General features: G+C 42.9%; 3 protein-coding genes across 4 annotated transcripts; 1 reads left to right on the forward strand and 2 right to left on the reverse strand.

The window, feature by feature from the left end:
- Positions 1 to 21,745: 21,745 nt before the first annotated feature.
- Positions 21,746 to 169,868, reverse strand: MBOAT7 (membrane bound O-acyltransferase domain containing 7). 2 transcript variants are annotated; one of them, XM_063435955.1, is made up of 8 exons: positions 169,833 to 169,868; positions 43,205 to 43,287; positions 41,972 to 42,101; positions 39,134 to 39,260; positions 26,974 to 27,130; positions 25,632 to 25,992; positions 25,308 to 25,490; positions 21,746 to 22,785 (listed from the first exon to the last, which is right to left on the reverse strand). In XM_063435955.1, the coding sequence occupies exons 2-8, from the start codon at positions 43,278 to 43,280 to the stop codon at positions 22,404 to 22,406; spliced, it is 1,416 nt and encodes a 471-aa protein (XP_063292025.1). In that variant the 5' UTR covers positions 43,281 to 43,287; positions 169,833 to 169,868; the 3' UTR covers positions 21,746 to 22,403. The 2 variants fall into 2 exon arrangements, with proteins under 2 accessions (XP_063292025.1, XP_063292024.1); XM_063435954.1 differs by lacking the exon at positions 169,833 to 169,868 and adding an exon at positions 46,993 to 47,116.
- RPS9 (ribosomal protein S9) lies at positions 82,377 to 84,816 on the forward strand. The gene is made up of 4 exons (XM_063436717.1): positions 82,377 to 82,515; positions 82,599 to 82,721; positions 83,274 to 83,460; positions 84,534 to 84,816. Exons 1-4 carry the CDS (start codon positions 82,419 to 82,421, stop codon positions 84,709 to 84,711), a joined length of 585 nt encoding a protein of 194 aa, XP_063292787.1. The 5' UTR covers positions 82,377 to 82,418; the 3' UTR covers positions 84,712 to 84,816.
- Positions 169,869 to 190,745: 20,877 nt separating the features above from the next.
- LOC134577098 (suppressor of cytokine signaling 3-like) lies at positions 190,746 to 226,524 on the reverse strand. Its single transcript, XM_063435753.1, has 2 exons — positions 226,169 to 226,524; positions 190,746 to 192,456 (listed from the first exon to the last, which is right to left on the reverse strand). Exon 2 carries the CDS (start codon positions 191,796 to 191,798, stop codon positions 191,163 to 191,165), a length of 636 nt encoding a protein of 211 aa, XP_063291823.1. The 5' UTR covers positions 191,799 to 192,456; positions 226,169 to 226,524; the 3' UTR covers positions 190,746 to 191,162.
- Positions 226,525 to 288,358: the final 61,834 nt, after the last annotated feature.

Here is a 288,358-nt window from a genome sequence, read left to right on the forward strand (position 1 = left end):
CTCCTATGATGGCTACCCCTACTGTAATAGTTGAATAACGTTGTGGTCCAGGCACTCAATAATCCGTTTAAACAGCGGATTCAGTAGGAAAAAAGCAACGTTTCCATCTCTAGCAGATCTTTCATGCATTTTTGCAAATAAATCTGCTGTTTAAATTGATCCTTGAGTGCCTGGACCACAGCTTTATATAGGCATGTAAGTAACAAGGCTAAGGTAGACATTTATGTAACATGATAGATTTAAATAAAATATAAAATAAAAGACATGTTGAAATGCAAATCCTCAAGCTGCTGTTAACAGTAATAGTAGAACCTGTGTGACCAGCTATACTATAGCACTTAACCACGTCAAACACAGAAAGTATAACAAAAACAATAAGCTGGAACGAATTGCATGACTTTTAAAACAAAATTATATCTGTGAAGGTGGAGCATTAAATCAATTCAGGCGATAGTCCTGAAAGTTAAATCAGCCAACTCCCATCAGCCAACTTTCCAAGTGTCAGAGCTACTACTCCTCCAGAGAAATATCGCACCAGAGCGAGGTGCCTCTCCAGCCCCATTTCTGTACGAGGGCCGTCATCAATGTACCACCGGCTCGCATACTTCTAGAGCCCAAGTCTGTCCTCTTCTGGGGAAGGTTGGAAGATTTAGATGACTGTTGCCGCTTTTTGCAACACACGGCTCTAAGATGCGGGAGCTCAAGCACCACACATTTGCACAGCCTGAGGGTCAAGATCTGCACCCCCACAAAATACAGTTTTAATTAGGAATGAACATCATGCTCTAAAGCAGAGGCGTAACAAGACAGTGACAGAGTGATGGAGAATGATTGTGACAGTGCTAGAGAAGCTGAGTGTGATAGGGTTAATATGGCAGAGTGATGGGAGGTGAGTATGGTATGGGTGAGTGACAGGATTGGGGGAGTTATTGTAAGTGTGGCAGGGCATTGAGATACAAACAGTGACACACATACAGATATATAGGCAGACACTGACATACAGATATGCAGACACAGATACACATGCAGACACACACATAGACACACACGCATACATACACACACATACACAGGCACACATACATACAGACACACATACAGACTCACACACAGACATATATAGACGCATATATACAGTCACACACATATAGACACACATACAGACACACATACAGAGACACATACATACATACAGAGACATACACACAGACACAAACACTTCCATACACACATAAACAAACACATACATATTGACAGACAGACACACATACAGACACACATACACAAACACACACAAACACATACAGACACACATACACAAACACATATATACAGACACACACACATACATACAAACACACACATACATACAGACATACATACAGACACACACACACACACACACACACACAAACATACACACATATGCAAAGTGTTTTACTCACCCTCCAGTGGTGGCTCAGGCTGATGGGAGTCAGAGAGTGAACTCTGACTCCCTCCTCTCCTTCCTCCTCCTGCGCAGCTCTCTTTGATAGCTCGGAGGAGTGACCAGAGCAGTCACTTCCTACCAGCCTCTGAGCTAATTGCATCGGGTGGCCCTCACAGCATTGGCCATTCGACTGGCACCTTCAATGCGGCCACGGCGGTTCTACAGTGTGACCGTGGCCGCATTACATGGCCCTGGTTGCAGGGTTCCACAGGGTTACGCAGGGCGGACGGGCCCCTTGGAGTGATGGGCCTGGTCGCTGCTTCTCCATTTTGAGCCCAAATCCCTCTGTCCCTGTTTTCTATTCTAATGTCCCCCTTTTCTAGAAGATCTATGTTGTTGGTGTGTCTTAGTGTAGAACAGAGCTCAACAGCAATAAAACTCACAGTGTATTTAAACTACAGTAAATGTGATTAGAAATCAGTCTGTATAAATAAGATACATTGTTCTTGTTTTAACTAACATTTCAGTTGCAAAAAATGTTTACATAAATCCCCTACAATTCCACAGAATTGGGGTGGGGGCGCCTGAGTTTTGTCATGCTTAGGGCAGCACAAAACCAGGATACACCACTGCATGCAAGCATGCATACATCGGCAGCCACAATCACAGCTGTTTACTCAAACATATACATAGGCAAAGGGAGACAAAATGCAAGACTCTGATTAAGATAAGGATGAATAGTAGTCAGCCTTTACTAAGATAGCAGGATCCTCACCAGTGTCTGTATGTTAGATGACCACAGTGCTTCGGAGCTGGCTCTGCCAGTCGCTGCAAAGCAAGAATGGTGGCTCACATCGGGCTCCGTCCCAGCACTCCGAAAAGAAAAAGAGAGAACTTGGCCAGTGCCACGTACCTATGCCCATAAAACCCAGTTCGTACCTTGCCAGGTGAACCACTCACCGCCACACAATGCAGACAGGAAGAGGAGTTGAGCTAACCCTATTGCTAACCCTATGCTGCTGGGCGGCCACACGAGCACATGACCTCGATGGCCTTATGGCAAATCCAGGTCTTGATATATGCGTGTATATAATGACTATAAATATTAGATTTAGAGGGGTCCAAAGTAAATATGCCTGACATATGATAATCAGCAATTTGGAGAAATATTAGGTAAATCAAAGCAAATATCCATCAAAGTTTTCAAACAAACTATATTTGTATTAAATGGGAACTATCACTTCTCTAGGTCTGTAATATTAAAAGGTTAACATAAGTTATAGGTTATTTTCATTGGTGTAAATTCCTGAAAAGTGTCAGCTAAAACTGTTATGTGGATAGAAAAAAGTAACATGTCTGCCATCTAGGGTTGAGAAATGAATATGCAGTGCTACAAAGATCCACAGTTAAAACATTTTTTTTTTTATTATAGTGGAATAATGTGTTTAATTTACACAATTTTGAAAACAAAATATAAAATATCCTAAAAAACTACTGGGCTATATGTGTGTAAAACATGAATTTAAAGAACAGTATTATGCTTTTCTAAAGCAAAATAATTACATAGTCATGTTAAAAGTGAATTCCAAATGATTTATCTCAAATACCACTATGGCATTTTCCTATATCACAATTTGGAAATGCATTTGTCAGGGTTAATATTTATAAGTTTCTCAGAGTCAGCTATTAAGAAGATATCAGCTCTGCCAACCAATTTCCAAGCAATCCATTTTTACTTTTAACAAAATGTACTTAACCTTTTGTTTAAATGCACTCTATTTCCCATAGATTGTAAGCTTGTTTGACGATGGCCCTCACTTACTACCTCTTGATTCTATAATTCAAACTTATGAATTTAAATGGACTCTATAGGTACCCAGACTAGTTCAGCGAGTGGTCTGTTCAGTTGAAGTGGTCTAGGTGCAGTAGCCTTATTGCACTTTGTGCTGCAATATTAAACATTGATGTTCCAGAGAAACTGCAATGCTAAACATTACAGTTCCAGAGAAACCGCAATGCTTACATGGCAGCACTAAGTCTACCTCATGTGGCTCTCTCTCAGACAGCCACTGGAGGCGCTTCCTGGATCCTAACGGACCTTTGGTCCGGTAACTGACATCCAGCGTCAGCTCTTTCCCCATAGGAAAGCATTGATTCAATGCTTTCCTATGGGGAGGTCTAATGCACATGCGGCATTTGCCACACATGTGCATTAGCGACTGCTCATCGCGGAGCCGTGACCCAGCGTCGAAGGACATTGGCACTGGGACATAGTAAGTAAATAAATAACCTTTATTAATGTCGGTGGGGGGCGCTCCGGAGGGGAGCTATAGTGGAAGCTATAGTGCTAGAAATACAGCTTTGTATTCTTTGCAGTTATAGTATCCCTTTAATTTACTTTTATGTCTTTTGGTGTCTTATTGCAAAACTAATAATAAGAATAAAGTGGACAACACTGAATTTTTTTTTCATTTATTTACATAGTGTTATATAGTGTAATTTTACCAAGTAACCAGGTAATCCTTCATGAAGACCAACTGAAAATATGTGAAATAGGGGGGAACTGTCAGTTTTCAGACTTTTTTATGTTATTAGGGTTATTCACTAAAGTCTGATCCGAATGAGGGCAAAACCCTCCGGCCTCATGCAGGGTCATTGGAATTCATCAATGTCTGTATTTTGTAAATTAGGCCTGAATGGGCCTTAGTTTGGTCCGGATTTCAGCTAGATCCAATGCCGTTGAATAGCAGAATCTCCACACTCCCTTTGTATTCCTAGTCCGACCCTGACCCCCACCCAATGTCAATGGTGGTGGCATGGCAGGCAGGGGCATATGAGTAGTATGGTCTTTCTGATCCCAATAGGATTTGTATTTATTTTCTATTTATTTAACTATTTCCATGTGGTGCCTGGCTAGCAAGCGATGGCGAGCTGCCACATAAGTAACCTATGCGCTTTAGAGGATTTTTCACTATTTACTTGCTGGCTGCTATTGCTGCCAACAGAAAAACAGCTCAGATGTTTTTAATCCAGGCCCAAGTTTCTAGGAATGTGTACTGAAACATCACCACCGAATATGGGCTGTACCTGCCTACGTCCAGATGGGAGATACCACTAAGCGTAGTTGAGAATGACAGGGCTAAGATCCTGGGGAACTTTCAGATCCAGACAGACAAGCACGTACTGGCCAACCAACCTGACATCATCGTGGTAGACAAGGAATGGAAGACTGCAGTGGTGGTGGATGTAGCAATACTCAGAGACTATAACATCAGTAAGAAGGTGGACAAATACCAAGGACTGAAAGAGGAGCTCGAAAGGATGTGGAAAGTGAAGGTATTAGTAGTCTCAGTTGTGATGGGCGCACTCTGAGTTGTGACACCCAAGTCGGGGGGAGAAACTTCAGCAGATTCCAGGTGTAACATCTGACATTGCAGTCCAGAAGAATGCAGTTCTAGAAACAGCTAAGATACCGTGCAGAATCTTCAGACTTTGAGGCCTCTGGTAGAGTTACCAGAGAATGAAAAACTCACAATGGTATATCTCAACCTTGAGAAGTGGTCATTATTGTACCAGAGGAAGGGAAAAGGTAAAAAGAGACGCTTTGTAAATTTAAAGGCTTTCCTTCAATTAGAGGGAGCTATTGTGAGAAATTTTAAAAGCAGCTAGAACACAAATATTCTGTTTCTAACAGGTGGATGGAAATCCATTCTAGTTTACAGAATTCTTGAGCATTCTTCCTTATAAGGGTAGTATTCCTAGTACATTAAATTATGTCTATAGATTTGAAGGATTCTTATTCCCACATATCCATTGCAACACATCACCAGATATTTCTCAGATTGCAGTGGAAGGACACTTTTATTTTTACATCTTCATGGTGAAAGATGAATGTCTGCTGAAGTCACCTTACTTCTCCCAGTTCAGAGTATAGCTGGGAAAACGGTCTGATAAGATGGCACAAGAGAGGAGGTTAACTTTCCTTTAGAAATCCCTTGGACATTGATAACTATGAATATCATCCACTGGAGTTGAGGAACTTTTCTCCAAAATCAAATACGTTCAGGAAAGGGGCACCCTTAACATCCAACACTTCTCTTATGCATAGGTTGCAAGAGCCAATATCAATCATCCTGACAGTTCCTGTCAGGGTATTTATATCGGCAGACAGTTTGTGCTATGATAGAAATTAAAATGTATATTGTCAGAGTCACTCTGAACAGAGCAGACTCCATTTTGTTATTTTCAAGCTAACAAAAGACACAAGATTTCTATCCCTTCTGTAAAACTAACCACTTTGCCAGAGCTTAGGAATGTTTGTATATACAAATCAAGTGATAAGAAATGAGAACGGGGGATGGACAGACTGTCTAAATGCTAATGAATAGAATAAATTCTAAACCCAGACATTTGTGACAGAGAAGATTAAATAATTTAATTTTACTTTCGATATTGTATAAGGTCCCATTGTAATTTAGAGGTCATATTTAGTTATAACTGTCATATTAGAAATTATAGCAGAATTTGCCAGACACATAGTCTGAATAAAGCCCAAATAAACTATTTGAACTGACAGAAAACCTAAGTTATAGATAACCATAAAGATAAGCTAAATAACATCAGAATAGCCACCAGGAAAAGTTAACTCTTTCCTGGATAGGTATGTTTAGTAGGACGAGACTGCCCTCTATAGACCAAATACTTAAATTGCTATCTGGAAGGTAATCACACCTCCAGTTTTCTATTGGTCTATCACCTAGTGACGAACAGATAATTTTTCCCTTTAAAAGTTAATACAAAGGGAAGAGAGAGAAGCGAAGAAAGCAAAGGGGTGAGCAGTCGGGGGAAAAAGACAAGGAGTCAGAAAGAAGCAGAGTCAGAGCGAGAAAGAAACATTCCTTGAGACTTCCTGAGAGCTACCTGAGAACATCTGATGAGAATGTCTACTCAACTGATAATTATACTGGTTTCATTTAATTAATCTAAATTAATTAAAATGTTTCTAATAGCATGATATGACTGGATAAATCACGATCAGATTTCGATATTTAGAAATCTTAATTAACTAAGAAGTATATAGTTATAACCATTCCATTCTGCAGATGGAAAAGAGTAATTATATATTAGTGTGATTACATCACATGTTAGCATATCGTGATATTTATCCAGGTGTATTGATTTGCTCTAAAATAAGATAAAATATCTGTTTAGGCAAGTTAAAATTCTGCTTATAGAACATGGTAGATTACTCTTATTGGATGGTTCCAGGAAATGACTAATGAGCTGGTTTAGATGTTATTTTATTTAAAATTACATGAGAATAGATCTTAATTACCTAGGAGGTCTAGCCAGCATTGAAAGGGTTATTCTAACTGTTAGCTAAGTTTTATGGCCTTACGCTGCAAGCTCTGTGAAACACCGTCATAAATCTTGTTTGACAATTGCTATGTTAACCATTGGAATGTGTATTGCCATTGTATTGCATACTCATGTTATACTGAAAATTCATTGATTATTATCACGCATGTTACATATTATTATTATTTAAATTGTCACAATAAATTGTATCTATTTGTATAACAAATTGTGATTTTATTTATATGGAATACATTTCACTTACACGATAACGATCTTTGGGATCTGAGAATTGAAATAGTGGGCAATTCTCAACTGTTTACTATTATTATCCCATAAATATCCCCACAAATTGGAGGCACGGTGCTGAGATTATATTCCATATACAATAATATTGGTGTAATTCATGCAATATTAATCTTGATATAGAAAAGAGTTTTGTATTGAGATTAAATCAGTGTATATAAAAATATGGCCAGTGGCAGCAATGCATCTGTAACAGATAATACTGAAATAATTGACCTAAAAAAAATGCTTTAGTCCATATTCATAAACATATGAAAAATGAATAAAGCTATGAGGTTTGGTTAAAAGGCATAAAATGGGAAGCTAAACACACCATTCTAAGTGATGAACACATAATAACATATCTTAAAGAAATTGCTGGACAAAAGAACATAGAAAGGAAAATGGCGTTCATAATACACTCTTGGCCTTTCTTTATGACAGCACTTCTTAAGGCGTTAAATGGAAACAAGACACTGAATGCCAAATTGGACACGTACAGTGACCATCTGGGCATTCAAGATGGGAAATACCAAGATTTACTTGCTGAGCATAAAACTCGTCAGGCTGATCATGAAAAAGAAATTAAAGCTTTGATGGATAAATATGCACAGGAAATAAGTCAGCTTAAAAAGCAATTGGATGAGTATGAAGAGGAGAGTCAGAAATCAGACAGTGAAGTTAGCAGCCATCATTCTGTGCCAAAAAGTTGCACAAAAAGGCAAGAAAAGACTATCTGTAAATCCCCTCTTTGTTATGATTTTCCTACACCAGACCAGGTTTTCATAAAACAGTCTCAAAGTAAAGACGTAATTCAGAAATATCGCCTGTGAAACAGAATTCTCCATCTCCTGGCATTGCCAAACAATCTTGGCAATCTTGGGCAGAACAGTTTGAAAAGACTGTCCTGGCCAAACTTGAGAGGGAGATTCCAGTTCAAGGTGATAGGAATGAAAACAGACAACTTTCTGTACACTGGCAGAATTCGGATGCTGATCAGAATTGTGACAGTGAACGAGAAGCTCAGAGTGATGGGAGTGAAAGTGATTGCACTGTCCACTCTGAAGGCCATGTGACTGATATGCCATCTGCACTGTTGTACGGGTCTAATTCCTCTTCAGCAGACAGATCGCATAGACGTTTACCCAGACACAGGGAAAACAGAAACAGAGATTGTAAATTAACGATGCCGGTTTATGAAACGCCAAAGGTTATTAAATTCCTTAGAGAGACTGTCCCACAATTTTCTAGAGGTTCAGGAAACATATCTGAACATCTGGAAAATTATGATAGAGCCATGAATTCATTGGGCATGTATGATGACATCCATAAGAAATGGTTCATCACGTGGACCTTTGATTCAATGTGCATTCTACGAAGAAGTAAGTAGAAGTATAGATCAGGGTGTTTCAGTGGATGTGATCTACTTGAATTTTGCCAAGGCATTTGATACGGTTCCTCACAATAGGTTAGTCTTCAAACTAAAAGAAATTGGTCTAGATCAGTGATGGCGAACCTTTTTGAGCCCGAGTGCCCAAACCGCAATACATGGCAACTTTTTTTCCTTAAAGTGCCAACACGGCAATTGTTGTGTGGGGGGGCGTGTGTGTGTGTGGGGGGGTGCGTGTGTGGGGGGGTGCGTGTGTGTGGGGGTGCGTGTGTGTGGGTGTTGTGTGTGTGTATGAGGGGTGCTGTGTGTGTGTGTATGAGGGGTGCTGTGTGTGTGGGGGGGTGCTGTGTGTGTGTGTGGGGGGGTGGTGGTGTGTGTGTGTGTGGGGGGGGGTGGGGGGTGTGTGGGGGGGGGGTGCTGTGTGTGTGGGGGGGTGCTGTGTGTGTGTTTGGGGGGTGCTGTGTGTGTGTGAGGGGGGTGCTGTGTGTGTGTGAGGGGGGTGCTGTGTGTGTGTGTTTGGGGGGTGCTGTGTGTGTGTGAGGGGGTGCTGTGTGTGTGTGAGGGGGGTGCTGTGTGTGTGTGTGAGACGGGTGCTGTGGGGGGGTAGGGGGACTGCTGGGGAGTTAGGGGTACTGTGTGGGGGGTAGGGATACTGCTGGCGGGGTATGGGTACTGCTGTGGGGGGTAGAGATACTGTGTGTGGGGGGTAGGGGTGCTGTGGGGGGGTAGGGGTACTGTGTGTGGGGGGAAGGGGTGCTGTGTGTGGGGGGGTAGGGGTACTGCTGGGGGTGGTAGGGGTACTGCTGATGGTGGTAGGGGTACTGCTGGGGGTGGTAGGGGTACTGCTGATGGTGGTAGGGGTACTGCTGGGGGTGGTAGGGGTACTGCTGGGGGGTAGGGGTACTGCTGGGGGTGGTAGGGGTACTGCTGGGGGTAGGGGTACTGCTGGGGTGGTAGGGGTACTGCGGGGGTAGGGGTACTGCTGGGGGTGGTAGGGGTACTGCGGGGGTAGGGGTACTTCTGGGGGGTAGGGGTACTGCTGGGGGGGTAGGGGTACTGCTGGGGGTGGTAGGGGTACTGTTGTGGGGGAGTAGGAGTACTGCTGGGGTGGTAGGGGTACTTCTGGGGGGGTAGAGTGCTGCTGGGGGGGTAGGGTGCTGCTGGGGGGGTAGGGTGCTGCTGGGGGGGTGGTGCTGTGGGGGGTAGGGTGCTGCTGGGGGGTAGGGTGCTGCTGGGGGGTAGGGTGCTGCTGGGGGGGGTGGGGTGGTAGGGTGCTGCTGGGGGTGGTGGGGTGGTGCTGGGGGGGTAGGGGTGGTGCTGGGGAGATAGGGGTGGTGCTGGGGGGGTAAGGGTACTTCTGGGGGGGGTAGGGTGCTGCTGGGGGGGTGGGGTGGTGCTGTGGTGGTAGGGGAGGTGCTGGGGGTTTAGGGGTGGTGCTGGGGAGATAGGGGTGGTGCTGGGGGGGTAAGGGTACTTCTAGGGGGGTAGGGGTGCTGTGGGGGGTAGGGTGCTGCTGGGGGGGTGGGGTGGTGCTGTGGGGGTAGGGGTGGTGCTGGGGGGGTAGGGGTGGTGCTGGGGAGATAGGGGTGGTGCTGGGGGGGTAAGGGTACTTCTGGGGGGGGTAGGGGTGCTGTGGGGGGTAGGGTGCTGCTGGGGGGGTGGGGTGGTGCTGTGGGGGTAGGGGTGGTGCTGGGGAGATAGGGGTGGTGCTGGGGGGGTAAGGGTACTTCTGTGGGGGGTAGGGGTGCTGTGTGTCAGTATCCACCCCCCCTCCTTCTTACCTTTAATGAAGTGGGGGGGGGGGGACGGGACACAGCCATCCCTGGTGGTGGTACCGTCATCCCTGGTGGTCCGGTGGTGGCAGGCAGTGCTTCCGTGTCGGGAGGCAGGGGGAGGGATCTGTGATGCTGATCCCCTGTCCTCCCGCGCGATGCTGTGTGGAGCGTTGCCATGGTAACGCTCGGCAACGCTCCACACAGCATCGCGCGGGAGGACAGGGGATCAGCATCACAGATCCCTCCCCTGCCTCCCGACACGGAAGCAGAGTAGGCGCCTGCCGTTTCGGGCAGGCAGGTGCCTACTCTGCAGTGATGGCGGACCTGTGGCCGCGTGCCCACAGAGAGGGCACGGCGTGCCACCTGTGGCACGCGTGCCATAGGTTCGCCATCGCTGGTCTAGATGAATATTCTTGTTCTTGGGTAGAACATTGGCTTAAGGATAGAGTACAACGAGTTGTAATTAATGGTAATTTTTTAGGCTGGACAAAAGTGGTAAGTGGTGTCCCTCAGGGCTCTGTTTTGAGACCACTTCTATTTAACATATTTATAAATGATCTTGAAATAGGCATTGAAAGCCATGTATCAGTGTTTGCAGATGACACCAAACTTTGTAAAGTAATAAAATGTGAGCAGGATATTGCTTTGCTGCAGAGGGATTTGTATAAATTGGGGGACTGGGCACTAAAATGGCAGATGAAATTTAACGTAGAGAAATGCAAAGTCATGCACTTCGGGGTTAAGAATGCACAAGCAACTTAAACACTAAATGGTAGTGAATTAGGGATAACCACACACGAGAAGGATTTGGGAATTGTTATAGACAACAAATTAGGCAGCAATATGCAATGTCAGTCTGCAGTTGCTAAAGCCAGTAAGGTTTTGTCATGTATAAATAGGGGCATAAATTCTCGGGATGAAAATATAATTTTGCCTCTTTATAAATCGCTGGTGAGACCACACCTTAAATATGCTGTGCAATTTTGTGCGCCTGTTCTAAAGATAGATATCATGGCACTAGAAAAAGTCCAGAGACGAGCTACGAAATTGATAAAAGGAATGGAGCATTTTAGTTATGAAGAAAGCTTAAAAAAAATTAAATCTGTTTAGTTTGGAAAAACGGCGCCTGAGAGGGGATATGATAACTTTATACAAATATATTCGGGGCCAGTACAAACCTTTATCTGGAAATCTATTTATAAACAGGGCTATACATAGGACACTAGGTCACACATTTAGGCTGGAAGAAAGGAGATTTCATCTAAGGCAAAGAAAAGGTTTTTATACAGTAAGAGCAATAAGGATATGGAATTCTCTGCCTGAAGAGGTGGTTTTGTCAGAGTCACTACAGATGTTTAAACTGCAATTGGATAAATACTAACAAAAACATAACATACAGGGATATAATTTCTAATTAGTGGGGTAACAGATGCTTGATCCAAGTAGACATTTGACTGCTATTTTGGGGTCAAGAAGGAATTTTTTCCTAGTTTGTGGCAAAATTGGAAGCGCTTCAGACTAGGTTTTTTGCCTTCTTTTGGATCAACAGCAACAACATATGTGAGGAAGGCTGAACTTGATGGACGCAAGTCTCTTTTCAGCTATGTAACTATGTAACTATGTAACATGCTAGAGGGAGTGGGGTAAAGTGACACAAAAGGTAAGGATAGTATTAGAGAAGTAATGACAGTTGAAGGAGAGGAATCAGTTGGCAGCTATTAATAGAGATGTCGCGAACATAAAATTTTCCGTTCGCGAATGGCGAACGCAAATTTCCGCAAATGTTCGCGAACCGGGCGAACCGCCATAGACTTCAATAGGCAGGCGAATGTTAAAACCCACAGGGACTCTTTCTGGCCACAATAGTGATGGAAAAGTTGTTTCAAGGGGACCAACACCTGGACTGTGGCATGCCGGAGGGGGATCCATGGCAAAACTCCCATGGAAAATTACATAGTTGATGCAGAGTCTGGTTTTAATCCATAAAGGGCATAAATCACCTAACATTCCTAAATTGTTTGGAATAACGTGCTTTAAAACATCAGGTGTGATGTTGTATCGATCAGGTAGTGTAAGGGTTACGCCCACTTCACAGTGACAGACCAAACTCCCCGTTTAACGCACGGCAAACAACTGCAAACAGTTCATTTGCACAACCGCAAACTCCCCATTTGCACAAGGTTGGATACCAAGCTGGCCATGTCCCGTTCCTTGTCCTCACTGATGTCATTGAAGGTCTCTTCCTCCACCCAGCCACTGTCAGGATCGGGACAGGGATCCAACACGCAGAGTACGAACAGGAGAGATGTACGTATACCGGACCTTAGAATGGCCGGACTAACGTAAGGAGAGAGCAGAGAATAGTCAGAGACAAGCCGGGGTCGAGGGAACGAGAGAACAGGTAAGCGAGAGACAAGCCGAGGTCAAAGGACACGAGAGGTAAACAGGAACGATAGTACAAGCCGAGTCAAAACCAAATAGAACAATAAACATAAGAGCACTGAGGAACCAGACAAGCTAGAACCACAACAGGGCAATGAACCATTACACACATCCCTCTTTTATACCCCGGTTCTTTAATTGATGACTCCGCCCTTGCCGAGCCCTGATTGGTTGTTCCGAACTAGATTGACAGGTCGGGATGTGATTGCCGTCATGACGTCGACTCCTGAGCGTCGTGTCATAAAAGGAAGCGGGACTCTCGCAGCCGGCGTGGGAATGACTACGAGAGCTGTGAGGATTGGATGAATCAGCCCCGTTGAGAGAACGGCCGTCGGGAAGTCTAACCTCCTCCGAGGTAGAGACTTCAGGTACCCTGACAGCCACGTACAACACCAAGGGTCCCTGAAAGGTGACAACAAGCCCCCTGGGACGCCTCCTGTGTTTGGTCTTCCACCTCCTCAAAGCCACCTTCCTCCTCTGACTCCTCTTCTTCAGACTCCTCTCTCTGCGTTGCCTCTCTCTGCGTTGCCTCTCTCTGCGTTATTATAAGGTGTGTTAAGTAGTACTATTCCTATCAGTTTAATCCCTGTTACGTCCCCTATCAGGGGACGTGTATATGGCATTGATTTTAGGAACCGGGAGATGGAAAAAGATACTTGGTCGGTCTTCCTACTTCAAATTTGGGGCACTGCGCATGCAATCTAATGTGCCACCAGATAGGAGTGGTGTGTTAAGTAGTACTATTCTTATCAGTTTAATCCCTGTTACGTCCCCTATCAGGGGACGTGTATATGTCATCAATTTTAGGAACCGGGAGATGGAAAAAGATGCTTGGTCGGTCCTCCTACTTCAAATTTGGGGCACTGCGCGTGCAATCTAATGTGCCACCAGATAGAAGTGGTGTGCTAAGTAGTACTATTCTTATCAGTTTAATCCCTGTTACGTCCCCTATCAGGGGACGTGTATATGGCATCGATTTTAGGAACCGGGAGATGGAAAAAGATGCTTGGTCGGTCCTCCTACTTCAAATTTGGGGCACTGTGCGTGCAATCTAATGTGCCACCAGATAGGAGTGGTGTGTTAAGTAGTACTATTCTTATCAGTTTAATCCCTGTTACGTCCCCTATCAGGAGACGTGTATATGGCATCGATTTTAGGAACCGGGAGATGGAAAAAGATGCTTGGTCGGTCCTCCTACTTCAAATTTGGGGCATTGCGCGTGCAATCTAATGTGCCACCAGATAGGAGTGGTGTGTTAAGTAGTACTATTCTTATCAGTTTAATCCCTGTTACGTCCCCTATCAGTGGACGTGTATATAAGGCATCGATTTTAGGAACCAGGAGATGGAAAAAGATGCTTGGTCGGTCCTCCTACTTCAAATTTGGGGCACTGCGCGTGCAATCTATATTTAACATTTTCATTGAAGTGTACATATTTTATTATTGGTATGATTCATTTGTAATTCTAAATATTGGTCCTTTCAGGGTAAAAATGTAATTATACAGTAAGCATACTCACATGCAAGTACTGACAATCTCTTTGATACAAGCACACACTGTCACGGCGTGTTCCACTCATTCACTGGGCACCACGTGTTCCTCGGCGTCCCAGGAGTGAGAGACACGCTGCACTTGCCTACCGACCGCCTGTAGTCCCTGCCACTCCGCAATATCATGCCGCAAGTGCCAGACGCACCACATCAGCTTCAGTTTCCCTAAACGCCCCCTCCCGCGGACGAATCTGGTGACATGTGTACCATGACCCCCACGCTATTCCAGGATTCTATTAAAGGACCACTCTAGGCACCCAGACGACTTCAGCTTAATGAAGTGATCTGGGTGCCAGGTACCTCTAGGATTAACCCTTTTTTTTTATAAACATAGCAGTTTCAGAGAAACTGCTATGTTTATAATGAGGGTTAATCCAGCCTCCAAATCCTCTAGTGGCTGTCTCATTGACAGCCGCTAGAGGCGCTTGCGTGCTTCTCACTGTGAAAATCACAGTGAGAGCACGCAAGCGTCCATAGGAAAGCATTGTAAATGCTTTCCTATGCGACCGGCTGAATGCGAGCGCGGCTCCTGCCGCGCATGCGCATTCAGCCGATGACGTCGCGATCAAGATGGAGAGGAGGAGGAAAGCTCCCCGCCCGGCGCTGGAAAAAGAGGTAAGTTTAACCCCTTCCTCTCTCCAGAGCCCGGCGGGAGGGGTTCCCTGAGGGTGGGGGCACCCTCAGGGTACTCTAGTGCCAGGAAAACAAGTATGTTTTCCTGGCACTAGAGTGGTCCTTTAAAATTCTTAGAATCCCATGCACCCTAGTATGAGTTACACTACAGACAAGCTCACTGGCACACACACACACACACACTCACTATAGACAAGCACACACACACACTAACTACAGACAAGCTCACTGACACACAGACGCTTACTACAGACAAGCTCACTGACACAAACAAGCTCACCAACATACACAAAATCTCACCACAGACAAGTTCACTGACGCTCACAAGCATACTACAGACAAGCTCACTTACACACATGCTCACTACAGATAAGCTCACTGACACACACAAGCTCACTACAGATAAGCTCAGTGACACACACACATGCTCACTACAGACAAGCTTACTACAGACTACAGACAAGCTCACTGACTCTAATGCTTACTACAGATATGCTCATTGACACACAAACCTCTCTCCATAGACAAGCTCACTGACAAACACACGCTCACTACAGACAAGCTCACTGACACACACATACAAGCTCACCCTATGTGCCACAGTCACCTGAGAGATTCCTGGTATCCTGATGGGAAAGTCCAGCCCTGACGGGGGCTCTAATTATTTGAATAAGATGGATGGAAATGCCATTGCACAGTTGGTTAGGCGTCCTCAATCCCCTATTTACAATAAGACTGTAGTCTGTATCTCTGTGGGGGATAGACAGAGTGATCCTCTTGCAAACTTCAGCCATCCAAAGCATTTTTGTGGGTTACCATGGCAAAGCTCTGATATTCAGTGCCAGAGCTAATGGGAGGAAGTCAAACAGTGTGACTCTACCCAACAAAAACAGAGAAAATGAGAGCTCTGAGAATGGGCAAAAGCTTAGAGAGCCTCAGTAACTGCCCTTAAGAGGGTAGGCGAAGAGTCACACAAGGGATTAAGAGGAACACCTACCACGCTAGAGGTAAGAGGGTTAGGAGACAATACAGTAGGAGGGGTTATGAAACACACACAAGGTTGTACAGAGGCACACAAGGTGTAAATGGGTTGGGAAAAAAACACAATAAGGTAAGTGGGTTAGGAGATACACCATAGGCGTGCGCACGGGGTGTGCCGGGTGTGCCTGGGCACACCCTAATCCCCGCGGCACGCCTATGGATTGAGTCCTGCAGGAACGGAGTTCCTGCACTTTTTTTGTGCAGGAACACCGTTCCTGCAGGCACTCAGCCCTTCCTCCCCCATGCCCCCCTGTCATGGATGGGAGGGGGGGCAAGAGGTTATGGAACAACCCCCCCCCCCCCCGGTCGGCTCTCTCCATATCAGCCGCGGCGAGGGAGCTGTGTGCTCTCTGCTCCCTCTCGCCGCGCGCTGCTTGCTGATGCTGGGAGCCGGAATATGACGTCATATTCCGGCTCCCAGCTACAGCAGACAGCCCGCGCGGCGAGAGGAAGCAGAGAGCACACAGCTCCCTTGCCGCGGCTGATATGGAGAGAGCCGCCCGACCCACTGGACCCCAGGGACAAGTCCACGCCAGCACTCGAGGTAGGGAGGCTGGGTGGACATTTTTTTAATAAAAAAAATAATAATTTGGGTGTGTGAATGTGTGTGTGTGTCTGTGACTGTGTGTGTGTGTCTGTGACTGTGTTTGTGTGTGTGTCTGTTTGTGTGTGTGTGTGTGTGTGTCTGTTTGTGTGTGTGTCTGTTTGTGTGTGTGTGTGTGAATATGTGTGTGTGTGTGTGTCTGTGAATGTGTGTGTGTGAGTGTATGTGTGTATGTGTATCTGTGAATATGTGTGTCTGTGAATGTGTGTGTCTATGAATGTATGAGTGTGTGTGTGTCTGTGAGTGTATGTGTGTGTGTTTGAGTATGCGTGTCAGTGTGTGTATATATATATATATATATATATATATATACACACACACACACACACACACACACACACACACACACATATATACATACACACACTGGAGTGTATATTATTTTTGGGGGGGGTGGGAATCTTGGTTCCCACACTTTATTCCCCAGGACTTTATTCTCCCCTGTCGGCTCACGCAGAACCGGCGCTGAGTGTCGGCTCTGCTCTAAGCCTCCATGGGCCGGCGGGGAGATCAATGATCTACCTCACCGGCCCACAGCAGCATGAAGGGAGGCAGGAGAGGACCCGGGGAGCTCTAGACAGCAGCTCCGCCAGGTTCCTCTGGCGAGATCTGAGCGTTGCCGCGGCAACGCTCAGATCTCACGAGAGTTAACTCTAGCCCCGCAGGCTAGAGTTCACTCTCCACTGGACCACCAGGGATGGCACATGGCAGCAAGGATCCCCCCTCCCTACATAAGGTAAGAAGGGAGGGGGGATATTTACTAATCTGCCCCCACCTCCACAATCTGTCCAAACATACAGCACACACACACACATATGGCACCCACACACAAAAAGCACCTACAGACATACAGCACTCTCACACAAACAGCACACACAGCACCCTCACACACACAGCACCCAAACAGCACCCACACACATACAGTACACATACAGCACCCTCACACACACAGTACACTAACCGCACCCTCACAAACACACACAGCACCTTTACAAACACACAACACCCTCACACACAGCACACTAACAACACCCTCACAAACACACACACACAAACAGCACCCTCAGAAATACAAGACACCCACACACATCACACAAACAGCACCCTCACACACACAGCACCATCACACACACATCACACAAACAGCACCCTCACACACACAGCACCCTCACACAGCACACTAACAGGACCCTAACACACACACACAAACACCCTCACACACAAACAGCACCCTCACACACACACAAACACCCTCACCCACATAGCACACTACCAGCACCCTCACACATACACACACACAGCAGCACCCTTACACACACCACCCTCACACAGCACACTAACAGCACACACACACACACACAGCAGTGTATGTATATATGTGTGTGTGTGTATATATATATATATATATATATACATATACATGCGGCGTGTTTGAGCTTTAGGGTGCACACCCTAATGCAATAGGCTGCGCACGCCTATGAGATACACACAGACACATAACATGTTTATAAAGGGCAGTAGCTAATTAAAATACTCCCAGAGGGGTACTAAAACACATCTTGCACCCAGGAGTCCCAAACCTTTGGCAAACCCTTAATGTGCAGAACTAACATTCGGCATCTTCACACTCTGCATGGACATACTGAATGTTCTCCATAGACATGCACCGAGTCAATGCACCCCTAAGAGGATGTGGAATGGCACAGCATGGCAGCTAGCCCCCAATGCTTCCCCGTGGAGGAGTGAATGCCCTGACAAGACTGTCATGTGGGGGGTTTACAGGTAAGGTACCATAATCTGTTTTTTTATTACATTAATCTAAATAACCGTTACATAACTCTAACATTAGGAATGCATGTTAGTATTCATAACGTTAGAGAGTTCCTTTGATTACCGTAACCAAAACCCGACTTCATCCACACTTTCCCCACCTGGTGAAGTTTTAAAAATCATCAATCTTTGTCTAAATTTACATAGTTACATAGCTGAAAAGAGACTTGCGTCCATCAAGTTCAGCCTTCCTCACATATGTTTTTGCTGTTGATCCAAAAGAAGGCAAAAAACCCAGTCTGTAGCACTTCCAATTTTGCAACAAACTAGGAAAAAAATTCCTTCTTGACCCCAAAATAGCAGTCAGATGTCTCCTAGGATCAAGCAGCTATTAACCCACTTATTAGAAATTATATCACTGTATGTTATGTTTAAATATTTCAGTTTAGTTTTCAATTCACAACAATTCGGTGTTTAGTGAATAACCCATGACTGGACAGCCTGATACCATTACACATACTCATCTTCAGGCAGAATGCAGCAGGAAGAATCCAGAAGGGGACGGTTGGAAATTTATGGCAGAATATACTATTTTATTGAGTTAGAATGTAAAATCGCTTAATATTTTGCTTTGTTAAATAGAGCAGAGGACATAATACGTATGCAGCGTATTACGAGAATGAACGTAGCTCTTCAATGTGCTAGACCATTGGTATCACAGAGTGACTCTAGGGTCCTGTAGTCGTCTCGCCGGGGTCACACAGGTAATTACTAATGAGATTCAGCAACCTAGTAGTAACGGTTATGTTGCCTGTCAGCGGTCCCTTTAATAGTTATGTTGCCTGTCAGCAGCATAGGTTAACAAGGGTGTCAGATATCATGGGCAACTTACAGGCTTCCTAACATGGCTGCTATTAGATTTTATACTTGAAATGAACACTTAGTTCTTCCAGACAGTCAGTGCTGGAGTCCCAGCTCGGCAAAGGTTTATACCCTCCCTTTGTATCAGATATGCTGTAGCTAGGCGTGTCTGGGATCCCACATGGCCCAACAGCGAGTGCTGCTAGAATATGCCATTTAAAAGTCCTGTAGTGGAGTTCTTATCCAAACACACATGAAAAGGGACAGGGCTACTTAACACAAATGCCCACAGGTCTTTGCCTGGCTAGCCCCCCCCCCCCCCCTTTTACAAAATGGTGGACACACAGACAGTTTTAGGACTGACTGATTCATAAATATGACTGACAAGTTATCTCTTCTATAAATCCAGTAGTGTCACAGTTCTAATCTTTATATAGTTGGATGGCCTATGATCTATGTGGCATTTCACGCTTGCAGTGCTGAGTTATAAAGGACTAGTGGTTCAGATTCCATAGACTAGTATTAGAGACTCATGATTGGCAGATGATTTCCTGATGAGGACAGAGCTCAAGATCAATGAAATGACATCAAGGTATTTTTTAATGCCAATGCAGCAACTTCAAAAGTTTTTGCACATTTTGTATGGCTGGCTCCACTTTAGATGCCATTGAGTGCGAGGTGTTTATGCATGACACAGGTCTACTCCCCCTTCGTTTTATGCCTGTATACCTAGATATATTTGCTTGCAACATAAACATGCAGAAAGCCATACCATACATCCCAAATCGGGAGTTATGAACATTGATATGGGCTTGGTAGGAGTACAGGGCTTGCCAGTAAGGCCACTTGTCTCACTAGTTATGTCCAAAATGGGCTAAACCAGGCCAACTGACAGCTTCTCTAGGTGGTCCCTCTTAGAGCAGCCCATGAAGACAGTGATGCTAAAGTGCTCTGCACAGAAACTATGCCCTCAGAGCTGCGTAAGCACATCTATGCACTTGCATTGTACTTGATGGGGACATTTCTTCCCCCAGCACCGGGACCCCAAGGAATCTACTTGTGACAGCAGGATGGCCCAGCCGAATCTGGAACTGTTGCTATCATTCCTCTGTATAAGACGACACAAGCTAATGTCACAGAGTTCCGTAATATGCTTATTTAATAACACTTCGAGTTTGCTCTTTATTAGACACTTTGTTTTTATGCATTACTATATCACATTTGTCTCGTAACGTTACTATTTATTCATTAAATAAGAATCGTCAAAAAAAATTTTTTACATTCCAGCCTGGAGTGCTCCTTTAAGACATGTTGGAAACTGTAACCAATATATATTACATGTAAATATCATGGTTGCTGGCAGTGAAAGATAATATTTCTTACTGGCATTTTAAATTTGTTTTTCTATATTCAATTCCTGTTGCATGTTAGTATATTCACACTCTTTATATACAGTTATGTTTTAAAAGTCTAATTTAAGACACTGAACGTAATTCTTCCTGTCATCTTCTGTCTTTTATAGAAAACTCCCAATTGGATTAAATGAAGGACGGCAGTGAGTCCTACTTATGCATTGCTTTAATATTTATTATATTTTAAAAGAATGCTATAATTAAAAAATATATATTTTTTATTATTATTATATATATTTTTTATTAATTAGATGTGTTCCTGTTTTAGTTAGTTTACAAAGCCCCACATCCGCCCACGGTAATGACGGCATCGACGTGCGTGTGACGTCACGTAATAGACGCACACGCACGTATAGGGGGTCAAAGGCAGGTTAAGGACAATCGGATCTGCAAAAGGGTTATTTAAACTAATTTCTCCTTTCACTCATTGCCCTGTCGTGGTTTCCCTTAGTTGGTGATCCGAGAGTGTGTTCCTGAGCGTTTATTGATTTTGGCTTCATTTTGACTTCCCTGTATTCTGGTTTCCTTGACTTTTGGCTTTCCCTCATCGTTGTGTCTCCTTCTGTGTCCCTGACCTCGGCAAGTATTCTGACTATTCTCTGGTACGTTAAGTCCAGCCATTCTAAGGCCCGGTAAGACGTTACCTTTAGTCCTAGGTGTGATATAATTCTACGTGCTAGATCAACTAGTAATCCTGACACTGGGCTCTCTTTAAAAAAAATGTATATATATATAGCAGTCAACCCAGTCTTCTAACACTGGAGTTATCAACCCTGAAGACTTATGACAAATCAAGGACTTATCAAAGAGAACTAATAATGACACACGGCCCATGCATTGCTGTCAACGCATTCCACCAATCCATTGTTTTCCCATAGAGAATCATTGAATGCAGTGAATTTGCATGCTAACACTGGATGTCAAACAAGATTCCATTATTGAATCAATTTGTGTCCGAAGCATTTAGTGCATTAGGAGGCTCCTCTCTCAGCACGGAAACTGCTAAATATTTTTTTAGAAACAGCACGGTTGTCATTTGCAAGGTTGCAGGAGCAGCATCTACACACCAAAATTGTTACGTCAAGATGAAGTTATTATGACGTTCAGAATTTCCCTTTAACTCAGCATGACATATTATTCATAAAACCAAAATAATACTAGCTATCAATTTACTTGCAATTTTGTTGTTGCTATGAACAAATTCCTTTCTACCATTTAATAAAAAACAATGACAATAATAATAAAAAAATAAAAAAAAACACATTTGGAGGTCAAACATTCCAGAAGCATTGAACAAGGTAATGCACTGCAGGCCTCTACTGCTAATGTGAAAGGTTTGTCGTAATGTCTGTCCTGTGCTTTAATAAACCACCCCATGTTATCGATAGATAGCACTTTGCTCGGCACAGCAACAGATTAGATCATAAACAAATGATGCATTAGAAAGAGGCAGAGATAGCGATCAGCCAACTATCGCAGATGTATACAATGCAAGTCTTTGTCACTTGAAAAATGATATGGTTTTTGTTGAGGAATATGGTAAGTAAAACTGATCTGCAATGCCTTATACACTGAGGACCAATTTACACACACATTGTAGCATTCTCCAGGAAGCACACATGTATTGAGACTAAACTATAAAGGTCTCGGAATACTGCTGAAACAGACCTCTTCATTCTCTGTATCCAAAATATAGGATGTGGCTTTCACAGTCTAGCACAGTGTAAGCAGAACACATTGTGAGAGTATAATCTCAATGATTCTATCCAGTTTAACAAAACCACAAGGACTTCATGGCTACAAACCGATCCAGAACAATGTCATATTGGATCTAGCATGTCACTAAATGTTTTTGCCTAGTTCTCACTCTTCTTTTTAGCTTCTTCCTTCTCCTTTACATTCTTTGGGCCACGAGGTGCTTTCATTACCAGAACACGGCCTAGAATAAGGAGGAGGACCGCCAGCACATGCACCGAGAAGTAGATGGATTGCCAATAGCGAACAGTGTCCGAGAAGGTCAGGAGCACAAAACCCATGCACATGTAGTCGTAAGCCCTCATCTTGAGGAACCAATGAACCCAATCGAATAGCATCTTTCCGGAGTCAGAAAGATGACGCCTCAGGCCAGCCTCCATTGCCCCCTCTGAAGCTAGACACAGAGGAATGGTCAAAAAGCTCAGGTAGTAACCAGGGTGAATTCCATGCCAGTAGGCACTAATTAGCATAGTCCAGGCGCTCCTAAAAAAAAAAAAACACAACAAAAAAAAAACAATTAGAAATTTTTGTAGTTAAATAATTTAGATAAACAAGTCCACCATAACCGTATTGGTGTAAATCAAGCATGTCAAACTCAAAGGCTAACACGGGCCAAATAAACAATGTTTAAGTTCACGTGGGCCGCAAAAAAACAAAAACTTCAGTTTTCATAGAAACGTAGGTTTATATGGAAAAGTACAGTATAAAAAAAGTTGCCTAACACACGAGATGTCCTCACGCTCGCAGGGCTTCAAAGTAAACAAAAGAGTGAATTTATTTTTAGGAGACGCACATTTGCATATAACCAATGTTTCAGTCCAACTACCTTGACATATTAAGAAAAGTTTGGTAATGGGATTGTAAAGAACAAATAATGTTATCTTGTTGATACCCCTACCTTAAAATGAGTCGGCCATCCTCCAACTCCAGCCCTGCTCTTCTCTGCTTAAGCAGGCCAGATGCTCCTCTGGCACTGCGAGCAGAAGGGAAGGGGGAGTGGCTGGCCTGTTTTGCAGACAGCCTGCTACTCTGCTCTCTTGCGACACAAAAAATACAGGAAAAGGGCTGCGCCAAGAGGTAAAAGGTAAATAATACTAACCATACAATACTTTGTATAAACAAGTAGGACAATACAGTGTGTGTGGTCTCACTGAGACAGTGGGACTAAAGTTCTGGTAAAATCACCGAAAATAAAATCCAAAAATATTTTAATATCAGGAAGCCATGTAAAAAATTCCAAATATAAAAATGTGTATTAAAAAGATACACATTTTTATATTTGGATTTTTTTTTTTTACCTGGCTTCCTTTTACCTTCATGTGACTCCAAGTATATCTGAGGTGGGGATCATACCACCAACGCTGACCCCACAGTGCTGTTGGCCTGCACTTCGCTTGTGAGTAAATTTTTATTTATGTTCACTGCATATTTTATTCTACTGAGAGCACTATTAGTTGTCTTTTATAGATCCCTCTCCTGAGTATTGGACACCATCCGTCTGGAGGACTCCCATCACATATCCATTAAAGCGGGGATTATACCGCTGTACGCTCTCCACACCAGAGTTGGCTATAGCTCTTTTAAATGTGAGTGGACTGCACATATCTGTTTATTTTACCTATACTGGCTTGTACATACTGCACCATTGGTTTTCCTTGCTTTTGTTTTACATACAAGCAGGACGGTTGGACCACTAAAGACATTGAGGACACTACACCCAAAACAAGCACCTCATAAAGACATTTACCTCCGTGTGAGATTTAAATATTTTTGGATTTTTTCTTCGGTGATTTGACAAGAACTTTAGTCCCACTGTCTCAGTGAGACCACACACACTGTATTGTCCTACTTGTTTATACTAAGTATTGTATTGTTAGTATTATTTTTACTATTTACCTCTTGGCACAGGCCTTTTCCTGTATTTTTTGATTCGCATGACCCTTTTCTATTTTTTTTCATTACTATTCTGCTCTCTTGTGGCCGCGGGAGCACGAGATCGGCCGTTGGAGTGAAGACAAGAATCAGACAGGAAATATCTTTCCGGTCTTGCGGCTGGTCGCAGCCACAGCTCAAAGAGGCCCCAGTGCAGGTGGCATAGGCCGCAAGTTTGACATGCTTGATGTAAATAGCGGCTACAGGCACATGCATAAATGACCTGTGCTAACATACATGTTCTTTTGCTCATTTAGACAAAATTAAATGAAAACAAGCATTAGAAAGCTCTAATGAATGCTTTTCTATGTTGATTTTACTGACGCTGGATGTCTTCATGCAGAGCGTGAGGACGTACAGCATCAGGCGACCAAAAGTCCAGGAAGGGCCTCTAGTGGCTGTCTAATTGACAGTCACTACAGGCAGTCTTAGTCCTACAATGTAATTATTGCAGTTTCTATAAATGTTACGGGAACAGGGACACTGTTTTATGAGTTGAAGTGGTCTGGGTGACTAAAGTGTCCCTTTCATGCTAAAAAGTGAGGCAGAAAATCTGTGCTAATAAGGAACACTCCAACTACTAATCACTACAGTCTTCTGCAGACAGAGTGGCCCACCCAGTGTAAATATCCAAACTGGCTGCAAATGGTTTGATTACGTACTAGGGTCGGTTGGGCGCTGGCCACCTCCACCTCTGCAGCTTGGAAGCAGCAATACTGAGCTAGGCGGTGCAAGGCTTAGCTCATTGGCTGGGAAGGAGCATTCAAGTGACACTCTCAGTCACTGAACCGTCCTTGCACTGTAGGGCTCAGCTCATGGGAGGAAATGGAAGCTCCTTATAGGAGCTTCCGGGCTCAAGAAGAAGAGGTGACAGGTGCCTGGCAGTCTCCACATAAGATGTCATACTGTTAGAAAACAGTTTCACTACTTACACTGGGAGGATGCCAGTGCACTGCGGGCATTATAATCACAACAGCAGGCAGCAGTGGTTATGGTACTTAGTTCTACATGTAAGATCTGTTTATACAATTTTTTTATTTTTTTTTTAATTATTCATGCTTTATTTAACTTACCCAAATACAAGGTTCCTGATGGGTGAATTTTTATAGATGTACTGTGCCAGCCACCACTGCACACTCATATTCCAGTAGCGCATACCATCCTTTACTTTCACACAGAAGTCTGTTCCATAGCAGTCAATGTTCTTCACTGTCTCATAGTCATATGAAAGGTCCACTTTCATTCCTTCAGCGTTTCTATTAGGTAAGGACAAGAAAACGTAAAATCCGATAATAATAAAGGCAATGAAAAATAGACAAAAAAGAAGGAAAAGGGTAAGGTATATCTAGTAAACCTTGATGGTATTTTTTTATTCCAACAAAACATTTTAAATTTACCTTTCTAATGGAGCATATTCCACAGTTGGACCTCCTCCAGGACGAGACTTTGCTGCCACAGGATAGGCACCAAATGCAGCAGCAATACATCCGCATTCAGCAAAAATCCAGGCTACATAAAATCGCATGCGGAACACGAAGAATATGGGTACCATGTAGAAGAGTCGAAACAGGAAACCACGGTCATAGAACTCATCATTTTTAACATAATCCAGTGGGAAATAGCTGGAAACAATAAGGAAGAGGACACCAAAGACTGGAGTTGTCTTTAATCGTGCCACTAGTGGCCTCCAGCTTGGGATGGACGTGGAGTCTACTTGATGTAACCAATCATAGTAGGTTTTATATCGAAAGAAAGGACCTAAACATTGGAAAAGAGTCATTCATTAAACAAAAACATGTGAATAAATGTCTAAATTTTACAGAATTATTATGGATAATCTAATAATTTAAACAGAATCCCAGACAAACCCAGAACAGAAAGCTGCCAGGAATAAGATATATATTGAAAACAATTGGCTGTGGATTGGTTTCTCTAATAGTTTCCTTTACCAAATGTCTGCAAATATAGGAATACCCACCGACACTACAAGCAAATGACCCAAGAGGATAACTAACTACTGATAAAGTATTCGCCTCCCCTCCCCCCCAACAGTTTCTTGCATATCTAGTATGCCCATAGAGTTACTCACTAAACTCAGAATTTTCACAAATTAAGTCAACATGAATAAACTGAGGTACGTATAGCTGATCTGAAAAATATTCTACAACTCAGCCAAGGTTACAACTTGGCTATTTTTGCGTCGGTTTTTGCCTAATCCCAATTTAATTTACGAAAATCTGATGTTTACTGTATAACCTCGACAGACTTTTAAGAAAGTTTTGAGGCTAGAGAGTCCACATTAAGCCAGTCATCTGGATTACATACATGTTCCTCACAAACCCACCTAACTAAGCAAGTTCTTCAAATACAGTGATTTCATTGCCAAGATGAGCAGGACTGGAACACGCAGACAGGACTTGGTTTGTGCATATATAATGTACAGATTGGAGAATTCCCTTTCAATCAGTGATGCCACAAGATACGGTATCCTAATTGCAGGGGAGCAACCATTGCCATTTTTTTCTGCAAATATACACTTTGCTCAAGTTATAGGAGATTTCTTATCACCCAACACTTTATAATAAAGAAGCATAATACCATTATACACAACTGCCATGCTATGCTATCCTCCCTAGATCACTTACAAAATGGCTGAAGCTTAAAGACTCTCCAGAGCGCCACCTGCTGATACATTGTATAACATATAATTAGTTTGCTGCAGCGTCCAGAAGTGTTTACCTGTCATTAGACCAATATAGCAATAGCTATAGAAAAAAATCTCAACTAGGCTTGGTATGTTGGGGATCACATTGATCACAGAGGGCTTGGAAAATAAGGTCACATCCTGTTTCTTGAGTCTGCAAAATTCTTGTACCTCGTTTGCAAGACTCACAAGCTGAAACATAAAAGAAAGGGTACTAAACTGTTACAAAGAACTACAAGCTGCACATAATAACATTTATAAAGCACCCACGTAAAGCTGTATGACAGAAGTGCAAATATTTGTAGCCCTACTGGTGATTGACAATGTGTTCATGACGAGTTAGACAAACTTGCCATGAATTTCAAACAATAAAAAGAAATGACATGGTTCTTTGAGGAGGAACATCCCGTAAATGCATAATAGCTAGAACAGGGATAGGCAACCTTCGGCTCTCCAGATGTTGTGGACTACATCCCCCATAACGCTCTTACACACATAATGCTGGCAAAGCATCATGGGAGGTGTAGTCCAAAACATCTGCAGAGACGAAGGTTGCCTATCCCTGAGCTAGAAAGATCTGAAAATAGGCATTGAATGTGCTCTCCACAACAGTGTCTGCCAGCAAAAAGAGAGGTCAATTAACAGATGCCTGGTTTTAACCAGGTAGCTGTATTTATTGTAAGTTGGCATCATGCCCATACAAAGTCATCCTTATATAGGCAGGATAAGTCCTTAATGTTTCCAATACATAAGACTACAAGGATACGGTTTGTTTGTCTATGCTATTTGCTCAGAAAATATATGAACTATTGCATGATAGTAAAATCACATAATCTCTAATGCCCTTATATACTCCCTAATATTTCTTTAAAATGAATGAATACGTTAAACAAAATTGCAATTATGTGCATGCATTTCATTTGATTAGGTATCCCTAAACATCAATCTCTACGTATGTGAAACTGGCAAACTCTCCCAACTGTATGTGTTAGCAAAAGCATTCCATGATTCAAATAATGCTACATATAATGTTTCTAATGGAAAGAATTTGGAAGTGAAGGTGTTAATGAAATCAGTTGATAAACTGGAGCCATAATCACAGTTTGCCAAAGGAACCTTCGGGCCAGTTTTCTATTTTGATAGCCCACATTAAAGCTAATAACAATGAAAAAAATGGTATTATATCAATAGATTTTACAGCTGGCCTAATTATTAGTGGAAATCTATAAATATATAGATTCTTAGTAAATAAAAGAGCATGTTTTAACCATCACAAATGAACAGGTTAATGTCCTTTTTTTGTAGAACTTCAAGGAGCAGTAAGGTCTAGATCAGTGGTTCCCAAACAAATCCGCACACCCCCCCCCCCTACCAGTCCATGATTTAGGGATTACCCAGTTGTGTCTAGGGTGTTGGTCATAGGAAAGTTATAACTACAAACTCATGTTATGCACAAGTTGACTTTCTCTTAAACATTCTCATTCATTATGCTATGCAAATACAGAGTTGTCTGAAATTCAAATTGCCAAATTGGAAAAAATCTGACAGTCAGCTATGTTTTCATTTTCTCTGATTTAGTCTAAAATTTTAAACAAATTTTGGCTTCTTGACAAGTCACACTTTAATACGTAACCCTATTCGGGTGCAACCACACAAATACGAGATCAAATTCTAGGTTTTCAATTATTTTTTTTTTGTGGTTTACATAAAGTCCCTTATTACGCTAATGCATGATTAACAGAGGAGAATAGACATTAAAATACAAATTAGCCCTTGAGCTGTGCATTTAATAGCAATCCGACTGGCATCATATATAGCTTAAAGCACATTACCACTTCTGTTGATGCCGAAGGCCACCGATTGTCTCTTAATGTTTTAAAACAACCTTTTGCTCCTTAAAGTCTCCAGACGGGAAATGCAAATAAATTATGATTTCCCAAATTTGCTAAAAAAAATAAATAAAACTACACTACTGGGGTTTATTTTTCCAATAACCACAACAAGCTGATTCCAGAGTAAATACCACTTCCAGTCATTTAAGCTGTGCAAATTCTTGGAAACATTCAGTTGTGTTCCTTTCCTGAAGTTAGAAAATGCTCTTTTAAGATAGGTCATTGCGGGTCAGTACAAAGGCGCTACTGCTGATTTTAAGGTCCTAAAGTCATTGTTGCTGGTAGCCTTTCTACAAAGATATTAGTAGTGACTGATCGCTCAAATATCAAGTTACCTCCTCTGATAAAGGAGACTTTGGTCTCACCTGGCTCCAATCCCGATAGAGTCTGGTTACTTGCTAATGCTTATCCCATTTCATTAGCAGGTTAAAGGTGAAAAAGCTGCGTGTAGCTTAAACGCAAAGAAATAAATACTCGAAATAATGCATTAAAGATAACTTTGGAAAACCATGGTACATAAGGTAGCAGCTAGTGGTTTAATAAGATACAATGACACAATGATGATTTGCTATATCATGTATAAACAGTAATATTTGCGATAGCAAATTTCTATTGTGATTAAGCAATATTTATTGAATTCTGAGTATATATCTTCACGGCAAATCACTTGGTAGTCAACGATTAGGGCCTCACATTGAAAATGTGTCATGCATGTGAAGTTCGTCACTGAATAACACAACCTAATTATATAACAATATCCACACATTTACTCAGAAAGGGTAACATTGTAATGGACATCCTAGGACCTTCATGGTTTTATCACCCAACTCATTGGTGCTCATTTTATGGACCTTGTAAAGATGAAAGTCTAAAATTACTTACTCGAACCCGAGACGCTGAGCTGTAACCATTGAGCTATCCTATCGACGGTGATCAGATATCGCTGTGCACCTGTGTGAGATGCTCTGATTTATTGTGCAGAGGGAAAGGGAATAATATATCTGTCTGTCTACCTGTCTGTCAGAAGCACATAAAAACTTGCTCTAGAGTGTCTTTATAATATTTCTCAATAACACATTAAATGTGGTTATCCGTTCGCTGTGAACAAAACTACTCACCTTCAGTAGTGTGTATGAGTCTGCTCTTCAACACAGACAGCACACTGACCAGGGTTGGCCCAAAACATTTTATTGCCTCGATTGAAAAGTAAAATGGTGCCCAACTTATGCCACCCAGCAAACCCTTTTATTAAAACAACACCCACAAATTTAATCGACCACACAAACATATAACTAGTTGTTCACTTACATCTAACTAGCCACTCAAACACGCAAATAAGTAACAACACATACATACTAGCTACTTACACCAAATTAGCCACTCTAAAATATTTAGTCTGAAGCACATACATAACATCTCTAACATGTAAGCTCATTGAGCAGGGCCCTCAACCCCTCTGTTCCGGTGCATCCATTTGTTTGGTTACAATTACGTGTCTGTTAGTCCACCCATTGTACAGCGCTACGGAATTTGCTGGCGCTATATAAAAAATAACAAGCCCCCTCAGAGGCTCCGTTGTGCTCTCCAGACGTTGGGGAGCAAATGAGCTGTGCACCCGAAGACATACCCTTCACTTCATCTCCCCTTTACTGCAACGCATTTAGGAGATTGTAGGAACTGGGATATGACCTCAAATCACAGCAATGGTAATACGCCAGCACCGACACAAACAATACAAAGACAACAGCTGCTCCGGAGAACTCTAATGTCCTCTGTGAACCAGAATCCAGGCAAGCCAATGTTGACTTTCAATTTGGAAGGCTCTTGTCAGGCCTCTTACACTTGTTGGCCAACCTAAAAGCACAAACATTAAAACAAACCTTTTTCTGCAAATTAACGGGCTTTCTATAGAGTTACTAGCAAATTCAGAAATACAAAAAAGGTGACACTGTCCCTTTAAGACTAAAAGTACATTCACATTAGATGCACTGTAATTAAATCCCAAGTGTAGCAATATTTAGGATATAGAAGACTGTAAATCCCATTGAGACATAACAGCTTGAATCATAATGTTCAGAATGTGATGGGAAATGGTTCTCTAGAGGTCTGATGAATAGAACACTTGTAGCTATTATGTATTTTGCTAATGAAACTATCTAAGGAGCTTTAATAGGAAGAAGAGCTGATGTTCTTCCAATGATGGCAAAATCCCCAAGGATCCAAAAATCGGAATGAGGTTTATTTACTAAACTGTAAATTGTTGTAAACCGAAAACAAAACTGCTATTTTGAAACAAATATTTCAGTTCAATGGTCACCACAGTTTCCCAAGTAGTTAGTAGATCTGCACTATATCTGACGATAATGGAAATAATCACACAATGGGATCTCCCGATATCCAAACAATAATTGGTTTCAACCAAAATGAATACTGTGGTGGCTCTAAGGATGTATATTAATATTTTTCCATTTGACACTTATTGACAGGTTTAACCCCTTAAGGACACATGACGTGTCTGACACGTCATGATTCCCTTTTATTCCAGAAGTTTGGTCCTTAAGGGGTTAAAAAGACACTCTAAGCACTACAAATACTTTAGTTAAAAGGGACATTATAGTCACCAAAACAACTGAACAAGGCAGTTTTTGTGTACAGATCATGGCCCTGCAGTCTCACTGCTCAATTCTCTGCCATTTAGGAGTTAAATCACTTGTTTATGCAGCCCTAGCCACACATCCCTGCATGTGACTGACAGAGTCTTCCTAAACACTTCCTGTAAAGAGTCATCTAATGTTTATACTTCCTTTATTGCAAATTCTGATTAATTTAGAATGTATTATCTCCTGCTCTCTTAATAGCTTGCTAGAGCTTGCAAGAGCCTCCTGTATGTAATTAAAGTTTAATTTACAGAGCAGGAGATATACATTTTATTTTATATCTGATTGAAAATGAAACCATTTCGTTTTTTATGCAAAGAAACTGAGTTGGAAAATATATTCTCTTGACCACTTTGGCCTATAATTTACAATTCTCAGGGCAATTCTTTACAATTACATTTTAAGTGAATAGTCTCCAATAGGGAGACTAGAACACGGAGCGTTTCTTGGAAAACTTCTAAAAATAGAGCAATCAGCAGGAGCATTCCATCCGTGTCATGGTCATAATAGTTTTACCAGCATTGCTCTTTATCAGCACAATCTGGCTCTATAAAGTACATTAAATACACCCGCAAAATGGGAGTTTATTGCTCAGTGTTATGGAACGCTTGTATTTTGAGAACTCTAAGGTAGACTGCTGTTTTGTTTTATGACTTCTGGTTGTTTGAACAATGGACGGTGTGTTCTCTTTAGATAAATGAACCTGCACACTGCCATAAACTGCCTGGTACAGAGAGCAAACAAATACTATCAAACACTAGGAACACATCTGTCTATAGTACAGGAATTATCTTCTGTTCATGCTTGTGTGTGGCTCTTCCGTATTTTGTGCAATGTTCTCTCGAAGGTGAGGGCCCAGAATGTTTACATTTTTTTACAAGGAAGCGCCTTGTAAAAAAATACTTGTGCACAATCTATTAATCATACAGGAACATTAGGATATGCTTTTTTTTTTTTTTATATGACTCGCATGTGGGAATACTGTCCTACTTCTTAATATAGTGACATACATGTCATTTCCAAGCTTTACATGTGTACCTTTATTCCATTTCATGTATCATGTATGATGCAGAAGAACCAATAGAATATACAGAGGTCTTTGCTCAGTTGGGGGATGTAGAAAATAGAACCCAAAACTCAGAGCTACACCATTCGGAGAAAACAGATAACATATTGTAATGGTTACCATGTTATGTCAACATTTTGTGTAATTTCCCCTAATGCCATGTCACATTCTAGCCATCTTATGGGCAGTCCCACTGATGCCATGTCACATGTTCCATTATTCCACATGGTTCCATCTATGTCATGCCGTACTCTCATGCAGTTCCACGATATGTCATGCCATATTCCACCCAGTTCCACCATCATTCTAAATTCTCTGTACACTCCATCTAGTACCACGTATCATGTCCCATCCTGCTCATATTCCATATACTTCCCCCCCCCCCCCCCGTCAGTCCACGTTTCACACCTTTTCATCTGTGGTATGCAAAATTCTGTACACATTCTAAGAAGTACCCCCTATGTTTTGTAAAGACCTTCCGATATTTTAATCGGATCCATCTACATAAAATGTTGTCTATTAGTAATGTATTAATAAAATTTAAAAAAAAAGTTCCATTAATATTATTTTTAAACCGCCAACAAATTCCACAGAGCTGTACAATTGGAATATCATGCTAAGAATAATAATTATGGTGACTACATTTTGCACTGTGACTTAATTATTGCACAATAGCCTGTTGTAGCATTTGTGGTGTAACCTGACGGCGTCCCACTGTTAAGAATGAAATCTGTGGTCTGGTCCTTCTTCACAAATGTCAGGATCCCGCGGGCGGCTGTGAGGGGAGGCTGCAATCCGCTCGCGGCACTCACCCTCCAGCCGTCCACGGTCCCCTTCCTGCCAGGTGTTCGGCGGGCGGCATCCTCCCAGCCACGGGTGCCGCCCGCGTCTTCTTCCGGGTCCCCCAGTGGCAGCATGCATGACGCTGCACGCTGGGAGACCGGCCAATTTGTTACACGCCGGGGTCAGTCACCTGACCCGGCGTTAAAGGCACAGTGCCTCAATCACAGTGGGAGGTTTAGATATCTCCCACGTGTGATTGTTAATTCTGATTGGAAATTAGCCAATCAGAATTAACCTTCTGGTTTATATACTTACCTTTCCTGTTCCTCCCTGCCCTGTTGTGGTCTTTGCTTTATAGTATTGATACTGAACGTGTGCTTTCTGGTTACGTACTCTCTGGCTTGTTATACTGACTTTGTGACTTTCTCCTACCCTTTGACCTCGGCTTGTTTCTCGTTATTCTGTTTTCTGGTTCCCCTTACTTGGCTTGTCTCCTGACTATTCTGTGTGTGCTTAGCCCGGCCACTCTAAGGACCGGTACGGCACACTTTCTGTGTGTGTGTCTGTGTGTGTGTTGGCGTGTTGGGTTCCCCGAATCGTGACATTACAACAGGGCCATAATGGAACCTGCTGACATACCACAGCTCCTAGTTAATCAGGAGGCTAGAATGGATGGCTTGGACCACCGTATGGATCAGTTTGCTCAAGCTTTGCAAACCATACTGGCTCGCACTGCACACTTGCAGCCTGCCGTTCAGGAGGTTGCTGCTGCTGTGCCCGAGCCCATTCCCACTCCGGCACCCGTTCCTGCCCATGTAGTGCATATGACGCCGCCACAGCGCTACAGCGGTGACCCGGCATTGTGTCGTGGTTTCCTCAACCAAATTGACATCCATTTGGTGATGAATCCACGTTCCTATCCCACTGACAGATCTAAAATAGCCTTTTTGATAAACCACTTGTCAGGGAGAGCTTTAGCATGGGCTAATCCCATGTGGGAGAATGCTTCCCCAATGTCCTTTGCAGACTTTTTGACCGCTTTCAAACGCACATTTGATCAACCCGGTAGGGTTGCTTCTGCTGGCAAAGCTCTGCTTAGGGTACGACAGGGTAATAGATCTGTAGCGGATTACACTATCGAATTCCGCACTCTAGCAGCTGAAGTGGTTTGGAACAATGACGCCCTCGTAACAGCCTTTCAGGAGGGTTTGGCCGCTTACATACTGGATGAAATAGCATCCAGGGAATTGCCTGTTCTTTTGGATGATGTTATAGACTATGTGATCCTTATTGATAACCGCATTAGAGAGAGGCGTAGTCAAAGACGCCTGGATACACGGGTGTTACCTGCCCTACCCAGCACTGCATTACTAGCACTACCCGCTCCTAGGCCACCATCCCCTGAACCCATGCAATTAGGCGCTACGGGGTTAACTGAGGCTGAAAGAGCGTACCGTAGAAGGGAGGGGTTATGCCTTTATTGTGGTAAGAGGGGGCACCGCTGTAATGCATGCCCTAAGGTACAGGGAAACTACAGCACCTAAGGCCTAGAGAGGGGTCGGCCTCGGGTGTTATGACCTTGTCCCCTCATGTGTCCATCTCCAGACCATTTATTACGGTTTCTCTTTTGGTCAATAAAACCACCATAACAACTAAAGCCTTGATCGATTCAGGTGCGGCAGACAACCTTATGGATGAGAACTTTGCCAAAACCGCAGCCTTGACTTTGATCCAAAAGGCCACACCCTTCGCCGTTGAGGCCATAGATGGTAGACCGCTTGAGAAACCTCTGGTAACCCATGAAACCCAAGAAATCTTTATGTCTGTGGGTGCTTTGCACAAGGAAAGGTTAACCTTTCAAATAATTGACTCCCCTACTGCTTCAATCGTTCTGGGTTTTCCCTGGTTAGTTAAGCACAACCCGGTACTTGACTGGGGTTGTTTAGATATACTCTCCTGGGGGGAATCTTGTCAACAAGACTGTATGGCTCATGTACGTCCTGTTTGTTCACTCAATGTGCCCACGGCTAAACCACTTTCTGTTTCTGTCCCTTCTGTGTATGCAGACCTTGCATTGGTTTTTGAAAAAAGGGAAGCAGATAAACTACCCCCACATCGGGAGTATGACTGTGCCATAAACCTGTTACCGGGTACTATGCCTCCTAGGGGTAAGGTCTACCCTCTTTCTGAGAAAGAAAACCAGATCATGGAGGAGTACATACGGGAATCCTTAAGTAAAGGTTTTATTAGAAGGTCCTCTTCTCCTGCTGGTGCTGGTTTCTTTTTTGTGGCAAAGAAGGAGGGCGACTTGAGGCCATGTATAGACTACAGGGGTCTGAACAACATAACGATTAAAAACGCCTACCCTATCCCCCTCATCACTGAGTTGTTTGATCGTGTGAAAGGTTCTAAGTACTTCACCAAATTAGACCTCAGGGGGGCTTATAACCTCGTCCGTATAAAGGAGAATGACGAGTGGAAAACAGCGTTTAATACGCGCAGCGGGCATTACGAATATCTGGTCATGCCTTTTGGACTGTGTAATGCTCCTGCTGTGTTTCAGGACCTCATAAACGATGTCCTTAGGGATCTTTTGCATGTCTGTGCCGTGGTGTACCTGGACGACATACTTGTGTATTCCCCTGATTTGAAGTCACACCATAATCATGTTAGGATGGTGCTCAAGAAATTATTACAGAACGGACTCTACTGTAAGTTAGAAAAATGTTTGTTCGATCAAACCTCGGTGCAATTCCTTGGTTATATAATTACTGAACAGGGTTTCAGTATGGACCCTGCTAAATTGGAAGCCATACTGTCCTGGCCACTTCCCCAAGGACTTAAGGCTATCCAGCGTTTTATAGGATTTGCCAACTATTATAGGAAATTTATAAATAACTTTTCACCCCTTATCTCTCCTATAACGAAGCTGACTAAAAAAGGTCTACACCCTAGGGTTTGGACTCCCGAAGCCCTTAAGGCCTTCGAAACTCTCAAGAAGGCATTTGCCTCTGCTCCAGTACTGCACCACCCTAATCCTTCTCTTCCCTTTGTTATGGAAGTAGACGCTTCTGAGTCAGGTGTGGGAGCAGTACTGTCACAGAGGTTATCGCATGACGAACCCCTCCATCCCTGTTGTTTCTTTTCAAAAAGGTTGTCCGATTCAGAAAAGAATTACGATGTTGGGAACAGGGAACTATTAGCTATTGTGTTAGCTTTTAAGGAATGGAGGTACTTATTAGAGGGTTCTAGACACAAAATCATGGTTATTACTGATCATAAAAACCTCTCCTATATAGCTGACGCTAGAAGGTTATCTGCCCGGCAGGCTAGATGGTCCCTATTTCTTTCACGTTTTCAATACGTTATTACCTATAGACCTGGTTGCCGTAATGCCAAAGCTGACGCTATCTCCCGACAGCATGAACCTTTAGAATTTGTTAACCTGACTCCTGTACCTATTGTTCCTGCATCTCAGATAATAGCTGCTACCCGTTTGGTTGTTTCATCTCCTTTTCTTGATAGTATTAAGACATACCAAACCCAAGCACCCCCTGAGACGCCGGCTGGTAAACTATATGTTAAAACAAAGGACAGAAAAAAGCTGTTAACTTTATTTCACACCGCCAAAACTGCTGGTCATCCGGGAGTAACCAAAACCTATAAGGGCCTCCTTCAACAGTTCTGGTGGCCTTCGCTTAAGCAGGACGTAGTAGATTTTGTACAGGCTTGTCGGGTCTGTACTCAGTGTAAGTCCCCTAATGTGAGACCCCAGGGTCTACTCTTGCCTCTGTCTATACCAAAGAAACCATGGACCCACTTATCCATGGATTTCATTGTAGACCTTCCTCTTTCTGATGGTCAGACGGTGATTTTGACTGTGACGGATAGGTTCTCTAAAATGGCGCACTTCATTCCGCTTAAAAAGCTTCCTTCTGCTAGTCAGTTGGCTCAGGTGTTTGCCAAAGAAGTGTTCCGCTTGCATGGGGTTCCTCAGGATATCGTGTCTGACAGGGGTCCTCAATTTGTCTCTCGGTTTTGGAGGGGCTTTTGTGCTGAGATGGGGGTCTCCTTGTCGTTCACTTCCTCCTATCACCCGCAATCTAATGGTGCAGCCGAACGTGCTAACCAGTCTGTGGAATTGTATTTGCGCTGCTTCACTAATGCGCACCAGGACGACTGGTCTCACCTCCTTCCGTGGGCTGAGTTTGCCAGGAATACGGTGTCTCACTCGTCTACTGGCTTAAGTCCTTTTGAGGTTGCTTATGGGTTTCGGCCTTCTGTCCTTCCCGGTGCGTTCTCCGACAAGGGAATGCCCGCCTTGGACCAGCACCTCGCCTCTTTGCGGAAGATGTGGGATCAGGTCCATGTTGCGCTATCTCGTTCAGCTGCTGCTCAGAAGAGGTTTGCTGATCGCCGTAGGGTTGCGGCCCCTTCTTATATTCCGGGTGATAGGGTATGGTTGTCCTCCAGGAACCTCCGTCTCAAGGTTCCCTCGATGAAATTTGCTCCCAGATTTCTGGGTCCCTACAAGGTGTTGCGTAGGGTTAACCCCGTTTCCTACTCCCTTGACCTGCCTCCTTCCATGCGTATTCCGAACACGTTTCACGTCTCGCTTTTGAAGCCCTTGCTGTGTAACCGGTTCTCTCGTCCCCTCGGGCGGCCCGTTTCCCCTCGCGCGGTCTCCAGTGGCGTGTACGAGGTGGCTGCCCTTCTCGACTCTCGTGTTTCTAGGGGTCGGTTACAGTATCTGGTGGATTGGAAGGGGTACGGCCCTGAGGAGCGGTCTTGGGTTTTGAGCTCTGATTTGCACGCTCCCTCTCTGGTCCGCTCCTTTCATGCCCGGTTTCCTTTGAAGCCTTCTGCTTCCCGCCCTCCGGGCGGTCTTCGAGGGGGGGGTAATGTCAGGATCCCGCGGGCGGCTGCGAGGGGAGGCTGCAATCCGCTCGCGGCACTCACCCTCCAGCCGTCCACGGTCCCCTTCCTGCCAGGTGTTCGGCGGGCGGCATCCTCCCAGCCACGGGTGCCGCCCGCGTCTTCTTCCGGGTCCCCCAGTGGCAGCATGCATGACGCTGCACGCTGGGAGACCGGCCAATTTGTTACACGCCGGGGTCAGTCACCTGACCCGGCGTTAAAGGCACAGTGCCTCAATCACAGTGGGAGGTTTAGATATCTCCCACGTGTGATTGTTAATTCTGATTGGAAATTAGCCAATCAGAATTAACCTTCTGGTTTATATACTTACCTTTCCTGTTCCTCCCTGCCCTGTTGTGGTCTTTGCTTTATAGTATTGATACTGAACGTGTGCTTTCTGGTTACGTACTCTCTGGCTTGTTATACTGACTTTGTGACTTTCTCCTACCCTTTGACCTCGACTTGTTTCTCGTTATTCTGTTTTCTGGTTCCCCTTACTTGGCTTGTCTCCTGACTATTCTGTGTGTGCTTAGCCCGGCCACTCTAAGGACCGGTACGGCACACTTTCTGTGTGTGTGTCTGTGTGTGTGTTGGCGTGTTGGGTTCCCCGAATCGTGACAACAAATATTTGGAAGTTCCCCTTTTGCTTTAGCAATACCAATTGTGTCCAACACTGGACAGAATTAATTGGCTGAGAAGTGTCAACTGATGCTTTCAGCCAATGAGTAACATCCACAGATTGCTTAAGAGTCTGATCTGGAGCTCATGGGCTGATAACGCAATCACCTGGGACCTTTCAGAAACACTTTTGGGACTTCAGTTTGGGTCAGCCACTCCCTAACGATGCCTAAGTCACTAAGTGAATAACAAACAAATGACTCACCTTCAAAGTTAAAAGTAATTGCACAGCATTTGTAAATGGAGTTGGTGTAGGAAGTTCAAAGTAAGTCACTGTCCGGAAGAAAAACAGGTATGTGAATGTCCATCCGAGCGCCAGAAAGTGACAGGACCTGAGTGGAGGGGAGAGAGAGATAGAGAGAGAGAAAAATATATGGCGGAATAAATCTATGTCTTTGGAATAAATTCCTCATGGCAAAAACAAACAATGATGCCTTGCTAAATAAACCATGAACTGGATCAGAATACATGGTAATAAAATCTCCTTTCCTTTATTTCAAAACCAAATAAAAAAAGTCGTACCATGGTCACATGACTGTCATCTCACTGCATGGGACTTTATCGAAAACTCCATTACTACTTTAGCTTAATTAAGTAGTTTTGGTGTATAGATCATGGCCCTGCAGTCTAACTGCCATTGTGGAGTTAAATCGCTTTGTTTATGGAAATTCAATTCAACGCTTCATGAAACAGTATTTCTATCAACTTCTTATTAATTATATGAGTATATTGGCAATTTAATGTTCAGATATATGTGACCTGCTCTATTTTCACTATTTTTTTAAAAATTATTTTATATGGTCAATATCCCCTATTAATGGTTTATCGGATTAACTTCATGAATTTTATTTCCATTTTTTAAAATTTATTTTATCTTGTTATAGCTTTTTTGTATTTTATTTTTCATTCCTTTTTAATTCATTATCTAATCTAGATACCAGTTTTACTTTGTTATTGCTAGTTTCATGGTGACTCTTTTAGGCCAGTGATTTAAGAGCGGTATTTAGTAGCGAACTCCCTTTTTCTCTTATTTTACTAGAGAGACTTGTTTTCCCTTTTAGTTCTGTTGACTATGTTATCATTAATTAACCATATTAGGTAAAGTTTGATGCTGTTTTAGTGTTACAGATAATAGGGTTGGGGTAAGGGTAGGCATATGGTTAGGGTTAGTGTAAGAGGTATTGATTCTGTAGTGTTGGGGGTCATACAGGTTCATCAAAAATGTATTTATATCCTAGACATGAACTATATGGACCAAAGTATTGGGACACCTGATGGAATTGAATGACATCGCATTCTAAATACATAGACATTAATATATGGTTGGTCCCCGATTTGAAGCTATAACAGCTTCCACTATTATGGGAAGGCTTTCCACAAGATTTGACCAATTCATCAAGTATATCATTTGTGAGGTCAGGCACTGATGTCGGACTAGAAGGCCTGGCTCGCAATCTCCGTTCCAGTTCATCTCAAAGTGTTCGATGGGATTGAGATCAGGGCTCTGTGCAGGCCAGTTAAGTTCTTCCACACCAAACTCATCCAACCATGTCTTTATGGACCTTGCTTTGTGCACTGCGTATGTCTTGGTATGCTGAAGCATTAAGATTTTCCTTCACTGGAACAAAGGGGCCTAGCCCAACCCCTGATAAACAGCCCCATACCATCTTTCCTCCTCCATCAAATTTTACCGTTGGCATAATGCAGTCAGGCAGCTAATATACTCCTGGCATCTGCCAAACAAATACTTGCCCATCAGACTGCCAAACAGAGAAGCGTGGTCTGTCACAGGACATCTTTACATAACCCCAGAGTCCAATGGCAGTGTGCTTTACACCACTCGATCCGATGCTTGGCTTTGTACTTGGTGATGTTAGAGGTTTGCATGCAGCTGCAAAAACATTAACGTGAGCACAAAAACTGTGCAGTGGGATCTTCATGGAAACCCATGTGCTCATATTAATGCCAGTGGAAGTTTGGAACTCTTCAGCTATGGAATTAGTAGAGCGTTGGCGAGTGTTCAAACCATGTACGGTACTCTGTGACCCCTCTCTGCAACTTTATGCGGTCTTTAAGAAAAGCAAAAACTCAGCCATGAAGCTAAATACTTCCACTTTCCAATGATAGCACTAGCAGGGATAAAAATTCATGAAATGACTTATTGCAAAGGTGGCATCCTATCACAGTACCACACTTCAATTCACTGAGCTCTTCAAAACCACCCATGTGTTCACAAATGTTTGTAAATGCAGACTGCATGGCTAGGTGCTTGATTTTATACACTTGTGGCATTGGTCCGATTGAAACACCTGAATTCAATAATTAAGAGGTGTGCCTTAATTATTTTGTCCATACAGAGCTTTAGGCATTTAACAAGGTCTTAGATGTGCGTCTTTTTTTGAGTTCTTTTTATTTAAATTGCACTAAATGTGTAAAAAATAGTAAAAGCGAAAATGTGAAAATCAAATGAAAATATAATATATTTTTTTAACGACAAAGGCCCCTTGTAAAATTCCCATCCAAGCAAGAGAAACCCCTACCCTGCAACCCTTAGTCCATGACATCCACTCCCCACCCCCTTTTTCTCAGTTAATGTTGTGCTAGGTATAAATGTAGGATTTTAAAAGAAATCCCTTTTTGTCCTTTCAAAATAAATGTATAATATGTATGGGGGGGGGACTTAAATTACACTGGAAAAACATATAGCGTAAATTCTACATTTTGCTTTGGACACTATAAGCACCAAAAAAACTATAGCTTAATGAAGCCATTTTCGTGTAGAGATCATGCCTCTGCAGCCTCACTGCTCAATTCTCTAACATTTAGTAGTTAAGTCACTTTATAGTAAGCTATAGTTTTAAGCGGTTTACACGAGTTTCCAAAACGTATTCATTTATATGCAAATTTCCCTGATTGGTTGGGTTCATTCAATGGACTATTGAAATGAAAAGAGTTCTGGGAGTTAAGTTCTCCAGCACAGCTTCTAACAGAAACAATGCAGGGAATATAAAACTGATTGGGAACGAAAGAAAAACCTTTATACCTGGGAGAAACCTTCAAGATGAGCCATGTTCCAAGTATGGTGATGACAGAATGAATAATGTGGATGTGACATGTGGCCAGAGTGAGCAGAACCCCTACTGCTGTCCCCCCATACTGCTTCGCTTGTGGACCTGAGAAAAAAAAAAAAAAAAAGAAAACATATATAGATTTATGCTTTCCGCAAATAAAGACCATTGTGTCGCTCACCCTGTATAAGAGTGACTGAATGCTTTGATTAAAACAAAAAGCTCAACCTGACCTTTTACATTTTTCTACCGGACTGCAGAATTTCTAGCTGAAGAATGTGTACTGTATCAGCACAGTTTGCATAGATAATGGACAAAGCATTTTGGCTGGTGCAGTCTCCCTGCACATCTCTAATTTCTGTTGAGGTGGCAAGGAAGCCGATTTGGGCCTGGTGACAATCAGAGCATGTAAACGTAGAATAGGAAAGTTGGGACCTTTCTACAAGACTTTGTTCATGGCCTTCTTAATCCCACCGACGTTTCAAAATAAACCACCACCCCTTTTTTAGTTAGAATCTCTTCCTAGTTATCCTAGAATGGGGTGGGAACAAGACTCAAACTAGGAAGTTTGATGATTTAGCAAAGAAAGGTCATAGGTCGGTGTTTTTTTTTTTTTAGAAGTTGGAAGTCTGGGAGGGTTCCTAGAAAATATTTGACATTGTAGGTTTAATTTTCAAAGTGTATCTATTACATTAAATCATATCTTTTGAAATAACGGACTCTTTAAGAAGTTACACGCAACTTGTGTAAGTTCTTGATGGAAAAAAAATTACATTTATTTTTTACATGCTGACACAAAATGAAAAATATAAGATTTTGAGCTTATCATGCTCTTTCTAGAACAGCAATGACTGACTTTGGTACTAAGCGGTTTTAGACTAGATTTTACATGCTGCTCGATGTTTTACAGCAGGAAAGGCAACCTTCAGGACTCCAGATGTTGTGGACTACATCTCCCATAACTCTTACAGCCCTAATGCTGGCAAAGCATTGTGGGAGATATAGTCCACAACATCTGGAATTCCCAAGGTTACCTGCCACCGCTCTAGAGGTTATTCTTCCTTGATCACTACGTTTTAAGCACCAAGTTGCTGAGATTTAGCTATTAAATTAGAGAGCTAAAAGACGCAGTCTAATTAATATGTTTCGGACAGTGGTTTCTGAAACATTTTAGAGCTTCATCCAACATCATGCAAGACTTTACTCACTTGCATTCTTGAAAAGGAATCCAATAGGTATGGAAAAAATCAAGATTCCGAGGTAGGTCAGCTCATCAGGGGACATGCTCACTCTAGAAATAAATAAAGAACAGTATCAGTAGTAGAACTTGGGCAGCCATCAAATATCGCAAGGCCCCTTAACCCCTTAAGGACCAAACTTCTGGAATAAAAGGGAATCATGACATGTTACACATGTCATGTGTCCTTAAGGGGTTAAAGCCATTTTGTGAAACACTTTGGTACACATTCCCAGACGTTCACACAGATACAAGCTCTCAGACACAAACACATTCTTGGACATAAACACACACAGATCCGCTCTCCCTGGCACATACAGACACATGTACAAATACACATTCCTTTTTTCTTTATTTTTGTTGTGCACAAGATAACAAACAAGCCCGCAGTGCCGCGACAGGAAGAGCAAGTATTGTGATATCAAACATGAGGAAACGTACAAATGGCAATAGTAAGCTGCACAATTTTGTAAGAAAGTAAATGTGTGAAGGTAAAACACGGGTGTAGCAAACATGTCTAGGCTACTAGTGAAGGCTGTACAGACTTTCAAATAACAGGTAATAGACATGAGGATTAAAGATAAATAGGCATTGACATAGTTGGGCAATAGAATCCTTATTTTGCTAACTCCCAGCGCATGTTAACAGCCACTGCCAACCTGACAAGAGTATTGTCCTTAATGCCGTGATGTCAGCCTTCATTAGAACCAATTCATAGAACACTTCGCTAGAAGTTAAGTTCACTGAAAGGAAGACTCCTCGGGCAATTCACTAACTGTTAACTGTTAGGAATTTAGAAAGGAATTGGAAATTTTAGGCCTACATAGCTGAACGCAAAAATTCTCCAAGTCCGCTGTTAACAAATCGGCTATTTTGGCCTAGATTTTTTAAATGGGATTTGTCCATTCACTGAATGAACCCATTAGTAATGAGGTAGAATAACTCAGTAAGATCTCTCACGTCACTGCTAGTAACTGCTGTGTACATTCCCTGTACTGAGTGGGAGGCAGCAAATCTGTATAGAGGTCTCTTCTCTGATTCCTTTCCAAATCGTCTCTAACATAGACTGAGCATTCCTGTATCAGTGCAGTTTACTTACTGAAAACGTCTGCACTACATGTTTACCTATATATGCTCTGGTTTAAAACGCAGCATTCCTACCATATCTCTGTACTGGATTACACACATCTAAAGTTGTGAGTTAGATGTTTGAGTTCTTAATGGATATCTCAGTACCGTATAGTCAGAAAAGTACCTGTTAACTACCTATGCACTAACTTCTAAATGACCAAATCCATTTAGAACACAATTAAAATATTTTCTATAGTATAATTGGAGATATTAGAGTTGATGATTATTTTAATGAGGGGCACTCAGAAAACAATTCATACCTCAAAACAGCATTAATTAAAATAGCAAAGAATGTTTTTTTTTTTTTTTTTAAAGTGTCCTTCATTAAAATTTTAATCTGGGAACTCTAAATTATATTGCATTCCCAATCGGAAAAACTGATGATGCATTTAAAAAAAAAAAAAAAAAAAAAAAAAAAGTGGGAATATGATCACATGTGTTGTGGTTTGACTGTTACCTATACTTTCAGAGATGCTTTCCTAAAAAATGCATACTTTCTTGCAGAGCCAGATTACCCATAAAATGGAATAGGTAGCCTCTGTGTGGGCCTGGAGTCCAGCTCTTGTTGTGAGAGGACCCTGCTTGAATCGGCACGGACTTCAAAAATATCTTCCTGCTTGCTAAGCACTTTGCCCCTTCCCCTGCTCAAGGGAGTGTTGTGGTCTGCCACTCTATTGGGTAAAGATCACGTTAAAGGGATACTATAGGTACTCAGATCATTTAATCTAATTTTAAGTGAAATTGCAATGTTTATATTGCAGGGTTAAGATTAGGTCTTGTAGCTGTCTCTCATACAGTCACTAGAGGTGCTTCCTGAATTTACACAGAGTTTTACTCCATGAAAAGACGCTGGAGGTCCTCACGCTTTGCATGAAGACGTCCAGTATCTTCAAAATACCCATAGGAAAGCACTGATTCAATGCTTTCCTATGATAAGTCCTAATACACGTGCATGCGCATTAGCTTCTCCCCCATTGTTGGCATTAAAGGAGTCCCTCAGCACTGGAAAGAGGTAAGTGTAAAAGTGTTTTTTACCCTTTCCACAACTGGGAGTAGAGGTGGGCTGGACAAAAGGCTTTTGGCTGAGGGACACTATAGTATTAGGAGTATACTTTTATATTCCTGACGCTATAGTGTTCCTTTCAGAGTCCTCTTTACCTTTTGTGTTGTTTTTTTTATAATATACTGTCTGTTTATCCCCAAAAGTATAGCGCTGCAAAATATGTTGACCCATTATAATAAGAGTTCCCTCATGGTCTACCCAAAGCTTCTTAATGACTTACAACACTGTAGCCAGTGCTCCAAGTCATTAACTGAGTGTCCATACTGGGAGGGAGCTCTCAAAAGTGGTCTGCACCTGATATTGGTGCAGAAAAAAAAATTGCTCCCCCACCGGACCACCAAGGATTCTGCCCTGAGTTTTCCCCTCCACTGGACTATCAGGGAAAGGTAAGAAACGTACGCAAAGATAGCTACTACACACACAAAGCTCCTCCACGCACAAAATTCAGCCACCACATACAGCTGTCCGCTTCCTCTACACACATGCATACTCACACAAGCACTTAGTCTCCCCCACACACATGTACTGAGTCCGCAGGCACAGAAGAGAGCCATGGCTCTAGAAAGGGGCCCCAATATGGCATCCTGCCAAGGGCCCTCTAAATCTTAATCTGGCTCTGCTTTGTTGGTTTAATTGGTGAAATGTAGATAATGATTGTCATTACTACCCGACTGCAGAAGAATTTACTGTTTGCAAAAGATTCCAAGTTACACAAGACAACAATGTTGAAACAAGATTTTGTTTCTTGTAAATTTTAGAAATACCGTTTTCTCCTTACTTTTGTTCTAACCCACACACACATGAAGTACACATTTTTTAAATAGCAGCATGACCAGACAGGTAATGTAATCGGCATAGTCCCAAGTACATTCACATATCATTGTCAGTTTTATAGCTGAGGAGCACTTTGATCCAATGATACTCATCACCAGATCGGAAAATGAGAATGTAGAGAATCCAAACGTACAATTGGCCTCAATACAGTACTTCTATGTTTAGGGAACCTTATAGTATATGCATGTTATAAGGACAAATAAAAATACACATATCCATCAACTCATCCTCCCTCCCCCATAATTAAATACAAAATAGTTAATAGTCACTGCAGGTAAACATAATAGTGACAGTGACTACTATTTCTTTAGTAAATACTGCTGATTGTTGAGCTGGAGTTTCTACTGCTATATATACAGCATTGACACATTAGCAGTGTTTGCTTCTTGCCAATACCCTTAATAAACTCAGCTTTTGGGAAACTACAACTCCCGTGATGCTTTGCCAGGCTAGCAAGCATGATGAGCACTGTAGTTCAACAACTGCATGGGGGATCTTACACCTTTTTGGCCCCTAGTGGAAACCATAAGGGTGTGGAGTTCACGTTTTAACCCTGTGTTTACTAGGAGTACTCATGGATCACCCCTTTCTGGCACTCATAGGGTTAATAGGTTGCAAGAAAAATCACTGATGATTTGCTGATTCACATAAATGGGGGGGAAACTGTGAAATGCAACCTCTCTGGGAGCCAGCTACATCTCTGAATAAATGCTCCCCACCCTGCTGCTTACCTTTAGACTGCTACTTAGAGAACAGAACAGCTGCAGGCTCTGATTGTTTAATGAGAATCATTCATTAGAGATACAATGTAACAAGGAAATGAGAAATGGAACCCGCCCCCTCAGTGTGGCTGGGAGGGGATCCATTGCATCCTAGTGATCTCATCAGCCCAACCCCACATACTAAGCGCTGATTGGCTGATAGATTCCAGTCGTTCATACCCAATTGGCTGGGAGCCTGTCACTCATATTAGAGGCAGGGGAAAGTATTTCTGCGTAATGCATGCTTGTTAACTCTTCCACTGCAGAGACAGGATGTTAAACACGTTCTGTTTATCCAATCAGATCAATCCTAAAACCATGTGTGTGTGGAATGCAGTTTTGGGAAGGTGTGCCTCAAAACTTGAATAATAAACAGTAAAGTTCATTTGGTTTGCATTGATTTTTTTTATGCATAGTATATATCAATATGTGTAATGGCTAAAATTTGTGCGCATGCACCATTTTATTTTATTTTTTTGCACAGAAAAATCCATCTTTCCTCAACTTTTTACTCCTCTTTTGGATTTTTGCCGCCCTTTTTTCCTATGAATTTACCATTGATTGAATTCAGGAACCGAAACAAACAAGTGATATACCCGGTATATGCAGGGGAATAAAAAAAGTAAATTTGCAGTTTGAGTGAGTGTTTTATACTTTTTTATATGAAGAATGTGAAAGCTGTTTACGTAGCATAGATATGGCCGGATTAAGAGCCCATTGTGCCTGGTGCTGACAATTACAATGAGCCAAATTACAGAGTGCTTTCTAGAGAAAACACTAACATAGAAACATAGAATGTGACAGCAGATAAGAACCATCTGTCCCATCTAGTCTGCCCAATTTTCTAAATACTTTCATTAGTCCCTAGCCTTATCTTATAGTTAGGATAGCCTTATGCCTATCCCACGCATGCTTAAACTCCTACTGTGTTAACCTCTACTGATGTAGAATTATTAAAAATCTTTATTGAACTTGTACTGAATTATTGTACTAACTCCATTTTAACCTCACACTGTGACAAACCCTCCATTTTGTCCTCATTACCTGACAGATTCTCCATCTTAAACTACATTACATGACAGAATTTCCCAGTACATTTAATACAATGAACAGAGACTGTATTTTCTATAAAGACATAGCTGACTCCGGAATTATTGAATCTCCTGTAACATGCAACAAAATATAACCAAGGCCAGAGCCAAGGCCATGAGAACACTGTACTAATGAAATGTTCTATTCATAAAAGAACCTTGCACCTGACCACAAGACCTGACATCACTGACTGTGTAAAATGACGCTCAAGCCCCCCTTTCCACCGAGTAAAACTCATGCTGGGAAAAATGGCGCCTGAGCCTTCTGTCCACACCCTTGTCCAGAACAATACCACCTCCCGGTGGGAGGACACCCAGCTAGTCACTCAAACCCCTGAGCCAATTAATAATATTGATGGGTGGACACTGATATAGTCACATAACATTTAATCCAATTAATGATGTTTATTTGTTATTATCTGATATTCAATGATGATGTCATTTTGCCTTTAAAAAGGTCTGCATAACTGTTTTCCAACCAGATGGCATTAAATTTTCTGAAGTGCTTTTAACCTGAACTCCATGTGTCAGTGTGAACTTACTTCTGCGTATACGCAATTTAATCATCTCAGATTTGGACAGGAACAGATAGACATTTAAACATATTTGTTTATTTCTAAATTAATCTACATCACTACCACTTCAGCTGGAAGGCTATTCCATGCATCCAATTCCCTCTCAGTAAAGTAATACTTCTTGATATTATTTTTAAACCTTTGTCCCTCTAATTTAAGCCTATGTCCTCTTGTTGTGGTAGTTTTTTTTCTTTTAAATATAGTCTCCCCCTTTACTGTGTTTATTCCCTTTATGTATTTAAATGTTTCTATCATATCCCCCCTGTCTTGTCTTTCCTCCAAGCTATCCATGTTAAGATCCTTTAACCTTTCCTGGTAAGTTTTATCCTGCAATCCATGAACCAGTTTAGTAGCCCTTCTCTGAACTCTCTCTAAGGTATCAATATCCTTCTGAAGATACGGTCTCCAGTACTGCGTACAATACTCCAAGTGAGGTCTCACCAGTGTTCTGTACAATGGCATGAGCACTTCCCTCTTTCTACTGCTAATACCTCTCCCTATACAACCAAGCATTCTGCTAGCATTTCCTGCTGCTCTATTACATTGTCTGCCTACCTAAATCCCTTTCCTCAGATGTTGAGGTTAGGACTCTATCGAATATTCTGTACTCTGCCCTTGGGTTTTTACGTCCAAGATGCACTTATCCACATTAAATGTCAGTTGCCACAACTCTGACCATTTTTCTAGTTTACCTAAATCATTAGCCATTTGGCTTATCCCTCCTGGAACATCAACCCTGTTACATATCTTAGTATCATCAGCAAAAAGACATACCTTACCATCAAGACCTTCTGCAATATCACTAATAAAAATATTAAAGAGAATGGGTCCAAGTACAGATCCCTGAAGTACCCCACTCGTGACAAGCCCAAGCTTCGAATATACTCCATTGACTACAACCCTCTGTTGCCTGTCACTCAGCCACTGCCTCACCCATTCAACAATATTGGAATCCAAACTTAAAGATTGCAGTTTATTGATAAGCCTTCTATGTGCAACAGTGTCAAAAGCCTTACTGAAATCTAGGTAAGCAATGTCTACTGCACCACCCTGATCTATAATTTTAGTTACCCAATCAAAAAAATCAATAAGATTAGTTTGGCATGATCTCCCTGAAGTAAACCCATGTTGTCTCTGATCTTGAAATCCATGTGTTTTTAGATGTTCAACGATCCTATCCTTTAACATGGTTTCCATCATTTTCCCCACTACTGAAGTAAGGCTTACTGGCCTATAGTAGCCCGACTCCTCCCTATTACCTTTCTTGTGAATGGGCACAACATTCGCCAACTTCCAATCTTCTGGGACTACTCCCAGGGCCGGACTGGCCCACCGGGATACGCGAGGGCGGGGGAGCAGAGACAGAACAGCCTGCTTCCCCTTCCCCAGCCAGCGGCCAGCAGACCTCCCCCAGCCAGCCGCCAGCAGACCTCCCCCAGCCAGCGGCCGCCGGCCAGGAGACCTCCCCCAGCCAGCGGCCGCCAGAAGACCTCCCCCTGCGGCCACTAGCCCACCCAGCCGGTCACCCACAGGTAAAATGTGTAATTCTGTCAGTGTCCGTGTAAGTGTATGTGTGTGTGTGTGTCTGTGTCATGGTGTGTGTCTGTGTCATGGTGTGTGTGTGTCATGGTGTGTGTGTGTGTCTGTGTCATGGTGTGTGTGTCTGTGTCATTGTGTGTGTGTGTCTGTGTCATTGTGTGTCTGTGTCATTGTGTGTCTGTGTCATGGTGTGTGAGCCAATCAAGCATGATGATCTGAGCCAATCCAATGCTCTGCCATAGGATTGGCTGCAAAGGCCCTGATAGTAGGTGCTGCACACTGTGCAATCACGATGTGCAGCACTGACACAGGAAGCACCTCTAGTGATTGTCTGAGTGACTGTCACTAGAGGTGTCACTAGGAAGCAATGTAAACACTGCATGTGAGAGCTTAATGTATAATTAAAAGGACCAATATTATATATTAGAAAAAGCAATATATATATATATATATATATATATATATATATATATATATATATATATATTACTCAACATTGCCTTACATAATACATACGGTAATATATGGCGCAATTACTTATGGGGCTGGCATAGATTTTTTTTTCCAGGGCTGCTTTGTATCCCCAGTCCGGCCCTGACTACTCCTGTTATCAATGATTGGTTAAATAAATCTGTTAATGGTTTTGCTAGTACACCACTAAGCTCTTTTAATAGCTTTGGGTGTATTCCATCAGGTCCCATTGACTTATTTGTCTTTACTTTTGACAGTTGAAATAGAACCTCTTCCTCTGTAAACTCACGTGTAATAAATAACTAATTTATCCTTTTTCTTAACTGAGGTCCCTCTCCTTCATTTTCATCTGTAAATACCGAACAAAAATATTCATTGAGGCAGTCAGCTAGACCTTTATCCTCTCCTACATACCTTCCTTCTTTTGTTTTTAATCTAACTAATCCTTGTTTTACTTTTCTTTTCTCATTTATGTATCTAAAAAAAGTTTTGTCCCCCTTTTTTACTGACTGTGCTATTTTCTCTTCTGTGTGTGATTTGGAAGCTCTTATAACTTGCTTAGCCTCTTTCTGCCTAATCTTATAGATTTAGTAATTATAAAAAAAACAGAGTGAGGAAGACAGAATGTCTTCCTCACTCTGTTTTTTTTTATAATTACTAAATGCTAACTTTTTGTTTTTTACTATTTTGGCCACATCTGCGGAGTACCACAGTGGTTTCTTGAATTTTTTGCTTTTACTGAAAAGCCTAATGCAATTTTCTGTTGCCTTCAGTAGTGCAACTTTTAAATAATCCCATTTCTCTTGGACGCCATTTAAATTGCTCCAGTCTGATAATGACTCCTTTACACATATTCTAATTTTAGAAAAGTCTGTTTTTCTAAAGTCTAAAACTTTTGTTTTTGTGTGGTGTGACTCAGTCACTGTTCTTATATTAAACCACACTGATTGATGATCAACAGTGGTGTTCAGTAAATACATTTGAGAAGAGTAGCACACAAATAATAATATTAACAAAGTATTTAACCAGAAAAGGCACATTCAGATTACTCTGGATGTTGGGTTAAGGTAGCATCTATTACCCAATCTAACAGTACTCATATTATCTATAGATTACTCTGGATGTTGGGTTAAGGTAGCATCTATTACCCAATCTAACAGTACTCATATTATCTATTATCTACCTCAGAAGGATTAAGTGCTGTGTGAACCCTGCCAGGATTTGAACCTGCAACCCAAGATTCTACTGATGATGCATTAGCACACTGAGCTATCTCTTGGCCAGGGCCGGAGCTACCTGTTAGGCAGGGAAGTGGCGCCGCCAGGAGCGCAGGCCCCCCTAATGCTGCAGCCGCCCGAGCGCTCTGTAAAGAGCCTCAGGCGGCTGCAGCTTTGCCCGGGCTGGTGCGTCCATGAGGGCGCACCGCCCGGGCGCAGCATGAGGAGAGGGGCTGACAGGAGGGAAGCGCTCAGCGCTCCCTCCTGTCACTCCCTCACTGTAGCGTGGCCGAGCGCTGTATGGTCCGCGGGTACAGGGAGCATCTGTCTCCTGTACCCAGCCGGACTAACAGGAAGTGAACACTGAGTGTTCACTTCCTTTTAGTCTGGCCGGGTACAGGAAACAAAAGCTCCCTGTACCCGCGGACCATACAGCGCTCGGCCACGCTACATCATAGGTAGGGGAGGGGGGGAAAGAAAGAAACAGGGAGGGAGGGGGGGGAAGAAAGAAACAGGGAGGGAGGGGGGGAGAAAGAAACGGGGGGGAGAAAGAAACAGGGAGGGAGGGGGGGGAGAAAAAAACAGGGAGGGGGGAGAAAGAAACAGGGAGGGGGGGAAGAAACAGGGAGGGAGGGAGGGGGGAGAAAGAGAGGGAGGGAGGGGGGGAGAAAGAGAGGGAGGGAGGGGGGAGATAGAAACAGGGAGGGAGGGGGAAAGAAAGAAACTGACAGGGAGGGGGGAAGAAATAAACTGACAGGGGGAGGGGGGAAGAAAGAAACTGACAAGGGGGGTAGAAAGAAACTGACAGGGAGGGGGGGAGAAAGAACTGACAGGGAGGGGGGGAGAAAGAAACTGACAGGGAGGGGGGAAGACATTGACAGGAGGGGAATTGACGGGGAGAGAGAAATTGACAGGGAGGGGGGAGTGACAGGGGAGGGAGGGGGGAGTGACAGGGGAGGGAGGGGGAATGAGAGTAACAAGGGAGGGGGGAGAAGAGAGTGACAAGGGAGGGGGGAAAGATTGACATTCATCACACACACACACACACACACAATCACAACCAATGCACCCCTTACACACAAAGACAATGCACCCCTTGCACACAGAAAAACACACAATGTATCACACACACAATGCATTACACACACACACACACACACACACACACACACAATGCAACCCTTACACACAATGCATCCCTTACACACACAGAAACACACAATGCATTCCTTACACACACTCAATGCACCCCTTACACACACTCAAAGCACCCCTTACAGACTCACACACTTCATCCCTTACATACACAGAAACACACCTTGCAGCCCTTACACATACAAACACAAATTCACACAATGCATTCCTTACATACAAATCAGGACATCCCCTACACACTCCACCCCCTGTGAACAAACTCATTGGTGGACCCTGGGACCCAGACCTTGAGCTGTGTAAAGGGCCCTCCAAAAAATGGAGCTGCTTCCCGTTCTCCCAGAACATTGATTTTTGTGACCATAGTTACAAACAGCCTCCATAGATCCTGTTCTACACCAGACCAGTGGAGCCAGACTGCAGCTAGAGCCCATCATCATCCTCATCTGGTTGTAAGTAGGCAATCTAGTATATTATTTGTGGCACTAATCTCTAATTTACCTCACATTAAAGAAACACTATAGTCCCCAGAACTACTGCAGCTTAATGTAGTGGTTCTGGTGTCTATAGCCTGTCCCTGCAGGCCTTTTAATGTAAACACGGCAGCACTGCAGCACTAGCGTTAGTTAACATGGCAGGTCATATGGGTGGGCATTGTGATGTCATGGGGGGGGGGGCAAACTTTACTTTTGCCTAGGGCGGCAAAAATCCTTGCACCGGCCCTGCTCTTGGCTAACAGTTATACTAACAGTGGAGATGGTGCTGGAGGGGAACACACAGGATGCAGCTATAAGAAAACCCATGATCTCTCGCTTTCATCTCTCAAGCGAATCCATACCCCCTAACAGCAGATAATGGAGAAGTATGTTGGTGGGTGGGGTGAAAGGTTGTGCCACTGACATGAATTCGGTAACTGACACCACCCAGAGCAGCAGACATGCCAAGAGAGGGGGTCTGCCCAAAGAATTGGTAGGTCAGCTTGGTGTGATTGCATGTCAGGCTACCCAGGGCCGGCCTTAGGCATGTGGGCGCCCTGTGAGAAAAATCTTCACAGCGCCCCCCCTTCCCGTCCCCCCTCCCCCACTCCTTCCCACACACCCTGTCACACACACACACACAGGCAGACAGCCATACACACACACACACAAACACACTCAGGCAGTCATACACAGACAGCCACACACAAACACACACAGACATAGAATGTGATGGCAGAAAAGAACCATTCAGCCCATCTAGTCTGCCCAGACAGTCACACATAGGCAGTCACACACACAAACACACAGGCAGACAGCCACACACACACACACAAACACACACAGGCAGACAGCCACACACACAGGCTGGAAATCACACACAGACAGCCACACACAGGCAGACAGCCAAACACACAGAGGCAAACAGCCACACACACACACACACAGTCACACACACACATACACACACACACACACTCATACACAGACAGTCACACACACAGACAAACAGTCAAACACACACTGGCAGACAGCCAAACACACACAGGCAGAGAGCCACACAACCACAGACAGACAGACACACACACACTGGCAGACAGTCACACACACACACACACACACACACACTGGCAGACAGTCACACACACACACGCAGACAGTCACACACACACACACACACACATAGGCAAACAGTCACACACACACAGGCAGACAGCCACACACACACTCACTAACAGACACACACACTCACAGGCAAACACACTAAAAGAAACACACTAACAGAAACACACTAACAGACACATACTAACAGACACACACTAACAGACACAGACACACACTAACAGACACAGACACACACTAACAGACACACACACTAACAGACACAGACACACACTAACAGACACACACACTAACAGACACAGACTAACAGACACACACACACTCACCCATATTAACACATTTTTTAAAAATTATTTAAACAATCCCCCAGCCTCCTTACCTTTGGGAATGCTGGGGGGGGCTGTCTCTTCCTCCCTTGCTGCTGGGCAAGCGGCACTGGCTGGCGGGCGGGCGGCTGGCGAGGGAGCACTTCCTCTGAGCTGTCTGCTCAGCTCCCTCGCGCGCCTCAGAGTGAGGCTGGGAGCCGGAATATGACGTCATATTCCGGCTCCCAGCCTCAATCTGCGGCACGTGAGGGAGCTGAGCAGACAGGTCAGAGGAAGTGCTCCCTCGCCAGCCGCCCACCAGCGCCGCCCGACCGCCCAGCAGCCCAGCATGTCTGTTAGCCGCAAGGCTAACAAGACATTTGCCTTGGGCATTTGGGGGCGGCTTTTTTTGCCGCCCCGTGGAAAATGCTGCCCAAGGCAAATGCCTTGTTTGCCTCGCGGCTAATACGCCCCTGCCGTGTGAGCTATGCGGCCGCAGGGCGCCCCATGCTCCATGGCGCCCTGTGCGGCCGCACAGCTCGCACACCCCTAAGGCCGGCCCTGAGGCTACCCACCAATCATGCAGACTGGCCAACTAAAGGCTTATTATGCAGACAGCCAGTGGCGTCGCTAGTGGTGGGCCAGAGGGGGCCATGGCCCCCCCTACATCATGCTGTGCCTCCCCTTTCCCCCCCCAAATGCCAGCAACCTGCTGGCCATGTGTCGAAATGATATTCCCTCGGGCTGTAACAGTCTGTGACAGCCCAAGGGAATGCAGGGCAGAGCAGCTCAGCTGGAGGCTGGGGGCTGTCTGTGGCCGGAGAGAGCACTGACAGGCTCCCTGGCACAGGCCCCGCCCCCAAACGAAGCCCGCCTCCCGCACATAAGCCCCGCCCACGCCGTTAAGCAGCAACCCTCGCTGCTGCTGCAAAGGCCAGAAGATGGCTGACCTCCAGCAACAGGTAGGCTTGATGTGTGTGTGTGTGTGTGTATGGACTCAGCAGTCTGTTTGTGTGTGTGTGTGTGTCTGGACTCAGCAGTCTGTATGTGTGTGTGTGTATGGACTCAGAAGTCTATGTGTGTGTGTGTGTGTGTGTCTGGACTCAGCAGTCTGTGTGTGTCTGGACTCAGCAGTCTGTGTGCGTGTGTGTGTGTGTGTGTCTGGACTCAGCAGTCTGTGTGTGTGTGTGTGTGTGTGTCTGGACTCAGCAGTCTGTGTGTGTGTGTGTGTGTGTATGGACTTAGCAGTCTGTGTGTGTATGGACTCAGCAGTCTGTGTGTGTATGGACTCAGCAGTCTGTGTGTGTGTGTGTGTGTGTGTGTATGGACTCAGCAGTCTGTGTGTGTGTGTGTGTGTATGGACTCAGCAGTCTGTGTGTGTGTGTATGTATGTATGTATGTATGGACTCAGCAGTCTGTGTGTGTATGGACTCAGCAGTCTGTGTGTGTGTGTGTATGGACTCAGCAGTCTGTGTGTATGTGTGTGTGTGTATGTATGGACTCAGCAGTCTGTGTGCGTGTGTGTGTGTATGGACTCAGCAGTCTGTGTGTGTGTGTGTGTGTCTGGATTCAGCTGTGTGTGTCTGGATGTCTGGACTCAACAGTCTGTATGTGTGTGTGTATGGACTCAGCAGTCTGTGTGTGTGTGTGTATGGACTCAGCAGTCTGTGTGTGTGTGTGTATGGACTCAGCAGTCTGTGTGTGTGTGTGTGTGTCTGGACTCAGCTGTGTGTGTCTGGACGTCTGGACTTAGCAGTCTGTATGTGTGTGTGTATGGACTCAGCAGTCTGTGTGTGTGTGTGTATGGACTCAGCAGTCTGTGTGTGTGTGTGTATGGACTCAGCAGTCTGTGTGTGTGTGTGTGTGTGTGTATGTGTGTTTCTGGACTCAGCAGTCTGTATGTGTGTGTGTGTGTATGGACTCAGCAGCAGGGCCGCCATCAGGGCATGACAACCATAACGGTTGTCATGGGCCCGGCGGTCCTGGGAGGCCCCGAGCCCCACATTCATTATGTGCACATATATATATATAGCGATTTCCGCTATATATGTGCACAGAGGGCCCCCTGCTACCTGTACAATGAAGAGGGGGCCCAGCAGCACACTCTGTCCTCCTTTCCAGCTGCTCTCTGTCTAACTTTCCTGCACCCTGCGGCCGCCAGAGCGTTGCCACGGTTACTATGGCAACGCTCCGCACAGCACGCAGGCCTGTCTCGTGAGAGTTTGTCAGAGAGGAGCTGGAAAGGAAGACAATGTATGCTGCTGGGCCCCCTCTTCAATGTACCACGGCTGTCTCCCTCCACCATGCCACTGGATCAACAGGAAATGCGATCTCCCCCCTCCCTGGCACGGTAAGAACCAGGGAGGGGGAATAAAATAGAAATATACACATATACAAAAAAAAAAAAATCCCCTCCCCCCTATTTTACACACACACTGAATCCTTACAAGCACACTCTGCACTACACACACACACTACATTCACTAAACACACTCTGCACTACACACACACTACATTCACTAAACACACTCTGCACTACACACACACACACTACATTCACTAAACACACTCTGCACTACATTCACTAAACACACTCTGCACTACACATACACTAAACACACTCTGCACTCACTACAAACACTACATTTACTAAACACACTCTGCACCACACACACACACACACACTACATTCACTAAACACACTTTGCTCTACACACACACACTACATTCACTATACACATTTTGTTCTACACACACACACACACACACACACACTACATTAACTATACACATATTGCACTACACACACTACTTTCACTAAACACACTCTGCACTACACATACACTACATTCACTATATACTCTCTGCACTCACTACAAACACTACATTCACTAAACACACTCTGCACTACACACACACTACATTCCCTAAACACACTTTGCACTACACACACACTACATTCACTAAACACACTTTGCACTACACACACAATACATTCACTATACACACGTTTCACTCACTACACACTACATTTACTAAACACGCACGGCACTACACACACACACACACTACATTCACTAAACACACTTTGCACTCACTACAAACACACTACATTCACTACAAACACACTACATTCACTATACACACTACATCCACTACAAAAACACACACTCTGCATTCACTATACACACACCTACATTTACTACACACACAATCTGCATCTAATTACATACATTACACAAAACGTACAATCTGCATCCACTATACACACTGCATCCATGACACACATACTGCATCCACTATACACACTGCATCCATGACACACATACCGCATCCACTATACACATTCTACATCCACTATACACACTGCATAAATGACACACATACCGCATCCACTATACACACACACACACACACACTTCATCCTTGTGGGCGGACTCGGGGCTGGCCCCGGGGCCCCAGATCTTGAGCTGTGTCAGGGGCCCTAAAATTTCTGATGGCAGCCCTGCTCAGCAGTCTGTGTGTGTGTAAGGACTCAGCAGTTTGTGTGTGTGTCTGTGTGTGTGTATGGACTCAGCAGTCTGTGCGTGTGTATGGACTCAGCAGTCTGTGGGTGTATGGACTCAGCAGTCTGTGTGTGTGTGTATGGACTCAGCAGTCTCTGTGTGTGTGTGTGTGTGTGTGTATGGACTCAGCAGTGTGTATGTGTGTGTATGGACTCAGCAGTCTGTGTGTGTATGGAATCAGCAGTATGTGTGTGTGTGTGTGTATGGACTCAGCAGTCTGTGTGTGTGTGTGTGTGTGTATGGATTCAGCAGTCTGCGTGTGTGTATGGATTCAGCAGTCTGTGTGTGTGTATGGACTCAGCAGCCTGTGTCTGTGTATGGACTCAGCAGTCTGTGTGTGTATATGGACTCAGCGGTCTGTGTGTGTGTGTGTATGGACTCAGCAGTCTGTATGTCTGTGTGTGTGTGTGTGTATGGATTCAGCAGTCTGCGTGTGTGTATGGATTCAGCAGTCTGCGTGTGTGTATGGATTCAGCAGTCTGTGTGTGTGTATGGACTCAGCAGTCTGTGTGTGTGTGTGTGTATGGATTCAGCAGTCTGCGTGTGTGTATGGATTCAGCAGTCTGTGTGTGTGTATGGACTCAGCCGTCTGTGTGTGTGTATGGACTCAGCAGCCTGTGTCTGTGTATGGACTCAGCAGTCTGTGTGTGTATATGGACTCAGCGGTCTGTGTGTGTGTGTGTATGGACTCAGCAGTCTGTATGTCTGTGTGTGTGTGTGTGTGCATATGGATTCAGCAGTCTGCGTGTGTGTATGGACTCAGCAGTCTGTGTGTGTGTGTGTGTGTGTGTGTATGGACTCAGCAGTCTGTGTGTGTCTGTGTGTGTGTATATGGACTCAGCAGTCTGTGTGTGTCTGTGTGTGTGTATGGACTCAGCAGTCTGTATGTCTGTGTGTGTGTGTGTGTGTATGGACTCAGCAGTCTGTGTGTACGTGTATAAATCAGCCAGTGTGCATTCAGCAACAACTGTGTGCATTCAGTAGTCTGTGTGCATTCAGAAATCTGTGTGTGCGTGTGTGTGTGTATGTATTCAGTGTACTGTGTGTATGTACTCAGCAGTCTATCAATAATTAACAATTTTATTCCTGTGAGTTGTTGTGTAGGAAAGGCCCCAGTGCACTGCTTTGCCCGGGGGCCCTTAACGCTGTTAAGATGGTACTGCTTGTGTGTGTCAGTGAGCTTCTATTTAGTAAGCATGTGTGTGTCAGTGAGTTTGTCTGTAGTAAGCTTGTGTGTGAGTTAGAGAGTTTTGTCTGTCAGTAAGCCTATTTGCGCATGTCAGTGAGCTTGTGTGCTTACTGTACAATATATACATATTGACTTGTAGAAATGGCATACATTTTTTTCCAGGGCTGCTTTGGATTCTCAGTTTGGCTCTGCCAGCGAGTGCGCTTTACAGCTGAATCATCTGTGAGTGCTGCTCTCTGTCTTGGGATATTATACACAAACAGACCTGTATTATACAGAGAGCCGCACTATACAGGGAGCACTGACTGTCCTGGGATATTATACACACAGCCATGTATTATACAGAGAGCAGCACTATACAGGGAGCACTGACTGTCCCAATTTATTATACACACAATCCTGTATTATACAGAGAGCAGCACTATACAGGGAGCACTGACTGTCCCAATTTATTATACACACAACCCTGTATTATACAGAGAGCACTGACTGTCCATGGATGTTATACACAGACAGTAATTGATAGCTGTGCTGCAAAATGTCCTTGGAAATTTTTTTAAAATGTTGGCAACTATGGTACTTTATCAAAGGAAATAATGAATCCTTCACCAGGGATTATAAAAAAAACTAAAACATTTTGTCGGGGGCAGGGCTTAACATGCAGCAGGGGCGGGGTCAAACTGTGGCGAGGGCGGGGTTAAATGTGCCCCCCTACTTTTGTCCCTGGCCCACCCTGTGCCCCCCCTTAAAATGAATCCTAGAGATGCCACTGCAGACAGCTCCATGGGCTTGGCTCAAATACATCTATTGGTGCACTCGCTCTGCGTTTTCTGGGAACTGATCCCTAGCACTCACTTGTCTACTCCTCTCTTTACCTTATTATTAGCAGGATTCTAGATGCTCTTGGTTTGCAGTCTGTGTGGCAGCAGCAGCCATCTTTAAAACTGTATTTTCTTTAATATGTATGTACCACTTTAAGAACCAAGGGTATGCGTGTGTAATGTATTGCAAGTCTATGGCATTCGTATGCTGGCGGCATAAAAACCCGTCGGCATTCAGGTAATCGTTCCACGAACAGTGATTTCCATCTCTGTTCGTGAAACGAACAAACTGACGAATGGAGACCACCCTCAGGAGGTCGTGTGGCTCTCGTTAACGATTGCAACATTGTTGCAATCGGGTAATTAAGAGGATTCAGGGTGGCCGTCGTTCGGCTACCGACCACGCGGCGGACGGCCATCTTGGATCCTTTGTTAGCCCAGCGGTACTTGGTCGTCGAGCGCCTGGAACTAAAATCGGCTACTCGACGGCACGAATACTGCTGGACTTCCAAGCCGTTTGGGAGCCCCGGTCCTTCGGTAATAGGTTTCTATGGAGTCCTTCGGTAGTTTGAGGGGAACTTAGAATATATGTGTATTTCATGTGGCGTTCGGTTAGTTAAGCTGGGATCGGAGCAGCACTTTCACGAAATGTGCGCCCCGACCCCAGCTATCTACCAAACGTCCGTTCGTCTAAATCTGACGAACAATATCCAACTTATGTATTTTTATGTAAAATATTGTTTCTGCTGCACGAGGGGATAATCCACTTAACTGTATATGCTGGTAGGAGTGTCCCTCTCGTGCAGCAGTGTATTATGGGAGAAATGTCCAGCTTGTTCAGTTTCCCATGTAGTCCCCTCTTGCATAACCCCTGAATTGTCTGTAGGGAAACCCCTTGCATTGGAAATCCCATAAATACTGGAAGTGTGTGAATAAAACCTCAGTTGACCTCCAAGCTATGTGTCGTCTAGTTCTTGGAGGGAAGGGATTGTAACTACGCTACCTGTCTTGTACCTGTTTTGGATTGCCTTTCCTGTCTACCAGCGGAGATACCTTGGATAATACCTCTACTCTGCTACAATTGGTGGCAAGCGACGGGATCTTAACTACACAGCAAGAAGCGTTCGGCAGGAATTTAAACGAACTGAAAGGAAGAAACATTAATCCGGGAGTTAAACCATTCGGATGAAACCGGAGTTCGGGAATACAGAGAAACACACGGAACACATTAAAGGAATTATTGGAAGCGAGAGGGAGAATAGCAAGCAACAAAGCAAAGGCTGTTCTAATCGCAGAGCTCATGGAAGGAGACAGAGCCGCAGCTGCTGCAGCACCTCCAAGGGAGGAGGAGCAAACCGAATTTGCTAAGGAATATAGGAGCAGGATGGCTTCATTCCCACCAGCCCTAGCTGAACAGATGGCTGACAGGGTTTATACAGATGTGCAGGACTACATCATGCTTCGAAGGTCGCAGATGAACCAGCAAGCGGGGGAAGGAGCCACAACGCCTGTCCCTACCCTGCCAGGGAAAGCAAAGATTCCCTACCAAGCGTTTAAAGCCTTTACGGATACAGAGGGAGACATTGATGGCTATTTGCAGGACTTTGAACGGTTATGCAAACTGCATGCGATCAGCCCTCAAGATCAAGTACCCCTGCTAGCTGGTAACCTATCAGGCCGCGCAGCAGAAGCGTACAGAGCCGTATCTGAGGAGGACAGCAGGGACTACCAGAAGGTAAAACTAGCCCTCCTAGCACGATATGCCATTACACCTGAGGCATACCGACTGCAGTTCCGGGAACTGAGAAAGCAGGATAAGGACTCACACGCTGAGTTCGCACACCGTCTACAGCGAGCAGCCACCGGGTGGGTTGAGGCAGCAAAAGCCACCACCCAGCAGGATATCATGCAGTTATTGCTATTGGAACAGTTCCACAAGAGATTATTACCAGAACTGCAGAACTGGGTAAGGGATCGTAAACCCTGTACCTTACAAGAAGCCGCTAAACTAGCTGATGAGCACCAGGACACCAGGCGGGAACAGCGCCCATCACATAAAGTATCTTCTCAGCCAAACCTTCCCCGACCTACCATGGTTGATCCTCCCCGACCAGGAGGGACCTACCATCAGCAGCCTCCCAGATACAACAACCGGGCACATATCCGATGCCATACCTGCAACCAACTGGGACATGTACAAAGGGATTGTCCCCGAAACAGGGCCCGACCATCATGGCCCAATCAAGGATAACCACCTGTCCCTCAAGCAGCAGTACACTGCTATCAGACAGGGGCATTTGTCCAGCCTTCCACCCCCACCCAGATGGAAGAACCACTAGGCGAAGTGAACCCGGTGCAAGCGGCCTCTGACAACCGCCAAGGTCATCGACAAGTGGTCCATATAGAAGGAAAGCGGATGGAAGGGTTGAGAGATTCCGGGGCCACCATCACTTTGGTCCGGAACCACCTAGTTGCAAAGGAACATCTCACGGGAGACTGTATAGCAGTACGGGTGGCAGGGGGAGCCATTTACAAGGTCCCCACTGCCAAACTACATTTGAATTGGGGAGCAGGGGCAGGGCAAGTGGAAGTGGGGATGATGCAGGACTTGCCTGCGGATGTTATTTTGGGAAATGACTTGGGGGAGCTAACCTCTGCTTTTGTTACACGACCAACCCCACAGGAGGCTTACCCAGTCATCACCCGTCAACAGGCTCGCACCACGGCACCACCCACCGACTGAGGCTCAGGTAAGCCCGGCCCCTCTTAATCACACTGTCCTACCCTGGGATGCCCCATTAGAATTTGGTAGCGAGGTCGCCCTAGACCCGTCCCTGCAGGTTTACAAAGACCGGATAGAAAAGAACCAGGCAGGCCTAGAAGGGGAGAGATATGCTTGGGATAAGGGGTTATTGTACCGGTACGCTGAGAAAATAGTAGCTGGATCTATTCCCATTCCCATAAAACAGTTAATTGTGCCTCAGAAGTATAGGCAGGAGCTAATGCGAATAGCCCACGACATACCACTGTCAGGTCACCTAGGAATCAGCCGAACCAAACATTGGCTGACGCAAAATTTCTTCTGGCCAGGGATATCCCAAGATATTAGGCACTATTGTAATACCTGTGATACCTGTCAGAGAGTCGGGAAAAGGGGGGACCGATACAAGGCCAAACTCCACTCCCTACCCATAATAGAGGAGCCCTTTAGTAGAATAGCGGTAGACATAATAGGACCGCTGAAAAAAACCTAGTCCCTCCGGCAAGAAGTATATCTTGACCGTAGTGGACTACGCCACCAGGTACCCCGAAGCGGTAGCCCTAACCAATGTACATGCCGAGACCGTAGTGGATGCCCTTATGCGTATATTCTCCTGCATGGGATTACCCCGGGAGATTATTTCGGATAGAGGCACCCAATTCACGGCCGAGGTCACTCACCAGCTTTGAAAAGTATGCGGGGTGAAATCTATCCTTAACTCCCCGTACCACCCTCAGTCTAATGGTCTCTGCGAACGTTTCAACGGAACGCTGAAACAAATGATCCGAACGTTCGTAGACACACAAAAAGACTGGGAGCGTTTTTTACCCCACTTACTGTTTGCCTACAGAGAAGTCCCCCAAGAATCCACGGGGTTCTCCCCTTTCGAATTGTTGTTCGGAAGGAGAGTGAGGGGCCCCCTAGGTTTAATCAGAGAACACTGGGAGGGGGGAATGACCACTAATGGTACTCCTATCGTACCCTATGTGCTAGAATTCCTGGACCGCTTGGAGGCTTTAACCCAGGCTGTACGTACCAACCTCCAAGCGGCCCAGCAACGACAGCGCCGATGGTATGATAGGGGAGCCAGGGACCGCAGCTTTCAGGTCGTCCAGAAGGTATTAATACTACAACCCGTCCCTACTGACAAGCTGCAGGCTTCCTGGCAGGGCCCATTCAAGGTGGTAGAGCAAGTCTGCGATACCACCTATATAATTGGCCTATGCGCTGGGGCAGGGGGCAGATGCATGCTCCATGTGAACATGCTGAAGCCCTACCACGAGCGCACGGAGGAAGTATCCGCCATCTGTGCCTCGGCCGCGGAGGACACAGATATCCTACCCCTACCCGACCTTCTCGCCAGGGAAACCCAACAGGAGGACCTAGCCACCGTACAGTTAGGAGAACGCTTGAATCCCCAGGAGAAAGCTCAGGCCCAAAGGTTAATTAGGGAAAAAGGAGCTACCTTTTCTACCTCCCCGGATATACCCCATTAGCCACCCACCGGGTGGAAACCCCAGACCAAACCCCTCTCCGTCAGCCGCCCTACCGCATTCCCGAAGCAGTTAGGGGAAATATGTACAAAGAGCTTAAGGAAATGTTGCAGTTAGGAGTAATTGAGCCTTCGGATAGCCCATGGGCATCCCCAGTGGTACTAGTGCCGAAGCGGGATGGAACGACCCGCTTCTGCGTAGATTATAGGAGGCTCAATGATAAAACATGCCCGGATAGACGAGTTATTAGACAAAATGGCCAGAGGTAAATATCTAACCACCATTGACCTTTGCAAGGGGTATTGGCAAATCCCGTTAGCCGAGGACGCCATCCCCAAGTCGGCCTTTGTCACCCCATTTGGCCTGTACCAGTTTAGGGTCATGCCATTTGGGAGGAAAAATGCCCCGGCCACCTTCCAGAGGATGGTGGACCGACTACTAGATGGGTTTCAGGAATACGCGTGCGCCTATTTGGACGACATAGCGATTTTTAGCTATTCCTGGACTGATCACCTGAGCCATATAGGGGCCATCTTGGACCGTATCCGAGAGGCCGGGTTAACCCTTAAACCCAGTAAATGCCATATAGGGATGGCAGAAGTCCAGTACCTAGGACACCGAGTAGGAAGTGGCCAACAGAAGCCAGAACCGGCCAAAATAGAGGCCATAGCCCAATGGCCAACCCCCCGCACTAAAACCCAGGTACTAGCATTTTTGGGTACCGCAGGGTTTGGACCTAATTACAGTACCCTGGCCAAACCCCTCACCGATCTAACCCGCAAGAACCTCCCTAAGTTAGTAGTATGGGCCCCAGAGTGTGAAAAGGCATTCCAACTCTTGAAAACTGCTCTTGTTAACGCACCTGTTCTTGCTGCTCCTGATCCAACTAAACTCTTTCTCGTTCATACAGACGCTTCTATGTTTGGATTGGGAGCAGTACTGAGCCAGGTCGGAGCGGATGGCGGCGAACATCCGGTAGCTTACCTAAGCAGAAAACTTTTACCCCGAGAAGTAAGCTACGCCGCAATCGAAAAGGAATGCCTTGCTGTGGTGTGGGCCCTCAAGAAACTGCAGCCCTATTTGTATGGACAAACCTTTTCGCTACTCACAGATCACAACCCGTTGGTCTGGCTGAACCGGGTGTCAGGGGACAATGCCAGGCTGCTGCGCTGGAGTTTAGCGCTGCAGCCATTTGATTTTACCATCCAATATCGCCCGGGAAAGCTAAATGGAAATGCCGACGGGTTATCCCGACAAACTGAACTGGACAAGTGATCTGTGGGTACTCCTCCGGACATCCCCAAGCCGATCCGTTGGGATCAGACTGTGTATGCCGGCTTGGTTCTGGGGGAGCATTGTGGCAGCAGCAGCCATCTTTAAAACTGTATTTTCTTTAATATGTATGTACCACTTTAAGAACCAAGCGTATGCGTGTGTAATGTATTGCAGGTCTATGGCGTTCGTATGCTGGCGGCATAAAAACCCGTCGGCATTCAGGTAATCTGCCATGGCACTGTCCCATGTAACACTGAATGAGGGTCTATTGCTGCCCACAACCTGTCCCTCACTGGAACTATGGCTAAGGCACAGAGTAGACACTCAGGTATCCCAAACATCCTGATTTTAGCAGGACAGTCATGATTTTCAGGTCCTGCCATTCCAACTCTGTTCCTTGGTGTCCCACTTTTGGTAACAAAAGACACTCTCACGCTCTGTTTAAGGCTCCCTAAAGGTGGTTCTCCCAGGCTGGCCTGGATGCAGCGGCAATCTCGGGAGGGGCACTGGTAGATTATCTAAAGGAACAATCCAGGCACAATAACCACTACAGTGCTACGTAGTGGTTATGGTGTCATGAGTGCCATGGTGCCTTCCCAGAATAAGTAGAAAAGTTTTTTTTTTTTTTTAAAGTTTGACAACTTACCTGGAGTCTGCCGGGATAGGGGCTGTAGTAGGGTATAGGGGCAGTAGTGTGCGAGGGATGCAATGTGTGTGTGTGTGTGTGAGGGGTGCAATTTGTGTGTGTGTGTGTGTGTGTGTGAGGAGTGCAACATGTGTGTGTGTGGGGGGGGGGGTGCATTGAGCAGTGTGTGTGTGAGAGTGGTGCAGAGTGTGTGGTGTGTGAGGGATACAGTGTGTGTAAGGGTTGTAGTGTGAAAGTGTAGAGGGGTACAGTTTGTGTGTGAGGAAGGGGGCACTATGTGTTAATGGTACAATGTGTGTGTGTAAGGGGTGCAGTTTGTGTGTGTGAGGGGTGCAGTTTGTGTGTGTGTGAGGGGTGCAGTTTGTGTGTGTGTGAGGGGTGCAGTGTGTGGGGCAGTGTTTTTGTGGGGCGGGCAATGTGTTGTTTTTGTTGGGCAGGAAGTGTGTGAATGTGAAAGTTATTGTGTGGGGTGGGGGGTAGATTAATAAATATATACATATATTTTTTTAAAATTAAAATAAATTCTCTTCAGATACCCCTCCCTTTTTACCTTTGCTCAGAGAGGGGGATTTTTCTCAATCTCTGGTGGTCGGATGGAGAATTCTAGGGGTGAGAGTGAACTCTGGTCAGCAGCTCCTGTGTGTGCAGTGTGCGTGTGTGGAAGGGGTGCAGTGTGTGTGAGGAGTGTAGTGTGTGTGTGAAATGCGCAGTGTGTGTGTGAGGGTTACATTGTGTGGGAGCTGGGGGGGGGGGCAGATTAATAAATATATATATTTTTTTATTATTAAAATAAATAATCTTTAGATCCCCTCCCTTCTTACCTTTGCTCAGGGAGAGGGATCTTTCTCAATCCCTTGTGGTCTGATGGAGACTTCCTGGCGGTTTTAGTGGTGAGAGTAAACTCTAGCCTGCAGCTGCTGGGATAGAGTTCTCTCTCGCGAGATCCAGGGCGTTGCCACGATAAACCCGGCAACGCTCTGTGCTCGTGAGAAGAGGATGCAGAGGAGCTGCAGGCTGAGCTCCCGTGTCCTCTCTCCTGCGGACCGGTGAAGTAGATCTCTGATCTACCCTTCTGGTCCATGAAGGCACATAGCAGGGATAGCAGCTTGGATAGCATCAGCCCTGCCGGGGAGACCATCGGCTCTTGGGGCGGGGATCCGCCTAATTTCTGAGCAGGTCTAACCCTTTGGACAGTGCCAGTGTTGCGATCGCGTCAATGATTCGCCCCCTCTGCCCTCCTCCCACAGGCGTTAATTCACAGGACACTGAAGTTGACAAGTATACAAGCTTCCTAAGCAATACCAGTTCATACCAGTAATGGGCAGGTGTGATAGGCTGAAAATAGTTAACTAACACTCTCAGCCAATATTGTGGCCCCTCCCTGCTCAGGTTAATACTTTGTCATTAGCTTGAGCAGTACACATCGGCTGCTGGAGATCTCTCACGAAAGCACCTTTAGCTTAAAGGAACATTATAGGGTGAGCAACACAAGCATGTACTACTGACCATAAAGTGTTAAAACCCCATTTAGGTGGCTTGCCCATCCGTAACCCCTTTAGCATGAGTTAAAACATAACTTATTTTCAATCCACCGGCAATATCCCAGTCCCCGATCCGCCTCATTGTTGACATCATCATAATTTACGATTTTTATCCAATCCATAATCATAAGGAAAACATTGGATTGGCTGAAATTGGCAAGGAGGCAGGATGGCGACGTACATACAATACATACATTATAAAGGTAAATTGCCAGCGTGATTATATATGGGTGGGGTACTGCCAGGGGCGGGCTGGACCGGGGGGCAGGGAGGCAATTGCCCCCCAGGCCACCCTAAATAATTTTAAAACTGGCCGCGGCGGGCCGGTCCTAATGCTGCAGTCGCCTGAGCGCTCTGTCAAGAGCCTCTGGCGGCTGCAGCACAGCTTCTCCCCTGTAGCGTGGCCGAACTCCTCCCTGGTCCGCGGTGCCCGGCCGGGGTGATAGGAAGCTGCACACTGAGTGTGCACCTTCCTTTCACTGCGGCCGGGCACCGTGGACCAGGGAGGAGCTCAGCCACGCTACAGGGGAGGGCAGGGGAAGGGAGGTGAGGGGGGGGATTAAGAAGATCAGGGGTTAGTGGCGGGATTGAGAAGAAGATGGGGGATGAAGAAGGGGGGGATTGAGAAGAAGAGGGGGGATTGAGAAGAAGAGGGGGGATTGAGAAGAACGGGGGGTGGGGGATTAAGAAGAATAGGGGGTGTGGGGATTAAGAAGAACAGGGGTGGAGGGGATTAAGAAGAACGGGGGGTGGGGGGATTAAGAAGAACTGGGGAGGGGATCAAGAAGAACGGGGAGAGGGGATTAAGAAGAACAGGGGGGTGAGGGGTTAAGAAGAACAGGGGGGAGGGGATTAGGAAGAACAGGGAGGGGGAATAAGAAGAACAGGGAGGGTAAGGAGAAAACAGGGAGGGGAGAGTAAGAAGAACACAGGGAGGAGGGGGGAGATGAGGAGAACGTGGGGGGGAGTGAGAAGAACACAGGGAGGGTGGGGGAGTAAGAAGAACACAGGGAGGGTGGGGGAGTGAGGAGAGAACACTGGGGGGAGTGAGGAGAGCACACGGGGGAGTGAGGAGAACACAGGGGGGGAGTGAGGAGAACACGGGGGGGGGGTGAAAAGAACCCCGCAGGTTTGGGGGGGGGGGGTGAGAAGAACACGGGGGGGGGTGAAAAGAACACCAGAGGTTTGGGTGGGGGATTGAGAAGAACACAGGGTGGGGGTGAAAAGAACACCGTAGGTTTGGGGGGGGGGGTGAGAAGAGCACAGGGAGTGTGGGTGGGTGTGAGAAGAGACCGCGAGGGGGGGAGAGGAGAGACCACTAAGGGGCAGGGGAGAGGTCTAAGGGACAGAAGGGAGAGCTCTATAGGACAAGGGGCAGGACAGGGAGCTCTTTCACACTACGTGCGCACACACACAATGCATCCCTATACATACACAGAAACACACAATGCATCCCTACACACAGAAACACAACATGCTTCCCTTACATACAGAGAAACACACAATGCATCCATTACACACAAAGACAATGCATCCTTTGCACACATACACAGAAACACACAATGTAAACCCTTACACACACATGCAAACACACACACACTGTTTCTCTTACATATACACAGAAACACGATGCATTTCTTACACACACTCAATGCACACACTTACAGACACACACCTTGCATCCCTTGTGACTACAAACACAGATTCACACAATGCATCCTTTACACACAACCAGAAACACACAATACATCCCTTATACACAAACACACACTGCTTCCACTACAAACAAATACACTGCATCACCTACACAAACTGGTATCCCTATACACTACATACCATAAGCACACACATTAGATCCTCTACAATAATGCATAACACATCCCCTACACACTCCACTCCCTGTGAGCGAACTCATGGGTGGAACATGTAGGTGGACTTATAGGTGGGCCTTATGGGCATACTCACCATCAGGCCCTGGGGCCCAGACCTTGAGCTGTTTAAGGGGCCCCAAAAAATGGAGCTGCTTCCCATTCTACTAGAACTTTGAATTTTGTGACCACAGTTACAAACAGCCTCCAGAGATCCTGTTCTACACCAGACCAGTGGAGCCAAACTGCAGCCCATCATCATCCTCATCTGGTTGTAAGTAGGCAATCTAGTATATTATTAGTGACACTAATCTATAATTTACCTCACATTAAAGGGACACTATAGTCCCCAGAACCCCTTCAGCTTAATGAAGTGGTCTGGTGTCTATAGCCGGTCCCTGCAGGATTTTTAATATAAACACACACTGTGTGCAGCACTGGCATTAGTTCATATGGCAGATCATGTGGGACATTGTGATGTCACATGGGGGGGGCGGCAAATTTTTATTTTGCCTAGGGCAGCAAAAATACTTGCACTGGCTCTGATCCTGGGCAGGTGCACCAGTCTACTGGTGACCCACAGGAGGGGAGTGCACTGATTGCACAGCACTCTCCTCCTGCCCAAATCCATCTTTACCGCAGTGCAAGTGCCCTCTGCCCCTAACTTACAGTGGCTCACACTCACAGCAAGCAGTGCCTGGAGTCCTTTGCAGAGACGGGAACAAAGAGGTTCTGCGGCAGCTGGCCGTCCTGCAAGGATTACATTAAACAGCTGTTCCCCATGCAGCCACAGGTGGCGCTGTACTGGGAGAATGTGATTACTCTTCACTTCCTCCCAGCCTACAGAGCAGCGCATGGGAGAGAGGAGGAGGCATGATTTAATCTTAACAACAAATCCAGTAAGCAAATCTTTATACATTTGGGGGGATCAGCTCTGTTTCCACAGTTTATTGGTGTTTACTCTGATGTCTGTATTAATATTGAGGGATGTCTAAGTAGTAACGTCAGTGTGTGTCAGCAGGGCCAACCGTTGGGGTGTGCAAGCTGTGTGGTCACGCAGGGTGCCATGACAACAGAGGCGCCCGGCGGCCAACACAGCTCACAAGTTGGGTACACCAGCATATTCAATTTAAACGATTCGCTGGTGGTCTACTGGTGCGCAGCAGCAGTAGGTGCAGTCAGATTATATCCTCTCCCTCGTGGTTCCGGCGCTCAGTTAGTGAGTCAGAGCACAGGCTCAGAGATTCTCAGCCTGTGCTCTGACAACATTGAAAGTCAGAGCCGTGAAGGAGCGGGTATGGCAAAGAGCTACTGATTAGCATAACATCAATATCCGTTATAAAACCAGGAAAAGGTGGGCATGGATGGTGAACTGATTTGGTGGCGCAATGGGCCACTTGACTGATTTTGCCCCCCAGGCCTAAGGCTGCCAGCCCTCCCCTGGGTACTGCACATCTCAGCTGATGTAGGGAAGCAGATAGTCTAAATACATCCCGGAAGGTGATATACAGCATCACTCCATGGGGCAACATGGAAATGCAGCCAAACAGCGAGTCAGAGGTCACATGACAGCCATCTGGCAAAACTACCCCAGACACGTGCCACTGGATGTGACAATGTATCAAACATTATCACTAAAACGGACAAATATTTGTGGGGCTTTAAATATACATTCTGTCGGGAAGGATGTTAAAGTGCTACATTTTGTCGGGAAGAGTGTTCAAGTGCTACTTGAGCATGTATGGGATTCACGTACTCCTAGTTTGAAGTCAGTTAAACTAATCATAGTATTTCCTTCGGAATCCTGGCCTTGCTTCAGTAATTTAATTCACTCCGGGAGCCCATGAATACTACAGGCAACAATTTCATGTCCTGCATAACAAAATTCTAAATAATTTAGCGTTTAGCGTTTTAGCAACACTTTTAGAAACTTCCTCAGTTTTATATATGTTGGGTTCTAACACATTTTACAAAGCTCTTTGCGCAAATATATGATTATTACACAAGGAACCTTTGTGAATTGTTTCCATTTACATCAAACCCTAAATTTATTTCTCTGCTTCTGCAAATTCTTGTTTCAGTTTTGGGGCCTCTGTTTCGTGCCAGGTTTTCCGTTACAGGACTTTGCTTAAATAGCACCTATGATGTGAGGACTGAGACATCTGCCAAGCCAAGTTAGGGGTCTTTTCGTTACCATTCCTACCTTGCCAGAGAGTTACTGGCAGAGGTAATATTTTTAGATGTTGGAACCCTGCCAATAAACTTGAGTGAGGTCACCGTAAAAGCTCAGTTTACGTGTTTTAATCAACAAGACTGAGACTCAGCCTGAGATTTTTTTTCCAATTGTTCTTTGATTCCAGGAATATAATAAAATGTTTACATCTTCCAAGGTCTTCTCATTGTAAAATCCTATATGAAATATAGTGCTGCTGTTAAACCAGAACAGCCAAACTGGTATACAGTTACACATTGCGAGCAGACATTGCTAACCAAAAGAAAATGAATTAAAAAGGGTACAAAATTTCCTCATAAATACTGTTAAATGTTAGAACATAGCAAACGTCATATAAGTTGAATATAGATCATAAATAAATTCACAACTGGTAAAATATAAAATATATGGTCACCAACTATCATGGGTGTGATTTTTTTGTCTTCCTGTCGCTGTCTCTAAGAGTTTGGGACTGCTTGTAATCTTTTTGAAGAATAAAAAAAAATAACTATTTCTTAGTTATACAAGTTCTAATTTTGTAAATTTAGTATTTTTTTAAAATCTAATGTCTGTATGGTCATTGTCAAAAGGTGCTCACCTTAAAGTAAAATGCTGTACACACCTGTGCTTGCATTTATTGGTAATTTAATGCTCATTTTGATTTAGAACACAGTATTTCATCACATTGTCTTGATCATTGAGTGAGAGATTATATCACATTATAAACATTCACAGTGCAGGTGGAAAAAGTATGTGAACCCTTGGATTTAATAACTGGTTGAACGTCCTTTGGCAGCAATAACTTCAACAGAACGTTTCCTGTAGTTGCAGATCAGACGTGCACAACGGTCAGGAGTAATTCTTGACCATTCCTCTTTACAGAACTGTTTCAGTTCAGCAATATTCTTGGGATGTCTGGTGTGAATCGCTTTCTTGAGGTCATGCCACAGCATCTCAATCGGGTTGAGGTCAGGACTCTGACTGGGCCACTCCAGAAGGCGTATTTTCTTCTGTTTAAGCCATTCTGTTGTTGATTTACTTCTATGCTTTGGGTCATTGTCCTGTTGCAACACCCATCTTCTGTTCTCCTGCAAAATGTCTTGATAAACTTGGGAATTTATTTTTCCTTCGATGATAGCAATTAGGCATGTGCATGGGAAAAACTTTCGTTTCGGTTCGGCATTCCGAAATTCGGGACTTCGACACTTCGGAACTTCGGCACTTCGGAAATTCGGTAATTTCGGAACTTCGGGACCTCGGCAATTTTGCACTTCGGTAATTCAGCACTTCGGCATTTCGGAACTTCGGCATTTCGGAACTTCGGCACTTCGGGACTTCGGAACGTCTCTTGCAGCCGCTTGGTAGATAACTCCCTAATTCCCATGGTATTAGGGTGTTATCTACCAAAAGGCTGAAAGACCTAAATTGGTCTTTCAGACAAATTTACTATTACTAAGTAAAAATTACTTAGTATTAGTAAATTGTGCCCCTACTCGCTATACCGTGAGTAGAGGCATGTCTATTAAACAGTGAGCAGCCAGTGGCTGCTCACTGTTAAAAAAAAAATGACAATTAAAAACTGAGTCCCCTTCCCAAGCCCCCACCTTTTAAACTAAAGGGGGGCTATTGCCCCCCCCGGCCCCCACCCCTGAGCGGCGGGTGGGGGCCCTAAAGGAAAATAATAGTGGGGGCCAGGGGGGAGGACATTAGGTCCCCCCCTAATTAGTATTTTAGGGGCCCTCACCCACAGCTCAGGGGTGGGGGCCAGGGGGAGGACATTAGGTCCTCCCCCTAATTTGTATTTTAGGGCCCCCACCCACCACTCACGGGTGGGGGCCAGGGGGGAGGACATTAGGTCCCACCCCTCATTCTAATTTAGGGCCCCCACCCACCACACAGGGGTGGGGGCCAGGGGGGAGGACATTAGGTCCCCCCCTAATTAGTATTTTAGGGGCCCCACCCACCACTCAGGGGTGGGGGCCAGGGAGGAGGACATTAGGTCCTCCCCCTCATTCTAATTTAAGGCCCCCACCCACCGCTCATGGGTGGGGGCCAGGGGGGAGTACATTAGGTCCCCCCATTACTTTACTTTAGGGCCCCCACCCACCTTTTAGGGGTGGGGGCTGGGGGGGGCAATAGGTCCCCCCCTTCAGGTTAGGAGGGGGAGGGGGGACGTTTTTGTTTTTTTGTTTTTACAGTGAGCAGCCACAGGCAGCTCACTCTTTAATAGACATGCCCCTACTCGCGGTATAGCGAGTAGGGGCATAATTTACTAATACTAAGTCATCTTTACTTAGTATTAGTAAATTTGACTGAAAGACCGATTTAGGTCTTTCAGCCTTTTAGTAGATAGCTCCCTAATACCGTGGGAATTAGTGAGTTATCTACTTATTCATTCCTGTCATTACACTGACTGACCAAGTAACTTACAATTTATATAAATGTATGTTACTTGATTGTTGTAAGTGTTGCAAATGCTTACAGCTGAATCCTGGCTATGTTTGTATACTTTTTATTTAAAATTGTATACAATATAACATTCTTCTTCTTTCACTGGGTAAGTATATTAGTACTTGGGCAATACTGTGCTTCTGAACTTCGGCACTGCGGCATTGCGGCACTTCGGCACTTCAGCACTTCGAAACTTCGGCACTTCGACACTTCGGAAATTCCGTAATTTCGGAACTTCGGGACCTCGGTAATCCGGCACTTCGGCAATTCGGACATTCGGAAGTACCCGAATGTCCAAATTCCCCGAAATTTGTCCGAATTCATATTCATCCCGAAACAAATTGCACATGTCTAATAGCAATCCGTCCAGGCCCTGACGCAGCAAAGCAGCCCCAAACCATGATGCCCCCACCACCATACTTCACAGTTGGGATAAGGTTTTGATGTTGGTGTGCTCTGCCTCTTTTTCGCCACACACAGAGGCTTCCTCTTTTTCGCCACACACAGAGGCTTCCTCTTTTTCGCCACACACAGAGGCTTCCTCTGTGGTATCCTCCCATGAAATCCATTCTTGTTTAGTGTTTTACGTATTGTAGATTCGCTAACAGGGATGTTAGCATTTGCCAGTGACTTTTGTAATTCTTTAGCTGACACTCTAGGATTCTTCTTCATCTCATTGAGCAGTCTGCACTGTGCTCTTGCAGTCATCTTTACAGGACGACCACGCCTAGGGAGAGTAACAGCAGTGCTGAACTTTCTCCATTTATAGACAATTTGTCTTACCATGGACTGATGAACAGCAAGGCTTTTGGAGATACTTTTATAACCCTTTCCAGCTTTATGCAAGTCAACAATTCTTAAGCATAGGTCTTCTGAGAGCTCTTTTGTGTGAGGCACCATTCACATCAGGCAATGCTCCTTGTGAAAAAAAGTGTGTTTTTTATAGGGCAGGGCAGCTGTAACCAACATCTCCAATCTCATCTCATTGATTGGACTCCAGTTGGCTGACATCTCACTCCAATTAGCTCTTGGAGATGTCATTAGTCTAGGGGTTCACATACTTTTTCCACCTGCACTGTGAATGTTTACATGGCGTGTTCAATAAAAACATGGCAACATTTCATTCTTTGTGTGTTATTAGTTTAAGCAGACTGTGATTGTCTATTGTTGTGACTTAGATGATGATCAGATCACATTTTATGACCAATTTGTGCAGAAATCCATCATTCCAAAGGGTTCACATACTTTTTCTTGCAACTGTACATGTGGTTCAAAAAGAACTGGACATCATACTAATGTAAGCTTACAGCTTATGGGAAAGGGTAGGCTCCATATTAACAGTTTGTAAGTGCCACGGTGTAATAACACACAGAGTTTAGGATGGCAAGGGACACGACAAGAATATAAGGTATACTGGGCCTTAGAATGGCCGGACCAAATGTCAGACAGAGATAAAGCATAATCAGAGAAGAGCCGAGGTCAGGTTAACGGAGAGATCGTGAAAACGAGAACCATACCATAAAATATCTGCAATATAAAATACAAACAAAGCCACAATGGTTTAGTATGTATGAACAACAAATAGGGTGTAACCATAAAATGCACTCACAAACGTAGATGATAAGTAGGCAGAATATAGTGTATATAGTGTATATGTGGAATTCCTCTATCTTCTCTTTATCCAGGTAAACATACAGTGCAGTACTATCAATAAAGCGCAGCTCTCGTGCGTTTCAAATTGCGTTCCACCAAAGTTCTCCCTCATAAATATACCAACGTAAGATATATACAAACCAAACTGTCCACAGTATAAGTCCTCAAATCGAGGGGATTAAACAGGAAATCAAGGAACGAATAAGAGCAAGGATAAGGATTAGTCATATAAACTCTATAACATTTAAGAACACATAGATATACATTTTTTGGCCTATTATTTGATTCTGCCTTGGGTGAATCTACAGATATCCCTTTGGACTGAATAGGAGTTGGATTTTGATGGGATTATTTTTTATCTTGTGAGTTTAATCAAATAAAGTGTTGTTACATTTATTGACAGTACTGCACTATGTCCTTTCTTCTCTCCTTATTTCCCTGTATGTATACCGCAACCTGGATAAAGAGAAGATAGAGAGATTCCACATATACATTACGTTCTGCCTACTTATCATCTGTGTTTGTGAGTGGACCTATCTGGTGTTCATATATACTACACCATTGTGGTTTTGTTTGTATTTTATATACATATTTTATAACCTGCATATTATTGGGTAATTTGTACCTATTACCACTGGTGAATTAATTCTGTCTGGGTTTTGTTAGAAAACGAGAACTTGCCAGAGTCAGGTGCACAGTAATCAGTAAGATAGGCAAACAAGACAGGAAAGGGTTGGAGATAAACTCTGAGCCAGGAACAAAGCCAATGTCAATAACAGTTCAAGGAACGCACTAAAGGATACTGAGACAAAAACCACAATAGGGTAAAGTGGTTAGGACTAGGGGAGTTTAAATAGCCTTACTTAACATTTGATTGGCCCACGTCATGCCTTCGCCCCCTAAAACGTGCGTCTTTTGAATGTCTAACCCCTCTTAGTGTATCTACCCCCCTTAGTTTACTTTATACATGCAGAGACTGATGAATACATACACTCACTGCTGAATACACACCCAGAGACTCCTGAATACACACACACAGACTGCTGAATACAGAGAAAGACTGCTGAATACACAGAATACACACACACAGACTGCTGAATATACATACACAGATTGCTGAATACAAACTCTCAAAGCTGAATACACACACACAAAGACTGCTGCATGCATACACAGATTGCTGAATACACACACAGACTGCTGAATACATACACACACTCCTGAATATACAAACACATACAGCAAGCAGCCCTCCCTCCTTCCTCGGCAACAGCAAGGATCCAGTCCCTGCAAAAGATTCAATATGACATTTTTTCAAAGGCCAGGATATGGATCCAATGAGAGAGAAGGACCTGCTTGAAAGACTAGAGGCTTGTTGTGACTCACAGCTGCAGTCAAGGCGCAAGACAACAGGTTTCTGACATTTCCCAAAAAAGGATCCCCAGATGTCAAAATTTTTTGATTCGTTACTCTGGGTTATGCCCATTCTGTTGCCCATTTAGTCCTATTTTGACTTTAGGGCTGGACTTTGTCTAACCCTCTAGCCATTTTCTTCTACATTTCCTAATGTACTTTGTATGCTTTGTGTTGCCCAAACATGGCAGTAATGCACACACATACTGACATACACACACACATAGGCACAGACAAACACACTGATATACACTGGCACACACACAGATACTGACATACACACACACACACTCACACAAACCTTGACACACACTGACACACCCAGACACACATACTCTTTGACAGACACACATACACTGACAAACACTCATACTCTTTTACAGACACACATACAAACACATATACACTCTCACTCACAAGCGCACATACATTCTCACTGACACACATACACACTCACTGACAAGCACACATACACTCTAACTGACAAGCACACATATACTCTTTGACAGACACACAAACACATACAAACTCCCTAGCAGACACACATACAATGTATTATTTTTTTTTTAATTTTACTCCACCCATCCTCCCATACTTTTGGGAATGCTGGCATGGAGTCTCTATGTCCCTGTAGTCCAGTGGGGCTGCTGGTGTGCGGTCCTTGGGGTCCAGTGGGGCTGCTGATAGGCTGGCGTGCAGTCCCTGGGGTCCAGTGGGGCTGCTGAGCGGCTGACGTGTGGGCGGCGAGGTAGGAGTGATCTCCCTGATCGGCTCCCTCGCGCGCCTCTTAGTGATGCCGGAGCAACGTCATATTCCAGCTCCGATATCACTGCTGTGCGCGCGAGGGAGCTGAGCAGGGAGCTCACTGCCCACTGCTCCCTCGCCCCCGCGGCCATTTTGTTTTTATAAATTTGGGCGGAACCCCAATTGTGTTTGGGAAACACTGCTCTAATGTATCATAGTCAACATTTGTGGTAATAGTGAATCTGACTACATGGAACTTTTTTTTTTTTTTACTTTTAGGGAGTATATCCTCCTACTCTGACTTCATACATAAAGTCCTGAATTATTTTCTATAATCTTGAAGGTGATGACTATCAGCTAGTTAAGTCCATGTGTTATTGGATTGAGATTTTTTTATTTTTTTTTTAGCAGAGCCTTTCCTTCCACTGGTAATCCCTATTCACCCTGTGGTTTTGCCCTGTAGTTGAAGAGACAGAGGCCAGCTGTGTTCAGCTTCTCCTGTGGTGTCTACTGTCCTAACATATAGGCCTATGTGGACTCCAAAACAATGATTAGCCTTGACTCTGTTTATCTTTCTGGTCTACATGTTTACATGGCATTGAAATAAGCAAAAGCATGGGAAATGCAACTGGCAAATATCAAAGTAAATGCTTAAAAACAATGGCTATCCTTTTTACTTCATGTTCACTTCGATCTCTTCTTTCAATAAGCTTTTTTTTTTTTGGCCTAGCATTACTTATATAGAAGCTACCAGCGCATGCCTCTTTATATTTTCATTCCTCTGATGGTACAAAAGTGAACTCTAGCTTCACAACTAACTGACTTAAAATCCAAAGAAACTTGTCCAGCACACAGCAGTTGGTAAAACACACACCACATTTACTGAGTACAAATTTTTCGGAGTGCATTTTACCTACTACTGTGTGTCGGGACAATTTTCTTAACATTTTTTGTCCTGCTATTGGTCCCACTGTACGCAGTGGTGTATTTTGGTTTTGTGTTGCTCTAGGAATGATTAAACCTACGCATCCCCCCATCCCCCCTGTTTAAGATCCACCCATTCTGCTGTAAACGTCACCACTTCCTCTTTTGGTCTCATCTCTTTTTATTTAGGTTCCACCATTTCCTCTTTGAGCTCCACCTCTTCATCTCTGACCTCAAACTGCTTGGAAAAGCAATCTTTGCCATCAAACAGGTTACCAGTACCATCATTGCCCCAAAACAACCTTACAGTGCAAGCTTTGTCCCCAACCAGCTTATCAGTGACATTTCCGTCCCCAAACAGTGTATCAGAGACATATTTACACCCAATCAACTTGCTAAATCCATCTATGTTCACAAACAGTTTGCCAGTGCCATCTGGTATATCATGCCACTAAACTTTACATGAATAAACTTGGTATAACATTACAATCCGCTATAAATGCATATCCCTGGTATATCTTGCCAATGACCTGTAGAGCGCCTCACTCTGGAGCCGCTGCCTCTTAGCGAGAGCCGGGATGTAACATCAATGTTATTCAAGCTGGAAAAGTAGAGGTGTAATGTCTAGCTCACAGAATGCATCAGTTTCCAGAAGCAATGTTACTGACCAGGGCTGCCATCAGAAATTTTGTGGGGCCCGGGGCCCGTCATGGTTGTCACCCCCTGATGGCGGCCCTGTTACTGACACAAAGTGACAGAAGTCTTAAAAGGAGACTATAGTCACCAAGACCACTTCAGCTCAATGAAGTGGTCTGGGTGCCAGGTCCTCCAGGGTTTAACCCTACAGATCTAAACATAGCAGTTTTCAGAGAAACTGCTTTGTTAACATTGCAGGGTTAATCCAGCCTCTATTGGCTGTCTTCCTGACAGCTACTAGAGGCACTTCTGCGACACTGGATGCGAAAATCTCATCCAGCGTGCAGAACGTCCATAGGAAACAGTTCCTATGGACTGTTTGAATGTGCGCGCGGCTCTTGCGCATTCCGCTCCACTCGGGAGGAGAGGTCACCAGCGCAGAGGGAGCCCGGTGCTGGATTAAAGTAGCTGGAGGGGCTTTAACCCCTTTAGCGCCAAGGGAGGGGGGCCCTGAGGGTGGATGGACCTAAGGGTTATATAGTGTCAAGAAAACGAGTTTGTTTTCCTGACACTATAGTGATCCTTTAAGCATCCCTCTTTATCCACCTTTTATGGCCGCTAAAGCTCACATTCTAATGTAATTCAGATAACCAATAAAGCGTGCACTCTAATGTAATTACATTAGACAATAAAAGCCATATAGAGTAGGCAGCACTTATTGTGTTCTGCCCATCAGCATGTCATGTGTCCAGGAATACATCACTGCAGCCCCAGAGAGCCATAAACAAGTTTTCACAAAATACAACTTATTGCTGCTCTGCACAACTGGCAACACTTGACAGCTTCTTTTCCTTCGGGCTGGCGACACTTTCAATCCGTGCGTGCTCTAGTGCTTATAACACAGAGGGACGGCCCATGCTAGCACGTGAAGTAGGCGTGGTCTGTCCAGTCTATATAAGGAAGGGAAGCGCGTCCTCGGATTCTCTTTCCGCGCGGCGGCCCGGTAGGTATAAGCGGGGTGTGCGTGAGGCGGAATGTGAATGAGGGCCTATGCCACAGGCCAGTAACTAGATCATGGATACTCCTTGTTCTGCTGCTGGCACTGGCTACATATTCCGTGTGCCTGGATTAATACCGTGCATTGGGTTCATGGCCCAGAATGCACTCTCAGGCCGGTTCGGTCACTCTCTGGCCGGTTCGGTTCCGAGGCTGACAATCCGGAGTGCCCCGGACCGGCTGTAATCCATGAAAACGATAAGCCCCGCCGAGCGCGGCCTGGCAGTGCCCTAGGTTTAGGCCGGTGTTGTAGCTATGTATTAAAGCGCGTGGTGCACAGCAGCGCCCCCTGGGGTCCTCGTGTCTGGAATTATAGCGTATGTATCAAGCTATCCCGGGCAGAAATAGAATGACTGCAGGGCACTTGGAGTTACAGAGCTTTCTCAATGATCCATTAGAATTTAAATGATTAAAGATATGCCTTGGATTGATGGGAGTTATGGTTGTAACCTAGGGTGCTGAGGGCAGGCAGTTCTTGACCTAAACTAATGTGAATTATATAAAAAATTACTAACCTCCATAGTCTTGTCACTTTATTTTGTAATTTGTGATGGGGCAGTGTTTTGGCTTATGGTGAATATGTGTACCTTAATGTCTGATGTTAATTTGTTAAATGGCTCATTATTGTTGTAAGCTTTACTACATTAACATGTAGTTCGTTATGCCGGCTGCATAATGCAGAATGTGCATGGTCCCACACTACTGTATGACAGAGCTACTATATAGAATGTAGCATCTCTGAAACTACATTTTTGCTGGCTGTTAAAGGAGCTCTATAGTGCCTGGAATACAAATATATGATCTCATCCATTACAATGCTGTCCCATTGGAAAGCTTTTGTAAGTTAGAGTGCATGGACCGCTAGAAACTGCACCGTGCCTCTATTGGCTGTCTGATAACCAGCAGAGGCATTTAATCTCTGCAATAAAAACTATAGAATAACAGTTTTTGTTTTTTTAACTGCAGACTTGAAGTGGGGTGCATAGCACCCAGACCACTTGATTGCAATGAAGTGATTTGGGTGCCTTTAGTGTCTTGTACATTTTGTCTATCAAAGTTAATGACAGCAGAGACTAAATATTGGAAGTGCAATCTCTAATTGTATAATGTGGTTTAGCTGTAAAGTATTAATACTTGTGGTTTTAACGCTACTCCTTTTAAACAACTTTTCTTCTTTTTGTGTAAAGGCATAAACCAAGATGCCCGTTGCCAGAACATGGGTTTGTCGAAAGACATACGTCACTCCTCGACGTCCATTTGAGAAATCCCGCTTGGACCAGGAGTTAAAGCTCATTGGTAAGCTGTGAACAGAAAAAAAAAATCTTAGCCAATCTGTGTCTTGTAAAAGTTGCAATGTTAACAGACTTTGTTTTGATCAGGTGAATATGGTCTGCGTAACAAGCGTGAGGTGTGGAGGGTGAAATTCACTCTTGCCAAGATCCGTAAAGCTGCCAGAGAGCTGCTTACGTTGGACGAAAAGGATCCCAAGCGTTTGTTTGAAGGTACATCAGTTTGACAATTGGAATTTGGGGTAAATTGTGGAATTCTTCTGTTAATGTTAATTGGCATGAGAGAATAATTGGGTTAAGTGTTTATACAATGGTGACTGGGTGTCCAAAGTGCACTAAAAATATTTACTTCATTAATTTCATTCAGATTTATGGCTCCTTGCTTAAAATGTACAAAAGCCTTTAAAATTATTGTGCAGTGCTTGGTCAGTCTAATCACAGCAGATTATCGGGATTGATATATTGCGCAGACATGCATGGCAATTGCTGTAGACTGCCAATCTGATGCTTTTACAGCGGTATCACATTTTTGTGTAATGTAAGATATAGGTCTAACTAGGTTTAATCCGTGCATTGTGAAATCATAATTCTCTGAAAATACCAGTTTGTGAATTCTAAGTATTCAGTTTCTACTGGCAAGTTGTTATTTAACTTGTCAAGATTGCTTCCTTCTCTATAAAGTTGTCCCGTTCCTAAAATGTCATTCTGAGGTGGTTGACCGGGTGTAGTTTTTAAAATGGTACCAATTAAATATTTATTTTTTAGGTAATGCCCTGCTTAGGCGACTGGTGCGTATTGGTGTGCTTGATGAAGGCAAGATGAAGCTCGATTACATCTTGGGCTTGAAAATTGAAGATTTCTTGGAGCGTCGTCTGCAGACCCAAGTTTTTAAACTGGGATTGGCCAAATCTATTCATCATGCTCGTGTGCTGATCAGACAGAGGCACATCCGGTAAGTAGTAATTGCATGTACACTGCAGCTTTTGGCAAACTAAAACTATCCCAGGTTTGTGATGACTGCAGTTATCTTACGTGCCAGAATCTTGAACACTAGTTTTAATGGTGAATTTGTAACCCCTACATCTGTGCCCTAATCTGCTTGTTTCCGATCCAATGATGCGATAAGTCTTGTGGACCTACTATAGACTGCTTTTCTCTTGTGTTTCTGAACCCACATTTTAACATCTGAAAGGCAATATTGTCTTTTACTGTCCTGAATTAAATGTTCCCCTGTTTAATGTTCCTAAAGTTGTCTCTTGGTGTCTTAATTAGCACATGGAACCTCGTATACTGTGCAGGGCATATGGAGACCGAAAACAGCATGGTGACCTAAGCCTGCTCCATACTCATGTGATCCATTGAGTCCATTTTGTGGACATATTCAGCAAGGTCACTTTGGCTTTGTCCATACACCTTGTGAAGGGGTATACATCAATCTTGAATGCTGGCCATCTTGCCTGGCAAATACAAGTTTATAGTTTTTCTGTAGCAAAGGTAACGATACTAAACTGCTTCTTGGTGGTATACATCAAAACAAGCAGTTTTTGTTTTAACATGTCTTCAGATTGCCTTTGACTTAAAATTAGAAATTAGATTGCACTGTAGCTTTTTTTTTTTTTGTTCAAGTAATAGCCTAAAGAATCTTATTAGGCTTTTCCGGTCTAATTTACATTCAGTAATGGTTTGAGGCAAGTCTAAAAGAGGCAAACCAGTCTTCATGTATCCCACTCATTTTTGCTGTCCTTGTTGTAATTTTAGGCATTCTTGAACAGAGTAATTTCAGTATATATTTAAATATTCTTTGACTTGAGAAAGTATGCTTCTTCATAGAAAGCTACATTTATGGCTTGCTATTATGGTTTAGGTCTAGTCTAGTTCTTTAAGGCTTTGTTTACAGCTCTAAGTTTTGGTTGACAGGTGTATCTTTAATATTGGGGGCTAAACTGGCTAAAGATTTCTGCATAGCAAATGGGATTTTTTTTGTTTAAAGATGTGGTGTTCTGACTCTTATTTTCTAACTTTTAGTGTCCGCAAGCAAGTGGTTAACATTCCATCCTTTATTGTGCGCCTGGACTCTCAGAAACACATTGACTTCTCCCTGCGCTCACCATACGGAGGTGGACGTCCTGGCCGTGTCAAGAGAAAGAATGCCAAGAAGGGCCAGGCTGGTGCTGGAGGTGCAGATGATGAGGAAGAAGATTAAACATGTCATGCATAGAATTCAGGCTGAAAAGCTAGAATTGGAGAGGCTTATTTTGACCATCATGGAAGTAGTAAATGAAAAAAATTAAACCTTTTTTGGATTTAAGGATTTTTGTGGCTTTAATCTTCTCTGGTGATACAATCTGAATTAAAGCATGATCTTTTATCCATATGACTTGTCTGGGTGTAAGAATAACCTGCTAGTGGAATAGCTCATAAAAGTTGCAAAATTAAACATCTCAGTAGGCATAAGATTCTCAAAGTGCAGGACAAACAAAATGTGACAAAAGCTTAGTCACTTGTCAAGTGATCTGCATAGATTTATGTGTAACTATGTGCAATAATGGGCTTGGTAGAATGACAAACACTGGCACTGAAAGAAGACATTCTGAAAGTAATGGTTGTATCCTTTAATCTAAATTAAATCTTAATCTAATTTCTTCTTTAAAGTTAGTTTCATGTGAGTTGAAGAGTATTTCTGCAAACACCAAAAACACTGCAACATATGCAGTGTATGTAGACCCTAATTTACTTACCTGGGGTTTGCACAGCATGGTTACCCACCTCCACTACTTAAAGGGACACTATAGTCACCCAGACCACTTCAGCTCAATGAAGTGGTCTGGGTGCCAGGTCCCTCAGGCTTCAGATATAAACAGTTTCAGAGAAACTGCTATGTTAACATTTGGGGTTAAGTCAGCCTCTACTGGCTGTCTTCTGGACAGCCAGTAGAGGCGCATCTGCAATGCTGGAGGCATATGCCTCTCGTTAGGAGTGTCCATAGGAAAGCATTGCAAAATGCTTTCCAATGGACACTTTGAATGTGCACGGCATTGCTGCGCATTCGGCTCTGCTGACTACAGGCGAGGAGAAATCACCAGCGCTGGAATAAGGTAAGCGCCACAGGAGGGGGACCCTGAGGGTGGGGGCTTAGCGGTTTTCCTGACACTATAGTGATCCTTTAATATGGAGTCAAACTCCCAAGCGGCTGTTGAAGTCTGCTTCCTCGAGCTGGGCCTTACATTGCCAGGCTTGGCTCTCTCCATAGGAAGTAGCAGAAGCATGGCATGGACACCCTTTAAGTAGGGAGGATAATTTAAATATATCCTGACTTGGTTTCACTAATCGTGAAGGATGCCATGGTACTCCTAGCTCCATAATAGCGGTTTGGGGGTGCTGAAAGTCTACATGGTTTACAATCCCAAAGGACAACTTGCATGCTGCCAGGCAAAACATGCAATCTGCAGCACATGATTGCAGAGACAGGTCACTGGAACATTGGCTGACATTGTCTCTGCTCCCTCTTGCCTTTTATAAGAGGCAGAGATCACAGCTAAACTGACAAAGCTAAAATGATATATTTTTTTTTTATTTTTTTTTAACCCTGCATGCCTAATCGTTTTAGAGCAAGCATGTCAAACTCAAAGGCTAACACAGGCCAAATTAACCAGGATTAAGTTTGTGGAACACAAAAAAATCAAACTTCAATTTTCAAAAATGTAGGTTAATGTCAAAGTACAGTATAAAAATTTGGCTGACGCTCATAGTTTCAAAGTAAACCAGTGAATTTTAAGGAGATGTGCATTTGCATAAAACCAATGTTTCAGTAAACTACCTTGACATATATTAAAGGACCACTATAGTGCCAGGAAAACACTCTTTATTTCCTGGCACTATAGTGCCCTGAGGGGTAGGAAGGGGTTACACGTAACTTTCTCCAGCGCCGGTTTGGGAACTTTCCTCCATAGCAGCGTCATCAGCTGAATGCACGACAGGAACGGCGCACATTCAGCCAGTCCATAGGAAAGCATTCTCAATGCTTTCCTATGGACGCTGGCGTCTTCTCACTGTGAAAATCAGAAGGGAAACGCCTCTAGCAGCTGTCAATGAGACAGCTACTAGAGGCTAGATTAACCCATAGATAAACATAGCAGTTTCTCTGAAACTGCTATGTTTATAGAAGAAAGGGTTAATCCTAGCTGGACCTGGCACCCAGACCACTTCATTTAGCTGAAGTGGTCTGGGTGCCTATAGTGGTCCTTTTAAGGAAAGTTTGGTAATAGGACTGAAATGCCCCTTATCACCAGTCTAATACGGTCTCCCTCCCCAAATTAATACACTGCCCCTCTCCAATTTAACACACTACATTGTAATGTCCATCAAGCCCAGATCTACCTTAAGATGAGCTGCCTGTCCTCCAGTTCTGCTCTGGTCAGATGCTCCTCTGGCACTGGGAGCAGGAGCGGAGTGACTGGCCTGCTCTGGGGAAGACCAGAATCAAACTGGAAAGATCTTTCCGGTCTTGCGGCTGGTCGCAGTGACAGCACAAAGTGGCCCCAGGGCAGGAGGGCCGCAAATATATTCACTTTGGGCCGCATTGGGATACTTATAATAATGGTATGCCATCATGGGGGTCACTTTCTGTCCTGGGCTGCCATACTGTCTCAAAGGTGACAGACCCAGTAAATCACTTTGTCAAACTTCCAACTTGGAAATGGGCATCTAATATTTTTGGTGCTGTGAAAACAGTACATGGGGGAGGAGGGGGGAACTGGTGGAGAGACAATGCTAAGTAAAATATTTAAGCCTTTTTTACACTAACGCAAATCAGGATTATGGAATGTGAAAAGAAACAAAACAAAAGTATAACCACTAAATGGAGCCTGGGTAAATCTCAAAATATGCCATTTTGAATACTCTGGGTTGCCTACTTTTTAAAATGGTATTCCATAATGGTGGAAATTTTATTACCCAGGTTGCTATACTCTTTCCAAGGTGACACCCCCAGAAAATCACTGACGAATTTTCAACTTTGAAATAGGCATATAACATTGTCCTTGTGACTTCCCTCAAAAGTCATGGAAAACTGGTACATGGGTATACTGTCATATTACTGAGACAATGTTAAATCAAAATACTGAGGCTTTATTGTACTAACTCATATCAGGAATATGAAATGTCCTGTGAAAATTGAGTTCATGTCTGAAAAAGCACAAATAAAAGTATAAATTATCTCAAAATATGCCATTTGGAATACTCTGGGTTGCCTACTTTTGAAAATGGTATTCCTTAATTGTGGAAATAGTATGGCAGCCTGGTAACATCTCAAAGGCCCAGAAAATCACTTTCTCATATCTCCAGGTATGAAGATTGGAATGGGCAAGCCCTATATTTGACCCTGTAAATTTCCAAAACAGCATAAAGACTGCGCATGGGGAGACCTCACTGAACACAACTACGAGTGTTTTTGAGCAGTAAAATATGATATCCTCAATGAAAGTGCAGTTTTTGAGTGAGAAATGCAAAACCTAATATAAACTCTAACTTAGGCCAGGATATATATATATATATATATGTAGATATATACACTGCTCAAAAAAATAAAGGGAACACTTAAACACAATGTAACTCCAAGTCACTCACACTTCTGTGAACTCAAACTGTCCACTTAGGAAGCAACACTGAGTGACAATCAATTTCACACGCTGTTGTGCAAATGGGATAGACAACAGGTGGAAATTATAGGCAATTAGCAAGACACCCCCAATAAAGGAGTGGTTCTGCACGTGGTGACCACTTCTCAGTTCTTATGCTTCCTGGCTGATGTTTTAGTCACTTTTGAATGCTGGCAGTGCTTTCACTCTAGTGGTAGCATGAGACGGAGTCTACAACCCACACAAGTGGCTCAGGTAGTGCAGCTCATCCAGGATGGCACATCAATGCAAGCTGTGGCAAGAAGGTTTGCTGTGTCTGTCAGAGTAGTGTCCAGAGCATGGAGGCGCTACCAGGAGACAGGCCAGTACATCAGGAGACGTGGAGGAGGCCGTAGGACAACAACAACCCAGCAGCAGGAACGCTACCTCTGCCTTTGTGCAAGGAAGAACAGGAAGAGCACTGTCGGAGCCCTGCAAAATGACCTCCAGCAGGCCAAAAATGTGCATGTGTCTGCTCCAAAACAGACTCCATGAGGGTGGTATGAGGGCCGGACGTCCACAGGTGGGGGTTGTGCTTACAGCCCAACACCGTGGAGGACAATTTGGCATTTGCCAGAGAACACCAAGATTGGAAAATTTGTCACTGGCCCCCTGTGCTCTTCACAGATAAAAGCAGGTTCATACTGAGCACATGTGACAGAGTCTGGAGACGCCATTGAGAAAGTTCTGCTGCCTGCAACATCCTCCAGCATGACAGGTTTGGCAGTGGGTCAGTAATGGTATGGGGTGGCATTTCTTTGGGGGGCCGCACAGCCCTCCATGTGCTCGCCAGAGGTAGCCTGACTGCAATTAGGTACTGAGATGAGATCCTCAGACCCCTTGTGAGACCATATGCTAGTGCGGTTGGCCCTGGGTTCCTTTTAATGCAAGACAATGCTTGACCCTCATGTGGCTGGAGTGTGTCAGCAGTTCCTGCAAGACGAAGGCATTGATGCTATGAACTGGCCAGCCCGTTTCCCAGACCTGAATCCAATTGAGCACATCTGGGACATCATGTCTCACTCCATCCACAAACGTCACATTGCACCACAGACTGTCCAGGAGTTGGCAGATGCTTTAGTCCAGGTCTGGGAGGTGATCCCTCAGGAGCATGCAGAGGCGTTGTAGGGAGGTCATATAGGCATGTGGAGGCCACACACACTACTGAGCCTTATTTTGACTTGTTTTAAGGACATTACATCAAAGTTGGATCAGCCTGTAGTGTGTTTTTCCACTTTAATTTTGAGTGTGACTCAAAATCCAGACCTCCATGGGTTTAAAAATTTGATTTCCATTTTTTAATTTTTGTGTGATTTTGTTGTCAGCACATTCAACTATGTAAAGAACAAAGTATTTCAGAAGAATATTTAATTCATTCAGATCTAGGATGTGTTATTTTTGTGTTCCTTTTTTTTTTTTTAACTAATTCTACACTAAAAAACCACTGGTCATACCTCATTTTGAATACCCTGGGTTGTCTACGTTTGCATGCCATGATGGGGTTAATTCTCATTCCTGTGCTACCATACCGTCTCAAAGACTGAATAGGTCCAGCAAACCAATCAGGAAAATTTCAATGTGTAAAAACCGACAAGCTCTCTATTTAACCATGTAACTTTTCAAAACTCCATAAATCCAGTACATGGGGCGCATCGTTCTCGTGGGACATCACAGCATACAAATATGTGTATTTTATTGCAGTAAAAGCTAACAGTATTATGACATTAACCAGGTAGTGAAGTACTGCACACTAGTATCTTGATACACTGGAGCTCTGTGGGGGAGATCCGCTAGCTCCCGATATAGATCCAAAGAGTATAGAGCCACAGACTACATAGTGCATGGTGAAGAATAACATACATTTTTACTTACCGTAAATTTATTTTTCCTGAAGATTAGAGGCAGTGCTTTTACCAATGGGATTTCTAATCTGGAGTGAAAAAACAGGCAGGCAATTCTCCAAATTTTTAACACCCTCCCCCTAATTAAATCCTTTCCGTTAAATAGCATCTCACCTTGAACATACCCAGAAAATACACAAGCCAAATACCTGCAAAACACTGAGTTTATTAGAAAAAAGGGGAGGAAATATAGCACTGCCTCTAATCTTCAGGAAAAATAAATTTACGGTAAGTAAAAATTTATGTTTTTCCCTTCAGATTAGAGGCAGTGCTTTTACCAATGGGATATGACAAAGCAATTCCTGAGGGCGGGTTTTAATTCACCACTGCTTGAAGCACCTTACGCCCAAAAGCTGCATCCTCCGAGGCCAGTATGTCTAACCTCTAGTGTCTTTAGAACGTATGCCGTGAGGACCAAGTAGCCGCTGAACAAATCTGAGAAGGTGAAGCTGCTGCTCACAGAGCCCATGACGTAGAAACAGCTCTAGTAGAATAGGCCTGCAATTTCCGCGCCACTTGTGGAATATGCCAAAAGAATACAATCCTTCAGCCATCTAGCCAGCGAACTCTTTGAAGCCTTCATACCCTCCCTTGTGCCATTGAACAAGACAAAAAGACTGTTATCCTTCCTAAAGGATTCCGTAGCTTTAAGATATTGCATAAGACATCTCTTCACGTCTTGGCAGTGAAATTTACTTTCCAAGGCGTTAGAAGGATTCTGACAAAAAGTAGGTAACACAACTTCTTGGTTGATGTTAGAAGCAGTCAAAACCTTAGGGATGAACGATGGGTCGAGCTTTAAAACCACCTTGTCTTGATGAAAAAACAAAAAAGGAAAATTCGCCCGAAGAGCTTGGATCTCACCCACTCTCTTGGCTGATGTGATTGCCACCAAAAAAAACGTTTTTTAATGAAACAATCTTCAGGGACGCACTCTCTATTGGTTCAAAGGCTGGCTCACAAAGAGCGGAAAGGACTAAGTTTTAGATCCCAGGGAGGACAGGTTTCCCTAACATTGGGAACCAAACGGGTCAGAGCTCTGAAGAACCTTGATACCAGAATGTTTGAGGCTAAACATCTGAAAGAAAAGAAACTGATCGCAGAAACTTCAACGAAGCAGGTTTTAAACCCTTTGCAAATCCCATCTGAAGGAAACCGAGAATCTTCTGGATGGATGCGGAAACAGGGTTGACTTTAAACCTACAACACCACTGACAAAACTTGAGTAAATTTTAGACGTAGATTCCTTGTTAGACGCTAATGAAATTTTTATAACTTCAGGATCTAGACCTTTACTCTCTAAAATCTGGAGTTCAGATACCAGGCCGTCAACTGGTATCTCCGAAGGGTTGTAAGAGGCACCATGGCGTGTTCTAAAACTTCTTCTGATAGAGGAAGCTTCCAAAAAGTGGCCCCTGGAACATTTAGAAGAACCGAGAACCAACTTCGTCTTGGCCACCAGGGAAGGATTAAGATAATCCTTACTTTTTCCAACTTGATCTTTTGAAGTATTCTGGGAATAAGAACTACTGGTGGGAAGATATATGCAAGGTTGAACTTCCATGGTAATGACAGAGCATCTATGATCTCCGGATTGTCTGCTGGATTCAGAGATGCAAAACGTCTTGTCTTTCTGTTTGTCCTGGAGGCCATCAGGTCTATATCCGGACAACCGAAGCGGTCTGTAATGAGTTTGGTCCCTGTCAGGCAGAATTTTCAATCTGTTTGCTTTAAATGATGACGGCTCAGGGCGTCTGCTAACACGTTGAATTTTCCTAAGATGTGAACCGCTGAGATCGATAGAAGGTGAACTTCTGACCACAGCATGATCTTTGAACATAGACTTTCCAACTTTGCCGATCTTGTACCTCCTTGTTTGTTCAAAAACACCACTGTTGTTCGATTGTCTGAACGAATCTGAATATGCTGATCTTTGATGAGGAACTGAAATGCCAAGAGCGCCATCCATATGGCCTTCAATTCCTTGAAATTTGAGGAATTTCTCGTATCCTTCTCTTGCCAACACCCCTGCTTCTTTAGGTCCCCCAAAAAAACACCTTTTACCCTGAGCTTCTGAATTGATTGTGTTATCTTTAGCTTCTTCTCTTCTGGCAGGAAAATCTTCATAGCGATTGAGTCCAAAATTAGACCCAAGAACTGAATCCTTTGAACCGGCACTAATTCCGATTTGTTGAAATTTATTAGCCAGCCATGCGTTTGAAGAGTTTGTATAGCTGTACAAAGGTCTACTTTTAGCTGATTTTGGGACTCTGCAATCAACAGCCAGTCGTCCAAATAAGGGATGACATAAATCCCCAAACCTCTTAGAAATGCTGAGACGACTACTAGAAGCTTTGTGTATACCCTGGGTGCAGATGACAGGCCGAATGGCAGGGCCCTGAATTGGTAATGTCTGGTTACCGATTGGATGCACACCGCAAATCTTGTTTTCTTATGCCAAACCATCTACTGAACAGTTGGATCACCCAAAGGAGTTGTGTGTCTCCAGTTGACTTTATTCACACTTAGAAACCGCAAGGTTCTAGGCGGTCGGCTGGGTGGCAGTCCACGAACATAGACAGCGGTGTTTGGTTGTCGAGTGCATGGAATTATAATCGGACACTCAACAGCGCAAACACCACTGAACTACCACCCCTTCGTGTGTTCGGTTCAGTTCACCTGGAAAGAGTGGCATTTGTATGAAACAAACTACCGAACAAGGGACACACAACCCCATGTTACATGAATCGTTTAATTCGTTATTTTCTATGTTTTAGACTCCGGAAAGAAGACCGGTCAAAGCCTGAAACCCTCTGGAACTATTTTTGGGCTTCACCTCGTGGTCGACCGGTCTGAACTTCACTCGAATGGCGTTCCTAATCTATCGAACGGATCTGAGTGATATTTCGACAAAGTGGGCCCTCAGATCCCTGCTATTCGGTAACTTATGTGGAGTTCTGAACAATTCAAATGTGTTTTATGGGGTTTTGCAATATTGTATATTTTCTGTACCTGGGAGATAATGTAATTAAAGAGTTGTTCTTACTCAATTATCCCCCAGGAATAGAGGAGGAGTCTATGAAATGTTGATTAGTCCCTTGTCTCCAACAAGGTCCACCAGGGGAAAATCCCTGGAATGTAATTAAGAAACCCTTTGCATGGGGAGTTGCATAAAAGCCAACTGTGGCTGAATAAAAATCAGATGACTCCCAGAACTGTGTATCGTCCGGTTTCTGGGGAATTGGGATTATATTGCTACACTGCGCTTCCCTTTGATGTTCTACAGTCTACAGTGGAGATATTGATTTTAATTTCGCAGCTCCGCTAAACCATCCAACTCCGTCGAACTCCTCCTCCTCTCTGTTCGGGTGGGCCGAATTCACTGCTTGCCCGCTCGACCTAACTTTGCATACAAATTTGGATACTGCATGCTCGAATGGCACATCCTTATATATAAATAATTTGCAAAACATCTTATCCGTTCATAAAGTGTCCTCATCACCTTGACAACCCAATTCTCATACTTTTTGGAGTTGCAGAGGTGACATGGACCAATCAGAAGTTAAGTAAGCCTATATAATACTCGTTTAGGCCCTTATTCAATGCCCTATTGTGGTTTCTATCTTCATACGCATATAGTGCATTAAGTAAGCTTCTCTTGTATATTGACCATGACTGTTTCTGACTATGTCGCTGTCCTATATAACGTTAAGTCAAAAGGTATGTTAGCATTCTAATGCTAACACCACACACAAATGCATGCCTGCAGTCAAATGCCAACATTATACACAAGTACACCACTGCTTTCAAATGAAAGCAGTTCTCTTCTTAACAACAGACAACTGCATTCAAGGCTAATTAAACATACAAATGCACCCCTACATTCACACACATACTCCATACAAATCATGCTTACATTCAAAAATCACTGCACAGTGCTAAATACAACCTTGCAAGTATGGGCAAATGGTAGATCCCCAGCTGGGAAACCATTGTGGAAATTGTATGAGACATGGGGTTCAATCTTTTGGTTGGCAGGCAAACACAAAAAAAAAGAGAATAAGCATTTCCATCAACTACCTACTCATTAGCAAATTATGGAAAGTTTGAGTTTTTTAATCTGGTATATAAACTAAACCTGGACGAAGAGTTTATCTTTTTTTTGCCATTGAGAAATGCATAGCAAATTCTGTAGTCATCCATTTGTAAATATTAAAACCAAACTAGGTGGTTAAGTTGTCCTCCAGATCCTGGGTGTAGCATACAAATAGGGCGGTAGGTTTAGTTGCAATAGTCCTTTTCATTGGATGTATTAAACACTAGGCATGTGCATGGGCAAAAAATTTGGTTCGGCACTTCCAAAATTCAGTACTTACGAAATTCGGTACTTACGAAATTCAGTTTGGACTTCCGAAATGCGGCACTTCAGTTCAGGACTTTCGGAAATTCGAGACTTCGGCAAATCTCTAACTCTAACCCTACCCCTAACCCTACCCCCAACCCTACCCTAACGCTACTAGGGGTAGGGTTAGAGGAAGGTTGATTTAAAGGTTAGGGCTAGAGTTAAGAGTAGGGTTAGGGTTAGATTCCTGTCATCATTACCTTAATTTCCATCCCTCTCCTGTTTTGCCACTTTTCAGAAATCCAAAGAACTTCGGCACTTTCAAACTTCGGCAATTCGGTTCGGCACTTCAGAAATTCGGCAATTCGGACATTCGGAAGCTTTTAAATGTCTGAATTTCTGAAATTCGTCCGAATTTAAATTCGGACCGAAACAAATTGCACATGTCTATTAAACACTTTATGCACAACGTGGATGAAATATCCTCTGTAAAAATATACAAGATTAAATTACCTGCACACTATCACTAGGGGGCACAATATACAGAAGTGATGCTAACCTTTCCTTGACATCCTTGGTAGCAATGAGATACTCCTCCTATATTGGCAGGAAACATAAATTAAACCCCTTTAGCATTTTATCCTGCCTACACAGGTAAGAGCTGATGACATATTCTTACAAGGGACCCTTTCCCCCCTCTATTTATTGTTTTGACATTCATTTTATTGTTTTAAGAGGTCATGAACTTTTAAAGAAACATTACATTGCTTTTTTTTTGCTTTTTTTTTAAATATCTAGTAAAAAAGAATGTATTTTTCCTTCCGGCATTTTTTCATTGGGGAATGCGAAAAAACAACTTGCAAAAGTCTATGTTTGCGTCCTGGAGCAGTGAGCGTGCATGTGGTCGTGGCTTCCCAGGGAGCTGTAATGCAACTTGTTGCAAAGGATGAAAGGCAGGTACGCTCTAACTTAGTGAGTGACAAAGTAAATAGAAATGGGGATGTTTCTATCCCCAGTAATAAATGTGCTGATTTCTAATTAAATTAAATTGGTTTTATAATCTGTCAGATAAATTAGACTCCAGACACACTAAGCACTGTGACAATTTTGGCTCTGAAGTAGTTCTGGAGCCTGGATTCCAGTGGCCCTGTCCCTGCATTGTGTCAAACCATTTTCCAGCAATTTGACACAGTTTAATTACCTCCACTCATTGCTGCTCATCCTTATGCTTTCTCATTAAGCAAGCAGCGCAGAGGGGATGGGTTGTTGGGGACTTGTTTAGCATTAAAACATTAAAAAAGGTTTAAAACGTTCTCTCATCCTTGCCTCTACATTCAGTGACTTAGATAGATGGCAATGTTTTCCATTTTCCATTTCAAGCTCAGCGAATATATAAACTTATCTATTTTCCAAAACTACTCTATCCATTACAGGCTCTTCTCACAGAGACAAAATATTACTTATTAAATGATTACGCAATTTCTCTGAAGGGGTGCAACGAACCGGGTGACCCTTACTGAATTATATCAATACAAACCGTAAGGAGACCTTAATCTGCTTAATGAATATAATATGGCCCAGGGATAGGCAACCTTCTGCACTCCAGGTGCTGTGAACTAGATCTCCCCTGATGCATTGCCAACATTAGGGCTGTAGGAGCATTATGGGAGATGTAGTCCACAATTCTGGAGTGGCAAATGTTTCCTACCCCTGATCTAGCCTCTCCAGCACGACCCCCTATTTATTGACTTACTGGGCAAAGCCACCTATATAATCCTAACCTAGATTCCCATTTAGCCTCCCCTGTCTCTCTGTCTACTTTGCTCTTTTACTCTCAACAATTCTTGCCCTCGCATGTTGTATAAAATCCCCTTTTGATGACCACTGTTAAGGCATGAAAACATTCCAGGAAGCAGTTTAACAACCCATCCTTTCAATCTCTCGTGGGCAACCCTAACATTCTGAATGGTTCTGCTACCTTTCCCTTTAATGAATGAAGATCAATGAACAAAAACTACCTACAGAATGTTGTCAACTTTTCTACGGTATCTTTGCTTACCCTTTGCCTCTGTTGACAAATCTGAAGTAATGTCCCTTTTTCATCCCAGGGGACTCTCATAATTTCCCTATCTCAGCCTTTCCCCACTCCATGAGATACTGTCACGGTTGCTATTGTTGTTATGTTTTTTTTTTCTTTTTATTGTTTAGTTTCTTACTTTGTAACTGAATACCAACGGTACCCTGATGGGGAATGAATTTCCTAACTTTTTGTCCTGGGTGGTCTCCTGGGTAAGCTTGGAGATAATTTCCATGACTGCATGTGTCTTCTGTGGTCCTGGGATATTGGAGTCTCTCCACTGGCGGGCCACAGACTTACTCTTACAGGGGGAAGTCTCATAATATCACTCTCCTTATACACTAGGAGTGCAAGTGCTGCTTGGTGCATGGTACATGATGATATCAAGCCTCTTCAAAGTACAGAAAACGTCCCCATGCTGTTTGGCTGCCACCGTTTTCATTACTGTCTTTTAAAAGTGTTCTATTCTGGGGCTAGCTTGCTGACTTAAAAATATTAAAATAGTTTGATTGACTGCACCCTTCTTATCAGAATGTATGAAAAGGAGGATCCTGGAAACATATAGTCTACAGAGGAGACTATAAATCATTTTTGAGGCGTCCCCTGCAAGTTCTAAGCCAAGCACGGCTGCCATTTCAGTAACCAGGATCGCCTGGATATGGATGTGGCAGGCTGAAGAAGATATTCAAAATTTACAGACTTTCAGCTCTTTGCAATGAACAAATCAAACAAAAGCAATTGAAATAGCTCAACACAATGAATGCTTCAAATGGTTTCCCCAAATTCTACTGAAATTGCAACTTATAATGACTTCTCCAGTCTCAAAATTATTCAACCCCTTCATGGCAAGCATCTTTAGTACCCTATTGCTGTTATGACTTGCTGAAAATGAGATGCATAGACAGACACCAGCTTCTGGCAGTATTCCTGAGGAATCTTAGCCCACTGATCATAAGAATTTGGGGAAACCACTCGAATCATTCATTATGCTAGGCTATTTCAATTGCTTTTGTTTGATTTGTTCCTTGCAAACAGCTGAAAGTCTGTACATTTTGACAATATTCCTGCTTTTCAGTGGGGGTTGAATAATTTTGATGACAGCTGTATGTAATATATAAATTCCCACCACCCATATAATGGAATACTTAACTTACCCAAAGTAAGTATCCTTATATGCAAATGTAGTCTACAAAATGTTGCGGTAGACCCTGAATTGTGTGCGAATCAACGCGTGCTCTCTACTGATCTCCAGCAATTTGACACAGTTGATAGGGAAGCCATCCATTCAGGATGAAGTGGGAAGGAACACACACACCACCTCAGAAGGACCAATGAGATCAAAGAGTAGGCTGTTTGTATTATACTTGTTTTTAATACTGGTCTCTGAGTAAGTACCGCATCAGGACTATTTTCTACTTTCTATTTCGCTGGAGTTCCTGGTTTTTACTCTATATAGTTGCTGCAAGTACAAAGGAGTACTAGGAGGAGATATTGGCTCCCAGATTCTTGTTCACCTAGATCGGGGCTATCAGGGGATGTAACTGGGGTTTTTAAGGTACTTTTTGGGGTTTCATAAAATTTTATGCTCTCTGGGAGTAGGAGAGGTCTGCCCACTGGAAGCTGGATCCCGGTCTTGGGTCCAGGGTGGGTGTAAACGCAGCTGCATCGCTGGAAGTGGGGTCTGCAGTGCTCATGGTGTCTGGTGGAGTGCTCGAATTCCTCAGTGAACACTAGGAGCATCGATTGGCAGAGGCACTCGGTCGGGGTGCCAGGCAGTCCGTCACACTCCTCCTGGGCTCCTCACCTCCCTTCCTTTCAGGTAGTTGTTATTCATTGTTTCAGGTATCTCCGTGTCAGGTGGCCAGGGCCGGATTAACATAGGGGCTGATGGAGCTGCAGCTCCAGGCCCAGGCCCATGGAATAGGCCCATTGATTTAAAAAAAAAAAATGTAAAAAAAAAAAAAATTTTTTTTTTTTTTTTTTTTTAAATTTTTTTTTTCACACATTACTCTTAGGGATTCCACCTGGCTTTTATTTTATTGGCACAGCCAGTATTTGAGGCTGCCTGGCTGGTGCCAATATTGCAGTGATACTGGCAATATAAATGCTGGTATTTTTCTCAGTATAAACAAGAGATTACTATGCAATACCAGCACTGGCCAGTAGGGGTCACTGTATGTGGAGACAGGCAGAGATAGGAAGTTCCAGCAAATCCCTCCCTGCCTATCTATACTCACTGATCTGCAGGGGTGCAGCTACAGAGAGTCCAGACAGCAACTCCCACCCTGCAGAGACAGCCTATAGCTCAGAGAAGTAAGGGATGGGGGAAAGGCTGCAAGGAGACATACACTGAGACACTAAGGGACATTGGAAGACATTATGACACAGACTGTGGTGTCTCAGTGCCCCCTAGTCTCCCGGTGCCCCCAGTCTGCCAGTGTCTCACTGTCCCCATGTCTCCTAGTGCCTCAAGTGTCTCAATGTCCACATGTCTCCAAGCTAGTGTATGTGGCCCTGGTGTCTCAGTGTCCCCATGTCTCCCAGTGCCCCCATGTCTCAATGTCCCCATGTCCCCCAGCCAGTGTCTCTAGTGTCTGTGTCCCTGGTGGCTGTGTCCCCATGTCTTCAAGTGTCCCCTATTTTCCCAGTGTCCCCATGTGTCCCAGCCAGAGTCCCCTAGTCTCCCAGTGTCACTGGTGTCTCAGTGTCCCTAGGTCTCCCCGTGTCCCCAGGTCTCCCCGTCTTCTTAGTGTCCTAGTGACATGGGGACCCTGGGATATATGGGGACACAGGGAGACATGGGGCATTGAGACACTGTGACACATAGGATCACTGGGAGACCTGGGGACACGACACTAGGGGACACTGGGAGACATGGGGCACTGAGACACTGATACATAGGAACACTGAGACCTGGAGTAATCGACACATGAGGGCACTGAGTCATGAGGGTACTGGGAGACATGGGGGCACTGGGAGGAATCCATCTATACAGCAGAATCAAACTAAGTAGTTTTTTGGTGATTTTACAGCATTTTCTCTTATGTCACTCCTTGTGATTTACATCATGTGATGTCACCCATACATATTTAATTATGCAAATTAGTAAGGCCGGTATGTTTTTCCAAGAAAGGTGGCAACCCTAACTACTTTTCACATACTCTTACTTAAGTATGGAAACGTAAGAGGGATGTATGGGAACAAAACTTGTGTGGACTGGCTGACAATGAATATAGTTAAAGGGACACTATAGTCACAAGAACAACTACAGCTTATTGAATTTGTTCTGGTGAGTAGAATCATTACCTTCAGGCTTTTTGCTGTAAACACTGTCTTTTCAGAGAAAATGCAGTGTTTACATTACAGCCTAGGGATAACTTCACTGGCCACTCCTCAGATAGCTGTTAGAGATCCTTCCTGGGTTATGGCTGCCTACAATGCATCCAAACATTCAGTGTCTCCTCCCTCTGCATGCAGACACTGAACTTTCCTCATAGAGATTCATTGATTCAATTCATCTCTGTGAGGAGATGCTGATTGGCCAGGGCTGTGTTTGAATCATGTTGGCTCTGCCCCTGATCTGCCTCTTTGTCAGTCTCAGCCAATCCTATGGGGAAGCACTGTGATTGGATCAGGCCACCTCTTCTAATGATGTCAGCAGACTGCTTGTGTTTCTGAGTCTAACAGCATGCAGAGTTACAGCTTCAGGCTTGAATACAGTAAGATTTTTCTATACTTATGGAGGCATGAGGGGCCCAGGGGTGCTAGATTGTGGTGTTAACACTATAGGGTCAGGAATACATGTTTGTGTTCCTGACCCTATAGTGATCCTTCAAGGTAATGCTGACTTTGGTCTCTCTAACACTGTGGCATGTTCCCTTTCTTCTACACTCACTACACACAGCTTTTCTCTGTCCCAGACTATATACCAGGAGCGTCTGCTTGCTAGTAAGAAGGTAAGGAGACAAGTGGACCAGTGAGTGCTAAGGGACAGTCCTTAGAAAGCGTTGCATCATGCATTTATGCCAAGCTCAGGGTGCTGTCTGCATAGTATGCCCTTAGTTGGCCAGCTGCATGATTGGCAGTCAGCCTGACATGCATTCATGCCAGGCTTGCCTTCTAATTCTTTGGGCAGACATGTCCTCTTTTTGGGCATGTTCGCCCCTTTTGGCAGGTTACATGATTTGTGTCAGTGGTACACCCTTTTACCGTGCCCATTGACTTCCTGCTTGACTGGACGTTGCTGTTAGGGGTTATGGATTTACTTGAAAGATGAAAACATAAATTAGTGAGAGATTAGCCTAGGGTATGTGTTTTCTTATAGCTGCTGTTTTCTTTCTCTCCAGCACCATCTCCATCAGATACATGACGCTTGGGAGTGTTTTACTGTTTTTGGTCGATATGATTCTGTAATTAGGCCCGTCATAATTGTCAGCACCAGGCCCACTGGGCTCTTAATCTGGCCCTGCAGGTGGCATGATGTCATCGTGAATCCCCCAGCAACCCGAACGCAAAGTTCTTGCTTTCCACTTTGTGTCCCACCAAAGAAGCCAGCAAATACCTAGTGGTCATTCTATTTAACAATTTGCAGAGATTATGATTCATGCTATTCCAGTAGTCCAGTGTACATGGGCAAATAGTCAATGTATAAAAGTTATATTATTGCACATGATGTATAACAGAGGGAAATAATTCATAGGAATAAATGAAAGAATAATAAGTACCATATTGAGTCTTCATTAATGCACATTCCCACTATAAATATACTAACTAATCATATGTGAAATAATAAAGAATTTAATAATAAAGAGTAAAAAATAAATGATACATATACATCTATATTAAAATATATATATATATATATATATATATATATATACATACACACAAATGATGAGCAAGGCACTCAAAGACTCTAAAAGCGACACTCCAGGCACCAAAATAACATAATTGAAATTAAGTTGGTATGGTGCCAGAAGCCACCTGGACGCATTCTTACCTCAAGGGCTTAAACTGTTATCAAACGGTTTAATGTTAAAGTTGGTTCCAGCGGCGATATCCACTCCTCCCTTGGCAGCGTTTAGTGAATGGGGAGACAGCTGAGCACTCTCAGCCAATCAGCAGTGCCCCTGCCTGACGGCACTCCGCACTTCCTGAATCTGAAAATTCAGAAGCCAGGTGACACCAGGGAAGGAGTGGACATTGTCATTGGAGACAACTTTGGTGTTAAACCATTTGAGAACGGTTTAACCCTTTGAGGTAAGAGTGCCTCCAGGGGCCTTCTGGCACCATAACAATGTCATTTAGATGTTTTGGTGCCTGGAATGTCTCTTTATGTATACTTCCTTGCCTAATTGCTAACTCCAGCCAAATGAATAAAAAAATCAAATACAGAGCGAGCACTCTCAAGACTTTCTTCATCAAAATACAACAGCGTTTATTGAAACAGATTCAGGCATATTCAAAATCAAGCATATTAACGTTTCAGTCCTACACTGGACTTTTATCAAAATAATAGAACCAACAAATGTTTGTGATGTCCTTATATAGGACATTAATTACAAACATATATATAAAAGAAATATAATTGAAAAATATCTGAAAAAATTATAAAGAATAATAAATAATTGAACATATTGAGAAAAAATAAAAATAAGTAAATAATTAATACATAAGTAACAATAAACATTGTAACAAAAATACACATAAAAATACCAAAGCTATTGTATAAGTTTTATAGCTTCGGTAAAATGCAATTGAGGGGATTCATTTTATTAAGTCCTTTGTGGACCAAGGCAACCAAGATGTAGATCCAGAAAGCTTCACCGCACAATAATTCACAGTCACAATCCCACCCTCTTGTGTTAATAGGGAGTTTAAGCATGCGTGGGATAGGCATAAGGCTATCCTAACTATAAGATAAGGCCAGGGACTAATTAAAAGTATTTTGAGATACTGGGCAGACTAGATGGGCCAAATAGTTCTTATCTGCCGTCACATTCTATGTTTCTATGTGGTCAATAGCCATGAAGTGCAATACAGGTAAAGGGTGTCCTGCTAGTAAAGATGTCTGGCCACAGGTTTATCCGACTGTCCTTCTGATAAAGAAGAGCAATGTCCTCGTATGCATTCTCTTAATGTAGTTGAGGTTATGCCAATGTAGATGAGGCCACAAGGAAAGATGATCTTATAAACTACATATCTAGTAGTGTACTTGATCTTATGTCAGATATCAAAGTGTTTTCCCGGAGTAAGGATGATTGAAAAAGTCGCTCGGTGTCATGTGGCCACAGGTGACAGCTTAAGCATTTATAGTAGCCAGCATTTGAGAACGCTTTTTGGTGCTTCGAAGACTGATCCGTATGTACTAGCATATCACGTAGCCTGGCATTTCTCTTATAGCTCATTAGTGGTGGATTATGGAGCAGTCCTGGAAGATTAGTGTCTCTAGTAAACATTTGCCAGTGTTTATGAATAACCTGTTTCAAGCAAGGGGATTCAGTGTGATAGGTTTGCACATAAGCCAAACGTTCTGGTTTAGGAATTGGTTGAGGGTCTGCAGCCGTAGCCAACTTGTTTCTACCTCTAGTTAGAACCAAATCCAGAGTTTTGACTTGTATCCTACTTGAAGAAGGAATTGTCACATTTCTTGTAGTTGAATTTCGCAGGTATCTGTCGCTGAGTTATTATTGATGACGCACTTGAAGTGGGATACTGAAAGCTAATTTTTCAGTGCTTTAGGGTGGATGCTATCTGCATGTAATAAAATATTTCTATCTGTTTCCTTATGAAACAGTGAATATCTCATGTAGTGGTTGTTAACGAAAATCAATAGGTCCAAAAATTCAATGCTCATGTAATTTAAGGGAACAATTCACTGGGCTAGATGACAGATTTAGACCGTTCACAATGTTTTGCAATTCAGATTCTGTACCAGAGCAAACTATGAACACATCATCAATATAGCGGATGTATTTCAATAGGAATTGTTCATAGCAGGGAAATGTTGTAATCTCATCAATGTACGTGAATGCATTTGCATATTTGGGGACCATTGCTGCCCCTAAAGAGGTCACCATCCTTTGGACATAAAATTTGTCCTCAAACCTGGAATGATTTAACATAAATGTCAGATGTAATAGTACAAGGACAAACCCAATAAGTGGACCCACATAGTGATTAGAGCTTGAAAGGATCTTCCGCATTGCTTCATCCCATCCTGTGTGATAACTTTATAACCAGTAATGCTGGTGACCCAGGAATGTCCTTGCTATGTCAAATAACATCAGCCGTGACCAGTATTACTGGTTAAAATGGACTTCAAAAGTTTATACAGGGTTATCCTACATCAGGATGGGATACATGGAAAAAAAAGAGTTACTCCAAGCACCATGACCACTTCAGTGTTTTTACTTGCAGGAGGTGTAACTCTACCTCCGGCACCATCATCAGCCAGCCCGCTAATGTCAATTCTGTGCATAAACTGTGCACAGCGGGTTATTTTTTTCCCCTGAGAGCTCTCAACTGACACTCTCAACCAATGAACGATCATCAGATTCTGCATCTGGCTTCTGAAGCTCTGTAGAAGCCTGATGTACATTAATTGTCTTTAGATGAGGCTCAGTATCTGGTAGCACCCAGGTAGGAGGCTAAGCATTGCAGTACAGTTTGCCCCATTACATGGGTATGGCACCATACTCTCAGCATCATAATCACTGGGCTGTATTGGTTATGATGCTTGGAGCAACCCTTTAAGTAAGGAAACAGAGAAAACTAATATTGAATAAATCAAATAACAAGGGAAAAATTATAAAACCACTTCATCTCATATTTTTGAGATAGCACCAGTATTAAAAAATTGTGAAGTATAGTTGGTTCCCCATTGGCTCTACTCCAATGTTCCTAGACAAAACAAAGAGCAATGATAAACTTCTTGCAGATTAAGAACATACGAGTCTCCTATTATTAACAACATTTTGTGACTTATTTTAATGAATGTCTTAGAAGTAAAATATGGAAAATAGGTAGAATATGGAAAATGCAGTGTCTGTGTTTGAAGATAAGTGTGTTTTTTATGGAGTATGCATGTAAATGAATACAGGGGTGTGCTTGTGTGTAGCAGGGGTGTATTCACTTATAAACACTACTAGAGACAAAGACACACACATTGAACACACACCAGACACACACAAATGCAAACAGTCACAAAAGCCATATAATAATTTACATATTTTAGCTGCTATTTTCATACAGTGGCGACTCCAGGAACAAAACGTATAGGAGCACATTAGATACCACAGTCAGAACTGAGAAGAACTATTAATTTCCACTGGAGGGTAACATCTGTCTGGACACACTTACATAATCACAGACATAAACAAAGATAATCACAGACACGTACACACTATCAAAGGCACACAGAGACATACAAAATATTCACAGACATACACACACAATCACAGACAAACCTAGACATACACACAATCACAAACATAATCACAGACACACCCACATAACTACAGACATAGACACAAATATAAACATAACCACAGATATACAAACAATCATGAACATAACAGACATACACACAATCATATGCTCCATTGATAAAGGCACATACGTCAAAACATTGGGGGCTATTTTTTTTTTATATTTTTACCCTCCTCTCACTTATTCTGACATTTCTATTTTCTTTAGATATGTATTATTTTGGATTGTTTTATACAGGTATCCATTCTGTTTTGTATCTGGGTTGATACTATTCATTCTGTAGATCTACGATTGATTATATTTATCTCCTGTTTTGGATACAGGTTTCATATTGATTATATATGTATTGTCCTATCTGTACTGAGATTTGCTATTAGATATTGTGTAATACCTGTGATTATTTTGTACCTGTGTAATAAAGTGCATTTTATTTTAGTTGGTTGAGCTTCTCTTTCATTATTTTAGTTTACTGATTTATTAGCCTTTGGAAATAAGGCTTTAGAGTCAGCACCCTTATTCTTGTATTTTTTGGTTTTGCATGGACTTTTAGTATACGGCTGATTGTCGGGTGTACCTACCATTTTGTTTGTTAAAATACACACAATCATAGACACATTCATAAACACATATTTTATTATTTATTTTAGGTACCACCCAAACTCCCTCCCTTTCTCTGGCAGAGCTGGAGTGGATACTCCATCTTGTTGCCAGTCGTTGCTGCTAGGATGGGATCACTGTACTTTTCCTGCACAAGTTCCATGTGCACTCGGTAGTGATGCCAATGCCAAAATGATGTTATATATTGACTGCCGGCACACTGCAAGGCGCGTGAAGAAACTGTTCAGGATGAGCACAGAAAGTACATATCTCCCTCACCACCTGTACTGCCGCCCCTGACCAGACACCAATATATTTGAGCAACACTAGATTAGGATAAGAAGAATGCCTATCTACATGTACCCATGGCGGTCAGGTCAAAATGGTATGTGTATTTCTCAATCAAGTCAAGGAAGATGATTTTGCATTGGCTTGGCTCCAGCACTAAGAATCTTTTACGAAATGTCTCATCCTTTCCTGCAAGAAGATTTTTCTGATGGGTTTAGTGTCTCTACTCTGAAAGTTCAGATTTTGTCACTCAACCATTTCCTGGTTATGGATTTGACTTCCCATATTCTCATCAGGAGATTTTTTAAAGCGCTTCTGCTCCGACGACCCCCTCACAAGTCTTATTTTCAAACTTGTCTTTGGAGCTCAGGGCTTTCTGCGAATCTCCCTTTGAACCAATGGATAAAGTTTTGTATCAATTGATGTCATTTAAAACTGCCTTTTTTTTAGCTGCAATTAAGTCTGCCAGATGGATAGGAGAGATTCAAGTGCTACTTTTTGTACCGTGAACTTTACTATCGTCCATCAAGATAAGGATGTTCTTCATCCAAAACCATCATTCCTGCCTAAAGTCCTGTCCATGATCAATTTTTACCAGCCCATCATTCTTCCTACTTTTTGCCAGGCTCCTTCCACGCATAAGGAAGCAATGTTACACTTTCTAGACATCAAAAGAGCACTAGAAATGTATCTGAAACGATCATCTACCTTCAGGTCCTCTGATCACCTATTTGTCAACTATCAAGAATCGTATCAAGGTTTCTAAGCCCACAATTGACAGATTTCTGACTGGCACAACTAAGTCGGTATGCAAGGTTAGTGGTCTAATGCTACCTCTTCCGGTAAAGTAAATTCATTATCCAGCTCCTTCAGTCACCCAGTTTGACAAACATCTACGCAGGGTTGTATTCTGTGCCATATTCTTTACATTTTAATATGGGATTTAATTGTGCTCTGTGCACTGCTTCTTCAAAATGTTAATTTGTATACTTCGCAATTAACAATGTATTCATGGAGGTTTTAACTCAAGATCAAAAAGAGCAAGCAGGTAAACTAATAAGTATCAGTATTGACATGAACATGGAGAGACGATGGAATAAAATGCCCAGAAGGACAGGAGGGACAAGTAGTATGGACCAGATTTCGATAGACGAGTAAGTGAGAACGGAAGTGTAGCCAAGGGGAAACTCAAGGGGAAATGTCACGGGGTTAATTACCAGGAGCTTAGGAATGAGAGGTCACGAGATAAGGTATCGTGCATTTAAGTAGTAGCTGAGAAATGTAGAAAACAATGAAAAACAGAGCACAGAGTAAAAAAAAGAAGAGCACAAAAAGTATTAAGAAAAATAAAAAACTAGACATATTTATCGAAGTTGTGTATGTTCATAACATAATTGACCAATGAGAAGGTTAAGCTCAAAGTCATTATTACTGGAACCAACACACTCAAAGACTGAAATGTCTACGTCTCAGATACTGAAGATGTTGTTTTCATGTAAAGTTTTTGACAGAGATTATGTAATACAATTGAAACTGACATGTTCCAAAGGTCTCCAGCAAAGAAAGGATTACTTCCTTTCTATCCTAAAAATAAAATAATTACTTCCGTTACTAAAACAAAAGAAGTCTATTGTGTAATATTTATTTCTTCGTTGTTATTTTAGCGCTAGAGTGTTCAAATGCAATAGCTAGCATTGAAAATGGACAGCCATTATGAGAAATGACTGAATGTTATTTTGATATATTTCTAGCCAATGTACCAATAAATGCTCCAAACTTCTGCTGCTGATTCGTACTGTGTATTAAAAATTCTGACTTTTGTTAAAGGGTTACTACAGGTTAAAGGAAACAGGCAAATGATAGCTTGTTTATGTGAAATAAATATACTTGCTATGCTGGAAAAAAAGGCTTACTGCATTTCTTTATTACATAAAAGGGAAATACGACACAAATATTTGTGTTATCAGGGCTTTGCAAACATGATTACTCATTATTTAACCAGCAGAGGATGCAACATATAAAGAAATGAATAATCATAATAACACGTCTGTATTGTAATATACTTTTTTAGGGAGCCTGTTATCGTATACTGTGCACAAGTAAATGTGCCTAAAGGGATGGCTTAAAGGGACACTCCAGACCACTTAAGCAGTTGAAGTGCTTTATGTGAGAAGAGTTTGCCTTCTTTTATTTAAATCGATAAGTGCAGATTTCAATTGATTTTGGCACTTTTATAAATTACCCTAGACCTCCATGGCTGTCAATTAAACAACTAGTTCTATAACTTCCTGGTTGGGTTAGCTCAGTGGAACTAAACTCAAGTGGCAGGCAACTGCCCAGAACACATGCCTTGCGCAGATCTCTCAGTGAGCTGTATTGGAAAATTGGAAAAGTCTGGTCGGGGTTAGAAGGTGAAGACTTGCAAAGGCTACAGAGAAGAGATCTGCAAGTTGAGTGTCCCCTTGACTATTTGCTGATAGTTACATAGTTACATAGCTAAAAAGAGACTTGCGTCCATCAAGTTCAGCTTTGTGTCGTGACCGCATTACCACCTCGGGTGTGCATTATTTTTCTAATAATTCAACGGCCTGGAGTCAATTATTCCTTACACATTGTGGCATAGTTTGTTATCTATAACAATTCCCAAGTCCTTTTCATGCGTTGTTCTCCCTAATTCGCTTCCATTAAGGGTTGCTTGTGCATTCTTTATGTCAAAGTGCATAACTTTGCATTTTTCCACATTACATTTCATCTGCCATTTGAGTGCCCAGTCCCCCAGTCTATCTAAATCCCTCTGCAGTAAATTAATATCTTGCTCACATTGTACTACTTTACATAGTTTTGTGTCATCTGCAAACACTGAAACATGACTTTCAATCCTTTTTTTCAAGACCATTTATAAATATGTTAAATAGAAGAGGTCCCAGAAGAGAACCCTGAGGGACACCACTTGCCACCTCTGTCCAGCTTGAAAATTTACCATTAATGACAACTCTTTGTGCTCTATTTTAAGCCAATGTTCTATCCAAAAACAAGAATTTTCATCTAGACTGATTTCTTTGAGTTTGAACACTAATCTATTGTGTGGAACTGTATCAAATGCCTTGGCAAAATCCAAATAGATCACATCCACTGCAAAACCCTCATCTATACTTCTACTTACTGCTTCGTAGAGGGCAATCAAGTTAGTTTGATACTTCTACTTACTTACTTCTTCGTAGAGTGCAATCAAGTAGGTTGTGCTTCATAAAACCATGCTAATTTTTGCTGATAACCACATTCTTCTCAAGGAATTCTTGAATATTATCCCTTAATAACCTTTAAAATACTTTTCCAGCCACAGAAGTCAAGCTCATAGGTCTATAATTTCCAGGCAAGGATTTTGAACCCTTTTTGAATATAAGAACCACATCTACCTTCCTCCAATCCTCCTGAACACTTCCTGAAAGAAAAGAATCTTGAAAGATTAAAAACAGAGGTTCATTATTTCTACACTTAGTTCCTTAAGTACTCGTGGATGAATACCGTCAGGCCCTGGAGCTATGTTTTTATTACTTTATTTAGTTGCTGCAGCACCTTGTCTTGAGTTAGCCAATTACAATTTTTCTGCAAGTTTTTAGCAGCAATCATTTGCACATCTATTGCTATAGGTTCTTCCTTAATATATAAGGAAGAGAAATAACCCCTCATCCCAGTTTTTAGTGTACCTACACTTTCAATTTTTTGTATTTATTTATAATTTATGTACTTAAAATGCTTTGGGGTTGGTTTTGCTCTCTTTGGCTATCATTTTTTTATTTTGAAGTTTAGCGAATCTAATTGCCTTTTTGCACACATTATTGGCTTCCTTATATCTTTTATAGGATGCCTCTGATTTGTCAGATTTAAAGGCTTTGAATGCCCTTTTCTTGTTTTTAATTTCTCGATTCACTTCCCAACTAAGCCACATTGGTTTAAAATTGTTTCTTTTATATTTATTACCCTATGGTACATACTGAGAAATGTACCTTTCGAATATTTGTTGGAAGATGTTCCATTTATCCGCAGTGTTCTTTTCACTAAAGAGTTTATAGTCAATATATTGTAAAGCTGCCCTTAACTTATAGACATTGGCCTTTTTAAAATTACATGTTTTAGTATACCCCATAATTGATGGCACCTATTGTAACCAATCCCATCTTTCACCAGCACTGTAAAAGTGGCCCAGAACATTTCTCACTCCTTTACAGCCACTGTTGACATTTGGCACAATATTCCTGTGAGCCTGGCACATGTCTTCCTGAACGACACATTTGGAATGCCAACTAGTGAATCTGAAAACATGGTGACAATTATGGAATATTGGCGTAATCTTGACAATACTTTTCAGGATTCCTCCTTGACCCTTTTTGAAAGGGACTATAAATATATAATTTTGGGAGCAATCTCCAGAAACTACATCACTCTTCAGCAGTCATCAATCAAAAATACATTATTGTTCCAGGCACTTTGGGAGATGGATTCTGGGTATGGATCTGGATAATGACTCTTGGAGAAATATCTTTGAGAATTGTCAGAGTGTATCACTCTGCACAACCATCAAAGAAACGAGCTATAAAGTTGTTTCAAGATTATATTTGGACCACTCTGTGTAACGGGTTGTGGATCTAAGAGTACATACTTCACGTGTGGTGGAAATGTGTGGAAGTTGCTTCTTTGTGAGATAATATTTTTGTTCTCCTCCTTTGTATATAATATTGAAGAACTATCTGCAAACCGTTTAGGAAGACTCCCAGGTAATACCAGAATTCGGTTGCCTAGAAGTATAATTTTGTTACGTTTTTGTTCCCTTATATGACTCACAGAGACACCCTGTCCTGATCTTGAGTCATGGATTCCGTCCAAATTTACATTTTAATTAATTTATCTTTATTGTCTTTTTGTTTCTTTTTTTGTTTGTTTCTTCTCTCTTCTCTCCACACCTCCTTCCTGTTCCACTCTTCCACTGTTTCTAACGGCTCTCCTGTACTTGTTTGTTCAGAATTTTAAAAGCTGTCTCCACTTTAACTGTAATCTTTTTGCTGTTGATTCGTCTCTGTTTTTTTTTGTCTTGTGTTTTCTTCTTCTTTATACTTGTCTTTATTACTGTGATTTTGCTTGCTTAAGTAATCTTTTTTTTCTTCTAATCTTTACTTTAGGTTGGTTCTTTTTTGATCCACACTGATGTTTCTGGAGTAGGTTCTTAATTTCATATGTTACAGAAAGTGGCGAAAAGGTGGAGAAGCCTGCATTCACAATGTATTCTTAAAAGTTATTACATATGGATGGCATTATTTAAATGTTTTTCATTGACTTCTTTAAGCAATCTAACTGTATTCTCACAGTTTTAATCAATGACTCTTTTTAAATAAAACATTTACTGAAAAAAACACATTCCAATTAAGAAAGCATATATTTTTAATTGGATGTATCTTATTTGGTTTAGAGCCCCAGTGGGTTAAAATCCATTCAATTTACCTATCTTCCAGGTGTGGGGGAAGTTTTCTCCCTACAATTCTAAACCACCTACTGTGAAATAATCATTACTGATGATAATTTATTTCTGTGAATAGTAGGGCCACCTAAACAGGTTTCCGGTCCTGATCTTTCATTTCCTTTTGGTAGTGGGAGACCAGTTGATATATACACTGCTCACAAAAATAAAGGGAACACAAAAATAATTAAAAAATGGAAATCAAATTTTTCAACCCATGGAGGTCTGGATTTGGAGTCACACTCAAAATTAAAGTGGAAAAACACACTACAGGCTGATCCAACTTTGATGTAATGTCCTTGAAACAAGTAAAAATGAGGCTTAGTAGTGTGTGTGGCTCCCACGTGCCTGTATGACCTCCCTACAATGCCTGTGCATGCTCCTGATGAGGTGGTGAATGGTATCCTGAGGGATCTCCTCCCAGAACTGGACTAAAGCATCTGCCAACTCCTGCACAGTCTGTGGTGCAACGTGACGTTGGTGGATGGAGTGAGACATGATGCCCCAGATGTGCTCAATTGGATTTAGGTCTGGGGAACGGGAGGGCCAGTCCATAGCATCAATGCCTTCATCTTGCAGGAACTGCTGACACACTGCAGCCACATGAGGTCAAGCATTGTCTTGCATTAGGAGGAACCCAGGGCCAACCGCACCAGCATATGGTCTCACAAGGCGTCTGAGGATCTCATCTCGGTACTAATGGCAGTCAGGCTACCTCTGGCGAGCACATGGAGGGCTGTGTGGCCCCGCAAAGAAATGCCACCCCACACCATTACTGACCTACTGCCGCCAAACCGGTCATGCTAGAGGATGTTGCAGGCAGCAGAACGTTCTCCACGGTGTCTCCAGACTCTGTCACCTCTGTCACATGTGCTCACTGTGAACCTGCTTTCATCTGTGAAGAGCACAAGGCGCCAGTGGCGAATTTGCCAATCTTGGTGTTCTCTGGAAAATGCCAAATGTCCTGCACGGTGTTGGGCTGTAAGCACAACCCCCACCTGTGGACGTCGGCCCTCATACTACCCTCATGTAGTCTGTTTATGACCGTTTGAGCAGACACATGCACATTTGTGGCCTGCCGGAGGTCATTTTGCAGGACTCTGGCAGTGCTCCTCCTGTTCCTCCTTGCACAAAGGCAGAGGTAGCGGTCCTGCTGCTGGGTTGTTGCCCTCCTACGGCCTCCTCCACGTCTCCTGATGTACTGGCCTGTCTCCTGGTAGCGCCTCCATGCTCTGGACACTACTCTGACAGACACAGCAAACCTTCTTGCCACAGCTCGCATTGATGTGCCATCCTGGATGAGCTGCACTACCTGAGCCACTTATGTGGGTTATAGACTCCGTCTCATGCTACCACTAGAGTGAAAGCACCGCCAGCATTCAAAAGTGACCAAAACATCAGCCAGGAAGCATAGGAACTGAGAAGTTGTCTGTGGTCACCATCTGCAGAACCACTCCTTTATTGGGGGTGTCTTGCTAATTGCCTATAATTTCCACCTGTTGTCTATCCCATTTGCACAACAGCATGTGACATTGATTGTCACCCAGTGTTGCTGAATTCACAGACGTGTGATTGACTTGGAGTTACATTGTGTTGTTTAAGTGTTCCCTTTATTTTTTTGAGCAGTGTATATTACACTCCAAGTAGATAGAAGCTTTGCTATGACTTTTATTCATTTTTATAGTGATTTCATTCACATTTTTTCATGAATGAATCTATTGCTGAGTGCTGAACTGCATATTTAATAAAATCTCACCGCACACTAGTTTATGGGATGTGCTCAACCACCCATTGAGGACAATTAGGGGGACAGGGACAAGGATTGAGTGGGTAAGTATAAAATAAGTTCTGGCCTGGTAAAAGTTCACTACAGAAACTTCTTATCGTGGGGATTTGCAACAAACACAATAAACTAACAAAAACATATGGTTTCTTATGGTTTTTTTTTGTTATCTGTATCATGCATTAAAACACCAAGGTCAACACCAGCTTCACATGTCCCTCAGTTGAAATATAACTGACTGCTTAGATTAGGGTTGCAAAACTGTAGTGCCTTTGATATTATTTGGCTGCTCTTGCATTTTGTCACTCTTAAATATCTCACAGAACAGTCTATACCATTTTATATATATATAAACCTTTGCCTAATTTTTCTAAAAAAATGTTTTCAAGAAATTTTTTGTTGTTGTTTTTTTAATCTCTGCACCAAATGTTTTTTTTTCACTGTCTGGTTGGGTATTTTGTACATTTCTATTGTTTTACTAATATGTTAGCCAACGTCACCTTCCGAGAATGTAGCTGAGTCATTGTCTGTAAGAATTATGCTTATTCTGTATTGGGTAATTAAGAGATTTCCCATAAGTAAGTTTATTTTGTATATGTACCTTATAATATTTCTTTAGCCTAGCATTCAGCTCCCTTGTAGCAAAGAACACACAAGAGTGCAATACAGTCACAACAGTGCAATACAGTCCTCACTGGACTGTCACACATGGCACAATCAGTCTCTATTGCCTTGCATAGGGGACATATCATCCAAACCGAGAACCCAAGATGGCAGCTGTCATATTGCCCAAGTGGAACATGCCTCCATCTCCCAAGCCTCACTATGACACTTTGGAATCTATCCTGCGGAGGCTGGGTGTGATATTTAAGGACTTCTGGTTGAAGCTACAGACCCGTGCACAAGCTACCCAACCTGGGCAATTGGAGGTAACTGAGGGGGGAGAGCTTCCTGGATAGAGGGGGACCACTCCAGGAGTTTACACCACACAAGCACCTCAACACTCTGCAGTCTGCCTACCTAGGCCAAGAGTTCATCGAGGCGTAACCTCCAGGCATCTAGCACACAAGTGGAGGATCACCTGCCTTAAAAGGTGCTTACCAATTGGACCCTCAGCTCACCAAGCCAAGGGGTAGGACTTTATCCCAAAGGCCACCCAAGTCGGTGGACTAGCGATGCTGGCCCTCCCACAGGCCTGGGGCTGGAGGAAAGTCCTGATCTGCCACGAGCCGGGGGAACACCCTTCCTTGACACCACTTAAACCCTGCACTACTGCTGGTTTCAGTTGACTCCCAGCATTGGGCATCGAATGATGGTGACTTTTGCCTCCAACTAATACCACGGTTGATACCCTATCTGTTCTATAGTTAATTTTACAGTGCTGCAGAGACATTCAGAAATGCTTAGTTCCAGTGGTGTAAAACTCTGACACGTATGCTAGCAAGTTTATTCAGTTAAAACGGTTTTATCATTACTCTGAGCCTGTGTCTTACTTTTTTCTGAAAGTAACTCATTAAGTCACGTATTGTTGCTTTTCTTTAAAAATAATGAAGCATGCTCCTATTATTTTATTTTACAATTTCTGACAAAAAACAAAAGTGCAGTGTACCATGACTTCTTATTTTTCGCATGTACAATATCTGTCATGTCATACATCAGTATTGTTTTATGTACTTAACCCTGCACTTCAAAAAATAAAGATTTGAAAGGAAAAAAAAGATACAAATTCTCCTCTCCCTCACAAGCACACTGACTCTAATAGGTGTTATGAAATTATCTAAGAACGGTACACGCGCCATAGATCTGAGTTGATGAGGGATCAAAGCTGTGGGAACAAGAAAATTCTCGTTCAGCGGTTTTTAACCTTTTTGGGAAGTGACCCAGATCAAACTTACGCTATTAGCCTAGGACTCACGTCATACTAATAGAGTAAAGCAAATATTGTTTCAAAATACTACTCGTGTTTACTTTGCTTAAGTAAAGGGAACAATTTTTACAAATCCTTGTCCTGTCTATCAAAACTGAGTTGCCGAATGAATAGAGTGCGGATAACATGGTTAGACTGGCTCACATAGAGTAAGAAACACCACATAAAAAGTTTAATCACCAATTTGTCTGAATTATTTTATATATTCCATTAATCCCTTTGCCAATTTCTTATACATGTACCATCAGTTCCATATAGACCTCTCCATATTCTATGTATCTTCATTATTCTAAATGCACTATTTCATTATTGCCAATTGCTATCTGTAGCAGATGCAGGATGTCTGTCCAAGGCTTGGGACCCAGACCTATCCCACCCCGCATTCAAGAACCATCCTTGACTAACAAGGAAGGGGGGACAAGACTGCTGCCAGAGATAAGGGGTTGAGACAGGATGGATAGAATTGTTACAAAGTGCGGAACATAAATATATTAAGGGCTCACTGGGTGGGGACTTACCAGTCAGCTAAGAGAAATGCAGGGATTCTGACTTAACTGGTTAGCTGGCAGTGTTCCCTACAAAAAAACAAAACAAATACAGGACATTTTTACGGTATTTTAACTCAGGAAGCGACCTTCAGGTCATCGATGCTGCGGGAGATGGCTGTTTCTCGGGATGCTATGGTGGCCTTGCTGCATGCGTATCTCGAATAGCATGAAGCGGGTTCCCTGGAAGATGTACTGTTCGGAGCTGAGCAAGGGCCTGGTCTGGCGATGGCTACGAGTCCCAGGGAGATGGCGGAGGCATCGGATGGCGGTCGGCGGGCCATCGAATGATGGGGACTTTTGCCTCCAATTAATACCACTGTTGATACCCTATCTGTTCTATAGTTAATTTTACAGTGGTGCAGAGACAGTGGTACAGGCATTCCAGGCCATTGACGCACTTATCTCTAAGCCCGGTTCTGAGAAGTGGTGATGGGCGGAGAAATCGGAGGAGGCTGGAGATGTAGAGCTGGTGACATCCCACCAGGCTACGAGGAGGCAGACAAGGGCGATCAGTGGAGCTGGTGCTCAGGCCCAAGATGGCGGACTTACGAGGAATCCTCCTTCTATTCCGGTTAGGCTGGAACTGTTGCAAGCACGTTGGGCGCGAAGCAGGGTGTTTCCGGAAGTGACGTCTGGAGTCGGGGACGTGGCGGACCTGGAAGTACGTCAGGTACCCATAAGTCATTGGACGTCCATGACGCGGGGTGTGTACGTGACAGCGGTTCGGCACACCATGACCATGTCACAGGCCCTGGCAGCAGGACCTGGAAGTTGAAGAGATTATGGCGGTCGGGAGAGTGGACATGGATCCAGTGCTACGAGCGGTGAAGTCGGAAGGAATCAGATGGTGTCGGATGAGGACTCGGAGGCAGGAGCAGAGCTGGAAGAGCCAGGGATCGTTGAACCTGACGCTTTTTGGTGAGTTGACCAGCGCTAGCGCTTGCAGGAACTGCTGGGGGGGTCCGGGCAGGATAGTGGGAAAGCATTGCACCTGCATAGGGTATTGGCAGGCAGGTTCCCTGGTGGTATGGGTCCTGGAGTTGGGGTTCAGGAACCGTCCTTCTCCACCCAGGGCACAGAGAGTGGTAGAGGTGCTAGTTCAGGGGTTTATCTCACACCCATCCCTGGTTGTGAATAGTCCCCCTTAGGGTTACTGAAAGTGTTGTTCGATGGGTTCACGTTGGAGGAGGCTCTGTTTGCGTGAGGAAAATATCATACAGGAAAAATTGGACGCTGAGGTTCGGCGGGGTCACATCGCTGGGCCTTTTGATTTTCCCCCTTTTCACAAATTTGAGGGTTTCTCCCCTGGGTTTGGGAAGGCCCTTTCGCTTGATTCAGCACCTGTCATATACGTTGGGTGCGTTGGTCAACGACAAGGCTGTTTGTAGGGTGCGCTATGCGTCGTTTGACAGGGCCTTGGATTTGGTTTGGCGGGCAGGGGCTGGAGCCTGGTTGTCCAAGTCTGATATTGAGTCTGCTTTTCGGTTGTTGCCGGTACACCCGCGTGTTTTCACTTATTGGGCTGTTTTTTAATGGGTTCTTTCTACTATGATATGTGCCTACCTATGCGCCTCAGGGCGGATCTGGGGTCCCCTACTCACTATTTGGACAATTTTCTTTTCATCGGGTCTCGGAATACGGGTCTCGGAATCCTTGTTGAAAGCTTTTCGGTAGGTGGCCGCCAATTTTGGGGTTCCGATTGCGGAGAACAAGACGGTCAGCCCAGCGTCAGTGTTGTCCTTCCTGGGAATAGATATTGACACCGTTAGGATGATCTTTTGACTCCCGGAGGACAAGCTGGTGGTCTTGTTGCGCCTCGTGGATCTGGTCAAGGGGTCGAAGAAGGTCCAGTTGTGTCAGATGCAGGTCTTGATGGGTCACCTAGCATTCGCGTGTCGGGTCCCTCCCATGGGTAGGGCTTTTTGTCGCCAGTTGTCGTTGTTGACGGTGTGCGTATGGTAACGCGTGCTTACGGGCTGATTTTCAGTTATTTCCTCGGTCACTCTTGTTGGACAAGGGAGGCTACTCCCAACTCAGATTTTGAGCTATTAACGGATGCGTCTCGGTCTGTGGGGTTCGGGGGGGGCGTATTTTCGGGGTCAGTGGTGTGCGGAGGTGTGGCGCGATGGCTGGCGGCCCTTCGAACTTATATGGAACTTGACCTTACTGAAATTGTTTCCCATTGTGGTCTCCTTGGAGTTGTGGGGTGAGGAACTTAGGAATCACACTGTGGTCTTTCACATGGAAGACATGAGTGTTGTCCATGTGATCACCCGGTCATTGTCCTCCTCTCTTCTCTCCGGTATTGGCACTGTTGCGTAGGTTGGTCCTGCTTAGCTTGCAATTCAATGTGTGGGTGAAGGCCTGTCATGTTCCGGATGTGCAAAATGTGGTAGCGGACTCTCTGTCTCGGTTTCAGTGGGACCATTTTTGGGGGTTGGCGCCAGAAGCTCTGCCAACCGCTGGAGTTGTCCAGCATCCTTATGGAACCTTGATTTGGCCTGATGGGCTTGGTGTCAAATTCCCTTGCGAAGTCTTCCTCGAGGGCATATTGGACTGTGTGGTGTCATCAATGGCTGTCTCTGGGGGAACGCAAGAGGGGAGTGTCGTTGCTTCAAGAAGGTATGCTGCAGCAGAGTAGGTCTTGTGCGACTGTGAAAGAGGCCTTAGCGGCATTGTCCTTTCTGTTCCGGTTTATGGGGTGGCAGGATCTGTCGAAAGATTTTTGGATTCAGAGAATTGTATGGGGTTGGAGACTTCATAGGGGTCCGCATCACTGGCGGACTATTTCGGCAGATCTGTTGGGGAGAATGGCATCGGTTTTGTCCACGGTCTGCTCATTGGAGTTCAAGGCACTCTTGTTTCATCTGGCGTTTTCTTTTGTTTTTTTGGGGGCCTTTTGGGTAGGGGAATTGGTTGCGCCCACCCGTCGTACGGTTTCGCCTTTGTTGCTGTCTGATTTGCGGTGGTCCGCGACATGGGTCGACATCTTTGTGCGTCGGTCGAAGACAGATCGTGGTGACCAGAGTACATGGGTACGTATTGGTGCTACAGGTGGGGACTATTGTCCGGTCGGGTAATTCGAGCGGTATTTGTGTGTTCGACCGGGTGGAGGTGGACCCGTTTTGGTGTATGTAGATGGGTCCTTGCTCACTCGCTACCAATTCACAAACATGTTACGGAAGGCATTGGTGGCCTGCGGAGAGGACGCGCGGGGGAACTCTTTCTATTTCTTTCTGATTGGGGCCACCACGCAGGCGAGTTTGCTGGACTTTCTGAGCTCTGTTATTCAGCGCATTGGCAGATGGGAATCAGGGCAGTTTAGCGCATATGTTATGCCTCACTTGTTGTAATGTTCTTCTCGTTATAGTTTCAGGTCCGGGGTATGTTGGGGCATTCCTTCATATATTAGGCTGCTCTGCGAGCAGAAGAGCGCACATATGGACTGAATTTGGGGTTTTGCTACAAGGTAGCTAGGGTTAGGTGGTGGAGTATTAGGGGCTCCTCTGGCAGCAGGTGTATCTGAAGTGCATGGCATGGGGGACGGGGGGCAGCATACAGATCAGGTAAGTGAGGGATGGGGGGCAGCATACAGAAAGGGTCAGCAAGGAACAGGAAGGGAAAACAAGAAACAGGAAGGGTCAGCAAGAAGCAGGAAGGGTATTCAAGGAGCAGGAAGGGGCAGAAAGAGCACAACGGTAAAGGAGGAGAAGGTGCAGAACGGGGCAGCAAGGAGCAGGAAGGGGCAGAAGGAGCACAACGGTAAAGGAGGAGAAGGTGCAGAACGGGTCAGCAAGGAGCAGGAAGGGGCAGAAGGAGCACAAAGGTAAAGCAGCAGAAAGAATCAGAAGGAGCACTAAGGTAAAGTGGGAGAAGGAGTAGAAAGGAACAGAAAGGGTCTACAAGAAGCAGGAGGGGCTGCAAGAACCAGGAAGGGGCAACAAGAAGCAGGAAGGGGCAACAAGGAGCAGAAAGGGTCAGCAAAGAGCTGGAAGGGTCTGCAAGGAGAAGGAAGGGTCTGCAAGGAGCAGGAAAGGACATAAGGAGCACAAAGGGAAAGGAGTAGAAAGACTCGGAAGGAGCACAAAGATAAAATAGGAAAAGGAGCAGAAAGGAACAGAAATTGTCTACAAGGAGCAGAAAGGGGCAGCAAGGAGCAGAAAGGGGCAGAAGGAGCACAAAGGTAAAGGAGGAGAAGGTGCAGAACAGGGCAGCAAGGAGCAGGAAGGGGCAGAAGGAGCACAAAGGTATTGGTGCAGAAATAATCAAAAGGAGCACAAAGGTAAAGTAGGAGAAGGAGTAGAAAGGGTCTGCAATGAGCAGCAAGGAGCAGAAAGGGTCAGTAAGGAATTGGAAGGGGCAGAAGGAGCACAAAGGTAAAGTAGGAGAAGGAGCAGAAAGGGTCTGCAAGGTGCAGAAATGGATCAGAAAGAGAAAGGAGCAGAAGGGTGCAAAAGAAGCAGAAAGTAGCAGAAAGGTGAAGGAGCCAAAGAGGAGAGAAGACAGTGTCTGAAGAAAAAGAAGACTGTGTCAAATGAAGGAGAAGAAAGGGAGATTGGAGCAGGAAGGACAAGTGAAGTGATCCCTCCACTTCATTCTGTACACCATATCACAAGGCTCTGGTACATGGGCCTGGCAGGGAAACTTTGGACCTTCTCATCTCCCAAGTTAAAAAAAAATATCAGTGGTAATGTGTTTACATTTATTTACTGAGTGTCAGGAAGCACAGAGTGCCGCTAGATATAGGAGTTGCTTATTGGCTAGAGTGGTCAACTGGCAAGTAAAACATTTTTATAAACTGTGAACTAGCGATTGGCTTCAGCTGACCACTCTAGTCAATCAGTGGCACCCATGCCTGATGTCAACCTGCACTTCCTGACACTCCGTTTCAGAAGCTGAATACCACTGAGCGACCTGGAGATCTGGAGCTGGAGGAAGCCTTTTGGGTTAAACCATTTGAGAACGGTTTAACCCCCTTAAAGGAAAGAGAGCACCCAGGGACCTCCTGGCATCATAGCATTTTCATTTAGATGAAGTTGTTATGATGACCAGAATGTTCCTTTAATCTGATTAAAGGAAGACTAAAGTGCATTTCTTAGTCTGTAACATGAACACACATCAGCCAATAGCAATGTGGACTTGGGATAGCAACCAATCACACTACAATGTTTCATTAAATTACAACTAGTGTTAAAGGAACACTATAGTCACCTAAATTACGTTAGCTAAATAAAGCAGTTTTAGTGTATAGATCATTCCCCTGCAATTTCACTGCTCAATTCACTGTCAGTTAGGAGTTAAATCACTTTGTTTCTGTTTATGCAGCTCTAGCCCCTAGGGCTGGCTATGATTGACAGAGCCTGCATGAAAAAGAAATACTGGTTTCACTTTCAAACAGATGTAATTTACCTTAAATAATTGTATCTCAATCTCTAAATTGAACTTTAATCACATACAGGAGGCTCTTGCAGGGTCTAGCAAGCTATTAACATAGCAGGGGATAAGAAAATCCTAATTAAACAGAACTTGCAATAAAGAAAGACTAAATAGGGCTCTCTTTACAGGAAGTGTTTATGGAAGGCTGTGCAAGTCACATGCAGGGAGGTGTGACTAGGGTTCATAAACAAAGGGATTTAACTCATAAATGGCAGAGGATTGAGCAGTGAGGCTGCAGGGGCATGTTCTATACACCAAAACTGCTTCATTAAGCTAAAGTTGTTCAGGTGACTATAGTGTCCCTTTAATGGAACTCTGTGGTAACAAGGAATGGTGGGACAGACAACAAGGACTGTGGACCACATGGGGGACTTAAGGTAGACAGGACAGTCAGTTTGAACTGTGTGGAAGTGTCACCGGAACAATGGTGCAACGCCCTGATGGAAAAACAAAACAGGAAAGGTGGGGGAGGGGAAAATGCCATACAACTTGGACAATCAATACATTCAATTTAAGTCCAACTACACAATATAGAAAATCCCCACCATATTAAACCAGATGACAAGCAATTGAAAGGGGTGGGGGGTGGGTGGAGCGTCTGTTACACCATCTATTTACTATTTAATTCTATTTGCCACATTTCTGTTTCCCAATATTTGCCATCTAAACCAATATGACTGTATGCCTATATATATATATATATATATTTAGATAGATAGATGGATAGAAATATATATAAAAAAAACGAAGTTAAGGGAGCACTCCAGGTCTTCAATCCGTGGAAAAATGTGTTTATTGTATTCAAACAAATTAGCTGTGCATAGTCAAAGATAAAGACCCGAATGGGTCGAACCGTTGATTTGACTATGCACAGCTAATTTGTTTGAATACAATAAACACTTTTTTTCAGTGAAGACCTGGAGTGCTCCCTTAAAGGACCACTCTAGGCACCCAGACCTCTTCAGCTTAATGAAGTGGTCTGGGTGCCAGGTCCAGCTAGCTTTTACCCTTTTTTTTATAAACATAGCAGTTTCAGAGAAACTGCTATGTTTATACTGAGGGTTAAGCCAGCCTCCAGAGCCTCTAGTGGCTGTCTCATTGACAGCCGCTAGAGGCGCTTGCGTGCTTCTCACTGTGAAAATCACAGTGAGAGCACGCAAGCGTCCATAGGAAAGCATTATGAATGCTTTCCTATGCGACCGGCTGAATGCGAGCGCGGCTCCTGCCGCGCATGCGCATTCAGCCGATGACGTCGCGAGGAAGAAGAGGAGGAGGAGGAAAGCTCCCCGCCCGGCGCTGGAGAAAGAGGTAAGTTTAACCCCTTCCTCCCCCCAGAGCCCGGCGGGAGTGGGTCCCTGAGGGTGGGGGCACCCTCAGGGCACTCTAGTGCCAGGAAAACGAGTATGTTTTCCTGGCACTAGAGTGGTCCTTTAACTTCGTTTTTTTCTATATATTTACGCGGGATTGCCACCTGGGCATACTATCCATTATTTATACTAAAGGGAGAAGTGGCAAGCATCATATATTTTGTGTATGTATATGTATACATATATATTCCCAGCCAGACATATCCATTCAAGATCCTTACTGGTTCCCTGTTGGTCCATTGATATTGCACCTGCGTAGGGTGTCATGGAACATCAGGACTCTCGAGTGTAAGAGGAGTTCCATACCACTCAGACAGGAGTTTAAATGAAGTTTCCTGTATTTTTACCAATATGGAGCATGTGTGCGTAATTTCCAAAATTCGCCCCCACTCTTCCTCTGTAAAATTGCTATTCAGGGTTTCCTTTCTTTTATTAGTAAAGGAAGGACATAACTTGTCTCTTTTGTGTATAAGCATGGGCTATACAGAGGGAATTACTGGATTTGGTGACACATCTTCTGCATCTAGATTTTTTAATCATGTCAGCATCCTGGCTCATCAGTTATGCCACAGGATATACTGTACATAATGTAGTACCTTATAATGGAGAAATTGAGTAATCTGTGTAATTGCCCATCATACCTCAAAAGAGTCCAAGGATCTTTGCTGTCTGTCTATGTCTAGTGCATGCCTCATTTATGGCTTGTCTACCTCTGGGATGAGCAGTTGTAAAAATGTGCACTGACCTGGCAAAAATAGGTGGTCATCTCTCTTAGTAGTTGTAACGAGTATATACCCCTACACGCAGGATCCAGCAAAACAGAAGACAGCACAGAGGAGAGATACGTCTACCGGACCTTAGAGTGGCCGGACTCGACGTAAAGGAGAAGTACAGAGTCAGGAGCGATCCGAGGTCAAGGGCACAAAGAGACAGCGTAAACGAGAACTAGCCGGGGTCTGGTACACAGGAATCAGCAAGCCGGCAAACAGTACAGACAAGGATAAAGCGAAAACGAAGTCAGAATACAAAGCCAAGGTCAAGTACGGAGAAACACAACTGAATACAACAAGCACTAAAGGGAACTGTAGCAGAAACCACGATAGGGCAAGGAACTAAGGGAAAAGGGTAAGTATAAGTAGCCTTCAAACTAACGTGATTGGCTCCTGTCACTTCCACTCCCCCAACAGGTAAGTGTATGGGGTGATTGGCGTGACAGGAGCCAATGGGAGCCTTTTTGCAATTTAGGCTCCCACTGTCTCTTTAAGAGCGCGCCCGAGATTCGCGGCGCGCTCTTAGCTGCAGGCGGGACACGTGACCGCTTCTCGCGGTCACTGCCCGCCTTCCTGTTTGAGCAGTCGGATGAGCCGCGCGCGGCTCGTGCAGCCGCAGGACCGCGCGCGGCTTGAAGAGAGGACCGCGGCCGGCCCCCGGATAAGGTAAGTACCGCTACAGTACCCCCCCCTGAGGACACGCCCTCCGGGCGGGCAGGACCAGGTCTGGCAGGAAAACGCGAATGGAAAGAACGTACAAGGCGGGGAGCATGAACAGCATCCGCAGAAATCCAACTGCGCTCCTCAGGCCCATAACCCTTCCAATGTACCAAGTACTGAAGCCGACCCCTGAGGAAACGAGAGTCAATAACAGCAGACACTTCGAACTCCTCATGACCCTCCACAGAGACAGGAGGGGGAGGGGGTGTACTCCGGGTATAGCGGTTGCGTACGTAAGGCTTCAACAACGAGGTGTGAAATACATTGGGTATACGCAGATTTTTAGGCAGACCCAAGGCATAAGAAACGGGATTAACCTTATGTATAATGCGATAAGGACCAATGAAGCGGGGAGCCAATTTCATAGAAGGCACCCGGAGGCGAATATTCCGTGTGGAAAGCAAAACCCTGTCCCCCACAACATAGGAAGGAGCCGCTCTGCGATGCTTGTCAGCCTGAGCCTTCTGGCGGGCAGCAGAGTCCACCAAAGAACGCTGAACCTGCTCCCAAGTATTACGCAAACCAGCCAAATGCTCATCCAGAACTGGCATGCCCTGTGAGGAGAATGCAGCCGGAAGAACAACGGGATGCTGGCCATAGACAACGTAAAAAGGGCTTTTGCCGGAAGAATCATGAGTGGCGTTATTCCGAGCAAATTCAGCCCAAGGAAGCAGGTCAGACCAATTGTCCTGATGGTGAGACACAAAACAACGGAGGTACTGCTCCAGAGACTGGTTGGCACGTTCAGCAGCTCCATTAGACTGGGGATGGTAAGCGGAAGAAAATGAGAGGGAAATACCCATCTCCGAACAAAAGGCTTTCCAGAACCTGGAAATAAATTGGCTACCCCTATCGGATACAATAGATAAGGGAATACCATGTAATCGGAACACTTCTTTAGCGAAGATAAGAGCCAGTTCCTTGGAAGTGGGCAACTTGCGAAGAGACACAAAGTGAGCCATTTTGGAAAACCGATCTACTATCATTAGGATGACTGTGTTACCATTCGAAGAGGGTAATTCAACAATAAAATCCATTGATAGATTAGACCAAGGTCTCTCGGGAACGGGTAACGGATGCAACAGCCCACAAGGAACTCTACGAGAGGTTTTCATACATGCACAAGTAGAACAAGCACTTATATAGTCAGTAACATCCTTACGTAAGGTATCCCACCAGAAATACCGAGAAACGGCTGACACTGTTTTGGAAATACCAGGATGTCCAGCAGTCTTAGTATCGTGATACAGTGACAGAATATCCCGTCTCTCGGGAACGTCAACGAACAATTTATCATTAGGCCTCTCGCCAGGTGCCATGCTCTGTTTCGCTTGTATGGCCTGCAAGAGGGACGAGGAAATAGACAATATAGTAGTTGCTATTATCCTGTCTGGGGGAATGACAGGAGTGACATCAATCTCCTGTTTGTCAATAGTCTCGAATTGTCTGGACAGAGCGTCCGCTTTAGTGTTCCGGTCGCCTGGCCTATAGGTTATTATATAATTAAAATGAGACAAGAACAGTGACCACCTAGCCTGCCTGGAAGACAATCTTTTAGCTTCGCTAAGGTAGGACAGGTTCTTATGATCCGTAAATATGAGGATGGGATCTTTAGTGCCTTCTAACAAATGTCTCCATTCTTTGAGTGCTAAAATGATAGCAAGGAGTTCGCGATTACCCACATCATAATTCCTTTCTGCTTTGGACATTTGTTTAGAAAAGAAGCCACAAGGATGCAATGGCTTGTCAGGAGACTCTCTTTGGGATAAGACAGCACCTACCCCTATATCGGAAGCATCAACCTCAAGTATATATGGCAATGAGGGGACAGGATGCTGTAAAATAGGGGCAGAGGCGAACGTAGTCTTAAGAAAGTCAAAAGCCTGAAGTGCCTCAGTAGACCAGACACGTGTATTGCCATCCTTTTTAGTCATACGAGTAATAGGCGCTACTATAGACGAAAAACCTTTGATAAAACGTCTATAATAATTAGAGAAACCCAGAAAACGCTGGATGGCTTTCAGACCTTGCGGCAGAGGCCATTCTATGACCGCAGCGAGCTTCTGGGGATCCATCCGAAAACCCTCAGCGGAAATCAAATACCCTAAAAACTGGACCTCGGATTGGTCGAATAGACATTTTTCTAATTTGCAATAAAGACCATTAGCAAGAAGGGTCTTCAGAACTGTCGTAACATGTCTGTGATGAGTGTGAATGTCTGTAGAATATATTAAAATGTCATCCAAGTACACAATAACAAATGAGTGAATAAAGTCCCTTAAGACATCATTAATAAATTCTTGGAACACTGCTGGGGCATTGCAAAGCCCAAATGGCATGACGGTATACTCATAATGACCTGACCGAGTGTTAAAGGCTGTCTTCCATTCGTGGTCCTTTTTTATACGTATCAAATTGTATGCTCCTCTAAGATCTAATTTGGTGAATACCGTAGCATGTTTGAGCCTGTCAAACAATTCTGTTATTAACGGTATAGGGTAAGCATTTTTGATGGTGATTTTATTAAGACCTCTATAATCAATGCAAGGTCTTAAATCACCTTCTTTCTTCGATACAAAGAAGAACCCCGCTCCAGCCGGAGAAGAGGATCTCCTAATAAATCCCTTTTCTAATGATTCTTTAATGTACTCCTCCATGACACGGTTTTCTTGAACCGATAGGGGGTACACCCTGCCCTTGGGAGGTATAGTACCAGGCAACAAATCAATAGCACAATCGTAGGGTCTGTGAGGCGGTAATTTGTCAGCCTCTCTTTTATCAAAGACAGTCTTTAAAGTTAAATACTGAGAGGGTATAGCCGTAGATAAAGGAGGAACAGTAGGAACGTTAATAGAATTCACAGGCGTGACTTCAATAGTACATGACTCATGGCAGGCTTCACTCCATGATTTTATCTGCCCTGTCTCCCAGTCAAAAATGGGATTGTGGGCACGTAACCATGGATACCCTAATACCAACTGTGAAGAGGGAGAGGTGATGACCTGGAACCGAATGGTTTCATAGTGTAGAACCCCTGTGTACATGTGTAGCGGTGCAGTCTCGTGAGTAACAACTGGAGATATCAATGGTCTACCATCTATGGCCTCAACGGCCAAGGGTATCTCCTTCTCCCTGATGGGAATATTGTTTTTCTTTACAAAACCAGAGTCTATAAAATTCTCAGCTGCCCCAGAGTCAACCAGGGCGTATATGTTTTCAACTATACAACTCTCTCCCATATGTAAAGAAACAGGGAGAAGCAGTCGGTTAGGAGGCAATGTAGGAGACTTAGAAATCACACCCAAGGCCAGTCCCCTATAAGGTCTTAGGTGCGAGAGTTTTCCGGGAGCAGAGGACACTCCTTTACCATATGTTCTCTCCTACCACAATATAGGCAGAGTCCCTCTCTTCTCCTATGTAATTTTTCATTATCAGAGAGTTTGGTAACCCCTAATTGCATTGGCTCCTCTTCAGATACTTTTACACTCTCCGGTGGATTAACTCTGGGGTGAATAGGCGTAACAAAACTTCTATTCCTGTTCTTGGTATAGAGCCTGTCCCGAATCCTATTATCTATATCGATGAGGTAGTCAATAAGGTCCTCTAAGGCAACAGGAAGTTCCTTAGCCGCTACCTCATCCAATATAGAATCTGATAAGCCTTCCATGAAGGCAGTAGTTAACCCATTATTGGTCCAATCGACCTGTGAGGCAAGGGTACGAAACTGTATAGCGTAATCAGCCACAGACCTAGAACCCTGTTTAACCCTCATTAATGCTCTAGCGGCATTCTTAGACCTTTTCATAGTGTCAAAAGTTCTGCGAAAAGCTGTTAGGAAACTGTGAAAGTTATGCACCATAGGTCCATTAGCCTCCCAAATAGGGTTTGCCCATTCAAGTGCTTTGTCGGTAAGTTGGTGCATAAAGAACCCAACTTTGGACCTCTCTGTGGGAAATGAACGTGGATACATTTCAAAATGAAACTCTATTTGGTTAATGAACCCTCTGCATGTCTTAGAATCCCCTCCATACCTAGGAGGAGGCGTTAAATGTGCTGTAGCATTAGGCATAGTCGATACTTCAGGAAGCAGGGGTGCAGGAGGGTTAGGTGCGGTTGCTGGAATGGTTCTAGCTAAGAGCGTCTGGAGAGCCTGAGCTATTTGATCCATACGGTGATCCTGCTCTACAAATCTAGCCTCATGGGTCGCCATCTGTTGAGCTAAATCTGCGGGGTCCATGGCCCTATCGTAATGTAACGAGTATATACCCCTACACGCAGGATCCAGCAAAACAGAAGACAGCACAGAGGAGAGATACGTCTACCGGACCTTAGAGTGGCCGGACTCGACGTAAAGGAGAAGTACAGAGTCAGGAGCGATCCGAGGTCAAGGGCACAAAGAGACAGCGTAAACGAGAACTAGCCGGGGTCTGGTACACAGGAATCAGCAAGCCGGCAAACAGTACAGACAAGGATAAAGCGAAAACGAAGTCAGAATACAAAGCCAAGGTCAAGTACGGAGAAACACAACTGAATACAACAAGCACTAAAGGGAACTGTAGCAGAAACCACGATAGGGCAAGGAACTAAGGGAAAAGGGTAAGTATAAGTAGCCTTCAAACTAACGTGATTGGCTCCTGTCACTTCCACTCCCCCAACAGGTAAGTGTATGGGGTGATTGGCGTGACAGGAGCCAATGGGAGCCTTTTTGCAATTTAGGCTCCCACTGTCTCTTTAAGAGCGCGCCCGAGATTCGCGGCGCGCTCTTAGCTGCAGGCGGGACACGTGACCGCTTCTCGCGGTCACTGCCCGCCTTCCTGTTTGAGCAGTCGGATGAGCCGCGCGCGGCTCGTGCAGCCGCAGGACCGCGCGCGGCTTGAAGAGAGGACCGCGGCCGGCCCCCGGATAAGGTAAGTACCGCTACAGTAGTAAGGGGGATTGAACTGTCATCAAAGCATTTTGGACCATTTGAAAACCAAATGCCCAATGTCGATTCCAGGAAAAGGTGACTCAAACCAGTCTTGCACATCGACTCTCTATAGGAGCCAAAGATGCTTCCTTCTTCTACAGTATTGAATGTTATGACGGATGTTCTACTCCACTGTTCTAGTCAAGTGTGTAGCCCAATAATACGGAAAAGAACATTACAATGATTATGCCACGTCAATTCTGACTAGGCATAATAAAAAAAGTCTAATGGAATGGGTAGTCCATAGCAATGTCTCATCAGCTTCTTTTATTTTTATTTAATACTTGGACTAAATTAGTTAATTATTTAAGAGAATGCCTGCAAAACGAAAGTGTAGTTGTTCTACCTGTTATTTATTTGGAGGAAGTTTTCACCCCCTCAACCTAATTATTTTATGCTTCATAATGGGGTGTAAGAGTGCAGGGGTCAGCAAGTCACACAAGGCTGTCGACACAAATTGGCCAGATGCGAAGATCAGAAGATCTCCTCAGCCAGCCCAGAATGCTACAGCACCAGGACTTTAAGGGAGCCAGTAGTGTTCACTGCCTTGCAACCTTGTGCTTCTCAGTGGGTGAAAGCATTGCCATGCAGTGGCAGAACTAATATAGAGAGGGCCCTGGTGCAAAAAAGTTTTTTTGGGCCCCCCTCTAGTGCACAAGTGGCCAAAAGGTAGATCCCCATCTGTCTTACAACTCCAATGTTGCTATGCCAGCTGGGGATCTCCCACTTGCCCATCCTTGCAGGGTTGTATTTGCGAGCAGTGTTTGTGCATTTGAATGTTTTTGTATAGAGTATATGTGTGCATACAGGGGTGTATTTATATGTACTGTTGCCATTGGAATACAGTGGTGTACTTGTGTGTAGTGTTTGAATTTGAATGCAGGGGTGTGTTTTACAGGACCACTATAGTGCCAGGAAAACAAACTTGTTTTCCTGGCACTATAGAGTCATTAGGTTCCCCCCACCCTCAGGCCCCCCCCTCCCGCTGGGCTCAAGGGGTTGAAACCCCTTAAGCCACTTACCTTTCTCCAGTGCTGGGCTCTTTCGGCGCTGGGGAACTCTCCTTCCACTGCTGACGTCAGCGCCGAATGAGCCGCTTTTTATTATATAAAATATAAAAATACACTTTATGCGTTTTTGCCAAATCACAATGTATCTCAACACTTTTAAGTGTATTTTTATAATTTATGTAATAAAAAGAGAATACTTTTTATCTGCTTTGGACCCTCCTAATTGCTTTTAGCAGATTTATCCAAGAAGACTACAGAAATATCCTTGGTGAGGGATTATACCATCTACGCTATCTGGATTGAGCAAAACCATTTGTGCTCTTCTTTTGTGAATACCCCTCTTTTTTTATTTTATTTTAATACTTCTTTTTTATCAGTGAGCACTATGTTGTTTTTATATTCCTTTTATGCCATGTCTGCACGGGTGAGTTTCTACTACCCATGACAGAATTTCCATACAGTGCATCTGGATCCTGACACACTTCCTGGAAAAATTTTGTTGCACCAGTATATCCACAGGCAGGGATTTGGAGCTGATCAGAAGCTCCAAAAAACTGTAACTGCATTTCTATATTTTCTTCACCAAGGATAAGTACCTACTACACTATGTTGTGTCTACTGCTCTTTTACATGCACTAAGCACCATCTGGATCAGAAGACACTCACAAGGTGCTGCGACCCTCTTTCTTCATCGTGCTTTTGTGTGTAGTGTTTGATTGTGTGCTTGTATAGAATTTTTATGTTTTAATACAGAGGAGTGTTTGTATAATGTCTGAATAATGTTTGTGTTTGTTTGCAGGGATGTGCTTGGACACAATGTTGGCTTTTAATGCAGATGTACATTTGTGTGTAGTATTGGTGTTGGAGTGAAGAGGTGTGTTTGCATGTATTGTCTGTGTTAAATTGCATTGGTGTGTTTGCATGTTGTGTTGGTGTTTCATTGCTTGGATGTATGCACATACATTGCCATATACATACATATGAATGTGGTGAATACATTTTTATGGAAAATAAATTGGTGCAAATAAAATGTAGAGCACAGACCATACAAATTGAATAAAAGTCTAGCGAAAATACAGCACGACGCGTTTCGACCTTAACAGTCTTCCTTCAGGTGCAATTTGTATGGCTTGTGCTATATATTTTATTTGCACAATTTTATTTTCTATTAAAATGTATTCACACCATTCCTGATTGAGGTCCCTGCATTATTCCCATTGGTGGAGGGGCGGACAAGGAGACGGGGAAACTGAAGGAGCACTTATCCCACCTAAAGTCATTAAAACCAGAGCCTGTGATATGTGGCTCTGCAAAGCGTGAGTGGCCAATTATCTCTCTCACTATTAATACTCGTTTTAACTATATTGCACTATGAGGGTGTTTGTCTTTGTTTTATTTACAAATTTGCAGCGATGTACATTACCTTCAATTAAGAGAGGAAAGACTGACAAGCATCACTTACCATATCCACTCTTTTTTGGATGTATAATTGCACTCCTTATTTTTGTTTCTGTCTGTGTTGATCTTTGATTGTTGACACTGGGAAAGCAGCATGTATACCTACCCTCACTAGCGCCAGTCTACTCTACATACACTGTCTCTGTGTTTACTTTTGTACCTGTATTATACTCATTACAAAGCACCACACAGTACTGTGGGTTTTATTACTCTGGAGCTCTGTAATGCACTTACAGTAAATATTATTGTTGTGGAGTGGTGATGTGGTAACTTGAGTAGGTAAAAATACTGCTTCCAAATATTTGTTATTCTTACCCTGTATACAGTAAATGTATCATACATGTCACCTGGCCAATTAGCCATTTCTTGCAACATCTGCTAAAAAAATATTCTTATAATTTCATCAGATCCTCGATTGCTCAATATTTATATATGTGGACCTACCCATGATAATATGTTATTTATTTGAAACTTTTTTTTTAATTATTATTATTAAAAAAAATTTGAGATGGTATCATAGCACAAACATCAAATAGTACCAGCAGGCAATTGTATGCAATTCACTATGTAAGGATCATACATAGTGAGTCGTGTGCAAGTCTGGCACCTATAAACACATCTCATTTTATATATTGCAGAAAACAAAACTTAATTCAAAAAGTTAACAGTCTTACGTAGAATAACGTAAGATTAACTAAGATTGGGCTAAAACATTTTAACATTTTGCTACAAGACGAAACTTAAATAGCCTATATCCGAGTAAGTAACTTCAGGATTTATTAGACTTACTACACATGTTTGCAAATAAAGTAATATTAAATAAGAATGCCAATGGGTACTTAGATTTAAATAAAAACAAAACAGCTGTCCATAGTAAAATGAAAGGTTAATATGAGCAAGATATAGGCTCTACAACCAAAAGAGAAGTTGGATCCAATTCCCACTATACATTATTTTCTGCTATGGGGAGCTATGTGACCATTGTCTCAAAATATGTTGTCCCACCAGCCGAAAACTCTAGTATGATCCAGCACAGTTTTCTCACAGGCCCAGCCGTGTCCAGCGACCAGAGCAGGATCTTGGGATCTTCCCCTGGAATGCAGTCTCCAGTGCAGATTGTGAGCCTCCTGAGGATGTGAGCTGTGTCTGGGGAGTCGTCCCTGTCCCTGTTCAGATTGTGGCCTAGGTGAGTGGAACGATGTAGAAGTGGGCCCTCGGTTTTGAAGATACCACAGCCTATTCTTCTGCCTCTGCACTGGCAAAGTCAGTAGGGTGATCAATCCCATAGGGTTGGAACAGTCTCTCAGTAGAGCTCAGGTCAGCACACCAGTACGAACCGGGATATGCCTAACTGGTCCAAAGGGGTGCAGAGAAGAAACAGGAAAAATAAAAACCATATTATATGCACGTATCAGGGAGAATAAATTGATAAACTATGTCAGAATGGAAGAGTTCTGAGAAAAATAAACCCACGCATGCTCAAATGATTATCTTGTATTAGAAACATTAAATATTGAGTTTTATTAGTAAACCTGTGAAATTTTGTTCAGGACGTCCAATGCTCGTTTATGTGATGGTTTGGTTTGGTTTGGCCGAATTACGTTACTGAAAAACTATTTGGGGAAGTATTCGGACAAACCAAAAGGGTGTGAAAATGGGCTAAAAATATACTACACAAAATATACATTATACCAGCGGTTCCCAAAATATGATAGCACCAGGAAACATTTCTGCTGAACAGAGGCCTGGTTGGGTACCGTGGCCCTTTAAGACCGCGACCGGGCCCCTGTAGCATCGGCGATGCCGGCAATAATCCACGCAGGTCTCATCTGGGGCCCGGTTAGTGCTTCAGCCTTTTGGCAGCGTGACCGGGCCCCTTTAATATTTGCAGACAATGCTGGGAGAAAGTGACTTGCTCTATCCAAAAATCCTGAGGACAGAGGGGGTTTTGTATAATTAATGGTAAACTCTCTAGATTGGTTGTATTTTTTTACCTTTGCACTTATACAGTAAGTAAAAAGATGCATAAATGGGCTTTATACATAACATCACAATTAGGCCTTTGTGCCTCTTTATTCCCAAGTTTTTATACGAACATTTGCAACTTTTTTTTTATAGTGCAGATTACAGAAAAAAACTGGGCTATTCACTAAAGGGAGAATTGCTGTGAATTTAAAGTGAATTTCTAATGTAAGGCCAAAATAGCCAAACCGAACATAGATTTAAAAATTCTTAAATTGGCTATTTTGCCTTACATGTGGAAATTCACTTTGAATTTCTGTCAGTTCTGACTTTAGTGCATAACCATGAGCACTGCTGAGGCATTTGAATGATTTTTTGTCAAAAATCTTTTTATACGTCAGTGAAAGCTTCTATACCACTTAACTCACAGAAATCCCCCTGATGTGGTTTCTTTTGCTGTGTAGAGTTAAAATAAGGCTTGTGTTTCGGGGTGCACAAAGCCGGGGCGGGGGATGACGTAGGACGCGTGTGCGCGAGCGCTACGTAAGGGGGGTGGAGGGAGTGAAGCCCGCCGAGAGTGCCGTGGGAGTCGGATGGCGGACGGAGGAGATTTGAATGAAACGCGAGATCTATGATCCAGGATTCATGATTAGCCCGGTCGTGCCTTCGACCCGAGTGGATACATGTACTGCGGGAGAAATAGAGGCGCCCTATTATTGCTGAGGTCGGGGCAGAGACCTGTGAGCATTGGACTTCTTACTCATAACTACACGCTTAACCTGCTGGCTGTAACTTAAGGCTGATTGGCGGATGCAGTTTAAGGAAGACGGAAGAATTCAAGAATAAAAATGCCATGAAGATGAAGTAGAGAGAAGAAAAACTAATTCTAATCAATCAAACAATTATCTAAGGGCGTAACGTGATACATAAACCAAAACGTTATTAAAGCTGCAGAAACACGTTTTCGTTGACTAACTATCTCACACAAGGAATTAAGCTGATATACTTTTGGTGATTTTTTTTTTTTTTTTTTCTTCTCTGTGCTGCATGATATCTCTGGGATTATGTCAACCAGAAGAAATCAAGAAAATAAAGTGTCCCTTGGCAAAGATAAAGATAAAGAACATAAAGAGAAGGTTGAAAGAAAAGAGAACAAGACGGAGAAAAGACTCTCTAACTTCTTTTCCCCCCAAACAGATAGATCATTCCCAGAGAGTTCTGTGAAAGAAATTAATTTGACAGTGGGAGAGAAAAAAATATCCCAATTAGAAACATCTCAAATGGAAAACTCGATGGTTACGCCAGAATTTTTAAAAATCTGCCTAGACCAGCAACTATTAGCAATAAAACAAGAAATTCTCAGCAATAATGAGGATTTAAAAAAGGAAATTAAAGAGATAGGCCTCAGAATTAACCAAGTCGAAAGAAAAATGGATCTTATTGACTCACTAATTAAAGACCAACAGCAGCAACAGGGAGAAATAAACGAGAAAATCCAACAGCTACAATCAAAGATAAATGATCTTGAAGACAGATCAAGACAAAACAACTTAAGATTAAGGAACATCCCGGAGAGTATCACACAAGAAAAAATAAAAGCATTCTTGGATTCATACTTCCTGGAACTGGGCATTCAGAAGGATGATAATTATAAATTTCTAGAGAGATATCATAGAATTCCAAAACCTAAAAATCTCCCAATGGAAGCTCCCAGAGATATTATGGTCTGCTGCAACTCATACTTATTTAGAGAAGAAATAAGAAAAACCTCAAGGCAAGGCAGTAAAAAAGAAGAATATGCGAACATAAAAGTTCTCCCAGACTTATCATATGAAACGAGGAAGAAAAGGCGATCATTCGCTTCGGTTCTGGAGACACTAAGGAAAAATGATGTTAGACACTTCTGGGCTTTCCCAGCAAAATTAATTATCACTCATGAAGCAAAAACTCTGGTATTTGCCAACTCAGATTTAGCCAGGAAATGGCTACAGGAGGTCCACATGCAAAATTAATCAATAAGTTTGGACATGCCAGCGGATCGACTAAGGGATGAAATTTTTTTTTTTTTTTTTTTTTCTTCTCTCTCTCCTCTGATGTAAATATAATAACCAGATATACTATACTGTAAATGGCTGACAAGGTATTGATCTGATCGGGTTACTCACAGCTTATAAAGGCGTATAATCTAGCAGTTGGTACATGGGAAATTGCAATATCTATACTGAAAATTGTTTACATAATTTATATAATTTTTACATAACAGGGGAATAGGTTATGGTATATATAAATGACACTCACGTGAAAGTATATCCTCTCAGAGGAGAACGAGATCACCCACAGATAATGATAGATATGGACACTTTTGGGTGTAATTTGATTAGTTAAATTGATAGGAATCCTCTGTATGATAGAACACTGCCTCAAAATAATCTCTAAAGCACAAATATTGAAATCACTAATATAAACTTACTAGGTAGTAGTGAAGAGTAGGAGAATGTACACATATCTTTTTTTTTTTTTTTTTTTGTGTTTACTGTATTTTTGGGGGTAAATTTAAGGGTTAAATTGGCTATTTGGTCCACAAGATATTGTATGGATAACACTTTAGACTGTAAAGACAGATTTTAGTAATATAAAACTGTTATAAAGAAATTGAAATAATCACACTTAAAGGCATTTTTGGCCAAAGGGAAATGGGATAATATATATATAAGTACATTTATTGGAGTAAATTGAATAGTAAGATGAATACACGAGATGTTATTGGTCTAGAGTAATTTTTAGACCATAAGGAAAGTACGATGTATTATAGGAAATTGAAATTATATTGAAAGTAGTTTTCACAACGTGGTTTATGATTGATATGTACATAAAAGGTTTTTTTTTTTTTTTTTTTTTGTGTGTGTTTACTGTATTTTTGGGGGTAAATTTAAGGGTTAAATTGGCTATCTGGTCCACAAGATATTGTATGGATAACACTTTAGACTGTAAAGACAGATCTTAGTAATATAAAACTGTTATAAAGAAATTGAAATAATCACACTTAAAGGCACATTTGGCCAAAGGGAAATGGGATAATATATATATAAGTACATTTATTGGAGTAAATTGAATAGTAAGATGAATATGTACATAAAAGGTTTTTTTTTTTTTTTTTCTCTCTTCCCTTCTCCTTCCCGCTGGGTATATATGGACACCAGCGGCACTCTCGGGGAGGGTTTTCTCATGCTCCCCCAAGTAACTCCATATTTCGTTGTGGAGTTGTGGATGTATTCCCAGAGTTCTGGGATGCATTTTCTGTCTTCCACTAAGTGGGAGTGGAGACGGAATTTTTTACAAAAAATGTGGGTATGTGTGGCCTTATGTTCGACTTACATGAGGTCATATGAATGTAATTGTCATGTGCTTTCCTCCCCCCCCTCTTTTTTTTTTCTTTTTCTCTCCCTCCCGCCGGGGGGTACGGTCTCGAGTTTCAAAGGCTTAGACTATGGTTAAGTTTATGACGCTGAATGTACAGGGCCTGAATAACCCAGCTAAAAGAGCCATGGTGTATCAATATATTAAAAAGGAAGGTGCAAAAGTTGTATTACTACAAGAAACTCATTGGCTAAGGAAAGATATAAAACGTTTCATCCCCAAAAATTTTAAAATCCAAATCTGCTCATCATTAGAGGATAAAAAGAAATGTGGAGTAGCTTTACTAGCGACAGATGATTTAGATATTCAAGTCACATACCAGGATATAGATAAAAATGGCAGGTTCATCTTAGCCATATGTAAAGTACAGGATGAAGAATTCACTATTGTAAACATCTATGCTCCTAATACTAATTCAGTTCAGTTTATACAAATGGTGCTGAGTAAATTAGAAAAAATTAAAAAGGGTAAAATCATTATAGGAGGAGATTTTAATTGTATTCTGGATGGCACGTTGGATAGGAACTCATTGGCAGGGGTAACGCAAGATAAAAGGGGAAAGAAATCCTCAATGCAATTTTCAATGTTGATAAATAACTATGAATTATTAGATCTTTGGAGGATAAACCATCCATCAGAAAAAGACTATACCTGCTTTTCGAAAGCACACTGTACCTATTCTAGACTAGATCTGTTTTTGGGTTCGTTAGAGGTCTCATACAAGACTAAAAAGGTTCTGATTCATGACGTAACCTGGTCAGATCATAACCCAGTAATACTTGATCTCACTATCTCACCAGATATTAAAATTAGAAATAGTTGGAGACTAAATGAATTCCTTCTTAGGGAGGCTCAAGATATAAATACCATAAAAGAATTAACAAACAATTTTTTTGAGGAGAATAAGAATAAAGGAACTTCAGATGCCATAGTTTGGTGTACATATAAGGCCGTGCTGAGGGGACAGTTTATTAAATTAGGTACAATCAAGAAAAAACAAAAAGAAGCTTCCCTGACAGAATTATATGTGTCTCTCTATAAACTAACAAAACTTAACAAAAATAATCCAAATATAGAGATAAGTGAGAAAATAGGATTAATAAAAGATAAAATCAATAAAATTCTACTTTTACAAACCTCAAAAAAACTCGAATATCTAAAAATAAAATGGTACTATAAAGGAAATCGAGCAAATAAAATGCTCACAAATCGAGTTAAAGGTGCGAAATTAAACAAATTAATACAAAAAATTATTACAGATGATGGCATCCAATTAACGCCTGAAAATATAGGTAAAGCATTTAACTCATTTTACCAAAAATTGTATAATCTACCTGAACCCCCTTATAAACCAGAAACATACTTTCAAAATAAAACCCTAAAAAAATTATCAAGGGAACAACTGAATTCTATTAATGAACCCTTTTCAAAACTAGAAATAATAAATGCAATAGAGTCTTTAAAAAAAAACAAAACCCCGGGGCCGGACGGCTTTCCAAATATATTTTACCAACAGTTCCAGGACGTGTTGGTAACACACCTTGAAGATCTTTTCAATAGCATAGCTAGAGAAAAAGATATGCCCAACGAATTACTATATGCTAATATAATTCCCATACAAAAGCCAGATAAATCGACGGAATCAGTGGGGAATTATCGTCCTATATCCTTACTAAATTCCGATATAAAAATATATGCAAGTATTTTGGCAAAGAGATTACAAAGAGTACTCCCGTCCATAATCCATGGAGACCAGGTTGGATTTATGAAGGACAGACAATCAAATAATAGTATAAGGACAGTGATTGACATTTTGGAACACGTTCAAGAATCGGGCATTCCATTGCTGGCCCTGTCATTGGACGCGGAGAAGGCCTTTGACAGGGTCAGATGGGACTTCCTTTGGGAGGCATTAAAGGCCTTTGGTTTCGAAGGCTGGATTCTGAGCGCTATCATGGCCCTGTATAGCTCCCCAATGGCAAGAACAATCGGTAGGGGAATAACCTCTGAGTGGTTTAACATAAGAAATGGGACAAGACAGGGGTGTCCTCTGTCCCCGCTGCTATATTTGATATATATAGAACCCTTGATTTGTGACATCAGGTCTAATGAGAAAATAAAGGGAATAACAATAGGTCAAGAGGAACTTAAAACTTTACTTTATGCAGATGATGTCCTAATCACTATATCAGACCCTATATTATCAATAGACGAATTGTTAAAGGCGATTTATGAATTTGGGTACTATTCCAACTTTAAGTTAAATGTAGATAAGACAACTATTCTTGCCAAAAATATAAAGAAGGAAGAGAAAATATATATTAAAGCGAAATATAGTTTCGAATGGGCAAAAAAATGTATTACCTATCTAGGCATTAAGATTTCCAGTAATCCTTTTAGGATTATGGAATATAATGTTCTACCTCTAATGATGCAAATTAATAAACAACTAAAGGACTTGAGAACAGCAGAGATATCATGGACAGGTAGAATTAACATTGTAAAGTCTTATTTGGTTCCTAGATGGAGTTATATATTCCGTATGTTACCATTGAAAATGCCTAAACCATGGCTCATGATGATTCAAGCTGCTTTAGACAAATATATATGGCTGGGGAAAAAACCCAGAGTTAATAAAAAAAATTTGAATTTAAAGCCTAAATTGGGAGGGATGGGAATCCCTGATATTATGGACATATATGAAGCTTGTTCATTTGCGCATGTTATTTCCTCTATGAAAGAGAGTTCTTGTGGTGAAACATGGGAAAAAATTGAGGCTAGGAAAGCGGCAGTTCCGGACTTAACGACTTTATTCTGGAGTATAGATAAGTTTGAGAAAGATGATATGGGTATAATCCTAGCTAACCTATTGGGTCAATGGAGAATCTGGAAAAAAAGACTCAAGATTGAAGATAAAATTATCATTGATTTACCATGTATTGGCCAGTAATATGGAGGATTTAAATCTAGAGCCATGGTTAAGCAAAGGTATTAATAGAATAGATCAGCTATTCCAACAGCAACAAATTAGACCTTTTGAGGAGATTAAACAAATTTTTTTGCTTTCTTATAGAGAAAGTTTTGCGTATTTAAGGATAAAACATTTTCTAATGAGACACAGAATAACTGAGATTTCCGAGGGATTACAACTTTTTGTAGACTTGATAAACATCAGACATAATAAAAATTTAGTTTCTAAAAGCTTAAAACTTTTTAGTAAGTATAAGGCAATCCCTGAATTTCCAGCCCTAAAAGCATGGGAAAGAGACTTACAAATTATAATTACGAGAAAGGAATGGCTTAAGGCCAATAAAGCGGTACTGAAAGCTTCACATTGCCTAAACCTAACGGAAAGTCATTATAAAGTCATCAATAGATGGCATTATGTTCCAACTAAATTAACAAAAATATATCCAGGATCTCAATATCTCTGCTGGCGTTGTGCTTCATTGAGAGCAGACTACGTCCATATATGGTGGTCATGCCCGATTATATCTTCATTGTGGCAAAAGGTAGCGAAATTCTGCAGGGAAGTAATAGAGGTAGATCTTGATTACACCTGTAGTTCTATGATATTGCACTTGGGCTGGCCTATAATTCCAAAGGATAAAAAAGAGTTAATAATCCATATTCTCATTGAAACTAAAGCTACTCTTGCAAGATTCTGGAAAAACCCAGACTCCCCGACTTGGGAGCTGATAAAACAGCAGGTCTTGAATAACTGTAAAATGGAAATAGGGATATTAAGACAAGAACACTACTTTAATCCGAGAATTGAACAATGGCAGAAATGGATTATAAAATTAGGTAGAAGAAATGATTCTTAATTTACACTAAGATGTATATGCTATGGATCTGTGGCTGGGGGTGAACCCTGTGCATTCACCTTTAAGATACTTGTGGTTATGAGAAACCTGATTAGTAGTTAGAAGGATGTGTGTTGCCCTTCGGGTTCTTAAGACTGACTCGGGACTGACCCTCGGCGGGAGTGTGATTTTCTTTTTTTTTCTTCTTTTTCTTTTTTTTTCCCCCTAGGTTTTGTTAATAGAGGGCCAGGGCAATAGGGAAATCTAGGGCAAGGTAGAAACATCTAAGAAAGGGACTTATAACCAAGAGGAAGGAGGAAAGGGGAATTAGAAAAGGAAAGGGCCTTAACAAATTATTACACATACTTAATACCATCTTCTTCAGAATGAAAATTGCCAAATTATGACTGAAACGTAATACGTTTCATAGAGTCTTCCCCAGTCTTTCTCTCCATGACTCTTGCAACAACACATGATGTGGGTCTTAAGGTTATGGGAAAATAAGAACGATAGACCGATAGGTATACAAATATAAGGCTCTGTAGTATAAAAGGACGGTTGGAGACAAGCATCTCTTGAACCCTGGTTATTGTGCTTCATAGCGCTTGAAAAAGTTTGTTCCCCCTAACCCTCTCCCCCTCGAATCTTGGTATAGCGAAAGGTGTGTGTGTGTGTATTGTTGTTTTATTGGGAAAAAATTGACATAGAGAGCTTGGTGCTTCTTAGTACAGGCAGATGGAGTCTGACCACCTCATTAAGATAGGCTGTGCAAGTTTACAGAAAAGAATTTTTATTCTTATAAACTGGACATTTGGGGATGGGGAATGATGGTAGAAAACGGAACCGAATACCCAAAAATCCATATGTAATGTCAACATCGGAGAATAAATGTTTTGATTTTTTGTATTTGTCTGTTGCATGATATGGAATTATTGTTAGAAAAGAAGGGGAAAACACAAAAAGACTGGTTCTGAATAATAGAATTTGTACTGCAATTGAAAGAACTTTAATATGCAATTTTTGTACCATATCTCTTTGTAAAATGACAATGTCTTTGTATGAATGTTTATATATATCTATGTTAAAAACTTAATAAAATATTATAAATAAAAAAAAAAAATAAGGCTTGTGTTTCAATGTCTGATTATCTCGTTTTTGCGAGCTTATTTATATTCAATGACTTTTATTGGAAAAAGAGCGAATTCCATGCATTCTAATCTAAACTAAACAACTTAAAGGGACACTATAGTCACCAGAACAACTTTAGCTGAATGAAGCAGTTTTGGTGTATAGACCATGCCCCTGCAGCCTCACTGCTCAATCCTCTGCCATTTAGGAGTTAAATCCCTTTGTTTATGAACCCTAGTCACACCTCCCTGCATGTGACTTGCACAGCCTTCCATAAACACTTCCTGTAAAGAGAGCCCTATTTAGGCTTTCTTTATTGCAAGTTCTGTTTAATTAAGATTTTCTTATCCCATGCTATGTTAATAGCTTGCTAGACCCTGCAAGAGCCTCCTGTATGTGATTAAAGTTCAATTTAGAGATTGAGATACAATTATTTAAGGTATATTACATCTGTTTGAAAGTGAAACCAGTTTGTTTTTTTCATGCAGGCTCTGTGAATCATAGCCAGGGGAGGTGTGGCTAGGGCTGCATAAACAGAAACAAAGTGATTTAACTCCTTAATGACAGTGAATTGAGCAGTGAAATTGCAGGGGAATGATCTATACACTAAAACTGCTTTATTTAGCTAAAGTAAGTTAGGTGACTATAGTGTTCCTTTAAGCCACAATATTATGCTTATGTTCAAGTAATGATTACTGATGACTAGTGTCCAATGAGTTTCTCAAAGCTACACACTGTGCATCTAGCAACAATGTCCCTTTATGTAAATAACCCACCTCCATCTTAAACTCCAATTCAAAACTAGTGAGGCAGGAAACCCTCCTGGTTGTCAATCAACTATGTATTACTACGGGGATTTATAAAATTGCTAATTTCTCTTATATTCAGCAGTTTTATAAAACTGTAGGGACAGGCAATTAACACCTAGAGCACTTGAACAAGCTGAAGTACTTTAATTTCTTGAAGTGTTCTTTTACAAGTCATTTTAACTAAATTACTTATGGTTTGTTACAGTCTCTTGTTATAGTTGCCATCACATATAGTGTAAATTAATGTATCACTTAAATGGCAAGGAAACAGTTAACCTGCTGAAAGATTTAAATGACACTATTGTCGATTGTTTTGAAGGATTGAGTAACTAATGCCAGTAACAAATGTGACAAACCAGTTTTTTGAGGTTTCAAAACACTATTGCAGAATACCCAATACATAATTATAGTTAAAAGAGTTTGTTTGTGTAGTGTACCCACCCCATTACAAATTTCCTAATTGTTATCCACACCATGCGGCCAGGAAACAGACAAGATGAGTGGTAATTCCAGGCATCGAATGTGCATTTAATTACATGGTGTGTTTCCACTCGGACAACACACTTGAACCTTCACTTGCATTTATCTGATAAGATTTCTCTTCGTAACAAGCATCTGTCAGAGATATTCTGGTTGATGAAATTTATAAAAAGTACAAAATAGACAGCCATGTTCTTGAAAAACGTAACACTTTATGTGGTAAAACAAATTAACATGCACTGCCCTGGGCATGTTGTTTATGTAGCAATTAATTAGACCTATAAAATGTGATCGTAATGATTGAATTATTATACATGGAAAACATGCATCAGACATTGAAGTGTGTGTTTAATGATTGTAATTGGATTCTAAGCAAATCCCTGCTTCTGATTGGTTGCTGACATCATACCTCTTGATCATACTGGTGACACTCTCAGCCTACGATTGCTGACCAAATATAGGCAAAATTGAGATTGCTAATGCGGAAATATGCATTCCCTACAACCAGAATGGCAAGCAAGGGTTTAGACAACGAGTGCCTGGGGGAACCTCAATATTTGTTATATCCTTTAGAAATGGTTTGTCACAGAACCAGGGGGACAGTACCCATAGTTTACAAGTACCATATCCACTACAATGGGCTATAAAGGTTTTGGCGGTTAGGATTCCCCCTTTGCTTCTGTATCACTTCTTACATTCGTTTTCGATTGAATAATCTTCCAATAAATTATTCCCTGCACAGCTAGGCAAAACATATCAGTTCTACAACTCCCAAATACAAGCCAAGCACAAAAGAAGGAATTCTACCTTGGCATTCTTAACTGTGACAGCTGCCACTAACCAGATTACTTTAGGATTGATCTTCGCAACAGCCGTTTTTGTTTTTATTGTTTAAAAAAAAATTAAAAAAAATACAAATACATTTTGTTTTATACCGTTGATTCATGTGAACATAATCTAGCAAGGAATTAAATATTTGTACATTTTAACAAATTTTTTATTTTATCTTAATGTTAGGGAGGGGGGGGACATCTGTCTGTCTGTCTGTCTGTCTGTCTGTCTATCTATATTCTGGAGTGAGTTGTACAATATGTATACATTGGCTACTAAAGAAAAAGAACTTCAGGGTTTCCTGTGTATTTATGGTATATCTGCTTGCGCCAAAGGAAATAACCCTTTTAAAGCCTTCCTGCCCAAACGTACCACTTGTAAATAAGACAGATGTTGTATCACTGAAGGCCAGGCCTTTTCCCCACCCTCCACTCACATCAAGTACAAAGGGTTTGGCACTGGTTCAAGAGTTCCCAGCAGTTGCCTGACTTCCCAGCAGGTCAGTTGAGGATTTAACCCCGCAAGTTCTGAATTACACTGCTCAACCATTGACGATACATTACTCACTTCCTTAAAAGTGCCTCTGCTTCTTTTGGGTAACTTGAAAACTGCTCCAGGGTTTATTGCTGTCCATTTCTCCAGGAAAGCTCTGCATCTCTAAAATTCCTTTTTCCAGCAATGTCTCAGAACAAGTGCATGAGTTTTCACTTCGTTCGCTGAACATTGTACTACTGACATTAACCCCTTAAGGACTAAGGCAGTTGACTAACATGTTAAAATTTTCAGTTTTGTATTAAGACAGGTTTTTTTTTATACTATCCAATACATACATATGATGTAACTATTCATTTAGTGTGATAAAGGGCTCCTCCAACCCTTTTCAAGATATATAACATTTAATTTGCAATGCCTTATTAGGCACTATTCACTTATCGCCACATCTCTTAGAACACTGTAAAAGAATGAATTACTTACTTGGAATCCATTGCCGGATAAAGCTCCCTGCGTGTAACATTACTACTTTCCTCCAAGGTCCAATCAAATGCTTCTCATTGAGGGAAACAACTGAGGAAGATAACATAGACACAATCCCCTGTACGCCCACTCCTATCACTGCCAGTAAAGTGAGAAGCTGAGAATGTCTGTTGCCAGCGTGCAGTGTGCGTTGATGACAGACTTTTTTTTTTTGCACAGAATTGACATTAGGCAGTTTAGAACCAGGCTGCCAAAGTAATGTGTGCTGGGTGTGCAACTAGCCCACAGCACAAAAGTGCAAATATATCTGGATGTGCAATGGTTTAAGCTTCTAACCACTTGGAATAACTTTTTGAAAAATACAAAAATGTTTAAGAAAGTAAAACATATATATTTTTTCTTTTCAATTTTTTTTATTGTTTTTAAGAAACAATAATAAAAATAACAATAATTATACATATTTGTCAACATTTTTGGAAATACTTCATATGCCTAGTTTTAAAAAAATATTTTTTTTTTCTGTCGCTTTAAGGACACATGACATGTATGACATGTCATGATTCCCTTTTATTCCAGAAGTTTGGTCCTTAAGGGGTTAATTTTTTCATGTACAGCAGGTCCATAAATATTGGGACATCGACACAATTCTAATCTTTTTGGCTCTATACACTAAACAATGGGTTGGAAATGAAACAAACAAGATGCGCTTTAACTGCAGACTTTCAGCTTTAATTTGAGGATATTTACATCCAAATCAGGTGAACGGTGTAGGAATTACAACAGTTTGTATATGTGCCTCCCACTTTTTAAGGGACCAAAAGTAATGGGACAGATTAACAGTCATAAAGCAAACCTTCACTTTTTAATACATGGTTGCAAATCCTTTGCAGTCAATTACAGCCTGAAGTCTGGAACGCATAGACATCACCAGACGCTGGGTTTCATCCCTGGTGATGCTCTGCCAGGCCTCTACTCCAACTGTCTTCAGTTCCTGCTTGTTCTTGGGGCATTTTCCCTTCAGTTTTGTCTTCATCAAGTGAAATGCATGCTCAATCGGATTCAGGTCAGGTGATTGACTTGGCCATTGCATAACATTCCACTTCTTTCCCTTAAAAAACTCTTTGGTTGCTTTTGCAGTATGCTTCGGGTCATTGTCCATCTGCACTGTGAAGCGCCGTCCAATGAGTTCTGAAGCATTTGGCTGAATATGAGCAGATAATATTGCCCAAAACACTTCAAAGTTGTTGTGGTGGTAGTCCGGGCACTGGGCGGTGGGAGCCCTACAGATGTGTAAGTGGTTGTGGTGGCAGTCCTTTTGGGCTCTTGCCTCCCAGTGCCAGGACTGCTACGCAACCACATTCACATCTGTAGGGCTCCCACCTCCCAGTGACAGGACTGCCACCACAACAACTTACACATCTGTAGGGCTCCCAGTGCCAGGATTGCCACCACAACTACTTACACATCTATAGGGCTCCTAGTGCCCGGACTGCCACCACAACCACTTATACATCTATAGGGCTCCCGCCTCCCAGTGCCAGGACTGCCACCACAACCACTTACACATCCGTAAGGGCTCCCGCCTCCAAGTGCCCTGACTGCCACCACAACCACTTACACATCTGTAGGGCACCCACCTCCCAGTGCCAGGACTACCACCACAACCACTTACACATCTATAGGACTCCCAGTGCCCGGACTGCCACTACAACAACTTACACATCTATAGGGCTCCCGCCTCCCAGTGCACGGATTGCCACCACAACAACTTACACATCTATAGGGCTCCCGCCTCCCAGTGCCAGGACTGCCACCACAACCACTTACACATCTGTAGGGCTCCCACCTCCCAGTGCCAAGACAACAACTTACACATCTATAGGGCTCCAATGCCCGGACTCCCACCACAACAACTTACACTTTTGTAGTGCTCCCAGTGCCAGGATTGCAACCAGGGCTCGAGTCCTGCAGGAACGCATGGGAACGGCGTTCCTGCACTTTTTCCAAAGCAGGAACGCCGTTCCCAGTCCTGCAGGACCTGCCCTGCTAACTGCACACAGGGGCCATCACACGCGGCGTTCTTCTCCAGCTCTCTCAGCTTCAAATCTCGCGAGACCCGCAGCTGTAAGAGCGTTGCCACGGGTTACCATGGCAACGCTCCGCACAGGCGAGTCTCGCGAGAGTTGAAGCTGAGAGAGCTGGAGAAGAACGCCGCGTGTGATGGCCCCTGTGTGCAGCGGCTGCTACCCTCCACCGGACCACCAGGCGATCTCCCCCCTCCCTGACAAGGTAAGAAGCAGGGAGGGGGGAGTAAAGTAAAAAAAAAAAAACACATAAAAGTTAAAAAGCAAATGCATCCCCCCCATCATCCAGCACACACACACATAATCCAGCACACACACACATAATCCAGCACACACACACATAATCCAGTACACACACACACATAATCCAGTACACACACACACATAATCCAGTACACACACACACACACACACACACACACATAATCCAGCACACACACATAATCCAGTACACACACACACACATAATCCAGTACACACACACACACACACACATAATCCAGTACACACACACACACACACACACACACACACACATAATCCAGTACACACACACATAATCCAGCACACACACACACACACACACACACACAATCCAGTACACACACACACACATAATCCAGCACACACACACATAATCCAGCACACACACACATAATCCAGCACACACACGCATAATCCAGTACACACACACATAATCCAGTACACACACACACACATCATCCAGCACACACACACACATAATCCAGTACACACACACATAATCCAGTACACACGCACACACACATAATCCAGCACACACACATAATCCAGCACACACACACATAATCCAGTACACACACACACATAATCCAGTACACACACACACACATCATCCAGCACACACACACACATAATCCAGTACACACACACATAATCCAGTACACACACACACACACACATAATCTAGTACACACACACACACATAATCCAGTACACACACACATAATCCAGCACACACACATCATCCAGCACACACACACACATCATCCAGCACACACACACACATCATCCAGCGCACACACACACATAATCCAGCACACACACACATAATCCAGCACACACACATAATCCAGGACACACACACATAATCCAGCACACACACACATAATCCAGTACACACACACACACATAATCCAGCACACACACATAATCCAGTACACACACACACACATAATCCAGCACACACACACACACAATCCAGTACACACACACACACACACACACACATAATCCAGTACACACACACATAATCCAGTACACACACACACACACATAATCCAGTACACACACACACACATAATCCAGTACACACACACACACACATAATCCAGTACACACACACATAATCCAGCACACACACACATAATCCAGCACACACACACGCATAATCCAGTACACACACACATAATCCAGTACACACACACGCATCATCCAGCACACACACACACACATAATCCAGTACACACACACATAATCCAGCACACACACATAATCCAGTACACACACACACACATCATCCAGCACACACACACATAATCCAGTACACACACACACATAATCCAGTACACACACACACATAATCCAGTACACACACACACACATAATCCAGTACACACACACATAATCCAGCACACACACATCATCCAGCACACACACACACATCATCCAGCACACACACACACATCATCCAGCGCACACACACACATAATCCAGCACACACACACATAATCCAGCACACACACATAATCCAGGACACACACACATAATCCAGCACACACACACATCATCCAGCACACACACACATCATCCAGCACACACACACATCATCCAGCACACACACACACAATCATCCAGCACCCACACACACACACACACACACACACACATAATCCAGCACACACACTGCATTCATTATACACAATCTGCACTTACTACAAACACACTACATTCATTATACACACTCTGCACTCATTACAAACACACTAAATTCACTGTACACACTGCACTCACTACACACACTACATTCACTATACACACTCTGCATTCATTATACACACTCTGCATTCACTACACACACACTACATACACTGCATTCATTATACACACTGCATTCATTATACACACTCTGCACTCACTACAAACACACTACATTCACTATACACACTCTGCATTCATTATATAGACTCTGCATTCATTATACACACTCTGCACTCACTACACACTACATTCACTATACACACTCTGCATTCACTACAAACACACTACATACACTGCATTCACTACAAACACACTACATACACTGCATTCATTATACACAATCTGCACTCACTACAAACACACTACATTCATTATACACACTCTGCACTCACTACAAACACACTACATTCATTATACACACTCTGCACTCACTACAAACACACTACATTCATTATACACACTGCACTCACTACAAACACACTACATTCACTATACACACTTTGCACTCACTACACACTATATTCATTATACACACTGCACTCACTACACACACACTACATTCATTATACACATTCTGCACTCACTACAAACACACTACATTTATTATACACACTGCACTCACTACAAACACTTCATTATACATACTCTGCTCTCACCACAAACACACTACATTTATTATACACAATCCGCACTCACTACAAACACACTGCATTCATTATACACACTCTACACTTACTACAAACACACTACATTCATTATACACACTCTACACTTACTACAAACCCCTCTACATTCATTATACACACACTGCACTCACAACAAACACACTATATTCATTATACACACTCTGCACTCACTACAAACACACTAAATTTATTATACACACTGCACTCACTACAAACACACTACATTCATTATCCATACTCTGCATTCACTACAAACACACTACATTCATTATACACACCCTGCACTGCACTATATGCATAGGAGTGCAATTTTTTTTAAGGTGGGGGGGGGGGGGGCTGGGGAAGGAGGCGGAATCTTGGGTGAGTTCCCACACTTTTTTCCCCAGGACTTGACCCCTGATTGCAACCACAACCACTTACACATCTATAGGGCTCCCAGTGCCAGGATTGCCACCACAACCACTTACACATCTATAGGGCTCCCAGTGCCAGGAATTAGCTTATTGGTCAAGATTTTGTTCGAATATACATTCGGAACAAAACGAATTGCACATGTCTAGTGCTTTATACACTGAAGCCAGGACCCAAGGTTTCCCAGCAGAACATTGCCCAGAGCTAAACACTGCCTCCACCATAGTGCCTTCTTCCCATAGTGCATCTTGCTGCCATCTCTTCCCCATGAAAACAATGCACATCCACCCAGACATCCACCTGGTCTAAAAGAAAACATGATTCATTAGACTAGGCAACCTTCTTCCATGAAAAAACAGCACGGGGAAATTCCGTGCTTGTAAAATACTGATGCAGTTCAAAAAGGCAGCTAAATCACCAGGTCTGGGGTCTCTCTTGTCCAGTTGAAGATAAGATAAAGCAGAATGGTAGGTGTAGCACCTAAGATGTCCTTAGAAGTATAAGTACCAAAAAAGAAAGGAAACTAATAGTGTAATATGTAAAATATGATGGAGTTAAAGGAATAAAAAGTATACACTCACACATTTTAGAAGCTTCAACCTAAGCGCTTGGGTGGAATAATTCCCACCTATTGATATAGTGAAGTACACGTAGACCTTGTAGTGATAGGTAATCTCGTAGATATGTGCAAGAGAATCACAGAATATAGTACAGTATGCCACACTAAATAGCAGCAATAAATCAATAATGAAATGTGCACTCACATCTTATGGAGCCTGAATAGTGACTCTACAGGCATAGCTTGAAAGTGGTATGATCCCCACTCTAGGATATAGGTGATGGCAGTCACTCTCCATATTTATAAAAGAGAAAATAAAACCACAATAGTGTACACTGTAAGAGTGGATTAAGACGATAAAATAAGTGAAATTTTACTCACATGTGGTAGAGCAAAGTAAGGTTTGCTCAATCCATTAGGCACACGTGGTATTGTACCCCCACCAAGGATATGGTGTTTAGGAATTCAGGAATCCAGCAGCAAATAGATAGTTTCAATTAAAAAAAAGTACTTTTATTTGTAAAAACAATAAAATAAAACAATATAATATATACTCAAAAGTGTATTTGTTTCATATACCTCTAATGACAGCTTAGGAGCTATACCTTCCCTTCTTCCATTGCTCCATGGTCCATTTCTGACCTTCTCTTCCCTATTGTATGCACTTTTGGCAGTGGACAGGGGTCATCATGGGCACTCTGACAGGTCTGCAGCTACGCACAGGAAACTGTGATGCACTGTGTGCTTTGGCACCTTTCTATCATGGCGAGCATTATGTTGTTCAGCAGTTTGAGCTACAGTAGTTTTTTTTGTGATTGGACCAGACAACCTAGCCTTCTCTCCTCACGTGCATCAATGAGCCTGGGCACCCATGACCCAGACGCTGGATCACCAGCTGACTTTTTTGCACCATTCTTGGTAGGTACTAACTGCTGCATACCAGGAACACCCCACAAGACTTGCCATTTTGGAGATGCTCTGACCCTGTCGTCTAACCATCACTATTTGACCCTTGCCAAAGTCACTCAGATCTTGTCCATTTTTCCAGCTTCCAACACATGAAATTCAAGAACTGACTGCTCGCTTGCTGCCAATTATATCCTTCACAAGTAGCACTGTCAGTGGTTTTAATGTTGTGACTGAACAGTGTATGTTTTTGCCTTTAAAATGTGTTGACATCTTGTAGGGGGCATTTTAAGGCCCCATGAAATTTCCATTAGTTGATATCATCACCAGGGCATCCCTGCAGCCGGCACACTGCACAGCACTAGCAGCTGAGTACACTGTCAGATGAAGGAGACACAATGTGTCTAGCACTGTGCTGTGAGTTTTAAGATAGTTCACAGAGTCTGTCACAAGGCTGCAGCTCTTCTTGATGCCAGGCACAGAAGAATTTACTGGGAGAATCATGCAGTGTATCATTAGACCTTGTGGGGCAACCTTCACCAGCCCATCCATGTTACTTTAAATGGATGTGACAGCATTCACTTTGAATTTGTCACATCCAATCTATCTGCGTGTGTTGCCTATTAAGGCGTAATAAGAGTATAGTGGTTTAGAAAACACCCCTTTCTGTCTCATTAGAAAGTTTGACCTTTAAGCTGGAAACAGTGTTAGTGTAGGACTTACCTAAAACATTTTGTCTTGACGTGGCAGGTGAGCTTACACTTAAATGGTTATTGAAGTGATACCAAAAAACATCCAGTTATTTAAATATGCATAGGGATTTGGATCAGTGCAAAAGTACCTTTTTTCTTTAGTTTTTATCGCATGTATTGGGGCTGATATGTACTATAGTCATTGCTGCCACACTAGAGTAGTGAAAGTTCAAGAGCAGGGCTTAATTTGATAAATGAAGCCCTTGCTGACAGAAGGAAACCTCAGGTATAAATTAATACTTGGATTTCCCCGATACAGGCAGGCATTTAACCCTATGTACAGCAAAACTGCAGAGTGTTTTAAAGTAAGGTAACTTAAAGGGTTAATGGATGCATATTGGGCAAAAGGCATATGGCATTTATCCAGTGAAAACCTATAACTTTCACGGCACTGACTTGTCAAGTTTATATTTTTTTAAAACATACACCAACACTATATTAACCTGCCAGTCATGCCATGCCTCTTTAACTTTGTCTGACTGCACCTTGCACAACCCTTACTGAGATAATTACATACAAAACATTTAGCAGAAAAGATGCATAGGGATTTTACCTTACTTGTCAAGGAACACATGGCACAAATTCATATTACCCAAATTAATAGTAGTCATTTTAATGACCTCAGAAAGATTCCCTGCCAGGAATTGAACCTGCAATCCTGATATTTGAATACAGAATGTTATTGGTCCACTATCACACTGAACCAGAACAAATAAAGATCAGTGAGTTCAGATAACCCCAGATAACTAGCTCTCGGTGAATACTATCGTAGCAACATACTTTTCTACCATACCCTTACCCAGGGCCGGATCTAGTGTATAGGAGATCTAGTGATCTAGTTTGTCTGGAATATAATGTGTTTAGGGGTGCAGTATGTGTGTGAGGGGTTCTGTAGCATATATACATATATGTTTGGAAGTATTGTGTGTGTGTGTGTGTGTGAGTGGTGCAGCATGTTTGGGAGCTGCTGCGTGTATGTGTGATGTGTGTAGTGTGTGTGTGAAGGGTGTAGTGTGCATTTGTGAGGAGTATAGTGTGTCTGTGTGTGAGATAAATGTGCGTGTGTGTGGGTGCAGTATGTGTGTGTGAGGGGTGCAGTGTGAGGGATATGTGTTTGTGTGTGTGAGGGTGCTGTGTGTGTGTGGGTGCAGTATGTATGTGTAAGGGTGCTGTGTTTGTGAGGGGTGTGTGTGTGAGGGTGATGTGTGTGCTGTGTGTGTGAGTGCGGATGCTGTGTGTGTTTGGGTGTTGTGCGAGAGTGATGTTTGTGTGTGTTAGAGTGCTGTGTGAAGGTGCTGTGTGTGTTAGGGTGCTGTGTGTGTGAGGTGCTGTGTGAGGGTGCTGTATGTGTGAGGGTGCTGTATGTGTTAGAGTGCTGTGTGAGGGTGATGTTTGTGTGTTAGGGTGCTGTGTGAGGGTGATGTGTGTGTGAGTGAGGGTGCTATGTGTGTTAGGGTGCTGCGTGAGGGTGATGTGTGTGTGTTAGGGCGCTGTGTGAGGGTTCTGTGTGTGTGAGTGAGGGTGCTTGTGTGTAAGGGTGATGTGTGTGTGAGTGAGGGTGCTGTGTGTGTTAGGGTGATGTGTGTGTGAGTGAGGGTGCTGTGTGTGTTAGGGTGATGTGTGTGTGTTAGGGTGCTGTGTGTGTTAGGGTGATGTGTGTGTGTGAGTCAGGGTGCTGTGTGTGTTAGGTTGTTTGGGTGATGTGTGTGTGTTTGTGTGTTTGTGTGCTGCTGTGTGTATTTAGGTGCTGTGTGAGGGTGATGTGTGTGTTAGGAGGGATTGTGTGTTGAGAGAGGCAGGTTAATGCCAATAATAATAAAAAAAATAGGCATTATATCCCCCTCCCTTCTTACCTGTAGCCTGGGAGGGGGACCCTGCTGCCATCCATCCCTGGTGGTCCTAGTGGTGAGTGAACTCTAGCCTCTGGGGCTAGAGTTCACTCTCGCAAGACCCGGAGCAAGAGCTCCTCCGGGTTTCTCTCCTGGCTGTCTCCCTCCCTAGCAGGTGGCCGCGTTTCACTGCATGTGGGCTGGTGAGGGATCTCCCCATCGGCCCGTCATGGAACACAGCGGGGCCAGCACTCGGATAGCTCCAGCTCTGCATGAACTGGCTGGGGAAATCCTGCGATCTCCCCGGCCGGCCTTGGCCTATGGCCATCGCTGCCCACCAGGCATTTGCCCGGTTTGCTCAATGGTCAATCCGGGCTTGCCCTTACCTTTTGTGTCACTATACCCCACTCCCTCTGTTCCTGTGTCCAACTAGTCTGGTTACAAATACCTGTGTGTTAGTCCACCCATTGTACAGCGCTGTGGAACTTGTTGGCGCTTTTTAAATATTAATAATAATAATAATAATAATAATAATAATAATAAAAAAAAATAAAAATAAAAACAATCCCCTACCCAGTGGTGTATCCTGGTTTTGTGCTGCCCTAGGCAGGACAAAACTCAGGCACACCCCCCCCACCCCCCCCACCCAATGACAGATACGCATACACTCGCTAACAGACACACTCACACTCAGTAACAGACACACTCACACCCCTCCCCCCCCCGCCTCCTTACCTTTGGGAATGCTGGGGGGGCATCTTTTTTCCCTGGTGGTCCAGTGGCTGCTGCTGGGCGGTCGGGAGGCGCTCTTGGGCGGCTGGCGAGGGAGCACTTCATCTGAGCTGTCTGCTCAGCTCCCTCGCGCGCCGCACAGTGAGGCTGGGAGGCGGAACCGGAATATGACGTCATATTCCGGCTCCCAGCCTCACTCTGCGGCGCGCGAGGGAGCTGAGCAGACAGCTCAGGGGAAGTGCTCCCTCGCCAGCCGCCCAAGACCGCCGCCCGACCGCCCAGCAGCAGCCCAGCATGTCTGTTAGCCGCAAGGCTAACAAGACATTTGCCTTGGGCATTTGGGGGGCGGCTTTTTTTGCCGCCCCCTAGAAAATGCCGCCCAAGGCAAATGCCTTGTTTGCCTCGCGGCTAATACGCCCCTGCCCCTACCACAAAACACAACCGAAAAAGAAATACAAATTGCCTCATTGAGAGCACTATGCGGACTGAGTGTACATTGCAGGAAAAGCTCTTATAAGGTAATTCCCAAACAATGCAATTTCAAGTGCTCTGATTGGTTGACTTGTAATAACGTCCTTACAGCCAAGTCTTGAAATAAGTGAAGATTGTATATCAGAGTGCTCTTCTGGTAGGCTTATACACCAACGAATCACAGCGTTCTGTCTAAAATAGCATAGCACCGGAAAGTCCTTACAAGTAGGGTTGCCAGATCCACCATATTTTCCTGGACACACTTAATTTCCTCAACTTGATTGACAGCACATGAAAATGTTGCCCTGTATTGTGGATATTGTATATGCTGCAGAATTCCTGATTGATTTATTACCTAATTTACTACCATTTGACTTCTACATACTTACTGTATGCTGCCTGTCAACTTGTATAAATTATATGTGTCCAAGAAAACATGGTGGATATGGTATCCCTACTTATAAGGGCTTTTCCCACTATGTGATCTTGGTCTTTACGAAGAACTCGCTGGGCCGCTTAGATTACTTTTTGAAAAGCAGCTTTTTTTATTATTATTATGTAGAGATGTTCACAGGTGAAAAATGTGTTTCATTTAGTTTCAATTGTTTTAATTTTCAAATTTCGGTTTGCCCGAAATTTTTGAAGTGATCGATTCAAAAAGAACATATATTCGGAAATGTATGTTTGTGTGTGTATGATCAAATCAAAATCATACACAGGATGGGGCGTGGCCTGGAAGCCGACGGAGATGGATGCCTAACTCCTGAGCTCCGACCCGCGCTGCCTTACACGAAGCACTAACTGCAGCAAACACTCTCTCCGAGGGGGCGCACTAAACGCGCAGACACCCACCAAACACCCAGGAGGCAACTAAATAGCCCACACAACGGCTCCCTGGACGGCTATCTCCAAACGCCGAGCAGTCTGCCGCGAGGCGCCCAATGCTCCAAAATGGCCTCACCGCCGGGGACGGAATCCCACACCCTATCCCTAGCAGATATAAGGGCAGACATCAGAGCCCTCACTGCCACCATGGTCACGAAATCTGACCTAAAAAATACCTCAGATACACTCCATGAGGCGATCAGATAGGAGGTCGCCATATTGGGAAATGATTTAGCAGCGCAAGGCAACCGCATCCAGGCTTTGGAGGCCGCAGAGCAGGTGATAACCGGCCGCATAGAAGCCAATAACCTGGCAATCACTCGGCAGTGAACTGTCCTCCTGCACCTCAGGCTACAGGCGGAGGATCTTGACAACAGGGGGTGCAGATCCAATATCAGAGTCCGCAACCTCCCTGAATCCAACAGCGAAGAAAACGTGGAGGCCACACTCACTACCTTGTTCAAAGAAATACTAGGCCCAGATGCACCACCTAATATCCGGTTTGACAGGGCTCATAGGGCTACAAGACCGAGGAACATAGATAACTCACCCAGAGACATTGTCTGCTGTCTTCACGAATTTAAACTGAAAGAACTGATAATGTCCAATGCCCGCTCCAAACAGTCCTGGCCGTTCCAAGGAGCAGAAGTAGCCCTCTACCAAGATCTGTCACCCCTCACACAAGAAGCCCGCAGGGCACTCAGGCCAGTAACCCAACTTCTGAGAAGCCGCAACATCCCGTATAAATGGGGTTTCCCCTTTAGCCTGTTGGCCCGACATGAAAACGAGTGGATCCCCGTACGGTGGCCAGATGAGGTGCCGGGATGGAGACTGGGCCTGCCGCCCACGGATGTGGTAGATTGGATCCTGCGACCGCTAGAACCGCACCCTGGCCTGCTGGCACAAAGAGCCGCACGACGGCGCAGAGAAGAATCACCGCGTAGGCCGCCTGCACACAGACCTCGCAACCCAGCTCAGCAAGCCGACTAGACGGGTTGTCACCACGGCAAGCCACTTGAAGGTCCCCCTTGGCGGGCGGCGCTGAGGCATCGACGAGACTAAGATCAACTCAGTTAAGTACTTCTTACCTTACCCCGACACATACCGACTTATGGCCTATGACTATTGACTTATCCCACCTGAGACACCCTTCCTTACTAGACGAGATGGCGAGGACTGATTCCCCATAGACTGCTGCTAAATAACCGCCAATGCATCCTCTACCCAGCGGAACCTGGGGCGCCTACTCACCGGCAAGAAACTGTCACCACGAGCCCACTGTACAGGGGGTACAGGATGAAGGACGCTTCTTGGGGAGGGGGGTGAAAGGGGGGAGTGTAACCCCACCTAACGGACTGCTGGGGAATTGGGGAGGATGGGACTAGGGGGGCAAAATAATGATGATGGGGGAGAATACTTGTGGAGGGAGCACGGCGATGGTGGGTGAGGGAAAAACGATATAGGTGAGGGGAAAGTATGAGGTAGGTGACCCACTGAGCACTAGGTATGACAAGGAAATGTTTAAGTGTTACAGGGACGAAATGTGATGAAATGCATGTGGAAACGACAGTTTATAATGCATAGGCCACACATGCCCAGACAAGGCCAGATGAGCGTATTGACCCTGCAACCTACACAGCCATGCTCCTACTCTAGACCACTCCCACATTGGTGGCCTGGCAGACATTCAATGGCCACGCCCACCGAAGCCGACCTCCATAAGACTGGTACGCCCCCCATGATGACATGACTCAATGGAAACTATATTTACCCCGATTGACCCTGACGCACGCCCCTTCCCCCCTCCCCCCCCCAAAAAAAATTATAATAAAGAAAAAAAGAAAAAAAAAATACATTTATTTTTTGCTAACCTGAGACATTAACGACAATGCAACACTGAGGGGATGCCCGGGCTGCCAGGTAGGGGGGACCGCACTGGCATAGCACAAGAGGCTGCTGACGTGGACCCAGAGGGAGAGTACATAACCGCTTGTAACCCAAGCTTCATAGTGCACACACAACGCTACACATTAAGCGGGAGAGGAACCCCACCTGACACTACAAGACACACCCACATTACCACTCCAACTGGGCATAGGCCACGGCCCGATACTAGCCCGCGTATACCAGGACCACTGAGGGGGCCACGGCCGCGGCTTCTCCGGTAAATACCGTGTAGTGGTACGGCCCTGGACACCCACCCAGTTACACGGGACTCCATCCAACATAGGAGGAGATACTGATACACTCTAAGTAAGGAGACACACACCTACACTCACAGACACACGTCATACCGATGAAGTACAGGCATAAAACTCAGCCAAGAGGGGGACTCCAAAACCCACTGCATTCGAACTAGTCGCAGGACACCCCTGCGAGCACACCCGCTTGCCCCTCCCCCCCCCCCACTCCACCATTCCCCCCCCCCCTTTTTTTTTTTTTCTATTTCCCCAGCTGGCGATCCGACGAGCCCTGGTCCCTGACCCACGAAGAAGAAAAGAGACCTGGTTGACAGTACTTGCAGAACCACACACAGCCGGCCGAATAGGTGAGGACCTACAATGGCATACTCCCCGGCACCCTTGATCATAACAACGCAGAACTGTAGACGCCTTAATGCCCCTGAAAAGAGATCACACCTCTTAAAAGCCCTCAAGAGACAACATGTCTCAATCGCTCTCCTGCAGGAAACGCACCTGAAGGCGGATGCGAATTCGCTACTTAAAAACCGGTACTACCCACTGAATTTTTATAGCAATCATCCCACAATGAGGAAAACGGGAACAGCTATTTAAACCCCAGCTGGCGATCCGACGGGCCCTGGTCTCTGACCCACGAAGAAGAAAAGAGACCCCCTGGTTGACAGTACTTGCAGAACCACACACAGCCGGCCGAATAGGTGAGGACCTACAATGGCATACTCCCCGGCACCCTTGAGCATAACAACGCAGAACTGTAGAGGCCTTAATGCCCCTGAAAAGAGATCACACCTCTTGAGAGCACTCAAGAGACAACATGTCTCAATCGCTCTCCTGCAAGAAACGCACCTGAAGGCGGATGCGAATTCGCTACTTAAAAACCGGTACTACCCACTTAAGTTTTATAGCAATCATCCCACAATGAGGAAAATGGGAACAGCTATTTTAATCACAGCTAATCTCCAATTCGTGCCTACAGACCAGCTGACAGATACAGACAGCAGGTACGTCTTCGTTAAGGGGATACTGGCCGGAAAAACATACACCATAGCAAACTTGTATGCTCCGAACTCGGGACAAGCCAGCTTCGTCTGCAGAACGCTGAGGAAGCTGGCCAATTTCTCGGAAGGAGTGCTGATACTGGGGGGCAACCTAAATATCCCACTGGACCCCTTGGTTGATACATCCATGGGACGGAGCAGCATCCCTTACTCGACCTTGAACGTGGAGGGCACTCCACCCTGCAGAGCGGGACTACACCTACTACTCAACACTACACCGCAGATACTCCCGGATCGATTACATATGCATACAACAGGAAGGACTCACCTACCTATGGAAGGCAGACATCCAACCCACCCCCTGGTCCGACCACAGTGAGATGAGAGTGGAACTAGAGTCGCCGCTATACCGCCCAGCCAGACTTGGAGACTCAATGACGCACTTCTCCTAGACATACCGTCGAGAACGCTGATTGCAGAACACATCTGCCAATACTTTGAGGAGAACTCCACAGACGACATGCCAGACATGACCATATGGGAGGCGCACAAAAGCGTCCTGAGGGGACACCTCATACGAATGGCAACACAAAAGAAAAAGGAGGCCGGCGAACAACTAAGATACCTCACCAGACAGATAGCAGACCTAGAACAGATGCATAAAAGAACCCAACAAGATCTGACATACCGAGACCTGATCCTAAAGAGGAGACAGCTCACAGATATCTTAGAACGCAACCATATGAGACAGGTACAACGCTCAAAAGCGTTTTTCCACATGCATGCTAACAAGGGGGGGAGGCTTCTCGCCCAAATGCTTAGAGGCCCACAGAAACAGGCACAGGTACACACCCTGCGCACCGGACAGGGCAAACTGACACAATTCCCAGGGGAAATCGCCAACGAATTTAAGACATTCTACTCAAAACTTTACAACATCCCTGAAGCGGACGGAGGTATCACCGCCGAACAGAAACAAATCGATACCGCCAGGTACCTACAAGACTTCAGCCCAGACGCCCTCACTCCGGAGGAAGCAGAAGCGCTAGACGCACCTCTAACTGAAGAGGAAATCAAGCTAGCTTTAAAATCTGCGAAAAACGGCAGGGCACCGGGCCCGGACGGTTTCCCAGTAGAATATTACAAGAAATTCAGCGACGACCTGGTACCGAGATTAGTGAAGGCCTTAAACAGCCTCCGCGACGCCGCATCTTTTCATGGGGAGTCTCTGGCAGCAACGGTCACGGTGATACCTAAACCGGGCAAGAACACGGAACAGGTGGGTAACTACCGCCCAATCTCCCTCATCAATACGGATGTAAAACTCTTCTCCAAGGTACTCTCATTTTGTTTGCAGGCCTACATGCCTAGACTAGTTCACCCTGACCAGACGGGCTTCATCCCGGGCAGAGAGGCCAGAGACAGTACGCTCCGGCTCTTTGTGATACAACACCTGGCGAAACATCTAAAGAAAAAACTACTTCTGCTATCCATGGATGCAGAAAAAGCATTTGACAGGGTGGACTGGCACTTTATGATAGAGACGCTACGGAGGGCTGGAATCGGAGAGGGAATGCTGACGTGGATCAAGACGCTATACCATCAGCTGAACGCTAGAGTCAGGGTGAACGGGGCACTCACAGATAGCTTGCAATCAGAAATGGAACCAGGCAGGGCTACCCACTCTCGCCGCTCTTATTTGCGCTTACCCTGGAGCCGTTCCTGGAACCCTCATAATAACCCTCAGATATCGGGCCTCAAACACAAAATACAAGAACACAAAGTAGATGCCTATGCGGACGACATGCTATTCTTCTTGGACAAACCCTTCGAGTCGCTCCCCCAACTAATGAGAGAATTCCAGACATACGGAGCTCTATCGGGACTTAAACTCAACTTACCCAAGTGTGAGGTTTTGAATGTGACGGTACAGGAAGGGGAATGCGCCGCCTTGAAATGCCGATTTCCATTTCATTGGTGCACAGAATACATGACGTATCTCGGACTCCGGGTCACACCCGAGGCAAAGGACTTATACGCACACAACTACACACCCCTCCTGACTGACATCCTCGATGACCTTAAGAGATGGAACTACAACCACATCTCCTGGCAGGGGTGTATAGCAGTCATTAAAATGAACATCCTCCCAAGAATATTGTACAAGTTCCACACCATACCCCGCACAATCCCACAAACATTCTTCAAAACACTCCGAACAGCGATCCTCAGATACGTATGGAAGGGAGATAGAGCTAGGATAAGCCATGAAAAACTGTGCCTCCCCAAGACATGGGGAGGACTAGCCCTACCTGACCTGTACAAATACTACCAAGCAACGATCCTACAACGCGTCAGGGAATTACACAAGGCAACCCCCCATAAACGATGGGTTTCCCTATGCAGGGAACTCGCGGACAATCATCTCCACCTCTCCACAATCCATCTCCACCTCTTCCTCTGGCACAAGGAGGCTGATGCCAAAGAGGACCTCGGGGAGGACTCTCCCATCACCCAAACTCTCAAAAACATGGACCCGACTGAGGAAAGCACTGAGACCGACTGAGACCCGAAAGCACTGGACCCGACTGAGGAAAGCACCCTATCCGAGTCCGCTGATTCCCATCACCCACAACACTAACATAGGGGACGGAATACCACCGTCCGCATGGCCACTGGCCAACCAGGACGGATACATACCAATACATACAGCAATAACAGACACGGGGCTGAAGGCGCTACAAGACATGTCCGAAGTGGAGATGCCCACAATGATGCACCAATTTCCCTATGCCCAACTCAAACACTTCTACCACAACTTGCCACATAAAAACAGGCTACATAGAGACCAGAAACGGACGGTACAGTTTCAACTATATATCAACGATTGGCTACCGGTGAGAGGGAAAGGAAGGATGCATTTAAAAGGCAATGGGAAGACATAACTGACAAAACGTACACGGAGAGCCAATGGGAACAAATATTATTGCTACAACATAAGAGCTCATCCAGTTCGTACTACCAGGAGACAAATTACAAATTGATATCCCAATGGTATTGCACCCCATCACTATTACACCGGATCAACCCGGAGATACTAGACACATGTTGGAGATGCGAGAATGGAACTGGTACCCTCCAACACATCTGGTGGGATTGCGACAGAATCAAGCCATATTGGAAGAACGTCGGGGAGGAAATCCAGAAGATACTTGGGAAACCCACGGGTCTGACAGCGGATCTAGCCTTGCTGCACCACACGGACAGAACGCTTTCAGCTTACAAAAGATCGATCCTTAGACACCTCTTAAATGCAGCGAAGGTGTTGATACCGCTGCTATGGAAAATCACGCACCCACCGATAGTCGAACAATGGAGACGCAAAGTGGATGAAATACAAAAAGCTGAATCTACAATAGCAAACCAACTAGGAAGACAAGAAAAACACACGGAGCAGTGGAGACCCTGGTATTTATACCGCTCACAAAATGCGGATGCCGACTAGGAGGGGGGAGCGGAGGACCCGGGCTCGTCGGACACGATGCCACCACACCTGCGCTAACCCGGCCTACCCTTGACCGCGGGGTTGGGGACCCTCGAGTAGACCCTCGCGGGCTCAGACGGGGGCCACACTAATGGCAGGAACTGACCCACGGGAGGCAGGAACAGAGGGGACACTCACCAACAGACAGAGACACCAGACTCACCCACAACCTTCGAAGATAGAAAACAATGATCCTATAAGATAAAGCAACCAGAACGGCAAATAACACTACACTACACGACTATTTCCACACACAGACCCGCACATAAGAACACACTCCTACAGGTGGACACGGTATAGAACACACGAAATACACGCAGGACCACATACCACACAAATACACCCACGCCCCAGATCGTAGGGTTCGACATACATATATGAAACTAGAGGCTTAAGCAGACGAAAGACAAGACACCCAGGAACCGGGGGCTTCGGACAGACGAGAGCCGGGGGGATCACATTGGTCACCTGCCCCAGCGGACGCACGACTAAACAGGGGTCACTAAGGTAGTTGGACCAGATAGGGGGGTGGGTGACCCACGGGCCAACACCACAACGAACCACAAACCGGATAGTACATATATTGGCCAAATGCACGACCACGCTACCGGGGAGGCATACCACCCCTTATGAGACAACTCCTCACGAAACCACCCCGCACCCATTGAAGACACCAATGAGAAAAATACACCCCAGGGGGTAAGTGGAACTACAGCTGTAGCAACTACCCCTCTGACCAAACGTAGTAGAGACCTGCGTGTCTTGTCCATACCTACCGGAGTAGAAAACTGACGCTTACCTATCCACAGCCAGCTAGGCTACACACGCTGCCTCACCTTAAATCATAATACAGTTATGCAAAGTCCAGACCTCACCTTACGCTTCATTAAACTAGACCCGTGTATCCAAAACGCTTGAATGGGTCGTCAAGCTGCTGACCAAGGGCAATAGCGACCTGCGTGTCTCTCTATCTTGCGAAGTGAAAGCTGTACCCACCTGCCTTATTTGATACTCACTTCAAAACACAACCAGTATTAACGAACAGAGTGTGTGTGGGGGGTGGGGGGGGGGCTCGGGGGCAGGAGGGGGGGGGGGAAGAGACCGAAACAAGAAAGGAGGGAAAAAGGCGAAGGGACAGGGGGAAGGAGGGAGGGGAAGGTGAAAGGGAAGAAGGGAAAGGGAGGGGGAAAAAAAGAGAAGAAAAGAGGAAGGAGAATAGAAATGAGAGGAAAAGATACATGTACCATGCTGTGACCTGCGTGTCACCACTATCTGATTGATCGTATAACACTTCCCAATATGATTGTTAATGTTTTATGCTGTCGGGACCCGCGTGTCCCAACCAAAGTTTACTCAAGGTTATGTAACAAATTGAACAATAGAAAACTTCAATAAAAACATATTTAAAAAAAAAAAATCATACACAGAACTGTATGTGTTAAGAGAGTATCAGATACATAATGGAAAAAAAAATATCTCATAAATATTCGTAAAGGTCTTGGCAGAGCTATATTTAACGTCCTTCTCTATTTTCTTTTACATTATTTATCTGACATTGAGGTTTTATTGGTGTAAGAAATTGTGTTTACTAATGTTATTTTACAGTTACAGAAAATTCATGATGCCAATGACCCTTAGATGGGAAGAGGACGGCAAGGCAAGCCTCTTACAGTTTAATGTGTCCCTGTCATCAGATTTTCACTTTGTACCATCATAAAGCACTTTAAAAGCTACACATACATTTTTGTTGATAATTTTAAATGGACATTTAATTGACACAGTGTGCAAGAATCCATCTGCAGCTAGAGCTTAAGGTCAAACAAAAAAATCATCATGTCTGTTTTTTGCACGATGTTTTTCATAATTGTAAAATGCGTGTGTAAAATGTGTGTGTAAAATGTGTGTTTTTAAAGAAAATACAAAAACGTCATAAAACATATTCCCTACCCTCTTTTTTTCCATTCTGAGCCAGAAAAATTGCGCATTTTCCTCATTCTGTTAAACATGAAATGCAACAGGGGTTTAAAGAAACATATATTCCTGACCCTATAGTGCTAAAAACACATGTACGGTCCCTGCTCCCCTCCTTAAATAATAAGAAAACTTACCTTATTCCCAGCGCTGCTTGGTTCCTCCGGCGCTGGCCACACCACTGGAGGTGGTCCTTGGCTGACATCATCTGAACTGATGATCTCAGTCAATCACAGTGTTTTTCCATAGGAAAGCATTGGGTTTGCTAAAATTGCTAATTTTAATGATCTCAGACAAGGATAAGAGGGGGACAAACACCACCCTAGCCTATCTCCTCATAGAGATGCATTTGAACCCAAAAAGAACCTCTAGTAGCCATCTGAGGAGTGACCATTGGAGGTGTCCCTTGGGAGCAATATAAACACAGTCTTTTCTCTAAAAAGACAGTGTTTATGGCAAAAAGCCTGCAGGGACTGACTATACTCACCAGAACAACTACATTATGCTGTACTTGTTCTGGTGATTATAGTGTCCCTTTAAGAAAAATGTTTATAGAAAACAAATGAGTATAGACACTCAAGCAGCACAAGCAGAGTGTCACTCACATTGTTTTATTCATTATAAAAATAGATACAAACTGATTGTGCTAGCGAAAACACAGTAATCTAACTTATCTGAATTGAAGAATTACAGAGCATGTAAATGTGTTTCAAAATAAAGGTGCCAAAATGTTAATACCATGCAAGAACAACCTATCTTCTTGGGAAGAGATGATTGGAGTTTGAACACTCAGGAGTCTTACTCTCAGTCCTGTTCCCATCATCCTTCCTCTCTCTTTATTGCAGGTCCGGCGCTACCATAAGGCGTAACAGGCCGTCGCCTTAGAGTGCACAGTCCCGGGGGCACAAATGTCCGGGTGACCGGTAGGAGGGAAGAGCATAGCGCTCCTCTCCAACCGGTCACTTCTCATAGCGTGGCCGAGCACCTACAGTTCCCTCCAGACCAGGGGGGGACTATAAACCACAGAGGTGAAGATGCATTTTTGGGGCAAAATGCATTTTTCCCTGTGTAGCTAAAAATGATTTTACTGACCCTTCTTCAATGTTACACATGCTCTCTCTTCTCTCATCTTTATGCCTTACCCTCTCATGTTTTCCATGTTTTTCTCCTTCCATTGACCTTCGATATTGCTATTGCATTATTTCACATGTTCAGAAACCCCATTGTCTGATCATTGATCAGAAAAGTGATGCCAACACAGAAGTTAATGGAATCAGTAGGAACATTCCATTGGTGATTACTCTAGTTTCAAAACAACGTTACACCAATTGTCAGAGCATTGCACGTGGAAAATGTAGGCCATAGGCAGGGTGCAGGCAAAATACTGTTTGTCACAATATTGTCTACCCATTAACAACAGTACAGTACTGTATTTAGTTAGAAAGCAATGGCATGTTCAAAGTTTTGATCCACAATTGAGTAGGTGATGTTTCTTTGGTACTATCTGCGGAGTCTTTGCTAACTAATAGACAAAATGCATGGCATATTGTTTCCTTAGCGGAATTTGTACACAAGAACTGTTACAACTGGAGCAATGCAACACCCCAGTTTAGAAATTCTGAGCTCAAGTCCTCTCTTTGCTTTAAACTAAACCTGCAATCGAAAGCTGCTGATATCCATGTTACATATAGTTTAACCTCTTTTTATTTGCCTTTTCTTTCATTTTGGCTATTTTTTTATATTGAAGTGGTCTGGGTGCAGTGTACCTGTCCCCTTAACCCTGCAACTGTGATTATTGCAGTTATTGAGAAACTGCAATAATTACCTTCAATTGAGGGGCTTCTGTGTCCATAGCCAGGGCCGGCCTTAGGGGTGTGCGAGCTGTGCGGCCGCACAGGGCGCCATGGAGCAGGGGGCGCCCTGCAGCCGACACAGCTCACACATTGCCGGCTACCCGGGTGGAGGGTTTAATTATTCTCCACCCGGGATACAAAAAAACAAACCAAAACATTGCGGTGCCGGGGCTTAGCATGCGGCGGGGCTTAGCGTGCGGCTGGGGCGAGGCTTAGTGTGCGGCAGGGGCGGGGCTAGAGGTACTGGGTAATTGCTGCATGGGAAGCAGGAAGGAGTACTGCACTACTTCCACATCCATATTGAATAGAGGTAACTATGTGTGATTGTCTGCCTGTGTGTGACTGTCTGCCTGTGTGTGACTGTCTGCCTTTGTGTATGTGTGTATGTGTGTGTGGCTGTCTGCCTGTGTCTGTGCAACTGTCTGCCTTTTTGTGTGTGTATGTGTGTGCGACTGTCTTCCTCTGTGTGTGTCTGTGTGTGTGTGTGTGCGACTGTCTGCATGTGTGTGTGTGACCGCCTGTGTGTGTGTGACTGTCTGCCTGTGTGTGTGTGACTGTCTGCCTGTGTGTGTGTGGCTGTCTGCCTGTGTGTGTGTGTGTGTGGTTGTCTGCCTGTGTGTGTGTGGCTGTCTGCTTGTGTGTGTCAGTCTGCCTGTGTCTGTGTGGCTGTCTGCATGTTACAGTGTATGTGTGACACTGTATATGTGGCTGTATGTACGTTACTGTCCATCTGTACCTGTGTGTGTTTGTAATTGCCTGCCTGTAACTCTGTGTGTGTCTGTCTGTCTGCCTGTAACTCTGTGTGTGTAATGAATATTTATTTTTAAATCATTATTAATTTAATAAATCCCCTATACAATCACTACACTTCTATACACACACTATACATGGATGACAGGGGAGGTGGGGAGCACTGCGAAAATGTTTCGCACAGGGCGCCTAAAGGCCTAAGGCCGGCCCTGTCCGTAGCAGACTTTTGGTCCGTGAAATGACTCTGGACGTCCTCACGCTTTGCATGAGAACATCCAGCGACAGCTAAAACCATACAATGCTTTCCTATGGGGTAGTCCTAAAGCAATTGCGGCGCTCACCGTGCATGTGCAAATTAGTTCCCGACGGAGGAGCATACATCAGGTAAGTGACAAAATAATTGTTATCCCTTTCTGCAATTGTTATCCTGTATTCCTAGCACTATAGTTTCCCTTTCATGGCACATCAGTAGTGCAGACTGTTCCCTCTGATATTTTACTAATTTTAAACTTAGTTCAGGCTCGGCATTAGTGGAATATCATATAGTGGGCGTTTGTTTTGCAGCTACTGTTTTAAGAAAAATACAATTGGAATTGTTTTGTTATGCCATACATTGTGATATGCTGCCACTTTATTTAGTATGTGTTTCAAACAGGAGCTCATATGTCTACATGTTACATGCACGTTGAACGGCTGCCAGAAAAGAAAAAGATCCCCCAATTATAGTATTGAACTGCAAGCGGCAAAGCTAACACTAATGGTAATAGGAGAATATATGCATAAATATCAAAACACCTCCACATTAGCAAAATATTTAATAGATGTAGAGTTAGTCATTTATAAAAAGGCCGATAAATGTGCTTCTAAAGAATATTTATCTGTGTTTATCAGATTTGACTGCTTGAATTTCATTTTGATTTGATGCAAAAAAAAAATTGTCCAAAAACAGTCGATATTTATTGACCTTTTTCAGTCGATAAAAATAAATCGAGGCCTCTGTTATTAAATTTAATTAATAATGCAACATGTACATTTTATAAAGCATACTTTGGTATGAATTCCTGTAACCTGTGCTAATGCTTTTTATTTGGAAGTGATTGCAAGCTCGTTAGGGCAAGACCTTTTGTTCCCGTACATCAAACATGCTTTATCAGAATTGTTTGTTTGTCTGTTGTACACCGCTGAGGAATATGTTGGTGCTATATAATTACTGTAACTGAACATGTAAGGCAAGGTAGGTGGAAATATACTAATTTCTTTTTCAGAAACTATACAGTTTGCATCTTGCAACATATAAAACTCAGAGTGATTATTTTGCATGGAGCTCTATGAGATATGCAGTTGCACTTTAAGTGATTGCTGTGTATCTTTAAAAATCAGGCTTGACTTTTGTAACATTAAAACGTCTATAACATTTCTTTCATAATGGATATTACAAGCTATTTAGCTTTCCTGATATTGACAAGGAGTCTGTTCAGAGTCCTATGAATGAAATCATTTCTCCAGCGAGACAAAAGAGAATTGAAAACACGTTCTGATTGAGACGTAGCAGAAGGAAAGATGGGATAAAGAACAGTAGGATGAAAAAAGATGAATAAAAGAAGGATATTAAAGGGATATTAGAGGGAACGTCAGAAGGATAAAAAGTTATCAACAGAAGGATAGTGTGGAGGAGATGAGAAACACATAGGAAAATTGCAAAGAGGAAAACAGCAGGAAGGATATACATTACCTCTAACTAAGGAACATTAAAAAAAATTATATATATTATGGTTTCCGACCAATGAACATATAGCAGTTCAGGCCTTGAGAAAGCCCATGTATTGGACTGAAACACTGATGATGCATTAATATGTAATAAAAGCGTGTATATGAACGCATATCAAGTAAAGTGAGTGCTTCCTTGAACTGAACGCACACATTTTTATTATTATTATTATTATTGTTAACAAGATTATATGTTCCTTTTTTATTTTAGATTACCGTGTCTCCCTTCAGTTTAAAAAAAACAAAACATGAAAAATTGCTATTGAACTTACATTCACTGATTCTCATCTGGTGAAATAATCCGCCCTGATGAGTTTTGTCCAATCACATTTTTCTTACATCGAAGCATTGAGGACACACAAGGCATGTGCCACAAACACCACTATCCAGCAATCCCATGTTTCCCTATGAGATGCATTAGACACATACAGCATTCAATGTCAGCATGCAAATAACTGAATCTATCTTAGTCTGGAGCCCCTAGTGGCTGGCTGTCTAATAGCCACTTTTGTGGAAATTGCAAAAGGTTAATAGTGCTATTACTCAGATATGGCACCGTTTTAATTTGTAAGGCCGCAGGGGCAGCATTGATGCATTTATATCACTTGATTGATTAGACTGTCCTTTTTACCGAGGGTTCACAGATTCTCTGTAGACAGCCCTAAATCTGTTGTACTGTAATTTCACAAACTTTCTAACACGCAGTTACTGGAAAAGAGCTGGAAACCAAAATGATGGAGAACCCCTGCTGCAGCCAAATACCAAAACCAATAAACAGAAATTCTGTGTAGGCTTGTGCACCTTGACAAAACTTTGGTTTGCTGAATCAGTTCGTCTGTAAAAAAAAAAAACCAAAACATTTTTGGGGGCGAATCAGGTTTTATTCATGGGGTGTTTTAGATCGGACAAATTTGGTGCTAAAATGTACATATTAGCGTACTGCAAAATAAATAGATAATATAAATATTAAATACCTTTCGAAATACACTGATTAAACACAGATCAAGTAAGAAAAAGTTACCAATAGAGGAATAAAAGTAGGAGCAGTATAAATATATATATACTTGTAATATAGAGATTTTATTTTTACCGATCCAACTTTTTCACCTCTATTGGTCAATTCTCACTTGATCTGTAAATACAATCACCATTTAGTGACTGTCCCCTAACCATCAATCATTTTTATATTGTCATTTTTTGGAACCAAGGACATCACTCCGAATAATGAAACTAATGAAAGGGCTTGCTCATTCCTCGTTTAGATTGTTTCATGATTCGGTCACATAGCTATTAGGAGTAATGGAATTCAGATTACTTGCAGCACGCCCAATATTTGGACGAATCCCGAATGCACAATATCAGAAAATATACCTGGGGGACCCAGGTAAGTGTCAAACCATTCAAAAATAGTTTGACTACTTACCATGAGTTAGGGGATACTGTAGTGGTTATAGTGTTTAAACTACTCCTTTAATACAGTATTTACCTTTCTTATTTATTTGGTTTCAGTAAATCATTATATATTTCTGCTATTATAATAAAAAGATCATATAAAAGGAATATGTTCATTATTAATATTACGTTTGTCTAATACTTGGTTTATCTAATACTTCAAATTTCAGGGTTTTTATTCAAAATGGCTGCCATATTCAAAATGGCGGACTTTCCTTTTCAGTTGACTGTACAACATTGAAGCCATAAATCATGTTCCTATCATGATATCATTATAAATACAACCACAACAGATTGCACTTGCTTTAGTGAAAATATTACTGAACATTACATACCCCTAAGAATTAGAGCTATGATTTGTAGTCTCAAAAATAATGTCTACTCTGCATGTTTGTAGATCAATGTTTTTATATTTGTAAGCCTCACAGTAGACACTTTACTTATGAGGGGAAAAATGCAGCCTATTTAGAGGAAGTAGAGTCTTCACTCATGTCTTACAATATATTACAACTAATAACCTGCACTGCCTGCCCAATGCCCTTTGACCCCATTTAAACGTCAATATTTTTCAAGGTTAGGGGGCAGCTGAGATGGATACCAAACAAATTTAACATTTCAGTTATGTGTGTCTGGGGAATGTTAAGTTACTGCAAATCGTCTTTAGGTAGAAGGCACTTTGAATGCTGGAAGAGCATATACATATTATATGTATAGATATCTATTTTGTCTATGATATATTTTATGTACAATTCTGTTTATACGTTGAATTGTTTTATACTAAACTCCAGTTTGTGTACATAATAATTTAAATAGGATTTAAATTACCTACATATTGTTTTTCATGTTTTAGCTAAATGCTAAAATTCACTTTTTTCTTTTGACTAAAGATATAAAATGTGCACTCTAACAGGGTTATTTGCTCAAGTGAGAATTCAGAGTAAATTCAAGGTAAATTTCAAATTTAAGGCCCGATAAGCCAAAATGAAAGTATAGCTGACTATACTAAGAGAATTCACGTAGTGAATAACCCTATAAGTATTTGCTTTGGAAATTCCCAAAAAGCATAATTACTGTAATACAGACAATGGCAGTATTACAAGCTTGAAGGTTGATGGGCCATGCCCAGACAAGCAAGTGTTTTATTTAATGCAATGTGCACTAGTGACAATTGTTCTTGCTTTAGGATATCAAACATATAATTAATTCATATTTTATGGGGGGTGTTGAAAATAAAAAAAATAAAAATGTTAAGATCTGTTTGTTTGGCCAACATTCCTAAGGTTTTTGAAGACAGGACAAAATACATTTTTTTTATAAAGAATTATTTTAGTGAGAGCTGCACGATAAATTTAATTTGTTATCTTCACACAGTTTTTCTTAATGAAACAGAACAGAAACAGTGTACTTGTGTTCTTAATTTTTAAAAAATATTTATTCATTATTTTATATTCTGCCAAAAAAAAAGAAGAAGAAGTACTCTATCAATGTCATCACCATAAAACGGTTTAGTAAAAATAAAGCATTTTAAAAATGACTACACATATATAAACACACTATGTACCGTATTTGGTATATTTAAAACACTCTGTATATGGATATATTTAATTTATTTGTGGTGTATATGTCAGGGTGTTTTGATCATACAACTAATAGAGCATTTAAAGTGCTCTTGAAAAAGCATTTTGTAAAAAGGTATGAAAATTTTAAAAAATATATTAATAAAAAAATAATAATATGGGGGGGCGGAGCCTAGCAGCCAGGCTGAACGGACGCATGCTGGTGGAGCTCCTCACAAAAAAGCAAGAAATAAGCCTAAATAACGACATTACATCCTACAACTGCCTACTTTTCAGCCCCTGTACAGAGGACTTACCACAGTGTAAGTGCGTCCGCAAAGCCGCGGCAACCCACAGCGACGACGTACCGGGGATCGACCTGAGGCCTACAGGCGGCCTACTCAGACGGCACGGGGGAGGCGGACGATCCCTCTGCTGGCTGCTGCCAAACTACTTAGAGGTCTCCCCGACACACTCTCACCCCCCCCCCCCGCCGGAGAGGGACATCCCGGCTCAAACCTAGGCATGGCAACGAAATCAACTCGCCGACACTGCTGGTCTGGTGTGCCACATCATGGCGGACGCCACGTGCCAGCCAGAACGAAAATGCACACTGCCACCACTTTCGGAGCGGCTGGACCGACTGCTAGCTGCTTTCTGGGCAAAGCTCTCCGCTCCAGCAGAGACACAAGCAGCACCACCCTCTCAGGTCACCAAGCTACAACCCGCAGCTCCAGAAAGGGGCCACACTAAAGCCTGGAAAGCTGGAAGGAGAAGGCGGGAAACCAGACGCAAGTACCAACGGGTCGGCGACAGACCACCAGCGGTGAGTCACCTAACTAAAAGGCGACATACCCCAGGTCTGCCCGCTTACACCCCCTTTCCCCCGAGGTGATCACTACCACTCCTAAGCAAAGAAGCCTCTGCTCAATAAGAAAGGGGCGCGAGAGGGGATCTCCTTGCCACACTGCCCAGACAGAGTGTCCCAGCCACCGTCAGCTTTACAACCCTTGCCTGAGACAACAAGCCCACGACAGGCTTACTACAAGTCAGGGGACTCTAACCACCATACCCACAGACTCCAACCCGGTTGGGAACTGGAAGGACATCAAAAGCGGGGACCACTGCCTCACCACAACTGACACAGACCCGGATGAGGGCAGGAGATGGGGACATACCACACGCCCCAGATAAACCCTGCAACCAACCCCGAGCAGAGCCCAGACAGGGAATCGGGTGAAGAACCTCATAAGTAAAGGACAGCCGGATTAATAGATGCCGACCGCAAGCTACCACAGCCGATGCCTAGCAAATATAAAACTGGACAATAACAATAGCAAATGTTTAGCTTTCACCATGTCTACATCATCTTGCCTTCCCTACTTGCACCCGCATAGTCCAGCATTTAGACATGAATACATAGTGTATATGATGTATATTAATACATAATGTGATCATAGCTCATGGTCTAAACATGCACCTGCGAATGTTTGCCTAGACGTTTAAATGCATTAACCACCATTGATAGTGTTACTTAATCTGCATAGATATCATCTAAAAAAGCATAAGCCTGCATGAAAGCTAAATCTGGCGAGCACAGTAACGCGCTGCCCCTTGAGGGATACTCTTAAGCAGGGTGGAGTAATCTGCACCTGACACTCTCTCACATAAGCCTGTCATTTAATAATCGTATTAAGCATGTATAACCTACCTTTTACTACCGTAGGATCTCTAGCCTGAAATGTTTTAAATCTTACAATACAATCTATGATTTAGCCTGTTTCTTTAAACAAAAAAAAAAGTGCAATTGTTTCACATGTCATAGCACTGTATGCAAATTTTGATCATTATAAGCTTGCAGACGCTGTTGTGGCTAAGCATGTGTGTAGGTAGCGGTTACGTGTGGTGCGACACAATACATCACCCCCATTCAAACCCTTAACCCAATCAAAACCAGGAAACATATATGTGTGGTATAAAAAGGCCACAGCTTTTATTTATATTTCGTTTATAATTTATCAAACATATTTATAAAACCAACCATAAATAAAACAAGGTATAAACATTATTTAACTTGAACTAGTCCTTGCCAACCGTACCACCAACCCTCTAGGGTACACGCCCTACCGAGGCATCAGCCCTCCCCCCTCGTCCATGATACCTGGCCTTCACCTTGGCCTTCCAATACCACATGCCAACCCCTGGCCACCATTCCTGGCACAGAGGGCACGCGCAAATACCCAAACCTTTCCCGAGGTTAGGGGAGGGGACCCGACCCAGCATCCTTCTTTTTCTTGTACTCCTCTTCCCAATTGGTTCGGCAAGGACCATACCCGCCAGCTGTGACAAGATATTGAACACCTACAGAGGAAGGAAACAAAAACAGCAAAAAGGGGAGGGAGGGAGGGAGATTGTCACCTTGCCGTTATTTTAAGATGGCTGAGGTGAAGGGGACAAAATGTCCGTTATTTATACAACCCCACCCAAACCCTTAACCTAAATGCCACACCCATTTTACAGCCACACCCACCACACCCACACATGCCTCCTATCCGGCTAGCTTTCAGCCCGCCTCCTCTGGGCCTTGTGTGTAGGTAGCGGTTACGTGTGGTGCGACACAATACATCACCCCCATTCAAACCCTTAACCCAATCAAAACCAGGAAACATATATGTGTGGTATAAAAAGGCCACAGCTTTTATTTATATTTCGTTTATAATTTATCAAACATATTTATAAAACCAACCATAAATAAAACAAGGTATAAACATTATTTAACTTGAACTAGTCCTTGCCAACCGTACCACCAACCCTCTAGGGTACACGCCCTACCGAGGCATCAGCCCTCCCCCTCGTCCATGATACCTGGCCTTCACCTTGGCCTTCCAATACCACATGCCAACCCCTGGCCACCATTCCTGGCACAGAGGGCACGCGCAAATACCCAAACCTTTCCCGAGGTTAGGGGAGGGGACCCGACCCAGCATCCTTCTTTTTCTTGTACTCCTCTTCCCAATTGGTTCGGCAAGGACCATACCCGCCACTAGCCCCGCTGCATTTACGCCTAAATCAGCGGGCGCGACCCCCAAGCAACGCCATGGCCTGTTCCAACGCATCCTGCAGCTCTAGGTTAAACAAGTCCAAACCGACATCAGTGAGATGGACCCCATCCGGGCGGAAAAAGATAGCCGCCTCCCGCTCAAAAGTACGGTGTCGAACTGCCAAGCCCCCGATACCTAGCACAAACTTGGAAACCCGCTTATTAATCTTTATGCGACAGCGCTCCATAGCACCCTGATCGCGTGCGCACTTCCAATAGTTCCTGGAAACTATTCCTGACCATATTAAGCAAATTTTTGGAAAAAGTACTCGCAAGCGCGCCAAGTCTCGCCTGATCAGCTCCCCTAAGCCCCACGCGGGCAGCGAACCTAAATCGTTCCCTCCCAGATGCACCACCAAGATATCCGGGATTCCTAATAACGTGGATAACTGCACGACCTCAGGCAACAGCTGACCCCATTTCATGCCCCGGAACCCGAACCACCGGACCTCCGCCAGCTCCCGAGGTATTCCAAGCCTTGTCCCACCCGGGCGAACCCCAGCCCGCAGGTGGGCCCAGTAGATGTAGGAATGACCGATTATCCAGATCCGTCGGCCGGGCCCTGTGGAGAAAACACAAGGGGAATACCGATCAGCCGAGTGGGCCGAACATAGGACCGAAACCTCCCCGATTCCCATCTACCAATCCTTTGAATGGCCTGGTCCGAGAGACCTAAACGAGAGGCTTCCGTAGCGGCCCCAATCCGAAAAGAGTGACCCCCAAAGTCTGTGCTCGAAATACCCAGATGTTCGAGTGCCAGACGGAAAACCCGGAGAAATTGGAAGCGGGAAAGAAAAGACCCATCCCCATGGATTAACAATGGGCCTACAACATCCGGGCGACACAGAAGGTAAGATTGAAAAGCTGCGACGGGACAGACAGCCGAGCCGGGAATGGCGCGAAGGGACACCCATGCCCCCCTACCAAAAATGTCAGTTTTCGACTTTCGCACCAGAAAACGCACCGTATCATCCACGACCGACACATCATGGAACAACAAGCCGCCTGGAATCCGCTTGCTAGGGCTCACAAGTTCCCCAATCCGCAGAGCACCAAAGAAGGCGAAAGAGAAAGCCACCCGAAACAAACGCGCTTCGAAATCGGACAAACAGACCCTGGATAAGACCGACGCAATACCAAGTAGCAGTGCGCCAGAAACCGGTCTCCTGGAATCCCGAGGCTGCGGACCTCTACGCCAGCCACGCATAGCGAGCCGGACCATGAAATCTTTGGTCACATCCGGCACGCGAGTCAGGTTGAACCAGAAGCTCAGACCTGATAGCTTCCCTGATACCGTGGCTGGGGAACAACCACTAGCCTCCCAAAACCAGAGCAACCGTAAAACCCCCTGAACCCTCTCCGCAGATGAAGAAAACCCACCTTGGTCCTGCTCTAGAGCGACCCAGTCACCCCATGCCTTACCGTACCGGGCCCAAGTAGCATCCGACACTGAAGACCGAATCCATTCCCTTATTCGCTCAGGCCAAGGGACCATAGCTCTCTGGGACAGGGAAGGCCCATCGTATCTGCTTCGGGCGCGATCTGACGAAACACCTGCCATTGGAAACGAGAAAGGGCGTCAGCCGTGGTATTCTCTACACCGGGAATATGCACAGCGCGACATGTAACGTTCAAAGACAGGCAACGCAGTACCAAGCTCCGCAGGAGCCTGACCACCGGAGGAGAGGAGGCTGTCAACCGATTAATGGCCTGGACAACGCCCAAATTGTCACAGTGGAACACGACACGCCTGTTCTTGATCTCCGGTCCCCAAAGATGGAGAGCCACCACAATGGGAAAAAGCTCCAAGAACGCCATGTTCTTGGTCAGGCCCGAGTCGAACCACGATCTTGGCCAAGGTTCTGCGCACCATTGTTTTCCCATGATAGCCCCAAAACCCGACGAACCCGCGGCATCCGTAAACAGGTGCAGCACTGAGTTTGCTACCTCGGGCTGCTGCCAGTAAGACCTACCATTGTACTCTTCCAGAAAAAACGCCCAAACCGCTAAATCCTCCCTGAGCGGTTTGGTCAGGCGGACGAAGTGGAACGGCTTCAGTATCCCTGACGTGGCAGCCGCCAGGCGTCGGTTAAATACTCTACCCATGGGCATAATCCGGCAGGCAAAGTTTAATTTGCCCAACAAGGACTGAAGTCGTTGCAGCGTGATCTTCCGCAAGGAGCTCGCCTCCTGGACCACCCCACGTAGATCAGCCAACTTGTCCAACGGAAGCCGACATTCCCCGATGACCGAATCAATCTCGATCCCGAGGAAGCTCAAGCACGTGGAAGGGCCAATTGTCTTGTCAGGTGCCAGCGGCACGCCGAACATACAGGCCACATCCGACACTGCTTGTAAGATCTGGGAGCATATCGGGGAATGCGCGGGGCCCACACACAGAAAGTCATCTAAGTAGTGAAGCAGGGAATCGTAACCGGACTCCATTCTCACTACCCATTCTAGAAAAGAGCTGAAGCATTCAAAATAAAAACAGGATATAGCACAACCCATGGGGAGACACATATCCACGTAATAATGACCTTCAAATGCACATCCCAAGAGATGATGACACTCCGGGTGAACTGGTAGCAGGCGAAAGGCAGACTCGATATCAGTTTTTGCCATAAGTGCCCCGGGGCCAGCGGCCCTGACTATGCCCACAGCAGCATCAAAGGACGCATAGGAAACGCGGCATAATTCAGCTGCAATGTCATCGTTTACCGAGCACCCATGAGGGTGCGACAGGTGATGAATCAGCCGGAACTTTCCCGGTTCCCGTTTGGGCACCACGCCCAACGGTGACACCCTTAGATCGGGGAGTGGCGAATCCCGAAATGGGCCCGCCATTCGGCCCAGCGCCACTTCCTTCGCCAGTTTTTCCCTGACCACCCCTGGATATTCAGAAACAGATCTCAGGTTTCTGCAAAAACCGGAGACCTGCCGAGGCCGGTGAGGGATCCAAAACCCCTGCCCAAATCCCTCTAGCAATAAGGCAGCCGCCTTCTTATTCCTATAACGATTTAGCCATGGGCGCATCGCGTCGACGTCCACCGGCGTCCTCGCTCTTAGCGCCCACGGAGTCCCCTTTGTCGCCAGTTTTGGCTCGTTTGAAGCATTTTGAAGCGGGGTGAGACCCACCGCACCCCGAACACTCATGCTTGAAGCGGCAACTAGACCCGAATTTGCATTGGCCATCGTTATATTGCCAACAGCAGCCTGTTTTTCGTTGCCCGGCCGACGCTGCGGTTGAAGAACCCGCGCCGGCCCCCCCAAGAAAGGACGACAGGCCCCCTTGATGTGAGGCTGGGCGGGTCATGATAGCTAACCACAAGCCAATGTCCATTTGATCCCAGCCCATGGAAGGCCGAACCGCTAAACGTTGGCGGAACTGCTCATCATACCGCCACCAACCTAAACCGCCGTACACCCGACAAGCGGTCCATATGACGTCCTGGTAGCAGAATAGGGAAGAACATTTGGCGGGAGTCTTCTCACCTATCACGCTGGCTAAGATCGAAAAGGCTCGGATCCAGTTTCCGAAAGTTTTCGGAATCTTCCGGTACCGAAACTTTTCTTTGTCCTTTTCGGACTCTTTAGCGTCAGCGTCAACCCGGGGAAGATCTTCCATAGGGAGGAGAGAAAAAATTTCAACAAATTCCCCCTTGTCTATTTTGGCGCGCAATTCCGGCGTGAGATGGAGGCCCAGAGGGCCTGACCAGCACATGTACGCCGCACCGTGCGCAGCCGGAGCAACCCCCAAACCCGAGAGAGCAGCGGCGTCCCCGGCCGTGCCCACTGCAGATTCCGGCGTCACCGGCAGTAACGCCGAGGTTGAGGGGATGGGGGCCTGTGTTATATTAGCGGGCATTGGCGCCGCGACTGCAGAAGGATCAGACCCTGCGGAACCTGCCCAACCCGCCCGAAGTTGGTTATCTAACGACACCGGGGGGGAAGCCCCGGGGCGATAACCCCGCTCAAGGGTTAGCAAAACCTGCTTCATAGCCTGGAGTACAGAACCCAATTCTTGCACCTCCCCTGCGCCAGCGCCCCCCAAACCCGACCCCGTTATACCAGAGTACTCACCTGCAGGAGCTGAATTGGCAGGTAGTAGCGGGACTTCAACATGCCCACCAGGCTGCAACGGCCCCAAGGGAACTGCGACCGCAGGAAGCACTGCACCAGTCACAGCATCGGGGGACCGACTTGTCAGCCGACCAGGGGTGACCTGTGAAGACAGGACAGGTGAAAAAGAACCCTGCCCACCCAACCCAGGTAACTGGGGACCCGCAGAAGTGGTAAAGACTGTGTGTAAAACTGGCATGGCAGAAGGAGCCCCAGAGGGGGCAGCATGGGCCATGGGTAATGGCGGGGCAGATGCAGAGGGCATCAGACCCATAGGGAGGGGGCCAAGGGGGGTAGGATGGGCAGGAGATAGTGTTGGAAGAGCTTGATGGGCGGCTGAGGATGATGAGAATGCAAGATGAACGGATGAGGTTGATGGGAGTGCATGCTGTCCGGCTGAGGATGATGGGAGTGCATGCTGGCCGGATGAGGATGATGGGAGTGCATGCTGGCCGGATGAAGATGATGGAAGTGCCTGTTGAACGGATGAGGCTGATGGGAGTGTGGTAGTGGCCGGGCCAGGGGAGACAGAGCGGGGAGGATGATAAGGGGGGGGGCTGTGCCCACGAGTAGCCGGACCTGGCTCCATACCCCGACCCCCCGAACCCCCCAACCCCCTACTGGTTGCCCTGCCGCCTCGCGGCCTACTCACCACTCCTGAAGAAGAGCCGGCCGCCGACCTCACTTGCTCGCGCTCCGCCTGGGATCCACCATGAGCCGAGCGCCTGTCAGGTGCTCGGGTTGTCGCCATCGTTGAGCTGGAGAGTGATCTCGCGGACGACCTCCTGGAGGCCCGCGAGATCACAGGAGCAGGAACCGGCGCGGGATGGCCATCACCTCCCCGAGAAGCGGCAGCCGCACGGGTAGCTCTAGACCGCCTCGGGGAGGAGGCGACAGGCTGCACTGACACGTTGCCGCCCGCGGCCGCGGGGGACCTGGCGCGCGGGCCGGCAACGGGGCTCCTGCTCCTACCCCTCACCCGACCCTCCCGCGAGGGGCTATAACGGGTAGGAGGACGCGCCCGGCGGCGCGGAGTACCCTGGCTGCCGACAGAGGGAGCAGCTACCAGGGAGGCACCCTGCAGCCTTACCAGCTGGGCCTGCAGGTGCCGGCCACCGTCCTGGAGGGCCTCAGCCCGAAGAGCAGCAAGGATTCCGTCAATATCCATGCTTCTGGCCGTGGGGTAAGCAAAGCAACACAATGATAGGAAAGAGATTGTCACCTTGCCGTTATTTTAAGATGGCTGAGGTGAAGGGGACAAAATGTCCGTTATTTATACAACCCCACCCAAACCCTTAACCTAAATGCCACACCCATTTTACACCCACACCCACCACACCCACACATGCCTCCTATCCGGCTAGCTTTCAGCCCGCCTCCTCTGGGCCTAGCCTGTTTGTCACTCTTTTATTGCACACTAAAATAAAGAATAAAAAAAAATAAAAAAAATAATAATAATAATATAAAAAAAAAATCATAAAAGATATGCAGCTTGGCTTAACACTTTGGCATTCCACTTTCAAGGCTAAGTAGAGTAGGATATTTCCATGCAAATGTTCTGTATACATTCACCAAGGGCCCCATGCAAATCATTGTAATGACAGCAGTCATTCTAATTGCACAAGCATATAGTGCTACAAGCAACATTTAATTTACTTAAAGGGACACTATAGTCACCTGAACAACTTTAGTTTAATGAAGCAGTTTTGGTGTATAGACCATGCCCCTGCAGCTTCACTGCTCAATCCTCTGCCATTTATGAGTTAAATCCCTTTGTTTATGAACCCTAGTCACACCTCCCTGCATGTGACTTGCACAGCCTTCCATAAACACTTCCTGTAAAGAGAGCCCTATTTAGGCTTTCTTTAATGCAAGTTCTGTTTAATTAAGATTTTCTTATCCCCTGCTATGTTAATAGCTTGCTAGACCCTGCAAGAGCCTCCTGTATGTGATTAAAGTTCAATTTAGAGATTGAGATACAATTATTTAAGGTAAATTACATCTGTTTGAAAGTGAAACCAGTTTTTTTTTCATGCAGGCTCTGTCTATCATAGCCAGGGGAGGTGTGGCTAGGGCTGCATAAACAGAAACAAAGTGATTTAACTCCTAAATGACAGTGAATTGAGCAGTGAAATTGCAGGGGAATGATCTATACACTAAAACTGCTTTATTTAGCTAAAGTAATTTAGGTGACTATAGTGTTCCTTTCTCACTGGTGCTATTTAGTATTAGTGAAGCGTGAGTCAGAGCTCCTAATGGAGCTTCCTCTTTAAAGGAGAACGGTCACTTCCGAGAATTTTTACTATTATGCTTACTTATCCCCTATATTTAACAAACGTGTTTGTGAAGGGTAAAAAAAATAAAATGGAATGTAGAAATTCACGCCTTTCTATCCTGCAACTGGGCATCTCCAAGTTGCAGTGTTATAAGCTCTGTCCTATACCATGGACAGTCAGTGTAGAGAAAGCATACAGAGAAGAGAAGAAATTAAACATTGTTTCAATGCCTTATCTTTTTTTTTAAAGGACCACTCTAGGCACCCAGACCACTTCAGCTTAATGAAGTGGTCTGGGTGCCAGGTCCAGCTAGCTTTTACCCTTTTTTTTATAAACATAGCAGTTTCAGAGAAACTGCTATGTTTATTCTGAGGGTTAAGCCAGCCTCCAGAGCCTCTAGTGGCTGTCTCACTGACAGCCGCTAGAGGCGCTTGCGTGCTTCTCACTGTGAAAATCACAGTGAGAGCACGCAAGCGTCCATAGGAAAGCATTATGAATGCTTTCCTATGCGACCGGCTGAATGCGAGCGCGGCTCCTGCCCCGCATGCGCATTCAGCCGATGACGTCGCGAGGAAGAAGAGGAGGAGGAGTAGAGCTCCCCGCCCGGCGCTGGAGAAAGAGGTAAGTTTAACCCCTTCCTCCCCCCAGAGCCCGGCGGGAGTGGGTCCCTGAGGGTGGGGGCACCCTCAGGGCACTCTAGTGCCAGGAAAACGAGTATGTTTTCCTGGCACTAGAGTGGTCCTTTAATGTGTGTCATGGCTGAACCAGATTGTCATTGATTAATGGTTAAAATATATTTAAAAGAAAAGCGAACATCACATGAAACGGTTAATGAAAATTCTAGGTGATTTTCCATTTTTTATATCCAGAGAAGTGACAGTTCTGTTTTAAGAATAAATGGCATAAATCATGAGCTCTGTTAAATGGTGAAATATTTAAAGAAAACAAAGGAGCCCATAACACAAAGCTAATGAAGTAAAATACATGCATCTGCCTTACCTCAAGATAAACGTGAAAATTGAAAGGAAAAAAACAAACACTGAAATTAGACATTTTAGCACAGCAAATCGTAGATTTGGCACGTTACCTCCACTGGTTGTTAATTACATTTCACCAAAAATGGGCAGTCTATTAAAAGTTGTTATCTGTCTCTAAAAAAAAAAAAAAAAGTTATTTTTGTTGTGCATTATTCTAAAGGTCAATGTACATTAAAAAAAAAAAACCCTGAGGTTTCTAGTAAAATTGCAATGGTCATTATAATGCAGGTTCACCTACTAACATCAAAGCAAATCTCTTAGGTGAGTCTTACGTTAACAACAGTTGTGGATCCAGAGCCTTATCTCGGGAGGGGCACTTGTAGATTATTTAAATAAATAATCCGTGCACAATAACCACTACAGCTCTGTGCAGTGGTTATGGTGCCAGGAGTGCCGGGTCCCCCTCCCAGAGCAAGTAGTCAAACCGTTTAAGAACAGTTTGACAACTTATCTGGGGTCTGTAGTAGGACATAGGAGCAGTGGTGTGTGTGAGTGGTGCAATGTATGAGGGGTGCACTTTGTGTGAAAGGTTCAGTGTGTGTGTGTGTGTGTGGGGGGGGTTTAGTGTGTGAATGTGCCAGGTGTGTGGGGCAATGTGTGTATGGGGGGGAGTGTGTGTGTGGGGAGCAATGTGTGTATGGGGGGCTGTGTATGTGTGTGTGTGGCAATGTGTGTATGGGGGGCTGTGTATGTGTGCGTGGGGCAATGTGTGTATGGGGGGTTGTGTGTGTGTGTGAAGCAGTGTATGTGTGTGTGTGTGGGGCAATGTGTGTATGAGGGGCAGTGTGTGAATGTGTATGTATGGGGGGGCACTGTATGTGTGTGGGGGGCAATGTGTGTATGGGGGAGCAGTGTGTGAATGTGTATGGTGTGTATGGGGGGCAGTGTATGTGTGTGGGGGAGCAGTGTGTGCATGGGGGCAGTGTATGTGTGTGTGTGGGCAGTGTGTGTATGGGGGCTGTGTATGTGTGTGTGGGTCAATGTGTGTATGGGGGGCTGTGTGTGTGTGGGGGGCAGTGTGTGTATGGGTGGGCAGTGTATATGTGTGGGGGGCAGTGTGTGTATGGGGGCAGTGTATGTGTGTGTGGAGGAAGTGTGTGTGTGGGGGCAGTGTGTATGGGGGGCAATGTGTGTAGGGGGGCAGTGTGTGTGTGTGTGGGGGGGCAGTGTGTGTATGGGGGGGCAATGTGTGTAGGAGGCAGTGTATGTGTGTGGGGGGAAGTGTGTGTATGGGGGGCAGTGTGTGAATGTGTGGTGAGAAGGGTAGGTTTTTTTATATATATATATATATATATTTTTTTTTTTTTAAATAAATAAATTTATGTTCCCCCTCCCTTCTTACATTTCTCGATCCCTGGTGGTCCGTGGGGAAGCCCTGGTGGCCCCAGTGGTGAGAGTGAACTCTAGCCCGTAGTTCCGTGGCAACCGCGGGAACGCTCTGTGCTCGAGAGAAGAACCTAGAGGAGCTGCAGGCTGAACTCCTGGGTCCTCTCTCTATCTCTCTCCCTCCCCTGGCGGCTGCCAGCATTGTGCCTGCGGACCGGGGAGGGAGATCTCTGATCTCCCCTCTGGTCCTTGAAGGCACAATGCATGGCTGGAGCTTGGACAGTGCCAGCCCTGCATTTGCCGACAGGGGAGAGCCTCGGTGGGGTCGGGGGGCAATTGCCCAATTGCCCCCCCCCCCTGGATCCGCCAGTAGTTAACAATCCATCTTGCTGCTTTCTGATAAATGGCAAAATCTCTAATGAGAACACTTACCCTTGGAAGAGCTTGTGGTTTTATGGTACTAAAAAACCTGTTTAATTATATTTAGATTAGGATTTACACCATAAAGCTTCATCGGAATGAAGTACCTATATCACTCCGTTTTGTGAATAGGAAGCTACTGATAGTTTAGGAGCATCAGAGGTGGACACAATCCAGTAATATTACCAAATTCCGACTGCAAAGTACATTTTCACATTTACTAAAGCTGAATATGTTCAGAATTCGGTTGATCCGAGTTAATCTGCAGAAATCAAAGGCATGCATTTTATGTCTGGATTATAATTGGTGCTTTCAAATCCAAATCCTATACAAAGTACAATTTTCAAAATATTCACAAAGCACTGGTTTTTAAAACATTTAGCTTTTTCGGCAATGCGATGGTTAATTATGTAATGGCAGGCAAGTGCCTGCTAGCCAGTGGCCACGTTTAAAAGGTTTATATATATATTTTTAAAAGCCAATGGGGCCAGTAAGACCCGCATATTACTATAAAGAAAGATTTAGCCTCTCTATGCCCCCATCTGCCGTTTGGGCGCATATCAAACAAATGTTTGAAACTAGCGACTGGGCAGCCAGTGCTGACCAGTCACTAGAAATGCACCATTCCATGAGAGTGGGGTCTGTAAAATAATTGGGGGGAAAGTGGTAGGGTTATAGTCCCCTCTGTGACACCACTCATGGGCATTGGGTGGGGAACTTTAAAATAAATAATGGGAGGTGGTTAGATCACTGTTCACGCCACTGAAATCACTCGTGGGGTGGTGATAGATGGTATTTAATAAAAGAAAACAGGGGGGATATACTAATGCCCCTAATCGTGGTCAGTGGGTGGGGGCTACTATTATATAAGGGGGTGGGACATTGTAAACAAACCAATCAGAGTTATTCTCTCTCCCTAGATCTCTAGAGAAGGGAGACTTGTCTGTCAGAGTGCTCTGCTCATTTGGTTACAAGCCAACTAACCAGAGCATTATAATGAGAATTCAAAGGGATGGAAGGCCTTTATGTAGTCTTTTCCCCTTTTAAAGCCACATTCGGCAGTAAATTCGACAGATTAATTTACTTTTCTGTATCACATTTTCTATTTTTTCCGTCAGATTTTTTGTGATCGCCTTTTTTTTAAAAAAAAAAAAATGTAATTGCATTGCAAGATTATGTTTTTTTTATTTGGCCTTTTTCAGAGCTGAAGACTTACAAGAAAGAAGAATTCAGATGGTAAGTATTTTTTTTTTTTTAGAGAGATATTAGTTTTATTAGCCACCCTCACTACTATTAGGGTAAGGTGGGTAGGTAAGGGTGGGATGGCTAGGTGACACCTACCCACCCAGGACAGAACACTAATCTCCATCACCATTGGGTGTGGGCTAGAGGGAGGACTCTAGGTGTCCACTGTGAATATTATAATTATGGCTCCCAGCCACCACCAATAAGTTGGTGCTGGGGAGTGACACTAGGTTTCGTCTCCTTAGGTTAAGATAGCTCCCACTACCAGACCATGGGTGGAAATGATAAGGCTTTTAAAAATGTATTTATTTAACTAAGAAACACTGGCCAATCACCACTTAATAATCCTCACTCTGTGGAGGGTTTTTAGCCATTTGTCCACTTGCTGTTAGCAGTACCAAAAGGCAAATAGTCCAGATTTTTTAAAAACAAAAATCTAGACCCAGATTTGAAGCATCCAGCTAAATTGCAAAATCAAGACGTTGTTAAATAGTGTGAACAATGGCTGGATTTTACACTTTGTATGGCCCCTTACTGAGCCAGATGCTTTTGTCCTGTTCTTAACAGGGCCATTCAGACTTTAGTGATATCCCTGTGTGTCTATGTATTTGTGTGTTTATCTTTCTGTGTTTATGTATATCAATGTGTCCGTGTGTGTATATGAATATATGTGTGAACATGAATGTAAGTGCGTATGAATATGTATGTGTGTATGAATGTCAGTAGGTACGTTTAATTTTACTAACAAAAGGGGGTTGGTGGTGTTGCAGACCCCCAAAATGTTTTTTTTTACAGTTTTGGGGTATTTGCCAAATTACATTTCCGCCCTGGGTGCCATGTAACCTAGGTACACCTCTACAATGGATTAATACGTTTTAGTAAAAATCACTTTATGCTGGACTCTGTTGAATGGTGAAATGTTTAAAGAAGAAGAAATGATAAAACCTTTAGCAGAGCATAGCTGTGTTAAGGGACCATTGAAGTGAGAATGTAGTCACCGAGTCTAATCATCGCTACTTTTATTGAGATTGAGCTTCTGACCTCGTCTCACATGAGTAAAAGGTAGGTAAAAGGGTCTTGATGATACAGAACTTTTTGTTTAAAATCATTCTCATCCTCACTCTACACACCCCTTCTCCATAAAATAATGCACCAAATGGCATTTAAACCCTGCAGGCATGTGAATGAGTGAATCATGTGTTTTGATGATCTCTATAGTCGACCGAAAAGCCATTTACTTGATTAATGAGGCATATTCAAATGATATCTACACAACTCTGCCAGGAAAATAATAGTTTTCCGGTTGATGTGTTTATAAAGTGATTTTTTTTTCCATATTGCATGACACTGTGAAAGTTTATATTCCACTTTCTAACTAATGTTATCTTAATTTATACATCCCCTACAGCTCTTTTCAGTTGTAAAATGGAGATAACAGAAAATGACTGACAGACAAAATAATGTCAACAGAAAGAAGAGATGAAGGGGGCTCAGCTCCGAAACACTTTTACCTGGTGTAACAAATGTGCGTGATATCTTGCATCTGTCATAGACCACTCGTAACAAGAGGATGACTGCACATGTATGTTTTCAGGCGTCTATCATGATTCAAGATGGAATGAACTGAACACCACTATGATATATTTCCAAATTCAGCAGGGTGAAGATGCCACAGAGGGAGGACACAGGTAGCTTAATTAAAGATTTGCTGAACACTATAGAAAATATTTCTTTTTACTTTTAATCTTACTCATAGGAAGAAAAAAAATAAATTGTGTTTGTTTTTTGTTGTTTGCTTTTTGTACAATTCTTGTAAGAGCTATCACGGTAATCTTAACACAAATATACCCAATTACAATTTTATACAATTTCCAAAGTGATAATAATGGCTGCTAATTCTATATTAATGCTGTCGTGTGTACATTCATTTCCCTTGTTTCAGATATACTCACTTTATATAAACATCACTTTAAATAGTTTAAACATATATTAACAATGATAAAAAAAAAAAACATTATAATAAAAAAAATTAAGGATTTAAGATACAAACAAATTGTATTTAGGAGAAAGTGAATTGAACACCAAAAAATACACTCAATGTCTGCACCACCAACCGCATAACACTTAACAGTGAATTGACAATTTAAGCCCAAAAAAAGCTAATTTGCCAACCTATTGTTTAGCAGATAAATCCTCAGGAGTTTAAAAAAAATGTTCTTGGGATGGACTACAAATCTTATATATAGGTATTCATATTTATACGTCCTCAAATAAATTGCTGAAAATAATCTACATAGCTTAAACAAATGTTATTATATTGAATTTTGATTAGAATATAAAAGGCACTGCATTATTTAAAACACTTGTGCTCAAAAAGTTCTCTGCCTTAAAGTGAACCAGTTGTGACAGATTCAGTATAAATGAACCCCAACCAAAGGACCTGAATATATAATTTATCATAGAGATAAATATAAATTCAATGTAAACTTTATAGCTATAGGCTTCATTAACCTCGGGCCCAGCACCTCCATGTGTAACAGCACCTCCATTACTGCCTGTGTCCCACACACACTATGAAAAGGATTGAAAATGCTTTGGTATGAGACAATCCTTCTCCAGGATTCCGACACATACTAGAAGCCGTACTTGTGGTTGCCAAGTCAGAAAGCAAAGGTGCTGCCGGTTTGAGGGTTCTCCTGCTCTTCCTGTCACTCAATTCTTAGCATAGACTCAATTCTGCATGTTGACTCACTGATATTGACTTGACTGGTGGGGTCCATTTTTAAATACCGTAGGGTTTTGCTACCAATTTATACATATTGTAGCCATTCTGCCATCACAATGTATAAATGGAATTTCATCTACATTTCATTTTACACTAGACAAATGTGTACTGTAACGGGTACACTTTAATATGTCTGTTTTACTATATTTGAGATAAGCATGGGGCGTATTTTTGGTAGTTTTAATTCATAATTCTGTACACCATATTTCAACTGTCGTATAGTGTTAGATATGAGCCTGCCATCTACTACCCATGTTCATATACCGAAAGGTATAAGTGCAATTTTTACACTGTGCTTGTAAAATTGCCATCAAGCACTTCTATTAAAAAAAAATATGTGACGTTTACTTAGTTCAAACACTGTAAGGCCTCCTGGATTGGAAATGAGTCGTGCAATGCCACCGTAGGCAGCTGTTCCAGAAATCCCAAGTTTATAGTTTTACTGGAACAGCATAGAAGTATCGCCGAATAAAGTGAGAATTATATATCATTTAATATCTTTTCATCTATACATGTGTTAGTACAATGTTTAGATGAAATTTTACTCTTTAGAGGGGACCAAATCAAGTCCACTTTAAAATAAAACTTTGACTTCATTTGAAAACACTATAAACACAGCTAGTAGTACGCTGAGTTTAACTTCAGTGCTACCGGCTCTTTTGATTTCTGAGTTACTAAATAACTATGACCTCAGTTGCCACACATGACTTCTGCAAACTGTAGGCCTACAAAAGCAGAGTGATGTAAATGCCTGTACTGAGAATAGTGTAGGACCATCTGTGAACTCTAGTTGGTAATTTTATCATGTGGTTTTACTAGAGGACTTTTTAACCCTATAAGTACAAGTACCAGTCCAGCCACCATCACAGAAAATATCATCATAGAATCGGTTAATTATTTTCCATCAGCTACTCTGTAGAGCTCAGTTAATAATAAATGTGAGCAATTCAAGGCCGAACAGGATGTCTAAAGATCAGAATGTTATGATGAAATAAAAACGTCCTTACCAAAGTTAAAATTATATTATTCAAAATATAAATAAATAAAAACTCCATGAGCGGTGCAGACGTGGCAGGAGAATGTACTTTTTGGTGGTATCCATTAAAGACAGCACAGTCCAAATGGTAAATTCAACGTGTTGGACTATCAGAGGACCACTATAACAGTGCTGAATTCAAGGGTATTGAAACATGAGGCATAAAAGCCACTTTTTCATATCACTGTAAGGGGTACAGTTGGTAGATAGAGTTAAGGACCACATAGCATTATGGTTTAGGCAACTCAAACCCCGGTGTCCATTTTACGGGATAACCCACATTAGTAAGTGGAGTTACTGGGCACATCAGCAATCAAAATTCTATGAGTTAAACTTCCTTCATTCTCCTCTATGTGATGTACGCCATTATGACCAATGCTAAAATGACACTGTGCTCTTGTGAGGGGACGGTCATTACAGATTTGTTATATCCTGACATTTTTAACACACAGTTTGGATGGCACGGTTTTGGTGGGTTCTGCTTAAGTATATTGTTGGTCTACTAAGTCACTAACTGCTTGATAACAATTGTAAGAATTCTCGTCTTGTCTCCCTGTTAAACAATGATAAATTAGTCATAATAATTATACAGTAAAATAGTATAATAAAATTGTAAAAAAGTGATGTAATGCAAAACATCGAATAGGGTTGTCAAACTAAATAGTATGGAATAGTGTTCCACCATGATACAATGAATCCTCACTGGTAAGGTAGATTGGCAGTCAGTGATAACACATCATCTTTTGAGGTCTATCGTAATGGATGGGATTATGCGTGGAAATCAAAACAAAAATCATATATGTATCATTGGGGCTGGCATCATTCGGGATGCTGCAGAATGGTTAAAGTTAATAAAAACCATAATGAGCAGATTAGAAAGAAAATCAATATTGCATTTGATTTTTTAAAAAGCATTTTAAGTGTAGTCACCCCGTTTGCTTCCATAATAGGTCTGCCACAGCTCAAAACAAATGATTCTGGGGAGATGGGCTAATGCAATGTCTCTGGTCTATTAAAAATGTTCACTACAGTCTTGTCCAGAGGTAGGCAACCTTCGGCACTCCAGATGTTGTGGACCAAATCTCCACTGATGCTTTGCCAGAATTATGGTTGTAAGAACAATTTGAGAGATGTAGTCCACAACATCTGGAGTGCCAAGGTTGCCTGACCGTGGTCTAGTTTAATAATATTCACTGAAGCACCTGTAATATACAGGCTCAGGTGCAATGGACTGGTTATGGAGAAGACATTTGGTTAATAAGTTATCTATTTTTTAATCAGGACCAGTAACATTCACTAGCCACCGCGCTCCAAGAACAGTTGGCCAGCCTCAGTAAAATCCAGTCAATCATCATGTATAATGCTTAGAAACTAAAGTACTGATTTTTTATCTTTTTATCCCCCCTATGAAAGCCATGTGCATTGTTAAGAGTTTTCAGTTTCATGTTTCTGAGGTTCACAAAGAAAAACAGTGTATCTCAAACTTGTCTTGTCATTGTGTTATGTTTCTGCTTTCTTTTTAAGAATGACATCATCATTCAATTAATGCTAAAAGAAAAAAAAAGTCTTAAGAACTATTATGTCTTTTCCAAATTTAGGATGTTATTCAATTTCTGAAGGCATTCCTAAGCACTTTGGAAACAGGAAGTTCCTCCATATTTTCACTGGAGCCAGATGCTTCTGAAGGCATATTTGCTACAACTGTCCTTTTGCATAAGTACTGTAGAGACACAACTTTGCAATTTAATGGCTGTGTCAGCATGAGAGGAGCCGGGTGATCCTTGCCCTCTATGTAGCACAAGTTGGCGTCTGATTCTCCTGCTGCTGTAAGACGCATGTAATGTTCAACCAACTTAACCACACAAGGAAATGTAGGTGGGCTCTCTGCTCCTGCCACCGTCTCCAGGTAGAAAGAAGGTCCATCAAGCTTAATACGTAGGTTGGTAATTCCTGCAGATGTACGAAGACTGAGAGTGAAAAGGTGGTGATGATCCGAGGAGTCACGGATTAGGAAAGATCCCACAGGCTGGTCAGATAAAAGCTTTTTGGCATCTGTGCCAGAGAGGGTGCTCCAATAGTAGCCACTGGCCTCCAGCCGTTCTAGAGCAGTCTCCACCTGCTCGTAGTCCCCACAGAAAGATTTGTAGTGGTAGGATAGCTGGGCAGCCTGTGAGCTCATGGCTGCAAAAATGGATGATGGACAGAGGGAGCGACGAAAACAACTCCAGCGAAGTGTGACCATCGTCAGGCTAATCAAGCCAGGCTGCAGAAACCAGTGAGAATGAAAACTAAGGTTGTTGCTCTGTATTGAAAGGATGATTCAGGGTGCTGTGCTCTGAGAGAATGAATAGTTGATGCGCTGTGAAAGAACGGAGTACCCAGATTGATGCTCTGTGCAGTAATGAATACTAAGACGTCTGTATTGTGTAAAAATCAATACTCAGGTTGCTGTAACTGTGCAAGAATAATTACTCAAGTTGGTGTACTGTGCAAGAATGAACAGTCAAGTTGCTGCATTGTGTGAGAATGATTCATGGTTGCACTTTGTGAAAACAAAGGCTTGAGTCGTTGTAATGTGTGAAAAAGAAGGCTCAAGCATAAATACTGTGTGAGAATTAAGACTCAGGGTGCTGAGGAATGAAGGTTAAGGCTGTTGCACTGGGTAGTTATGAGGTCTTACGTTGCTGGACTGTGCAGATATGAAGAATCAGGCTACTGCAATGCGTGAGCAAAGCCGCTAAGAGTTTTTAGGTTGCGATACTGTGCGAGAATTAAGAATCTGGTGGCAGTACTGTGCAAGAATGAAGACACTGCTTGCTCTACTCAATGAAAATGAAGGTTCCGCCGAGTAGCTCTGAATACTTCACATTACATTTGATGTATCCATAATTCTGAATCACCTGTAAGGCAAAATTAAGAGAAATGTAAGATAATGGACAATGGAAACATTTCAAAAAACATATGCAAGATTAGCAGTTTATTATTAGAAAATCGGCTTTGATTCAGTCGATCAATGTAACATTGTATGCATCATACTCCTGTTTCTCTGTAATGGTGGTGCATTTGAAAGACAGCAAAGGCCATACTAGAATATTCCTATAATCCAGACAGAAAATAACATATGTCATGTGGCTCTACAGGGTAGGCAGCTGCGCGAGAAGCAAAATGGGTGGCAAAATAAAATAATATTACATAAATAAAGAAACAAATGACAATTTGATCTAACCTCTGGGAACCTGGGAATTTTGTTAAAATAAATGTTAATCTGGACAAATGTGATTCTCCTGGATCACTGTGTCACTGTATAAATAAAGTATTGTTTGTCAAGCTTTAAAGAGGAATTGTCACTTCTCTGAAATTTACACCATTGAATAAAACATTGAACCATCAGCTGTAGCTTTATTAGAATGTATTTCGTAAAATATGCTCCCTTTTCTTTAACATATATTAAAGATTTAGCAAATTACATCACAGTCCACTTCAGAGAAGGCAACACACAAAACCTGATCTATTTAACAACATTTATATACCAAGCTACTATTTATAATCGAGTCTTGTTTAGGTATTTGGACCTCTATGAGTGAGACCAGAAACTGAGATATTTTGTGTTTTTAAACAAAGAAGGAAACACGATTAGTTAATAGGACAGCTGAAGAGTGTAACATTAACATTGTGCTTTTTATATTCATATACAAAACTTTTTCTTCCCCTTTTGTGATTGTAACCTGCTACTGTTGCCAAGGTACAAGTCGTTGATTTTCACCTCTGATTTTCAAAGTAAAAGCGTATAGGTTTGTTATTCATTTCTCTGGATTATCAATGGGATGCGCTCATTATCCCAAGCAGTCTTAGAAACGGAACGCTATTTCTGTGGTTCCAAATGTTTTGAGTATGAGGACCACTATGTATTACTACTTCCCTGCCATTCCTACGTACCTAAAAGGTATGGACATCTGTGGCCTGCCTTTGAGGATGTGTATCCCACACCTCCAGATAACGCCACCTACTGTTCTTCTATGATACTGCTAGATAAATAATTGGAGCTGGCTAAAAAGCTCAGCAGAATTACAAATTAGCAGGTCTACCAATTGCTCTGAATTTGGAGAGATAGTACAGATTTTGGTCTCTTTTCCCTCTTTCCCGTGCTTGTTCCCTGGTGTCCAGTTTTTGTGGACACCAGGGAACAGTCTTTAGAAAGCATTGAGCGACTGAATCATTAGTCAAGCTTGCGCTACCCGAAGGTCACTATGAGCATGGAAAGAGTGCTGTCACATCACGGTGCATGCTCATCCTTTGCTGTGGTCAAATTCACACCAGGCTGATATGCCCCTTCTTCAGGCACGCTCTACATTTTAGAGGTGCCAGTAATGCGGGTCAGGCACTGGCCCATGTTTAGACCTGCCCAACCTATTCCTGGTTTACACACCTCCCTACATTGGGAGGTATACATTAGTACATAAAGATCAGAGAATGAGAAAAGGTAAATTAGATAAGTTGACTAAAAAGAAACCCCTGAAATACCAGGACGCTGTCTGCTATCATTGACTATTGTAAAATGATGGGGGTTAAAAAAGGACATATAAACATTTTGCAATCTTACCAAGCATTGTATACATTTTATCTATGTTTACAAATCTTCTGCATTGGTTTTTAATATTTTCGTTTTGCTTTTGAATGTTTTTGTTTTGAGACCTGAATATTTGCACTTCCAACTAATCCAATCACAGCAAAGAATTTTAGGCAAGTGAATGAAGGCCTGTGGTCCTCTGAGGAACCACAACAAGGTAGGAAGTAAAAGCTCATAAGGCCCAGTGTTGCAACAACAGAAAGAATATTTGCACCGACTTCTGCTGTACACTTCATTAGACAAAAATGTGAGGATAATAGTGGGGAGGTTGGGACGTTGGTGAAGTAGAGGTGGACTCTGGGGCGAGGAGTAGGTGATGACACGGGGGGAGGGGGGATATAAACAGGACAAGGGAGATGGGGAGAGAGTGTTTTTTTGCATAGTGTTTATATCATTAATGGGAAGACTAAGCGGTAAAAACGTTTGCAGTTGCAGGGTTTAGAGCTGGAATATGTTTTCTTGGGGGGTCATTTAGTTTTACTTGGGTGCAAGTCCAGAAAAAATCTGGATATATTTTTTTTGGGGGGGTTATATGAAAAAAAACCATGTGTGAGCAAATCTACACATTGCAATAACTCTTACAAAGAATGTAACGTTGTCTAAAATAAGGGTACGTTAAACTGCTTATCACAGTATAAATGACTAGTACCAGTATTTTATATTACATGGTTATATAATACAGATTTTTTTTTTTTTTTTAATGTATAGCCTTTCACACATCTCAGGCTAAATGGCTAATTCAAAAGCTAAAAAAAAAAAAAAGAAAAGCTAAAGAAAAACCAACATTATATCCTTAAATATTTTATTTTAAAAAAGCATCCATTTTTTTTCCATTTCTATAGTTCCATAAAAAAATAATAATAATGAAATATGTATATATAATAATTATTTAATATATACACACACATTTTGCATTTTAATAGATAGATAGATTTAAACCACTTACACAGAAATGAATCAGTCAATCTGGTATTGCAGGAATTCTGTAATTGAATAAGCGACAATACACTATAGCCTAAAGTCAGACATTATGCGATAGATTATGTCATAAAAGCAGAGTTAGAGCTGCTTATTCCCAGAACTTAACATTACTTATCTATATTCTGATTTGTTACACACTTACTGGGAAATGCTGTTCAATTAGCATGTAACAATCATCTACATTTTTAAATACCTGGGCAATTCAGGAGTTTTAAAGCAGGAAGAACAGAAATGGCAGTTATTAATGGTATTGGTTATATAAAAAAGCCTTTGTGTTGATTTATGATGATCACCTCCTTGTGTTTATCATACTGAAGGATTGCCTTTGTACATTATTCATTTGTTATGTTACTAACTGTAACTTCACGCTGTGACTGTATATTCTTGGAGATTAATGAGTAGGAACACTTTAATGATAATACTGGGGAACGCAAGAAGACCACAAGAGCTCTGATCAAAGACTATTCTTTCCAAAACAAAAAATACATACTTTCCTTTTCAATTTGCTACAAAAAGTAAATACATAAAAACCACACACACACACACACACACACACACCTTTTGTTTCTTATCCTCTTTTAAAAAATATCTTACCCCCTTAAGTGTATCTTATCCACTATTTTTTCCCATTGTGTCTTACACCTCCTTTGTGTATCTCTTACAACATCCCTTTGTGAGTCTTATTCCCCCGCCCGTTTGTGTGTCTCATTCTCTCCCAGACCCTTTGTGTTTTTTACTCTTAATAGCTCTTTTGTGTTTTTCTCTTTTACCACCAGCCCGTTTATCTCCCCCCAGCCATTATGAGTCTCTTTCTAATCTTCTCCAGCCCCTCTGTGTCTCGTTTACTCCTAGCCCCTTTGTATTTGCACCCCCAGCCCCTCTAAACGTTTTCACCCCCAGACCCATCTGTGTGTCTTTCTCCCTCCTCATCACCTCTGTGCATCTTTCTCCCCACTCAGGCCCCCCTGTGTGCCACTCTCCCCTCCATGTCCCTTAGTGTTCCTCTATCCTCCCCTCCATGTTCATTAGTGTTCCTCTTCTTCCCCCTTACCTGTCTATTAGTGCCCCCCAATTACCCATAATGTTCCTCTCCCTTCTCTTTTAGTAGTCACCCTACCCCAGTGTTCTTTTTCCCTTCCCTGTACCTTAGTGCCCCCCCTTAATGTTCTTCTCTCTCCACCCATATAGTGTTCTTTCCCGTCTGTAGTGCAAGGTTAAATAGGGAACTGGAAAGGGGAACCTGTGACAGTGCAGGGTGCAAAGTTTGGAGAGTTGGCCTGGACTTCCAGATATATTTACACATGCAACCAGAAAGTCTTCATTTACTTAAATGGATTCTATAGTAATTTGCCCCCCTCCTCCCCCGTAAAAAAATAAAATAAAATACAATTTAAAAATTGCGTTGTTGTGTAAACCATTTTTTGTATGTGCCGGTGTGTGTGTATATCTGTGTGTCAATGTATATCTGTGTGTGTGTATGTATCTGACACACAGATACACACAGGCACACAGATACACACACAGTGTGTATGTGTGTATCTGTGTGTCAAGGTGTGTGTATCTGTGTTTGTGTGTGTATGTTAGAGCATGACCATTTGGTAAAAAAAACCTTCTAACACTTACCCGACTCCAGTTATGATCTCCCTTGGTGCTGGGTCGGTACTCCGCCTAATCCTCTGTCATCCAATAGGGAGGGCGGCCTAATGCGAATGCACTGCAAGCTCTCTGAGCTCATTAGGCCCTCCCCATAGGAAAGCATTACTTCATTGCTTTTCTATGGGGAGTTTACTGATGCTGGATGTCCTCATGCAGAGTGTGAGAAAATCCAGCGTCAGTAAGGTGACCTAAAGTCGATTAGCCACCTGGAAGTGCCCCTAGTGGCTGTCTGATTGACAGCCACTATAGGCAGTCTTAGCCTATTTTCTCAAAAACTACAATAACTTACATTGCAGGACTAAGGGGGGCAGAGACACTGCACACAGACCACTTCAATTAGCTCAATTGGTCTGGGTGCCTATAGTGTCCCTTTAAGCATGCATACATTATAAAAGTGCTGCTGGGGCCAATAATGCAACATGCGAGATCCAGCTCACTCAATCTCTAAACACCAACTTCAAGGTTCACAAAATGTGATAGTTTTAAAAAATAAATAAATCAGTGTTTTAGGCGGAGTGATTGGAGATTTAGTGATACTATTTCAGAATGATATTGGGTTTTCTACTGATAACCATAGAATTAAAACGATGCCTTATAATCCCCGATCTAGTACTGTGGGAATTTGGAAAAATGCATTTAGCTAATTCAGCCAACACAAACAGTGCTGGAAAAAAAAAAGAAAACAAAAAAGGAGAAATTTATGGCCAAAATAGGGACTGCCTTTCTTAAAAAAGGACACTTGGTAGGCATGAGTAAAACATGTATGTAACAGAAAAGTAAAAAGAAAAAAAAAATGCTTCCTGCGCACTGTGGATGCATTGCACATATATGCATTCATATCTATGATTGATGAAAAGATAGTATGTTTAAATTCATACAAGATGCTTGTTCTGACCAGTATTTGCAGCTGTGATGTAGGTTTATTAAGGTTTACAGTGTACTATTTTCAGCATTCAACATTAAAAAAAAAAAAAAAAAAAAAATAAAAAAGACCCAATACAAAAAAATATGTATATTTGAAGCTCAAAGGGTTAATGAATTCCAAGCAGACGTTTAACCATTATCCTGCCAAGCGGGTCTGCTGGCCCCTTGGTTTGCAAAAAGGCTTAAGGGCTGTAAATTACGGTTAACTGCTTTTCCTGCAAATTGTTAAATAGAACCCTTTATCTAGAGTTCACTAGTGGCGTGACAGGTTAGTGGAGTGCTTCATTTCTGGGAAATGATGATAGACATCTGATGAATGGCAGAGTGTTAGAAGTTCAGACACATTTAAAACCAAACCTTATCACCTCAGATCTCTCATTCTGTAGGAATTTGGGAAACATTTATTTAGTGAATCCAGTCAATACAAATCACATGTATTTGACTGGTTTGCACTACAGTGATTTTTATTATTTATATAGCGCCAACAAATTCCACAGCGCTGTACAGTTGAACCCAAGACTCCTCATACATTGTAAGCTCATTTGTTAATCTTCTATATGCCAATTACTTGTTGTGAAATATCTCCCTTCTATAATTAAAGCACTGAGAAAATGTAGACGCTATATACAGTGCCTTGCAAAAGTATTCACCCCCCTTGGCATTTTTCGTGTTTTGTTGCCTCACAACCTGGAATTAACATGGATTGTTTGAGGATTTGCATCATTTAATTTACAGAACATGCCCACAACTTTGAAGATGTTTTTTTTTTATTGTGAAGCAAAAAACAAATAGGACAAAACAACAGAAAAAGTCAATGTGCATAACTATTCACCCCCCCTAAAGTCAATACTTTGTAGAGCCACCTTTTGGGGGAATCACAGCTCCAAGTTGCTTTGGATAAGTCTCTATGAGCTTGCCACATCTTACCACTGGGATTTGTGCCCATTCCTCCTTGCAAAACTGCTCCAGCTCCTTGGATGGTTTGCGCTTGTGAACAGCAATCTTTAAGTCTGACCACAGATTTTCTATTGGATTGAGGTCTGGGCTTTGACTAGGCCATTCCAACACATTTACATGTTTCCCCTTAAACCACTCAAGTGTTGCTTTAGCAGTGTGTTTGGGGTCATTGTCCTGCTGGAAGGTGAACCTCATCCTAGCCTCGAATCACGCATAGAGTGGTACAGGTTTTGCTCAAGAATATCCCTGTATTTAGCACCATCCATCTTTCCCTCAACTCTGACCAGTTTCCCAGTCCTGGCTGCTGAAAAACATCCCACCACCATGTTTCACTGTGGGGATGGTGTTCTTTGGGTGATGCGAGTGTTGGGTTTGCACCAGACATAGTGTTTTCTTTGATGGCCAAAAAGTTAAATTTTAGTCTCACCAGACCAGAGCACCTTCCTCCATACATTTTGGGAGTCTCCCACATGCCTTTTCGCAAACTCAAAACGTGCCATTTTGTTTTTTTGCTGAAGGTAATGGCTTTCTTCTGGCAACTCTGCCATAAAGCCCAACTCTATGGAGCGTACGGCTTATTGTCGTCCTATGTACAGATACTCCAGTCTCTGCTGTGGAACTCTGTAGCTCCCAGTCACATAAAATTCAAATTAATAAAACATTGAACTTAAGGCTCTAATGTAACAAAACTGGCAAAAAGTCAAGGGGTGGTGAATACTTTTGCAAGGCACTGTAAATGCTAATGATGATGATATTAAACGTTTTAGTGTTCCAGCTATTGCAGACAGCCTTCCCCACAATGCGCAGGCAGCCATTTCACTGGATGAGTGTCAAAGGAAATACCATCCAGAACAGTTGGAGCACTTCTTAACCCCTTAAGGACACATGACATGTGTGACATGTCATGATTCCCTTTTATTCCAGAAGTTTGGTCCTTAAGGGGTTAAAGGATACGATACACAATATATTGAACAGCTCTTCAAAATCTAGAAAATTTAGAGTCAGCCATGGGGAAGGGGTTTAATGTTCGCATGGTCATTTACCAAATGGTAAAATGTCGAAAATTCTAAGTGAACTAAAAGTTAACTTTAAATGTTAGGCCAAAATAGCTAAAATTATTAAATTAAACTATGTTTTCAATTCAGCTATTTCGGAATAAAACGTATCACACTTAAAGTGGATATCCTTGAAAGAATTTTAGCAAGCCTGAACGTTAATATCACAGCTAAATTTTTTTATTTTTTTTTATAAAAGATGACTGTAAATGTATACACTGTTTAGATGGACTGATAGCCGTGAGGTTATCAGCACAAACATGTTTCATGATGTGCTCACACTTTGATGATTAGGGACAGTTCTCCGGTGCCCTCAGATTTGAGACACAAGGTAACAAATCCAGGATGGCGAGACAGAATTAAAATTTCAGGACTGTCATGCAAAACCCTTGTTGGGAGGAATAGAATTTAATTTAAATTCCAACACAAACAATGAGCAGATATACCATCAGCTGTCCTTTGACTGATTGGGAACAGGCATTGTTTTTCACACCCCAGCTTGCAACAAGCGAGAGATATGAATGGCCTTTACCTGTTCCATCAAACTTCTACAGTGAGGTGAAGGGCAATACAATAATGGGATCAATAGATCAATAAGCTCTCTTGTCAAACAATAGATGGACTAGAGAAGACCAGTCATCTGGTCCTAAAAGCCACAAGATGGCATTGTGCCACAAAGATGCCTTGCATTGACTTTCAAAGCCAACCAATTATAGTGCACCACCACAAGTATTGCCTAATGTGTAGAATATCATCAGAAAGTCCAAAGACGTAAGCACGAAAGTACGTAAGCACGTACAAATGAGTGCCTACAAATGCAATTGCTTCAGGATTATGAATTTCCCCTGTCACTCGCTTACAGCAAAGAAATCTGTTGGCAGCTTTTCAGCAAAAAGTTATGAAGAGAAGTTAACAAATTTAAATCTGTTTAGTTTAGAAAAACGGCGCCTCAGAAGGGATATGATAGCATCATACAAATATATTTGCGGCCAATAAAAACCATTGTGTGGAAATCAATATCTACACAAGGTCACGCATTTAGAGTGGAAGAAAGGAGAAGTAGTATAAGGCAAACCACATGTTTTGTTGTTTTTTTTTACAGTAACACCAATAAGGATGTGGAATTCTCTGCCTAAAGATGTGATTTTATCAGAGTCTGTACAGATGTTTAAACAGCAACTGGATGGATACTTGCAAAAACTCCAATGAGAGGTCTGACTGCCATTCTCAGGTCCTGAAGGATCTATTTCCTAGCTTTTTGCAAAATTAGAAATAGCTTCCAACTGTTTTTTGTTTTTTTGCCTTCTTTTGGCTCAATAGCAAAAGAAGATGTGCGAAGGGGTAAAGCTGATGGATGCATGTGTTTTTCAGCCTATGCAAAGAGACTGCATGGGATTTATTTAAAAACATTAAAAAGTACCATATGAAAATAGACAAGAATCAAAAATAATTGATGAGTAGAGCCCAGCTGCCAGTGGGTACAGGTACCATCTAATGCGCCATATACCAATCCCTCTTTTTTAAAACAGGCCAAGCTGTGTGACATCAAGGGCACTCCCAATCTCATTGAAAGAGTTTCTTAAGGGAACAAAATTCTGTCTGTGCCTATTTGGCAAACAACTCTCTTTATGGTGTTATATGAAAAAGAATCCTAACCGTAAACTCTATGGAATGTTTCGATTTCATATCCAGGTCCTGTGCATCAATAGATCAGGGGCGTTTCACAATTCACCACTAATGAATAGTGAACAAGTTCTGTTCTGCACAGGTACATGCCAAATTCTAACACCATTCTGTCTAACCTTCGCTCTCATAGGTTCTCAGCATCCACAACATAATCCATCCTGTTTTTTTTTTTAGATATGTGTATGGGCAGTGAATATGAATGTGAGATGCTGAGTGTGAGATTAGGGGATACATTTTGGTTATTGCATGTGACTGAGTGCACAAAATGCGCATACCTGCCACTATAGATGTATATTGGGAAATAATTTGGGAATACAGTAGTAAGATGTGGTAAGACATATTATTATGGGTATAAGAATGGGGTAGGATTTTGGATTGGAGGAAAAGTTTCTTTTAAAGGATACAATTACATATATAAATTTGTGAAGAGGACAGGGATGGTGGGATACGATTGGGATCCAGTATGACATTAAGATAAAGATGTAGGGCATGGGATTGGAGGAAAAAAGCTGGGGTATAATATCCACTTAGTAGGAAGGACAAACTGGAGTAGAACATTGGATTATGGTTACAAAATAGGATTAAAGTTTGATATGAAAGGTATGAAAATTGAGTATAATAAGGATTTAGTTGAATAAAGCCGGAGTAATGTTCATGAAATAAGGCATTAGGTTTGAGATGGCAAATTTGAGATAGGACAGGAGATTAGAGGATCCACACGACTGGGATAGGAAGCTGCATAAAGAAATACGATTATTGTTAGAGTTGGGCTTGGGTTTAGGAAAATTAGACTCAGGTTAGGCATGGGGTTAAGAAATAAGGCTGGCACTAGCCAAGGGATTGGGGTATAATTTGTGATCATTGGAACAATGCAAAGTGTGTTTAGGTATTAGGGGTGTATGGTTGAGATGTGGATGGAGGATAGACACTTTGGCACTACCAATTCCTCTTCCTTCCCCCTCTCTCGCGCCCCCTCCTACCCAGTAAATAAAGGGCTAAAAACCCTTTATTAACTAACCTTATCCCAGCGCTGATGACCATGGCGCTGGGTCAAAGCTCCGCTCCCTCCTCCGTCCCGTGAGGAGGTACTCATGCAGAGCGTGAGGACGTCCAGCATCAGATAACGTATCAAAAGTCAGTTTGGATTCCGGAAGCCCTCTAGTGGCTGTCTGACAGACAGCCACTGAGGGCAGACTTAGAGCTGCAATGTAAACATTCCAGTTTTTTGGAACTGCAATGTTTAACATTGCAGTACTAGGTGCAAAAGGGTCACAGCACTAAGACTACTTCAATTAGCTGAAGTGGTCTGGGTGCCTACAGTGTCCCTTTAACATGTATGTGAACAGGCTGTTGATCCAAAGAGAAATTTGATTGCTTGATTCTAAGAAGGACTAGCTCCCCACACACACCCTTTTTGTAGCATAACGGACAGTGACACAATATTTGGGGTTTTAGCATTGTTTTCCATCAGCAACATAAAAATATGTTTTAAAAGGCGAACTGTTTTTTTTTTCTTTTATCTACATTACTATGTATGTTAACACGTGTCTCTGTATGTTATTATTTGTCTCTGAATACATAAAACACAAGTTGTGCATTAAATTTTTATGTTTGTGGTAACCACATAGAAGAAAAAGAAAATCCAATAAAAAAATAAATAAAAAAACACAAATATACAAGCATAAATAAAGAAAAAGTAAGTTGTAGATGCTTTAAATGGAAACTTTCATTGGGATATTTGCCCAAAATGATTAATATATCTAACACACGGCAAAACATTACGAGGTATGATTGTGGGATAGTATGTCACATTCCTCTCAAATGTCACTATTCAGGAAGGACGATCCCCATTTTTGTCGAGAAAATCCATCTTCTCTTTGCTAATGTCCCTCACGCCCTTAAAAGTAAAGTGTCCTTCTTTCTACATTTGAAATAAAGATATCCCCTGGACTGCAAGGATGACTGCTGCCCTGCAGTAAGGGGTGGGAGTATGAGGGATACATTGTTGCCTATATGGTGGGATATAAGAAGGAGAGCAGATGGGAGGGACTCACCAGTGCAGAAGGAGCAGTCTGGAACAGTTTCCCGCCCACCCTCCCCGTTTTTCCTATGCTATGTGATGGTTTCTGGCTTGTGGTGTTGTTTGTTTCTGTTCTTGTTTTGTCACAGCTATGGCGGAGTTCCTGGCCAGCGCACGTAATGCACGGAAAGGATTTGGGGAGTCGCAGCCTGCTAGGGCTGATGGCCGAAGGCAGGCTGTACGAACTCTGGATAAAGACTTGGAGTATCTGTCTGTTGGGTAGTCACCCCAAGAGCTGACAGGTGGAAATGCTGGCTGTGTTAAAGTTTAATAAAGCTGTGGCCGTTGCCCTTACCCAACAATCAGGTGTCATGTCGTTATTGGGGGTAACGGGTTTGGCATTTGGGTCAGCAGTCATGTTAGGAGGTGTGGCGCGTAGAGGGCTGTAAGTGGATGGGCCAGTGACACCATGAATGTCACTGGTGATTTACTTAGTGACTAAACTGTCTGAAAAGGTGGTGCATACCTCCTGAGTGACCCTATGTAAGAGGGATAGTCCCAAATCCACCGGTCTCTTTTTATTACCCTACTGTCCCTCTTTTCTTGGAGCTCATATTGTCGGTGTATCTGAGTGTATAACAGAGCTCCAAAGCAATATTACTCCCAGTAATCTTCAAACTACTATAAACTTCCTTAGCCATACCCCCACTCGCACCCCTAAAATTAAAGTGGCCCTCTTTGTCCACTTGAAATGTTGGAAAGTATGGTGCTGGGTCTTACTGACTTGAGTTTAAGTACGCTCTGTGCAAGTGCATCTAATATTTAAGGGTAACAGAAGTAGAACCCTGGAAAACCAAACCAGGTTATAGGGACAGGGGAACTAAACAGGTCTGTGAATTAATATTTTTGGAAAAGCTTTCCAAATGATTTAATATTAATGGATACATTTTTAAAATTATTTTCAACATATTAAAGTATCAAAAAAGCATCACAATTATAAAAAAAAAAAAATATATATATATATAAAAATAATTTTTTTTAAATATCAAAATATTACAAAATGTAAATATTTTTAAAAACATTTATTCCTTTTAAAAGTCTATTCCATAATATTAAATAATTTGAAAGGCTTATCCAGTAATATTAAATTGAGGCCTATGTTAGTAGGTTTGGTCTAGCGTCACCTGACTGATGGTCATACATTGTGGTCGCATGAACAGGCTGTAAGAGTAATAACATGGTTACAGTTTTGGAATGTTACTACATGCAGCCATATTGTCGCTACACACGAATGAATAGATTTCTAGATTATCTGATCTGATATCGTCAATTTAGGTATTTTAAAAACTCTCAACATTTCAAATAGACAAAGAGGGACATTTTGCTTTTTAGGGATGTGGCTGGAGGTTTGACCAAGATGTGGAGTTATTTGGGACATTTTCAGCGATCTACAGATGATGTAGAGACAACCATTTATGTAACTGAAAATTTAATTTAAAACAAAATGAAAGTATATTATTTACACAGGCTAATCTCCAGGGCTCAAGTACCGTGGAAACTCAGTTTCCATACTTTCAGTAGGATTTATTTCTGATTCTAAATGACTCAATTTTTCTGCCATTTATGGTCTGCATCAATCATGCACACAATTTTCTTCCTATTTAGAGTTGGACATATATTGCATATGCAGTTTCTGTCTGATTTAGCATTATAGGCTATGTTTCTTTTTAAAAGTGCAGAGAATAGAAAAACGAATTTAAAGCCACAGCTTGCTCCCCCCCACTCTTACTATGACAGACCAGCAGAATACCTAGATTTAGGTGTTTGGCAGTCAAAGACTTGACACCTGCCTGCAGCTAAAACCACTCATGGAATCCCACGGAGGTAAAGGGTTTTAAATTCAAATGGGGATTCCCCCACGGGCCTCTAGGCGACACACTGACTCACATAGTTTAGGACATAAACTTCTATTTACTGAAGGCCAAAACAGTCCTTTTACATATACAATGTCTAATTTTCACGTAAACTCAAATCAAGTGCAAGACGGAGAGAGAGTGCAAAAAGGGTAACAACTGATCTTTTAAAGTGGATATTCCTTGCTTGACCAACTTGAACCTTTAAGGGTACATAGGCATGTTCACAGTTGCATTTCTTTTTCCAAGAAGTACACCAAATAAGTTGTAGTTCCAATAAACAATACACAGAATTTCACAGATTATTAAAAAAAAAAGGTACATTTACCTTTTGCATGTTTAATGGTACATGCTTTTTCCTGTTAAAACAAAATCTTCCTGTTTATGGGCAGAGGGAACCGAGTTCCAATAGTTCTTACTGTGAATAGAGTAGAGGAATGGGTCTTTTAAAATTAAAGACAAAGACTGTTTCTGAACAGTTTAATATGTTCCATACGCACCACTACCTTTAAGTGGCTCTGTCATGGCATACTTACCTTAACCCCTTAGGGACACATGACATGTGTGACATGTCATGATTCCCTTTTATTCCAGAAGTTTGGTCCTTAAGGGGTTAAAGGGACAGTATAGTCACCTGAACATCTTCAGCTTAATGAGGTTGTTCTGATACCGGAGAAACTGACGGAAGCCAAGCACAGAGAGATGGACACAGGTTTCTTCAGGAAGGAAGAGATTCTTTATTGGATCACCGATCGGGACTCAGAGGGACTAGCGTCACCAAAATACAGCAAAGTCTGAGTACTGAATACATAGAGTACATTCCTTATATAGCACTGTAGCTCCTCCCACAATTAACTACACCCACACATACCCTTAACCTATTTAATGAATAGAGTCTAAACTCATCCATCCGGTCTAACCACGTGGCTCATCTGATACAAAGGAGAGGGACGCGTAATTCCAGTTCTTACATTCCTGCACCTGGTCAGTACAGTGATGACAGTATCTTAGCTACGTGTAATTAACCAACTGATACTACAAACACATATACATACATATGCCTTGTGGCAATCTTAGCCTGCTAAACTTGTATTTTACTGGAATTACATCACATTCCCCCCTTTGATGCCTCTGATATTTCACAATTACTTGAGGCATCACTTAACCTTGGTTTGCATATACCTCAGGTTACCATGAACCAGACCAGACTTATCTTATGATGTGAATCTTCAACATTCATCTTCTTGCATTGGTTCTCCCTGATCTAGAGCCTTATACTTATATATCGCCATTATCTGTGCAGCAGCCTTCCTCTCTGCTATACTTCCTATCAGGCTTTGCACAGACCTAACTACTAAGGGTATAAGACACGGCAGGAGTAGACACAACAGTAAAATCAGTAGGACTCCACCTACCACTGCCTTAAGCCCTCCAAACCACTCATACCAGCTACCAAACCAACTACTTGGATTGTACCCTTTCCATACCTGAGTAGGCACATGCGCTAGTTTAACCATATGGCTAGTAAGCTCAGCTATTGCTTGCCCTTCGTCATCTATTTGAAGACAGCAATTGCTCAGGTTAAACTTCCCACATACACCTCCCTCTACTGCCAAAAGGTAATCCAAAGCTAATCTATTTTGGTAGACTGCTGTCCTCATCCTGGTGTTATGCTTCGCTAGAAGATTGAGCGCTTGTGATGTCTCATTTGTGATAATCTCAACCACCGCCTGTAATCTTATAATACGGTTGAGCATATAAATAGGGGTTCTATAACCAAAGGTACCATCCTCAGCCCACGTGGCTGGCCCATAGTAATCTATAATACGCTGGGGAGGCCATTCATCATCTTCCCAGGTACCTATCTCTATGGGTCCCCTTTTCTTCCTATGATTCACATCATACACTTTAACACCTAAAGTCTCACCTGTTTCAATCGGTAACAAGAAGAAGGATGGTTTGAGCATACCCAACACACATGCCCCTTCCCAGTCCTGTGGCAGCTCCGAATAGGCTTTCTTACCACAGATCCAGTACAAATTTGCTGGGGCTCTCCAAGTAGATGTGATGGATAGATCAAACCACACATCCTTTAAATTGGCATATCTAGCAAACGGGTTAGATGGTTCTGAGACATTTGAAGCCGACCACCAAGTTGTATTCTTTGTATCATCATCATAAGCTTTTTGCCCTAGACAAGTTAATTCTCCTACAGAAGTATTATACATTATTCCTTTCCTTGCTATGCAAACATAACCTATGATGGAGGTCTTTAATCTCCACTCAGATTTACCTCTAACACTCATATGATAATCGGCTTGTGTAGATATTAATTGGTCAACTGCCTCAGAACCGGACATTACCTCCTTTGCTTCCCAAGGCCATTGGTCTCCCATGTTAGTACCTCCACACACATAGCAGTTGGTAACATTAAGACTACCGGCAATACTTTCAGCTAAATCGATGAACAGGTTTTTAGCATTATGGGGGATCTTATTATCTATACTCATCTCTTCGTAAAAGGAATGGTATACTTGATGAGTCTGGGAGGATACCGTATCAGTCTCTATTCCTATAAACAATAATGTCCCAGGATCTAAACCCGTCCCGTATATTTGAAACCCAAATAAATTTCCATACTTATCTAAGAACTTGTCGGGGTTATTAATGAGTATATGGACTGGGTTGCATTCCATAGACTTACAATAAGGGCTAGTCGGCAACTTAGTCACTATCATGTCTTTGTCTACTGTCTGTCCCCAAGTTGCCCACCCCACACAAGACCAATATGGGCAAAAGTTATAATCTCTATTTGGGCATCTAGGACTTACATATTTATTTTTGCTACTGAGACAAATATATTTATCGTTAGACCCATACGTCCTCTCCCATCTAAGATCCCCACATACATTCCACGGCTTTCTACCACTCGATATCGCTTTACACGCATCAAATAGCAGAACACCCGAAGAATGTACGGATTCTAACACCGTTTTATTAATTAGGGTCCCCTGAGGATCTCCATTCCTGAGAGTCAACCAAATTGTACGAGGCTGATACTCCGGACTGAAGCACTTAGGTTCTCCTACTCCTAAATGGCACACACTATAGTCTATATTTAAGTATCTACATCTCGATACATCTCCTTTACATTCGTATTGTGAATGCCAAATTAGGGTTTGGGAAATATGGTTACCTGTTCTCGTAGTCTTAATGCATACCTCACAGCTAGGAGTGTCGGTACCTCTACCTTCCTGAATATAAAAACACATATAAATAAACACTATCAAAAGCACATCTTTCGCCGTCATCCTCAGTCTTCGTCCGTGCGATGGCGCCTCAGCTTCCAGGATGTGAGGGGCTGCAGGGAATGGAGTTCTGCTCATCTTCACAGGTGTCCCTTCGAGACTTTCCTGGCTTATACACTATGTGATGGTAAGCGGACAGGCTTTATTATGGCCTTCTCACTCACACCTGTAACAATAAAATTTGTAATCCACAATAATTCCTCGTTACTCCGACTGAGTAGTACGTTTTAACCGGATCTTGCAGGGATTCTCTGGATCTGCTGTAACTTGCCAAGAATCGACTGCTGCTGGTTTAACCCTGGAGTGATGTATCCACGGAGTCACTTCTGCTACTTTTATCGCTGTAGGGGTAGACAAAAGAACAACATAAGGACCTCTCCACTTGGGCCCTAACGGTACATTATTCCACTCTTTAATCCACACTTGATCTCCTGGATGATAACTATGAACAGGGGGATAAATATTCACAGGTAATCTATCTTGTACCCATTTCTGTACCTCCTCCATAGTCTTACCCAACTCTACAACCTGCTGCCGAGTAATTCCTTCTCCCAACTGACTCAAGTCCCCCCTTAAGTTACCAAGTACGGGAGGTGGTCGCCCATACATGATTTCAAAAGGAGAGAGGCCCATCCTTCTGGTAGGGGTACTGCGGATTCGCAATAAGGCTATAGGTAAGAGAACGTTCCACTTAAGTTGGGTTTCCTGACACATTTTAGCCAACTGGTTCTTTATAGTTCTATTCATTCTCTCTACCTTACCAGAACTCTGGGGTCTATATGCAGTATGAAGCCTCCACTTTATACCAAGCATATGAGTCAGTTGTTGTAGGCACTGGTGAACAAAAGCTGGACCATTGTCCGATCCTATAGAACAGGGTAGTCCATATCGGGGTATTATTTCTCGTAGCAGGAATCTCACAACTTCTCCTGCTTTCTCTGTACGAGTAGGACATGCTTCTACCCAGCCTGAATAGGTGCACACAATTACCAGCAGGTAACGATGTCCACCCGATTTAGGCATCACTGTAAAGTCTATTTGTAGATCGGACATGGGGAGTCCCCCCATAAACTGGACTCCTGGTGGCTTTACTGGTCCTTGTCTTGCATTATTCTTAGCACACGTTACACATCTGCGTACAATGGCCTGAGTCAAGTTGGACAATCTTGGTATGTAGAAATGTTTTCTAAGAGATTCTTCAGTACTGTCTCTCCCAGAATGTGTCCCGTTATGATAGTTTTGGACAATTTCTACTGCTAGTGATGCTGGTATAACTATTCTTCCATCTTCTAGCTGATACCACTTGTTCTCCAAATACTTTCCCGGTTCAGTCTTTAACCACTCCTCTTCTTGAGCTGTATAAACTGGAGTCCATTGGGACAGTGGAGTTGGTATAAGAGCAGCTATATGCCCCACATACTCCTGTCTTCCTGATTCAGCAGCACGCTTAGCTGCACTATCTGCCATCCGATTTCCCTTGGTTACATCACCATCTCCTCTCAGATGCGCTCGACAATGTATGATACCGACTTCTTTCGGCTCCCACACTGCTTCCAATAGTTGTAGGATTTCAGCTGCGTACTTGATTTCTTTGCCCTCTGAATTCAGTAGTCCTCTTTCTTTATACAAAGCTCCGTGGGCATGAGTGGTTAAAAACGCATACTTAGAGTCCGTATAGATATTTACTCTTAAACCTTCAGCCAATTGTAACGCTCGTGTTAGTGCTATTAATTCTGCCTTTTGTGCTGATGTTCCTTTCGCCAGTGGCCGAGCTTCTATCACCTTGTCTATTGTTGTCACTGCATATCCTGCATAGCGGATCCCTTCTTTCACATAACTACTGCCGTCGGTGTAACATTGAACATCGGGGTTCTGGATGGGAAAATCACGAAGATCTGGTCTACTTGAGAATACTTCATCCATTACTTCCAAACAATCATGTTGACTTTCAGTAGGTTGTGGCAAAAGGGTAGCTGGATTTAAGGTGTTTACAGTCTCTAAATGCACTCTTGGGTTTTCACACAACATTGCTTGATACTTGGTCATACGGCTATTACTAAACCAATGATTTCCTTTGTAATCCAACAACGTCTGTACTGCATGTGGGACTCGTACATAAAGTTCTTGACCCAGAGTGAGTTTATCGGCTTCAGCTACTAGCAGGGCGGCTGCAGCTACGGCTCTTAGACAAGGTGGAAGTCCGCTGGCCACTGCATCCAGTTGCTTAGACATGTAGGCAACAGGTCTTTGCCATGATCCCAAGTACTGTGTCAATACTCCCACAGCCATTCTTCTTTGCTCGTGTACATATAAGTAGAATGGTCGTGTGTGATCAGGTAGACCTAATGCTGGGGCACTCATCAAAGCCTTCTTCACATCTTCAAATGCCGTTTGCTGTTCTTGGGTCCATAAGAAGGGGTCGTGCTCTGTACCTTTGATAGCTGCGTACAGAGGTTTTGCTAGTATCGCATAACTGGGAATCCATATCCTACAGAAGCCTGCTGCCCCCAAGAATTCTCGCACTTGTCTTCTATTCTTGGGTATTGGTATTTGGCAGACAGCTTCTTTTCTCTCTGGCCCCATAATTCTTTGACCTTCAGAGATATGGAATCCTAGATACTTGACAGTTGGCAAACACAACTGAGCCTTCTTTCTAGACACCTTGTATCCTGCCTTCCAGAGAATGTGTAGTAGATCGTGCGTTGCTTGCTGACAGATTTCTTTTGTAACTGCTGCTATCAACAAGTCATCTACATATTGTAACAATACACACTCTCCTGGGATGGACTCGAAATCCAATAGATCTTGACTTAGGGCTGAACCAAATAGGGTAGGTGAATTTTTAAACCCTTGGGGCAGTCTTGTCCAAGTCATTTGGCGTTTTGAGCCCGTTACAGCGTTCTCCCATTGGAAAGCGAAAATACATTGACTTTCTGCGGCAATTCGGAGGCAAAAGAAGGCATCTTTGAGATCTAAGACTGTGAAGTAAGTAGCCCCGCCCGGAATTAAAGCAAGCAGGTTATATGGATTGGGTACAACTGGATGTATGCTAACAACCGCATCATTGACTGCTCTTAAGTCCTGCACAGGTCGATACTCATCTGTGCCGGGCTTTTGAACAGGCAGCAATGGGGTGTTCCAGGGGGAAGTACAGAATTTTAGGATACCATACCGTATGAACTTATCCAGATAGGATTGGATGTTCTTCTTAGCCTTCTGCGGAATGTGATATTGTCTTAGGCTCACTGGATAAACCCCATGTTTCAGTTCAATTTTTATTGGTGGAATATTGCGGGCCAGTCCTGGTGGGTTGTTCTCTGCCCAAACTCCTGGTATGTTAAACAATGTCTCATCACTCCTAGGGTTTTGGCTAGTCAACACTGTATAAAGTCGCCACTCTTCTTCCTTTGGTACGGATAAAGTCATAATACCTGAAGGTCCATTAAACTTTAAAGATGTTGTTCCATCTGGTAGGAACGTAATCTGCGCTTGTAATTTGGATAGCATATCACGTCCCAGCAATTGGACTGGACATTCAGGCATATAAAGGAATTGGTGTTTTACTACGTGGCCTCCCAATGTACAGAGTCGACTTTTAAGAACCGGTTTTTCAGCACTTCTTCCAGTTGCTCCTATCACAGTAATAGTCCTTCCAGATGGAGGAGCAACTAGATTAGTCACCACTGAATGTTCAGCACCAGTGTCGATCATGAACGCACTCCTTTTCCCCCCTATTGATACATCGACCATAGGCTCCGCTCGACCAAGGGGGATGGAGCCCGGTCGGTATCAATAGTCCTCCATGACCGTGTCAGCCAATCCTACGAAGTCCCTACCTTCTCTATCGCGGGACCTTTGCGCTGCTGGAATATACCTGTCTTCCCTAACACTTCCTCTGTTCCCATTACTCCCTCTATAACCATTACTCCCTCCGGGGCCTCCTCTACCTCTCGCTCTGCCTCTAAAGTTTCCGTAGCCTGCCCTGGGTAGGACCCTCTCGTACTGCTCTCTTTGCGGACATTCGTTCCTCCAATGCCCTTCTTCCTTGCAATACGCACACTGATCCCTACTCAAAGGCTCCCTACTCCATCTATTATTGCCTCTATCTGGGCCCCGTTTATCTACGCCTGCGATCGCTACCGCTAGCATATCAGCCTTTTTACGCATCTTGCGCTCCTCCTCTTTCTTGCTTTCTGTTTCCCTATTCATATAGACCTTATTAGCTACCTCCATTAGTTGGGAGATTGACATACCTGCAAACCCTTCTAACTTTTGTAGCTTGCGCTTAATATCTCCGTAAGCTTGGCTGACAAAGGCTGAGTTAACCATTCGGGAATTGTCTGCGTCTTCCGGATTAAAGGGGGTGTACAAGCGGTACGCCTCCAATAATCGGTCATAAAAGACACTGGGCGCTTCATCGCTTTTCTGAATCACCTCAACTGTCTTTGACATATTAATAGCCTTCTTTCCTCCGGCTTTCATGCCAGCAATTATAGCGTCTCTATAGGCTCTGAGTTGAACCATATCAGCACCATTTACGTTCCAATCGGGATCAGTGTTGGGATAATGTGTTGCGGCCCATGCTGCTGGATTAGCTTGGTTCAAAGCACGGGCTCTATCCTCTAATGCTTTAATGGCTGCTTGATTTATTCTTGTCCTTTCCTCATTGTTAAATAAAGTCATTAATAACTGCTGGCAATCAGCCCATGTCGGATTATGTGTCTGTACTATTGAGGTGAACAGATCAGTCATGGCTTGTGGTTTCTCAGTATACGAGGAATTGTGGGTCTTCCAGTTTAAAAGGTCGGTAGTGGTGAAAGGGACATATACGAAGACAGGGTCAGCTTGTGCCATTTGACCTGCGGCATTAATATAGGCTGACCCGGGATTCAGACGAAGAGGCATCTGATAGTGTCTCAATTGTTGGGCACCGGTCAACTGTCGGGTCTGTATGGGGCTACGTGGAGGGGCGTCAGTCATGGGTTCCGGTCGGGGAGAGATAGGGTATGGGGATGTGGGAGGTTGGTTTTGGGAAAAGGTGGTAAATAGAACACTTCGGGCCGAGCTAGATGAAGCTTGACCGGAAGTCTGAAGTGGCGCCAAATCAGGATATTCGTTTCTAATGGGGGTGGGTTCTGGTTCCGGAAGGGGAGATTTAGTACGAGGGGGGGTGGATCCTGTACTGGAGGAGGAAGCGGAAGTGGATGAGGGTAATGAGGGAAGGGTTACAGGACTTCCTGTATTTGCGTCACTTCCTCTTACCGGAAAGTAAGGGGGCGGCAAAGGGATCTCGGACTCAGGGGGCGTGTCCAAAATGGGCCTAACACCAGCCCTAGTGGACGAACAAGTCCTAGCTACCATGAGGCGACACTGTTCCTCGTGGCATGTCCGGAGCCATTTTGGCGAGTCATTTACGGCCTGTCTCCAACAATCAATATAAGGAAACTGGCCGTAAAGTTCAGGCCTACCTGATACAGCCACGTGTAAGCGCTGTACCAGAGTTGGATCCAAACTGCCACGTGGCGGCCATGCCGCAACCAAAGTAGGCCACTCCCTAGTGCACAAAGTGACCAAACGTACAGGGGACATCTTAACCCCAAAATCACAAACTTTGAATCCCTTTTTAAAATTCTTAACCATACATCCTAAGGGATCCGGAATCGTTGACTGCGACGCACCCATATTTAACAGTGGAACGTCGTCGACAACGATTACTATACACGCGTACTATTCAACAGTCACACCCGTTTCCTCTGGCAACAGCACCACGTGGTACGGTTACCAAGTGAAACGTACACAATAACAATAAACACTCAGGGAATTCCCATACACACACAGCTGCTACACCAGTCACTATATAATCAATATTATGCCCTTTGGCGTAACTACACAGTCACCCACGCTATAATTCTCTATATACGAATTACCCGTCTATAACACACCCCAGTAACATCGTCTTTTACAAATAGCGGTTACAGTACGGTTAGCATAGGTCAAAGCACAAGTTAAGGTCACAATACAATTATTAGTGGTTATGGTGTTAAACATGCAATGGACGACAATGATTAGTACTTATTATATAATGTCAGTAAATATACAGGGTTATGGTACCGTGCACTATAATACAGCAACACACTATTAACACTCTCGCTAGACGGCTGAGCTCGCGCTATCTAACAAGATATACACTTTACTAAAACAATCGTTAACACATTTACAATTCCCAACTAAACTATTGGCCAGTACCTTGAATGGACTACCTAAAACTATATACACCCGTTTTGGTTAGCCACACTGCCCAATCACCACATATATATAGCGAGCTAGAGAACCGAATTTACACAGGCGCCTCTTAGTCGCACTATACAACGAGCTAGAGATCCGAATTTACACAGGCGCCTCTTAGTCGTACTATCAAAAGTCTAGTGGGTTCCAAATTTACACGCCTTCCCACTTAGCCCAGATAGGATGAGAACTAGCGAACCGAATTTACACAGGCGCCGCTTAGTCTCCCGGTCCCTCCGACCTAGCGAACGTAATATACACCCTAGAACGCTAGTCTAGACAAGACACCGGTGTCCGGCTAGGGCTATCTTACACCAGGACCCCGCCTGACTAACCAAATCAAACGGTCTGACTAAAGAGCGTTCGATCGAGCGGTGCGCCTTCGCTCCTTCCCTCCGACAGAGGGGGCAGATACAGATTCAAAAACCCCTTTGGGCCTACCGCACAATCGGTATACCCCTAGCGGGTCCTGCCGTCTAAAACAGCAGTTATCTTACCTCCTCGTTCCTGAACCTGAGTTCACACTCATCGACGGGGACACCCCAGCACTTCTTACGTAGAGGCCGATGATCTCCTGGACAACAGACCAGTGGCGCCGAGACGAAGGGAGGTCCACGCAGAAGTTCAGGGGTGCAGCCGTAGAGAACGTGGGCAAAGATAGACCGTCTCACGCCTCTGCCTCTCAGCTACCGTTGAACGATGAGCTTCCCGGCCAATGCACCAAATGATACCGGAGAAACTGACGGAAGCCAAGCACAGAGAGATGGACACAGGTTTCTTCAGGAAGGAAGAGATTCTTTATTGGATCACCGATCGGGACTCAGAGGGACTAGCGTCACCAAAATACAGCAAAGTCTGAGTACTGAATACATAGAGTACATTCCTTATATAGCACTGTAGCTCCTCCCACAATTAACTACACCCACACATACCCTTAACCTATTTAATGAATAGAGTCTAAACTCATCCATCCGGTCTAACCACGTGGCTCATCTGATACAAAGGAGAGGGACGCGTAATTCCAGTTCTTACATTCCTGCACCTGGTCAGTACAGTGATGACAGTATCTTAGCTACGTGTAATTAACCAACTGATACTACAAACACATATACATACATATGCCTTGTGGCAATCTTAGCCTGCTAAACTTGTATTTTACTGGAATTACATCACAGTTCAGGTGAGAACTATAGCTCCCTGCAGCCTTTCTCTTGTAAACACTGTATTTTCTGAGAAAATACAGTGTTTACATTGAAAGCTAGGAACACCTCCAGTTGCAGTCACTCAGACTGCCACCAGAGGGACTTCCGAGTTGATGGAGGCATAATATGCCTCCATCCACTCAGATCTGCTGTCAGCAGAGCACAGGGCAGCTATGTGCACAGCATCCTGTGATTCAGTATCTCCTCCCTCTGCATGCAGACACTGAACTTTCCTCATAGAGATTCATTGATTCAATTCATTTCTATGAGGAGATGCTGATTGGCCAGGGCTGTGTTTGAATCATGCTGGCTCTGACCCTGATCTGCCTCCTTGTCAGTCTCAGCCAATCCACGGGGAAGCACTGTGATCGGATCAGGCTACCACACGTCAGCAGACTGCTTGTTTTTCTGAGTCTAACAGCATGCAGAGTTACAGCTTCTGGCTTGAATACAGTAAGATTTTGCTATATTTATGGAGGCATGAGGGGTCCAGGGAGGCTAGATGGTGGTGTTAACACTATAAGGTCAAGAATACATGTTTGTGTTCCTGGCCCTATAGTGATCCTTTAATCAATTCTTTTTTCTTCCTGTCTCTAGTTCCATTCTCTTTATTTTTCTCCTAAGCTGCATAAGAAAAAAAAGGGGGGCTACTTTGTTTTATGTATTTTTCTGGTCAAAAGGCGAAGCTACAAAAAAAAAAAAAAAAAGTTACTTTTGCACTATTCCAAATCCCTGTGCATATTTATATAAATGGAGGTTTCTAGTTACACTCCAATGGCCATTAGACGTCAGTCCACCTGCCACGTCAAGGCAAACCTCTCTAGGTGGGTCCTACACAAACAGTTCACTTTGCTTGCTTCAGCTTAAAGTCACCTAAACAACTTTAGCTTAATGAAGCAGTTTTGGTGTGCAGATCATGCCTCTCATGTTTTACTGCTCAATCCTCTGCCATTTAGGAGTTAAATCACTTTGTTTCTGTTTATACAGCACTTGCCACACCTTCTCTGGCTCTGATTGACACAGCTTGCATGAAAAAAACTGGTTTCACTTTCATTCAGATGTAATTTACCTTAAAGGGACCCTCCAAGCACCCAGACCACTTCTGCCCATTGGAGTGGTCTGGGTGCCAACTCCCACTACTCTTAACCATGCAACTGTAATTATTGCAGTTTTTTTATAAACTGCAATAATTACATTGCAGGGTTAACTCCACCTACTAGGGTTAACTCCATTCTACTAGACAGCCACTAGAGGGCACTTCCTGGCTAGAGCGTCGCTGTGTGAGGACCTCCAGCGTCGCTCATTTCCCCATAGGAAAGCATTGAAATGCATTTTCAATGCTTTCCTATGGGGAGCGTTAATGCGCATGCGCGGAATTGCCGCGCATGTGCATTAGGTCTCCCGGACGGTGGGCGGGATTAGTCTCGCCAACCGGGCGACGCAATGCAGAGGAGGAGCGGAGGCGGCGGAGAAAGCAGCGACGAGGGTCATCGTCGCTGCCTAAGGTAAGTTACTGAAGGGGTTTTCACCCCTTCAGCAACCGGGGATCGGGGGGTGGGAGGGAGAGGGGACCTGCAGTGCCAGGAAAACGGATTGTTTTCCTGGCACTGGAGTTTCCCTTTAAACAATGTTATCTCTTGCTCTGTAAATTTAACTTTAATCACATACAGTAGGCTCTTGCAGGGTCTAGCACGCCATTAACTTGCAGGGGATATGAAAATCTAAATTAAACAGAACTTTCAATAAAGGAAGGATAAACATTAGATGGCTCTTTACAGGAAGTGTTTGTGGAAGGCAGTGCAAGTCACATGCAAGGAGGTGTGACTAGGGTTCATAAACAGAGTGATTTAACTCCTAAATTGTAGATAATTGAGCATTGAGACTGCAGGAGCATGATCTATAAACCAAAATGGTTTCATTAAGCTAAAGTTGTTTAGGTGACTATAGTGTCCCTTTAAGTCAAAATAATCTCTAATGAGTCAGAGAGGGGTATTTTATTAAACCCCTACATACTTATTAACCCTTATTATGGTAAGCGAAGCTACATTTGACAAGTTTTGTCATTTTCCCAAGCTGTCACTAGTGATGGCTGAAGGGAAAAAGGCACAGTCTAGGGAGGTTCCCATGGTCTCGCGTGATTCTCCATAGACATCAGTGTTGTACTCTTGTACATGTGCAAGAGAAGTTGTGTGGTCACCTGTCAGTATAGTCTTCTGCCTCCTCGGCTCTGCTGATGTAGGAGAGCATCTATCACTGGCTACCCATCGCAAGTAAAATTCGCAAAGGGCAGACAGTGAAAGTCTGAGTACATACTCATAGTTCATACAAAGGTTTTCATGTTCAATGTTATCACACATAACATGATGATATTGGCTATTGGGAATTCTTCCCTTAGAGAAGCACTGAATTTAATACTTCTTGTGTGTTGATTGCCACACACATCAAATAGGTCCCCAATGCTTCTCCATGAAGAGGTGAAGCAGCGGCCTAGCCTAATCTGGATTATTGGTAAGATTAAAGGAATTTTTACTTTTTCATTTTATTTTAAAGACAGCCACTAGAGGTGGAGTTAACCCTTTAAAGTCATTATTGCAGTTTCTTAAAAACTGCAGTAATTAGTATTTCTGGGCTAAGGGACCTGGGACAGTGCACCCAGACCACTTCAATGAACTGAAGTGGTCTGGGTACCTAGTGTCCCTTTAAGGTCAAATTAGCCAAAATTGAAAAATTCTCTAAAATCAATTATGCTTTCCATTCACCTACTCTGGCCTTAAATTTGAAATGCACTTTGAATTCTAACTTTAATTTAGAAAGTATACATGGGGAGTCAGAAGTACAAGGACTGGCCTATTCTGTACTTTGAACTGTCACTGCCTGACAAAGTAAAGTTTAAGTGCTATTGTTAGAACTATATTACATGTCAATACGACACCGGATATGCATTTGTGCACTTTAACAATAAATATGGGTTTGACCGTTACAAAGCAAGATGATGTAAGCTAATTAATCAATCAATGGGAAGGGGTGGCACACCTTGGGAAATGCAATACTTATTTTTTTAAATATAGTCACCAGTGCAACTACATGTATTCCTGACCCTATAGTGTTAACACCACCATCTAGCCCCCCTGGGCCCCTCATGCCTCCATAAATATTGTAATAATCTTACTGTATTCAAGCCAGAAGCTGTAACTCTGCATGCTGTTAGACTCAGGAAAAACAAGCAGTCTGCTGATATGTGATAGCCTGATCCAATCACAGTGCTTCCCCATAGGATTGGCTGAGACTGACAAGGAGGCAGATCAGGGGCAGAGCCAGCATGATTCAAACACAGCCCTGGCCAATCAGCATCTCCTCATAGAAATGAATTGAATCAATGTATCTCTATGAGGAAAGTTCAGTGTCTGCATGCAGTGGGAGGAGATACTGAATCACAGGATGCTGTGCACAGAGCTGCCCTGTGCTCTGCTGACAGCAGATCTGAGTGGGTGGAGGCATATTATGCCTCCATCAACTCCGAAGTCCCTCTGGTTCACTCTGAGTGACTGCAACTGGAGGTGTTCCTAGCTTTCAATGTAAACACTGTAAACACTGTATTTTCTCAGAAAATACAGTGTTTACATGAGAAAGGCTGCAGGGAGCTATAGTTCTCACCTGAACAACCTCATTAAGCTGAAGTTGTTCAGGTGACTTTAGTGCCCCTTTAACCCGTTAAGGACACATGACATGTGTGACATGTCATGATTCCCTTTTATTCTGGAAGTTTGGTCCTTAAGGGGTTAAGGCCTCTGTTAATCTCTTAGAAAATATAATAAAGCTTAAAGATCCAAAATAATTAATTTTACTGCTGTGAACCCTGATACAGACCCACCAAAAATCTACAGTTCTTAGAAAAGTTCTTAGGAGAGAAAATTGGGAAACTGCAATCTGGGCAAACTGGGGCTGGTCCTGACAGACACTAGGGAGGTATGATCTTAATAGTAATGTGTCCCTGTGAGCATCAACTTGTTTGTGTGCACACGTTGTTACGTTGCTGTGCAACACTGCTGAGTCAGACATTGACATTTACGCATCAGGCGTTTGGTTTCAAGGAGCTTAATAAGTATTGAGTTTTTTTATATTACCGCAAAGACATTAAGTCACCTAATAAAAAGAAAAAAAGAAAATATATATTTTTTTTTATAGCACACCTGACATTCACAATAGGGGAACGATAAAGCAGTTAAACATAATCAACACATTTTTCTAGTTAAATCTCTAGTGAATATACAAATTAAAATATACATTTACCTAAAACATTAGATATACTTTGTGAAGAGGAACACTGGGGAGTGGGGTAAAAGGAGGAGGTTCAGAGGCACGATTCACAACACTTCTGCCCAAAAAACTGGCAGTTCAGTCTGGTGTGATAGAAAGTCAGGCTGCCTTCCAATCAAACATCCCACTAATAGCGGACACTGTTTCAGTGCTCTCGACAGGGTCCTAGTTCTCTGAATGTAGCACAAACGCATCTAACAATTTGCTTTTTTTGGTACAGTTCTCAGGTGTCCTAAAAAGCGGGACACCAGGGAGTAAAGTCAGGATGGCAGGACAGGACCCTGAAATCAGGACTGTCCCGCAGAAATCGGGATGGATGGGAGACCTGCATTTACCGGAAACACCCTGCTGCGTACTCCACGATGATCATCATACTCATGCACCACTCCCACATTTACAAATTATTAGTTAAACTCTAGGAATAGTGGGATATTGCAGTTAAAATTCAGATAGGTAAGCGCTCATTTCATATTTACATTTTCAAGCAGTTTACCCATTTCAGTGTTTAAAGCGACTATGTCACCATCTGTGGTGTTTGCAAGTACCTGGTGGTGGTATCTGATTGCCTGGTGGGGAGTTTTACATACTTGCGCCACCATTTGGATCCGCCGCATCCGCTGCCAGGAACGGACATTAGCGCTGTACTCTCGGGCATGTGTGAGAGTACAGCACTGAGGTCTTTGAAAGATGCCATGAGACCACAGGATCCTCCATAGACAGAGCATTTTTCCCTATGGCGGTCACTGGTGACTGCTGGGGAAAAGGTAGCTCTGCCTTTTTGTCAAGCAGAGAACAAATACTGTGACAAACTAGACCAGGGATAGGCAACCTTCGGGATTCTTCGGGATACTTCTCTCATAATGCCCCTGCAGCCATTAGGCTGGCAATGCATCAATGGGAACTGTAGTCCACAACACCTGGAGTGCCGAAGATTGCATAACCCTGAACTATACCCTACTTTGTCTTAATAAATATTTTGTCTTTGTTAGAATTTCAGTGACACTGCAACACAGTCAATTTCAGTATTTCCTAAAGATTCTAAATTTTGGAGAGGAAAGGGTGGTGCGACAGAGCCACTTTAATATAATATCAGATTATCCATAAAAAGATTGTATCTAAATATCTTAAAATGAACTACATGCAAGGTTTGCTGTGATGTCACACATATCTTGAGGGGTTGCAAGACAGCAACTAGCGTTAGAAGATTTCAATGTTGCTGCTACTTTTTACGGGCCAGCCACTACACACTAAAGTGCCTGTCGCTACTGTTCGCATGTAGTGGCTGTTTACCTACTCCAAAATTTCACCAAGTGCTCAATTGCTGCCCGCTAACCTTCACAAATTAACACCAACTTCTTGGCTAACGAAAGCTAAATCCCAATACATTCATAAGAAAAATAAGTGTTAGCTATATGACATTGCACTGGAACCCTAAAGCATATCTTAAGGCAAATTAAACTATAATAAAAAGCCATAAAATTATGGGAAAAGCCAGACATATGATATAAAACATACAGTTATTCTTAATAAAGTGAAGCGCACAGCAGAAATTCAGCTCAAAAGTTATAGTTATTTATATATTTATGGCATTTCACAAAAAACGCTATCTCCTGATAAGATGAATCACAGGGTTAAGTAAGCAAGCTCAGGGTAAATCTTTTTTATTGGCAAGGTGTAGTTGCTATGGTGACAACATAGCCTGCGTGTGTGTTTTTTTAAATTCACTTTTTTTATCGGGTGAACTCATTCACAATAAAAGTTACATACAGTTCTTAGCGGATCAATAATCATAAACATTGTATGACTGTTTTTCCTAGGCTAGTATTCATTTTGAGGCCATGCAAGAAACTGCCTGACGCGTTTTCTATAAAAAGAATTGACCGTAAAATCGTAAAGGAGATAAGAGTCCAAAGCATATGTTTCTATCGTTTACCAGCCAGTGGCTAATCTGCAAGTGGTCGGTTTCTTTGAAAGCAGTTGTTTATGGTGGCCAGATAGTAACTAAAAGTGATGATTCTGGGAATAGTGACAGCTTACATCACTTATTTTCTAACATGAGTAAAAAGCAATATACCAAACTTATAAGGATGCAGGTGCAACCAACTACATCAGCAACCTCTGATTACGACTTTGACAATATGCAAGGCTTCCTTGAAGGAACACTCCAAGCACCATAACCACTACAGCTAGCTATTATTATTATTATATTATTTATATAGCGCCAGCAAATTCCATAGCGCTGTACAATGGGTTATGGTGCCAGAGTTACTTTGAAATGCCCCCTCACCTCCCCATGTAAGGCGTCAAACTGTATTTGAACGGTTTGACTTCTTACCTGGGGTCTGCCGTGTGGGCCTCCCTGTCTCCACTACGAACATCAGAGAGCCAAAAGTTCATAAGCTCTCCCATAACTTAAATGAGCTCAACTTGCTATGGAGGTGGGAGTGTTTCTTTAACTAGACAGATAGACAAATAGATAAGACAGATAGACAGACAGATACTCTGTTACAGTAAAATTCACAGCACAAAAAAAAAAAAAATCAATAAAAAGTGCATTATGGTCACATGCATGGACACTTAGTTTGCATCAGTGTAATGCATTAACAGAGTAATTTATTGCCTAATTTGGGCACTTCTGACTGATACAGCGCCTTTGTGCTCTGTTCCGCTGCAGAAAGCATATTGGCATGGTAATTACGCAACAATGTCTACACACATGATCCTTCATTCATTGCAGAAACATTACCGCAAGTAATTGCAGATACGATGGGTTAATCTTTTAACATGATGGGAAAAAACATGTTCTCAGAATAAGAACGAAAGTTTCCTGGACAACTTTAAGCTGGTTCATGCAGTTCCCTGGTGACCTTGGATGTGCGCAAATCATGTCCCTATGCACTATGCCACCATGCAGGGATTAAAGTCTATATATTAATAGTTACATTTGTTGACTCAATAACTATTTACAGTTTCATAAATCAATTAATTTATGTCCAGCATCACATTTTTTTTTCTTTTGTCCACAATCACATGGAGGAAATCAGCCCGTTCAGCTTTTGTAAACATGGTACAGTTTATTACAACTGCTCTGGATCTCAAAGGGTTAACCATAGCAGTTCCAAAGAGAAAGTGATACTTAGTCCTTTGGCATTGAAAAGTCAAATACAGTGTCCAGGTAGACTGTGACAAGTGGAGAACATTAATGCGAACTTGCAAAATATACATTGTTACCCACTCAAAGGAGAGAAATTTAAGGCCAAAGTAGTCGAAATGGAAACATTCTCCATGTTAGCTATGCTTGCAGTTCAATTAATTTGGCCTTAAATTTGAAATTCACTCTGAATTCCCAGCTGCTCTCAGTTTAGTGATTAACTTTGATAGACTAGCGTTTTTAGAACATCGTAGTCAGAATAAACATCTGTAACCGGGCACAGAGGTTTATTCGCTGAACAGTGAGTGACTTGTGGTAGGCTCCAAGACTACAAAGTTTAGACAAAAATAGCAGAGTTTAAAGAGAAAACGCCAATTAGTTTAGTTTGTAATTATCTCCATCTCAGTTATTTAGCAAGTCAGTTATCAACTCGTCGCAACTCACTGTTTAGTGAGTTAGCTCACCTGGGTGACTTTTTCCAACAACAACACCTACTAAAGTAAGAATCTAAAGTTAACTTTAAATTCAAGGCAAAATAGCCAAACTTGAATTTTTTTCTAAATCCGCTATCCTACCAGTTCGGCTATCATGGCATAAAATAATTTGAAATTTGCGGTCAATTCACTTTGAATTCTCACTATAGTGAATAATCTTGTCAATTTTATGAATAATACCACTCCAAAGGTAAGCTATAATAGCTGATGCGGCAATTTTGGCATAAAACTTTGCAATTGCCTTTTCGATTCTCTACCTTTACCAATTTCATGAGTAACAGTTAGACATGTCTAATAGTAACATATTTATTTACCTCCCACACATATTGGATGAGTACAGCACTGTATGGAATCACGTGCAGGGTCATTAAACTTAAGGATGTACTTATAGTGCTCCCAATTGGTGTATTTTCAGCAGAACATTTCAGTAGAATTTTTAATGTTTGTTAAACTTAATGGAGTATTTTACGGCTGATCACAATACATTTACAGCATAGTAACTAGTGTATAACATACGATTATCTGTTCAATATGTTTGTGTTTATATCAACTGCTAAACTTAAAAACAATGACAGGCCTCTTGGGGGACGGTGAATAAAATGGATGAAATACAACACATGCACTGTTGTTAAACTGAAGTTGTATCTCCAAGAAAAAAACAAAAACGATTAAAACTACTGCATATGATAATCCAACGGACATGAGGTATACAGATGACAACTGATTTTTTTGTTTTTATATGGTTCAATGCTATCTCACAGTGGGGGCAATGTATAACAATAATTCTGGGTCACATTTTCTGAAAATGGGGCAGTTAGTATGAATGTGCTATTGGTTACTATGGCAACTGCACATCTTTTAAGCACTTTTAAATTTTGATTTGTACATAACAAAAGGGTGTACTTAAAGGCATTACGTGGAATTAAATCGCAAGCTTCTGTGACATTCTTGCTGTACTCGAAAGCAATCAAACTGCAAGCTTTTACAGTAAGGCAAATCGAATACAAGCCTAACAGGGTTATTTACTAAATTGAGAATTCAAAGTGAATTTCAAATTTAAGTTCAAAATAGCGGAGCTGAACAATTCTATAAATCAGCTATGCTTTCCGTACAGTTACTCTGACCTCAGATTAGAAATTCACTTTGACTTCTCACTTTAGTACATATTAGTGTAAGATAATTTATCCATATTGACCTTAAATTTGAATTTCACTTTGACTTTGATTATTCACTTTTGTGAATAACCCTGTGGGTTTGCAATATGTAACTAGTCTTGTGACTGTGCTCTTTATTTAAACCAACAACGATGGCAAATTGCAAATAGATTGCAAGCTGGAATATTTAATTAAGCTTAGATCGTTTTATTTAATTAAAGACTTGACAGGAACAAGGCAACTGAATGCCTCTGGGATATTTGTTTCACTCACATATTAAATACATGCATACTGATGTGTGGTGAATGCAATATATTCTTAGATTGCAAGCTTTTGAGACAATAAAAAATTAAGACATGTCTTTAATTTCCTTTGTAAAAACAAATTGTAGAGTGACTTATTGAAGGATATTTTATGGCTATCACATGCTGAAAAAATACAATTATGTCACAAACTGTACAGAACAATTAGATTGCAAGCTCTTGTGGTATCATGGCAATAATGCATTTATTACAACTCTGTGAAAACAAGTATGCATAGAAACATTTTGGTGATTATTAAAAAAACAAAACGAAACATTCTGAAAAGTGCAAATGAATGGCGTCTCACATTATTTTAACTGCATTATAATGAAGTGCTTGTTCTATTCTGAATGCATGTCAGCTGATATACTGTAAAGACCAATCAAGATTGCACAGACTAGGACAATCTAGTTTAACCCAGTGTTTGTTTTGAACAGAATAAGAGAAATTACACTTATTGTAAAACTCTTCCCGGACAGCTCTCTGTATAAGAACTGCTGAGATAGAGGAGAAGGCGCTGCTTGGGCAATATAATTCAAATATATAAATACACAGCAAAAAAACAAGACAGCTTTCTTACCTTTTAACATCCTACAATGGCTTGGCTTATCTTGCACCCATCAAAGTTGCTCCTATGCAGTTTGACAGGAAGGTCAACAGGGAGCTTGGTGCATCTAGGTAAGCATGTGCCAATTATATATTTACAAACACACAGATCTAGAAAAAAAAATTTATAAATATAATAGTAAAAAAAAAAAATAGTAAAAGTCGTTCATAGAGATGTCAGATTTTCTTGGCCGATTTTATGCAAATCTACAGGTGAGGAAGATATTTTATTTTAAGGTAAATATAAATACATTGTCCATAAATAATAATGCTGAGGGTTCTAAGGTGCTTTGTCTGTAAAAGTCGGATTCAGTCTGCATTCTTCTTGTAATGTTCCTATTGGAAGTCAGACCCCACTTCAGCACATTCTAAGCTGTACTTTTTTCGAGGGGGGTGAGGGGGGCGTTATTTATTTCGGTTTTCATGTGTGATTGGTCGGCTGTGGGCCCTCCGGTGGATGTGAATGGCTACTCGCCTCTCTGTGTCCCAGCTGAGCCCTCCTCCCTCACTATTCCTGGAAGTGCCTGGGTGATGTTGGTAAGGGGGTGGATTTCTAATCCTCTATCTCTTTTATTCCCTTTCCCTGCAGTGTAAATGTCATTACAAACACAAGCTGAAATGATAACAGGAAGCCCCCCCCCCCTTATACTCCCTCCCCACCACCCTCCATATATTCTTTTTTAGATATATATATATTTTAATAATATTAACTCTTTACTTCTTTATGTTAATTGTTGCAGTTCAATGCAAAGCAGCTGCATGCAAGCTTTCATGTAAACTCGATATGCACCGTTTAAATAGTTTATCATGCTTCTCATCGTGGGTTAATGTCTTGATGTGGGAAGGAATGGGGGAGGAGAGGGGGGGGGGTATTGTATAATTCTAAATCTGTCTTACAGAAACCTTGGGCTAGAAGGTAGATGTCCAGCTGTTGTATAGAAATAAAGCTGGCAAAGCATCATGGGAGTTGTAGTCCACACTGGTAACAAATCTTGGGATTTATAGTTTACAGCAGCTGGAGGGATCTGCTTTTCGATCTCCCCCCCTCCCTTGGGTTATTGCCAGTTATTTTAACGAAGTAATTAATAACTGAAACTGTAATTTTGCAAGAAATAAAATGACTGCCCCCTCTGTTAGGAAAACAAGTATTTTTTGTGGATTTAGACTTTGATACTGCACGTATCTTGCATCAGAATAGGCTAGTGCTTTAAAGCAACATTATAGTCGTCACCCAGTTCACTTTATATCTATAAAATGGTCTGCTGTGCATTAGTCCTGTCAGTTTAACCCTGCAATGTAATTAGAGAAACTGCAATGTTTACATTGTATGAAAAAAAATATCCAACTCTAGCCACTAGAGGCGCTGCTTCCTCCAGACCTTGGCCTGGAAATCAAATGCTGCTTATAGTAGCGTTTGATTGGAGGAGAGCGCAGGTTGGTTGCGCGTGTGTGCCTCCAATCCATTGCTTCAGAGACAAGGTCGCGTGTTATGTCATCTTGGATGCTGACATCACTGGAGGCGGTGCTGAAGCAGCAGCGGAGGAGTCCCAGTGCTGGAAAGGTTTTTGAGTAAGCTTTAACTTAATTTTTTGAATCCAAAAGGGTGTGGGGGTCAAAATGGAGCAGTGCGGAAATAATGATTGTTAATTTTGGGACTGTGGGTTCACTGTAAATAATGTAGTAGTTTGTTTCAATATAATATATATATACAGTGGGACCTCGGTTTACGAATTTAATGCGTTCTCCGGGATGTTTTGCATTGCGAAAAATTCGTAAACTGAAACACGGTTTCCCATAGGAATGCATTGAAAACCAATTAATTCGTTCCGGAGGTGAGAAAAAAGTCAAATAAAGTATTTTATCTGTTCAAAACTCTTTATAAAGTGCACTTTAAAGGCATAAATACTGTACAGGGACATGATTAATCAAGCAATAACATTTCAAACATCCAACTTTATGTTTTAAAACATCACACATCAACACACAGTAAAAGGCATGCAAACAACTAAGCTCAGCTCCCTAACTTTCCACTTCTTGAGATGCACCAAAAAGGCTCCAAACCCTGCTGCAAATGGCTCCAAAAGGCTCCACAACTTGCTGCAAATGGCTCCAAAACCTCTCCAACACCTCCACACTACACACTCACGTGCTACCCACACTTCAGTATGCAGGGGGCGGAGCTATAAACTGGGACACTTGTTTCGTATTGCGAAAAAAATCATAAACCGAGGCATTTTTTTTTACGAATTTTCATTCGTACACAGAATTTTCATTCGTACACAGAATTTTTTGTTTACCGAGGCGTTCGTTAACCGAGGTTCAACTGTATATATAAAATAGAAAAAATATCTATTGCACTCCATGTTGTATTCAGATAGTTGCCCGGTGCTCGTCAGGCCCAATGTACAGAAAGCAATCCAGATTGCACTCTCAGGTCTTTGTAAAAATAAAACTTAGCTTTTAATTAGCTTGCCATAAAAAAAATCAATGTTTCAGTTTGTTACACAAACTGTAACAAACTGAAACGTTGATTTTTAACGGCCAGCTAATTAAAAGTTAAGTTTTATTTTTACAAAGACCTGAGAGTGCTATCTGGATTACTTTCTGTATATTTATATATATGTGTGTGTGTGTGTGTGTGTCTGATTTGCCTTACCTCATTTCCAAGGTTCGCTTATAGGATATTTTGTGTTTTTTATTGTGGCACCCAATGAGTTACGATGAAATTGTCTTAAATAAAAAGTACTGTAGTGTGTAAAATGACTCATAACTTACCTAAATGCTTGATGTGTTTAAAAAAATGTGATTACATATGTTTTGCTTGTCTTCTTGTAGTTTGGCTTTTTAATTAATTAATTTATTTATCTTCATGTGTTACAATATGTTTGCTTATCTGCAGCATAATCTCACTGTTCGGGAAGGACATTGCAGAACAAGTTTGGCCAAGTACAGTAAGTGTGCTAATAATTCACAGAAAATGACACAATTCCCACAGGACACAAATAAAAAAGGCATATAGCATGTGCTTGTGCTTTCCCATGCAAGATTAAAGGGGGAGTATTATTAAAAATGACACCCTATTTTTCATGTATTACAGACAATTCATTCAAAATATACACCTTTTGAAGTTCCATTCACTCAGATTTCAATAGCAGACAGGCGCCCTCAGTGTGAATAGGTTAAACAAGTAGGAATAGTTGTTTCTTGGTATATGAGGTCTGCAGAAGTTAATGGATAAGTAGTTTATACCCCAGAAGCAGTTTCTCTCATCGTATAGGATGAGTGAAACTGCTGTATAAACTGTTATCAGTCCTACACCTACTGCAGCTGTTATCAATTTGTTCACAGCCTGATTAGTTGTTTTGTAGATCCGCGCATGCACATCTTCGAGAAGGTATGCCTGATTGACATCTCTCAGGGGCTGGCTTACAGCTACATCAATTCTTATAAATTGCTGCAGTGAGTCGCTCTCAGAGCTGAGATCATGGAACACACTTATGGAATCTATTTGTTGAAGAAACATTCCAAGCACCGTAATCACGATAGCCTGCTGTAGACGTAATGATACCCGCAGTGCACTGGTGCCCTCCCAAGGTACGTAGTAAAACTGGGTGAGAACAGTTTGACAATTTACCAGCTGTCTAGCAGATGGCTGCTGTGGTTTCTCTGCAGCTTCTCTGCTGAGCTAGGCCTGGTATCCTGTAATGATTATAGTCATTTGAGTGTTTGTTTAAATAGCAGGTAGTGGTGAAAACTGATTTTCTGAATTTTAAGACATTTTGCTAGTCGGTTCTCAACTCACCACAAGTTTTTTCTAGTGAGAGAGCCCCCCTCTATGTCTATTCAGACATATTCTTTGGTATTGATATAGTTAATCATATTACTGCTGGTACCGGCAGCTCTTATACTAGCTGCCATACTATAGCTACTATGTTAACTGTAGTTATTGCAGTTGACAAATTCTCCTGACAGCAATACAGCTTATGATGATGACTACTCCAAGTTGCGACATTCCTGTGAAGGCCGGCGTGCAGTGATTTCTATGAATAATCGTATTTGCAATATTCCTGTTAATGATTTTGTTATTGCTGTGACTACAAGGAAATCCTGAATATGAATTAATCATGCATTAGGTTATCTGAATTTTCAGCTGATATCCAGGTGATATAACTAAATGAATAACTCCTATAACTTACAAGTTTTGAGCCAGTGATTATAGTTTGTATTTTCAAACTGCACTCATTACTTTTTCAGCCCTGATAAATGCTATAATTTGAGCAGGATTGTTTCCACTTCTAGGCCAATTAGGGAACAGGGTTCATGACTGCCAGGATATGCTTGTCAGTCAGGATTTCACATATCTGGTGATTGGCTTTTTTATGGCAATATTTATAAATAATACCAATGTCCTATATAAATAGGCTAAAAAAAGGGAAGGAAGAACAGGATAAGTTTACCGGACCTTAGAGTGGCTGGATTTAATGCCTAAAAAGGTGAGAAATCGTAGTAATAATGATGCCTAGTTCAAGGAATACAGAGGTACACAAGAACAAGAAAATAAGCCAAGATCAAAGGGATACAGAGAGTCAGAACAGTCAAAATACAAAACCAGGTCAACAACAGGAAAAACAGAATAACAATAAACACACTCTTGGGCTAACAAGAACCACAACGGGGCAATGATTCCTAGCAAGGGGGAACTTATATCTGACTAGAAAGAATACTATTGGACATCATCATCACCTTGCACCAGAACACACAACGGGGTGTGACCTATGCAGAGCAGACCAAGACGTCTAACAAATATGACATCACTAAAAGGTGGAGGTATCCTGGAATACGGCATTCACCCCAGTGAGATCAGCGTGGGACTGGGATCTTCGTGGCTGCCGTGCGACACAAAATTAGATTTCTGTTCCTTTCCTTATCCAACATAGTTAATGCTACAAAAAGTTATTACAAAAGTGGTCACATTATCATTTTGCTCTCTGTTTATTGTTACTTCTACTATGTTACTGTCCATCCCTTGTTCAACATATAATCAAATAAAATAAATGTGGCATTCATCACAGAGCCAAGCAAAACTCTTCATTTGAGCATTGTTGATAAAAAAAAAAAAACATCTCTTTATTTACCCCTTTTAGAGGATTTCATACTCCTCAACATTGGTGCCCTATAAAGTCGGAAGCCAGTGGATAGGTTAAAAAGAGGGAGGAATGCGTCATTGGTGCCTCCGAAAGGGGGTGAAAGACACACTATGCTGCCTGCCAATCAAAAAGACAGGCCCAGCGTTGGCAGGCAATGCAGGGAGCTCTGCTTCAATCACTCTCTCCATGGTCTTAGTACCCTGAGTGTGGCATGAGTATGGCTTATGAGGCACTTGTGCTATAACTTTTGGGGTATGTCCTGGTAGCGGGTCATGACTGTTGGGAGGCCATAATCATGACTGTTGGGAGGCCTTGGATTGAAAAACATGTTCTTCCCGCCCCACTACCTGTTCCCTCAATCCTATTCCCTCATATCTCATCCACACCCTGTCTCCCTCTCTTGCTCTTCCTCTCATTAAATTAGTAATCTCTCCCTTTCCTCCGGCACATTTCATTCACCCTTCAAGCATGCAACCATAACGCCAATTCTGAAAAAGCCCAACCTTGACCCCAACTCCCCATCCAACTACCGCCCTATATCGCTATTGCTGTTTACCTCCAAGATCCTTGAGAGAGTTGTGTATGTAAGATTGACAGATTTCTTTGAATCCAACACTCTGCTTGACCTGCTTCAGTCTGCATTCCGCGCTCGTCAATCTGTTGAAACAGCTGTGACCAATGTATCCAACAATTTAATTGCTGCTTAATCTTGTGGCCATTACTCTATCCTAATTCCTTGATCTTTCTGCTGCCTTTGACACTGTTGATCATCAACAGCTTCTTTTCATTTTCCGTAATCTCGGTCTTCGAGATACTGCTCTCTCCTGGTGCCCCTCCTACCTCTCCCTGCGCTTTTTCAATGTTTCTTTCTCTGGCTCTGGCTCTTCTCCCCAACCCCTCTCTGTTGGCGTTCCCCAAGGTTCTGTCCTTGGTCCCCTACTGTTCTCCATCTATACTGCCTCCATTGGTAAACACATCAGCTCCTTTGGCTTCCATTATAATTTATATGCAGATGACACACAAATCTACCTGTCCTTTCCTAATCTCTCTCTGCTCATCTTGACTCGTATCTCTGACTGCCTCTTCTTGATTTCCAACTGGATGGCTCACTTCCTTAAACTCAGCCTGTCCAAAATAGAACTTCTGGTCTTTCCTCCCTCAAGTGTTGCTACTCCCGTATCTGTCTCCCTCCAAGTCAAAGGCGCCACCATCACCTCTACCTCTCAGACTCACTGCTTAGGTGTTCTCTTTGACTCCGACCTCTCCTTCCCCCCTTATGTCCAGTCAATCGCCAAATCCTGCCGCTTCCATCTCAAAAATAGAGCTCACATCTGCTCCTATTTAATACCAGACGCAACTCAGGTGCTGGTCCATGCCGTTGTTCTTTCTCGCCTTGACTACTACAATCCCCTTCTCAGTAGTCTTACGTGTTCCCAGATTGCACTGCTGCAATCTATAATGAATGCGTCAGTGAGTCTCATTTTCTTGTCCGCCCGCACCTCCCACGCCCCCCCCCCCCCTCTTTCAGTTCCTACTTTGGTTTCCAGTTTAGATATAGGGCTCAATTTAAGATTCTGGAGCTTGCTTACAAGTCCATGCATAATGCTGCTCCAACCTACCTATCTCCGCTTATACACATGTATGTTCCGTTGAAGCCCTTGCGCTCTGCCGAAGACCTACGTCTATCCTCTGTCCGAACTCCCACATCTAATCCTCGCCTCCAAGACTTCTCCAGGGCTGTACCTTTTCTGTGGAACTCCCTTCCCTTCTCTTTTAGACTTTAACCCAGTCTCCACTCCTTAAAAAAATCTTTGAAAACACACTTCTTCAGGAAAGCAATCAATTTAAACTGTTAGTTATATAAATAATAATAACTATATTTAAATGTACAACCCATACTGTTTGCCTGATTTCCCCTGACAGTGTCTGCATGATCTGGGTGAGGAGTATTCCACTTCAAAGACTCTCATATTTAATTAATTAAAAAAACAGCAGTCAATCAGACAGGCAGGGGGTTTCCTTCCTCTACCCTGAACTAGTAGAAGTGGTAGGTGCACTCAACTTGAGTGCGCTTGGCTCTTCTTGCACACCTCCTTTTCACACCAGCATTGCGCGTGCACACGGAGGGAAGCTACATGGCTTCTCAGTGTGAAGCCTCTCATAGTCTATTTCCCCATGAAGAGACTCGGAGGGCTTGCAAAGGCTGCAGTAAAGAGAACTGCAGCTTTTGTAAGTTTTTTTTAAGATATACACTGCTAACAAAAATAAAGGGAACACTTAATCAACACAATGTAACTCAAAGTCAATCACACTTCTGTGAAATCAAACTGTCCACTTAGGAAGCAACACTGAGTGACAATCAATTTCACATGCTGTTGTGCAAATGGGATAGACAACAGGTGGAAATTATAGGCAATTATCAAGACACCCCCAATAAATGAGTGGTTCTGCAGGTGGTGACCACAGACCACTTCTCAGTTCCTATGCTTCCTGGCTGATGTTTTGGTCACTTTTGAATGCTGGCGGTGCTTTCACTCTAGTGGTAGCATGAGACGGAGTCTACAACCCACACAAGTGGCTCAGGTAGTGCAGCTCATCCAGGATGGCACATCAATGTGAGCTGTGGCAAAAAGGTTTGCTGTGTCTGTCAGCGTAGTGTCCAGAGCATGGAGGCGCTACCAGGAGACAGGTCAGTACATCAGGAGATGTGGAGGAGGCCGTAGGAGGGCAAGAACCCAGCAGCAGGACCGCTACCTCCACCTTTGTGCAAGGAGGAACATGAGGAGCACTGCCAGAGCCCTGCAAAATGACCTCCAGCAGGCCACAAATGTGCATGTGTCTGCTCCAACGGTCAGAAACAGACTCCATGAGGGCCCGACGTCCACAGGTGGGGTTTGTGCTTATAGCCCAACACCGTGCAGGGCGTTTGGCATTTGCCAGAGAACACCAAGATTGTCAAATTTGCCACTGGCGCCCTGTGCTCTTCACAGATGAAAGCAGGTTCACACTGAGCACATGTGCATGCATGTATTAATTGGGTGTATAGCTACTAAAAAGTGATTCGTATTTATTTGGGTAATGGAATGTCCCTTTAAGAATGCTCACAGTTGAGATGGGGTTAAGTTATAATATTATTATCATTATTTTATTATTTATATAGCACCATCAAATTCTATAGAGTGTACAATATGACTCTCTCTCAAGTATACAGTAGGTCTGTAATTCCAAAAAATGCATTACTGTTTCTTTATTCTGAATCTACTGAGACCTAGAACACTAATTACATTTTCTAAATGAATAGATTCATTTAATACCTACAGTTGTAACGAAAGTTCTTACAAACTATTTAGCCTTGCCCTCTTACAAACTATTTAGCCGTACTCAACCAAGATACAAAATACTGGTTTTATACAACAATGGTGATAATCCCGTGATTAGTATTTACTTATTTGATTGAGATACGGGTAACTAACTGTAAAAGTTATCAGCGCACAATCTAACAGTGGAATAAGTTAATCGTACAAGCAATTCTTGCACATCTGGTGGTGATACGGTTCATCCACCCTGCTTTAATGCTAGTCATTTAAAAAGTGGTTTGTTCATAAAATCACAAGCACATGTGCCTATAAAAGAAGGTTATAAAACAAGTACTTTAAGAAAAAGACTGTACTCATTTAAGCAGGTGTGTATGTACGCAAAAATGGAAATTCAATTGTAGCATTATAGATTCTAAAAAAGAACACATTTCTCATGTTTGATGCTGTGTTACTGCTTCAGGTAGGGCTGTGCAAGACAAAAGTGTGTTATCTTTGTGCGAACTGCTTCAAATTAAGGTTTGTGTGTTACTCAAACTCTCTCATGAAATTGGAAGCAGAGGACAACTTCTGTTGCAAAAGAGATAAAAATATATATAATAAATTAATTTTAAAAAATCTCTTCTATGGGACACCATGTGCAAAGTGTTCCTTTAAGGGGTTAAGAAACAAATATATAGAGGGCCGTCTGTATGTATGCTGTGGGTGAAGTGTGTGTCTGGGCCACCCGATGGACCCTCACACAGGTTCCCCTCGAACTCCTGGAGGAGTTCAGCACTTTGCCTTCTCATGAATTTAACCAAACGCTAGCTCCCTGACGGCCATTTGCATGAATCAAACCCACAAATGGTCGTCACTGGTACTTCGCTCTGACCGCTATGGAACTAATTTCGGCATGAGAACTTCGTGGGTCTCTGGTGACAGGACTTAGCCGCTAATGTTATGGAACTGTTCGGCATGAGGTGACCGTACAATTCCCAGACAACTTGGTCTGGGGTTTTAAACCACTTTGCAACCCGCCAGGAGAGCACTTTATGAAGGGAATGTGCCTGAGACTAAGGGGAACAAACGCTACCTGACAGCCAGACAGAGCACCCCGTATTTCAGAAGCTCCCGAAAGTTGACTGGCAAAAGCACCAAACTGGAACTATTTTGGATATAGGACCACGTGTGCGGCCGGTCAGAACTTTGCCCTGATACCTTTACCCCTGTACTGCATGGATCTAAGGGCTATTTGGGCAACTCGGGCACTCAGATCAGGGCTATTTGGGGCTGTATTATTTGTGGGATTATTGTATGTTTTTATTATGTTTTGGGGTACTTTGATGTTTTTATATTTTTGTGTTGGGCTCTCTGCTCCTGGGAGATAATTAGCTTACCGGTCTTTAACACAATTATCTCCCAGGCCCAGAGATGCTGGGGTCTGTGCATAAAAGGCCAGTTTGGTTCATTTAAATCAGTTGTACTCCCAGAACTATGTGTCGTCTTGTTACTGGGAGGGGAAAGGGCTATTAACTACTCAGCACCTTGTTCCAGCTCATGGAGGATTTGGCTGGAAAAGTCCTTCTAAGGACTAGAGCTCACAGGACTGTGTGTCGTCCATTCCCTGTTCCAGAACGGAGAGGCTCCAGGAGGACCCCATTAAAACCACGGCAACTGGGGCAGAAGTGTTGAGGTTCCAGCTCCACAGTGATCCGTGTTGGAGGTACAGGGAGCTCCGCTACAATATATATATATATATATATATATATATATATATATATATTGTAGTTTTTAAAGATATATTTTTCCGGTGCCTTGTGTAAAAATTAGTCAAAACATGTATTCCATGTTTTGTAATGTTACCACCCAGAATTAATATGTATTTTATTGGAATTTTCTTATATGATCTGTACAACATACATAACACTGATGGTGCAAAGTATTTTCACTGTGACACAAAAATCAATTCATTTAAATTCACAGAAAACAGAAATCTGTTGCATAAATATTCATCAACGTTATAAAAACCCTCCCGTATTGTGCAACCATTTGCCTTTCTCATTGAAATAATTAGTGAAATGTGTGTGTGTTGTTTTGCCAACAAATCATCTGAATATATGGGATGTATACACTTATGTAACAAATTAGCAGTGGGTGACTGGGGAGGGTGCTTGGTTCCTTTGCCTCAGAGAGCTCCAGTTTCAATCAAACTGCTTGAAAACTGTTTTACCCACAACACGGGTATGGCTTCAGCAGTCTAATACACTGGCATATGTAGTATTGATACCTAGGCTGCCCCATTATGGGGCTTGGGATGGTTACAAGTCCAGTATAACAGCTTGTCTGTTGCAGTGCGTTTTCTGCAGATGTTTCTGTTTGCAATTCCTTTGACAGTTTTAGAGATCATACTACCTAAAAATGATTGAATCAGTTGGCACTTCTTAATGTAATCTAAGATTGAAATGTTACTACAGTCACTTGTCTAAACTATTAACATATCAGCGATATAATTTTAATGCAAACATACATCACATATTGATGCAATTCATAGCATCATGTTTCTTCTACCAATCCCGATATAGCTTGGTGTAAAAGGGTCACAACAGGTGCTCATTGCTGTACCACAAACCTCATGCTAGAACCTGGTAGTGAATACAAATATATTGTTTCTGAGTATATATTTGTATATTCTACAACTTCTGTCTTTTTTTATTTAATATTCTGTATATTCAACACTAGTTTCATGTAGGATACTAAGATCCAACACTCAGACTGCAGATTAATACATAGACAACAATAGCTTGAGAGTTTAATAACTTCACTGTTTGTTTGGTATGAAGGAAGCGATTTGGCAGGTATTCTGAAAATGTTATCTGTGTAGCTCATGCTGTTAATACCAGATATGATCGGTCTCCCAGACAAGTCATGAGTGTGCTTATGAACCTTAGTTTAAAAATAGAATGTGGAGATTGTAAGCATCTTGACCAGCATAACACTATACTAAGCATTTGCTTTCACTTTATTCATTAAAATGTAGCTAGATGCTCACTAGCGGCACCTATCTCCCACCTGGAAGTAGACACAGTAATACACAATCTACCACTAAACAAAGCCCCAGGTCCGGATGGACTGCCCAATGTGTACTACAAAAAGTTCTCCTCCATCCTTGCCCCTAAAATGGTATCACTCTTCACATCTACCACCGGATTAGAATCCATGCCGTCGGATATGCTTGCAGCCAACGTAGCCACACTGCCCAAACCGGGGAAACCGCCGACCCAATGCGCCAACTTCCGCCCCATTTCTCTACTGAACTCAGACATGAAGATCCTAGCTAAAGTGTATGCCAACCGCCTGACGGACATCCTCCCAAACATCATACACTATGACCAGGTTGGATTTGTGCACGGCAGGCAAGGTACCGACGGAACGCGCAAAGCCCTTGCACTCGTGCACACCATGCATAAACAATCCCCTAAGAGTCTCTTATTATCTCTGGACGCAAAAAAGGCATTTGATCGCCTGCATTGGCCTTTTCTAAGGGCGGTCCTGGTCAAATTTGGTTTCCCCACACATTTCATCTCAGTGGTCAAATCATTGTACAGCAACCCAGAAGCCCGAGTCTTCACGTCGGGATTTCAATCCATACCCTTCCCCATCACGAATGGATCGCGACAGGGGTGTCCCCCGTCGCCCTTCTTGTATATTATGGCCCTGGAACCCTTAGCTGAAGCCATTCGCTCGGCGGAGGAGATCAAGGGAATATGGGTGGGGGGTAGAGAACACAAACTGAATCTCTTTGCAGATGATGTCCTGCTCACTATCACTGACCCCCAGGTATCGTTACCGGTGTTCCATAACATACTACAAGAATACAGTAAGTGTTCATATTACAAATTAAATCTCTCCAAAACACAGGCCATGGGGGTAGGGATGGAGGAAACATACTTGACGACTCTACGAGAAAAATTCTCTTATGATTGGAGAACAGACTACCTCACATTTTTGGGCATAAGGCTTCCACACAATCTGTCAAACTTGTACAACCTGAATTACACCAAACTTAGTAAGGAGATCATAACCACTCTCCAAAATTGGAAAAATAAATGTATTTCCTGGTCAGGACGCATAGCAGCTGTTAAAATGGTAATTCTGCCCAAATTACAATATTTATTTAGGACACTCACCCTATGGATACCACCAACCTATTTCACATCACTCCAACAACAAATTAACCTCTTCATCTGGCAGGGGAAAAGACCCAGAGTAGCCATATCCACACTATACCAACCCAAAACTACGGGAGGAATGGGGCTCCCCAATGTGCAATTGTACCATAGAGCAGCTGTCCTAGCCAGCCTTTTCTCCGTCACCCTAGAATCTAATCAACCACAATGGGTAACCATTGAACAACACTGGCTACAAAACCAAGATATTGATACATTAATGTGGCTACCCCCTAACAGTAGAGGCAATACCACACAAGCATTACCTGCCACACTAGCGATGTTAAAAATCTGTGATGTCTCACGTAAACTCTTATGCAACAACCACCCAATCCCCCTCTCAACCCCTATTAAAGCTTTAGCCCGGGTGATACCCGACTTTAACTACAGGGTCTGGAACAGATGTGGGGTGCGTCATGTACACACCCTCCTACATGAAGGGAAACTAGCCACTTTTGACCAATTAAAACGAAGCCATACCCTCCCGAATACGGCGCATCACTCCCACCTCCAATTATCGTCCTGGTGGAAATCTCACTCACGAAACTCTAAACCCCCAAACTAACATCACACTGACAGACTTTGAGAAATGCATTATGGCAGGGAAACAGGTTAAAAACCAATATCAACCATATATACTTTGTTGTTACCAGACGAAGTATCAAAACCTTCTCATGTATACTCTCATGGGAAAAGGATCTAAACATGACAATACCAGAGAAAACCTGGTTGGCTTCGGCAATTATCACGAAAGGCTTAACACAGTGCGCTTCTCACCTAGAACTAACACGTAAGATCCTCTACCGCTGGTATATGGTTCCCACATTAGCCACGATAGACCCGACACTACCCAGTACATGCTGGAGATGCAAAAAAGAATCAGGCTCATTCCTTCATATCTGGTGGCAGTGTTCAAAACTCCAACTATACTGGAGAGCGGTCATTTCACTGATCCGCCAACAGTCGTCCATCACAATACCAAACACCCCGTCCTCTATACTCCTATTCATGTTCGGCACCACCTACCCGAAATCCGTGAAATATTTTATATTTCATATTCTGGTGGCAGCTCAACAACTTATAGCAAAAAACTGGCTATCGCCCAATAATGCCTTAATACAAGAAAAAATTAGATACATGTCCCAAGTTGGAGAAAGACGAATCTAACATCTCACAGGTACCACCTGGAAATAGCTGGAAACACGAAATATGGGAGGATTGGGAACTAAAACATCGGACATGAGACACGCATAATACACCCAACACGTATAACTCCACTGTAACAAAGGATCAGGCAGACCCATACCCATACCGAGACAACGGGAAATAAGGTAACATGGTCTGGGAGGTAACGACACTATAGGAACCTACCACTCTACATTGTAGGAACACTAGTGGATTTGAGTTATCCAAATGACCAGCTAACAGAATGCTGATAATTCATCCTGCTCCCCCCCCTCCTTTCCCCAACCTCCCCCCCATTTATAAGTGACCTGCTAAAGCTGTCTTCTCATGCGATGTTCTACCTACATCTCACACACACATGTTTAGTGCCACAAATGCACACATATCACAAGGACGAGTCAGCTGAGAACATCACCCTGAACTGGGATACACTGCGACAAGTAGATACGCCTGGTCTAGATTGTCGCATACCGCAAGCATGGAAACTGTAAATGACTTGAAATATAACTGCAATGTAAATCTGTAACGTATAACATGTAAAACAAGTATTATGTTCCTCTCCTAACCTTACCCTTTCTTTTTTGTACCCGTAACGTTTTGCACAAAATAAAAATTGTCAAATTGAAAAAAAGCTAGATGTTCTCTGAACATCTGAGTTCTGAAATGTCATCAAGATTTTTACTAGCCCTCCACAGCCCAACACTCTCAACCTATTATTGATTAAGCACCCTTGATTCTTCTCTGTATATTATCAGTCTGTGTTATCATGTAGGAATATTTGATGTTTTCCTATCCTATTACAGTATTTCTAGATATTCTGTTTAAGTCTAAGCTTATGTTTCTCAAAATATGGATCATTACTTAAAGGACCACTCTAGTGCCAGGAAAACATACTCGTTTTCCTGGCACTAGAGTGCCCTGAGGGTGCCCCCACCCTCAGGGACCCACTCCCGCCCGGCTCTGGAAAGGGGAAAGGGGTAAAAACTTACCTTTTTCCAGCGCTGGGCGGAGAGCTCTCCTCCTCCTCTCCGCCTCCGTTCCTCCCCGTCGGCTGAATGCGCACGCGCGGCAAGAGCTGCGCGCGCATTCAGCCGGTCACATAGGAAAGCATTCATAATGCTTTCCTATGGACGCTTGCGTGCTCTCACTGTGATTTTCACAGTGAGAATCACGCAAGCGCCTCTAGCGGCTGTCAGTGAGACAGCCACTAGAGGAAATAGGGGAAGGCTTAACTAATTGATAAACATAGCAGTTTCTCTGAAACTGCTATGTTTATAAAAAAATTAGTTAACCCTAGAAGGACCTGGCACCCAGACCGCTTCATTAAGCTGAAGTGGTCTGGGTGCCTAGAGTGGTCCTTTAAAGTGGCTCTATAACCCCCTCAATCCATCTGAGAATTCTATACATTTAACAGAAATTCCAACACAGTCAAATATATCATAAGACAAGGTAAGAACTACTTTGAAAATTGCTCTTTTAATTAAGGATCCTTAGGTCTCTCTGGATCCTTCATAGACCTCAATGCTTCACCACCAAAAGTTGAAAAAGATCCTCCAGATGGACATGGCGGTGACTATGAGGGCCAGCTTCAGGTGAGTAAAACCTACTTTTCCTTGCATCCCCAGGTGACCCTACACCATATGGCGATGTCACCAATGGGGGTCTTTGCCTAGAATGTAACAAAGCCAATTTAAATGTCTGGATATTTTGTTTCTCGGTATCAAATTTTTAATGAACTCATTCATATTGTATCACTTAATATTTCCATAAAATCTTCATGAATAGCTTTCACCCTTTCCCTTCTTGGAGAAAATATAATCTAGTATATATGGGAGACAAGATTAATTCCTCCTGTAGGGAAAGGACTCACCAGCTAACTCCCCTTGCAGCAAATCACTAAGTGGCGGCTAACTGTAACTATAGGAATATTACATACAATCTTGCATCCCCGTAGTCAGAAATTCACTCCAAGCAGAGTCAGAAATAAATTCAAGAGACAGAATTAATGAGAGCAAAAAATTGTTGTTAGACACTATTTTATAATTGAAGAAAAGCACTTTAGATTTTTTTTTAACATACAGCATATTTAGAGGAACATCCCAAGCATCAGATCCACTACCAATTGACAACTCGCCTACATCCTCTGGGGACCATGCTGGTGAAGCCAAGTCTTCATAATTTGTTTTGATAATTTACATATAGCTCGGTTATTTTAAAGCAATGATATGTTTGTCGTTTTGAGTGACCAAATGAATACATGTACACTTTAAATACTGTATAAAATATGGTTTCTTGAATTTTTATATGAAGCACTTTACTGCCTACACTTTAAGATTTATGTGTGCACTTTATAGAAATCTCATAAAAGCTCATAAACCTGACCAAAGTACCGGGTCGGGACTAAGGGGGTTGCAATCAGGATATCCCCAAGAGTGAAGCGATATACGCAAAATATTCTCGGGGTCAGCCGTAGCAACTTACCCTGTTCGTCCAACCTTCGGGTATGGTAACGGGAGCACGCCAACTCCAAATAGTGGAAGGTGCAGATGATGCCGTTCCCGCCAAGACAACAGCCAAAAATCAAAGACCGGGTTGTAAGTGAAGGACCAGATGAAAAACCAGGTCGGGGGCGGGGCCGGACCGCCGAGCTGGCTGGTCGCAAGTGGGACCAGCTCCTGCAACCCAAGGCCCAACAAGCAACGAAACTGGAATATATCGGGCACAAAACCGACCGGCAACGGTGGCCCTCAGCGGGCGGAGAGCTCTGGATCCAGGGTGAGGCTGGCCGAACAGGCTTCAGTCCCCTGGAGGAGGAATCACTTTTGAGGCCTGCTCATAACTAACCACCATTTTCCAATATATATTTTTTATGTGCACATCCCCAGTTCCAGACTTCATCTGATCGGTGTAAAGGGGCCCCATACCACCTACCTTACAGATATTTGATCTGGACATCTGATGTGTTCTTTGATATGATCTATTTTACTGTACTAATTATGGATTATTTTTACATATAATAAATGATATTTTATACATACGTTGTATATGGTTATAATATATCTATTCAGGTGGATTAACCCAGTATTTATGCCAGTTCCTTTATTGATCCCTAACTTGGCGGTCATTGTGGTGTTAATGTTATAGTGGTCACTATTTTAGTATTATTTGTTTATTATTCATTGGAGCGCTCACATACCATATATACACACACATTTAAGAGCTTCACCTTTTTTATATATTTTATTCTATTTTAAAAGAAAATGTCAGTTCATGCACATTAGGTTTAGTTTAACTTTAATATGTCTTACAGACTGTACGCGGTACTCTATGGCCCTACTTAGCTCAGTGGAACAAATTGAAGAACCTGCAAGCAGGGCTCCGCCTCCAGGAACCTGGCAATTCCCAGCTAAGTTGGCAAACCATTCTAAAATCGATTGACAAATTACTCAGGGAGTACTCCAGGGCATTTTACAGCCTTCTATTTTGGTTATGGTGCTTGGTTGTGGTGCTTGACAGCCTTCTATTGTGGTTATGGTGCTACGCCAGGGCATTTGACAGCCTTCTACTGTGGTTAAAGCGATTTTTTTCTTTCCAAGATTTGGGTTTCAATATGAGGGCTTATAGAGGTAAAAGGAGTATAATTTATCTCTAATTGGGTGAGGTGTTCGGTACATGGAGTTTAAGTGGACAAAGTTGAACAGGTCAGCGGTATAGAAATTCTAGGGGTAAAGTCTATTGCCCCTCCATCTTAAAGCTACATCAGCTGCTATTGGCATCATGAGGAAGGAAATAAACTTGCAATAATGTAATGCATAATTTAATTACTTAGTTACTAAAAACTGTATTTTTCACAACAAAATTAAACTCCAGTCGCTGTATGGGTAAGGTCCAGAAAAGGTTTGCTAAAAACACAAAAAGAACCCAAACAGTATTTGAAGTGGGGAGGAAATGCAAGAAAAGCAAAATCGTTATTGCTCGATAAAAATAAACTAAACTAAAAAAAAAAAAAAAAATTAAATGATCACTATACCCCAAGTGAAAACATGAAAACATGTACATTGTGTATAATGTGTATGACTATGTGAGATGAAAGTAAATGCTCACTAAGCATGTGATACCTGTCTAAATCTGTTTACTCATTTTTTGTAGTAAGTAGTTCAGCTGTAATTAATCATTTTTAACAGCTAGAATAACATGAAAAGTTTAAAAGTTGCAAGTATGTAGCAATTCTATTTAAAGGAATGTTAGCCTTCTGTTACAGTAATGTGAACACAATGGATAATGTTGAACAATCACGTGAAAGCCATGATCAGGCAGCCCTCGCACTCATCCTGGAAGTGTTCCACAGCAGCAGGACCCCCTAAACCACAGATATGTCAATATTTGCTGTTCAATGATTGGTGCATTGTCATATTGATTCTGGAAGCAGATGCTGGGATGTTATGTCATGTCCCATCACCCACAGCATGTCCTAATTTCTGCTGGTCAGTGTATAGCTCAGCTGCTCCCTCAGTACTGGACATTATGGACAGCATTTAAATTGGCCCTGCCACTCCCTCCCTCGAAAATGAGTATTTCATTAAGATGCGCAATCTTTAGTCAAGTTTGTCATTCTCCAGACATCACCAGTAACATTTGTAAGGGAAAATAAGCTTTTTCTATGGAGGTTCCCACGATCTCATAGGATCCTTAATAGACCTCAACGCTGTACTCATGTGCATGCGTGCCTGCTGCCCCATGGCCACCGGATTCACAGTGGAGATGTCACCATCAGGGGTCTCTGCCAATTATGCAAAGACCCCAAATGGTGACAGAGCCACCTTAACCTTCTTAACAGAGCAAATAAGCTACGGAGGGATACTACAATGTTATGTGTGTATACATATGTGTATGTTTTTATATTTACAGATCTTGTTCATCAGCGCTCACACATTGTTGTTTTTTTTCTGTTTATTCACTATATGTGTGTTTTAGTCTGCGCGTATTAGTGTACATTTGTGTTAGTATGTCTTTGTGTATATTTTTGTGTCTCTATATGTGTGCTAATGTGTCTGTGATGGTGTACTCGTGTGTTTATACACATATCCCTGTGGCCTACATATGAATGTCAGTGTGTGCTTATGTATGTGTGTCAGTATCTGTGAGTGTCTTAGGTATGTGTGTCAGTATGTGCATGTCAGTGTGTATCTGTGTCTGCTTTTCAGTTTGTGTATGCATGCTCTTGTGTCTAGGTATTGTATACTGTGGTTAGTTATGTATATGTGTAGATGAGTGTGGGTAATTATATGTGTAGAAATGTAATTTTTATAGTTATGTATGCGTTGCTAATTATGTATGTGTTTGTGTTAAAAGGGTGATGCTAATTTTTCTCACCCAGGGCCCTGTAATTGATACAGGTGACCGGCATAGCTGACTTGCAGATCTGTTTTAGTTCAGTTACTTAGGTCTGAAATTTAAATCAATTCAAATCACTTTAAATTCCCAACAATTCACTAGATGTATGCATGTATATTTAGACCAGATCAGACTAGCTCTCTCTTGTTTATATAATGTATACTTTGACAGCACACACACACATATTTATTAAAGTGAGAATTGTTGAGTATTCTAAGGGAATCTTAAATATAAAAGGGGAAATGTCACTTCACGGGACTTGTAATATTATGTTTACTTATCACTATATTTAACAAATATGTTCTTGTGAGATGTGAAAAATTCACTTAAATATAGAAATACAAAGCTCTTTATCCTGCATCTGCATCTGCATCCAAGTTTGAATTGTACTTAATTTTTGACAGTGTCCCAGTTATAAAAAAAACACTTCCTTGAACTGCATTAAATTACTGTATCCTACTAGTAGCAACTGTATATCTATATATCTACATATAAATGCTTATTCATTTGCAAATTGAGCCTTGTGACCCTACCTGCTTCTCAGGCTAAAAGTTGTCAGCTGTTTTGATGAACTCATTTAGAATCCAACACTTCTGAGCAGGATCACAGATCTGAGTCATGAAAGTTAAAACCGTGTGATTATAAATAATAACCTTACGGGGTTAATCAGTAAAGTCCAGACATTTTTTGCGCTATTTAACAATGATTTTTTATTTCAGTCCCCGATCGGACTTGAATTTGGTCTGGATTTTAGCTGGATCTAAAGCTGTTGAATTGATGAAATCTGGACAGAATGCTTCAAATCTGCTACCAGATTATCTGTTCTAGCAGATTTAGGGTGTACTCTATGTTTTGAACTCGCTGACGATTCATGAGGGCTTGCGACCAGCAAGTTAGGACGACCTGTCAGCCGCCTAAGCAGGCCCATGACGGGCATTATGGTGTATCTCATTAGCGGTTCATGTGGGGTTTAAACACTCTGGCCTCTCATGTGGATTTAAAGGGTAAACGCTGTGGAACATCACGCTGGCGACTCTTATGGAGTTAAAGGCAACGCTCATTGATGAAGCGCGTTAGCGACTCGTATGGGGGTGAGATATACTCATTAGCAAAACATTTTGGCAACTTTTGTGAAGTTTACGTATTCACAGTGATAGAACACATTTGCATCTCATGTGGAGTTAAACTAAACATTATCAGCACACTTTTGTAACTCGTGTGGAGTTAAACTGGACATATTAATAGCACACGTTTGTCACTCATGTGGAGTCAAACTAAACATACTAATAGCACACGGTTGTAACTCAGATGGAGTTCGCATAAAACATTTGGTAGAAAATGCAAGCAACTCTCGTGGGGTAAAGTTAAACCTAATGATTGCATGCACTAGTAACTCATACGGAATTAAAATAATCACTTAGATGGTATGCGTTATCAACTTGGTTGGAGTTAATATAGTCTCTTTAATGGACCATATTAGCAACTTTTGTGGATACATTTTTTAATATGCTGGTCACTATAGTCACCAAAACAACTTAAGCTTAATTAAGTAGTTTTGGTGTATAGATCATGCCCCTCCAGTCTTACTCCTCAATTCTCTGCCTTTTAGGAGTTAATTCACTTTGTTTATTCAGCCATAGTCACAACAAACTGCACGTGACTTGCACAGCCTTACTAAACACTTCCTGTAAAGAGTCATCTAATATGTATACTTCCTTTATTGCAAATTCTGTTTAATTTAGAATGTCTTATCTCCTGCACTGTTAATAGTTTGCTGGATCCTGCATGAGCCTCCTGTGTGTGATTAAAGTTCAATTTACAGAGTAGAAGATATACACTTCTAAAACAAGATAACATCTGATTGAAAATGAAACCATTTTTTTTTCATACAGGCTGTGTGAGTTACAGCCAGGGGGAGTGTGGCTAGGGCTGCATAAACTGCAGGGGCATGATCCATACATAAAATACTGCTTAATTGGTGACTATAGTGTCCCTTTAAACTCTAATTTTATTCAGATATTACTTTTTTATTTTGATTTAAAGGACCACTTTAGTGCCAGGAAAACATACTCGTTTTCCTGGCACTAAAGTGCCTTCAGGGTCCCCCTCCCGCCGGGCTCTAGGGGGTGGAAGGGGTTAAACTTACCTCTTTCTCCAGCACCGGGTGGGGGACTCTCCTCCTCCTCGGCTGAATGCGCATGCGCGGCAGGAGCCGCGCGCGCATTCAGCCAGTCCATAGGAAAGCATTCACAATGCTTTCCTACGGAAGCTGGCGTTTTCTCACTGTGATTTTCACAGTGAGAAGCGCGGAAGCGCCTCTAGCGGCTGTCAATGAGACAGCCACTAGAGGCTGGATTAACCCTAATGTAAACATAGCAGTTTCTCTGAAACTGCTATGTTTATAGAAAAAAGGGTTAATCCTAGCTGGACCTGGCACCCAGACCACTTCATTAAGCTGAAGTGGTCTGGGTGCCTATAGTGGTCCTTTAAAACATTATACCTTTACTTATAAAACTTTCAGATTAGAAATGTTTTTTTGAATGTTTGTTTTTTACCACATGTACTAATTTGTATCAATCTGAACTCCAAAATAAGTTACCGTATATAAAAATAGCCGTTGCTGCAACACTTTGAGGTTAAATATTGCGAAATGCCTTATTTGGCTGATTAAATTGAACCCAGCCTTCTTCTTTTTTCTTACGGTTCAAATTACATAATTCCTTTACTTAAGTATCTTTTTGCAACACCATTAAAATTGGAACCTCATCAGTTCCACAACATGTTTAAGATAGATTCTCTTCTCAGTTAAATGACATGTTAATCACGAGTCTAGGTACCTGTCATGCACACTTTGAAAGGTGACTAGGTGTGGCAAAATGGTAAATATGCCAATACTCACACACATTCCTATCCTCTAGCACTTCAATTTGAATTCTATGCATGTAAGGTAAAACGTGCCTTATGCATATGCATTTTAAACATTTTTGCGTTTGTATTTGTTATACAGTTGTGTTAGTTTTTTGTTTTGGTAATGTTATACTTTTGCAAACCAGTTTGACGCATGTGTAAGCCCTTAGGTAAAATAAACTCGTGGCCTTATAGTGCCCAATTTATTCAGACAGCCTGAATACGTTGTCTATGTCGCTAAGCTGTCCCTAGTCCTCTCTGATTATCATTGCTAGGCAGATTTGTATGGATAATATGGAATTGTTCTCCTTGGCACCCATAGCTTAGACCACGGGTAAGCAATCTTGAGCATCTCCCCTGATGCTTTGCCAGCATTATGGCTGTAAAAGCATTTCGGAAGAAGTTGTCCACAACATATGGAGTGCTGAAGGTTGTCTACCACAGGTCTCTGCATTATTTCTGCATTTGTAGTGCGGCTAGGCTATGGTTACCAGTGGCAGCACCATATTTTGCCAAGTAAGTAAAAAAAAAAAAAAGTTTCACCATAAATGAAAATGAGCTGTGGTGGTTACAGTGTTTAGAGTGTCACTTTAAACTAATTTTACGAACACAAATGTATCTATATACCCTCTAAACAAATTGGAAAAATAAAAATAAAACCAACCTGATTTAACAGGAAAGTCAGTAAGAAAACTGTAGTGCTAAATACAAATTCCCTTGCTGATTTTGAATGTTTGTCCACTGACAAAGAAATGATCAGTCTATAACTTTAATAGTAGGTGTATTTTAACAGTGAGAGACAGAATAAGCCCCCCCAAAAAATAAATCCAGAAAAAAATGAATGTTAAAAGAGTTATAAATTGATTTGCATGTCAATGAGTGAAATAAGTATTTGAGCCCTTCGACTTAGTACTTGGTGGCAAAACCCTTGTTGGCAATCACAGAGGTCAGATGTTTCTTGCAGTTGGCCACCAGGTTTGCACACATCTCAGGAGGGATTTTGTCCCACTCCTCTTTGCAGATTCTCTCCAAGTCTTTAAGGTTTCGAGGCTGACGTTTGGCAACTTGAACCTTCAGCCTCCGACGTGGCTCTGTGGGTGGCCCCATTATGAGTGATCAATAGGACCCGTGGCGTCCCCCAGCAGTAGGGTATGCCCGCTGCTCTCAGGTGGCTTGGGAGCGTGGTATTGTGCTCACCCTCTTCCTGCTGTGCCAGTGAGTGTACTTGCGGTGAAGGCCTCAATTAACCGGTTATAGCCTCCACGGCGTCCATCTTGGGTGGTACTTCGATATCCGGCTCTTCAGTTGATGAGCCCGGCTGCAGTTTTTGTGTGTGGTGCCATATTGCTGTGGAGGCGTTGTCCCCCTCAGTGTCAGGGTTGTCGTACTCCGAGGAGGGTCTCCAGGCTGTGGATGGCTGGCGGGAGGCAGGCCAAGCTCTTGTGTTTAGCCTTTCCGGATCTTGGGGGGTTGAAAGAAAGGCATCTATCTGCTCCTCTTGATGCCCCCGGTCGGTTTACGTGCTGAGTCTGTAGATAAGTTACGAGATATTTGTGGATTGTGCGTAACGAGGATGGGAGCCGACATAGATGGCGTCTATTCACCTTCGGTCCCAAGTCCCCCACCCAAAAGAACTCGATTTTGGTCTCATCTGACCACAACACTTTCAACAAGCTCTCCTCTGTATTATTTAGATGTTCATTGGCAAACTTCCATCGGGCCTGTACATATGCTTTCTTGAGCAGGGGGACCTTGCGGGCGCTGCATGAGTTCAGTCCTTCACGGCGTAGTGTGTTACCAATTGTTTTCTTGGTGACTATGGTCCCAGCTGCCTTGAGGTCATTAACAAGATCCTCCCATGTAGTTCTGGGCTGATTCCTCACTGTTCTCACTGATCATTATAACTCCGTGAGGTGAGATCTTGCATGGAGCACCAGACTGAGGGAGACTGACAGTTATTTTGTATTTCTTCCATTTGCGAATAATTGCACCAACTGTTGTCACCCTCTTACCAAGCTGCTTTGCGATGGTCTTGTAGCCCATTCCAGCCTTGTGTAGGTCTACAATCTTGTCCCTGGCATTCTTGGACAGCTATTTGGTCTTGGTCATGGTGGAGAATTTGGAATCTGATTTATTGCTTCTGTGGACAGGTGTCTTTTATACTGGTAACGAGCTGAGATTAGGAGCATTCCCTTTAACCCCTTAAGGACCAAACTTCTGGAATAAAAGGGAATCATGACGTGTCACACATGTCATGTGTCCTTAAGGGGTTAAAAGACACATGGGAGCCAGAAATCTCGCTGATTGATAAAATACTTATTTCACTCAAAAGACATGCAAATCAATTTATAACTTTTTTGGCATTTTCTTTTTTATTCTGTCTCTTACTGTTAAAATACAGGGACAAGATTGTAGACCTACACAAGGCAGGACCAAACTTCTGGAATAAAAGGGAATCATGACGTGTCACACATGTCATGTGTCCTTAAGGGGTTAAAAGACACATGGGAGCCAGAAATCTCGCTGATTGATAAAATACTTATTTCACTCAAAAGACATGCAAATCAATTTATAACTTTTTTGGCATTTTTTTTTTTATTCTGTCTCTTACTGTTAAAATACACCTACCATTAAAATTATAGACTGATAATTTCTTTGTCAGTGGACAAATGTTCAAAATGAGGAGGGGATCAAATACTTTTCCCCCCTCACTGTAGGCACCAAAACAACTTTACTGCAGTGTGAATTGAGAAGTAAGACTGCATGGGTATGTTCTGTACACAAAAACTGCTTCATTAAGCTAAAGTTGTTTGGGTGACAATGTATCCCTTTAAGTGCATGTACCCCACCTTGACAAGTTAATTTTTGATAAGGTTGGTTATTGCAAACCTCTGAACCACAGGAGTGCTAGCAAACCAAAGATCACAAAAGCCACTCATATTATTATCAACTTCACTTTTAAACTCTGGCTTTCTTCGTGGGAGACCTAACAGCCACACATATCCTCTACATTATTGCTATTCTTTTAGAATTCCCCCTATCCTCACTGCTTTTTCATCCTTTATTAAAGGGACACTATTAATTTACGTGACATGGGTGCCGTTACCGGTCCCCTTAGCCCTGCAATGTAAAATATAACAGTTTTAGAGAAACTGCAATGTTTACATTGAAGGGTTAAGACTGCTACTAATGGCTATCTACTAGACCAGTTGTTCTCAAACCAGTCCTCAAGACCCACCAACAGTCCAGGTTTTGTTAGTATCTCCATTGGAATAAAACAGGGAAATACATAAATCCTGGACTGTTGGTGGGCCATGAGAACTGGTTTGAGAAGCACTGTACTAGACAGTCACTAGAGGCGCTTCCTGTAGATTCATGAAGTTTAAAATGAAGCGTGAAAGTGAAATGATGCCTGGCGTCCTCCCACTTTGCATTAAGGCTCAATGCTTTCCTATCTGCCTCTTTGTCAGTCTCAGCCAGTCCTATAGGGAAGCATTGTGATTGGATCAGGCTACCACCTCTGCTGATGTCAGCAAGCAGTAGGCAGGTCTAAAGGAAACAGTGACAAAGCAAGTAGCTGTGACTTGAATACAAGTAAGATTTTACTATATTTATGAAGGCATGAGGGGGTCAAGATGGTGGTTTTAACCCTATAGGGCAGGGGTTCTCAACCCAGTCCTTAAGGACCCCCTACCAGTCCAGGATTTAGGGATTACCTGGGTGTTTCTAAGGTGTTCAGAAAATGGAAAACAAAATACCTTAGACTCTAAGGCGTTTTTTTTTTCTTTTTCTAAACACCTTAGACACACCCAGGTAATCCCTAAATCCTGGACTGGTAGGGGATCCTTGAGGACTGGGTTGAGAACGCCTACTAAAGGGTCAGAAATACATGTTTGTGTTCCCGACCCTATAGTGCTCCTTTAAATATTTATGCAATAAAGAAGCCTGTATTTTCTTAAATATGAAAATATAATACGTAATATAATTAATGTTAGTCAACATACATTTTTATAAAGAGCAGGTCATGGCAAGTTGCTTTGTCAATAAATTAATGCAATATAGATCAGGGTGTTGCTGTGACTGGGATCTGTTAATATTTTGCTAAAGTACTTGATTCAGTTTCAAATACAATGTTACTCTACTACAAGCATGTCAAACTCAAAGTCTAGCATGGGCCACATAAACAAGGTTTAAGTTTATGTGTGCCGGAAAAAAAAAAAAACCTGTACATTTTCATAGAAACTTAGGTTTATTTTAAAAATTGCAGTATTAAAAAAACAAAAAAAACAGCATCCCTCTCTACTAAACCACAGCACCCCCCTTTACTAAATCCTAGTCCTCCCCATATAGCATATATCCACACAGCAATCCCGCGGGAGGACAGGGGAGCTGCTTCACAGATCCCTCCCCCTGCCTCCCGACCCGGAAGCAGAGTAGGCGCCTGCCGTTTTGGGCAGGCAGGTGCCTACTCTGCATTATTGGCGAACCTATGGTCGCGTGCCCACAGAAAGGGCCCGGTGTGCCACCTGTGGCACGCGTGCCATAGGTTCGCCATCACTGCCCTAGATGGAGTATAAGCATAGAACACCCATGAAGGTGTTTACAGGAGATTTAGGGTCTAGAGACTAGGGACACCTTTACCAGATACCGCTAGTATTTATAGAGAGGTGGAGTCATTTGTATATATCCCTATCACCTATCTCCTTGGATATATACCCTTCACTTTTAAAATGGGGGCAGGGGGGCATTAAGGCACTCCTGGCACCATAACCACTGCTGTATTGGTTATGGTGCTTGGAGTTTTCCTTTTAGGGTCTGAAGTATTCCTTTAACAGAACTGTACAAAGACCAACACTGTACACATAACACGTAGAAGGAAATGTACGAAGTACTTTAATTGGGATTTCATCCACAGGAGTGAAAAGATTGATTTACAATAAGAACATTAGAGGAATTGAATTTACTGCCTGGAGTAGTTGCGTGGTTATTTCAACAGATGTCTTTAAAAGAAGACAGATTCCTGTTTTTTTAGTAAAGCAGGATATACAGTCGTAATATAAATAGTATTATCAATAATAACTTGTTGATCAAAGAAGCCTGCTATTTAAATGTGAAGATGGAATTTCCCTTTCTTTCCCGAGACCCAATTTTAAACCATTTCAAGGTGTTTTATTAAGCTTTGTTATCGAACAGCATCAGAAGCAAAGGTGTTTGAAAAGCTGCAGTCAAAAGTGTGTTGTTGGATCCCACTAGAGGGATTTACAAGGAGGGCTCAAAAGCTTCTGATATCAGTAGAGCTGAGCTCAACTGTTCCATCAATAGGGGAGGTTAGAACTAAAACGCAAGAAAACCATTTGATGGATAGACTGACAGCATTGTTTTAGAATAAATATAACTCAAATAGAGCAATTAATACTGATGAGTTTATGCGGTATCTTTGTTTTGTATTGACTACGTGCTCAACTTATAAATAAAGATTTAAAAAACATTTTTGGGTGGTTTTAGTACACCCCAGATTGAGGGTATTTGTACATCCAAAATTTATAATAAACAGGAATTATTAAACTTTAATAGGGAATTATTACTGTTTAAGATTTTTCCCATTATGTTTACTCATCCTGTGTATTAATAATTATGTATTTGTAAGGTGTAAAAAATAAAAATTCACACCTCTTTATCCCGCGCCTCCATCTTAGCTCCCTGTCAACCATTGTTATAAACTCTGTTCATTACATCTCACAGTCAGTAGAAGTGAAAACAATGTTTCTATGTCTTATCCTCGTCGCAAAATGTGCCCCAGATTGTCATGTAACCAGCTATTTTTAAAAAATATAATTTACAATAAAATAGAAAGAATGGATTAACACAAGTTCATTTGCAATGCTTTATTCAATAGTGTAATTTTTCCGTTAAGGGTTCATATCTGGAGATGTTGGTATAGGGTGGGTTATCAAGAATATTTGAGGACGTTTTTTTTTAAAAATTCTTTATTTTCGCAGGTGGTGTTACATGTCAGAGAATCTATTAAAGCATAGAAAAGTGCATATATATTAGGTTACAGTAACAATTTTCTCATAGTGTTATAGACATTTTGTACACCTGTTTTTTTTTTTATATTAGGCTAGTTCAAATACGATAACAACAATGCCTCTCACAACAAGCGTGCAACAATAACTCATAGTCAGGGAAACTGTGTTTGTTTTATGCACCCTGTGGTCGTGTGTAATGGGCCTGTCTCGTCATATTCGGGTGCGTATGGCTAAGTCCGTCGCTATAATTTGTCGATAGTAAGGGAGACTGGTAGGCGTCTATAGGGTGTGTTCTCGTTTCTCGCCTGTGGCTAATTAGGGCCAGCTCTCGGTCAGTGTGTCAAGGCGCTAGGTTCAACCCTGGGTTGTGGAAGTTGTTCGGAACCCCTAACCTATGGGGTAACGGCAGGGGCAGGGGAAATATGTAATGAGAGCATTTGATGAGAGCATTTGATGGCATTCGTCAGAGTTTAGCACAGACTTTTTCGGGGTAGCGTAACTTGTGGGAAAGATGTATTGCATAGTGTGGGGGGAAGATGCTTTTCTGTTGATTTGTTCTTTCATGTCACGGCATCTAGTCCGTTTCTTGGTGCAAAGGCGTTATGTTGTCCACGCCCCAGGTGCTGGTGGTGGCTTGTGCCCCCTGCTCCCGCGGGCCAGTGTCCAATCCTATCGCTGCCAGGAAGGTGGTGGCTTCCGCCACGTCTGTGGTCTTGTGTTGCTTGCCATCTTTGATGACTGTAAGGGCCCGAGGAGTAGTTAAATTATACGGCATTCCTGCCTCTTGAAGTCGTAGTGTTATGGGTTTCATGGTTTTCCTCCATATCAAGGTGGAGCGATGCAGGTCATGGAAAATCTATGTTTTTTGCGATTCAAAGTCAAGAGGTGCTCTGTCTTGGGCTGCTCTCATCAGTGCTTGTTTGTCTTGTCGTGTCCTGCAGAGCAGGATTATGTCTCTTGGGGCTTTAGGTGGTGCCTTAGGGGACTTGGCGATGCGGTATGCACCATCGGTTACAAATTGTTTGGCTTGTTTTGCTGGAAGCAGTGTCTTTACTAGCCTTCTGATAAAGTGGGCAAGTTCTTCTGCCCCCATGTTATCTGGGACCCCTCTTATCTTCAGGTTCTTCTGGCGGGTTCTTTCATCCATGGTGTCTACTTTCAGCGTCAGGGGGGAGTGGAGTGTTTGCAGTTGCCTGACCGAGTCTCCCACCACTGCCAGATTGCGTTGTAGGTCGGTGATGTCTGTTTCAGAGTTTTGGACGCGGGTTGTGACCGCCTGTACTTACGCCTGTACCGCGGCCATGTCTGCTGCGAACAACTGCTGAATTTTGACAAAGGGGTTGTCAAAGTCTAGCTTTGTCGCTGGGACCAGATTTGCTGGGGTAGATGGGGCTGAGAGTCTGTTTGTGGGAGACCCTGGGGTGTCTGCCATCCTCCCCTCTGCTTCCTGGGTGTCAGAGACCTCAGCTGCGGCCTGGTCTTGCCCCCTGTGTTTGGGTGGGTGTTGGAGCAGAGTGCCTATGTATTGTGTTTTCCCTGGTGGATGTACCTGGGGTTTTGGGGTCTTCTTTCCCATCGCTTCCAGCTCTTGGGGCTGTGTCTCCCGGTCCTCAGGTGTAAGCCAGTTCTGGTCCCACCAGGGCGCAAATGCATTTGTTGCGGTTTTCTGGCTGGCCGCGTGGGAGGCCCTGAGGGGCCGGCGTTTTTGTTTCGCGCCTGGCGGCTGAAAGAACGGCATCAGTGTGTGCCTCACCCTCTCCTGCCACCGTTGCTCGGCTCCAGGTGAGTCGATGGTTTTCAGGGGTATGGATATTTGGCGGATTTCGCAGTGGAAGTTGCAGAGCTCCCGAAATGGCGTCTGTGCAGGATCGCCGCTCTATTTGAGGAAGTTTATGATCAACTAATTGTTATTTATATAAATGAGCAAGTGAAGAGCAAAGCCTTGTGTTTGCATGAATCAATTTATAAATTCTATTCATTACAGTTTAATCCCACATTACCTTATATTTCTCAGGAGCTCTGGGACACATTGATATTCACCGTTTACATTACTATGAGATTTATTGCTATAAAGGTTTGAGATACAATAATATACAGTGCGTATTGCTCACTGCAAATTGCTCAATGGGGCTTATTCATTAAACAACAAATTGTGGAGACACAGAAACTGAATTGCAATATTTAGGTAGGATAACTGACTTTGAACAATTCTCTAAGCTGTAACTTAGGTATATACGATTGGCTATTTTAGTCTTCTGCAATCTGGCATTAAATTGACAAATATTTATGATGTGGAGCTCTGTGATACACTCATACACACAGGTCATTACTGTGTGTCTTATTGCAGTGGAGTTCTGTGATACACTCATGCACACAGCTCATTACAGTAAGCTTTATTGCTGTGGAGCTCCGTGATGCACTCATGCACATAGCTCATTACTGTGAGTTTTATTGCTGTGGAGCTCTGTGATCACTCATGCACACAGCTCATTACTGTGAGTTTTATTGCTGTGAAACTCTAAGATGTCTGCATGCGTACAGTGATAAGTGTAAATGTAATCGCTATGGAACTCTGCTTTAAGATATATGTAAGACTCACATTACCATAAATATTATTGTAGCGCTGGGATAATCCAGGCACCCAGTGGCGTACATACTGCGGTCGCAGGGGTTGCAGCTGCGACTTGGCCCGTCACTCCAGGGGGCCCGATCACCCTACGTACCTGCGAACGCCGCCATGTGTTGTGGACCCGGCCCGCTCGGCAAACGTTCAAAGGGGCCCATCGGGTGGCCCATGCTGTTAGGGCCTGCCAATAGAGATGAATTTCCAGGGGGCCTTGGTCAGCGCTGCGGCACTTTAACAGTGCGACCAGGCCCCCTGTGATGACATCACTGCTGGGAGGAAGTGACTGCCCGTCACTCCTCCCAGCTATCAGCGAGAGCCCGCACGGGAGGAAGGAGAGGGAGTCAGAATGGGAACTCTGACTGCCACCAGCCTGAGCCACCACTGGACCCCAGGGAAAGTCACCCTCCTGCACCTAAAAGGTAGGAAACAGGAGGGTGACTGAAACATTTTGTATATGTGTGTTTTTTTTGTATGTATGTGTGTCTGTGTGTTTATGTATGTATGTGTGTGTCTCTGGATGTATGTATGTGTCTGTCTGTCTGTATGTGTGCCTGCCTGTCTGTCTGTATGTATGTGTATGTCTGTATGTGTTCTTTGTATGTGTGTTGTGTGTGTGTGTGTATGGCTGTGTGTGTGCGTGTATGTATATGTGTCTGTGTGTACAGTGCCTTGCAAAAGTATTCACCCCCTTGACTTTTTACCTATTTTGTTACATTACAGCCTTAAGTTCAATGTTTTATTAATCCGAATTTTATGTGATGGATCAGAACACAATAGTCTAAGTTGGTGAAGTGAAATGAGAAAAATATATACATTTTTCTAGAAATAGAAAACAGAAAATTGGCATGTGCATATGTATTCACCCCCTTTGTTATGAAGCCCATAAAAAGTTCTGGTGCAACCAATTACCTCCAGATGTCACATAATTAGTGAAATGATGTCCACCTATGTGCAATCTAAGTGTCACATGATCTGTCATTACATATACATACCTTTTTTGAAAGGCCCCAGAGGCTGCAACACCTAAGCAAGAGGCACCACTAACCAAACACTGCTATGAAGACCAAGGAACTCTCCAAACAAGTAAGGGACAATGTTGTTGAGAAGTACAAGTCAGGGTTAGGTTATAAAAAAATATCCAAATCTTTGATGATCCCCAGGAGCACCATCAAATCTATCATAACCAAATGGAAAGAACATGGCGCAACAGCAAACCTGCCGCCCACCAAAACTCACGGACCGGGCAAGGAGGGAATTAATCAGAGAGGCAGCACAGAGACCTAAGGTAACCCTGGAGGAGCTGCAGAGTTCCACAGCAGAGACTGGAGTATCTGTACATAGGACGACAATAAGCCGTACGCGCCATAGAGTTAGGCTTTTTGGCAGAGTGGCCAGAAGAAAGCCATTACTTTCAGCAAAAAACAAAATGGTACGTTTCAAGTTTGCAAAAAGGCATGTGGGAGACTCCCAAAATGTATGGAGGCAGGTGCTCTGGTCTGATGAGACTAAAATTGAACTTTTCGGCCATCAAAGAAAACGCTATGTCTGGCGCAAACCCAACACATCACATCACCCAAAGAACACCATCCCCACAGTGAAACATGGTGATGGCAGCATCATGCTGTGGGGATGTTTTTCAGCAGCCAGGACTGGGAAACTGGTCAGAGTTGAGGGAAAGATGGATGGTGCTAAATACACGGATATTCTTGAGCAAAACCTGTACCACTCTATGCGTGATTTGAGGCTAGGACGGAGGTTCACCTTCCAGCAGGACAATGACCCCAAACACACTGCTAAAGCAACACTTGAGTGGTTTAAGGGGAAACATGTAAATGTGTTAGAATGGCCTAGTCAAAGCCCAGACCTCAATCCAATAGAAAATCTGTGGTCAGACTTAAAGATTGCTGTTCACAAGCGCAAACCATCCAACTTGAAGGAGCTGGAGCAGTTTTGCAAGAAGGAATGGGCAAAAATCCCAATGGTAAGATGTGGCAAGCTCATAGAGACTTATCCAGAGTGACTTGGAGCTATGATTGCCACAAAAGGTGGCTCTACAAAGTATTGACTTTAGGGGGGTGATTGGTTATGCACATTGACCTTTTCTGTTATTTTGTCCTATTTGTTGTTTGCTTCACAATAAAAAAAAAAAAAAAAAAACATCTTCAAAGTTGTGGGCATGTTCTGTAAATTAAATGATGCAAATCCTCAAACAATCCATGTTAATTCTAGGTTGTGAGGCAACAAAACAATACTTTTGCAAGGCACTGTATGTGTCTGTCTGTATGTATATGTATGTCTGTGTCTGTCTGTATGTATGTGTCTGTGTGACAGACCCTCCGTCAATCGTTGCTCCTAGTGCTTACCGCATCAGACACCATAAGCACTGCAGACCCCATGAACTGCCGCAGCTTGGTTGGGGTCTCGCCATCTCCTACCCACCCTGAACCTACGACAAGGCTCCAGGCTCCAGTGGGGGTAAACCTCTCTTCCTTCAGAGAGCGAAGCAGGAACAGCTCTTCAGAAAAGCTAGTGATTAGAATCCAGGGGAGTATACAGAGTATAGAATTCCCCAGTGTGATATAGCAGTTCCTTACAACACAAGACGAGGCTGCGAGTTGAGGGTAAGAAGGTCTGAAGGTTTATTGAACAGCTTGAGTTTTTATATAGTTTTTCCCCGCAAGGTTGACGCCCAGGTGGACCTTGTGGGGCACAGGACACAGAATTAACAAACCAATAAAAACAGAGTCTTACGTGCAGACACTCCCATACAGTGTACACAATCCCTCCCCTCTGCCTGTGATATAATTAACAAAGACAATGGGTAACTCAATTAACTCTAAGAAGAAAAACATACATTTTTACAAAGTCTGGAGAACACCCCAAAACACCACATATCCCATATATATATCCCCTGATAGCCCTGATTTGGGTGAGCAATATATCCAAAAATCACCCAGATCAGAGCAGGGGTTCAGGAAATTCCTGAAGTCTCTTTTGACCGACCGCACGCATGTTTTCATGCCCAAAATAGTTCCCCAAAATTAGGCTGTGCGGTATTTCCAATGATTAAAATGTACTTTGAATGTTCGAATGGGACTGTTTGTGCACTAAGTCAATGTCAAAGTGTGTTCGGTAGATTACTTTTACCGAACGGCGCTTTGTTCGTATGGATTTAGTCGAAGTTAGCTGGAGGTGGAAGTTCTAGCGGTGTTCGTGTTGTCGAGTGTCCGATTTGAATTACAGACACTCTACGACAAAACACCGCTGGCCGCGTTCGACTAAATAAGATGGCCGCTGCCACGTGTTCGGCTATATGAATGGTGACCACCCAGCCGTTCGTCAATTAAGCTGCAGTTAACCACAGTTTCTGGGCGGTTAACAAGCAGCACACTTCCAATTATGGGTGGTCCGGTACTTCGGCTGTTTGACGATTCGAAGTACCTCTTCGAATCACTTCAACAGTTCAAAGTGGTATTATTAAAAGTCCCAGCAGGCTGAAATAATGTCCCAGAACCAAATAAGTCACAGGGACCATAATCACACGGTAAAAGGCTGGCCATTAATCCTCTCCAAAAACCAGTGGCGAAGTTGCTTTAATCACAGTCTGTATGTATGTGTCTGTGTGTATTTATATGTCTCTGTGTGTATGTATGTGTCTGTGTCTGTTGGGGGGCCCATGGATTGTGTGTAAGCCACTGCAGGCACCCCCAACTGTCCTGATTCCGTCCCACCATACTGATTTTGTTCCCTAGTGTTTTGCATCTGGGGACACCAAGGGCTTCACATAGGCAGCACTGTGCAAGTACACCATTAGACGTACTCACGTTGTGACAGGCACAAGGACACTGCAGAGAGCACAGGAGGTAGGTAGGAGGCCCATCCAGACAGGCCCTTTCAGGCCCACCCATTTTCCAGGTAGGTCCATACATTATGGGCATCATCAGTTACACAAGTCGTGTCACTGGCAACACCTCCCTCAAGGCCTGCTCGACCATTCCAGTCTTATACTTTCCAATGTTGGGACATAGGAATTATCTCTTACACAGTAGCAGCAAATACAGTTGTGCTCAAAAGTTTGCATACCCTTGTAGAATTGGTAATATATGTGCAATTTTTAAAGAAACATGAGTGAGCAGGCAAATCAAATTTCTTTTATTTCTTATGGGATTCATATTCAACTGTATTTTATAACAGAATGACACAATCATAAAAATAAACATGGCAACAAAGAAAAAAATGAAATGACCCCTGTTCAAAAGTCTGCATACCCTTAGTCTTTTGTAATAGTTGTCTATGTGGCCTCTAATTCTTGCAGGTGGTATAGCTGCCCATCCGTCTTGGCAAAATGCCTCCAGGTCATGCAAAGTCTTTGGTCGTCTTGCAAGAACCGCATGTTTGAGATCTCCCCAGAGTGGCTTGATGATATTAAGGTCAGGAGACTGTGATGGCTACTTCAGAACCTTCGCATTTTTCTGCTGTAACCACTGGAGGATCAACTTGGTCTTGTGCTTAGGGTCATTGTCATGCTGAAAAATCCAGGAGCATCCCATGTGCAGCCTTTGTGCTGAAGAATGCAAATTGTCTGCCAGTATTTTCTGATAACATGCTGTATTCATCTTGTCATCAATTTTCACAAGATTCCCTGTGCCATTAGAACTCACACCCCAAAACATCAGTGAGCCACCACCCTGCTTCACAGTGGGGATGGTATTCTTTTTACTATAGGCCTTGTTGACCCTTCTCCAAACATAGCGCTTATGGTTGTGACCATAAAGTTACTATTTTGGTCTCGTCACTCCATATTACAGTGTGCCAGAGCTGTGAGGTGTGTCAAGGTGTTGTTTTCGCATATTGTAACCAGTTTTATTGTGGCATTCTTTTTGGCAACTCGACCATGCAGCTCATTTTTGTTCAAGTATCGTCGTATTGTGCTCCTTGAAACAACCACAATGTCTTTTTCCAGGCTAACCTGTATTTCTCCTGGGGTTACCTGTGAGCTTTTCTTTGTATCCCGAACAATTCATCTGGCAGTTGTGGCTGAAATCTTTCTTGGTCTATGTGATTGAACAGTACTGACTTGCATTTTCAAGTCTTTGGATGTCTTTTTATATCCTTTTCCATCTTTATAAAGTTCCATTACCTTGGTACGCAGCCCAGATAAAAATATGATTGGACATAGGACAAGCCATTAGTAAATATGGCTTCATAGGAGGAAGGTCTGAGTTGCAGTGAGTAGTTCTTCCTGGTGCTAGTATAATGGTGAATTTAATTGACTGTAATCCTTTCGAAGCTGAATTTGATAGGCAAAGTAATCTAAGGACTAAAGGATATCTCGAGAAACACACTGTCATGTGATCTGATTGAAAATTAAACAGTTTTTTTTCAATGTATGCTGTATGAGTCACAGCAAGGCAAGGTGTGGTAAGGACTCCATAAACAGAAACAAAAGTGGTTTCACTCTTAAATGACAAAGATTTGAGAGTAAAATTTCAGATGCAAAATCTAAATACCAAAACTACTTAATAAACTCCTTCACTACAGGAATTCCAAGGTATGTTCCCATAACCCAGAGTCACGTATACATAATTATAACACTTGCAAACAAATATCATTTGCAATTGCTGCTCAGACAGCACAGCTAGAGATACCTCTGCTGAGCGCCTCCAGAGCCGGTGCAAGGATTCTTGGCGCACTAGACAACAATACATTTTGACGTCCCCTCATGAATGCAACTACATTCCCTCAGATGTTTATTCACTAAACTCTGAATTACAGTGAAGAGACATTTAGGGAAAGAGACGCTCTGAATATGCATTAAAGGGAAATATAGTGCCAGGAAAACAAACTTGTTATCCTGGCACTATAGCTTCCACCTCTGTCAAACGCACCTCCTTTGATGTGCAGAAGGGGTTAAAACCCCTACTGTCACTTACCTGGGTCCAGCACCAATGTGCTGGCTTGGGTCCGCCTGCGCTCCTCAATGGTATTTCCATGAAGCTAAGTTTTGCGTGACACTGGACGTCTCCATGCATAGCCACTAGAGGAGTTAACCATGAACGGTAATTATTGCAGTTTCTTAAAAAATGCAATAATTACCTTTGCATTGTCACTTGCACAATCTCACTAATACACACTCTCTCACTGGCATACACACTTACATATTCTAACTAACTTACACATTCTCACTGACCTACACATTGTCACTTGCACACTCTCACTGACATACACACTCTCACTGATACACACACTCTCACTGACATACACAGTGTCACCTACACACACTCTCTCTGACGTACACAGTGTCACCTACACACTCTCTCACTGACATACACAGTGTCACTTACACACTCTCACCAACATACACACGGTCAGTTGCACACTCTTACTAACACCACACACAGTGTCACTTACACATACTAACACACACACTCAAAGTCACTTACACATACTAACACACACACACACCCAGAGTCACTTGCACACTCTAACTAACACACACACCCAGAGTCACTTGCACACACTCACTAACACACACAGACAGTCACTTGCACACTCACAAACACACATTGTCACTTACTCTCATTAAAACACACACACACACACTTTCACTCAAACACAAACTCACACCACTTTACATAAAGTCACACTTTATTTAAACACACAAACACAGTAATTTAACACACACACCAATTTACAAACATGCACACAATAAACAATCCCCCTGAGCCTACCTGGGTGCTGTGAAGAGAAGAGGTCCAGGCTGCAGGAAGTTGCTCTTCTTTCTCCTGGGAGAGCAGGAGAGCCGAGCACTGTGAGCACAGGCTGCTTCCTGTTCCCCTCAGAGTGCTTCCTGTGTTCACAGGCAGGGGGCAGCCAGGATACCAGGTCACATCCCGGCTTCTCTTGCCTGCAGGAAGCACAGTGCTCTGCTCGGGTGCTGGGGATACAGCACATTCAGCTCCCTAAGCAGGTAATTCACAGCAGCTGAATGGCTGCGCTGGGGGGTGGCTAAGGAGCCGCTCACCCAGCAGGGCAGCCCACCTGGTGGGGGCCCTCAGAGGCCAGCGCCCCAGCCGAATTCCTTATTCACCTTAATGATAGTGCTGGCCATGAGCGCCTCTGCAGCTGCAAGTGCTGCTCAATGTGCAGGTCTGCACTTCCAACATGTGCGGATCACTGCCAATGCTCCCTCCCTGTCAGAGGCACAAACCTACACTGGCAACCAACTGGAGGTCATTATCATTACCCCCCCCCCCCCCCTCTTACATGACCAGAAGATACTCAGGAGAGGGACAACAATAACAAAAAAGGGTATACAGTGTGGGAGCAGCTGAACACAGACACACAGCCTTTCCACACACACTTATCCCACAGACATGGGATTTTGCAGGAGGGGATAAGGGGGTACTTGGCCCCCCCCCCCCCCCTGGATTTTTCAACATGACCCCTCCCCACAGGCAATTTTTCCTATAATGAAGGAGGGAAGTGCTGATGGCTTGTGGGAGGTGCTGGGGGCCGCACTTACAGTGCCAGGGGGGCCGGAGGGAGCACTTTGAGGCTCCCTTCTGAATCCCCAGCAATCTGGTGCCTCTATATCCCGCCCACCATTCAGGCCCCACTTCCCGCATGCAAGCCACACCCCCACACTCACACTGCTGACTTCGCCAAAAGGAAGATGACAGAACATGGAGGCCACCTTCCAGTGCTCCCACAGCCTACTGTGACAAGTAGGCTTCAGCCCATGACAGTGATTGTGTTTGTGTGTGTGTGCCTGCTAGTGAGTGAGCTTGTGTGTGTGTCAGTGAGCTTGTCTGTAAGTGAGCATGTGTGTGTCGGTGAGCTTTTCTGTAGTGAGCATTTGCGTATGTGACAATGAGCTTGTCTGTAGTGAACTTGTGTGTGTGTATCAGTGAGCTTGTGTGTGTGACTGCTATTAGCATGTGTGTGACAGTAAACTTGTCTGTAGTGAACATGTGTGTGTCAGTGAGCTTGTCTGTAGTAGGTTTGTGTTTGTATACCAATGAGTTTGTCTGTAGTAACATTGTGTGAGTGTCAGAGTTTTTACTAAGTTTGTGTGTGTGTACCAGTAAGCTTGTCTGTGTGTGTCAGTGAAATTGTCTGTCAGTGTGCCTATTTGTGTGTATCAGTGAGCTTTTGATTTTTTGTCAATGAGCTTTTGTGTATCAATGAGAATGTTTGTCTGTGAGCCTGTGTATCAATGGGCTTGTGTGCTTGTGTCAGTGAGATTGTCCTTGTCTGCATGTGAGTATGCTTACTGTATAATGTGTTTTTTTTTTTTTAAACTGACAGAACCAATGTTTTAAATTAGAAAAAGACACATATATATTTTTAAGTGTTAAACTCTTTCAGATTGATCATTATTGCTTCAGACCTGAGGACGGGAGGAAACTCTTGAAAGCTTGTCTTTGAAATATTGTGTTAGTCCATACATATACATATATATATGGGTCTATGTATGTGTACGCACATTGGTATATGTGTAGGTACATGTATTGATGCTTGTGTGTGGATGTATGTGTAAGTGTGCTTGTACATATATTTAGGCATTTGGTTGTATTTATATTTATATTGTTGTATGTACTTGTGTATAATGTGTATGTACTTGTGTATACTTGTACAGATACACTACTTGTGTATATGTACATGAGTGTGTGTGTGCGTGTGTCTGCTGGATATAGGCCGTCATGCATATCCTGTAAATCTTGTATGGAAATTCATACATTCTTTATATAAGTGATTATTATTATTATTATTATTATTATTATTTTACTTCTAGCACCATCTTCTGCACTGTTTGCTTTGGTTTTTTTTTTCTCTCTCTCCCACCTCACTCTGTGATCTTCACACAAGATATTTATGACCCTCTGCAAGAATGGTGTCTATGTTCTATCAAACCTGTGTCTTATCTGCACTCTATCAAACCTGTGTCTTATCTGCTTTAACATCCTGTATCACAACTCAACTTTGAATTCTATGTGTCGTCTTGCTCAGAAATGCTTTAGACTTGAGAAAGGGAGGTTCTCCCGAAAGCTTGTAATTAAAAAAGAGAATGGATGTTATTACAATGATGCCCCCCCTGGAAAAATTCCTGCGGATGCCCATGCCCACACACACACACACTCTTTCACACTCACCTCCCCCACAGTTACCCTTACATACACACTGTCATCCTTACATAGGCACCCCAACAGAGATCTTCCTCATACACAAAAAAACACTCATAGACACAGCCACCTCTCAAATACACAACAAATGCAGCCCCTCATACACACAACACACTACAAGCAGCTCCCCCACACTCACATAGATAAAGAGACACGGTGCTACATAGTCACACAGACGCAGATAATGTGTATGTGCGAGCAGGAAAAAGTTCATGATACATATGCGGAAATGTGATTATTTACAACAGTGTTTTTTTTTTTGCAATCCACTTGATATTGAAGGGGTTTAGCTAAAGCTGTTCTGGTGCTTAGAGTCCCTTAAAAAAGATATGATCTTTTAATTGAAGTGTTCCTTTAAAATATGCATTATAAATAAAAGATATAGATGATTTTCAATATTGTATATAATGATGTAAGTTCCAGAGAAGTGACAGTTCTGCTTTAACAAATCTGTGGCTGCACACCACTAGTCTTTCGTTATTTCCTTTTTCCATATTATAAGCGAATACTTTGCGGCAATCAGTGTGTGTCACCTCCTGGAATCCTATCTGTATATTTCTAACTTCTTTCAAATGTATTAAATTCATTTCATGTAAAAGGACAATATAGGTTCCTAAACCACTTTATTTCATGGAAGTGGTCTGGGTGCACTCTCCTTGTCCCCTTAACACTGAAGCTGAAAACATGCAGGGTTAAGACAGCCACTAGAGGCGTTTTGTGCTATTTCATGGAATGTAACTCAGTGAAATGACACTGGATGTCCTCCAACCTTGCATGAGGACATCCAATGCCTTGCAACGCCCCATAGGAAAGCACTGATTTCCTGATTTCCCATGGGGAAGGTCTAATACACGCATGGCACTCGCCGTGCATGCACACTATGTTTTGCCTCGCGAAGACGTCGGAGAAGGTGGAGATGGAACCAGCGCCGAGGGGCTTTCCACACTAAAATAAGGCAAGTAAGGAGGGCAGAGGGAAGATTTGTATCTATGTTGCTTTCCGTTTTCTCTGAACTGCAGAACCTTTAAAACACATTTTCCAATTATGTCACAAAAAGGGGAAAATATCATTTTTGACTCCATAAAGGCAATCAGATCTTTTCTAGGCTCAACAACCTGTTTACATACAAATTCATTATATCCTTGAATATTGTTTTTGTAAAGAAAACACCCATCCCCTTTTTTAAATTATCCATACAACCTGATAACACAACCTCTTTAGGCAGTTATTTTTTTTACTGAAAAGAACCCTTTCCTCTGCGAAAAGGCCTTTCTCAGTCTCAATTGGTGACCTCTTGTCTGTTGTATATTCCTGCTAACGAACATAGAAGGTGGGGTAGTGTCATTACTAATGTTTATGTTTTGCCCAACTATTTATACGGTACTGCGGTATAGGATACTGCTTTATATTTCAAAATAATTATTCATGGAAGCTTGAAAAGCAAGTCAGACAGGTTATTAAAAAATTCAATGAAAAGACAACATTAAATGAATAGTAAACCACAAGCACTCACATGCTTTTTTTGACTACGTCTCTTACGATATATCAAAATTGACTTCAGGAACTTGAAGGGTTCAGAGATAAAGCAGAATTATAGGATCAAAATGCAACAAAGCAACGTTTCTACCTATGCAAAGGTCAGTGGCGTACACGCAACACATGGCGGCGGGCACCTCTTCGCAGGGGTCGTAGGGTTGCAACCGCGATATGTACGACAGTGCATGCAAATACACATGCACTTAAAGGACCACTACAGACACCCAGATCACATCAGCTCAATGAAGTGGTCTGGGTGCCAGGTCCCTCTAGTTTTAACACTGTAGCTGAAAACATAGCAATTTCAAATTGACAGCCGCTAGAGGAGCTTCTGCGATTCTCACTGTGAAAATCACAGTGAGAAGACGCTGAACGTGCATAGGAAAGCATTGAGTAATGCTTTCCTATGGGCGGTTTGAATGAGCGTGCGGCTCTTGCCGCGCATGCGCATTCAGAGCTGAGAGGCGGATCGGGGCGGAGGGATCCCCAGTGCCAAGGGAGTCCGGCACTGGAGAAAGGTAAGTGCTGAAGACACACACACTCTCACGAAAAGACGCATACACACTAGCTAACAGACAAACACACACACTCATGAACAGACGCATACACACTAGCTAACAGACACACACATTTACTGACAGACACACACTCAGTGACATACATGCATACACACTCACTGACAGACAGACACATACACACTCACTTACAAAACACACACTCACTAACAGACACCAAACAGACTCACTAACAGTCGCACACAAACTAACACACTCAGTAACACACACATAGTAACACACTCACTGACACACACAAACTAACACACACTGACACAAAAACTAGCACTAACACACACACTCTAACACACACACACACACACTCTAACACTAACACACTAACACACACACACATTTTTTTTTTATTTAACCCCCCCATCCTCCTTACCTGTGGGAGTGCTGAGGGGATTCCCTGGGGTCCAGTGGTGTCAGAGCCGGAGGATGACGTCATCTTCCGGCTCCGGTATCAGTGCGGTGCGCGAGGGAGCTGAAGAGGAAGCACTCAGGGGAGAGTGCTCCCTCGCTCGCCCGCCAGCCTGCCCGCTGGGTGACACCAGGGCCAGCCTCAGGGGGCCCTGAGGTGGCCAGCTCCTGGGCCCCCCAGGAGAAGAGGCTGGCCACTCTGCATACATACTGCGACACCTGCGACCCCGGTATGTACGCCTCTGGCAAAAGTTTTTGTCAGCTTGGTTCTGGTCCTACTTCATTAAGCACCCTGTGGTTTCCAGGAATTGAGTGTGTTCCCTCCTCTCTTTTGTGGTAATATACATCACCAATGAAGTCTAAGCAGCCAAGATGCCTTTAAATAATCAGCTGAGCAATACAGTGCCATTTTAAATGGTGATTGAGGGATTAGACATTTTAGGGTGCCTATGGTTTAGGAGTTGCCTGCATTCAAAATGTTGGGGTCCGATGAATTCGAGTAATGAGAGTTAGAGTCAATCTATCCCCAGTGTCAACAAAAGATAGGTGGTGCACTCATATAAACACATGCAAGTTTGTGTGGTACAATGTAGGGGACACTCTTTGTTCCTTCTCCACATCGTTATAAACAACAATATTTAACTACACGTCCATTATAAAATCAATATTTTTAGTGTGGATCAAGTGAGACAGATTTATTACCGAGTATGTGTTTTCCCCATATTAATCACAATAATGGGTTTACAGTGTCACCAACTCTTTGAAGAAGTGTTAAAATAATATTATTAAAAATAAAAATAAAATAAAAAATAAAAAAAATTATATTATTGTTTCTATAGTAGATTGTGTATCATTTACTACAAAGTGAGGTTTGCACTCACAAGACTGTGGATTCCATATTACATTCTTATCAGTCATATTGAGCCAGCGGAAAATGATGTCAGCAGCAATCCACGGGATATGGAATGCATTCCTACCTGACGCCAAAGAATAAATCTGAGTCTGGCTGAGAATGAGATATACATTATAAGCACAACAATGTGACATGCTTTCCAAGTTCCCCTGTCCTTCTTTTCTACCCCACGGTCCCTTTGTTTTCTAAGAACTCCAAATATTTGGTTTGTATGCGTGTGTAGCAGAGCTTCATAGTAATAAAACTCACGGCAACACGTTTTAGAAATGGTTAGTGTAAATAAACTAATTTGGTATTGTTCTATTACATTTATATGTTGCATAAATGGTTATCAGTGGACCAAGAAGTCAATTAAGATGTCCATATATCCTCACGTTCCATCCACACTCTTTAAAATGACAGCATCCCTCTTTGGCTATTTGATATAGTAAATTTGTTGCCAACTGTCTCAATTTGCAATGATGGTCCTGTGGTTTGACGTCTTCAAAGTGAATTGAACATTAATTAAAAGCCAAAATAACCAAACTGAATATATAGCTACATGGTAGTACATTTTTAAATTCGCTTTAAATTCTCTTTGAGTTCATAACAAGTCACACATTCTTGAACAACGCCTGAGTGTTTAAATGAAGATTTGTTAGTCGCACACCATACAAACATTCTAACACAGCATAACAATCCTCTACTGCTACACACAGTAATGCACTTGCCCTTGCATTCATTCACATGACAACACAAAGAAAGTCCAAATATAATATCCAAAGAAACATTCATGCACTTACACTGCACACCCACACTTCTGAAATCTTCAATTCAGTACAAACACATAGCTGTCAAAGTGTCACATAATCTGTATATTTTGTGACTCTGTTTGCGAGTGACCCTGGGCGTTTTTCAAATGTGAAACAATAATTCCCATAAACCCGAATCTAATTGGCAATGCTGGAAACAGTGACAATACCAGGCACACGCCAAGTCACAAATGTTCCCATTTGATGACAGTGTTGTTACACTGTATTTGGAATGAACCATAGGGGAATTCACACTTTTTACATGAGCACTCAGCCGCACTTAGCATATGTACAGGATTGATAAACTTCTGTGCTGTGTAATCTGTCAGCTTGGTGCACTTGGGTGCTGGAATGACACCCTCCAGCAATGCTATCGGGGTCATGCGCCTACCTATCCACCAAACCCGTCTAACTCGCAGGTTTTAAAAATCTAAGTATTTCCTTAGCGAAAAGGCTCTGTTTAGATAGCAATATATAATACAAAATACAGGGCACATTATATGGACACGCGTGTGGTATGGTATACTCAATAATTAAAGCAAATTCTATATATCTGTCACCGTAGCTGTTTATCGGCCTGTTTGTTTGTGGTTTACATACCATGGCCTAAATAAGTAATGAGACTTTTTATTTATAAGATGTTGGTTTTATTACTGAATACGAGTATGTTAGACCATATTGTATATCATGGCACGACAAATTGCAGGGGCCAAGTCGCCATGCGACTGGGATTTTAGTCCTGGCGTCTGGGATTTGTTGACTCATTCAGCCCCTGAGGTGGTCGACTGCCTATTAGTGGAGGCGGGAGCGGCCGGCTCGTAAAGAGCATGGGCATGTGGTCAGTCGGCCACCTGGCTAAAGGGAGAGCATGTGCGCATGTGCGGTCGGTCGGCCATGATAGAGAGCATGGGGTGTGCACATGAGCAGTAGGCTCCTGGAGGACTGAGGCAGATGGACAGGCCCACGAGGCAGCTGTAACCTCCCTGCTCTGCTCCCTTATGCGTCCCCCAGTGATGCCGGGAGCAGGAATATGACGTAATTCCGGACCCGGCTTCACTAAACAGAACTCTATGGAGCAGAGCAGGGAGATCACTGAAGACCCACTGGACTCCAGGGAAATTCGAACCACTCCAGCTCCAGGTAGGGACACTGGGTGGTAACCTTAATGTATGTTGTTATTGCAGTGTGTGTAGGTGAGTGTGTGTGTGTGTGTGTGTAGGTCAGTGTATGTGTGTAGGTGAGTGTATATGTTTGTAGGTGAGAGTGTGTGTGTGTGTGTGTGTGTAGGTGAGAATGTGTGTGTTGGTGAGTGAGTGTATCGGGGAGTGTGTGTGTCGGTGAGTGATTCTGTGTTTAGGTGACCGGTCCCCCTCCAATCTCATAGGTAAGGGGTTTTTGTGTTTTACACAGCTGACCCTGCTTCCATGACTGAGATCATCATTACTGGAAAGCATACAAAAGCATTGGAAGGCTATTGCGCATGTGTGGCAAAACACCATGCTGCGACAATCAGCATCTCCTCATAGAGATGAATTGAATTAATGCATCTTTATGGGAAACATTAAGCACCTCAATGCAGAGCGTGGAGACGCTAAATGTAGGTGCTGCGTACTGTGCAGCACTGACCCAGGATGCAATCTAGAGGCCACATGAGTGACTTTCACTAGAAGTGTTACTAGACAACAATGTAAATACTGCCTTTTCTCTGTAAATGCATGGTTTACATTGAAAAGTGTGGAGGGACAGGTTATTAACACGAGAACAACTACATTAAGCTGTAGTGGTTCTGGTGACTATAGTGTCCCTTTAAGAATTGTATTTTTGACATTGAAAAACTTGGCTCCTAACTTTTTTGCTGGTTCCTAGATTCCAAGCAAATTTGCTAAGCCCTGTTGTATATAAGCAGTTGTACTATGTTTATTTGTCAGAAAGTTAAAAAGATACAAAAGCCCACAAAGTTAGTGAAATTATGTGATTTAGTACATACGTGCTGTTATCTACACTTCCTATATTTCCAGGTGGTTAGAATTGTTATAGTTATAAGTTAAAGGAACATTCCAGGTGCCAAAACCACTACAGCATGCTGTATTGGTGATGACACCAGGTGTGCCCTGGCGTTTACCCATTGTAACCAGTCAAACTCTCTGCTAATCAGGCCCGGACTTGCCATCGGGCATACTGAGCAAATGCCCGGTGGGCCGCGATGACCAGGGGCCGAGGCCGACAGGGGAGATCGCTGGATCTCCCCGGCTGGCCCGTGTAGGGCCGACACTATCAGTGTGCCGGTCCTGCTGTGTGCCTTCATGGGCTTGTGGGGAGATCAAAAATCACTGTAACACTGCCGCTGGCTGCGTAGGTAGGCAGGAGAGGAGGACCCAGTGGAGCTCTACCCTGCAGCTCCGCCGGGTTCCTCTTGCGAGGTTGGAGCGTTGCCGCGGTTACCATGGCAATGCTCATATCTCGCGAGAGTGAACTCTACCCCAGGAACTGCAGGGTAGAGTTCACTCACCAATAGGACCACCAGGGACTGCAGCATGCACACTCCTCCATGGCAGCACGGCTCCTCCCTCCCAGGTTAAAGGTAAAGGTAATAATAATAAAAAAAACCATTTCATATATTTACATCTTGTACCCCCCCACACACACACAATCTCTCCAGACATATTCACTAACAGCACACTCACACACACACAGCAAACTCAGACACAAACAGCACCATCAGACACACAGCACCATCAGACACACAGCACAATCAGACACACACACAGCACCCTCAGACACACAGCACCCTCAGACACACAGCACCCTCAGACACACAGCACCCCCAGACACACAGCACCCTCACACACCCAGCACCCTCATATAGGCACACACAGCACACTCACATACACACAGCACATAGCACCCTCAGACAAACAAACAGCACACACGCACAGCACACACTCACCCAATCATCACACTCACCCACATAGCACACTTAACCACACAGCACCCTCACGCACACACAGCACCCTCACGCACACACAGCACCCTCACACACACGCACACATAAATATAATATATAAAATAACCCTCAGTGAGTTAGCAGACAAAGAGAATTAGACACATAGAATGTGATGGCAGATAAGAACACCCTCACACACAGCACCCCTCTTACACACACACACTGCACCCCTCACACACACATGCTGCACCCTTCACACAGCACACCCAACACACTGTGACCCTCACACATACAAACATATATATATATATATATATATATATACATACACATACATATACTACACACATTACGCTCCAGATACACGCTAGATCCCTTACCCAATTCTGGATCATCTAATCTACACACATACACACACTAGATCACTATATACACTCTAAATCCTCTACACCAGGGGAGGGCTGGCAGCCTTAGGCCTGGGGGGCAAAACCAGTCAAGTGGCCCATTGCGCCACCAAATCAGTTCACCATCCATGCCCACCTTTTTCTGGTTTTATAACGGATATTGATGTTATGCTAATCAGTAGCTCTTTGCCATACCCGCTCCTTCACGGCTCTGACTTTCAATGTTGTCAGAGCACAGGCTGAGAATCTCTGAGCCTGTGCTCTGACTCACTAACTGAGCGCCGGAACCACGAGGGAGAGGATTTGATCTGACTGCACCTACTGCTGGTGCGCACCAGTGGACCACCAGCGAATCGTTTAAATTAAATATGCTGGTGTACCCAACTTGTGAGCTGTGTTGGCCGCCGGGCGCCTCTGTTGTCATGGCACCCTGCGTGACCGCACAGCTTGCCCACCCTAACGGCTGGCCCTGCTGACACACACTGATGTTACTACTTAGACATCCCTCAATATTAATACAGAGATGAGAGTAAACACCAATAAACTGTGGAAACAGAGCTGATCCCCCCAAATTTATAAAGGTTTGCTTAGAGGATTTATTCAAGATTAAATCATGCCTCCTCCTCTCTCCCCCATGCGCTGCTCTGTAGGCTGGGAGGAAGTGAAGAGTAATCACAGTCTCCCAGCACAACGCCACCTGTGGCTGCATGGGGAACAGCTGTTTAATGTAATGCTTGCAGGACGGCCAGCTGCCGCAGAACCTCTTTGTTTCCGTCTCTGCAAAGGGCTCTAGGCACTGCTTGTTGTGAGTGTGAGCCACTGTAAATTAGGGGCAGAGGGCACTTGCACTGCGGTCAAGACGGGTCTGGGCAGGAGGAGAGTGCAGTGCAATCAGTGCACTCCCCTCCAGTAGGGTCACCTCCTGTGGGTCACCCGGCCCAGCCCGCCCCTGCTCTACACACACACACATACACACACACAATCTCCTATACACACTCTGGGTCCTTTACACACTAGATCCCCTACACACACACACACTGCACCACCTACACACACTACATTCCTGACATACAAACTCTGGAACCCCTATGCACACACTACATTCCTTGTTAGCAAACACATGCTACATTCTCTAAACACACACTCTCTACAACCCCTACACACACTACATCCGGTATGCACACTCGCTACATCCCCAATACAAACTATGCCCCCTATACACACACTTTTTACAGCCCCTAGCACAATACGCTTTCCTGACCCTTTTGTCCTCTGGTATCCCACTTACTGAGACACCAGAGACAAGTTAAAAGCAAACATAGCGCAGAACAAGGGCCTTTTTCTTATGCTAGAGCTCTTCAACAGGGCTCTGCACATTAAACTAAAATGCCCACTTTGAGAGGGGGCGTGCTTGTCATTAGTGATGACAAAATACCCCCCTCTGGCCCCGCCCCTTCTCAGAGGGCCGCTGTGATTGAAAAATGCCTGGGCCGAATTTCTTTCCCAGTCCTGCTGCTAATAGTTTGACAATTCACGTGGGTTTCGTTAGTCACTTCCTCCTAGCTCCTGCTAGGATCTTCCGTTAACAATCCTGTGCTAAGCCCAGGTATACAAGGCCAGCTAATTGGCTGAGAGCGTCAGCTCATCACTGTCAGCCAATGAATAAAGTCCTACACCGTCAGGCTTGGCTCAATGCAAAGAGCTTCCGACTCTCATGGAGGAGGTAAGTGATACCTGCTACAACCCAGGTAAGTCGTCAGACAGTAAGAAAATGTTTTGACTACTTACACTGCGAGGGGGGGAAGCATCAGGGCACTTCTGGCATCATAATCAATACAGCACACTGTAGTGGTTATGGTGCTTGGATTGTTCTTTTAAAGGAGCACTCTAACCATCAAATCTGCTACTGCACATTGTTGCGGTAAGACTCGTATATGCCACCATACACATTTTTTGCTTAAAACAGTTTCAGAGATTGTTTACTAAAGTTCTATGGAAACTATGCTTCTAAATGATCAATATTCTGACTAATAGAAATATATGTAACACATTAACGGATGAATACATGAAAAATAGCTCAATATTCTATCCACCAGGTGAAAGTGCATGAACAGTTATAAAGTGCCAAATGACTAAAGTGCCACTGCATGTGTGTTTGAAACGTACATAAAGTGCATCAGAAATTAATAAAGAATATAAAACAGCCCGTTATCATCCCTAATATGAAGGGTACTGTGTATCTCAGGGAACAAGAAATTACAACTGGAGTCTTTCAGTATTAGAAATGTGTTTATTCAGTCTTTTTATTCAGGCTGTTTTATATTTTTTTTTTATTAATTTATAACACACATGCAGTGGCACTTTAGGCATTTGGCACTTTATAACTGTTAATGTACGTTCACCTGGTAGATAGAATATTTAGCTATTTTTCATATATTCATCCGTTAATGTGTTACATATATTTCTATTAGTCACGCATATCGTATTACTTGACCAATGATGGCAATGTTATATGAATACATTTGAATCTTTTTTGCATCACTGTTAAAGGGACACTTCAGGCACCCAGACCACTACCCTTAACCCTGCAAGTGTAATTATTGCAGTTTTCATAAACTGCAATATTTACCTTGAAGGGTTAAGTCCTCCTCTAGTGGCTGTCTAGTAGACAGCCACTAGAGGACACTTCCATGTTCATAGAACACGAATGTGCTATAACATCGCTGGACGTCCTCACACTATGTGAGGACCTCCAGCGTCGCTGAAATCCCCATAGGAAAGCATTGAAAGCATTATATTGCCAGGAAAACGGTTTGTTTTCCTGGCACTGGAGAGTCCCTTTAAGTTAAAGGTTTAGGTAAAATATCCACACTGGGAAAAAAAATCAAGCTCAGCTATATTCCCAGTTTGATTAGTCTGTTTTAAAGTTAGTGATTCACACGATAATTCCCGTCATTTTCCACTTTGATGAATGAACATGATAAAGTTCCTTTGTTCTCCTTTTTGACATGTTCTGTTACATAAAATAAAAACAAACAGAAGTACCCTTGTTTTAAAAAAAATTAAAAACAAACAATGAGTCAGTGTCCCACTGTTTCCCCTACACTATGTGAATACAATAAAGTGAAAAAAATAAATAGTGCTTAATAAAAAGTGACCTTTCCACACAATTTACATAGCAAAAAATACACAACTTACAAACCATACAAACACTTGTGGAATGTTATCACATTTAATAAAGAGAAAAAAAAAGAGAAAGAAAAATACACATAGTGCAACCAAATAACTTTTATAAAAATAAGAAACTTAGTATTTGGAACCATGCACATTAAATTAAATACATCTGAAATGTACGTCATGGTGCTCCCTGTCCGGTACAGTAGAGGTATACAGTACAGATTAATGTCACCTGCAGCTCAGATTCCCTTCTCAGATGTCCTATGAAAATGTCTTTGTCCTTTGTAGTCAGTAAGGGCTTGTGTACACATGTTTAGCCTGACATACTTGCTAACCGATTTTATTATGGTGTGAGTAGATCCCGGAAGCCATCTTACCTTAAGGGAAAACTCTGGGCACCATAACAACTTCCTTAAAATGAAGTTGATACGGTGCCAGGAGTCCCCAGGACACTTTCCTGTTTGGGGTCAAACTGTTCTTAAATGGTCTAACTCCAAAGAGTGCATTCCATTAGCCGGATGATGCCTGTTTTTTTTTATTTCTATATTTTACAATTTAGTTCTCAGTTCAATGCAAATCCCTGCTTAGTGAATAGAGACCAATATGGAGTTGTACCCGGTGTTCCTAATGTCAAACCTTTAGGAAACCCTTATTTGTCATTACTTGAAGATATAGTAGTGGTGTCACCACCATTCAGTTAGAGATTTCTAGACTTGTACAATAATTATTAATCAAAATACAGGTTCTGCCACATCAGTATTAGATACACTTTCTATAATAAACTTAAATAAATATATACTGTATTTAAATTGGTTTTCTTAGCAATTGTATTTATTTAATAGGTGCATTGAATTGTTACGAAACTGGCTTGGAAAAGGCAAATTTCTTTCCAAGCCAGTTTAGTGATTGATGAGTCAATGATAGACTGAGATTGCTGCTCTCAGCCAATCAGTGGCACCTCTGCCCAGCGACAGAAAGTTCACTAGCTGGATGCCGGCAGAGGGGGAGTGGACATCGCTATTGGAGCAACTATGGGGGTAAAGCGGTTCAGGAATGGTTTAATCCTTTGAGGTAAGAGTGCCTCCAGAGGCCTCCTGGCACCATCACAAATTAATTAAGTTGTTTTGATGCCTGGAGTTTCCTTTAAGAGTTGTTCTTTGTTTACAAAAATCATATTCATTTACTGGTAGGGAAAAGGTAACATTTTAAAATGAGCACAGTTATTTTTTTGGAGCATATACAGCCAGAAGAAATTATAATAAATTATAATAAAATATGAACAAAACAAAACATATAAAATAATTTTCTGAAAAATAATAATGTAAACAAACTAACTGGGGAAACATTTTTCTCAGCGGATGTGGGGGTGGGGGAGGAAAGTGATGGTGGTAAAAACAAGTTCTATTATATTTGTATATCTCAATTGTTATGTTTGCTCCCTCACTTTTTTACAGTGCTGCAGAATTTGTAGGGTAGGCATCTTATAAATATAAAATAATAATTATTAAAAAAGATAAGGTCCCACTTATCATTTAAAATAAGGGTAGGCCCTCTCCGATTCTGTACTGTGAACCAAGATGGAAGTTACTATGTTTCTTTACAGATCCATAGGTATGCCCCTCCTCGTTCCCTCCGCTCTGCCTGTGACCTTCTCCTGTCCGCTGCTCGCACCTGTACGGCCAACTCGCGCTTGCAGGACTTCTCGCGGGCGGCTCCTTTCCTATGGAATAGCCTGCCTACCCTTATCAGACTCTCCCCTAGTCTTCAATCTGTTAAGAAGTGCCTTAAAACCCATCTCTTTAGGAAAGCTTATGGCCTCTCAGAGTAACCTCTACCTCACATACCTGTCTCTTGCTCTCTCCTATAGGGCAGCACTCTACTCTCTCCTCCAGCTCTGCTTCACTCCCACCCTATTTGATTGATATTTCCTGTCCTAACGTGTCTTATACCCCACCTCCTATAGACTGTAAGCTCGTTTGAGCAGGGTCCTCTTCAACCTATCGTTCCTGTAAGTTTTCTTGTAATTGTCCTATTTATAGTTACATCCCCCCTCTCATAATATTGTAAAGCGCTATGGAATCTCTTGGTGCTATATAAATGGCAATAATAATAATAATAATAATAATAATAATAATATTTATTATTTTTAATATATATTTGGTAAGATTTCAAAGAAAATCACATTAAACATTGACATACAAACCCCCTCACCCCACCCCATCAGTTATAACATTATAACTTTACTGCAGAGGCTTTTTATTAACTACAGTCTAGAACAGCCTTTAACCCTTTTATAGTCACACACATTTCATTGAAGGGAGGACGGGGTGAGGAGGGAGAACGGGGGGGGGGGGGGGGGGGCGACGGATTTCTGTAAGTATGCCAACATTGAACACTTAGAACTCATTAGTCAATTGTTGGTGACTCATTTAAACAACATATCTCTATTGTTTTTTCTAAGTATGGAAGGATGTTAAGGCTACGTTCTGGTTGACCACTTGATATATTTCCAGTAACACACAAATAATCATCTCCCATTTCTATAATAATTTTGTTCCCTTTTCCTTTTTTGTATTCTAGTTTTTTTTTAAAAAATACCTTTAGCTGTGCCGTTTCAAAGCAAGCCTCTTGAAGATAGACAGAATTTGCTCGTAACTATCAGACTCTTCTCTACCTTATATTTTTTGTTCCTTGTAGCAAGGTGTAACCGCAGACATTGACATCCTCTGAGTTATCGGAAAGCAGTGCTCAGTACTTTTTGTTTTGCAATGAATATTCTGTAATAAAACACAGTTTCAGCATATTTTAGGCTATAGGTGACATACTTTGCTTATTATTAAGTTAACAACGTTTAAAAGATTACTCACAGCTCTTGATTTAGTCTCGTCTGTTGTTCAACTGAAAAGTCTCAGGACAGTACTTGAGCTAAACTCACACATCTGCATGTTGTCGCTTTCATTTTCACTAATCAAATAACACAGGAACAGAATTTGCATGCTTTTTTTATCTAAAAAAAATTATAAATCAAGGTGCAGTCATATCGTAAAAACACAGTGTTAGCCAGTAAAGCATCTAAAAGCGAAAGTATTTCCTTTATTCCACAGTAGTTTCACTTTCATTTTTTAGTTAAGAAAATATTAAATAATAAGATATGTTAGACAAATGTAAATAAGGGTACACTTGAAATAACCAAGTTGAGCTATTTTGGAGTAAAACAACAACAACAAAAAAAAACCTACGAGTCTAGTGATGCATTTGCAATTTCACAGCTTTGGGGATTTTTTTTTTTAATTGTATCGTATATGTTCATAGATAAAAAATATCCTGAATGTGGACATTTGTGAGCGCCCTCCCTGGAGGTCCTGGTTCTCCAGTTCTAAAGTACCTTTGTTATACTGTGACAGAAAGCTGTCATTATATCATAATGAACTCACTTGTTTAAGAGTCACTCCTGGGCTCACAATATAACTTAGAAACTCAGTGACAGTATCAGCCACTGCAGTGTCTAAATCGCCCCCTCACTCCCCACCCCCAAAAAAATTACAGAGGTACAAAGAGGTACAAAGATACATTATACAAAGTTGAACTAGTTTAAGTTATCAATCTTTAAATGGCTTACATAACTAACCACCGCAAACTACTGATGCTCAACAACTGGCAACACCTGATAACGCGGGACCTATACGTCCCACCTTCAAAAATAACCGAAACACATACACTAACCTGCCATATCTCATGCACTATGACTGGCTTTAATATCAGACTACCAAAGCTAAGCCAAGGATAGAGAGAGGGGAAGAGAAAAAAAAAAAAAAGGAAACATGACCAACTGCTAATATTTCTGTTATCACATGAGTTACACTTATCACCTAAGGACCTAATTTGTATCTTGAAACGAGGTATAACATATGCTACCGCTATATATGATGTTCCATGCTCCTTGTAATACGTTATACTATGTCTTTATTACAAATACCCCAATAAAAGATATTTGAAGTAAAAAAAAATATACATTATAGACAGTATAATGAGAAAAAAATATGCAATAAATAAAAACTGATGTATTCACATTAGGCTGTGGTGGACAATAAAACAATAAATGCCCACCAACTTGTGCAGTTTATATAGTACTTATAAAACACAATATTTATTTGTCCTCAGTACCACTTAGACCCAAGTTTATATGGGGAGTGGTGTCAAACAAATAAAAAGCATAGACTCTTGCACTGTAACAGTAGCGAAATTCCAGTAGTTATAAAAACATAACATAAAGTAACAAAATACAAAAATATAGGCAATGTATGAGCATACTACATGTACCTACATAAAGATGAGGTGACATGCAGGAGACCACATACCTAAATAGCTGTACAGGGGAGTGCCATGCATTCTTATCTTTCTACTGGTCAGCATTGTGGCATTGGATGCAACAGTGTAGTGACATATGGTTGTATATGTTTCAATGTATTGACATCTTTCTCATGTCTTCATCAATGTCAACAGGTTGTTGATCCAAGGTGAAATCCAATTGCCATTATGGAGTCAAGTATGATATTGTCCCTTTTTGTGGCATAATTGGAATGTTTTCCTTCCTTTGGATCAACAGCATAAAAGAATGGGTTTCAAGGTTGAACTTGATGGACTTTAGTCTCTTTTTTTTAAACTCAGACTGCTGTGTAATTATGTTATGGTTGTAAAAAAATTTCTGCCCTTTTCGCAGAACCATAGACAATGAGCATCAAAGTCAATTTAATCTGATACGAAGTCTCAAAAAAGAGACTTCACGGGGGCGGGGCCTGACCGCAGAGCCGAGCGGACGCTGATCTCCACGGCTCCCAAGACAAGCGCCATAAAAACACCACAAAGCCGCTGAAACTGCTTTTAAAAGCCACACAGAAGCCACCAAGAGATGGGGGATACCAGGGCGAACTCACCGATACCCAACAAGCGACTACCTACCCGGTACGCTCCCGACACTCTGGCGAGGCCTACCAGAATAGCAGGCGCAGGAGAGACGGCCGCTCTCCTGCCGCCAAGAATGCCTGGAAACAGGACCCAGAGCCCACGTTCCCCCCCCTTTGGACCGGCGGGGGTTATCCCGGTCCTCCCCCACACGAGCAATCGTACAACCGTACAAGAAACACGACCGCGAAACACAGAGGCCACATGTGGGGAATACAAGATGGCGACCAGCCCACGCACCTCAGCTCTGCGCACAGCCGAGAGGGAAATTAAGCGCCGATACGACCGCATCTTCGGTGCCCTCTGGGAGAGGCTGGAGGCTTTGATGCGATCTCCCCAAATGGAATCCCCACCCGGAGACACGCTGCAGGGTCCAATGCATAGAAGCACAGAGAGGGACAGGGCAAACCCACCACACTCCACTCGCAAGATGGGTAAACGCTTGCACAGGTTGGCCCCACTAACATCAATATGGAGCAATGCGGTGCCCACACACGGCCCGCACAAAGCTAATAAAATCCAAGCGACACTTAAGGTACAGCTCCAAATGCGGCCTCAACGATACACAGCGACCCGGCTCAAACTCATGAGGGGCACAGCACACCCAGACATGCCGAGAAGACAGCGGAAAGGAAAGCTTACAAAGGTGGATGCCAGCAAACGACCGCACCGGACAGGCAGAAACCGGCGACCACACCAACAATCCCGCATCAAAGCCAGGACTCTACGCTACTTACCAGGTGCACTGGCCCGCTACACGAGCGCCCTCCTTCACTGCACACCCGGGATACAGAGCACGAGGCACAACTCACCACACCAAGAGGCATCAGCGATCCCACAAGGCATCGGCTGAAGACCCCGACACTGGGACTGTAACCCCTTCGCAAGGCAAAGCACAACACAGAGCTTAGCAGTCCCACCACACACACCTCCGTGAATCCCCGGTTGTAACAAGACTCACCTCACACACCTAAAGCGATACCCTTAACGTTACTTGCTATTATAATCTTGTTTTTTACAACTGTACCACTTATTCATGCCATGAATATATACTACGTTGACATCATTGTTTATTTACTCTGCTGCATTAGGATGTGCCATAGGTGCCCTTACGCTATTTACCCATACACTATTTGTCTACACGCTATGTGTCTAAACACAATATGCCTACTGAGGCTGCAACCTCTATGCCGCAGAACCCCCTGATGGCCCACTCATATATGGGTTACATGCTATGTAGTAGACAACAATGCTATGGTATCCCATAAAACGTTTACCCTAGCTTTGTACATGCCTCAGTAATCTAGCTTACTAACCATGCTTCTACGCTAACGCATATTAAGCGATGCTCTTACCGTCACCTGCTATTATACTTCTAAAAAATGTGCCACTTTATTTCATGCCATGTATATGTTCTGCGTTGACATCATTGCTTGTTTCTGTTGTTATGGCATTGCAAGCCTATGTATTATCTTGTGCACAGCAAAAATAAAGAATTAAAAAAAAAAAAAGAGACTTCACTATGGTTCCTCATTGGCACTTAAATTCAGATTGTGTGATCAGGTGGCACTTACATATTTTTCTTTAAAGTTGCGTATCAAGGTAAAGGAATGTAGTCAAAAGGCTTGGATGTTTGAGGTGGGCATCTGTCCAATGGGAAAATCTGCATGCTTATCAAAGAATTTGTACACATTTAACATCTCGAACACACGTACACATTTGTAGCTGAAATATGACGTGAGCTGCAAATCAAAACACAGCTAGCAGATAGCATCCTAAAAATGTTATTTGCCAGGACAGTAGACATGCATCAAAACATCATCACAAAGACAAGACGAACATCTTCAATCAAGACTCATGTCCAAATACGCTTGTGCAGTAAACCTTGTTAGACCACTTTGCATAAAGACATGTATAATGTCAAATTTGATTTACATTGTACATAGGAGTGGGGATATTTCTTCAAATTCATGATTTCTACTAAATCCACGAGTGGTGATTATTCCCTTTGCATTCCGTCTCTATCTGCATACTGTACTTTGATGGGTTACCCCTACTTGTTTTAATTAGACTAAATAACCCGACTTGTTGTTACCACTCCAGTTACAAAGGATTTTGCAGCTCTTGGTTGCTTTTTAAATGAATTATTACACAGTTACACCAAATTTTATTACATGATCAAGTACATTAATACATTATAAACCAATTTATATACACCAAATCTAGGGAGCATACTCAAATAGTTAATGTACAAACAGTCAATGTACAAACTAATTTAATCATTTGTTATAGTGGATGAATTAATTGTGCATTTATTTCTGTGTTTTGTTTGGCTAATAACATACATATGAAATATACTTGTGGATTGAAACAGATAGTGTAAATTGTTTGTATATCAACTATTTGATTATGGTCCCTTGATGGGTGTATATAGATTAACTTTAAATGTATTTTATCCTTGATCATGTAATAAAATTTAATTTGCATTGTACACAGGAGTATGGGTATTTCACACAGGGATGGAGCTACTGTAAGTGTAACAGGTGTAATGGTACCGGGACCCACCAGAGTTTAGGGGCCCACCTTTGGCCATCCGTCAGGGGAGGGAGAGCACTTAGGGCCACAGCAGTGGTGAACTGAGGTGAAAGCACACCCAGGTTATCAGGCATAAAGATGCAGGCACACAGTGACACACAAAACAAGGAATACAGAGACATAGGGATACAGTCATAAAGAGACATACAGGTATGCAGAGACACACATACACAGACATATATAGTCACACAGAGATACACAGTACAATTCACACACAGACATACAAACATAGTCACACAGAACAAGGCATACAGAGACATACATACACAGTAATACAGAGACATACAGAACAAATCATACAAATAGAGTCATAGAGAGACATCCACAGGCATACACAGACATACATACACAGACATATAGTAGAGACAAACAGACACAGGCATACAGAGCAGGGGCAGATACAGAACCTAATCTTGGGAAGGACACTTGGTAGTGAGTTGTAGTGGCGTGATAGGGGCTGTAATTGAAGAGTTAGGAGGTGTAGTAGGAGGCTAGGGGCTGTAGTGGAGTGTATGGGCTGTAGTTGGGGGATTAGGAAATGTAGTGTGAGATAGGGGCTATAGTGGGGGGGTGGTTAGAGGCTGAAGTATGTTGATAGCTGCAATTGGGAAAATGAGCTGTAGTGGGGAGGATATGAGACTGTAGTGTGGGGTAGGGACTGCAGCAAGAGAATAGGGGCTTTTGTGGGGGGATGGAGTGTTAGGGGCTGTAGTATGGTATAAGTGCTCCACATGGAGGGATATAGGCTGTAGTTGGAAAGATTTGTAGTAGGTGAGTTAGGGGCCGTAGTGGGGAACAGGAGCTGTGGGAAGGGGGACAGGATCTGTAGGAGGGAGGGGGGGCAGGAGCTGTAGAGGGAGGACAGGAGATGTTAAGCTGTAGAGGTGAGGGGCAGTGGCTGTTTGAGACCTGGGGATGTAAAGGGAGTCAGGAACTGTAGGGGAGGACCCAGGAGCTGATGTTAAGCTCCAGAAAATTGGTGATTCATCAGTTGCTAATAATACTACACTATATTCCGTTTTTTTCTTCTTATATTCCATACTGTTCCACTATTAATACAGATTTGAGAACAATTTAAAGGCGCTGCTATTTACACCCCTTTCTATACATTTTGTGTGTGTGTGTCACTGGCATGTGCCCTACTGAGCCACCAGTTGGACCCATTCAGGTAGGGCCAGGAGGGGTCTGCCCGGCAGTGAGGGCAGAAATATGGCACGTCCCAGCACTTTAGGAATCAGGATAGGGCCCTTCCGCAGTGTGTGGATAGCAAGGAGAATGAGATCTGTTTAGGTTGAACGTAAGGGTTAATTGTAATGTGACCACCATTTTTGGGGAAGGAGTGGGTTAATTGTTAGTGAAATGTGCCAATCTAGATTTGCCACATTTTTCCTGCCAACTAATCAACCCCCTTCCCAATTGAACTTGGCAATAGAGAAGTGTGAGTGCCCACTCACTTTTCCCTTTCATTTTTGGATGCATACCGTAGTGTTATTAGCAAGTTAAGCTATGTGTGTTTGTGTGGAAGATTGCTACAAGCAGAATCTATCATAATTGAGATGTTAGTAATGAGTGACCTTTTGGGGTAGAATCTTCAAGTAAAACAAACCTTTTCTCAAACTTATGATTGAGCAAAGTACATGTTAGTGATCTCAAGAAGCTCATGGCTGCCCACGCATGTACCTGATATGTCAAGAGTACATTAAATACATGGTACATCATCTTCAAAGACCACGTGACATTACTTTACTATGAAATGAATGATGGGATGAACCTGGATTTGTATTTCCATTGGTTTCTCCTCTTCTGAGAGAACATATAACCACCCCATCTTATGGAAAAAATTGCTTCTCCTGGGCCATCATTCAGACAATTTCTACATAAATGCTCAGTTTAGGTTATCACCAAAGAACAATAAAAACTTTAGGCTTTACCAGTGTTTCCACCTTCTAAGGTAAGTGTGTTTTCCAAAATATTCAAAAACACTTACCCTCTATGTTTTTCTTTATTGTAATGTACATATAGAAAAGACAGAAAAAAATATATACAAATAATTGTGCAGTATATTAAGTGATGTAGCAAGAAGTTTAGTGAGTTACAGATGTATAGAAACTCAAATTTTTTAGAGCCTTTTCAAGTTTTTAGGCTCTAACCTTCCAAGCGTCTGTGTCTTTTTGGGTAGATCACACGAACCCTCTCTCCAAGGAAAAGTGTGTATGTTCCTCTCCACAACGTATGCAAAAGACACAGATATTTCAAACTGTGTAGCATCTTAGATAGTAATTGTATCCATATAAATAAAGTTGAAATGCTCACCTTGCTTAGAGCCTTTTGATAACTGGCTCTAAGTATGTAAACCTAGTGTCAATTTGTGGGGTGACACTGCCCCTTCCCTGGAATCACTTGTGCAGGATACAGTTGAATAGATAAAAATTGGAAAATTTATTGCAGAGAATATATATATATATATATATATATATATATATATATATACTATAAAAAATATATTTTCTAGAAAATAATAAAACAAATATATATAAAAACAGTACAGTGCAAATGTTTGTGGTCTAAAATATAAGTCCACTTTGAGCTAAATTAGCTCAAAGTAGACTTATATTTTAGACCACAAACATTAGCTCAAAGTGGACTTATGTACATTACACTAAAGAAAAACAGAGGGTATTTGAATATTTTGGAAAACACACTTACCTCACATTTAATACAGCGATGCACTCTTAAAAACTGAAGGCTTAGAAGGTGGAAACACTGGTAAAGCCTAAAGTTTTTATGGTTCTTTGGTGATTATCTATGTGTGGTGGGTTTTAAGGAGTACCCACAGAGTGTATACAGCAGCTAATATTTACTTTTCAACTTATACGTTTAAACCATACAGCGCCACCTATTCCACATCTTTTGTGTATATATTCAGTTTAAGTTATGCCTTGTAAGTGCTACGTTGCTAACCCCATATGTGGTAAATACATTCTTAATTTTGTTAGTAAGATATTCTCATTTGGGTAGTTTTGACTTACATGATTGAGTCTTGTGGTGCCTGCTACCACCGCAGATGCAGTTGGAAGAAGCTGAAAGGGCACTGTGGTTTTTCCACACTAAAGGACAGTCACTGACGCTACAGATATGGATGTGTGGATTATTTAAAAGGGCGGTCTAAGCACTTTAGCCACTACATACCATTATATTGGTTATGATGTTAGTAAGTTAGGGTCGTAAACTCCTGGTTCTAGGTCTGAGGGACATTCAGTTTTGAGCAAAACTGCTTGAAAATGGTTTGATCTAAAAAAAATAATGAAGTGGTTATGGTGCTTAGACTGCTCCTTTAGATATAAAATTATCTTATAGGACATGTGTTAATATAATTTTCAAAACCTTCAAGATACTTCTTCAAAACCTTCAACTTAGTATTTAAAACATTTTTTAATTGCAATGTTGGTATTCCAGTTTTCTTTTACTTAGCATTCAACAAGAAAACATATTTATTGAAGGGTTACTCTAAGCATCATAACCAATTCAGCTGGCTCTGGGGTCTTATCTTTAAAAGCTCATAATCAATTTAGATAATGAGCTATGCTTTGGAGGAAGAAGCTCCACCCCCTAGGTGTTCACCAGACAACCGAGAAATTGATCTTGCTTTTTAGGAAGACCAATTTTGTCCATGATGTAAATGCGGTATGAACATATTCCACACACAACCTGAGTTGAGCACTTCTTTCCCCTTAAAGGACCACTCTAGGCACCCAGACTACTTCAGCTTAATGAGGTGGTCTGGGTGCCAGGTCCCTCTAGGATTAACCCTTTTTTTTTTTTTTTTTTATAAACATAGCAGTTTCAGAGAAACTGCTATGTTTATAATAG

This window comes from Pelobates fuscus, chromosome 11 (assembly GCF_036172605.1).
Source record: "Pelobates fuscus isolate aPelFus1 chromosome 11, aPelFus1.pri, whole genome shotgun sequence".
Taxonomy (NCBI): Eukaryota; Metazoa; Chordata; class Amphibia; order Anura; family Pelobatidae; genus Pelobates; species Pelobates fuscus.

What these genes read in the sequence shown, in the direction of transcription:
- LOC134577098 (XM_063435753.1), bottom strand. Translation starts at nt 191,798, where the DNA reads ATGGTCACACTTCGCTGGAGTTGTTTTCGTCGCTCCCTCTGTCCATCA.
- RPS9 (XM_063436717.1), top strand. Translation starts at nt 82,419, where the DNA reads ATGCCCGTTGCCAGAACATGGGTTTGTCGAAAGACATACGTCACTCCT. An exon ending in CCAGGAGTTAAAGCTCATTG is followed by an intron (nt 82,516 to 82,598) that starts GTAAGCTGTGAA and finishes TGTTTTGATCAG; the next exon opens with GTGAATATGGTCTGCGTAAC. An exon ending in TCCCAAGCGTTTGTTTGAAG is followed by an intron (nt 82,722 to 83,273) that starts GTACATCAGTTT and finishes TTTATTTTTTAG; the next exon opens with GTAATGCCCTGCTTAGGCGA.
- MBOAT7 (XM_063435955.1), bottom strand. Translation starts at nt 43,280, where the DNA reads ATGTCCCCTGATGAGCTGACCTACCTCGGAATCTTGATTTTTTCCATA. An exon ending in ATTCCTTTTCAAGAATGCAA is followed by an intron (nt 42,102 to 43,204) that starts GTGAGTAAAGTC and finishes TTTTTTTCTCAG; the next exon opens with GTCCACAAGCGAAGCAGTAT. An exon ending in ATCAGGAACCTTGTATTTGG is followed by an intron (nt 22,786 to 25,307) that starts GTAAGTTAAATA and finishes TTTTTTTTTTAG; the next exon opens with GAGCGCCTGGACTATGCTAA.